The sequence below is a fragment of the Schistocerca cancellata genome, chromosome 4, assembly GCF_023864275.1.
Source record: "Schistocerca cancellata isolate TAMUIC-IGC-003103 chromosome 4, iqSchCanc2.1, whole genome shotgun sequence".
NCBI lineage: Eukaryota > Metazoa > Arthropoda > Insecta > Orthoptera > Acrididae > Schistocerca > Schistocerca cancellata.
In genome coordinates, this window is record NC_064629.1 from 253315799 (window position 1) to 253573383 (window position 257585).

The window sequence follows — 257585 nt, forward strand, 5'->3', positions numbered from 1 at the left end:
TGAAGCATACGAAAAACGGGAGAAGGACTTTTATTGAAGAAATTCGAACAAAACACGGTACGATTCTCAGAACCCAGCAGGATATCATGGACGAGATTTATCGCTATTATTGTGAGCTATATTCTGTACATCAAAGTAGTGATGCTTCCTTGGAAGAATTCCTTGACATCCTAGCCCCACAGCTGACAGAAGATGACAATGAAAATTTTCTCGAGGTTGTCAGTGAAGAAGACGTGTATGAGACTCTGTGCGCCTCACTACCAAAAAAAATCACCAGGACCGGATGGTCTGCCAGCAGAGTTTTACATCCGTTACTGGCCAATAGTAGGTGCGAAAATCACGGACATTGTAAATGAGGTTATTCAGGGTAAAATGATTCCGGCTGAGTTTAAGGAGAGTAAAATTGTTCTGGTGCCAAAAAACAATGGAAACAAAGATTTAAATAATTTTTTTTGCAATTTCACTGCTGAATTCTGATTATAAATTAATAGCTAGAATAATAAACAAGAGAATTTCATGCCTTACAGATAAAATTATTAGTCAACATCAGAACTGTGCGCAAGGCAGAACCATTTTTCAAAATCTAGCGGAATTCAGGGATATCATTGCAATAACTTCTGTAACAAACATAAAGTGTGCTTTATTGTTTTTAGATTTTTATAAGGCGTTCGATGTAGTAAACCATGAATATCTTCTACAGACATTGAAGAAAATAGGTTTCAACGATAGGGTTATACAGTTGATTAAGAACATAGCAACTGGAATAAATGCTAAAATAATGGTGAATTGTCAACAATCGAGGCCGATGCAAATACAACGAGGTGTTCCTCAAGGAAGTCCTCTGTCCATGTCGCTCTTCGCAATTTCGCTGGAACCTTTCCTTCGACATGTCCATGCTACATTAAAAGGCTTAACACTATCAGGAAACAAAACAGTTATAAGAGCCTATGCTGACGATATAGGGGTCATTATGAGGAATAATGACGAGGTAACCATGCTAGCAACAGTGATTGATTCGTACTGTAGAGCATCTGGAGCCAATGCAAACGGAAAAAAAAGTAAGATGTTAAATCTCAGAGGTTTTGATAATATCAACGTCGAGTGGGCAAAATTAGTCCGACAACATAAAACACTTGGGATCACCCTGACAGCATGCCCTATGAAAATGACGGCTTTAAATTGGAAAGTTGCAGCAGATAAAGTGCAAGGAGCCATTGTAGAGAATTTAACTCGATATACACTCCTGGAAATTGAAATAAGAACACCGTGAATTTATTGTCCCAGGAAGGGGAAACTTTATTGACACATTCCTGGGGTCAGATACATCACATGATCACACTGACAGAACCACAGGCACATAGACACAGGCAACAGAGCATGCACAATGTCGGCACTAGTACAGTGTATATCCACCTTTCGCAGCAATGCAGCCTGCTATTCTCCCATGGAGACGATCGTAGAGATGTTGGATGTAGTCCTGTGGAACGGCTTGCCATGCCATTTCCACCTGGCGCCTCAGTTGGACCAGCGTTCGTGCTGGACGTGCAGACCGCGTGAGACGACGCTTCATCCAGTCCCAAACATGCTCAATGGGGGACAGATCCGGAGATCTTGCTGGCCAGGGTAGTTGACTTACACCTTCTAGAGCACGTTGGGTGGCACGGGATACATGCGGACGTGCATTGTCCTGTTGGAACAGCAAGTTCCCTTGCCGGTCTAGGAATGGTAGAACGATGGGTTCGATGACGGTTTGGATGTACCGTGCACTATTCAGTGTCCCCTCGACGATCACCAGTGGTGTACGGCCAGTGTAGGAGATCGCTCCCCACACCATGATGCCGGGTGTTGGCCCTGTGTGCCTCGGTCGTATGCAGTCCTGATTGTGGCGCTCACCTGCACGGCGCCAAACACGCATACGACCATCATTGGCAACAAGGCAGAAGCGACTCTCATCGCTGAAGACGACACGTCTCCATTCGTCCCTCCATTCACGCCTGTCGCGACACCACTGGAGGCGGGCTGCACGATGTTGGGGCGTGAGCGGAAGACGGCCTAACGGTGTGCGGGACCGTAGCCCAGCTTCACGGAGACGGTTGCGAATGGTCCTCGCCGATACCCCAGGAGCAACAGTGTCCCTAATTTGCTGGGAAGTGGCGGTGCGGTCCCCTACGGCACTGCGTAGGATCCTACGGTCTTGGCGTGCATCCGTGCGTCGCTGTGGTCCGGTCCCAGGTCGACGGGCACGTGCAACTTCCGCCGACCACTGGCGACAACATCGGTGTACTGTGGAGACCTCACGCCCCACGTGTTGAGCAATTCGGCGGTACGTCCACCCGGCCTCCCGCATGCCCACTATACGCCCTCGCTCAAAGTCCGTCAACTGCACATACGGTTCACGTCCACGCTGTCGCGGCATGCTACCAGTGTTAAAGACTGCGATGGAGCTCCGTATGCCACGGCAAACTGGCTGACACTGACGGCGGCGGTGCACAAATGCTGCGCAGCTAGCGCCATTCGATGGCCAACACCGCGGTTCCTGGTGTGTCTGCTGTGCCGTGCGTGCGATCATTGCTTGTACAGCCCTCTCGCAGTGTCCGGAGCAAGTATGGTGGGTCTGACACACCGGTGTCAATGTGTTCTTTTTTCCATTTCCAGGAGTGTATGAACGAAGTTCAAAGAACACAGTATATCAACTCATGCATCCTTGATAAGGCTTATTATACTGCCCAACTGTTTCCAATACCGAGAAAGATAGCGAGGAGAATAATATCCAAAATCACAAAATTTTTGTGGAGAGGTTAAGTGTTCAGAGTACCTGCTAAAGTAGCCACTCTAGATCCTAAAAATGGTGGACTAGGATTAACTTATATAACGGATAAAGCCTCTGCTCTTTTTATCAAAAGGCAAGTTAATTTAATAAGAGACTCGCGAGGAAGCATAACCAGCCCACTTTTCGGGATCATTAAACTTCCAAGCCTGCTTCCCCCGATTGACGTGCAGAATATCAACAGTCGCTTATAGCACGCGAGGATTTTCTATGTTGAGTTTAGTTATGTCAGTGTCGAACTCAGGCAGTCCCGACACTTAACATCGAGAGCCATAATGCGGGAACGAAAGAAAAGCGAAGGAAGTAACAAAATAGAACGACAGTTTCCAAACATTGAGTGGACTGAGATTTGGAAAAACATTAGTTCTAATGTGCTCACGTCTGATATAAAAACGTCATGGTACAAGACAGTTAACAACATAGTTAGCACCAATGAAAGACTGCACGCAATCGGACTCTGTGAAACAAAGTTATGTCAACAATGCCATCTAGTTGACACAGTAATTCATCGATATACTTGCAGTGGTCAAATGAATAGTTGGAAGTGGATCCGGGAGCAAATAGCTCTGATTACAAGAACATCCCCTGAGTATATATCGCTGTCATTGATACACAGGCCTGAAGCACGCTATTTCCCAGAAGAAAAAAATAACGCTGTGTACTGGTTGCTGGGAAATTTTGTTAACTACGCCTTTAACAAATTAAGATACGATAGCATCATAGAGTTCAAGGTACACATGCTGTGTGAGTTCCACAAAATTAGAAGCTATTCGAATCACAAGAAAAAGTTCGGTAATATGCTAAAAATTGTATTTGAAAGAATGGGCATTGGTTAATATAAAAAAGAAGACTGTGTTGACAGTGATGTATTGTAGTTACCTTAAGGATACTATTTAATATTTTACAGTATATTTATGATGTGTGCTTTCTCTACTTCAGAGAGTAGTTTTTTGAAATTTATAAGCTAATGTACAGAACTTATGTGACATTGAGATTGTGTGTCTAATAGTGCCAAACACAAAACATGAAAGGTGCATTATTGGCTTATACTAGAAATTTGGAAATAGACAGTTTTCGTAGAAATCTCCTTATCGATTGGTTAAAACCATAAGATTCTATCCGATAAATGTAATATTCAATGGCTGGCACATTGCCCTGTTCATTTTTGCAGTGAAAGACTGATTATATAGATCTGATCACTTCAAATACTTAGGTTCAATTAATGTCCAGAAAGTGTAGTTGGAAGGCTAGTCAACTGTATTATATATCTCCTTTCCGCCATTCTCAAGTATTTATGTTTAATTTAATTCTTTCTGGTGATTTAGTCAGTAACACAATCTTCTGTTGTCTTTCCTTAATGTCAGCGCAATTGAAATGATCAAACCGTTTTGTTTAAATAACTTCATGAATGTATAACTTAGTATGTATTTGCAATGTGTAACATTGTTTTTTTTAATAAAGGTTTTATTAAAAAAAAAAGATGGATAGAGCGTCTACCATGTAAGCTGGAGATCCCGTGTTCGAGTCCCGGTCGGGGCACAAATTTTCAACATGTCCCCAGAGAAGTACATCAACGCCTGTTTGCAGCTAGGGTGTCTATTTGAAGAAATAATTGCTATAATCTCACTGAGTGTAGGCATAATATTTTGTCTGTGATGAGGTACTGCAATATAGTTGGTTGATTACAGCACTTAATATGTCATAGAAATGTTAAACTGACACAAAAGATAGCAAATTTAGCGAAACTGAAGCCATATTCGAGTCAATCAACACATAGTAGTTCTAAAAGCACTTAAAATCATTGGCAAAAACACCAGTATTTAGCAATGTAAGAGATCTCAAGTTTTTTGATAGGAGTGGTTTATGAAATATCCAGAACAGCAGATCCTACTGCAATGATTTTATCAAGGACTTTTTGATTAAATAGCAACTAAATTTTCATTAAGTAGCACTTATTTCAAGGTTTGGCTTCGTAAAATTAGTGCAGCTACTCCGTATCTGTCGTCCCAGGATGTCCCTAGTCTTATGTACCGCATTTTTTTCACATTTTGCATGGTTTTGCAGAACACACTACTATTTATCAGTTTGAAAAATATTTTCGCCTAACAGCTGCCTACACTTACACATTTTTATGCATTGATCTCAATGTACAGCTTCATCCAGGGAGCTTGCGCAAATGATAAAATTCGATGAATCTTTTAGAAACCAATTTATGCTGCACACATTGTTTCAGATTTCTGTAATGAATAACATAGATTCCTTATCATGCAAGGCCAACATTAATTTCTTTTGTTACTTACGATGAGACGATGGTAAAAAATTTCTGGTCATAAGGGGAAATCTGAATGAAAGTATGAATGCTCTTGTGTTATTCTACATCCACTTCTAAAATTTATCCTACGTCAGAATTGTACGGTATATTTTCCACATCAAAAGTTTCATCACTCCCTGGAGAAACCCATACAAAACTGAGAACCAGAAGAAATTGTAACATTACCCAGCTGTAAGTGCTACTCACAGCTTTCCTTAAATGATTTATTCTTCTCTATACGTGAAGGCAGCGGAAAAAGGTGAATGTATTAAGTTTAACATCTTCACCTCTCACTCTCACCTTTTATTCGCGTATGTTAAAGATCAACAAATGCCTGTCATAACTGCTCAGATAGATGAATACGACAGACACTGTATAGCGAGACCTGTATTTCATGTTGCAATTGACAAGTGCTACGCCTCAGTATGCCTCGGTGAAATGACAATGGGTTTCATGTCTAATACAGCCTTCCTAAATGGTTCCAGATAAATATGACAGACCTTTGCTGAGCGAAACGCTAACTCTTCTTCTAGGCTTATTTCTATCCTTTTATTTTACAATGAACAGTCATTCGCACTGTCAGAGATTTCATGCCACTGTTCACTGAACCATATCGTGCAATCACTACGTCTATACGGTTAAAACTCGGAATATACCTCACCACAGCAACAGTATAACTAGTACGCTATGTTGCAAGATGTATGCAAATGTACCTCATTGGTGAAACAGTGCCACTACTTTACTCCAGGTAACAGCTGAGTCTAACATGCATTCTATAGCAGCATAATTTACTAATGGCAGTTTCAGTTTTTTGCTAGACTTGTTAAATTGTATGAAATAGTTCTTCCCTCTACGCATGGCACTGTTGACTGGAGTAAACGGTGAAGAGACAATTAAACTTGTCTCGGAATAAAAATCGCTCACACACGCAGGTATAACAATAAGAAGAGTAGTGGAACTACGTGTAGGCATCGAAAGGGTCTTTATGCCATAGAAATGGTACACATCCGTTTCAACAGACTATAATATTAATAGATTCCATTGTTTCTTGTGACAGTGCTTTGTGATATGTAGTTGTATAGCCCAAAATTTTTATTCCATAGTCATTCCTTCATAAACAGAATAATGGATGCCAGAAGCTTTTACAGAGACGATTCCATTCTGCTTTCCAAATACGTAAACAGCTCGCTAGGCAATGGTATGTTGTCAAAGTTTAATTTGGTTTAATATCGCCAATACATAGACTCACATTGTGCATTCTTATTTAAAGAATGAAATCTGGCTAAAACTGACCACTTAAAACGTGCATTAACCTTTGAATTAACGTTTATTATTGCTTGTTTGTCTGTTATCACTTTGGCAGTTTTGTGTACACTCCTTCAAAGCACCTCTTACTTTTATTTACACTAATATGCTGTTAAATATTTCTGTCACGACCCAGCCGTAATCTCTCCCTCGAAAAGCCTCAAGTTTCTTTACCAAGTCGTGAAACCATTACTCGAGTACTAAATATCACTTATTTCTGATAGCATTAAACTCAAGTTCTTTGTACTGGGATACATTTGTTTTCAATCAGCCGACTTGCGAAAAGAAAATTTGCAGGCTAGCAAACAATTAATATTTAGAAGCTGGTTAATTGTATGATTTTTGTTCTCAAAAAGTGAAAAACAGACATTGAATAAATGTCTACGCTCCTTAAACCCGACACTATTAACATATTTGACTTCTTAATGCACACTCAGCAGCGACTTATCGGAGATGGTAGGAGGCGTCTAATTTAATGCGTTTTGGGGCCTGCTTATTAGTCTGTAAGAACTTGACACAAACACAATAAAATTACTTAGTTAACGTCATAGACGGGAGATGACAATGTCCATGAAGTTCAGCCGACTGAGAGACTTCTACATAGGTGGTCTTCTTCTCCCGTTGGGTACTAGCCGCTGTAGTCTTTGACCACTGCTACTGCTAGATCGGGGTACTAGATGGCAGTTGCTTGCAGAATTTCCACTGCTTGATCGAGTGCTAGATGGGAGTTAATTGTAGATTCCGAAACACTGAATGAAAAGCAAGTATGAGCTACAGCAAGTACATGACTGTTTGTATTCATTGATACAACAAGGAATGCGAGGCAGGCTGAAAAGTGATTTCTACGAATTTTTTACGTGAAAACTCTTAAAGCTTTTTAAATAAACAAACGTCATTAACTTTCTACATCATTTTACTTTATGTCTACATACTTGCAGCCTTTTGCCGCTACAGAGCTACGAATTGAAACGTGTAAGGTTACGCTGCGTAACGTAACTCTGTTGATGTCTGCCGGCCGCGGTGGCCGTGCGGTTCTGGCGCTGCAGTCCGGAACCGTGGGACTGCTACGGTCGCAGGTTCGAATCCTGCCTCGGGCATGGGTGTGTGTTATGTCCTTAGGTTAGTTAGGTTTAAGCAGTTCTTAGTTCTAGGGGACTTATGACCTAAGGTGTTGAGTCCCATAGTGCTCAGAACCTTTTTTTTTTTTTTGTTGTTGATGTCTGTGAAGCAGCATGCTGTACTCGAGTTTCGAATTGGAAGAGTTAGTCCACACATGGAGAACCGTCTCCTTACTCGTAACAATGCCAGACCACACACAAAAGCTGCGATACCAGTAACAAACAACCTGACGCCTTGTGTTCACTGTCTTCTTCCACACAGTCCCAAGTTGGTTCCATCCGATTTTTATCTGTTTTCAGATTTTAAACAACACCTTCGACGACTTCACTTTGGTACTGATGAAGTGGTGCAAGCAGAAGTCAGGCTAAGGATCCGTGAACAAAGTACAACATTCTAAAGTGACAGTATCAGCAAACTGGATTCTCGTTGAGAGAAATTTGTTCGTCGGCTAGGTGACTGTGTTGAGAAGTAAATACGTAGACACGAAGACAAAGATGTAGACTGTTAATTACGTATATTATATTTAAAAAGATATAATAGTTTTCACGTATAATATTCTGAGGTATCGCTTTTCACCACGTCCACGTACGTATATCTTTTTACGTTTCAGATCGTAAGGAATACAAAGTGTCCCAGAAGGAACGGACAATATTCAGTCATATGACAGGAACGATCATTTGAAGCCAAAAAGAGCAGTAAATTGTTCTCTAAACCGCGTACCTTAAGAGTGATGAGCAGCTCTTCATCTTCGACGCTGTGAAACAAGCTTGACTTCTACAGCAAGCTCTTTGCTTTGGGAGGATGTAGAATAGATGAAAACAAGAAGAAAGTATCTAGCAAACATTGGCTCCAAACTGCCTTACTTAACAGGTACGAGCATGTTCAGTAAAAGAGATGTGTTTCACAGTAGCAAAGATGTACAAGATATGCACCTGTGAGCCCATGTTCAATAAAGATTTTTTCTTCGAATGATCCTGTCATATACCTAAATACCGACCATTTCTCCTGTGAAACTCAGTATATTTCGTAGACGAAACAAGGTGTTGCTGAAGTTTTATCTCTTAGAAGTGCTGCTGAAAATTTTTAAATACCTTTCAGCGTACATCACATCGACTTAATGAGTGGAAATGATTCAGATCCGGGCTTAGGAAGGAAATCTGGCCATCATATTAAAGTACCTGAAGCCACAGTTGTTTGAAGATGCAGTTCAAGAAGCTTGCACTTTAGTGTCCCATCAGACGCATTTGTCATTCGCAACAGAGATTGGAACAGATGATTCGAAAGGAGAAGAAGACAGAGCAGGACACAGGACCCAAGAAAACAATGCATTTATGCAAGCAGAAGGTAGAGGGGAAGAACATGAATACAGTGAAGAAGATGGTGACGTAAAAGAACTAGAATCAGGAAAGAGAATCATACCAGACTCAACGGGTAAAGTGGCAAGGAAATGTTTTAGTAAACTGGCAGACAGAACACGAGATATGTACACCGCATAACATCTGATTCAATGGCATAAATGTTGATTACTGGTAATTCACAGGTAGATGTCGAAGGAAATGTTTTAATAATTCGCAAAGTGTGGTACCTTGGACGAGGGGCTTATATAATCTATTGTTTAAAATTAGACCTTTTAAAATGAGTTACACAGCATGAGATCATAAGATTTGCTTTCAGATGTCTTTTGGATGCTAGTGCTCATAAACAAAACTACTTCTCCTTCAGAAGCTATAAATATGGCCATATCATTAATCCTGCATTGGTAAAATTGCCTGTGAATCATTACTGCCAGATAACGACATACATATCAGCATGGGAGAGAACGACCATTTCTTTGACGTTCACGATTGGGAGACAGTGTCCATCGAATGACCGGCACAAATTTATTTTGTTCGCTGGAATGTTCCAAATGAAGTTTTGGAACTATTACTTTTCTTTGTACAGGCATGCACGAGAGGTGAAGGAGTGGACATCCTGGATAAGGTGGTCAGATAATCAATAGGAAGTTGGCTACTAAAAGTACCTAAAGAGGTATACGTGGGTATACAATAGTGCCTGAAAAATTGGAAAAGCAACCAAGGAAAGTCTAAATCCAGCTCGCGATGGGACAGGCGAGTGGAACAGAACGTGGTAACAGTACAAGCGCCAGCGAGCCTCTCCACTTTTCCTTGCACGTTCGTCCTTGCGTCCGAGGTGGTGGTGGTGGTGGTGGTTAGTGTTTAACGTCCCGTCGACAACGAGGTCATTAGAGACGGACCACAAGCTCGGGTTAGGGAAGGAATGGGAAGGAAATCGGCCGTGCCCTTTCAAAGGAACCATCCCGGCATTTGCCTGAAACGATTTAGGGAAATCACGGAAAACCTAAATCAGGATGGCCGGAGACGGGATTGTCCTTGCGTCCGAGGCAATACGTGATTCCTCTCACGCCACCCCATTGGCCCACTGAACAAAGATGACTGAAGGCATGCCTTGTTAGCAGCCCCCACATTGAAAGCCCTAACTCAGCAGCATCCTACGCTGAAGATGTGAGACCGAGGCGGCTGCCCAGAGTCGAAGCTGGCTAATACGTCTCAATACAGGGAAACAAAAGAAAAAGTATTCTCTTAAGAATTGTTCAGGTGTGTTTTCTCCAACGCCGTGGACACATAGCTAGATTGTTAGCTTTAAAAGCAGTATGGAATAATTCACATGACAATGAATTATTATCAACTGACGACGAGCTATGCAAAGCATTGATTGTTGCAATCAATCTTGGGTTTTAATAATCGCTTCAGTTGTATTTTTGTCCTTTATTACTGTATCACTGCGGGTTTCGATGCGCTAAAGCCATATCTTCAGATAACATATGATTTAAAGATTAGAGCGGAAAATCTCGGAATCTTTTATCCCAACATTCGTGATCCGTCAAATACAAAACACCGCTAAAAGACGGTATGTCGTGGATTAAAAACTGCCATTACATACCGTCTTTTAGCGGTGTTAAATATTTAACAAGGCGGTCGGAGTAGCCGAGTGGCTCTAGACGCTTCAGTCTGGAAGCGCGGCAGCTACGCTCGCAGGTTCGAATCCTGCCTCGGGCATGGATGTGTGTGATGTCCTTAGGTTAGCTAGGGTTATGTAGTTCGAAGTTCTAGGGGACTGATGACCTCAGATGTTAAGTCCCATAATGCTCAGACCCATTTGAACCATTTCTATTTAATAGACAACAATTGATGGGAAAAAGATTCCGAGCTTTTCCGCTCTAATGTTTTAATCGAATGTCACCTGGAGATGTGGTTCAATGAAAATGGTTCAAATGGCTCTGAGCGCTATGGGACTTAACACTGAGGTCATCAGTCCCCTAGAACTTAGAACTACTTAAACCTAACTAACCTAAGGACGTCACATACATCCATGCCCGAAGCAGGATTCGAATCTGCGACCGTAGCAGTCGAGCGGTTCCGGACTGAAGCGCCTAGAACCGCTCGGCCACCGCGGCCGGCCCTGGAGATGTGGCTTTAACGCCACGAAGCCGGTAGTGGTACACTAATAAAGGACCAAAATACAACTGAATCGATTATTAATAACCACAATGAATACTTACAGCTGTGGTTCCCCACCTACAAGACTGTCTGTATTACAATGACGTATATAAGGGCTGTCAAAAATAAAAATTAAATTCAAAGATAATTTGAAAAATAGCAGGTTGCATATGAGAACATTCGACCACATGAAAGATCCCCGCAAATAGTGTGTTTCGCAGTGCCTATATTTCGTATCCCGCTTGGACATTTACCGGAGGGTAGCATGAAAGGCACTACTGAGCTCAGCATCTTTATTATCTGAGAGGAAGCCTTCGATTGCTGACGTTTGTATAGCGTTTGAGACTTGGAGGCTTGAATTAAAGCACGCCTCAAACTACGTGACTAAGAAAAAGTTATTTTCAAAAAATTGTGGTCAGGCAATGTAACGCATGCATCAGAGAGATGCGGAGAGTTATCAACACGTACGTTTGAGTTCTCTGGATAGGCTCATCTGTTTCCTATCGTTCTGGAATTCAGAAATTCAAAACGCACATTCGATATTGAGCTACCTTGTCTAAGCGTATCTCGAAGTATGCCTACTTCCAAGATCATGTTCCTTGCAAATGGAAAAGTGAAATGTGATACATGTGTCGATAAGTTAGGACTTGCCGACTAATGCTCACTAATCGAATTTTTTGGCAGTCGGAACTTGTTGGGTCAAATGGTTCAAATGGCTCTGAGCACTATGGGACTTAACATCTGTGGTCATTAGTCCCCTAGAACTTAGAACTACGTAAACCTAACTAACCTAAGGACATCACACACATCCATGCACGAGGCAGGATTCGAACCTGCGACCGTAGCGGTCACGCGGTTCCAGACTGAAGCGCCTAGAACCGCACGGCCACACGGGCCGGCTGAACTTGTTGACTTAGCGTGTTGATGTGTTATAAAAACTGATGTCTTACTGTGAGTGGTTTCTCATTGGTGCTCCACCATCTAGGACGTCGTCACCATAGTAATTGTCATACCCGCACCGACCTTGTGGTGACCATCATTGCCCAACCTTATCAGATGACGTCACTACCCCTTGTAGCATAAAGGGTAACAGAGGTCACTCTGATCATCATTGCTCACATCCAGTAATATATACAGTAATGGCAATCATTCAGTCAGTTAACCACTATCCCCCTTCCCAAATCCAGTAGTGTGCGTGCGTGTGTGTGTGTGTTTTACTAACATATTTTACGTGTGGAAATACTACAACTTACACCCTTGCCACAAAAATTTAGATCATTTGGATAGTTTTGAACCCAGCCAAGATAGTTGCTCTGGGGCTACAATGTCACCGCCTGTTTCGTCTAAATGGCAGGTGAATACCCTTCCCTAAGTGGTGGAGTGGGGTCGTGGAAGGGGAGGTGAAGGGAGGAGAGGGTGCAACCTGTTACCTGATGCTTATAATGACGTCCTTGATAAGGGGGGAGTGGCTTATTGTAGGGAAGGGGGGCACATAACACACTCATGATGACCTGCAAGCAGAATTTTGAAGGTCTAGATGCGCGTGATAGTATGTAGGTATATTACTTCTTACCGATATACAGGGTGACAATTATTAAACTATATGAAATAAAAGCCTCATAACTTCTCAACGGTTAGCGTCAGAACGTTCAAACCGCAAGTTTTGCCACAGGGCGTGATGGGAATTAGTACGCGCATGCGCACCAGCCTCGTTGCGCTCATCCATTTGCATTTTGTTAGGTGCGTAAATAAGCAAAATTGGCGCATTTGGGGACTGAGAATACGCATTTCGCGAACGAGAAGTCTTTTCACTCTCAAGAGGTCATGGTAAGGTGCGAAAACTCCAGTATGACACGACAAAAAGCTGCTCAGTCCCGCTCGCTTCTCGCTGAGTACGCGGTTCATTATCGCTGGCACAGGCGCTTGAGGTGGGGAAGACTGACGTCACGCTACGAAACTGAGCTGAGACGAGGATTATCGAATAGGAAGGACACGTGCTGGCCCGAAACTGCGAGAGCGCGAGCTGGCCGAGAGACTCGCATTATCGTAACGTAACGGTAGGCAATAAATTGTCATGGGACTTAACTCAGCATGAGTGGTTGCTGAACCGGGACCAGTGCAATGACTACCATCACAAAAGATGTTGTGTTGAAGAAACTTGCTGATTGGACGTACATTCTGATAAATAAAGTGGCAGTGAGGAGAGGCAGTTCCAATTGGGAAAAATTTAAGGTAAGCCTGCCCAAGACCTGCTACCTTCCCGAAGGACTGTAGCATGACATATTAAGGAACTGGCTGATCAAGTCAGGAGCGAACTTATTCCAGTAGTGAAAGACGCAATTGGTAAAAACCAGTGTTCAATGACGTGCGATCTGTGGACAGACAGTTATCGTAAGACCCATTACCTGACTGTCACGTCCAGCTACATTGATGAGTCGACGTACAAATGGAAACTAAAGAAACATTTGACAGTATTGGATCACTGTTCACATACGCGACTATGTCGCAGCTGGTGAAAAAAACCGTATACTCATAACTACGAGGTTTCCTGATGCCGCCAAGACTGAAGAACGTATCATTACGGACATATATGAACATATGGGAGAGTTGCAGATAACGTCCTCTGAACTAAGGCAGGTTACTTTCGTTGCAGATCAGGGAGCTTACACCAAGAAAGCACCAGAAGCACACAAACGACTCGCATGTGTGATGCACTATATTAATAACCACTGAGGTACACAATCAATGAAGGTTTCTTAATGGATGAGATTCCTGCAGTGTATGACTCCATCCTGACTGTACGTAAACTGGTAGGCTTTATGAAACGGTGTGGCTTAGTCGCGAGATTACATAAAACCTTACACCATGATGTAGAAACCAGGTGGAACAGTGTGTACGTGATGTTAGACTCATTCCACTCACAGAAAGACCATATAGAGACCGTTTTGCGTGATTCAAACAAACATGAGATGATGACGTCGTATCAGAATGCGACTATGGAAAGCGTTATTCAATTTCTGAAGGTTTCCAAAGAGGCCACGGACGATTTGGAAGGAGACAATGAGGCAACGCTACCATTTGTAGTGCCGTAGATTTTGAAACTGATAGGTCTCTGCGAAACTAGAGCCGACGCTGTGACAATGTGTAGGCTAAAGGAAAGGACAAAACTGTTTATAAAATTAGAAAGTTCTAAATGAACTAAATGACATTCACTACGTGGCAACATTCTGGTTCAAATGGTTCAAATGGCTCTGAGAAACGCTCTAGAACCGCTCGACCACTCCGGCCGGCAACGTTCTTGCACCCCTGTTTCTAGGAACTATTAGTTTTTCCCGAAGAAAGAAGAGAAAATTTCATCAAGATGTGCGAAAAATGCTAAATAACGTTGTTGACACGAACGTAGGCAAAGATTTCGTGCCTTCTCCCACAAAAAGACTTAAAATTGGCGAACATCCACCTCAAAATCGAAATATGAGGTTGAAAAATATATGAACATGGAGGGTCCAAACGATGAGTTCACGAACTTTCTTTCATGGTGGAAAACAAATACGTGTGCCCTGTCGAAACTCAGCATACTCAGCAATGAGGTTTTCTGTATACCTGCCAGTAGTGCCTCGAGTGAAAGGTACTTTAGTAAGGCAGGGATGGTACTGACTCAGAAAAGAAGTTGTCTAGATTCTGATGGCGTTAATGATATTCTCATCATCCATAACAACAAGAGAACCAAATAAGCTAAATATGAAGCACAAAAGCAAAGGCAACTGACAACCGGTTTTCTGAGGTGTGTACGTAATCAAATATTATATTGAGAAGAGATAAGTAATGACTGCACAATTATGCTGTGAATATTACATACTTCATACTAAGTAATGTAAATTGCTGTATAACTGTGGTACTAACGGGAGAACAGACTCAACTGCAGTGCAATATCTTCCGAAATGGGACTGCTGAATTAAGGTTTCTAATTAATTTGCGGAACTATATCGTACATTATTCATTTTGAGTATGTACACTTTCTTTTAATTAAATGAATTTATTATTGTGTACTACGCTCGTTTACATAGCTTGAGTAGAAGAAAATTGGGTGTGTATAAGACGCGATTTCTTCACTAAGTAACAGAATAATTTCAACGTACAGTTTAGCAGGTGGATCTGATCCTCATCTGCTGCTTTAAATCGTTTTTCTTTTAGGTGCTATTGTACCACTGGCGGTACAACAGTCTTTGGTTTGGTCAGATAGCTAGTTAAATGTTCGATAGATCATTTGAACGATTCTTTTATGAAAATGATGTGGAAAGAGCGTCTTTTTTTCTCTGGCTTCCACCTTTTCAATACACATTCATCAATGGAACAGAAGGAGTTGTCCAGGAAAAGTGATTTTTTAGTTCGATTTGAAACTCACTTTGCTACCTGCCAGACATTTTTATTTTTGAGTTCGATTTAAAACTTACTTTGCTACCTGCTAGACGTTTTATGTTATTGGGAAAGTGATCAAAGATGTTTGTTGCTGCCGGCTTCTGTGGCCGAGCGGTTCTAGGCGATTCAGTACGGAACCGCGCTGCTGCTACGGGTAAGTCAGTTAAATATTTGACTAACATCGCAGAAGTAAAGAATTGTGTCACTCACTGTACTTCAATGACGTTCTGTTGATTTTGTGTGAAGAGGATAAGCTACATTACAACCTCACTATGTCTGAAACAGTCTTCACGTGGTTTTCCCCTCATAATGTGGTCGAATGCAATATAATGAATGGCTACTGACAGGTTAATGAAAGTTTTTCTTCATTTTGGAGCCGGCTGGAGTGGCCTAGCGGTTCTGGGCGCTACAGTCTGGAACCGCGCGACCGCTACGGTTGCAGGTTCGAATCCTGCCTCGGGCATGGATGTGTGTGATGTCCTTCGGTTAGTTAGGTTTAAGTAGTTCTAAGTTCTAGGGGACTGATGACCTCAGAAGTTAAGTCCCATAGTGCTCAGAGCCACGTGAACCATTTTTTTCTTCATTTTGGAGACCTTAATCTTAAACATTCCATTATGTAATCTTCAAGAGAGTCCAAAGACATTAACGGATGTATCTCAATTTCTAATACAATAAATACCGTTATTACATGTATAATTAAACATTTGACTCCGCCACTTCTTTTACAGTGACTCTTAATTCCTCTTAATATTTGTCGCATAGCTGTAGGTACAGAGTGGCTATAACTACAGTGCAGGTACTCTCGGAGGTACAGTCCGCCGTTAATGAAACCGGTTTGCACGAACGGTGGCAATTACAGCGCTGAATTGAGAGCGTATCGCCGACTGCAAAGTCTGAGGAGAGACCCGACGTCATTATATGGTTTAAATAAGATGATAATGAAATTGGAAAGCACAGGTGAGCTTGGTGTGACACCTGGAAGAGTAAGTTGTCTTATCCCAGTGGAAGTAATTGATGAGGTTGATACCGCTGTAACTGACCACGCAGCACGTGCCTCGAGTGGTGCTGGTGCTCGTGCAGTGTCACGAGCATGCTGTGGTTCATCCCACTGTCAATAATGCGGGAAGTTTTGCGGTCTATTTTACGCTGGTACCGGTACAAGATCCAGATGACTGAAGAACTAGAACCGCATGATCCGCAGCAACGTTATGAATTTGATCTTCGATTTCTGCCACGGGTCGATATTAATGATATGAGGCCGAGGAGTATTTTGTGGAGTGACGAGTTGCATTTTACGCTACAGGGTGCAGTGAAAAAACAGAACTACCGAATGTGGGGTACAGTTAGGCCGCGTGTTGTGAACGATAAGCAACTGCACTCGCCATATGTAACTGTGTGGTGTGGATTCACAAGCACAGTCTATTCTTCTTTGAACAGAATACACCCAGAGGGCCTGACAGGTGTACCGTGACGTCTGCAAGTTATCGGGACCTCCGTGTACAGCACGTCTTTCCTGCTATGGAAGAGCGCAGCTGCATGGAAAAAAACTGTTTTAATGCAAGATGGGGCAACACCTCATGTCGCTTGCCCAGTGAAAGACCTGCTTAATGTAACCTTCAACGAACGTGTTATCTTCTGAGGTTTTCCAGATGCATATGCTGAAAGATCACCTCATCTGAATCCATGTGACTTTTGGCCCTGAGGATATCTAAAAGAAAGTGTTTACCAGGAACACGTTGGGTCTTTACCTGACCTGAAGGCTAGAATACAGGAACACGTAGGTCAGATTCCACCGGAACTGACGCAAGCACCCTTTGATCGCTTCGTTTTACGGATGCAGCATCTCGTCGACGTCTCTGGAGCTCGAATCGAACAAATTGTGTAGGTGCTGGATTATAATAAAATCTGCATTATGCCTATCTCACTTGTTTAACTTTTCTGGCCACGTCCCGTTTCTATTTCATTACGTAGGACATCATTGTCGACTTTCTTGCAGCCACAGTGTCACATTTGCACCTGGTGGCCAAAAGTGGAACTAATTTTCTTCCAGCGCAGATCGGTTCCGCATTAACGCATTAGAGTAGCCACCAAGTTTCCCTGTCACACGATAATTACAGCCCACACTTGACCTCTGTGAGTAGCTGCAATTTAATTATAACAACCTGGCATATCTAAGCGTGTGAGGCTATGGAAAGACTGAAGAATTTTCAAGAATGGTTCAGTATGTAGCAAACTATGGTTTATAAATCAGCCTTTCTCTTCCTCAGGATTGCACGTTTAGGTACTGTATTATGTTTTCTCTGAAATACTAACAAAATATTACAATTTTTTTAGAGCAGCAGAAATTCTCGTTACATGTCGTCATCTTTACCAGTTGAGACTTTGACGGTTCTAGGCGCTACAGTCTGGAAACGCGCGACCACTACGGTCGCAGGTTCGAATTCTGCCTCAGGCATGGATGTATGTGATGTCCTTAGGTTAGATAGGTTTAAGTAGTTCTAAGTTCCAGGGGACTGATGACCTCAGATGTTAAGTCCCATAGTGCTCAGAGCCATTTGAACCATTTTTTTTTTTTTTTTTGAGACTTTGATCACGTTAGCTCAAGGTATAGCTTTCAGTCATTAAGCTATAGCTTTCAGTCATTAAGTTGGTTTACGAAATGGATTCACATGTTGTGAAAATATATTAGCGTTAACTACTTGTGACAAATGAAAATTGCCGGACCGTGACTCGAACCCGGATTTCCCGCTTGTCCTGGGCAGTACCCTTAACCGCTTCGACAATCCGTGCACGCCCCAGTGCCGGTCCAAACCTTCATGTGTCACGCAGTCACAAATAAAATGCACGCCCTTTCGTGAAACTAAGCGTAGGGAGACCTTTGTTATTATACTGTATCCTCATTTTAGCCCCGCCTTGAGTCGGTATATCATCCGTGGCGACAGTGTCTACGTTGATGCAGTATCTGCATTTATTAGAATACAATGTCCTTCAGACATGCATTGCTGTGAAGTGATCCGACAAACACTAACCAAAACACAAGTTTTAAATGTATTTGTGTGGCTGTAAGTATCAGTTATTCGTAAGTGGGTGATATCTCGACATACAGACTTTGTCATTCCTTTGTTTTCTCATGCTGCGATGCTAAATGACACAACTGTTCGTAACAATGAAAGTCATTTGTACTGCAATTATACTTCTTATTTGCAAGCAAAGGATCTGGACCCCTAAACATTAATGCGCTAGGTTCAAATGGTTCAAATGGCTCTGAGACTTAACATCTATGGCTATGGGACTTAACATCTTAGGACATCAGTCCCCTAGAACTTAGAACTACTGAAACCTAACTAACCTAAGGACATCACACACATCCATGCCCGAGGCAGGATTCGAACCTGCGACCGTAGCAGTCCCGCGGTTCCGGACTGCAGCGCCTAGAACCGCACGACCACCTCGACCGGCAATGCGCTAGGTGTCCACCTCTTGCCTTAATGACGGCTTGAACACTCCTGGGGTCAGTTTCAGTGAGGTGTATAAATATCTGTTGGAGAATGGCAGCCCACTTTCCCTCGAGGGCAGAAACCAGAGAAGGGAGAGATGTTGCGGAAGCAAGGGTCTGGAGCGAGGTCAATGTTCTGACTCCTCCCAAAAGTGCTCCATTGGGCTAAGGCCGGGACTCTGAGCAGGCCAGTCCCTTTCGTGAATATTCCTGAACACAAACCGTTGCCTCAGAGATGCTGCTTGATGCGTGGTTGCATTGTCGTGCTGCTGAAAAAAATCATCGTCTGTGAATTCTTCCTCTACTGTACGCTGCACACAGCGCTGTAAAATGTCTTGATATCCTTCCTTAAGTACAATAAGAGAACCACACCGTAACCACAAAAACACACACACCCTCATACAATACCCCTTCTCCCACGTCCTTTGCTTTCGGCACTAAACATATGACGGTTAACATTCTCCAGGCCTTCGTCATATCCCAATCTTTTGGAGGTCAAGTATTTCGTAAAGGGAATTTGGACCACAGTTATAAGGAAATGACAAAACTCATTTTGGCAGATTGATTATAGTTTGATTGCAGTCACTGTCGTAGCTGGACTGCTGGTAGTACTCTGGATGTCACGAGTGATAACTTCTGCAGATTTCACTATTTTCAACACCCTCCGCAATGCTCGACATTCTATGTGCATTAGTATATGAGGTGTGCCTAGTCTTAGTTTAACCGTTGTTGTTCATTCGAGTTGCCACTTAAAATCATATCACCAACAGTCGAGACATGCAACGTCTAGTTTCAGTTCGACGACACTGAGCTCTCATGACTGACCAGTTACACTGTTGCTCCATGTCTAATGACAAATTAATACTTCTCGCCGCCTCTTATACTGCCAGATGCGTCTTCCGTGATATCGTGTGGTCAAATTCGCATTACATACGGGTGTCCTCAGACCTGTGATCCGATAGTATACAATGCCTGTGCCATTACATTCAAATTTACTTCAGATGTATGTCGTTAATTACTTAAATGAAATTGGTTGGTAAAGGAAAATCCCTCAAACTGCAGTTTTACTAAGCAAAATTAGTGTAGATTACTATAATCATTGGACTACTACAATACAATGTAGCCGCCAGGGGCTCGGCATTCATTTGCTGGGTACGGGCATGGCGACCCCGGGGTTCCTGAGCTGGGTACTAGTAAGCGCCGCCAGTCTCCTGTCACCGGAAGCTCTGGGCATGCTTCAGAGACCACTGTGCGGCGTGGCGATGGAGCGTTGTGTGTCAGAGGGAACGGGGATTTTGGCTTGATCGCCCGGATCACGAGGATGGAATGAACTTCTATAAAAAAATCACCAATCTGAAGGTGTGTTGCGCGCTGATGAGATGTATGGCTGTTGAGGTGGAGCAGTCGTTAGCGGGCAACCTCTGAGGAACCTGTCGCCCCTCAGTTGTATATGGCTTAGTCAGGCACGCGGGGCTCTCTGTCTGAGTGGACCCTTATTTCCGTAGCTACTCTTGGGACCGAAATGGATCCTTCGAATTTCTCTGTACCCCCTCCCACCGGAAAGGGTGAGCCGCTGGAAGGTATCAACACCCAGTCCAACGTGTAGCCAGTCCTGATTCAGTCACTGGGAACAGAATACATACTGTTTGCCAGAATGTGTTTGTTTTAGTTAAAAGAAAAGAGGGGAGTTTTGACAAAGTTTCGCCATTTTACATGCAGAAAGGCATTGGTGGCACCTTAAAGGCTGTTAAGCACTTGCGAAATAGGACCCTATCGGTAGAAACACCTAGCTTGTAACAAGTCAAGTACCTTCAGAAAGCACAGTGCCTTGGGGAGTATGGGATAGAAACTGAATTGCATAACAACTTGAACTACAGCAAAGGTTTTGTGCCTTGCAGGAATCTAGTTGACATTCCCCGAGAAGAACTGAAAGCTGAATGGTCGCGGGAAGGCATTGTCGACGTGCAACACGTTTTGAAACGGGTTGATGGCGCTCTCTTGAAATCAAACTCGTTTAACCTTACTTTTCACAGCATCAAACTATCGGAGCATGTGAAGGTGGGTTTCCTACTCCTGAGTGTACGGCCTTATTACCCCAGTCCAATGCAGCGTTTTTTTAAATGCCAGCACTTTGGGCACACTACTCCCGGCTGTAGAGGAGAAGCCACTTGCAGGAAATATGGTAAAGCCACCCACGAGGGAGTTGGTTGCTTCTCTCCTCCAGAGTATGTCAACTGCTCTGGGGATCACCCTGTGTGGAGCAAGGACTGTGGAGTTTTCCTTGAGGAGCGGAAGATACAGGAGATCAAAACTACAAGGCACATCCCGTATGGCGAAGCCAAGAAGTTATACAAGTCCATGCAGCCAAACACGTTCGGTGCCTTCTTTTCTTCCGTTCTGAAACAGCCTGTCTTGAAAACTGATGCCGCTACACAAACGCAGGTTGCTACTGTCAGCACTAGCACCTTCGTTTGTCAACACACATGTGCTGCTGCAGTTCCTTTGAAGCATGCCCCTGCCCCCCCCCCCCCCCCCTCTTCACCGAACTTCTGAAAAGTCCGTCGTTGCTAACGTCGTGGACCTTCCTGCCCCTCCACAAGTCAAGTCTTGTGCACCACTCAGCGCTGCTACACCCTCCACCGCCTATGAAGTTGTGACTCCAAAGCCGCTTCAGACCAAAAAATCGAAATCAAAGACAAAGACTCTCCCACTGAAGGAGACAGAAGGTACACAGTCCGATGATGTTGATGTCATTCTCTCTGACGTCTCTCTCGACTCTTCTTCAGAGGCGATGGAGGTTGATGTCACACTAGGGCAATCATCTCGCCCCAAAACTGAGCCTCCACTTATTGTGGGCTCCTCTCTCGGCAGAAAGTCAGGATGAAAGTACTCCACCCTGATAGATAGCTCACATTATACAGTGGAACATGCACGGACTCCAGACGCAAGTGGAGAAACTGAAACTCTTAGCACAGCAACGCCCCCTGTGCTTGTGTTTACAGGAAACACATTTAGAAACATCTGATGCTCCTGTATTAAGGGGCTATACGCACATGTCCAAGTAGTTGTCTGAGCATCGCCCAAACGACCTGTTTAGGAAAGACTACGGAGCGAATGGTTAACTGGCGTCTGGTCTGGTTGTTAGAGACCAGGCAACTCCTTAGCCGTTTTCAGTGTGGATTCCGCCGATATCGGTCCACTGTAGACAACCTGACCCTCCTAGAGGTGGCTATTCAGCAGGTTTTCCTCCGTCAGCATCACTGTATTGGTATTTTCTTCTATATAAATAAGGCTTACGGTACTACTTGGAGACACTGTATACTAGCGCAACTGCATCAGTGGGGCTTCCGTGGCCACCTCCCCATTTACATTCGGTCCTTCATGTCTCGGTGGATTTTTCAGACCTGAGTTGGTTACACGCTCTCTCATCGATTTGAGCAGGAGAATGGTCTCCCTCAGGATAGTGTTTTTAGTGTTACCCTCTTTGCCATAGCCATCAACAGTATTACATCTACGGTAAGGAGTCCTGTACAGTGCTCCTTATTTGTGGACGATTTTGCTGTTTTCTGCTCCTCTTCCAGTGTTGCAACGGCGAGCTGTCAGTTGCACCTTACAGTGTGGCGGTTAGAAGAGTGGCCTGTAAAGACGTGTTTTCAGTTGTCTGCTGATAAGTGTGTGAGTGTTCATTTTAATCGTTCTCTTCGTCCTTTTGATTTGCCTGCTTTGAAGATGGGGGACACCTTCTTACATTTTAGTGACACAGTGCGGTTTATGGGCCTCATTTTTGACTCCAGATTCACAAATGCGTTAGCCACAGGTCTTGGGGAGCGGACAGGGCCCGCCTCCTTTAGTTTTATCAGGCTTTAGCGGGTTCGCGGCTGGACTGCGGGTGAACGGTGTATGGATCAGTGAGGCCTTCTCATTTGCGCATCGTTGACGCTGTCCACCACGAGAGGATTCGGCTGGCCACGGGTGCTTACCGGACCAGCCCCTGTGCTGAAGCGGGAGAACCGCAACTTACCATACGGCGCCAGCTCCTCATCGTGAGCCAAGCGTGTAAGTTCCTCACAGCTCCAACTTCACCCACACACCACGCTGTTGTTCGTCAACATCTGCAGCGCATTTTTTCCAACCGTCTACGAGTTCTGGAGTCACTCGGTGTGGCGCCAATCCAACCCCAAATCCAGGGTTTTAATCGTCTGCCGCCCTGGTTACTGGAGCGGGCCAGAGTGATTTTAGATTTGGTAAAGAACAGGAGAGATAGCACACCTGCTTCCGTTCTTGATGCGGTATTTTCTGCCGTTTTATCTGAGCACCACAACCATGTAGCTGTTTTTACGGATGGGTCTAAGCAGGGTGACTCCGTTTGTTGCTCTGTCGTTTTCCCGGATCGTGTCTTCAAGGTCAGATGGTCTCCAGATGTTGCCATCTTCGGCGCAGAATTATATGCGATCTTGCGGGCACTGGAGCAGATGAGACATTCTCCCAGTGTTAGATTTTTTGTCTGTTCAGATTCTCTTATCGCCCTTTACTCTCTCCAACGTTTGTACCCAGCACATAAAATAACCCAGACTATTCAGGATGCCCTCCTCCAACTACGGCAACTGGGGAAGGAGGTGTCTTTCTGCTGCGTACTAGGGCACGTGGGAATTACGAGGTACGAAAGGGTGGATTGAGCAGCCAGGGACACATGTCATGACCATCAGTTCTTTCTGTGCATGCTCTCACCTCACTGTTGAGGTATAAAGTCGTGTGTCGATGGGAAGACGAGTGGCTGGAAGTGACAGACAACAAGCTCCGTGTCTTCAAGCCCACAACTCGGCCGTGGCGCAGTTCCTCCCAGCCACGTTGACGGGACAAGGCCCTTCTTATTCGTCTTCCCATCGACCACAGCCCTATGACGCATGGGTTTTTATTCCGGCGAGAGAACCGTCCGATGTGTGGTGCTTGTGGCGTGCTGATCACGGTGGAGCAAATTTTATTGGACTGCATTTTATTTGCTGACCAGCGGACTGTATCGGATTTGCCGGCGGATCTGCAGTCTATTTTATGTACTGATCAGACGAATGTGGTTCGCGTTTTCTAGTTTTGTGAATTGTCGCACGTTTTTAACAAGATTTTGGGGAGACGTTTTTAATGTGCCAACAGGGTGGCTGGCTCATCCAAGTCTTTTGTAAGTGGTCAGCCAGTCACACTTCCCTGTGTTGTTCTTTTTGCTTTCTTGTTTTGATAAGCTGTCTTCCCTCCTCATTGGTTTTTAGTGCATGTGAGAGTGCCTGTGCAATAGAGACATTGTGAGGTCTTTTCCAGTGCATGCGTGTACGACAGTTTTAGTTCTGATTCACATTCGTTTCTTTTAATGAATGCCAAGTTGCCGATAACCTCGCCGTTGGGCGCCCATCAGATCCCAAAACACACACAAACAATGCAATGTAATATTCATTCTGCATACGTTCAGAATTCATCATACGTAAGACGAATCTTCATGTGCTGTGTGCTAAAAGTATATGGAACAAATGCGAACAAGGAGTTTTAAGTGTTATTCACCATTTCTTAGGATATTACTGTCATTAGATATACTCCATTTACGAACATTTGTTGAATAATCTGTAAAATTCAAGAGTACTGTCTTCCTTCTGCTTTTTAACATATCATTCTCTATGACAGCAAAAAAATTACAGAAATAAGGATAACACCATTAATTAATTCTCTACATAAGAAAGGACTGAAACATAACGTCAGAGGGTACGGAGCAATGCCTCTAGTGTAGAGAGTACTACTGTTTTAAGCCAGGGGGGACATTTCTCACCTTCAATGTTTAACTCTGTGTCCGAGCACGCAAAGGCTCTAGAAGTCTGAACTGAAAAATCACAAAGTTAGTCTAAGAAGAGTTTCGAGTGATATTATGGAACCTGTGAAGTTTTGTCCACGACTTAATAATAACCTGAAAAAAATCCAAATCTATATTCAAGACAAATTTAAGAAAGGCACAAAGAAGCAAAGCAACAAAAATAGATAATATGGAAAAGTAAGAAAGTATAAATGTCTTAATAAAGATCAGCAAACAAAATGCCTTTTAGACTGGTAGTACACGGATGTGTGATTAGCAAATATAGTGTAATGTATGGGTCAAATGAGACGCTTAACTTGCTGTCCAGACATAACAGCCTCCTGACGCTGGGAACGGGTGACATCTGTGCTGTTTGGAGTAGGGATGGAGTTAAATCAGACATTTTCAGGTGTAAGGCGCTTTAAGAAGACTAAGGTGACATGTCTACACGTCTACAAAACATTGGACGTCAACATTTATCGGGTGAGACGCAAATCGTCTGTCGAGGGAATGCCTTCTGGGAAAAAATTTCTTCGCAATTGTGTGTGGGCCTTCTAGCGTGACAACTGTCGTCGATACGCAACAGTTAAGGAATATGTTCTAAAGTAATTTGATAGGCCAGAAGAGAAATATGTGCTGGCCAGTCTGGTGCATAGTGAAGCTCAGGGAGAGGTCTCTGAAAGGAAGGGACCGGCCTGGTGTGGCAGACTTAACTTCGTGTCAGCAAAGAAAACACTTTACTGCGAGACTCGAGAATAGGCACTTTACTTGGAGAGACCAGAGCACCGACTTTGACTAAGGCCTTAATGAGAGTTCTCTTCCGAGCGCTACTGTCGCTAAAGCCGGACACCCAACTCTGGCCGTAACCGAAAGATACGCACCGCCCACTGCTTCCACGTCAGACACGTAATACGAGAAGTTCCGGCCGACTCCAGCCCATTCAGCCACGCACCAGCAGCCACACCATCACCCCGTAAATGGCTTGCACTGCAGCACAGCAGTCCTATCAACGTCCGCTTGAAAATTTTGTCCATCAGCAATCACGCTTTACAACCCTGGTAACAACCCTAAGAACTTTTCTGTTATTAACGGGACATATCATTATCTTATTTTGCAGATAAGAATTTTAGAGGTAAAATATTTCGTAATAGGTATCTGGACCACTGCTATTAGCACTTAACAAAACTATTTTTGATAGTTTGATTACATTCTTGCGACTGGCACTTCCGACCACGTAATTTAGCACGCAATTCTTGCACTCAAGTGCAAATATGATTTCATAAATTGGCGCTCATTGTGGGATGTGCGACTACCCTTAGCAAAACTCAAAAAAGTGAATGTGTGGCTTGGTTTCACTAAGACTACAGTTTATGGAACCTTAATTTTTGCAGACGAGACAATTAGAGGAAACATTTACGACCTTGAAATTGCGGAGGAGTTCCTGGAATCACAATTCGTTAAGGAGGCATTGCTGACACTGTTGTGCCCAACAGGATGGAGCACTCACTCATTTTTCTCACATAGGAACGGTGTACCAGTACCTAAATCGAAGATTCGACAACAGAAAGCCACGCAGAAGATCATTAAGACTGTGACCATTGCGTTCATCTGATTAGACATCCGCTGGGTTCCTTCACTTGGGAGTACCTAAAGTGACGGGTGCGTGAAACAGTCTTAGGGATCTGCAGGATCTAACAGCTCGGATAAAGGATGCAGCGTTGGTTATTTTACAAGATACGCATCAGAATATATTTATGTAACTGATCAACGATGGGAACTATGTTCCGAAATGGACGCAGGGTATGGCGTAGCGCAATGAAGATGTATACATGGACTGTCAATAAAGAAACATGTGTTTTACGTAGATGCATCTATTATTTCTTAGTAATGGAGCACACTACGAGACAGCCTGCGTCCTCTTCGAAGCATAACTTCCATTGTTGAAAAGCAACCTGAATATATTCTGGAGCATATCTAGTGAATCAGCCGACATTAGGTCCTGGTTTCGAGTTTTTATATCCTGGAGATCCATTACGAATATTTTGCGCTCTCTTGACTTCACATACTCATTACAGACGGAACACAGTTGGTTTCTAATCAATCATAGTCTTGGTGAACCTCAGCATGTGTGTCTGTTGACAAAATTTCGATTCAGGTGCCATACTCCGTTCCAATGTGAGTAAAGTGAGGAGGTACTCCATTCTGTTGGGGCACAACTGTGTCAACAATGCCGCCACGCTGAAGTCTGGTTTCAGGAAATTCTCTCGTAAATGTTTCTTGTAAGTGTACAGGATGTCTCTCCCAAGAGCTATCAGACGCATTTTCTCTGGTGTTTCGGCAGATTTTTCTATTTAGTTTTGTAATGTGTAGTTACAGTCAGCCTAAAGAAAAACTGCTCATCAAGTCCTTCATGCGACGCCCATGTTGACAGAAAGTGTCGGTTTGTTTCCAGTTACGAATAAAATGATTTTTAAAACATCTGACGGCCCATAGGCGAGACACCATTATATACAGCGTGATTATAATTAAACTTTGAAACCACTTCAAAAATCACACCACTCGTCAGAATGACGTCACAATACAAAAGAGTATTGTCGGAGAAGGTGGACAACTATGGCAGAAGAGAAATAAATAGTTACGAAATGTAGCAGTAGATGACACTGCAATTATCATAATATAATAGAAATCGACTACAAATGACGAGTGAATCATATAACAATGCCTAAGATGTACGTTTGACATTAAAGAAACTGTACTACTCAGTGTGCATGGGTGCATGGATGTACAGGTGTGATACTGTTAGTTACGCAAGCCCATCCACGGTCATATCATATCGGATGGGAAAAATCGGATTTTAATTGTCCTAAGGCCAAAAGCCGAATAAAAAGCATCACTCACATCGGCTTTTAATCGTACTGAGGTCAAAAACCGCACAAAAAGCATCAATCACAATCGAATCGGATTATTAATTTCCGTATGACTGGCGCAAAACATGTTCAATATGCTCTCCACCATTTCATGCAACAGGTTGAAATCGAGAAACATCATGTTCCACAACTGATCGAAGTGTATCCAGGATCACGTTCAGAATGTGTCGCGCAATGCGTGCTTTCAATGCAGCTAGGTTAACAATCGGAACATTGAACACAGCATCTTTCAGATAGCCCCATAGCCAAAACCCACAGTGATTAAAACCAGGTGATCGGACGGCCAGGCTTAGGGAAATGGCGGCTGATAATTCTAGCATTTTCGAAATGGCGCTTCAGTAGTTGCTTAACTGGATTTTCAATGTGCGGAGGTGCACCATCTTCCATACAAATGATCCCATCCACACATCCACGCCGTTGGAGAGCTGGAATGACGTGAGTGCGCAAAAGACACACATAGTGCTTACCAGTGTCGGTACAGGTAGCACCTGCCTCTTAGAAAAAATATGGCCCTACGATAAATGATGCTGTAATCCCGCACCACACAGTGACCGTTTCCGGATGAAGTGGTACTGGTTGACATGCATGTGAATTTTCCGTGGTCCATATTCGACAGTTCTGGGCATTGACATATCCTGTCAGAAGATAGTTGCCTTCGTCTGTCCACAAAATCTTCCACGGCCAATCATTGTCCACTTCCATGTGGGCAAGAAATTCTAAAGTAAAGGTCTCTCTTGCTGGCAAGTCGACAGGAGGCAACTCGTGCACACAGGTTACTTTGAATGGATGGCAAAGAAGGATGTCTCGTAGGATTTTATGCACCGTGCGCACGGGTATCTTCAGTGCTCAGGCAATTCTTCGTGCACTACGCGTTTGCACACCACCACTCGTCTCCTCCTGCATTGCTTTTGGCACTGCTTCCACTGAGGTCGAATCAATTCGTTTCCTCCCTCTACCAGGTTGCAAACCAAAAGATCCTGTCTTTCCTAATTTCCGTATCATTTTGTCCATATACATTCCTTTTTTATAAATCCTTCAGTGTCCGGAATATCTGCAGAGCGATATGTGCACAGTCATCATTCTTGTAATATAGCTTTACAAACAGAGCGCGATCCTGCATTGAGACAGTCATGGCGAACGTCGCAGAAGTGAAAGGAAGAAAAGCCGTTTACCCGGCCTGTTTATACCAATTTCAGTAGGTCGTTCGCATGACAGTTGTTTTCATTTACGCATTCTGACAGATATAGCACCATCTATTGATCAATTTTCGCAGTATTTTTCTGCCATACGTTTTCCCTCTTCTCCGATAATATTCCGTTTCAGTTTGACGTCGTTCAGACCAATGGTGTTATTTCTACAGCGTTTTGAAAGTTTAACTTTATTTATAATCAGCCTGTTTCAGAAGTGGTGGTCAACATTCAGGGATATAACAGGAATGACCATTCGAAAGAAAAAAGTGAAGTAAACATGGGGTGTAAAACGCATACCTTAAGAATTGCTATGAGCAATTCCTGATCTTCGATACTGTGAAATAAATCTCTTCTACTGCAAGTTCTTTGCTTTCTATATTTTGGAAAGTAGTAGTATGGAGCAAAACAAGAAAAAATATCTAGTAAAGATGTGCTCGAAAATGCATACCGTAAAATACCCTTATTCATTAGAAGAGTTATGTTTCAAAATAGCGAAGATGAACTAGTGCTCATAGCTCTTAAGTTATGCTTTGTAGGGCACATGTTTACTGGACTTCTTTTTCTTGTCGTAGTCCATACTACCACTTCCCAATATAAGGAAAGAAAGAGCTTGCAGCAGAAGAGATTTGTTTCACACTATCGAAGATCAAGAATTGCTCATAGCTCTTAACGTATGCGTTTTAGACCCCGTGTTAACTTCAATTTTTTTGTTTCGAATGATTATTCCAGTCATATCCTTGAATATTGACCATAACTTCTGAAACACCCTGAAGATAAGGTGTGAGTCATGTAAGATGTAACACATCTTTTATTTCATGAATGGTTACACTTATTGAAACGTGGTTTTCGGCGAATGTTAGAGCGTCGGAGGGCAAGTATTTTTCTGTTTGGTTAATGCTTCTAGCTCTGGTATCGACGTAGATATTCAAGGAAGTACGTTCTTTTAAAGCGAACGGTATGCTTTTCATAACTGCATTTGCAGCTCTTGAGAGGACAATTACAGTGCCAGAGGATTTGTTAGTCGGCCGGGGTGGCCGAGCGGTTCTAGGCGCTACAGTCTGGAACCGCGTGTGATGTCCTTAGGTTCTAAGTTCTAGGGGACTGAGACCTCAGAAGTTGAGTCCCATAGTGCTCAGAGCCATTTGAACCCTCGGTGGCTCAGATGAATAGAGCGTCTGCCATGTAAGCCGGAGATCCTGGGTTCGAGTTCCGGTCGGGGCTCACAGTTTCAGCTGTCCCCGTTAATGTATATCAACGCCCATCGACAGCTTAGGGTCTTGATTTAATTATCATTTCATTCTAAGAGAGCTGCATTGTCACCGATGGTATCTGTTCTTTCGGACATGTCCGACAGAACAGATACAATCTTCGTATAAGTACTGTCAGTGTGTTGACGTTGAGCGTATTACTTATACATGTATCCCTCCATTGGAGCACGTGGCCAATGCTCAAAGTCGCTAGCACAGATGTGCGTAAAGTTCCTATACTTTCCTTTCATAAGCAGTTTAATACAACGTTTTTTCGGATAAACACATTCAAGCAGTGTACAACTACAGTTTTGTAGACAGCCATGTACTTTTTTTTTCTACCATGACTTCGAGGTCTGTCGTAGGAGCTAAACCGACACTAACATGTTTCGATAATTTGGCTTTCACAGCGTCCTACACCGATGCAATTAAGTTATCTACATATTTCCATAGCATCAATCGCAGTGCAGAGTTTACCATTACGACTGGTCATTTCTTCCAATGTTGATGGGCGTCACAGAGTATTCTCACATTAGTTGGATAAAGTCGGAGAATGACAGATTCCTTCCGCACTGTCCTGGCCAATCCTCCCTGCAGCACCAGCCTTAACAATGGCACACATCCAAAAGCACAAGATCTCTCCAGATGTGTGTGTGTCGAATAGGGTAGTGTCTCTGACCGGTGTGTAGTGGACGAGAGAGTGTTGCAGTGATATAGCAGACAGTTAAGAGGAAATGTATGGTATACTGATGGAGCTTCAGACATATGGAGTTTGAAACATTTCACGTAAATCAGCCTTGCTATCACTTCTAAAGCATTATTCTACTGTCTGGAGTCAGTGCCAGGAAGGTACCAGCATGAGAGAAATGGTCGTAGAGCATAACACACACTCTGACGGCTGGACAGTTCTGCACCTAAAAAATCATGCATTGTTAATGCCTTACAGTTTCCGAAGTGTTAGTCATGCAGAATCCTACGCTCTTAATACTCCAATGCCGGATATATTTGTCCAGCATCAGACATACACCCACCCCGCAGTTTCCTACCCCTATCACAATGATTACAAACTTTAAAATGATGAAACTACTTCCTTCTATATTATTCTGGTGACCTAGGATGGTATCGTCAGTATATATCGACTGCTCGATCTGCTTATAAATCAGCTGGAACGAATTCTGTTGACTGATGTTCTGTGTCTTAGGAAATTAACGTTTTTTCCTTCAGTCACACGTCCTGCATCAATCGTGCATCTCATTAGCAGTAATAGTATCGGTTTTGATGGCTGCAGCTACGTGTCACTAGGAAATGGAGTGAAGAAAAATCGCCATGAGTATATTCTATCCTTCTGCACGGTAATGCACATGAAGAAACGATAACTTGTTACAAGAGAGGAAAAATTAAGATCAGTAGCGAAAGGAGATGTATCAGTCATATTGCTGTTTACAGTAGCAGCACCACAATTCTGGTAGCATTTCTCTTGCACATAGAAGTCCTGGTCCGATGTTAGGTAGTTCTTCTCAAGTGTAGGATAATATAGCAATTTTGTCCTATCACTACATCTCTAGTACAGCCCCCTCACACTGTTAAAGGTGATAAATGTGACATCAGTCCACTCTCCTACAGAACCTTTAAGGAAATGGCGTAAGTCTCATATATCTGTTAATTCCTCTCCTTAATACTTAAGGAGGAGTATTGTTTGTGAGAACCAGCCATAATCTGGCAATATATATTCACCTGCATGTTCGAGAACAACGTTATGGATCGGGATATATGTGTTTTGGCGCCTCTGTGGAATACTTACGTCGCCTTTGTTGTGGTGCGTGTTACGAGAACCCACATATTTTACAGGGGATGGAGGAAGGTTAAAAGTGAGTGCAATCACCGCATAACTGTCAAATTTTCCCCGGTCTTGAGTGTCTGGGTATCCTGAACCATCTCAATTCCCCGAATTTCGTGGTAGTTTTTCTCTAATTTTATGTATTCTAGGTCAATTCAAGTCATTTGGCAAGTCTTTTTCGCGATTTTACATACACTCCTGGAAATTGAAATAAGAACACCGTGAATTCATTGTCCCAGGAAGGGGAAACTTTATTGACACATTCCTGGGGTCAGATACATCACATGATCACACTGACAGAACCACAGGCACATAGACACAGGCAACAGAGCATGTACAATGTCGGCACTAGTACAGTGTATATCCACCTTTCGCAGCAATGCAGGCTGCTATTCTCCCATGGAGACGATCGTAGAGATGCTGGATGTAGTCCCGTGGAACGGCTTGCCATGCCATTTCCACCTGGCGCCTCAGTTGGACCAGCGTTCGTGCTGGACGTGCAGACCGCGTGAGACGACGCTTCATCCAGTCCCAAACATGCTCAATGGGGGACAGATCCGGAGATCTTGCTGGCCAGGGTAGTTGACTTACCCCTTCTAGAGCACATTGGGTGGCACGGGATACATGCGGACGTGCATTTTCCTGTTGGAACAGCAAGTTCCCTTGCCGGTCTAGGAATGGTAGGACGATGGGTTCGATGACGGTTTGGATGTACCGTGCACTATTCAGTGTCCCCTCGACGATCACCAGTGGTGTACGGCCAGTGTAGGAGATCGCTCCCCACACCATGATGCCGGGTGTTGGCCCTGTGTGCCTCGGTCGTATGCAGTCCTGATTGTGGCGCTCACCTGCACGGCGCCAAACACGCATACGACCATCATTGGCAACAAGGCAGAAGCGACTCTCATCGCTGAAGACGACACGTCTCCATTCGTCCCTCCATTCACGCCTGTCGCGACACCACTGGAGGCGGGCTGCACGATGTTGGGGCGTGAGCGGAAGACGGCCTAACGGTGTGCGGGACCGTAGCCCAGCTTCATGGAGACGGTTGCGAATGGTCCTCGCCGATACCCCAGGAGCAACAGTGTCCCTAATTTGCTGGGAAGTGGCGGTGCGGTCCCCTACGGCACTGCGTAGGATCCTACGGTCTTGGCGTGCATCCGTGCGTCGCTGCGGTCCGGTCCCAGGTCGAAGGGCACGTGCACCTTCCGCCGACCACTGGCGACAACATCGATGTACTGTGGAGACCTCACGCCCCACGTGTTGAGCAATTCGGCGGTACGTCCACCCGGCCTCCCGCATGCCCACTATACGCCCTCGCTCAAAGTCCGTCAACTGCACATACGGTTCACGTCCACGCTGTCGCGGCATGCTACCAGTGTTAAAGACTGCGATGGAGCTCCGTATGCCACGGCAAACTGGCTGACACTGACGGCGGCGGTGCACAAATGCTGCGCAGCTAGCGCCATTCGACGGCCAACACCGCGGTTCCTGGTGTGTCCGCTGTGCCGTGCGTGTGATCATTGCCTGTACAGCCCTCTCGCAGTGTCCGGAGCAAGTATGGTGGGTCTGACACACCGGTGTCAATGTGTTCTTTTTTCCATTTCCAGGAGTGTACATACGGCATGCACTTCATGTGACTGGCTGTGTAAACAGACTGCGACCAGTTGAACGTAGTCAGTGGGAGAGGAAGTGTCACAGTGCTATGGAACAACGTGTAAACATCAAGCTCTGCTGAAAATTGGGTAAGACTGCAACGGAGACACATGGAGTAGTGGTGCAGGTGTATGGGAGACAAGCCGAGGACAGAAAATGTGTTTATGAATGGTTTAAACGCTTTCGCGAAGGAAAGGAGACAACTGAATATGAGGCACGTTCAGGTCGGCCATCGACAAGCAGAACCCCACAAAAGATCAAGAAAGTGTGACAAATGATGCCACAAGATCGGCGACAGACTCTCAGATTGATTGCGGAGGAATTGGGCATTAGCAAGGACCCGGTGTACACCATCGTCCGCGATAATTGGGGTAGGCGGAAGATCTGCTCCCGATTTCTGCTGCAGAAGCTCACAGACGAGCAGAAAGCAAAACGGATGGAAACTGCTGGTGATTTCATTTACGTGTGTGACCAGGATCCATTGCTTCTGAACACCATCATCAAGGGAGATGGGACCTGGTGCTGCCAGTTGCATCCAGAATCAAAACTACAGTCGATGTGATTGTGTTCACTGTTTCCGCATACAGGAAAAGATAGGTCAAACCGTCTTTCTACCATTTAGATATTTAATACAGTAGTTGCTTTCTGCAGCGTATAAGATCTCTATTTTTGAAAAATGGACAGTAGATTCCCTTTTTTCAGCTCACGTAAATATGTGAGGATACACAAATGTGAAACAGTTTTCCTACGCCCTTTGTGATACGCTATATTCTAGCCTACGTCGCATTTCCATGTACAACACTCGCAGGGAAGCTGCATCTCTGGATTAAGTTGGTTAAAGAGGATATAAAGACTTATTGACGTAGCGCAGCCTAGCTTATGGTATAAAACTACGTAGCCTGGTCTGAGACGTCTGTTTGGCATTGTTAGAACCACAAAATCCGTTTTCGGGCACCTTGCTATCATATTCTAGGACATTACTCGATTTTTTTTAACCACATGTTCCAATGTCAACATTAGCAAACGCTATTCCACTGTAATTGTCTTCTCAAGAGCTATCGAATGCAGTTATAAAAAGTATGGAAATGAAGTCCCATGCTTCTTGACAGAGCGTAAGGGAACGATGCGAGAGACTCGCACCGCAGTACTAGGCAACGTCCTAATGGAGGTGGTTTACCGTTGCCTTCCTCCGACTGTAATGGTGATGAATGATGATGAAGACGACACAACGAAACGAAGTCAATTCGGGGCAGGTGAAAATCCCTGACCCCGCCGGGAGTCGAACCCGGGATCCCGTGCTCGGGAAGCGAGAACGCTCCTGCCAGACCACGAGCTGCGGACATGAAAAATATACGGTTCTATTTAAAAAAAAGTATTTACTTCAATATCTCAGTTGATACCAGTGCTAAAAACACTAAGCAAACAAAAACATACGTGCCCCTCAACGCTCTAACATTTGCCGAAAACCACGTTTAACCGATGACGAAATAAAAAGGGTGTTACCTCGTACGTGACACACCCATACAGCGATATGTGGACTGACGGGTGAAAACATTACGACCACTGCCCACTGCGAGATTTATGCCAGCTGGTGGTGTAATGGGCACGTGACGTGGTAATGTAGACGCTCGTATATGTGACTGGAACAACTGATATGGCACAGTATTTGGGAGTGATCATCTCGGATACAGCGAAACTTGTCGGTTGATAACGTGCTGTCGTGATCATCTATGGAAAGTGATTGAAGAACGGTGAAGACATGAGGAGACGAAAAGGTTTTGAACGTGTCCATCTCATCAGACAACGCGGATGTCGGAGGCTTGCTTATTTTGTAAAGCAATTTTTCGCTGCCTTCTGCAGTAGATCTGGTGACGGAGTACAGTACTGGTAAGGCACAAGTGTTTCGGAGCACAACGTTCAGCTCACATTGTTGAACATCGGTCTCCGCTGTAGACGAACTCTCGTATTCTCACGTTGACAGCGTCAGTTAAGACGGCAAGGACAGAGGACCTTGGAGGTGGGATCGAAGTTCAATTGAAACGTGTCGTCTGTACGGGAATCGGTGCTCTCCTTTGCTTAGTCACTTGGAAACTTGTCTGTGGCAAGAAAATTCGCCTCTTTATTGCTGTCCAAAGTTGGGCCAAGACGTTTTTACTGTATGTGAAGTCACTAAAACTCTTCAACTGCTAAAGGCTGTTGCGGCATATTTTTCGATGCAAAGATAATGAAATTATCTGACATTCTTCGGAAATTGTTTCTGGATTTCATGTACACTTACGTATTAGTAGCTTTCCGTGTATTCTACAAATCTCGTAAATGTTCAGGGCATATTTGGAATGTTCTTGATTCTCGCTAAAATTTTCTGGAAATTTCTACTATGATCTCATATCTAATGGAATGCAAATAAGGTATTTTAAAGTGATATGGAATGGTCTACAGTATTCCGGAACTGCTGTGTTCAAGAATCTGTAGTCTCTGAAAATACTTAAAGCAAAGTTCCGTCTATTATTTATTTATTTGTTTATTTAACCTGATGTGATTAGTACCATCAGACCCTCTAAGTCTACGTACCAAAGATTTCACACATACAGTACATTTTTTATTTCATATTACCTAAAAAATATTTTTAAATGATGTGAGTGTCTACAGAGACAATGTGAGTAAATTGTACTGACTGTGAACTAGTACAGTTAGTACCGGTAGTACTTCTGGCACTGCTGCTGCTGCCGCCGTAATTAATAATAATAATAATAATAATGACATAAAGAGCACTAATGATAGTGCTAGGTAAAAAAAGAATTTATAGGTGTACAAAACAGATGTTTCCTTATACAGCAAGTTCTGGGGAAAGTAATTTAGGGGGAATGCACCAGCTAAGGTTACTGGAAAATGAAGATTCAGTTCGAAAGAAGGATGCACTGGAGTGACGGTAATCATTATTGTTGCTTCAGAAGATGTGTCGTTAACTATCTTCTAAAGCTGAAGATATTCAGTTCCCTAATATAATGCAGGAGGGTATTGTAGAGACGAGTTCCTGCTGCTGAGGAGGACTTTAAGGAAGTATCTGAAGGACGGGGTGGGACAGAAAGGATTTTGCTCTTCTAAGAACAGGTGTTTCTACCACGTTGTTCAGACAACAGCGTTAAGGCCGAGGAGAGATATGAGGGCAGGATTCGTTCATAAGACAGTAGGAAAGAAAGAGGGTATGGAAACCTTTGCGCTTGACAGCACGCAGTCAGGATAGCTGTACATATGTTGGTGAAATGTGATCAAAGAGTCGAGTATCACAGATATAACGAACACAGGTTCATAACGAGTTCCTGACATCGTGAGCTTTTCCGAGAAAGACCTTGCAAGGTAACATCGCTGTAAGCAATAACTGGTAGTATAAGTGTTTATAGAAGTTCCTTTTCCACGTCAAGAGCTTTTTATATTTTTGTAGGGCATGGAGCGATACTGATGCCTCCCTGCATATTACAGTCACGTACTCAATACAATTTCGATTTTCATCTGTTATTAACGATAACCTTATTGCTGAGGTTCAGAAGTTGACATTTCTCCCATTTAGTGTTAAGGGTGTTAAGGATTCCCGATATTTCGGGCTAAATAGCCCAAAATGACCAGTCAGTACCGCTTGGGTTTTGGATGGGTTCAGCTTTAACCCTACATTCGGTGCCCATTTTAACTGTGCATTCAGGTTGGTTAGGTTAGGTTGTTTGGGGAAGGAGACCAGACAGCGAGGTCATTGGTCTCATCGGATAAGGGAAGGACGGGGAAGGAAGTCGGCCGTGCCCTTTGAAAGGAACCATCCCGGCATTTTCCTGGAGTGATTTAGGGAAATCACGGAAAACCTAAATCATGATGGCCGGACACGGGATTGAACCGTCGTCCTCCCGAATGCGAGTCCAGTGTCTAACCACTGCGCCACCTCGCTCGGTACAGTCAGGTTGGTACTAAGATTTCCTATAGCTGTCTTCAGGATTATTGGGTTTGCACGCAGATACTACTCGAGGTCATCAGAGTAACTGTGATATTTGCAATACATCAAACCGAATACACAATACAGACATACAATGAAAAGAGTATGGGACCTAATACCGAACCCTGGGGAACACCTGATGCTACCTGCCTCCATTGTGACTTTATGGGGCCGGAAATGAGGCATTTTTGGGGAGATTTCAGGCATGAGCGAAACAATAGCACTGCTGTCGGTGACAAATTCAGGCTGCTTAATTTGGCAAATAAAATGTCGAAGTTGACAGTGTCAAGGGATTTGCTGAATTCTAAGAATCACATGATAGACGCCCTTGCCCATCCATGGTAAGCCACAGGTCATCTGTTACCTTTATTAAGGTAGTACTGTCCTTCGATAATTCCGGAAGACTGACTGATATTAGTAGTAGGTGGTTTTTAGATAGATACACTACTGACCATTAAAATTGCTACACGAAGAAGAAATGCAGATGATAAACAGGTATTCATTCGACAAATATATTATACTAGAACTGGTATGTGATTACATTTTCACGCAACTTGGGTGCATAGATCCTGAGTAATCAGTACCCAGAACAACCACCTCTGACCGTAATAACGTCCTTGATACGCCTGGGCATTGAGTCAAGCAGAGCTTGGATGGCGTGTACAGGTACAGCTGCCCATGCAGCTTCAACACGATACCACAGTTCATCAAGAGTAGTGACTGGGGTATTGTGACGAGCCAGTTGCTCGGCCACCATTGAGCAGACGTTTTCAATTGGTGATCGACCTGGAGAATGTGCTGACCAGGGCAGCAGTCGAACATTTCCTGTGTCCAGAAAGGCCCGTACAGAACCTGCAACATCCGGTCGTGCGTTATCCTGTTGAAATGTAGGGTTTCGCAGGGATATAATTATGGGTAGAGCCATTGGTCGAAACACATCTGAAATGTAATGTCCACTGTTCAAAGTGCCGTCAATGCGAACAAGAGGTGAGCGAGACGTGTAACCAATGGCACCCCATACCATCACGCCGGGTGGTACGCCAGTACGGCGATGACGAATACACGCTTCCAATGTGCGTTCGCAGCGATGTCGCCAAACATGGATGCGACCATCATGATGCTGTAAACAGAACCTGTATTCTTCAGAAAAAATGACGTTTTGCCATTCGTGCACCCAGGTTCGTCGTTGAGTACACCATCGCAAGTGCTCCTGTCTGTGATGCAGCGTCAAGGGTAACCGCAGCCACGGTCTCCGAGCTGATAGTCCATGCTGCTGCTAACGTCGTCGAGCTGTTCGTGCAGATGGTTGCTGTCTTGCAAACGTCCCCATCTGTTGACTCAGGGATCGAGACGATCTGTTACAGCCGTACGGATAAGATGCCTGTCACCTCGACTGCTAGTGATACGAGGCCGTTGGGATCCAGCACGGCGTTCTGTATTACCCTCCTGAACTCACCGTTTCCATATTCCGCTAACAGTCATTGGATCTCGACCAACGCGAGCAATAAGATACGATAAACCGCAATCGCGATAGGAATCAAAGTCGGAAACGTGATGGTACGCATTTCTCCTCCTTACACGAGGCATCACAACCACGTTTCACCAGGCAACGCCGGTCAAGTGCTGTTTGTGTATCAGTAATCGGTTGGAAACTTCCCTCATGTCAGCACGTTGTAGGTAACGCCTTCGCGGTCAACCTTGTGTGAATGTTCTAGAAAGCTAATCATTTGCATATCACAGCATCTTCTTCCTGTCGGTTAAATTTCGCGTCTGTAACACGTCATGTTCGTGGTGTAGCAATTTTAATGGCCAGCAGTGTAATTTGTTAGGTGATCGTGGAGTATGAATTCTAAGGCTTTAAGGTACTGGCAAACAACAAAATTTAAAGAAAGATAAAAACTAATCTTCGGTGAAGGCAAAACGCAGCGTGAAGAAATGGAGCAGAAGAATGTTATGCTCTTGAAGGATTTACCATCCCGTCGACATCGAGGTCATTAGACATGCTATTGAAGTTTCGGCCTATGAGAGCATGTAAGTCTAAATTCGACTTCATTGCGTTATTAAAAGTAGGCACTCAAATTGAATACTGAGGAGATATTTAAGAAGTTTCCAGTGTTGAGTGTTGCATATAAGTCAAATATTTACGTAGTCTTCAGTAAAACTGCAGGAAGAGCAGGGAGCACCTATGAATGAAAGAGAAGAAGAATGAGCAGGACGATTAGCTTTAAAACGTGAATGTTATTAACGAGTAACGGAAAACAATAGTGAAATAAAGTTTTCAGAATGTTGTGTACCTACATCTTTCGGGAGATAAGGCGTCAGAACGATATAGAGTAATGGTTTTCTGTTCGCACAAGGAAAATGTGTTTCTGATTTGGCTATTTTATTTTATTGCCTGCATCCTATATGACACAAAGAGTGGAATGAGATTAAACAAAAATGGGGTTACGTGAAGCAGATCTTTTAACCAAAAAATACAGAATCAGAAAATGAATTTACAGTAAGTGGACCAGAACTTTATTTGTTTGCAAAAGCTTAACAGTAATTTCTGAAATGGATCAAATAATGGCATAAGAAATTGCAACTGAAATACTAAGTACAAAACAGGCGAAAGATGGGCGCTAAATAAAAGTTTGCGAAGTGTCTGAGGCAAAGTCAACAGACATTAATAATCTGGATTGCGAAAATACGAACGAACGATGCTGAAAACCTTGATCCAAAGGAGACAATGCTTTAAAGTTTAAAGAAGGTTAGAGGATATAGGGCATGCCGGGTCAACATAGTAGCCATAGTGTCGGTGGAACATGATCCTCTTTGATCAAATCGGAACCAAGCAAAATCAGAATAAATTTACTCCACGTTGTTAGAATACTCTTTTATTTGTTATCTGTTGTAGCTGTTAATATACTTAGGAAGCCTTTACTCACAGACACATGTGTGAGAAATACGTTATCACTGCTATGCTGTATACAAAAATATGCTTTTAACTACACGATTACAGCAAATTTAATGTTTAGTGTCATTACCAAAATAATCAGTTCCTGTACCGCATCTATGAAAAAGTTTATAATTTATAAAACAACTTACAATACTGGCAGGCATGGCTGTTGTTGCTCGGAGCACACTTGCATGTGAAACCTCCTCCCTGCATTACTTCACATAGGGTTCCGGCAACACATGGACTCGAAACGCATGGGCCCACTCTGTTCTCACAATAGGCACCTGGAAAACGTAACCAATCATCTTTCAGAAATTTTAAATTATACTTTCATATTACGACCGAAATGTTTCTAGACGTGCCACTGAGCAACGCCATTATGCTGAAATAAGGTAGAAAGACTACTCACCGTAATTGCGTGGATAAGCTGAATGGATAATCACTGTACTTTCTCTCTGAAGGTGCAAGCTGTGGAAATAAGAACTTTGTATCTTTCATAAATAAACTCCCAAAATCAGGTACCCAGATTCGTAGGCAACTAGGAGAATCACTCCAGCTGTCTAAATTAAGGAGCAAACGGCAATTTATAACACAAAGAAACTATAAGTTTGGGTTATCATGATTCACTTAATGCTGGACTAATATTACAGATGAACAATCTACTAACAGAACAAAAAAATGGAAAGAATGATGTTTCTTTGGAAAATCTGTATTCAAAGTTGAATAGAATAATATGGGCAACTTTTACATGTTGTGCGATAAGAATATGAATAGCAGAGGAACGATTAAGTGCGTTGGAAAACAGTGGCGTGCAAAACTTAAGGACGTCAGTAACTTTCGCACGATGTGTCACTGTCAAGCAATACAGGTCGGTGAAACTTGCAAAGAAATGCTACAGTATAGTACGGAAGGTAACTGAAAGAAATACCCAATGAGCCGAACAGAATTTACACTTCTGTTGAAAGACAATAATTACACTAAGTTACAGGAATTAAGTAGCCCATGTACTACCATGCGCAAAAGTATCCGAACGACCTGAATTGTGATCCACCTGATTTGAATGCAACCAACATAACGTAGCTCTCTAGCGGGTCCTCGTTCGGCTATACAAAATGGATACCACGAGAGACCACTAGACAACACTGTTCTTTAGGGAAATCAGTGCTATGTAACTTCACACCATGGTACTTCAAAAACTAGAAAAACACGTAATTAGAGATGAGTTAGTCCCTAACCCTTGTACAGGTTACAATGATTTTCAAAAGCGTTTACATCTCATTACACTCTGAAACAACTAACTATGGCACATAAACTATGTAGCAATCCTTAAGGACTGTGACAGTTCGAAGTATTTCTCCTCTGTATAAGGTTTTCCCGCACCTGCTAAATGTACCAATGACGAGTGGTTGTTGCATAAACTAGTCGCTAAAGGAACTAGTTAAAGAAAACGCGACAAACAGCGGTAAACGCTCTATAGAAACCGCAATACTAATGGAGTATAAGCAGCAACGTCACTGTACTAATTATTCATGAAGAGTTATTTGCCCACATATTTGAACTATAAATGACATGACGAAACTTTTTTGTTCTGGATCTGGACAGAAACCCAGCAGACGTAGCCACTACTAACTGAAATACACTTTCGCACCTGATCGGAACTTGATCAAGGCTACGATCTTCAATGATGACTAGCCGTAAAGCGACGTGAAATATAAAGCGTTTCACCGGTATTAGTTATCACATTTCAACTTGAAACGAAATGAAATTATTTATACTACATCAAAACCATTATCGCCCTGTTAACTAGCCACGAAAGACGTTTAATATACTCTCGTTCGCAAGTAACGGAGTACGCACGTGCTGAAAATTTGAATGTTATGATTTAAAATGTTGTGACGGGATTTTCTACCGAACACGTTATCGGATTGTTAACTAAGTAAAATCAGATGTTACAAATCGAATATATTTACCAGCAGCGAGCTGTATCAATATGAGATCAGGGTACAATTTGTTTTGCTTGCCCGGGAATCGAACCCAGCACATACTGTCGTTGTTTCCCATCCATAAATAGACATTAAGTATCAACTGCTCGCTCAGCAGTAGTGAGATGCTCGCATGTTTCACTAGAAATTACGGTACCTATCGTTATTGTTGACTGTTCATGAACAGACATTAAATATGCAAATTATTTTTCGGTGGTAGGTCAGTGTGCACATGCTAGGGCTCGAAATGAAATTATGCATATGTTTGTGTAGGACCAGGATTGCACCCCAGATACGTTCCATTCCCAGAGATCCGAATTCGAATTCCAGTCCAGGACCAAAAATTGCAACGTCTCAAGTTCAAATTAAATATGAACACTGTGAATGAAATAACCAATCCTAAATTTAATGAAATAAACTTTTTAGTGCTACTTTACTGGCGACAGAGTTTGTGCCTTCGGCGGTTGCTACCTCTGTTATGGCGCCATTTAAACAGGCTCTAAGCTGTTGGCAGTGGAGGGATATTGTGTTTAATGTAGATTACGAACCACTGTGCGACCTAACATTGTGGGCTTGGCGTTATCATAGATGAATTAGATCTTTTCGTGAATGTTAAAATTGGAGGTTGTGAGTGAGAATCGAATTTTCATCCCGTAATTAACAAACTGCGACCGACGCAGCAGACCACTGCAACTCACAGTTAGTTGTGTTCTTGTGTCCGATGATAAACCTAGAGGCTGTGAAAAAATCCGGCTCTCTCTATTAACTGGTTAATTACGTGCTATTTTCTAATGCGGGTATAATCGTAAACCATGACTGCGTGATATAAGGACCATTCTAGTCTTCATAGCCCCGATTTGATGCCGATATGAAATTTTTTCTATGACAACTAATGTTTTAGTTCGAGAAATACAGCTACTGCGTTTGAGGTTACCAGATAATTCGATGATTACAGTCATGATTGCTATTATTATCTTCATTATGCTGCTATTACACATGTGTCTGCCCAAATATAGTAATTATGTTGTTCCTTAGGGAATTCTTTTCGATTTAATGTCAGAAATCTCCAATTCTTCGTTAATCACATTAAAGTTATATTAATTGCTGAAACCTTTATTGAGAGAAGATATCGTGTTTTTTTTTCTTTATTTATTCGCACTTAACAACGATGCATGTAAAATGCGAAATCTGGAGATAAAACACTATTAAAAATACGGGGATGTTAATGTCTGCCGTTAAATGTCAAGTGTATGCTTTACAGATGACTTCCACAGACTGTTGTGAATCATGAGGGATTACATTGCTGCTGATTAATATCCCCCTTATTTTTGTGTGTCGTTTTTAATAAACTACCGAAACGACCACATACAGTATGCAATATAGTAATAAAAATTGACTAAAAGTTTTCACGGTAACGGTACCAAAAGCTCTTCCTTCTTGCGACCAAATACACCAAATCATTACGAAGTAGCAAGAGAAAGTTAAAAAATCATTCAGTGCCACACTTAAGTCAATATTATTGACAGAAGCAGAAATACAGCGATTAAAATGTATTTAATTCTGTAAATGTTGTGTCAATACATCCACAGACTAGAGAATAGAGGTAGCGATATAACGGCGCAGAGGTTTTCTTTCGATGACTTTACTGATTGTTGAGCTGCCTTTGAGAGTCTATTTTACAGAGGAGGATAAAGTACTGTCGCCACCCATATTTGAACCGACAGCAAGTGCAGTTTTAAATTTCATGTCCAAACCCTTTACCCCTACACTAGCAGCCATCTGCAACAAACCTTCCCTCCTTGTTGCCTCAATCGTAGATTCGTCACCTAAACAGGGTTCTAAATAGCGAAACCAGCTGCAGTTTCTGTTGCAACGAGCTTCATGTAATCAAAACTATTCTTTTGATACATTCTATATCATCCTCTAAGGAGGAATCATTCAGAATATTTAAAGAGAATGATACAGGGTGTCTCAAAAAGGACCGGTATATTTGAAACGGCAATAAAAACTAAAAGAGCAGCGATAGAAATACACCGTTTGTTGCAATATGCTTGGGACAACAATACATTTTCAGGCCGACAAACTTTCGAAATTACAGTACTTAAAATTTTCAACAACAGATGGCGCTGCAAGTGATGTGAAAGATATAGAAGACAACGCAGTCTGTGGATGCGCCATTCTGTACGTCGTCTTTCTGCTGTAAGCGTGTGCTGTTCACAACGTGCAAGTGTGCTGAAGACAACATGGTTTATTCCTTAGAACAGAGGATTTTTCTGGTGTGGGAATTCCACCGCCTAGAACACAGTGTTGTTGCAACAAGACGAAGTTTTCAACGGAGGTTTAATGTAACCAAAGGACCGAAAAGCGATACAATAAAGGATCTGTTTGAAAAATTTCAATGGACTGCGAACGTGACGGATGAACGTGCTGGAAAGGTAGGGCGACCGCGTACGGCAACCACAGAGGGCAACACGCAGCTAGTGCAGCAAGTGATCCAACAGCGGCCTCGGGTTTCCGTTCGCCGTGTTGCAGCTGCGGTCCAAATGACGCCAACGTCCACGTATCGTCTCATGCGCCAGAGTTTACACCTCTATCCATACAAAATCCAAACGCGGCAACCCCTCAGCGCCGCTACCATTGCTGCACGAGAGACATTCGCTAACGATATAGTGCACAGGATTGATGAGGCGATATGCATGTGGGCAGCATTTGGTTTACTGACGAAGCTTATTTTTACCTGGACGGCTTCGTCAATAAACAGAACTGGCGCATATGGGGAACCGAAAAGCCCCATGTTGCAGTCCCATCGTCCATGCATCCTCAAAAAGTACTGGTCTGGGCCGCCATTTCTTCCAAAGGTATCATTGGCCCATTTTTCAGATCCTAAACGATTACTGCATCACGCTATCTGAACATTCTTCGTGAATTTGTGGCGGTACAAACTGCCTTAGACGACACTGCGAACACCTCGTGGTTAATGCAAGATGGTGCCCAGCCACATCGCACGGCCGACGTCTTTAATTTCCTGAATGAATATTTCGATGATCGTGTGATTGCTTTGGGCTATCCGAAACATACAGGAGGCGGCGTGGATTGGCCTCCCTATTCGCCAGACATGAACCCCTGTGACTTCTTTCTGTGGGGACACTTGAAAGACCAGGTGTACCGCCAGAATCCAGAAACAATTGAACAGCTGAAGCAGTACATCTCATCTGCATGTGAAGCCATTCCGCCAGACACGTTGTCAAAGGTTTCGGGTAATTTAATTCAGAGACTACGCCATATTATTGCTACGCATGGTGGATATGTGGAAAATATCGTACTATAGAGTTTCCCAGACCGCAGCGCCATCTGTTGTTGAAAATTGTAACTACTGTTATTTCGAAAGTTTGTCTGCCTGAAAATGTACTGTTGTCCCAAGCATATTGCAACAAACGGTGTATTTCTATCGCTGCTCGTTTAGTTTTTATTGTCGTTTCAAATATACCGGTCATTTTTGAAACACCCTGTAAGATATTATTGAGTGAATTTAGAAGGAAACCTTAGCACCAGTCCAGGAAGTAATTCGAAGGCCACATTGCTGCCAAATGTATGCTGCAATATTGCCAATTCTCCATTAGACTGGTGACAGGCAGAAGACGCCTGCTAACGCGAGAAGTCTCTTCAGCTTGTAACCATAGGGCAAGCTCGTGCAACACAGACGTGGCAGGGCCGGCATTGGCGCTAGCGCCCGGGTGCTACCACTTTGACGGGGACCTGAATAATAAACTTAAAGGCCAATTAGCTACCGTTTTCAACTTGAAAATCAGATATAAATATCGGGGGAATAATTTACGGGGCCCTCCTTTTAAGTAGCTGTCGTAGCAATTTTTGTTATTATGTATTATGAGAACTGCAAACTAAAATAAGTTATTCTCCAGAAGCGATTAGGTTCTGTAGTATCGCCTGACGCCGTTAATATAATGAGTAAATAATATTATTTTTGTTATTAAATACGTGAAAATAATTTTTATTACATGGTATTTCTTTGGCACTAATGCTGACTCATAATAAAGCAATTGAAACGACATGACACTGATTACAAAACGCGAACATCAACAAAGACATTTCATAAACTGCGAATAACACATTGTCCCATCTACATCTCACAAGCCGTGTTACGGTGTGTGGTAGAGCGCACTTTCTACATCACTATCATTTCTCCAGTTGTTTGCTCCAGGAACGAATGTTTCGTGGGAATGATGATTGCTGGTAAGCATTTATGTGCGTTCTAATCTGTCTAATTTTGTCTTCACGCTTTTTCTGCGGGATATAAGTAGGAAGAAGCAATTTATTGCCTGACTATTCAAGTTACCTACGGTCTAGGTATTAAACAGTAGACCATACCGCCGTGGAGGCTGCCTCTTTTGCAGCGTCTTCATGTAGAACTGAATGAGCAACTCTCTAACGCTTTCGTGTTTACTAAAGGGTTACTTGAATCTTCTCGATTTTGATTATCCTACCTGGTACGGATCTCAGGATGTCGAGCAGTATTTAAGTATTGGTAAATGGATTGTAAGAAGTCAAGATTGTAAGAAGTGAAGGAACATGGCATCTACCTTGTCACTTGTGTCTACTGTTTTGTGGAATCTCGTGGGCGAAAAGAGCGTTCTGAGTTGCACACGATTCTTGTTTACAGAAATCGTATTGAATCTTACAGAGTAGATTTTGAAACTCCAACACTTGTTTAATGTGCGAGCATGAGACCTATTGCGAAGTTCTTCAACAGACCGACGTCAGAAATGTAGACCTATAGTTTTGTGCCTCTTTCTGACCACTCTCCCTGAAAATGAGAATAACCTGTGTTTTTTTCCAATCATTAGGATGGCTCATCAGGATATCTGCGGTAAAATGTTTGGAAAGGAGCAAGTTCTTTCTCATATTTTGTGTATAATCCAGTTGGTATACTTGCAGATGCAGTGACCATTCTTCTGATGAGTTATTTCTGTAGCTTCACTATCCCGTGGTCATGTAGTTCTATATCTATTTTGTCGTTAATGCGACGATTTATAAGGAGGACGATGTTTCGTTTACTGAAATAACTGAAGTCCATATTTAGTATGCAGTACACTTAGAAAAATGAAATACAACTTATAACGGTAAAGGTACAAAAAACGTCTGTCTGATTAGTTCAACGTACCGCAGGTCGTTAAGGATTACAACAGATTATGCAAATTCGGCCGCGAAATGCTCTTTGTCTATGTTCAGTCCACAGTCATACAGGAGCGTCAGAGAACTACCACAAAAGTTTGGAATTTGTGCAGTGTGTGCAGATCCATAAACTAATAAAGTACAAGTAAAGGAATAAATCAGAAAATTGTTGATTTATAATGATATGGCACGGAAAAATACATTTTCTTGACCATTTGTTATCAATCTGCCTGTCTTTCCGTCTGCTAAGACGTCTTGTTCTCAAGACATGTAAAGATATGAAGTACAAATTTGTGCCACGTGCTAAGGTCTACGGTTCCGTGACTGGGTAAAAAAAATTTAAGCTCCTAAGTTACTTCTCTCGAAAGATACAGCCTGGTATGTCAAACGTTCTGATATTCGCAAACGTAATCTATAAAAGCTACAGACAAATATTGGTCGGACGTTTTGGGCCTGCTGGTTTAGCCGTAAAGTGCGCACGTGCAAATAGGAAAGTTTCAGGTTCGAATCTCGTTTATACAATGGATTTTTCAGTCTTCATTTTAACCTAGTGTTCACCTCTCAATGATGTAACGACTGGCCAGAAGCATCGCGTGTTTCGGTTTACCCATGTAACTGTACTTGGCTTCTCCCCGCTTGGATGACTGGAGTAGTTTAGGGACACACAAGTCACCGAAGTGATGTCCAATACAAAAACTTGCACCAGGGCGTTAAGCAAAAGGAATTACTGTTATCTATGTACGTAATTGTGTTTGTACAGAACTCAGATACTACGAGTTATACTCGCACATTTCTGATTATTCGTTTTGGGTATTGCGTTTTCCACTCAGTATTAAATAAAAATAATCTCTCATTTATGCTCCCGTCTATACTGGAGTCCAGCCTGCACAAATAACTCAAAATACTATGTATTCTCATTGACGTCAAATAAAATTAATAGTTTCACTTTGATGGCCTCATCAGATTTGACGTCATTTTCCATGTGAAAAAAATATTGTTCCCATAGTCGTCTTGACCTTCTTGATCAATGATCACAAAATAATTTAAAATCAATAGTCCAAATGCCTCTGAGCACTATGGGACTTAACAGCTATGGTCATCAGTCCCCTAGAACTTAGAACTACCGAAACCTAACTAACCTAAGGACATCACACAACACCCAGTCATCACGAGGCAGAGAAAAAACAGTAGTCCTTTGAACGACTGAAAAAGAGTGAAATAGACAAAATGCGTTATGCGTATATTATGATCTTCTTCTTTGAATAAATGTCTTAGCTGGTGATTATCAATCGTTTTCGATTTAGTTATGTTACACCTTCACTTAAGGAAGTTTAAGTCAAACACATTTTCCTTTTGCTCATAGTAACGTAAATGCTCAATAAGAATAATCGAACGGTAAACAAAACATTCTTTTGTCATAAAGTTTCCACCCTAATGACACAATGGATTCAGTGTCGTATCCAGTTTCCATCCTCCTCTTCAACAGCATTTAGCCACCGGGGAACAGAGGCAACAAGTTTACGGATGAATCTGTTATTCTGCGACAGCTCTCCCCGTAAATCATGAACTGTTTCGGACAGAGATGGCTTGGTTGTTGATGTAGGTCACCTACACCTAATAATTTTCTCCATCTCTGCCCATACGTGCTCTACAGGATTGAGGTCAGCACCTCCTGTAGGCTAGTCCCGGAGATCATGTCTCCATTCATTTGAAACCATTATTTTACACAGTTCGCTTTATCGACTGGGGAACGGTCATGTTGGAATGTTATACTACCTCCCGAAAACCTCCGACGAACTGAAGGAAGCATTATGTACTCCAGTATTTTGCAGTGATTATGACAAGCAAGCGGACGGTCCAGTTCCCGCAAAACGGAACAACTATCTTATGATATCCATCCCCAAACTGTGACAGATGTTAGGCCACACCTTTGCCTCTGATAAACATAGTTTCTGTCAAATCTCGCTCCACGTGGACGATATACAAGGACAAAACTATTTGGAGCTGTAGAAAACACCTTTTCGTCCGTAAATATAACTGCATCCCAGTATGAAAGTGACTTATTCCTGTACTCCAGAGCGAAGTTTAATCTGGCAGCCCTATGTTGCTCTTTCAACATTTCCATAACTGCAGATTTTCGTCCCTACCTTCCCTTCTTGTTGAGAGGTCTTCGTATGGTCAACCTGCTCACGCTTAGCTGAAGGATGATCCTTATTTCTGTGCTGGTCCTGAATGGGTCGTCACCATTGCATTGGAGTATACAATTGTCTTGATACACCGTGGTAGTCCGGGGACTCCCAGGGCGACGACGGCGGTTACCGTGGCCTTCATCCACCATCCTCTTTACCCAGAGATGAATCGTAGATTCGCTGTATCCTAGGGCACGGGAAATGGCGCTGATACGGTATCCATGTTCATAAAGCGCAAGAATGCGACCTTTATCGAATTCCTTGAGCTGAGACATTGCAGGTAAGAACCTAGTGACAAGGCAAGAGGAAACGAAGTGCCATACCAGCGGGACAGCACTTTCTTCGCCTCAGAAGTCCCGTCTACATGCTACGAAAAATATTTCATAAATAAGATTCTCTTAAGTATTATTTTGAGTATCGTGAAAATTATTTTGTCTCTAACCTTCATACATAGTAATAATGAAATTGTTTTCAGAGATTTAAAGCAACATTTAGATTCATGTAGTGATTCAGGTCATGGTGCTCTCGCTAAAGCACGTCATTCACGTCTGTAACAACTAATTCAGCCAGTGGCCGGTTAGGGTAGTGGCTAAAGCGCTAGGTTTGATAACTCTTAGAATCAGGTACGAATCCTGCCATTACAATTACTTTTTAATTTGATGAAAACAATGAGTTATTAGTTTAGATGGACAATGCTACTTTTATCGTTTACATTATTTGTAGTATTGTGCGTATAGGGCTTCGAATGCTCTGTGGAGGAAATCAAGAACATTTAATCTCCAGCAGCTTCCGTATTATAAATACGCCTCAGTTTCAAGATAAACTCAGCCTTCAGTATATAATACTTCTGTATTTCTAGTAGTACCATACCTACAGGTGCTAAACTCTGCTTCAACTAATGATTTCTACAGCTATACGAATACAACTTGTGATGCCTTTTAGGATAAGTACTAACGCAGTGTCGTCAGACGAAGAGATATAGCTGCCTCAGACTTTGGAGACTTTGGTTTAAAACTCTTCCTACCTCGACAATGGGGATTTCATTTTTGGGAAATCAGAAAACGTTGTTGCTTAAGAGGTTTTAAGAGGAAACTAAAGTCCTTCACCTACAACAACATTAAAATAGCGGGCTGTGGATCTATTACAGGCCACATTTTGTCACATTTCGCTGGCAGGAAGGAAATGAGCTCATCAATAAGAAAAGAAATCTCCCAGGAGGAATGGAGGAACAAAATTAAACCTCTCATATTGGGAGGTTATGTGATTTTATGCAGTTAGCATCACGAGCACACTGCCGGTGTATGATGTCACACTACATGAGCAGGGATTGATGCAGAGCCTTAAATTCTGCATTCGGTATGTATCCATTGCACACGAAATTACTGTTACGTTATAGTTGTGTATCCTAGTTTGATAATTGCGTACTGTAGGTTCGATGCTCACGTAGGTCGTTCATTTTTAACACTCACTATGGGATCTACTGTATCTCTGGTAACGCCAAGTGAAGAATATTATGTCACAACATAGTTCAGAATCCGCATAAACACCATACCCCTTCCCCAGCAACAGGGTCAGAGCCTGTTTAAATTGCGCCACAAGAAAGGCGGTAGTCGCAGAAGACAGAAATTCTGTTCGGGTAAACATGCACAAATTTTTATTTTCGTTTAATGACCTAATGGGAATTAGGTTCACAGGGCTGATATTTAATGCAAATTTGAGAGGTAGAAAATTTTGATGATGAAGTGGAGTTCGATTTCGGTTCTAGATGACTGGAACGTATATGGGTTGGAATACTTGTCCAGTGAAAAAATATTTATAATTTCCTTGTAAGGCATAGTGTGTGCACACCGAAGTATTAGCGAAAAATAATTTTCATTTTTAATGTCCTTTCCCCCCCTCTCCCCATCACCCATGAACCATGGACTTTGCCGTTGGTGGGGAGGCTTGCGAGCCTCAGCGATACAGGTAGCCGTACCGTAGGTGCAACCACAACAGTGGGGTATCTGTTGAGAGGCCAGACAAACGTGTGGTTCTTGAAGAGGGTCAGCAGCATTTTCAGTAGTTGCAGAGGCAGCAGTCTGGGTGACTGACTGATCTGGTCTTGTAACACTAACCAAAACGGCCTTGCTATGCTTATACTGCGAACGGCTGAAAGCAAGGGGAAACTACACTCGTAATTTTTCCCGAGGGAATGCAGCTTTTCTGTATGGTTAAATGATGATGGCGTCGTCCTGGGTAAAATATTCTGGCGGTAAAATAGTCCCCCATTCGGATCTCCGGGAGGGGGCTACTCAGGAGGACGTTGTTATCAGGAGAAAGAAAACTGACGATCTACGGATCGAGCTTGCAATGTCAGATCCCTTCATCGGGCAGGTAGGATAGAAAATTTAAAAAGGGAAATGGATAGGTTAAAGTTAAATATAGTAGGAATTAGTGAAGTTCGGTGGCAGGAGGAATAAGACTTCTGGTCAGGTGACTACAGGGTTATAAACACAGAATCAAATAGGGGGAATGCAGGAGTAGGTTTAAAAATGAATAGGAAAATAGGAATGCGGGTAAGCTACTACAAACAGCATAGTGAACGCATTATTGTGACTAAGATAGATACGAAGCTTACGCCTACCACATTGATGATGATGATGTTTGGTTTGTGGGGCGCTCAACTGCGTGGTTATCAGCGCCCGTACAATTACCCAATCTTTGCTCAGTCCAATTTCGCTACTTTCCTGGATGATGATGAAATGATGAGAACAACACAAACACCCAGTCATCTCGAGGCAGGTGAAAATCCCTGACCCCGCCGGGAATCGAACCCGGGACCCCGTGCTCGGGAAGCGAGAACGCTACCGCGAGACCACGAGCGGCGGACACCTACCACATTAGTACCAGTTTATATGCCAACTATCTCCGCAAATGACGAAGAGATTGAAGAAATGTATGATGAGATAAAAGAAATTATTCAGATAGTGAGGGGAGACGAAAATTTAACTGTCATGGGTGACTGGAACTCGACAATAGGAGAAGGAAGAGAAGGAAACGTAGTAGCCGAATATGGAATGAGATTAAGGAATGATAGAGGAAGCCGCCTGATAGAATTTTGCACACAGCATAACTTAATTATAGCTAACACTTGGTTCAAGGATCATAAAAGAAGGCTGTATTCATGGAAGAAGCCTGGAGATACTGGAAGGTCTCAGATAGATTATATAATGGTAAGACAGCGATTCAGGAACCAGGTTTTAATTTGTAAGACTTTCCAGGGGAAGATGTGGTCTCTGACCATAATCTGTTGGTTATGAACTGTAGATTAAAACTGAAGAAACTGCAAAAAGGTGATAATTTGAGGAGATGGGACCTGGATAAACTGACTAAACCAGAGGTTGTACAGAGTTCCAGGGAGAGCATAAGGGAACAATTGACAAGAATGGCGGAAAGAAATACAGTAGAAGAAGAATGGGTAGCTTTGAGGGATGAAATAGTGAAGGCAGCAGAGGATCAAGTAGGTAAAAAGACGAGGGCTAGTAGACATCCTTGGGTAACAGAAGAGATATTGAATTTAATTGATGAAAGGAAGGCAGTAAATGAAGCAGGCAAAAAGAATTACAAACGTCTCAATAATGAGATCGACAGGAAGTGCAAAATGGCTAAGCAGTGATAGCTAGAGGACAAATGTAAGGATGTAGAGGCGCATATAACTAGGTGTAAGATAGATACTGCCTACAGGAAAACTAAAGAGACCTTTGAATAAAAGAGAACCACTGGCATGAATATCAAGGGTTCAGACGGAAACCCAGTTCTAAGCAAAGCAGTGAAAGCAGAGAGGTGGATGGAGTATATAGAGGGTCTATACAAGGGCGATGTTCTTGAGGACAATATTATAGAAATGGAAGAGAATGTAGATGAAGATGAAATAGGAGATATGATACTGCGTGAAGAGTTTGACAGAGCGCTGAAAGGCCTAATTCGAAACAAGGCCCCAGGAGTAGACAATATTTCATTAGAATTACTGACAGTCTTGGGAGAGCCAGGCCTGTCAAAACTCTACCATCTACTGAGCAAGATGTATGAGACAGGCGAAATATCCTCAGACTTCAAGAAGAATATAATAATTCCAATCCCAAGGAAAGCAGGTGTTGACAGATGTGAAAATTACCGAACTATCAGTTTAATAAGCCACGGCTGCAAAATACTAACACGAATTCTTTACAGACGAATGGAAAAACTGGTAGAAGCCGACCTCGGGGAAGATCAGTTTGGATTCCGTAGAAATGTTGGAACACGTGAAGCAATACTGGCCCTACGACTTATGTTAGAAGAAAGATTAAGGAAAGGCAAACGTACGTTTCTAGCATTTGTGGACTTAGAGAAAGCTTTTGACGATTTTGAGTGCAATACTCTCTTTCAAATTCTGAAGGTGGCAGGGGTAAAATACAGGGAGCGAAAGGCTATTTATAATTTGTACAGAAGCCAGACGGCAGTTATAAGAGTCGAGGGGCATGAAAGGGAAGCTGTGGTTGGGAAGGGAGTGAGACAGAGTTGTAGCCTATCCCCTATGTTATTCAATCCGTATATTGGGCAAGCAGTAAAGGAAACAAAAGAAAAATTCAGAGTAGGAATTGAAATCCATGGAAGAGAAATAAAAACTTTGAGGTTAGCCGATGACATTGTAATTCTGTCAGAGACAGCAAAGGACCTGGAAGAGCAGCTGAACGGAATGGACATTGTCTTGAAAGGAGGATATAAGATGAACATCAACAGAAGCAAAACGAGGATAATGGAATGTAGTCGAATTAAACCGGGTGATGCTGCGGGAATTAGATTAGGAAATGAGAGGCTTAAAGTAGTAAATGAGTTTTGCTATTTGGGGAGCAAAATAAGTGATGATGGTCAAAGTAGAGAGGATATAAAATGTAGACTGTCAATGTCAAGGAAAGCGTTTCTGAAGAAGAGAAATTTGTTAACATCGAGTATAGATTTCAGTGTCAGGAAGCAGTTTCTGCAAGTATTTGTATGGAGTGTAGCCACGTACGGAAGTGAAACGAGGACGATAAGCAGTTTCGACAAGAAGAGAATAGAAGCTTTCGAAATGTGGTGCTATAGAATAATGCTGAAGATTAGATGGGTAGATCACATAACTAATGAGGAGGTATTGAATAGAATTGGAGAGAAGAGAAATTTGTTGCACCACTTGACTAGGAGAAGGGATCGGTTGGTGGGGCATATTATGGGGCATCAAGGGATCACCATTTTAGTATTGGAGGGCAGCGTGGAGGGTAAAAATCGTAGAGGGAGACCAAGAGATGAATACACTAAACAGATTCAGAAGGATGTAGGTTGCAGTAGGTACTGGGAGATGAAGAAGCTTGCACAGGATAGAGTAGCATGGAGAGCTGCATCATACCAGTCCCAGGACTGAAGACCACAACAACAATAATTGTCAACAATAACGATAGCTGCATTAATTTCTAGTCAAATATGTGAGCATCTTACTACTGGTGAGCAAGCAGTAAATAGATTATATCTGTTTGTGGATGGATAAGGGCGACAGTGGGTGCCAGGTTCGTTTCCTGGGCAGAAAATGAGTGTATCGTTATTACATATTGATAAATCTCGCTGCTGGTGAATTCGATATTTAACATTTGATTTTACTTATTTACCCATCCGATAACGTGCTGGGTACAAAACCCTGTCACAAAATTTTACATCACAACATTTCTATTTTCAACATGTTTTCATTTTAATTCATTCACATGGTTACTTGGGAAGGAAAGTATATAAAACGCCTTTTGTGGTTAGTTAACAGGGAGATAAGGGTCTTGATTTAGCAGAAAAAATTCCGTTATTTAATTTCAAGTTCAAGTGTGCTAACTGATAGCTTACAAATCAATCGTTTGACAAATACTTGAAAGCTACTCATCATTCTAAAAGCCACCCAAGAGTAACACCGTTGCTTACACGGTTGTTTAGTACGCACGAAGGCTTCAGAGAGATGCTTAGTCACTTTTAGTAGCAGGCGCTGCAACAGAGGGATCCCACATGACGGTATGCACAGCTGTATAATACCGAGAGCTACCGACACATGAATAGTCAGTTAATATATGGATTCCTCCTACTTACATCACGCAGAAAGACCATGGGGATAAAATTAGTGACATTCTTGCGCGCGCATATGTTTACTAGCAATCGTTCTTCCTGCGAAATATTCGGGCCTGGAGTAAACAAGTGGGGAAATGATAGTGGTATATGTAGTGCCCCGTTTCACACAGCTTATTGTGGCTTGTGAAATATTGTTTTAGATGAAATAATGTGTTATTCGTAGTGTATGAAGTGTCTTTGTTGATGTTCGCGTTTTGTAATCAGTATCATGTTGTGGTTTCATCTGTTTTATTATCAGTCAGCAGGAGTGCCAAAGAAATCCTACGAAATAAAATTTATATTCACGTATTTAATAGGAAAAATAATATTATTTACTCATTACGTTAACGGCGTCGGGTGATACTACAGAACCTAATCGCTTCTGGAGAATATTTTTTTTTAGTTTGCAGTTCATATAAAACATAATAACAAAAATTGCTACGTCAGCTTCTTAAAAGGAGGGCCCTGTAAATTATTCCCCCGATATTTATATCTGATGTTGAAGTTGCAGTCGGTAGCTAATTGGCCTTTACGTTTGTTAATTCAGGTCTCTGTCAAAGGGGCAGCAACCCGCGCTAGCGCCATTGCCTGCCCTGCTACGATTGTGTTGCGCGAGCTTGTCCTATGGTTACAAGCTGAAGAGAATTTTCGAGTTAGCAGGCGTCTTCTGCCTGTCACAAGTCTAATGGAGAATTGGCAACATTGCAGCATACATTTGGAAGCATTGTGGCCTTCGAATTACTTCCTGGACTGGTGCTAAAGTTTCCTTCTAAATTCACTCACTAATATCTTATCATTCTCTTTAAATATCCTGAATGATTCTCCCTTAGAAGATGATATAGAAGGCATCAAATTAATACTTTTGATTGCATGAAGGTCGTTTCAACAGAAACTGCATCTGGTGTCGCTATATACGTCGCCCGATTGAGGCGACAAGGACGGAAGGTTTGCTGAAGATGGATGCTAGCGTAGGAGTAAAGGGTTTGGACATGAAATTTCAAACTGCGCTTGCTGTAGGTTCAAATACAGGTGGCGACAATACTTTATCCTCCTCTGTAAAATAGAATCTCGAAGGCAGATCAACAATCAGTAAAGACATCGAATGAAAAACTCTCCGCCATTATATCGCTACCTCTATTCTCTAGTCTGTGGATGTATACACACAAGATTTACAGAATTGCACACGTTTTAGTCCTTTTTGTCTGCTTCTGTCAATAATATTGACTTAAGTATGGCACTGAATGATTTTTTAACTTTCTCTCGCTAATTCGTAATGATATGGGGTAATTTGCCTCGAGAAAGCAGACTTTTTTGTACCGTTATAATGATAAGTTGTAATCAAATTTTTACTATATTGCATACTGCAATGGTCTTTTCGGTAGTTTATTAAACACGACACACAAAAATAAGGGAGATATTAATCAGCAGCAATGTAACTCCCATATGATTCACATCATTCTGAGGCAGTCATCTGTAAAGCATACACTTGACATTTAACGGTAGACATTAACATCCCTGCATTTTGAATGTTTTACCTCCAGATTTCGCATTTTACATGCATCGTTACTAAGCGCAAATAAATAAAGATAAGCAACACGATTTCTGTTCTCAAGTAAAGGTTTCAACAATTAATTTAATTTTAATGTGATTAACGAATAATTGGAGATATCTGACATTAAATCGAAAAGTATTCCCTAAGGAATTACATAATTACTATATTTGCGATGATGGTTCTAAAACCGATCAAAGAACATGTACCTTTCCTTCAATCACAAGTGTAGTAGCAATATAATGAAGATAACAATAGCAATCACGACAACAATAATCGAATTATCTGGTAACCTCACAAGCTGCAGTTGTATTCCTCGAGCTAAAACATTAGTTGTCATCGGAGCTATGAAAACTAGAATAGTCCTTATATCACGTAGTCACTATATTAGAATAATATCCACAATAGAAACTAGCCGGTAATTAACCAGTTAATCGAGAGAGCCGGATTTTTTCACAGCTTGTAGGCGCATCGTCGGACACAACAACACAACGAACTATAAGTTGCAGTGGTTTGGCACGTCAATCGTAGTTGATTAATTACGGGGTGATAGTTCGATTGTCACTCATGGCGTCCAATTTTGACATTCACGAAAAGATCTAATTCATATAGGGTAACGCCAAGCTCAGAATGTTAGGTCGCACAGTGGTTCGCAATCTATTTGTGGATGGGAAACAGCGACAGTACGCGCCGGGTTTGATTCCCGGGCAAGCAAAACAATTTGTACCCTCCTTTCATATTGATACAGCTCGCTGCTAGTAAATACATTCAATTTGTAACATCTGATTTTACTTAGTTAATAATCCGATAACGTGCTGGGTAGAAAATCCTGTCATAACATTTTAAATCATAGCATTCAAATTTTCAGCACATGCGTACTTGGTTACTTGTGGAGGAGAATATATTAAACATCTTTCTTGGTTAGTTAACAGGGCGATAATGGTGTTTAAGTAGTAGAAATAATTTCCTCACTTAGTTTCAAGTTCAGATGTGTTAACTAATACTGGTGAAAACCTTTATATTTCACATCTCCTTACGGCTAGTCAGCATTGATGATCGTTGCCTTGATCAAGTCCCAGGCAGGTGCAAAAGTGTATTTTAGTTAGTACCAATGACATGTGTTGCTTTGGATCGGAGGAGATTCTCTTTGGTTTCGGGCGACTAGAGGAAATGGCAAAGACTGCCAGTATTCCTTGTGAGATTAAGGCGGAGCTCTCCATCTGCAGCATCGTCGATAGAACTGACTGTGGTCCTTTGGTGCGGAGCTGAAGGGAGGTCTGTATAATCAGAGGCTGAGGCGGTTCTGTGACCGTGAAGGCTGCAGATTCCTAGACTTGTGCCATCGGGTGGTTGGTTTCCGGGTTCCTCTTAATAGGTCAGGAGTCCACTACACACAAGCAGTGGCTACACAGGTAGCGGGGGCTGTGTGGAAGGGACTGGGTGGTTTCTTAGGTTAGAGTGTCTCAGGGAACCACATAAAGGGCGTATGTCTAAAAGGGGGCAGGTAAAACACAGTAAGTTTGTTGTAGAAGTGATAGGTATTGTAGTTATAAATTCTCGTACCTATGTTGGGAAAGAATCATAGCTCCAAGCCCTAATAGAAAGCACTAAAGCTCAAAGAGTGATAGGTACAGAAAGCTGGCTAAAGCCGGAAATAAGTTCAGCCAAAATATTTTCGAATGATCTAACAGTGTTCAGAAAGTGTAGATTGAATACAGTTGTTGGTGGAGTATTTAGTGCTGTCAGAAGTAGTTTGCCTTGTAGTGAAATTGAAGTAGATAGTTCCTGCGAAATAGTATGGGTAGAGGTTATACTTCACAATCAGACTAAATTATTAATTAGATCGTTTTACCGACTCCCCGACTCAGAAGAAATAGTTGCTGAACAGTTTAAAGAAAACTTGAGTCTCATTTAAAATGGGTACCCCAATCATACAATTATAGTCGGTGGTGACTTCAATTTACCCTCGATATGGTGGAAAAATTATGCGTTTAAAGCCGGTGGCAGGCATAAAACACCATCCGAAATTGTATTGAATGCTTTCTCAGAAAATTATTGTCAACAATTAGTTCATGACCCCACTTAAAGCATAAATGTGTGCAAAAGGATACTTGACTTCTTAGCAACAAATAATCCTGGACAAATAGTGAGCGTTGCGACGAATACAGGGATTAGCGATGACAAGGCAGTTGCTGCTAGGCTGAATGCTGTAACACCTACAACCATCAAAAAGAAATGCAATTATATCTATTTTTAAAAAGAAAAAGCTGATAAAAATGCTCTTAATGCAGTTTTAAGAGACAGTCTTCACTCCTTGCGATGTGATCATGTAAGCATAGAAAAGTTTTGGAATGATTTCAAAGAGATAGTATCGACAGAAATTGAGAGATATATAAGTGATGGTACCAATCCCCCATGGTACACAAAACGGGTCAGATTGCCGTTGTAGAAGCAGCGATAAAAGCATGCCAAATTCAAAAGAATGCAAAATCCCCAAGACTGGCAAAGTTTTACAGAAGTTCAAAATATAGTGCGTACTTCAATGTGAGATGCTTTTAATAATTTCCATAACAAAACTCTGTCTCAGAATCTGGCAGAAAATCCAAAGAGATTCTGGTCACATATTAAGCACACCAGTGGCAAGACGCAATCAATACCATCACTGCACAATAACAATGGTGAAGTCTCTGATGACAGTGCCACCAAAGCAGAGTTATTAAACACGGTTTTCTAAGACTCCTTCACCAAAGAAGACGAAGTAAATATTCCTGATTTCCAATCAAGAACAACTTCCAAGATGAGAGATATAGAAGTAGATATCCTTGGTGACACAAAGCAGCTTAAATCACTTAATAAAGGCAAGGCTTCCGGTCCATATTGTATACCAGGCAGCTTCCTCTCAGAGTATGCTGATAAAATAGCTCCATATTTAGCTCGCTCACAGAAAGGTCCATACCTAAAGACCGGAAAATTGCTCAAGTAACATCAATACCCAAAAAGGAAAGTCGGAGTTATCCACTGAATTACAGGCCCATATCACTAAGTCGATTTGCAGTACGGATTTGGAACATATATTGTATTCGAAAATTATGAAATATCTCGAAGAAAACGATTTATTGATACATAGCCAGCGCGGATTCAGAAAATATCGTTCTTACGAAACACAATTAGCTCTTTATACTAATGAAGTAATGAGTGCTGTCGACAGGAGATGTCAGATGGATTCCACATTTTTAGATTTCCACAAGACTTTCGACACAGTTCCTCACAAGCGTTTTCTAACCAAACTGTGTGCCTATGGAATATCGCCTCAGCTGTGTGACTGGATTGATGATTTCCTGTTAGAAAGGTCACATTTTTCATTGTAATAGAAAGTCATCGAGTAAAACAGAAGTAATATCTGGCATTTCCCAAGAAAGTGTTATAGGCCCTCTATTGTTCCTGATCTATATTAACAATATAGGAGACTATCTTAGTAGCCGTCTTAGGTTGTTTGCAGATGATGCTGTCATTTACAGTCCTGTAAACTCACCATATGACCAAAACAAATTGCAAAATGATTTAGATAAGATGTCAGTATGGTGTGAAAAGTGGCAATTGAGCCTGAGTAAAGAAAAATGTGAAGTTATCCACATGAGTACTAAAAATAATCCAATAAATTTTGAATACACGATAAGTCACGCAAATTTGAAGGCTGTAAATTCAACTGAATACTAAGGGATTACAGTTACAAATAAACTAAATTGGAACGATCACATAGATAATGTTGTGGGTAAAGCAAACCAAAGATTGCAGTTCATTGGCAGAACACTTCGAAGGTTCAACAGGTCTACTAAAGAGACTGGTTACAACAACAACAACAATTCTGGAGTATTACGGTGCTGTGCGGTGTGGGATCCGCATCAGGTGGGACTGACCGATGACATCATAAAAGTACAAAGACGGGCAGCTCATTTTGTACTATCGTGAAATAGGGGAGATAGTGCACACAGACATGAAACGTGAATTGTAGTGGCAATCATTAAAACCAAGGCGTTTTTTGTTGTGACGGAATCTTCTCATGAAATTTCAATCATAAGTTTTCTCCTCCGATTGCGAAAACGTTCTGTTAGCACCCACCTACATAGGGAGAAATGATCATTATGATAAAATAAGAGAAATCAGGGCTCGCACAGAAAAATTTAAGTGTTCATTTTTCCAACGGAGTGTTCGAGAGTGGAATGGTAGAGAGAGAGCTAGAAGGTGGTTCATTGAACCCTTTGCCAGGCACTTCATTGTGAATAGCAGAGTAATCACGTAGATGTAGATGTAGTAGTGGCTACGTCTGCTGCGTTTCTGTCCAGATCCAGAAAAAAAATTTCGTCATGTCATTTATAGTTCAAACATATGGGCAAATAATTCTTCATGAATAATTAGTACATTGACGTTACTGATTATACTCCATTGATATTGCGGTTTCTATAGAGCGTTTACCGCTGTTTATCGCGTTTTATTTAACTAGTTCCTTTAACAACCAGTTTTCGCAACAACCAATCGACACTGGGACATTTAGCAGGTGCGGGAAAACCTTATGAAGAGGAAAACTACTTCGAACTGTCATAGAACTTAAGGATTTCTACATAGTTTATGTGCCATAGTTAGTTGTTTCAGATTGTAATGAGATGGTAACGCTTTTGAAAATCATTGTAACCTGTAGAAGCCTAAGGGACTAACTCATCTCTAATTACATATTTTCTAGTTTTTGTAGTATCATGTTACATCGCACTGAGTGCCTTAAAGAACAGTGTTGTCTAGTGGTGTCTCGTGGTATCCATTTTGTATAGTCGAACGACAGTACCGCAAGGCGATTAGAGGACCCGCTTGACAGCTACGTTATGTTGGTTGCATGCAAATCAGGCGGATCACAATTCAGGTCGTTTGGATACTTTTTGGCATGATAGCGCATTAAAAAAAGAGAAAAGCGGTTCTCAGTGGGGTGTGTGTTCACCACGGATAGCAATGCGTCCTCTGCAACGTGCTACCATGCTAATCAGAAGGTCTGTAAGGAGTTCCTGTAGTAGGGCACACCCTTCTTCCATTAGCGTGGTTGACAATTGGTAGAGGTTCATTGGTGTATGTTGCAGTGCTGCAATACGGCAAGCCTCCTCCATCTGCACAGCTCGGCGCGGTTGCACGTTATCATCTCTACCAATGAAGTTTATTCACGAGTGCACCCACTAAAAGACACACATGTAGAAGGAATACAGTTTCTTAATACTTTTTGACTGGCGATTGCACCCTGTTTAAAGATTTGGAGATCAGTACACCCATGCAACATGATGCTTCGCAAAACCGTAATACCTGGACGATAAAAACGATCGTTTTCGGCAATGTTGACGAATGCATTAGGTGTTCCCACCTTTTATCATTGGCAACATGATCGACTGGTTGGTCCAGATGTTACAGTGTGGCCGAGCGGTCTAAGGCGATGCAGTCATGGACTGTGCCGCTGGTCCCGGCTGAGGTTCGAGTCCTCCCTCGGGCATGGGTGTGTGTGTTTGTAATTAGGATAATTTAGGTTAAGTAGTTCGTAAGTTTAGGGACTGATGACCTTAGCAGTTAAGTCCCATAAGATTTCACACACATTTGAACATCTTTTGTTACAGTGTGCGGAGCAACAATCTTGCATAGGTGTACTGACCTCCAAATCTATGGCCGCGTGGTGTGTCGTCTTGGTTTGAGGCGCCATGTCACGGATTGCGCGGCCCCTCTTGCCGGAAGTTCCAGTTCTCTCACGGACATGGGTGTGTGTGTTCATCTTAGTATACGTAACATTAAGTTGTGTATAGGTCTAGGGATAATAATTTATTTATTTATGTATAAATAAATAAACAGATCTAGGGATCGGTGACTTCAGCTGTTTGGTCCCTTAGGAATTAACAATTATTTGAACATTTTTCCAAATCTTTCAACACGGCGCTTTCGCAGGTCAACGTTAGTGTTACACTGTACTCCTTTCCATCTGCGACTTGCTAGAGTCGGCCCCAACTTCAATTTTATGGATGAAAATGCGTGACCGCATCAGACATCACAGGTGAAAGAGCTCATGCAACGAGAGCATATTCAGCAAATGGACCGGCCGACCAATTTCCCCGACTTTAATCCCATCGAGCAAACGTCAGATCCGTTTGCGAGACATATTGCAGCATGTCAATATGGAATAACGTCCATACAACAGTTGTCAAACACGCTGCTGGAGGAATGGAATCCTAACTAATCTTGTGGCGAGCGTGAGAGCATGTAACAGAGCACGCGTTGGCTCCAGCGGTGATCACGCACACTGTTGAGAACAGTGTCCCACTGTTTCTAATGTCCAGTGGGCCTTCGTGAATCGTGATGACTTCAGTCTATTTATTGCCTTTGAATAAAAAGTGTTGTTTCTGTTCATCTCACTACATATATCTTTCAGTCTCGTTTTGTTCCATACTGTAGCAGTTTTTTTCTATGCATGGTGAGAGTTTGATCGACCGCTGTTACTTGACAATGACAAGTCGTGCGAAAGAATCTTTCGTCCTTAGGTTTAGCATTCCAGCATATTTACCACAGTATACGCGTAGAAAACCCCTAGAAGAAAAAAGCAGTTTCGCAGTGGCAGTTATTCTAGTGAGGAGCACTTTGCACTATGAATATGGGCTAACTCAAGATCGGAAGCCAACGACGGACACACAGGGTCTTAGAAGTCGAGCTGTCAGGGGAGCCATAGTAGGCAGTCTTGGATCGTGTATAGCAGGGCTTAACAACTGGCCGGTTTTGAGCGCGAGTACTCGCGTCTGCTCAGTCAAGTGCTCGCGAGCAGGTGCAATGTCGTGGAGTAGGGAGGGAGGGGAGGGAAGGGAAATGCGCGCGCACGTTTGAATGTGATCTCGCGTTTTTAGCAGATTTAACTAGCCATCGGAATGCTTTGAACATTTTACTACAAGGTAAAGATCTGCTAATTACTCACTTCATAGATTGAATACGAGCTTTCAAAATGAAATTGACACTTTGGGTGAGTCAGCTGGAAACAGGAAACCTAGTTCATTTTCCTAAATTATCATCCATGCAAGATGTTCACAAAGACTGTGAACGTTATTCACATAGTTTAGTGGGTCAGCGCTTTCGAGATCTGACAGCACTAGACAGTGATTTTGATCTGTTATCTCCATATTCAGCGAATATTTAACAGATTCGTCCTGAGCTGCAGCAAGAAATTATTGACCTGCAGTGCGACAGAGAATACAGAGACAAATTTCAGAACAAGAAAAACATTTTGGAATTCTACAGACACTTCCTTCAGGATAGATTTCCTCGTTTGCACAAACTGGCGGCTACAATAATATCAGTGTTCGGTTCCACGTATGTTTGTGAACTACTGTTCTCTGCAATGAAATGTAACAAGACGCGCCTCAGAAACGCATTGTCTGATCGAAATTTAAACTGCACGCTGCGCCTAAAATGCACAAGAACAATTACTCCGAACATAGACGCAATTGTAAAGGGCAAAAAGTAGAAGAGAACCGAGAATCCCACACTTCTGTGACACCTTTTATTGTGTAACAGTTCACAAATTAATGCGAATGTAGAGGTATACAGTAAGCTAATAAAATTATGTGGCATGTGTACATTCTCCTTTGTTTCATTTGTCGCAGTAATAATTCGTGAGTGATATCCCTGCGGGTGGCCGCGGATTTACATTGACTGGCGGCAGCTGTTTTGTGCCCCACGTGACTTTCCCCACTCTCCGCTCTGGTCCCGTAGTGGGGGTGGCGTGATCGCGCTACTCTGTGCTCGCGCATTGCTGCTCACAGCTTACTCCGCGAGCACGTATGTTGTGAAGCCCTGGTGTATAGGGATAATCCACCCGTTTTATTGCTGCTGTCCAAGAAGTTTCTAACATGAAAATTCCTGGCAGATTAAAACTGTGTGCCCGACTGAGACTCGAACTCGGGACCTTTGCCTTTCGCGGGCAAGTGCTCTACCATCTGAACTACCAAAGCACGACTCACGCCCGGTACTCACAGCTTTACTTCTGCCTGTATCTCGTCTCCTACCTTCCAAACTTTACAGAAGTTCTGCGAAACTTGCAGGACTAGCGCTCCTGAAAGAAAGGATACTGCGGAGACATGGCTTAGCCACAGCCTGGGGGATGTTTCCAGAATGAGATTTTCACTCTGCAGCGGAGTGTGCGCTGATATGAAACTTCCTGGCAGATTAAAACTGTGTGCCCGACCGAGACTCGAACTCCGCTGCAGAGTGAATATCTCATTCTGGAAACATCCCCCAGGCTGGCAGAAGTAAAGCTGTGAGTACCGGGCGTGAGTCGTGCTTCTGTAGCTCAGATGGTAGAGCACTTGCCCGCGAAAGGCAGAGGTCCCGAGTTCGAGTCTCGGTCGGGCACACAGTTTTAATCTGCCAGGAAGTTTCATATCAGCGCACACTCCGCTGCAGAGTGAAAATCTCGTTCTGGAAACATCCCCCAGGCTGTGGCTAAGCCATGTCTCCGCAGTATCCTTTCTTTCAGGAGCGCTAGTTCTGCAAGGTTCGCAGGAGAACTTCTGTAAAGTTTGGAAGGTAGGAGACGAGATGCTGGCAGAAGTAAAGCTGTGAGTACCGGGCGTGAGTCGTGCTTCTGTAGCTCAGATGGTAGAGCACTTGCCCGCGAAAGGCAAAGGTCCCGAGTTCGAGTCTCGGTCGGGCACATAGTTTTAATCTACCAGGAAGTTTCATATCAGCGCACACTCCGCTGCAGAGTGAAAATCTCATTCTGGAAACATCCCCCAGGCTGTGGCTAAGCCATGTCTCCGCAGTATCCTTTCTTTCAGGAGCGCTAGTTCTGCAAGGTTCGCAGGAGAACTTCTGCAAAGTTTGGAAGGTCGGAGACGAGATACTGGCAGAAGTAAAGCTGTGATTACCGGGCGTGGGTCGTGCTTCGGTAGTTCAGATGGTAGAGCACTTGCCCGCGAAAGGCAAAGGTCCCGAGTTCGAGTCTCAGTCGGGCACACAGTTTTAATCAGCGCACACTCTGCTGCAGAGTGAAATTCTCATTCTGAAGTTTCTAACACTACAGTGGCGTGAAGTGTAAGTACTACACCCGTACCTACTTATGATATCCAATTAATTAAAAGGTATCTATGTACAGTCGTGCTCAAAAGTATCCAAACGCAATGAATTGCATTTCGCCTGATTCGCATGCCACTGGCATAACGCAGCTGTCTAGCAGGTCCTCTAATCGCCCCTTGGTACAGTCGTTTGACTATTAAAAATGGTTCCAACAAGTCACCACTAGAAAACATTGCTCTGTATCACAATAACTCAAGCTGTAAAGTAATACCACGATACTACAAATATCAGGGAACACCTTATCACAGATAAAACTGTCCTTAAGGCTTGTAAGATCACATTTATTACAATAAATGACATACCTGAAACTTTACCACTCTCATTATTACGTCAGATGGGTAATGCACGTAGTAAGTTCATCGTATTCATGATTTACACTAGGAAGTATCATACCGTACTTATTATTTAACACAAAATGACATTAAAAATTTAAGTTATTCACGAGCAGCTAGTTGAGAATATGTATGAACTTCAAATGACACGACGAACCGTCTCGTTCTGCATGTGGATTCATACCCAGGTCATGCAGACTAAGCAAAGATTTCGTGACTGACGGAAACTAATAGTCATTTTTGATTACGCATACAGAAAGTGATATACCTCGATTTTAGACAGTATCAGTTAGCAAATATCAAGTTTAAACTACACAACGCAGACATTTTTAACGGACGCGACTCCCTACCAAGCATCTACCGTCCCTGTTAACGAACTACGAGAGATGTTAAATATTGCTTCTTCACAAGTAACTTACTTGAAATGCCGTGAGGTAAAGCTTTGTGTTGGACAGGGATTCGAACGTATAACCTAATCGGATTGATATCGAAGCACAATCAACTGTGACATATCGGATTTTCTCGGCAGTAGCTAGATGTTTTAACTGAAATGACGAGACGAAACATTAATTTTTTCCTTCTCAGGACTCCAACCCGGCACCTATCTCTGTAATATTCTAGAGAAAACGAACGTTAAATATGGGCTTGTTGCAACAGCAGCGACATGTGAGCATGTTAGAACTAGAATTAATATGACGAAGTGTTCGGTGCTGACTGGGAATTGAGCCCCACACATATCGTTGTTGACTACACACAAAGAGACGTCAGCTACCGAATTTTTCTCCACCAGCAGCTCGGAATAACATCTTGAACTTACAGTGATCTCGCAAATAGGTCTGTGTCTCAGAGGGAGTAAAAAACGTCAAATATCGTTAGTGTTGACAACGAATGAAAATACATTAAACATCAAAATTATTATCCACCAGGAGATAGGTGTTCTCATGCTAGAGCTTGATAATACATAATGAAATCTTTAGTGCCGGACCTGGATTCCAACCCATTCACGCGCAATATGTGGAGATGTTGAGGATTCTGCAGTTTTGAACAAACAGTTGCAGCCGAGGTGTATTGTCACGAAGGGATCAAATTCCGCGTTCCCAGTTCAGAACCAATTTTATTGACATACAGAAGCTCAAATAAAAGATGGAATAAGTGTCCTGTGACCCTACATAACCTTTGTTTCGTCACTAGAAATAAATAACTAGTATAAGAAAGGTTACTGCTGATAGAGTTTCTACATGTCGTCACTCCAGACTTTACTGTGGTTCAAACAAACGTCTACTTGGTAGAGAAGGAATATCATTTTTACTGTGAATTTCAGACCACAGAGCCATTATATCTTCTTCACTTGGTGTAGCCAGAAGAGAAAGGAATCTGTCTCTTCCTATATAAAATCATTGACTGGAGTTGGAATCGAACCCAGACTGTAGGTATATGAACCTCTCATCAGTCCAACAGACCACTAAATCCTATTCTCTATGACCCATTTTTCTATCGTAACGCCGTTGCGCCACACTGGATGAGAATTCTTACACCCTGGCTCCCTGTAGTAATTTGCAGCATGTTCAGTAAATTCATTTACTTGGTTGACCGAATCACCATGAACTAGCTGCCTCGGCTACCCAGTGCATACATTGGACTCTATTTTGTAATCACCGAAATAAAGTCACGTAACTGCCGCCTTCACGGAACAGCCAACAGTGTAGGATGCGGAAATTTAAATAGGAAGTGTTCCTTTCCACTTGAGCTACTGTATTGCGCTTTCTGTTTGTTGAAAACGTCGTGCAGTGCAAAAGAAAAGCTGTAACTCTTTGTCTCTCAGAAGTCTAGACCAGGCCATATGCATTATCTCACAGTGCAGTGGAACGCAAAAGTTCTGGAGGAATTGTTGAGTTCATGGTAAGTGTTGCGCACTGTAGATAAGATGTCGTGAGTTCGAGTACTTTCACTGCTACTTCTTTTAAAACGCAATTCAGTTGTTTGCTAAAGTTATCAATCTAATGGAACTTTGAACATAATTCCCTTCACTTCTCAACCCAAAATAGTCACATGTCAAAAAAGAGCTAACTTCTGCGACATTTTGTTCTTTTTCAGGTTGAATAGACATCCAGGCAGCAGATGCATCTCTAAACTTTTGTATTAAGTACGGGGATAGCGCATCGTGCCAAAATACGTAAGAAAAGTATTTTCTACATTAGCTGTCGTGTGGTAGTGGCATATCATTCTTCTTCAAACCTCGTTTGACAGCTTTAACTCAGAACAGGTTTTCTACATGATGTAATCAATAAACTGCATGTGCATTGTCAGACAGTTATAGATAACATCAGAGAATTCGCATATATCCTTGATGATTGATATCTCACTTATGTTTACTATTGTTTTAACAACACTAAAGGAAAACTTACGTAAATCGTGCACTGTGTTATAAGAAATGAAATAAAACTACCCACGATAACCTTACGACAATTGTCTGTTTTAATAAAACTGAGTATCTATACACAAGCGTGCCTCTATGGACACGAAGTAGTAAAATACTACTCATTTAGATTGGGACTGTGTTTCATTGGCATGCTGTAACATACTCAAGGGGTATACAAATGTGGCATTTCATAGATAAAGTTACATATTCCTAGAACCCAAAATTTGCTTGCCAGCAGCGGAAAGAGGCGTTACTTGTTGTGCAGCATTGTAAGTTTTTCACCATTGAACTATTAGCCGAAAGTATTTTCTTGCGATTTCGTTATCGATGTCTGACCTGACTGCTTGAAGCTCTTCCACAGAAGGGATAGAAACGTAACACTTAGTGAGACTGGAACTGCGAACCATAACGGACTCTTTTTAACAGGTCAGCACGTTACGAAAGAGCAAATTTCTTAGTTCGAGAAAATCCACTGTGAAGTGTGACGTTATCGGATAATTCGATTATTACCATCATTGTTACTATCATTTTCTTCATACCGCTGCTGGAACACATGTGGTTGAAGATCATTCAATGCCTTTTGGTCATTATACAAGTAGTTTCCCAAGAACAGGTTCTTTCCCTGTCTGCGGAATCCTTTTCATGTTAATATCAAACATCAGCAATTCATGACTTTTCATTGCTATTTCTCAAAATGATATGATTAGATTAGATTACATTAGACTAATTCTTGTTCCATAGATCATGAATACATTTCGTAATGATGTGGGACGTGTTATTTTAATGAAAGAGTTCTTTACATACCATGATTTAATTTCTTTACAACAATTTTTTACTCTCTCTCTCTCTCTCTCATTCTTTCTGATTTCTCTCTCTCTCTCAATCTCTCTCTCTCCCTCTCTCTCTCTCTCTCTCTCTCTCTCTCTCTCTCTCTCTCTCTCTCTCTCTCTCTCCTTCTCTCTGTCACACACACACAAACACACACACACACACACACACACACACACACACACACACACACAAACACACACACATTTTTATTTTTTTTTATTTTTATTTCTTTGTTGTGTTCGACTATCAGCGAGGCACGAAAATTTCTGTGAATGAGTTCTTAGTTTTGAGTACACTTACGAAAGAAATATAAAAACAACTATGAGAGTTACTGATTTATGATGCTTAGTTTGCAGTCAGTTTTGAGTATTATTAGTAACTACGCTCCAGTCCCTAAAACTAGTTACAGAAATGCGAATCAGACGCATTACGTATTCCAGGCCGTAGCAGCCACGACCTGGAGACGCCAGCTATGGTCACTTCCCAGCTCGCTGTAGGATCACATCGGTTCGTCTTCTTCCTGCTGGTACTGTAACTGAGATTGGCAACAAGACAGGCTATGTTTGGCAACTCTGTAATCGACGAGTTGCTTCCTGGTGTGTACGGAAATAAGCCTCAAACTTCACTTGATTTTACCTGTCATTTCCATTGAATAATCTGAGTTATTATCGCTTGAGGTGTAATAAAAGAATGAAAATTTACGGTTTTCAGCCCAGAAAAGTCGTTGCATGTGGAAATCGCAACTTATCTCGTCCTTTAAGTAGCGGTTTACGAGTTCTAGTAACCATTGGCCTCGTTAGACGAAGCTAAGACACATACCTCTTCACGAGCTCTTTGGTAACGTGCTCACCTGTGAAAAAGCGTCTGTTACGGTTCGCAGATCCAGTCTCACTAACTGTTACGTTTTTATCCCTTCTGTGGAAGAGCTTCAAGCAGTCAGGTCAAACATCGATAAGGAAATCGCAAGAAAATACTTTCGGCTAATAGTTCAAGATTGAAAAACTTGCAATGCTGCACAACAAGTAACGCCTCTTTCCGCTGCTGGCAAGCAAATTTTGGGTTCTAGGCATATGTAACTTTATCTATAAAATGCCACATTTGTATACCCCTTGAGTTGCAGCATACCAATGAAACACAGTCCCAATCTAAATGAGTAGTATTTCACTAATTCGTGTCCATAGAGGCACGCTTGTGTACAGATACTCAGTTTTATTAAAACAGACTATCGTCGTAAGGTTATCGTGGGTAGATTTATTTCATTTCTTATAACGCAGTGCACAATTTTCGTAAGTTTTCCTTTAGTGTTGTTAAAACGATAGTAAACATGAGAGAGATGTTAATCATCAAGGATATATGCGAATTCTCTGATGTTATCTATAACCGTCTGACAATGCACATGCAGTTTATTGATTACATCATGTAGAAAACCTGTTCTGAGTTAAAGTTGTCAAACAAGGTTTGAAAAAGAATAAATACTTTTCTTACGTATTTTGGCACGATGCGCTCTCCCCATACATAATACAAAAGTTTCGAGATGCATCTGCTGCCTGGCTGTCTATTAAACCAGAAAAAAAAAAACAAAATGTCGCAGAAGTTAGCTCTTTTTTGACATGTGACTATTTTCGGTTGAGAAGTGAAGGGAATTATGTTCAAAGTTCCATTAGATTGATTTATTTTTTTATTTATTCGTTCGGCATATACAAGGCAAACATTACAGTGTCATTACAATCCACCAGGAAATTACAACACTACGTAATGCTACTTATAGTTTTGAGACAATCTATGGCTAGGTCAGGCAGGTAATGTATGTCCTTCAGTTCACCACTATATCCTACCACTTCACACACCAGTAGGTGGTCCATTGTCTGGATTTCACCACATTCACACATGGGACTCTCCGCAAGTCCCCACCTATTCATTACATGTTTGCATCCTCCCGCGCTTGTTCTAAGGCGATTTAAGGCACCCCAGAGCTCCCGAGGGAGATCAAACCTATTTATCTTCTTGCTGGGGTCATCGATAAGCTTTTGGTTCTTGTGTGTCCCTTTGCGCCATGATTTCCCCCCCCCCCCCCCCCCCCCCCCCCCGGCTAGCTTTGGTTGAAGTCCTGTAATTCCCTGCCAATCTTCCAAAAGGGGGGCCTAGATTTTAGCCTGTTGATGGGTGATAAGTCTTGGTGTATAGGGAGTTCTGGATTGTGTACGATCTTCCTATATATTCTTGAGGTCGCCATGGAGCGCCTTATATCAGGGGGTTCTATGTTGGCAAGGACTGGGAGCCAGTCACATGGGGTAGCCCTAAGTGTGCCTGAGATAATTCTCATCGTCTCTTTCAATTGGGTGTCTACTTTATTTACATGCGCACTTTTCGCCCAGACTGGTGAACAATATTCAGCCACGCTGAACACGAGGGCTAATGCTGACGTCCTTAGTGTATTAGCTCCGCACCCCCATGATGTTCCGGCCAGTTTAGACATAATGGCATTTCAAGATTTCAATTTCTGTTTGGTGTCTTCCAGATGGGAGCTAAACGTTAGTGTGCGGTCTAATTTTACTCCCATATATTTGGGCTTATCTTCATGTCTGATATGCTGGTCATTCAGGGCAAGCTGTAGTTTCCTGCTTGGAGCTCTGTTATTAAGTTGCATTATGGTACTGGTCGTTTTATTGGGGTTGGGATGCGAATGCCGCTTAAGGTAGTAGATGTTCAGCGCTTCAAGGTCCGCATTCAATGTTTTTTCAAGATCATCCGCATACGCAAATTTACGCGACCTGGTGCTCGGCATATCAGATATGTATAAATTAAAAAGGGTCGGCGCCAGGGCTGACCCCTGCGGCAGGCCATTGTTTATGACCATGCTTTTGCTGCTCTTTCCATGGAGATAGACCTTGATCTTCCTGCCTGTCAGCATATTTTTTAGTAATGTGTACGTCTGATTGCATTTGATAATTTGAGTAAGCTTGAGCAGTAGTCCTTCGGTCCAGACAGTTTTTTCTTATCTTTATTGTCTATAATACAACATACAATCACCATTTATTTTTATTTTACAATTTCCATTGCCAACTTTAGCCCATATAAACAGGTACTCGTCAGCATTCAATTTCTTCTTTCTTCTGGTAGTCAATACAAATGGCATACTGGGAACAAGCGTACCATATGGAACCTTAGCTAAAAGTCCTGTTGTCTCTGCTATACTCCATGTTTTCCAGGCTAAAATATTAGCATCTGGAAATGCTTCAAGGCCACCGTAGTCACAGTGATTGCCCCACACTACAGCTAGTGTAAGCCATGTACTGCCTCCAAAAAGAGCTTGTACATCACATGTAAAGTTCAGGCGGAGTCCACGAAACACATTGGGACCTCCAATCAGTTGTTGTTTATTGAACTGTCCAGCCAAATCAATATCAATTGCCTTCAATGCACGATACACAGGAACGCTGTGCCGCAAGCGACGTCGCCATGCAATTGAAGGCAATTGATATTGATTTGGCTGGACAGTTCAATAAACAACAACTGATTGGAGGTCCCAATGTGTTTCGTGGACTCCGCCTGAACTTTACATGTGATGTACAAGCTCTTTTTGGAGGCAGTACATGGCTTACACTAGCTGTAGTGTGGGGCAATCACTGTGACTACGGTGGCCTCGAAGCATTTCCAGATGCTAATATTTTAGCCTGGAAAACGTGGAGTATAGCAGAGACAACAGGACTTTTAGCTAAGGTTCCATATGGTACGCTTGTTCCCAGTATGCCATTTGTATTGACTACCAGAAGAAAGAAGAAATTGAATGCTGACGAGTACCTGTTTATATGGGCTAAAGTTGGCAATGGAAATTGTAAAATAAAAATAAATGGTGATTGTATGTTGTATTATAGACAATAAAGATTGATCCACTTACCCGAGAACCATCCTTATCTATCCCGTGAGATTTTTTTTTTAAAGACTAAAAACACTATTCACTTATAACTTGGTGGCTAGGCCTCTCTTGGTTGCTCGCTAGGCGCGTGACCTTGAAGCGGACTTAGCCGCTGCGCCGGCTGCCGCGCCGCTTCTGATTGGCTGGCTAGCCTGTGGCGCGCAGTACGAATCGTGGCGGGCATTCAAATCCAGGCTGATGTAAGATCTATTAATACCAGGTCCGTTTTCAGCTTGTTCTGATAGCCTTTCTCTATATATGTTGTAAAGGACAAAACTTGTTCACAGCAATTCCTTCCCACACGGAACCCTGCTTGATAATCCGGGAGGTTCGCCTCAATGTATGGTGCTAGTCTGGCCAGTAATATTCTCTCAAATAGTTTGTAAGAGGTACAAAGCAGTGAGATCGGTCTATAGTTCTTTGGATTATCTCGATCCTTCCCAGGTTTCGGTATCGCTATTACCTTAGCTTCTTTCCATAACTTCGGGAGTGCACCTGATTTAATGCATTCCGTGAAGAGCTTGGCCATCCATTTCCTCCCAATGGGTCCCTGCTCCCTCAGAAATTCTGGGAGGATTTCGTCAGGTCTGGCTGCTTTCCCTGTTTTCATTAGTGTTAGGGCCTGGGTAATCTCCTCGACGTCTACTGCTTTGACAATACCTAGATTAGTTGGATTATTGGCTAATTCCTTGGTTAGGTTCCTGGGGATCCTTTTCTTCTCCTCAGTCTTCAGGCGTATTTTGGAGGTCTGTTTAATGGCAGTCGCTATTTCGGATGGGACCACACCCGCGGTCGATCTTCGTGGTGTTGTGGCACCACCCAGTTTCCGAAGTAGACCACAGCTCTTCCCGCTAGAATGGGTAAAGTCCAGATTCTCCATTGCCATCTTCCACCTGTTCCTACGTTCCTCGTACAAAGTGTTCATCAGTCGTTCTGCAGTCTCATCCTCCCCACTCCTCTCATACTGGTCTAACAATGACTCGCACTCCTCTGACCAGCAAGGAATGTATTCCCTCCGGGCCCCTCGGGGAATAGCCTTTAGGGCCCCTTTATTAGATTGATAACTTTATCAGGCAACTGAATTGCGTTAGATTGATAACTTTATCAGACAACTGAATTGCGTTTTTAAAAAAAGTAGCAGTGAACGTACTCGACCTCGCGACATCTTATCTATAGTGCGCAACACTTACCATTAACTCAACAATTCCTCCAGAACTTCTGCATTCCACTGCGCTGTGAGATAATGCATATGGTCGGGTCTAGACTTCTGAGAGACAAAGAGTTACAGCTTTTATTTTGCACTGCACGACGTTTTCAACAAACAGAAAGCGCAATACAGTAGCTCAAGTGGAAAGGAACACTTCCTATTTAAATTTCTGCATCCTACACTGTTGGCTGTTCTGTGAAGGTGGCAGTTACGTGACTTTATTTCGGTGATTACAAAATAGAGTGCAGTGTATGCACTGGGTAGCCGAGGCAGCTAGTTCATGGTGATTCGGTCAACCAAGTAAATGAATTTACTGAACATGCTGCAAATTACTACAGGGAGCCTGTGTGTAAGAATTCTCATCCAGTGTGTCGCAACGGCGTTACGATAGAAAAATGAGTCATAGAGAATAGGATTTAGTGGTCTGTTGGACTGATGAGAGGTTCATATACCTACAGTCTGGGTTCGATTCCAACTCCAGTCAATGATTTTATATAGGAAGAGACAGATTCCTTTCTCTTCTGGCTACACCAAGTGAAGAAGATATAATGGCACTGTGGTCTGAAATTCACATTAAAAATGATATTCCTTCTCTACCAAGTAGACGTTAGTTTGAACCACAATAAGGTCTGGAGTGGCGACATGTAGAAACTCTATCAGCAGTAACCTTTCTTATACTAGTTATTTATTTCTAGTGACGAAACAAAGGTTATGTAGGGTCACAGGACACTTATTCCATCTTTTATTTGAGCTTCTGTATGTCGATTAAATTGGTTCTGAACTGGGAACGCGGAATTTGATCTCTTCGTGACAATACAGCTCGGCTGCAACTTGTTGTTTGTTCAAAACTGCAGAATCCTCAACATCTCCACATATTGCGCGTGAATGGGTTGGAATCCTGGTCCGGCACTAAAGATTTCATTATGTATTTTCAAACTCTAGCATGAGAACACCTATCTGCTGGTGGATAATAATTTTGATGTTTAATGTATTTTCATTCGTTGTCAACACTAACGATACTTGATGTTTTTGACTCCCTCTGAGACACAGACCTATTTGCGAGATCACTGTAAGTTCAAGATGTTATTCAAAACTGCTGGTGGAGAAAAATTCGGTAGCTGACGTCTCTTTGTGTGTAGTCAACAACGATATGTGTGGGGCTCTATTCCCAGTCAGCACTGAACACTTCGTCATATTAATTCTAGTTCTAACATGCTCACATGTCACTGCTGTTGCAACAAACCCATGTTTAACGTTCGTTTTCTCTAGAATATTACAGTGATAGGTGCCGGGTTGGAGTCCTGGGAAGGAAAAAATTAATGTTTCGTCTCGTCATTTCAATTAAAACTTCTAGCTACTGCCGAGAAAATCCGATATGTCACAGTAGATTGTGCTTCGATATCAATCCGATTAGGTTACACGTTCGAATCCCTGTCCAACACAAAGCTTTACCTCACGGCATTTCAAGTAAGTTACTTGTGAAGAAGCAATATTTAACATCTCTCGTAGTTCGTTCACAGGGACAGTAGATGCTTGGTAGGGAGTCGCGTCCGTTAAAAATGTCTGCGTTGTGTAATTTAAACTTGATATTTGTTAACTGATACTGTCTAAAGTCGAGGTATATAATTTTCTGTATGCCTAATCAGGAATGACTGTTAGTCTTTGCTTATTCTGCATGACCTGGGTATGAATCCATATGCAGAACGAGACGGTTCGTCGTGTCATTTGGAGTTGATACATATTCTCAATTAGCTGCTCGTGAATAACTTAAATTTTTAATGTCATTTTGTGTTAAATAATAACTACGGTATGATACTTCCAAGAGTAAATCATGAATACGACGAACTTACTACGTACATTACCTATCTGACGTAATAATGAGAGTGGTAAAGTTTCAGGTATGTCATTTATTGTAATAAATGTGAGCTTACAAGCCTTAAGGACAGTCTTATCTGTGATAAGGTGTTCCCTGATATTTGTAGTATCGTGGTATTACTTTACAGCTTGAGTTATTGCGATACAGTGCAGCGTTCTCTAGTGGTGTCTTGTTGGAAACATTTTCAATAGTCATACGACTGTTCCAATGAGCGATTAGAGGACCTGCTAGACAACTGCGTTATGTCGGTTGCATGCAAATCAGGTGAAATGCAATTCAGGTCGTTCGGATACATTTTAGCACTACCGTACATCGTGTATTTATTGTGACATAACGTCATTCTTCACGTTTTCATGCATAATGATATGGTGCTTTTGGTATGTGATCTTACTCGTTCCTCTTTCGAATCCCCGCTAGTCCTGAGCTGCTCCATTCCAACCTATATTTCGACTTACTTCTTATCTACTTCTTTTTAATTCTAAAGATTAGGAATCACTACATCAGGAGTCCCCCAAAGTTACAAATTTAGTGGGCGAATGCTAAGGAACTCCAACTGCTGTTATAAGATCTTGTCAGTCAGGTGTCTTACAATTTGACGAGATTTGACACTTCGGACAATGATTTATTTTCCACGTGACTTTGCCGTAGTAATCTCTTAACTGTTAAAGTACGAAGGGATAGTACAAGTACGGCGTGCGCCGTCCAAGAGTTAGGCAATGCTACATAACGATGCTTTCCGTGGTATGGATCATTGGCAGATAGTTGTAGGATATATCCAGTTCACAGAATTTCAGGGATCAAATACACGGGAAATATCGGGTCTTATATACGAACAGAGTTGCCTGTACTCAATTATGCGTGCAACTCAAGTAGAACTGGAACAAAGTTGAAATTAAATAAGAGACGCAATATTCGTGAAAGAAAACGGACTGCGGAGCAGCTGCTGCCTTTGTTTGCATAATGCAGTCTACGGGGTGGTTTAGCCACACTGTAAAGCTCACAAATTTCCTGAATCGTTCAAGATCTCGAAATTCTGATTTCACAGAAATCAACTGTGAGGAAATTATCTCTACATGGTGTATGTTGTTTTTTCATTGGCTTATTGCTGACAGAGATATGGGTACAAGCTTCACTTTTCCAAATGAAACTATAATGGACTATAGTACTTTCTGTTGCTAGTGTCGTAGTTCTTAAAGAGATTAATTTAACGACTTTTCACTTTCTTTTCACTTTTCAAAATCTGTTTCATAGTTTGAGAGTAATTACAATGTTGGTAAATTAAGATTTTTCATTTCTGTACATGAAACCGATTGCTGTCTTGTTCGGAAGCTCGTGTTGTGATACGCATCTGTGGCATCAGTATAATGTAACAGCTAATCGAGACTACTTATAAAACTGGAGAAGAGAAGAAAAGTTAACTTAAAAACTGATACTGGTCACACTTGTCTACGTCTGGCTGGACCGACACACCAACTGGAAGAGCAAGGATGTGTAATATAAGTACGATTCATCCGTGAACTATGGTAAGAGTTCTGTCCCTGGTTAAACTTGTTTCAGCTTGAGCCTTGAAATGTGAACTTCACAATTGGAAAATATCTGTAAAACAGAGAAGTGAAGTATAATGATTTTAGTGACAAGATATGCACTTACGCTGCAAAATTACATCACCAAACAACAACAACAATATCACAAAAGAATTTGGTCATAAATACGTCATTAAAACTACATTTATATCGTCAGGTGTTCGAAATGCCCACCGTATGCTGCATTACACGTCTGCATTCGTTGGTGCAATGATTTCTGGACAGACGAAGAGATTTCTTCGATATCATTACAAATGTTGCAACAGTACGATGGACATTGTCTTTGAGTTTGTCTGGGGGAAAACTATTACAGGTAGACTGCATTTTTTTTTCTTTTAGGAATTTTTGGCACTTGTAGAGAGGTCTGCAATGAGTGGAGCCACACCACACACCCACAGTATATTTTCGAATGCGAGTGCGAATATGTATGACGGAATGGGACCGATCACGTTCAGTTCTAGAATAGTAATCTTATGTAATGTAGTGCTTGACTTACACCGATCAACCAGAACATTACGACCACCTACCTAATAACAAACATGTCCAACTTAGGCAAGGATAACAGCGGCGACATGTCGTGGCATGAAAGCAATGAGACCTTGGTAGGTCGCAGGAGGGAGTTGATACCATATGTGCTCACATAAGTTACCTAATTCCCATAAATTCCGGGGAGAGGGGCGAAGAGCTGCGACGCCAATTTAAATTACATCCGAAATGTGATCAATTGGGTTCAGATCTGGTGAGTTGGGGGGCCATAACATCAAATGGAAATCACTGTTGTGTATCTCGAACTTGTCTATGACACTGCCAAACTAGTGAGATGGCGCTTTTCTTGTTGAAAAAATACCACTGCCGTTGGGAAAAATGACCGTCATGATGAAGTGTACGTGGTCTGCAACCGGTGTAAAATATTCCGTGGCCGCCATGGTGCCTTGCACGAGCTCCTCTGGACTCAGGGATATCCACTTGAATGGAGCCGCTGCCAGCTTGTCTCCGTACCGTAGTGGATGATGAAGCAGTGGATGGGTCGTCGGCTGCGGAGGCCCATGGTTAAGAGTGACTGGGGTAGTGTGTGTTCAGACACACTTGTACTCCACCCAGCGTTAAAATTTGATGTTAGTTCCACCACAGTTCGCTGCCTGGCCTGTTTTACCAGTCTACCCAGCCTACAACGTCCAACATCGGCAATTATGGGCGGCTGCCCAGCCCCACGACGTCTGGACGTTGTTTAACCTAGGTTTCGGCACGTGTTGAAGACGCTCACCACAGCACTCCTCTAACTACCGACAAGCCCTACAGTTGGCAAAATGCTTGTGCCGAGCCTCCAGGCCATCACAATCTGCCCTCGCTCAAACCCAGACAGATCGCGCGCCTCTGCTCATCTACACACGGACAGCACACTCACTGATACTATATGCTTCGTGCGTGTGTCTGATTAGCAGTCATTGCTCACCGAATGACGCTGTGGTCACCTGTAAATGTTTATACCGATAGTAGATCGGTGTTCATAATCTTCTGGCTGATCAGTCTATGTTGAAGCATCTGTAGCTCAATAACACCTAGGTGACCTTTTCCTGTTGAAGAAGGAGACAGTTTAATCCACTGGACCTCTTGAGATGTTGGGAGAGCAAAGGGTGGCGTGATACATTGCATACTCCTCATGTTGTTGAAAGTATTCCAGCCATTGATAGTGGAGACAATGAAACCAACGTTGTCGAATGCGTATTGCCTATTTGTTATACTCAGGGCACGCTCTTCAGTGTGGCAGACAGCTGGCAGCTATAACTGTTGACATTTTTTACATAAAAGTTCGCTTAACAACTATACTAATTCAATAAACTGAAAATAACTCCACTATATAGACAAGAGCTCACTGAAGTTACTTTGTGTACTCACATAGCAGGACTTGACACAATTCTGGTTGGCAACAGCCCGTATGTGAACTAAGACGCGACCAGCGCTCGTGCTGGAGGAAGTTTCGTTTGCCTGAAAAACTCTACGGTTTAACAGCATAACTAAGACCTAATTTCCCCTCCAGCAATGTAGGACAGTGTACAGACACTTACACAGATTCTGTCACACGCGTTTCTTGCGTTAGAGCTATTAATAACTCATATATGCATTCCATCTAGTGTTAAAGCATTTTGTAGAAGATAAGCACCCCTGGGCATGGCTGCGGACTGTAAGACGCGCTGTGGAAGGGGTTAGTATAACATGGTGAAATGCAAGTAGTTGCTCCTTGTGACATAGTGGGATTGACAGAGTGAGGAATCACCTGCCTCATCTTTAAGTTCGCAGGCCTATGAATGGGGGAATTGAAAGAACACCTACCTTCCCTCGCGCTAAATCCCTCTCCACTGCCTCCCTCTTCATTCAATTACGCCCATGGAACATAATTTATCACTCAAAATGGTTCTACTGCACTTAGACGTGGTAAAAACATGTAATATTAGTTTTCAGCCCACATCATTTACATATTAACATTAATTTTATACCATTAAAACAGTAGTCCCTCTAATCTGCGAGTTTTCCTTCCCCTGCAACGTGGAAACTATTAGTCCTAGAGAAAAAATGAGTAGGATCTTCCTTGTAGGATACTTCATATAGTTTCATTTCGAACGGGGATACGTTTTCGGTAGAAGCTTCAATTTTCGAGTTGTGCCACAAAAAATATAATAAATTTAACTTTAGAGTTACCTTTCCCTATCAACATCCCTACCTTTAAATCCTTATGCTCAGGATTTTTTTGTATTTTGCTTATTGCACGCCCTCTATCATTGTAGAATAATTTGCGACTACTCGAAAATTTTCCCACAAATCTCTGTTATTGGTCTCCATTTACTGGGCTATTCAGAATTACAGCACAACGTTACAAAAGAGGGCTCAGTGTCTTACAAAGACTCTTGCCACTATATGCTGATGCATAATTACTCCACATCACCCACTGAGTGCAACTGTCTGCCTGCTAGTTTGTTAGTGGCTAGGTACTGAAATCACAGACACTTCAGTACATGAATTATGGACTTCTCTAACACCAACCGACCGACTGTGTAGATAAATAATAACCATCAGGCCATGCAGGTGATAGAATCGCTGAGTCATGGATTGGGGGACCATTTGTGAGACCCTACCACTCAACCTACCTACCTGCCTGCCACCACTGTTGCATGGGCCAAGAGTCAAACTGAGGTCCTCATAGGCACTGAAGCCCTCCTAGCCGCCAAGGTCCTGGTGCGCCAGCCAGCTGCCAGTCCGGGCGTTGCTCCCTGAATATCTGTGGTCCCGTCACTTCCTGTGACTAGGCAAAGCGACCAGCCGAACGAGTCGTGCCACACCTGGACTTTACTGAGCACAGCAGCCACTGACATCTCTATGGAAATGCTTTGCCGGTAAGCTCCTCAAGATCGATGCCTGACAACTGATTTTGACACGCAGGTGATGGGCCACTTCTGGGCAGTGCAAGGTGGTGGCAGTAGGTTATAGAAAGAATGCAGGCTAGGGCAGCTTTCTAAAACTATGTTAACAAGTCAGTCACTTTAGCACAAGTATTGCAGGTACACTACGACACCGTGGTGTGACGGCCATCCCCCTTTGTGCGGGGCTGCCTGGTACACCCTACTCATCATTGTCAGTCTGCAGGGCTATGAATATCTTTGCCAAAAGGCACAGCTATTCATCCGAGACAGTGCCTCATTTGTTGAGGCGATACAACGCTTGCAGTCACGTTCCTAAAAACGTTTCCGCTTTCTGCTGGTCACGTCTACACTATGTGATCAAAAGTATTTGGACACCTGGTTGAAAATGACTTACAAGTTCGTGGTGCCTTACATTGGCAATGCTGGAATTCAGTACGGTGTTGGCCTTGATAACAGCTTCCACTCTCGCAGGCATACGTTCAGTCAGGCGCTGGCAGCCCGTTCTCCACAGAGCGCTGTCTTACTGCAGCAGGACAGGTATCGATGTCGGTCGGTGCGGCCTGGCACGAAGTCGGCGTTCCAAAACATGCCAAAGGCGCTGTATAGGATTCAGGTCAGTACTCTATGCAGGCCAGTCCATTACAGGGATGTTATTGTCGTGTAACCACTCGACCCCAGGCCGTGCATTATGAACAGGTGATCGATCGTGTTGAAAGATGCAATCGCCATCCCCGAATTTCTCTTCAACAGTGGGTCGCAAGAAGGTGCTTAAAACATCAATGTAGGCCTTTGCTGTGGTAGTGCCACGCAAAACAACAAAGGATTCAAGTCCCCTCCTTAAAAAACACGACCACACCATTACACCACCGCCTCCGAATTTTATTGTTGGAACTAGAAATTCTGGAAGATGACGTTCACTGGGCATTCGCCATACCCGCACCCTGCCCTCAGATCGCCTCGTGGTGTACCCTGATTCGTCACTCCACACAACGTTTTTCCACTGTTAAATCATCCAGTATTTACGCTCGTTACACCAATCGAGGCGTCGTTTGGCATTTACCGGCGTGATTTGTGGCTTATGAGTAGCCGATCGACCATGAAATCCAAGTTTTCTCACCTCCTGCCTGACTGTAATAGTACTTGCAGCGGATCGTGATGCAGTTGGGAATTTCTGTGTGATGTTCTGGATAGATGTCTGCGATTGCGCATTACGATCCTCTTCAACTGTCGGAGGTCCCTGTCAGTCAACAGGCGAGGTCGGCCTGCACGCTTTTGCGCTGTACGTGTCCCTTCACGTTTCCACTTCACTATTACATCGGAAACAGCGGACCTCGGGTTGTTTAGGAGTGTATAAATCTCGCGCACGGATGTATGACACAAATGACATCCAATCATGTGACCACGTTTGAAGTCCGTGAGTTCCGCAGAGTGCCCCATTTTGCTCTCTCACGATGTCTAATGACTACTGTAGTAGCTGGTATGAAGTACGTGGCAGTAGGTGGCAGTACAATTCACCTAATATGATAAGCGTATGTTTTTGGAGGTGTATGGATGCTTTCGATCACATAGTGTAGCTTCGACCATTCTGCAAGTCCCTTGTCTTACTGCTATTCTGACAGGTTGATGGTGCTGTCCCTGGACTGTCTCACACTGCGCAGACAGCACTGTTGCTATAACGGCCTTGCTGACATGCTGAGCCTGCCGGCTGCCTATAGCTTATGCAATGCTGCAGAGCTTAGCTTCCACAGAACCGACAAAAAGTGATGACGGCAGCCCAATACCTCACTTCGCTTGGAACTCCCGACCTCAGATTCCCTACCCTGGACCGTTCTGCAACCAAACTCAATATGTATGGTGAACACTAAACGATATTTAGAGAAATGTTCACTCTGTATTATTAGGCGGCTTGAAACGTATGGTTCAGAGTTTGCAGTTTTACTATGCTATGATTATCTCATTAGATCCTTACTTCCAACTACAAGGTTACATCTGTGTAACACTAGGTAACATTTCATTAGTTGTTGTCAGGATGTACTAACATACTGCTAGCTTTGGCAACCCTCCATATATTGCTTAAAACTTCATCACTACTCTCAAGGTTCTGATGGCTGGTTCAATAGCGTTATAATCTCTTAAACGCTAAGAACTATATTTATTACTACTATGAATATCACACTGTCACACATACAAACATTTTCATTCTTCATTTCCAGCATTCCTGTCCTAAATACGATTCGTGAACCAGTATTCGGGATCTGTATTACCAGGTGGTGAGAGAAATTAGATGAAGGCTGCACAAAACAAAGACACGGCTACTAAATGGAGCTAGGTGCCGTGACACTTTATAACTTAAGACTACAGCCATACGATGCTGTTCCTCCATATGCTGCTCTCACATGTTGTAGCATCTTTTCGGCGGAGATGCGCCCTTGTTACAATACTATGAGCTGCTTCAGGGAGTGGTTTAAATCAGGTTTCAGTGTGTTGCTAAGGAAACCTAAATTTGGCACTGGAAGTAGGTCCTGGGATTTGTCTGGCCAGTGAAACCATTGCTGCATTATTTTTAACCTGATAATCCCTGTAACCGTGGACAGTAGGTGAAATATTGCTCATATTATGTCGCTTGCTGTTGTAATAATTTCTATCTCACTACCGCTTAAGTCCAACTGCCCTCGCCCGCGAGGCTTACTCTGCTCATAGATGTATCATATCACCACTATTTTGTATGTCCATCCTTTTAGCAGGACGTCTCTGGGACGACGGCCGTTTACTATCGTGACAAAAAATAAAAACACCTACAGCCGTCCTTATGATTTTATTTTGCCGCTAGCAGTTTCGACGCTTCATTGCGTCATCTTCAGGCTGTTTCGATGCGGTACAGGTTGACACGATCCCCATGCATAACCCATCAGTTGCCAGCATTAATGGATTCGCAGATAATGTGTCAGCACTCCAGCCATCCTGCATGGTTGGCATCGTAGCATGTATGTCCCCCTCTTCTGAAATTACCATACTTCGCCTGTTCTCACTTGGATGTATTTCCTACGGCTCCCCACCTTAATGGGTAAGGGTGAATGGTGAAACACTTAAATCAAGCATAATTATCTGCTACCGGGAAGAAAACCAGCACATATAATAGTACATAGTCTCTACAACCTTCTATCGACGCTACACGGTAGTATAGTCGCAGATTTAGCTTAAATTTCTCCGCATTGAGTTCCTACTGAGTTGGTAACTCCTGTAGTACCATATGTATCCCTAAGAAGTTCTGTTCTTGCGTTAGTAGCACTGGACTCTACTGTCCGTGTACTGCATGCTTCATGGCCTCCTGCAAGTTCCTCATCTCCACTTGGGCATCCAAAAAGCTGTCCGCAAGTGCTTGCAAAAGCCTTGTGGTTCTGACTGTTGCTTCCAACACATCCATTTTGGCCTGCTCTACTGTCAAATCCCGATTCACTGTGTCAATGAATGCCTTTGCATACTCGATTATTCCCTTGTTTCATTCAATACCACGTGCTCCAAACTGGTCAGCTACATGTTATGCTACTCTATCACTGCCTCAATGCGTTTCGCCATATTCTTCACTTTTTCCATACGTCCACCCAGACCCTTTAAGTTGCTCTAGTCCACAGCACCAGACACAGGTTTTAAGAGTCTTCCCCAGCCCCAGCACCTAACCAACGCCTCTCGCGCTGTCATAACGATGCGACACCACATATACTGCTAGCTGCATTTCCTACCAGAACAGCTTATAAGACTTGTGGAACTTATTGCACTCTCCTACAACTTCTCCGAGTACACCTGTGCTCTTTGCTTCCTATCGCTGGCTAGGAAACACACCCTCCGTTCTCCTCACCTCATTCCTCAACTTCTTTGCTTTATAGAATAGTCTTAGCGTCCATCAATGACTGGTGACCACCGTACCTCTATGTCTCGTATAAAGCACTCCGCTCACCAGGTGCCAATCGTGCAATGCCCCACTCCATCCTCGACTTAAAGGTGAAACACTGTCATGACTAGAATTCCTTTCATCATTATTTCCACTGTACAACAACCTGAGGCAGGAACTCCGTCACTCCTGTGCAAAGGTTTGCTGTCACATGTCATATTTCTCACTCATGCAACGATAATGAACTCTTAACTTATACATTACATTAGTTTTTCAGGCAAAACGTACTCCGTACACAACCCCACAACAAAATATTATCTTTGATAATTACTCATAAAAACCTTAAGTCACCTCACTCTATGATTACCTTGCCACATATCAAAAAAAGAAAACAAATGTTCACAAAATTCTTCTTGAGCATAGCTGGAGCCCAAGCCTAGCTTGCTTACGTAGGCCTTCATACATGCAGAGCTGTGACTGTGTCATTTATAGCTTGCAATCGGCGTTAGCAGTTTGTACTGCTTACCACTCATAAAGACAGCGTCCCAATGCCTGCACTACCACTGCCCTTCTGCTCAGTCCATATACGTTTCCATGGATCTTCCCTGGCTTATGCAGTACTTCAAAATCGAACTCACTGGGTCTTACTGCCCACCTTGTCAGCCTGCTAGAAGAGTTCATTTACGCTAACATTCATTTTAAACCTTAATGATGGGTTAACTACCTTCAACTTTTCCCCATACAAGTAGCACCTAATCAACTTAATTCCGTATATCAACCTGAGTATTTGTTTTTCTGTAGTGTAAAAGTTCTTATCTGCGTTATCACGTCTTCGTGAAATGTAAGACCCAGGATGTTCTTCAAAATTCATCTCTTAACTAAAAATAAACCCTAAGTCCTCATTGCATGCATCATGTAGGAACATAGGTCCCTTGTAATAGTCTGGGAAAATATAAACTGGGCAGAACAGCAGAGCTTTCTTGTGTCCCTCGAATGCTACCTGATACCCCTCCATGTGTTCGAACTTCAAGCCCTTTCTTAATTGTTGCACGAGTGGTCATCCACGTCCAACAACTCTTCCTATAATAGTTTGAGAATCCTAAAGATGACTGTAGGTCTTTACTTGACTTAGGAACCAGAAAATAGTGTACCGCTTGTATCAGTCTCCAATCTGTCTTTATCCTTTCCTTGTTAATCATATTCTACCAGCAACCCATTTTCTCTAAGGCAAAATGACACTTCGCCGTACTCAACACCAGATGTGTGGCCCATAACATTGTAAAAACCTCTTTCAACCACTGTGTATGTTCCTCCATATCGCTCAACACACAATTACACCCTCGAGATACCAGAATCCCGCGCTGTAGCCGCCTTAGTGCTTCATCCAATAACTGCTGAAGCTTTGATACAGAATTTTTTAACCTAAAAGCATACTTCAATATTGATAATTACCATAGGGAACTTAGAACACTGGCTTCAATTGGTTATTCAGAAACACCTTTAACTGATGGTACCCACTTTTTAAATCCATGATAGAGATGATGATGTCCCAAGTTATCGACTGTCTCCATGATATTGGGTATGAGGTATGTGTCAGTTACCATCTTACTGTTATGATGGCTATATTCACAGTAGAACCTATATTTCGTGGAACCATCTATCATGGCTTGGAGCACAACCATGACGGTGACCCTCTGTGGACTGGTGCTCTCCTCTATCATTCGTTCGGCTAGTTGTAGTAGGATTCATTTATAATTGGGTGTAAATGCTGAGGCATACGATATGGCTTACGATACACTGGTGCTTCATTTCCCATTGGAATTCGGAGAAAGAACAAATCCTTGAATTCCAATAACAACGTTACGATTTGTACTCTTTCTGTTCCACTGAAGGGGCTCCAATTCTTCCATACTGTAGTTTTAGTGGCGGCTTTTGGTTGACCATGATTCACACCCGATGTGTCCCAGTCAATATCCTCCACGATGGTCAAATTTTCTACGTACAGTCTATTTGTTAGCCCTACTTCGACGCCAAAATTATCCAGATTAATCGGTACCACTTTCCTACTATCCCTCTTCTGTGCGTGTAGAGTGCGCTTCATGACAAAACAGTGTGGTGTATTCAATATACCTTTCGAACTATTACACACAACACATGAATAGCGAATACCGGTTCTACATTCACCCACACGATCTTTCTGGTGCTCTCTGGGACAGTACCATATGGTTCAAGTCACAGTGTTTTGGTAAACAATTTATCTGTTTCGTCGCTTAAGACAGACGCACCTTGTGACAGTACTTAACTGGTGACAGCTTCCCATAGTTGGAATGTTGTTCCACTAAATTCCATAGTCCGTTACCAAAGGTCAGTAATGGCATGGCGTTCATACTAAAAACGTAACCCCATGATCATGCAGTAACTTTTGAATACATAAGGCACCAATTCTGTATATTGCTCAAAGTGAACAACCCCAAACTTAATTTAATACCAGTGAACCCAAAGAGCTTACATCACTGTCTCCCAACCCATAAAACTTATACGATGATGTTTGCACCGGCTCCTCCAATGCACGAAGTCTTTCTTACCACGCTCCCTTGTGTCCAACAAAAACCTATTGTTCTTGACCTTACTATCCCTGTTATTGCACACTCTGCCTCTTCATACTTATTTGTTGCAACAAAATTTAACAGGAACGCCAATCAAGGGCCTTAGCATGCCCTCTTGCGTTTAACACTTGTCCATTTACCCTTTGTCTACCTCCATTATTGCTTCCACCATTCTCATGCTAATATCTACCCTTTCTATCCCACTTGAGCTGCCCACACTTCCTCTTGGCTTGCCCCGTTTATCCACATCTAAAGCTTTTCAAGGTAGTAGAGAACACTCCAAGCCTACGAAGCCTATCCCCTATGCCTGCTGCCGCATGAAACTCTGATGCCAACCTGACAGAAGAACACAGATCTCTCAGTGTAACTTCAGAACACGTCTCGACGTATTGTGTGAAAGGCCTTCAGGACGCCATCAAGCGTCCTATGATCGGCTACCCTCAAAGTTTTTCGTTACCTGTATCGATGTAGAAGGCCTTGCTCCAGTTGTCCAAACGTCTTCACACACTTCAATGCCTCCGCACACATAACAGAAGGTTTTGCAATTCGATCGAACTGTCCACAATATTCTTCAAACCAATCACAAACAATTTGGCACGTTGACAGGACGCATTGTCATCCATAAAAATGAAGTCCATGAATGGCGCCAGTGTTCTCCGAGTAGCCGAAAATAATCATTTACATTCAATGATCGATTCAGTTGACAGGACGCATTCCATTGTATGTAAGCATAGCCACCACCATTATGGAGCCACCACCAGCTTACAAAGTGCCTTGTTGAAAATTTGGGTTTATGGCTTCATGGTGTCTGAGCCACACTCGAAACCTAGAATCAGCTAGAATCAGCAACTGAAATCGGGACTCATCTGACCAGGCCACGGTTTTCCAGTCATCTAGGGTCCGACTGATATGCTCAATAGCGCAGGAGAGGCGCTGCAGCAGATGTCGTGCTGTTAGCAAAGGCACTCCCACCGATCGTCTCGTGCCATAGCCCATGAACGCCATATTTCGCCGCATTATCCCAACGGAGACGTTCGTTGTATGTCCCACATTGATAGCTGCGGTTAATTCACGCAATGTTGCCTGTCTGTTAGCACTGACAACTCTACGCTAACGTCGCTGCCCTCGGTCGTTAAATAAACACTATGGCCACTGCGTTGACCATTGTTAGAGGTAATGCCTGAAACTTGGTATTCTCGGTGTATTTTGACACTGTGGATGTCCGAATATATAATTCTCTAACGATTTCCGACGTGGAATGTCCCATGAGTCCAGCTCCAACTCCCATTCCGCTGTCAAAGTCTGTTAATTCCAATCGTGCGGCTATAATGGCGTCGGAGACCTTTTTACGTCAATCAACTGAGTACAAATAACAGCTCCGCCAATGCAATGCCGCTTTATACCTTATGCACTCGATGGTACAGCCATCTGTGTATGTGCATAACTTTTCATCTCAGAGTATAAATATATTCTGAGCCAGAAACTAACCAAAAATGTCTGCATTGAACTGTGGAGAATTAACTAGTTCTAGGTAGAGCAACAGGGAGAATGCGGAGGTAATAGTTCTTTGAAGAGGGTAAGAGTGTAACGTCACAAGACTAGGTATGAGATATCGCTGCCCTGAAAAGGACACTGGCCGCAATACGCTGGTGCGCCATTGCGTATGTTATGATCGAGTGACTAGGAGAATATTAAAGTACTGTGCTACTCATTTTAGCCCTATATTTAGCCATATTTTTAATTTTTCCTTTAGGAATTGTCAGCTTCCTGAACGATTAAAGTACTCAATAGTAAAGCCGCTTTATAAAAAGGGAGAAAGTGATAATGTAGATAATTTTAGACCTACTTCTAAGCCATCGGTGTTTGCTAAAGTTATTGAGAAGGCTGTGTATGTAAGGATAATTGATCATTTTATTGCCGGCTGGAGTGGCCGAGTGTTTAAGGCGCTACAGTCTGGAACCGCACGACCGCTACGGTCGCAGGTTCGAATCCTGCCTCGGGCATGGATGTGTGTGATGTCCTTAGGTTAGTTAGGTTTAAGTAGTTCTAAGTTCTAGGGGACTTATGACCACAGCAGTTGAGTCCCATAGTGCTCAGAGCCATTTGAACCATTTTTGATCATTTTATTTTTACAAGATTTGGTATCAAATGTAGAGTTCGGCTTTAGAAGCCGTTTTATAACTTAAAATGTTATGTTCTCTGTTCTCTGTAAGGTACTGGATGGGCGGAACAAAAGGTTTCGAACGCTAGGCATATTTTTTGATTTAACTAAGGCATTTGATTGTGTTGATCACAAAATATTGCTCCAAGAGTTGGACCATTAAGGAATACGGGGAATAGCTCACAATTGGTTCACCTCTTACTTTAGCAACAGATAGCAAAGTGTCATTATTCACAATGTTGAGAATGGTGGTGATGTGGAGTGGGGTACACAGTCAAGTGGGTGGGTGGGTGGGGGGGGGGGGTCCCCAGGGATCAGTATAGGGGCCACACTCCTGTTCCTTATTTTCGTTCAGGAAACATTCCTCACACACAAATAAGGAAAAGATGTTATGTGGGCATGAGTCCGGAAACACTTAATTTCCATGTTACAGCTCATTTTAGTTTCGTCAGTATGTACTGTACTTCCTCGATTCACCGCCAGTTGGCCCAATCGAAGGAAGGTAATGTTGACTTCGGTGCTTGTGTTGACATGCGACTCATTGCTCTACAGTACTAGCATCAAGCACATCAGTACGTAGTATCAACAGGTTAGTGTTCATCACGAACGTGGTTTTGCAGTCAGTGCAATGTTTACAAATGCGGAGTTGGTTCAAAAAATGGTTCAAATGGCTCTGAGCACTATGGGACTTAACTTCTAAGGTCATCAGTCCCCTAGAACTTAGAACTACTTAAACCTAACTAACCTAACGACATCACACACATCCATGCCCGAGGCAGGATTCGAACCTGCGACCGTAGCGGTCGCGCGGTTCCAGACTGTAGCGCCTAGAACCTGCGGAGTTGGCAGATGCCCATTTGAATTATGGATTAGCACGGGGCAATAGCCGTGTCGCGGTACGTTTGTATCGAGACAGATTTCTAGAAAGAAGGGGTCCCGACAGGAAGACGTTCGAAGCAATTGATCGGCGTCTTAGGGAGCACGGAACATTCCAGCCTATGACTCGCGACTGGGGAAGAACTAGAACGACGAGGACACCAGCAATGGACGAGGAAATTCTTCGTGCAGTTGACGATAACCCTAATGTCAGCGTCAGAGAAGTTGTTGCTCTACAAGGTAACGTTGACCACATCACTGTATGGAGAGTGCTACGGGAGAACCAGTTCTTTCCGTACCATGTACAGCGTGTGCAGGCACTATCAGCAGCTGATTGGCCTCCACGGGTACACTTCTGCGAAGGGTTCATCCAACAATGTGTCAATCCTCATTTCAGTGCAAATGTTCTCTTTACGGATGAGGCTTCATTCCAGCGTGACCAAATTGTAAATTTTCACAATCAACATGTGAGGGCTGACGAGAATCCGCACGCAGTTGTGCAATGACGTCATCAACGTAGATTTTTTGTGAACGTCTGGGCAGGCATTGTTGGTGATGTCTTGATTGGGCCCCATGTGCTTCCTCCTACGTTCAATGGAGCACGTTATCATGATTTCATACGGGATACTCTACCTGTGCTGCTAGAACATGTGCCTTTACAAGTACGATACAACATGTGGTTCATGCACGATGGAGCTCCTGCACATTTCAGTCGAAGTGTTCGTACGCTTCTCAACAACAGATTCGGTGACCGATGGATTGGTAGAGCGGACCAATTCCATGGCCTCCACGCTCTCCTGACCTCAACCATCTTGACTTTCATTTATGAGGGCATTTGAAAGCTCTTGTCTACGCAACACCGGTAGCAAATGTTGAGACTCTTTGTGCTCGTATTGTGGACGGCTGTGATACAATACGCCATTCTCCAGGGCTGCATCAGCGCATCGGGGATTCCATGCGACGGAGGGTGGATGCATGTATCCTGGCTAACGGAGGACATTTTGAACATTTTCTGTAACAAAGTGTTTGAAATCACGCTGGTACGTTCTGTTACTGTGTGTTTCCATTCCATGATTAATGTGATTTGAAGAGAGGTAATAAAATGAGCTCTAACGTGGAAAGTCCACATGACATATTTTCTTTTTTTTTGTGTGTGAGGAATGTTTCCTCAAAGTTTGGCCGTACCTTTTTGTAACACCCTGTATAAATGATATGCCCTGTGTGGGGCGGCGAGTAAGTTACTTCGCTGGTTTAAAGTTTTGATGCCGTCTTTAATCAAATGGTTCAAATGGCTCTGAGCACTATGGGACTTAACATCTGTGGTCATCAGTCCCCTAGAACTTAGAACTACTTAAATCTAACTAACCTAAGGACATCACACACATCCATGCCCGAGGCAGGATTCGAACCTGTGACCGTAGCGGTCACGCGGTTCCAGACTGAAGCGCCTAGAATCGCACGGCCACACCGGCCGGCTCGTCTTTAATCACGTGAGCCTGGCAACTAATTTGGTGGTCAGCCAGAAAGCGAAGGGAAACATACTGACGTTAGTTTCCTGTCTGCACGGCCACATTCCGGTCCAGACGACTGACAGAAAAGTGTCTATTTCCCATTTCTTTGTGGTATCAGGACTATGACTTCAGTAAAAGTTCAAAGTTCCTGTGGTGTCACCGCCAGACACCACACTTGCTAGGTGGTAGCCTTTAAATCGGCCGCGGTCCGTTAGTATACGTCGGACCCGCGTGTCGCCACTATCAGCGATTGCAGACCGAGCCCCGCCACAGGGCAGGTCTAGAGAGACTTCCTAGCACTCGCCCCAGTTGTACAGCCGACTTTGCTAGCGATGGTTCACTGACAAATTACGCTCTCATTTGCCGAGACGATAGTTAGCAAAGCCTTCAGCTACGTCATTTGCTACGACGTAGCAAGGCGCCATTACCAGTTACTATTGATGCTGTGAAACATGTACCGTCAAGAGCGATGTTCACCAATTATGGATTAAAGTGAAGTATTCCATCAGCTACGTACTTTATTTGCTAGTCTCAATTACTTGACCTGTTACAGATCTCACGCCAGCCTGCGTGAGCTTAACGCGTGCCTTTCGGCTTCCTCCTAGTGGATTGGCTGTCTTGCCAGTCCACAACAGTTCCAATCAAGATTTAATTTGATTGAAGTTTCTCACAAACAACACTTAAAATTGCGTTATGTTCAATTGAAAACAAGTCTTTCTAATCTAACAGCACCTTTAGCAGTTCAGAGGCGACCTCTACGGTAACTTCCTACCAGATAGTTTTTCGCCCTGACTAACATCACTCAATTGAAAGTTGGCAATAAATGTTCAAAAATTAAAGCTCGCCTTAAAAGTGGAAATAAATTCACCACTTGCCAGGCGGAATTGAATTTCACACGGACGGCACACTATCAGTTATTTTACCGAATTCTGAACTATCCAGTTCGGTGTACAGTCCTAGCGAGTTCACTATCCGTTTTCACTGCAAAATACGCGCTTGTCACAGCTCGGCTCTGACGTCATCCAAGGCAGAGCGCGACCAGACGTTTAACTGGCGTGGACCTCACAGTGTCTGCGAGCGAAATGAACCTTCCTACTGCCTCAGGGGCTGTATTTATAAGGTACCGGTGCGGAATGCCGAGAAAACATCTTTAGTCTCTGTCTATTTGCATACTGCGGCAGTCTACAAACGACCGCTATCTCGGGCACATAATCTTTAATAATATAGTTACCAATCACTTCAGAAACTTCTTAATTTTTGCTGGTATGCAGATAAGCAGTTTTAAAGCACGTAGAATGTTTCAGCTCGCTAGAATGAAAACTTTGCTTAATAGAATTTATTTAGTGGAACCAACGGTAGATTGTTACCTCTGAACCATACCTTTGCTAAGACTTCTATCAGTTGCTATTTACGTTACAAGTCTTAAACTTGGTGTAGCTCTATTATTTGATATATTTCATCATCTGGTTTAAACAAAATCTTCTATCATTACACTTTCAAGTACTTAATCTACAGCACTTAGGTACATTTTAGTTATAAATTTAGTTTTTATTTAATTACTCAGAAACTATAAGAGGTAGGTTAACGTGGACTCTTTGTTAGAAACTAATAATTTAGCGCCTCTGATTTTTACTAAAAACTCGGATTCTGGCGTTAATTTTTGTTTTACGGTTGTGGAAACCAGCATCACTTATTTATAACTTCTAACTGCACCTTCTGACCAAATTCTGGCTTCCTAGCGTCATTATTTAGCGCCTCTGATTTTTCTCTTAAAACGGCATTTTCCCGTAAACTATTAAGTTTAGAACATCAAGACTTGGTATTTTGAACATTATTACCCTAAACTATAATTTAACAAACTTTTAAACATAAATTTTTATTTTTAATTTCATACTAAATTGTGGTGCAGTACTTGTTCGCTACATGCAGACGCGTTAAGGTGGCGTGGGGCTACTAGCAGTGAACTGGGGTAAGTCCCGGCGCACTCGCTCGCCTCTGTATCTCACACATGATACAGCGCTTGGTTTGCTTCACCTCCAGTATTGGTAGTAAAGGATGTTGTGTGAAACATTGGTTCTGTTTCAAATAGTGCAGTTCATGACCTAAGTTCATGGCTTGTAGAAAATAAACTAACGCTAAATCATAGTAAGACTCAGTTTTTACAGTTTCTAACACACAATTCAACAAAACCTGACGTTTTAATTTCACTGAATGAGCAAATGATTAGTGAAACTGAACAGTTCAAATTTCTAGGTGTTCAGATAGATAGTAAGCTGTCGTGGAAAGCCCACGTTCAGGATCTCCTTGAAAGACTTAATGCTGCCATTTTTACTATTCGAACGGTATCTGAACTGAGTGATCGGTCGACACAAAAATTAGTCTACTTTGTTTATTTCTGGGGTAACTCTTCTTATTCAAAAAGGATATTTTTGGGTCAGAAACGGGCGCTTCGGGCTATAAGTGGTGAAAGTTCACGAACCTCTTCACGACCCCTGTTCACGAGTCTGCGTATTTTACATTGGCCTCCCAATATATATATATATATATATATATATATATATATATATATATATATATATATATATATATATATATATATTCCTTTCTGTCATTTCTTGTTAACAATATTAGCTTATTTCCAAGAATAAGCAGCTATCACTCAGTTAATACTTGGCAGAAATAAAATCTGCATTAGTATCGGACTTCCTCAACTCTTGTGCAGATAGGTGTGCAGTATACTGCTGCATCCATTTTCAATAAGCTACCAGTCGAATAAAAAAATCTTCGCGGTAATCGAAGCGCTTTCAAATAGAAACTGAAGAGTTTCCTCATGGGCCACTCCTTCTATTCTATCGAGGAGTTCCTTGAAAAATTAAGCTGATTCTTGTTGTATTGTTGATACCGTTTACTTAAACTTATGGACTGACTTTCTTCGGGTTCATAAACATTTATTTTTAACTGTTATTACTTTTATGTTGTAATTTGTTGTACTGAGACGTTTCATGACCTTGGAGATTTGCTCCTCAATTTGGTCTAACGGAATTTGACGTGTAAATAAATAGAAAAACACGTGTTATATTTGAGGCTTGGAGCCATAAGATTCCTTGCCATGATTCACTGTATACTTTGGCTGAGATTTACAGCGGATGAGATATAATTTGAGATGAGAGGAAGACAACAGATTATATACTGAACACCAATTCCCCAAGAAATTTCGCCAGTTTAGGAGGAGGATAGTCTGACTAGCTGGCGACACTGGAGCCAGTGGGCTTAATTTACTGGATTCACTTATTAATATTTGATAAAGTATAGCTCAGATTTTACTGTTCACCATGCTAAATACACTCTCAACAACAATGCTTGTTCCACTTATTTCTGATCTCACTTTTATAGCAATTTTCTTTAACGTCAGAATAACGATTGTCAGAGACGAAGTGCTTCGTTCACCTTCGGCTCCCACCAAAAGTGCGCGACGAAGCGAAGTGATTCGGGCTGTCAAGCCCGTCCGGAGCGAGGGACTGAACGGCAAGCTTCGCGTTAGTGACCGCAGAATTAATATCTCGGCTGCGAGCCACATGTAACAAGTTACAGGACTCTGCATGCTAAGCAGAGAAGTCCAGAGTAATAGTTTAAATAACTTTGTGAACATTTTTCCCACAAGACTTAATGTAATAGTGTTGTGACTGATTTTGATATCAACGGTAGAAGTCTGATTTTCTGATTGGACATTTGCAAAATGTTTCGTAGGAAGTTTACAGCTTTATCTGCTTCGAGTATTGTAAACCAGAGAGAAAAACTGTTGACGTCCCCAGTTTCTAACTTCGCGGATCATTTAGTAGAATTGACAGCCTTAGCCATCTCAACAGTTATTTTACAGTCTCTCTCCGATAACAATGAATTCGCGATCTGAGCATTACATCTGTGCTGCGAAAACGTCATATTGTCCAAGGTATCAGGTTAGTGAACTGTAACAGAATTTCTGTGTTCTACGGTTAAGCGGCCGAGCACGAATAATCCCTCGCATGTCCGGCTTTCTCAGTACAGATGGAGACAGTTATATTTCATTCGTGGTGACAAGGAGGAGAGTTATAGAAGGAAGAACTAATGTGCGGACTGACGATTTATTTGGTAACAGATTAAAGTCTACATATTCAGTTCTTAGTACAGCGAACATTTGACTATTTCGTACTCATTTCTCAAGCCACCCCCCCCCTTTCCCCTCTCATACCACCGTACATGGCACCCACGTAGCCACTACTGCCCGCTTGTCAGTTTGTCACCAACGTATAGCCGAAGCTGCTTCTCCATCATACCCTGTAAGGTGGTCCATTCGCAGCTTTAATGGTCCAACGACCAAACACAAGTTGTGACACTTGACGCACAACGCCGGCGCACAGCTCGTCATTCACCAGCTTTATGTACAGAGTAGTATTGAGGATGGACAAATGTATTCCGAGAACGTCTTGTGGTGAGATTCACATTTCATCCCGTATAAAAAGTTCAACTTGATAGGCCTTCGATCGGACGTGATCTAATGGAAAAGTTAATTTAATTGTGGCTTGGCGGTAAGAAAACGCCATGATTGTCAATGAAGTCGGGCTTTGAGAGAAGCCGCTACGTGGAAGTAAGCAAAGGTGCGCTCGCTCGCAAGCGGAACAATGGGCCAGACGCAAACAGGACGTGCACGCCTCACCACAGTCAAAGGCCGAGTCCCATCTGAGCTAACGAAGTACGACTCATGACCTGTCTTCACAGCTTTTAATTCCGCCAGTACCTCGTCTCCAACTTCCAAACTCCACACAAGCTCTCCTGCAGACCTTGTAGAACTAGCAATCTAGGAAGAAAGGATATTGCGAATTCATGGCTTAGCCACAGCTTGGAGGATGTTTCCAGAATGAAATTTTCACTGTGTAGTGGAATTTGTGCTGGTATGAAATGGAATTAAAAGCTGTGATGACAGGTCGTGTGTCGTGCTTATTTAGCCCAGATGGCAGTCGGCCTTTGTCTCTGGTGAGTCTCGCACGCCCTCTCTGCGTCTCGCCTTTTGTGCTGCTTGCGAGCGAGCGCACGTTTGTTTATTTCCGCGTAGCGGCTTGTCTCAGACTCCGACTTCAATGACCATCATGGCGTTTTATTACCACCAAGCCACAATTCAATTAACTTTGCTATTAAATCACGAACGCCCCAAGGCGTATGAAGTGGAACGTATTATACTAGATGAAATGCGTCTCCCGCCACAAGACGTTCTCGGAATCCATTTTTCGATCGTCAATACTACTGTGTACATAAAGCTGGCGAATGACGAACTGTGCGCCGATGTTGTCGGCGCCACGCTAACTACTTCAAGTTTCCATTCTCTGACGACATATAGGGACTGTAGTGGTTGATCACTCTGTTTCTGGCCTCCGAACGTTGCGGGTTTTCGAACTCTCGTTTGAAGTACCGTCGGACGCTGCGGAGGTCGCCTTTAAACCTTACGGCAACGTCGTCAGTCACGTGGCTGAAAGGTGTACGACGTTCAAAACGTACGTGTGTCCTCATTGGTGTCCCTCAGATAAAAACTGAACTACGGAAACACGTGCTTTCCTACTAGATTATTGCCGCCTTCACGTGCGATGGCCAGCCGCGCACCAGCCACGAACTTGTTCAGGTTGTGACCAGGAAGGTCCTGTCCGTTCTGAATGCCTCCGTCGTGGAATGGTTCAGACGCCAATCGGAGACGCCGCTTCTCCTACGGCTGCCACTGTGTTACCTCTGCCTTACACTTCTGTGGCGGCGCTGTCTGTTATGGCCCCTCTGAATCAGTTGGTATCGAAGTCGGCTGCTCTGAACGACGCGACGGACGTTTCGCCTGTCTCTCCTACACCCTTCCCGGAAGCAATACAAATGGCCGACGACCATCAGCAGGCACAGGCTGTCTGTCCCGAACCCATGGTTATTGATCATGGAGCCGTAAACACCTCCGCCTTTCTGCCATCTGGCCACATGTCGGACGATGGCCGCCCGGCATCCGACACGGAACAGCATGTAAGAAACCAACGATTGCGGAGGAAACGGAAGAGACCACACCGTACCCGTTCTGATGACTGCGTTCATTGGAAGTCTGCACAGGATAACGACCGTGCTACTGATGGTGCACTGTCCTCTGACGCCCTAACACCTGACGACGCGACTTCCTTTCCTGCCTCCATCTCCAGTCACCGTCCACCTCCGGACACCAACCTTCCCCCCTGCCTGCGTCTGATGCGGTAGCCTCCCTTTCTGTGTCTGACGCTACCTGTGGGCCCATCTCTGATATTGTTCCATTGAACCGGCCTGGTGACACTTCTGTCTCCTGGGTGGACGACGTCGATGCTGAGGAAGGACATTCTAGAGATGTACACAAAGATGCACCCCCCCCCCCACCCCATCTTGGTGAGGTCGGCTTCCCCCCCACCACAGTAGCGTGCCCTTTCGTGGGGGCCTAACAGAAAGGTCCCCCGTGGTTAAATCGTCTGTCCTTCTGGCGATGGCAGCTTTCCAGACTTTCTCATACGTACGATCAATGTCAATACCATTCGCTCACGCCACTAATTGGCTTTACTCCATGGCACGCTGTACGCCACGGATATTGACGTAGCTCTCCTTCAGGAGATGCAAGGTGCAACTTTCTATGCTCCCTATGGTTTTACAGCGCATGTCTCTCATGCTTCCCGTACTGGTAGTGGGGTGGCGATCCACTTAGGTGACGGTATCCTTGCTGATGCAGTTGCCTATCTCCCTGATGCCAGAGGTAAGGCTCTCACATTTAGAGGCGTCAGGATCGTCAATGTCCATGCGCCATCTAGTTCTGGTCGCTGCCGTGAATGTTCCACCTTCTTCTCGGAGACAGTCATGCCTCTCATACTGGGTCGGCAGGATAGGAGGCGATTTCAACTGTACCCAGGCATCAAAATACCAACTACCATGTCACTCTCCGTGTCCAACACTAGCGAGAATTCTCCAGCTTCTGAGTCCAGTGGATTCTTGGGAGCATGCTCAGCCGGCCGGAGTGGCCGAGCGGTTCTAGGCGCTACAGTCTGCAATCGCGCGACCGCTACAGTCACAGCTACAGTCCTTTGCGTGTAGCTGATACTCTCCGATGCGTAGGAATCGATTTCAAAAGAGATCTGTGGAGGACAACTGCCCTCAATTGCCGACGTCTACTTTCCCAACTACGAGCTGGGCTCTTAGATCACCGTTTACGAGCACTCGATCTTCTGCAACGCACACAATACGTAAATGTACATTTGGTGTCACGAATCCCCCCCTCCGGCACAGACACTTCCTGTTCCGCCATCCATGGCCCGCCGCATGCTAGCGGCATTGGGTTTATTTGTTTATCATGGATTGCTGTTCAAGATAAGGTACGAAACCCTCACCCTCCAGCGGGGAAGGGGCCGTTTACGTCTGTATCATGTGCCGGAGAGCGATAATACTTTTTATTGCCTCTCAGATGACGTTGTGGTGCGGTAGTCCTACGTGCCTTACCAGCCTGTTGTGGAGGTCCTTGCACCACACTCTCTCTCAAAACCAATCCTACTTTCGGAAGTGCTGCTGCCCTTCTTTTACTTCCGCCACTTTTTCCTTTAACGGAGCTACGTCCGTACTGTGATACTGACGGCGCAGTTGACATCCATGAAGGCGATCTAAGGTTTCCTTCTGCAGCACAGGTCACTGAATGTGATTGAGGGGAAGCTTCCCCAAGTCGAATGACGTGCCGTTTCGCGATCGGTGCGAGCTGCTTATCTTGACACTGACGTCCAGTCTGCATGGTACCTTACCGTCAATGAGGATCAAGTATGCCGGTCACCACTACACTGGATTCACCGTTGTGTGTCGACTGTGATGTTATGGACACAGACAAGCACCACCTAGTGTGCAGATCGGTGAGAGATGTCTGACTCTTGTGTGACAGATGTTGTCCCAAATTAGGCGTACGACTCCTCATTAGTTACCTAGTCCACTGCTCCTCTTTGTGGACGCGGCATACTTCCCGTACGCAAAAACGAACTTTGTGAGGTGTATTTGTGGAGACGCAGAACATTAACTGTTTGCTGATGCTGAGAGAAGTATCCTTGACTCATGGCAGTCCCCTAATTAACGCCATTGTACAGTTGTTCGTAGTCCAAAATACACATAACAATTCTCCAATTTTGCCGGCCGGGATGGCCGAGCGGTTTTAGGCGCTTCAGTCTGGAACCGTGCGACCGCTACGGTCGCTGGTTCGAATCCTGCCTCGGGCACGGGTGTGTGTGATGTCCTTAGGTTAGTTAGGTTCAAGTAGTTCTAAGTTCTAGTGGACTAATGACCTCAGAAGTTAAGTCCCATAGTGCTCAGAGCCATGTGAACCATTTTTTTTCTCCAATTTCCTCTGCCGTGTCTTCCTTAACCCACACCAGAGCTGGGATTTTCCTGTCATGAAGAGTTGATCCTCACCTCTTCCACACTAGGAACCGATAAATTCATTCGTAATCGGAATGTTCTTCTCGGAAAAACTATACACGTTGATAGTCTCAATTAGTGTGACGTCTCGCTGCGACCCCCTCCTTGCGTAATGCCAGTTTCCTGATATTCTACATGGCATAAATGACAAAAACAAATAAAAAATTAACGAAAAGAAAATATGTAAATAAATGTTGTTCATTTTACCTCTATGCCCCACTCCCTAGGCTTTCCTTGGTTCCTGGAGAGTCCAGGTGTATATACACCACAGGCCATTTAAATTGCTACATTAAGAAGAAATGCAGATGATAAACGGGTATTCAATGGACAAATAAATTATACTAGAACTGACATGTGACTTCATTTTTACGCAATTTGGGTGCATAGATCCTGAGAAATCAGTACCCAGAACAACCACCTCTGGCCGTAATAACGGCCTTGATACGCCTGGGCATTGAGTGAAACAGAGCTTGGATGGCGTGTACAGGTACAGCTGCACTTGCAGCTTCAACACGATATCACAGTTCATCAAGAGTAGAGACTGGCGTATTGTGACGAACCAGTTGCTCGGCCACCATTGACCAGACGTTTTCAGTTGGTGAGAGATCTGGAGAATGTGCTGGCCAGGGCAGCAGTCGAACATTTTCTGAGTCCAGAAAGGCCCGTACAGGACCTGCAAAATGCGGTCGTGCATTATCCTGCTGAAATGTAAGGTTCTGCAGGGATCGAATTAAGGGTACAGCCACGGGTCGTAACACATCTGAAATGTAAAGTCCACTGCTCAAAGTGCCGTCAATGCGAACAAGATGTGATCAATACGTGTAACACAAGGACCCATACCATACCGGGTGATACGCAAGTATGGCGATGACGAATACACGCTTCCAATGTGCGTTTACCGCGATGTCGCCAAACACCGATACGACCATCATGATGCTGTAAACAGACCCTGGATTGATCCGAAAAAATGACGTTTTACCATTCGTGCACCCAGGTTCGTCGTTGAGTACACCATCGCAGGCGCTCCTGTCTGTGATGCAGCCTCAAGGGTAACCGCAGCCATGGTCTCCTAGCTGACAGTACATGCTGCCGCAAACGTCGTCGAACTGTTCATGCAGATGGTGTTGTCTTGGAAACGTCCCCATCTGTTGACTGAGGGATCGAGACGTGGCTGCACGATCCGTGACAGCCATGTCTGTCATCTAGACTGCTAATGATACGAGGCCGTTGGGATCCAGCACGGCGTTCCGTATTACCCTCCTGAACCCACCGATTCCATATTCTGCTAACAGTCATTGGAACTCGACTAACGCGAGCAGCAATGTCGAGATACGATAGACCGCAATCGCGATAGGGTACAATCCGATCTTTATTAAAGTCGGAAACGTGATGGTACGCATTTCTCCTTCTTACACGAGGCATCACAACAACGTTTCACCAGGCAACGCCGGTCAATTGCTGTTTGTGTATGAGAAATAGGTTGGAAACTTTCCTCATGTCAGCACGTTGTAGGAGTCGCCAACGGCGCCAACCTTGTGTGAATGCTGTGAGAGGCTAATCATTTCCATATCACAGCATCTTCTTCCTGTCGGTTAAGTTTCACGTCTGTAGCTCATCATATTCATGGTGTAGCAATTTGAATGGCCAGAAGTGTACATATCGTAGAGCACTTCCACGCAAACTGCAAAGATACCGAGTTCGTGTCTCGGTCCGGCACACACACTTTTAATCAAGTTTCATATCAGCGCACAATCCGCTGCAGAGTGAAAATTTCACTTTGTATCTACACATCTACATCTACGTAATTACTCTGCTATTCACAAGAAGGTGCCTGGTAGAGAGTTTAATGAACCACCTTCATGCTGTCTCTCTCTACCGTTCCATTCTCGAAAGGCACGCGGGAAAAACGAGCACTTAAATTTTTCCGTGCGAGCACTGATTTCTCATCTTTTATCGTGATGATCATTTCTCCCCATGTAGGAGGGTGCCAACAGAATGTTTTCACAATCGGAGGAGAAAACTGGTGATTGAAATTTCATGAGAAGATCCCGTCGCAACGAAAAACGCCTCTGTTTTAATGATTGCCACTCCAATTCACGTATCATGTCTGTGTCACTATCTCCCCTATTTCACGATAATACAAAACGAGCTGCCCGTCTTTGTACTTTTCGATGTGATCCGTGAGTCCCACCTGTTGCGGATTCCACACCGCACAGCAGTACTCCAGAATAGGGCGGAAAAGCGCAGTGTAAGCAGTCTCTTTGGTAGACCTGTTGCACCTTCTAAGAGTTCTGCCAATGAATGTCAGTCTTTGGGTTGCTCTACCCACAATATTACCAATGTGATCGTTCCAATTTAGGTTATTTGTAATTGTAATCCCTAAGTATTTAGTTGAATTTACAGCTCTCAGATTCGTGTGACTTATCGCGTAATCGAAATTTAGCTGATTTCTTTTAGTACTCATGTGAATAACTTCGCACTTTTCTTTATTCAGGGTCACTTGCCACTTTCGCACCATACAGATATCCTATGTAAATCATTTTCCAAGTCGTTTTGACCATCTGATGACTTTACAAGACGGTAAATGACAGCATCATCTGCAAACAATCGAAGACGGCTACTCAGATTGTCTCCTATGGCGTTAATATAGATCAGGAACAATAGAGGGCCTATAACACTTCCTTGGGGAACGCCGGATATTACTTCTGTTTTACTCGATGACTTTCAGTCTATTACTATGAACTGTAACCTTTCTGACAGGAAATCACGAATGCAGTCGCAGAACTGAGGCAATACTCTGTAGGCACGCAGTTTGGTTAGAAGACGCTTGTGAGGAACGGTGTCGAAAGCCTTCTGGAAATCTAAAAATATGTGATCAATTGACATCCCCAGTCGATAGCACTTATTACTTCATGAGTATAAAGAGCTAGTTGTGTTTCACAAGAACGATATTTTCTGAATCTGTGCTGACAATATGTCATTAAATCGTTTTCTTCGAGGTACTTCATAATGTCCGAATACGGTATATGTTCTAAAACCCTACTGCAAATCGACGTTAGTTGCGACGTTTCTGCATTTTTTTATTTTACCGTGGGAGGAAGCAGTTATTCGTAAAATAAATTGATTTACACGAAAACGTGATCTTATCTTTATATCGGAGTAGTTTTACAAGCTCATGCGTACGTTGGAGCTGGTAAGCAGACGAAGTTGATCGGCGAGTTATTAAGAGTTCTGAGCGTAGCTGAGACTTCTCTTAAACTATGCTCAGTTTTTCTGCATGCATGTGTAAGTCCGAAGCTAATGTTGTTATCCTGAAATTCTGCCCCAAAATGTAATAATAGTAGGATAATGCCAGTCTGAATTGTAAGTTAGACAGAACACTAAGTTACTCGCAAATCCACAATGGTAAATGGTACAAATGTCTTGTGCAAGATCAAGTCATATAGAAAATCGTTGTTATTAGAAGAGAGAATTTTCTAGATAAATGAATGAATGATAAAGTCTTTGAAAACTGTTCTGAAGCCCGAAAGGTGCTACGAAGTAACTGGTGCTGAGTAGTCGCTTACCGAGACCAAACAGGTCATCGGTCTCCTATGAACCCCCTAAGACAGAAGCAGTGTATCCAGTCTGTCTGGATATAGAATAAATTCTGTGTGTAAGTGTGAGAAAGAGTTCTAAATATTTCCGTGGCGTGTATCTGAGGCAGAACACGGGAAACAGTCCAGTGTTTGCCTACTGGGATGCGGGAACAAGCCTAAAAGGTCAACCAATGTGGTCTCTCTGTCGTTAATCAGCCAGATGGATTTTATCCGGGGCCAGCATATCTCCACGTTATGGAAGCAATCGCACTGACACGAGCGGCTACCCGGGAGGGTCTTTTGTGAATGAAAAACTGCATAAATGTGACATTGTCACAGAAACATACACTCCTCAAAATAATTAAAGAACAACTTATTTGAATTCACGTTGTTGTCTACCACTGAGATGGAGAAATTTGAAATTTGGCGTGAAGGTGCCTAAAAGTTTACTCCTGTGTAATGATGCAAAAGCATAGCCACCGTGGTGTCACCGTCGGGGTTGGCGACACTTTTGTAAGGTGAGTTAATAATGTCAGATTGGTACGAAGTTTCACCGTAATTCTGTCCAAACTGCTAGGAACGCAACGAGAACTTCACTGCAAATATAAACGTCACAAAAACTTCACAAACCAAAGTTAAACGAAACCAAAATTGGCGAAAGGAGAACTATGAGTAAAACATTCAATAAATTTGAAAGTGTAATCTTGTCTGCCGACTTGACAGAAAATCCTAAGAAGTGTTGGTCTAACGTTAAACCAGTAAACAGATCGAAGCCATTTGTCCAGCTGCTCTGTGACAACAATCGCACAGAAAAAGAGAATGATATAAAAAGGTGGAAGTACTAAAGAGTTTCATAGGGTACGATCGCACTGTAGTCAGCTTTAAATCGCTGCAAAATGGCTGATTTCGAAATAAATTACTATGAGACAGAAAAAAACAACTAAAATCGTTCAACAGAGGGAAGGCCACAGGAGCTGACGGAATACCCATACGATTCTAAATAGCGTATGCTAAAAACTGGCCCCACTTCTAGAAGCAGTGTATCGTAGGTTTTAGGAGGAGCAAAGAGTTCCTGATGATAGGAGAAAAGGTCTTATCAATCTCGTTTTCAGGAAGGGTCGTCGAACAGACGCATAAAATATAGGCCTACATTTCTCACGACGGTCGGTTGTAGAATTTAGAAACATATTTTATGTTCGGGTATTATAACATTTCCGGAGGCTGAAAAACTCCACTTTATCTACCAACACGGATTCGAAAACAACGATCGTGTGAAACACAGCTCGCATTGTTCGTCCACGAGACCTAGAAAGCAATATATACAGGGCCCGTGTAGATGCCGTGTTCCTTGACTTCTGGAAGACATTCGATACAGTTCTGCACTGCCAAATAATGAACACAATATGAGAGCACGGGACACCAGACCAAATGTGTGACTATACTGAAGAGTTTCTAGCAAACAGAACACAGCATGTCGTTCTTCAGACATAAGAGTAACTTCGGGCTTGCCACAGGGAAGTGTTATAGGACCACTGCTATTCACCGAATATGTAAATGAAGTAGCAAATAAAGTAGAAGGTTCCACGATGCTTTTCGTGAACGACGCTGTCGTATGCAGAAAAGTCGCGATGCTATAAAATTCTAGCGAGGTGAAAGAAGACCTGCTGAGAACCGACGCTTGGTGCGTGGACTAACTATTGATCCTAAAAATAAACAAATGTAACGTATTGCTAATACTTAGGTAGCAAGACCCTTTATTGTATGACTGCACAGTTGTAGAACAATCAGTGGAAGCAGTTACGTCGGTAAAATACGTATGGGTATGAGTATGGAAAGACTGGCAACATAAAATTATTCACGAGTAAGACAAATGCAAGACTGAGAATGATTGGAAGAATCCTCACGAAGTATAGTCCATCAACAAAGGAAAAAGCTGAAAAACGATTGTTCGACCAGTGCTTGAATATCGTTCATCACTGTGGGATCCATATCAGATAAGACTGATAGAGGATATAGGAAAAATCCAAAGAAGAACAGCGCGTTTTGTTACAGGTTCATTTACCAAGCATGGAAGCTTCACATAGATGATCAAGCAACTCCAGTGGCACATGCTGCAAGAGAGGCATTTTGCATGACGGTGTGGTTTATTGGTTCAAATGGCTCTGAGCACTATGGAACTCAACTTCTGAGGTCATTAGTGCCCTAGAACTTAGAACTACTTAAACCTAACTAATCTAAGGACATCACACACATCCATGCCCAGGGCAGGATTCGAACCTGCGTCCGTAGCGGTCTCGCGGTTCCAGACTGTAGCGCCTAGAACCGCACGGCCACTCCGGCCGGCAGTGGTTCATTGATAAAGTTCCAAGAGAGTACGTTCCTAGAAGAGTAGGGAAATATATTGGTCCCTCTCGCGAGAAGACTATGAAGATAAAATCAGAGAGAATCGGACTCTGGCGGAGGCTTTCTGGTAATTGTCGTTCTGCAAACTATTCGTGAGTCGAACAGGAAAGGGGGAATTGACAGTGGTACAGAAAGTACTTTCCGTCACTCACCGTAAGATGGCTTGTGAAGTATATATGTAGATGTAGAATGGCACCCTGAACTTATTACAGGATGGGAAGTTCGTCACACCTCCTCTTGCCCTCATTTCAATCCTTTTGTGAGGCCTGAGCGATGGAGGTCACAATCGTAATGCCCAGCGATTAAATAACAAGGTTTTCTTATGGGTAAGTGACGAAGATATTTCAGACGCACCGCTGCTCAGAATCGACAAGAAGAGGCCTAAGGAGGTGGTATAAAGGGTGTCAATGAAACCACTCCTCCCTTGGGGCATTTATTCCTACATATTTGGCGGTCGAAGACGACAGTTCGCAGTGTGATGAGAAACAAGAAGATGTTCTTGACAGTGTCTGACAATTCTGCCTCTCGTGTGCCTGCAACCAAACCGAACGTGATCTGGCCAGTTTGGAGTATAGCGCGATCGCTAGTTTTGCTCTTGTATACAGACTGGAACCTCTAGGGACATTTCAAAACCTTTCGACCAAACTTGAACCTGATCTGAAGCAGTACAGGTGCAGTAACACCGTCAGGTGCCCTCGTGCACTTTGGTTGAGCACTTTAAAAATGTACCTGTACAGAGATTTCGACATCCATTTGCAGAGTGTCACTCGGCTGCTGCTTTAGCGCCTGATGGAGAACATGTGGAATCTAAGGGGTGTCAAAAGGGTTGTTCTCAGGATTCTGAACAGCAGTCGAGTGCCAGTCAGCTGTATGGGTGTCGAAGTCTCTGTCCAGGTACATTTTTAAACTGCTCAATAAAAGTGCGCTGGAGACATTGAGGTTGTTAGCGTACTGAGGGGTCTCAGAGGGACTCCTCGGCGATTTGTTTCCGATCATGTTACTGTTGCACTCCCCTGTGATCTCGCCACTGGAGGGTGCGAAACAAGAGTGCTGAACGTGCATTACACCCTTTTTACGGCTTCGGACAGTTTTAAGATTTGATCTAATGCACTTGAACTGCCCTAGTGGTTTCACCCTGTATACAAGAGCAAACTTTGTAGTCGGACTACACGGTAAAGGGATCAGATCACATTCAATTAGGTTGCAGTCACACAGTGTCCTCAGACAAGGCTCTGAGCACTATGGGACTTAACGTCTAAGGTCATCAGTCCCCTAGAACTTAGAACTACTTAAACCTAACTAACCTAAGGACATGACGCACATCCATGCCCGAGGCAAGATTCGAACCTGCAACCGTAGCGGTCGCACGGTTCCAGACTGTAGCGACTAGACCAGCTCGGCCACAACGGCCGGCCCTTAGACAAGGGTTGAATCATTTGGGTAATTGTCAGCATTGTCTGACACTGCGAAGTTCATCGTAGTGTTGCACATCGCATTGAAAACTGTCGTTTGCGACCACTAAGTGAGGGTGGATCAACGCGCCCAAGAGAAGGGGTGTCTTCGTTAACCCCCCTATGCCATCTGCTACGTCCTTTTTCTTGTCGATTCTGAGCGGGGGCGTGTCTGAAATGTTTTCTTCATAATATCGTGTGATTTCAATGCTGGGCGTAGCGTCTCTGATCTCCATCGCAGGGGATTAAAACGAAGTGGTGACACGTAGTTCAGAAGGCATGTGGCGACCTTCCCGTTGTGTGAAACGAGTTAATTAGAATTTTGATGAAATTTACTGCCAATGTGACATCATTAACGCACATTACACCTCACTTGAACTTCTGAGTTCTGGCCATTTTTTCGCATGTGTCGACAACTGTATGTTTTAATGCGTCGCCAAGTCCGAGGTTAACGTCACAGTGTGCCACTCATTTGCACCATTACAAAGGAAGATTAAACATTTAGCAAATATCTAACTTCCGTGTCACAGAGGGAGATAATTACGGTGTATCAACAAAGTGACACTTTAATTATGCTGCGCAGTGAAGATTATCTCTAGCTCACGGCAATGATCCCGCCAGCGACAGTGACATGCGACTGAAAACTTACCGCAGCAGTTTCAAAAGTAATTATTGGAAACAAAACTCGTCTTAACCGATAGCCTGAGTGCTGCGTGAAGGCCAGTTGTTCAGATATGAACGCAATGTTTACCATTGCGAGGATGCCGTTTCTGCTGTTGGCAGGTAAGTTAAGTGAATTTCTAGATGGTGGTTACTACAAAGAAAAGGTTCCGACCACACTTAATTTAGATGTACAGTGATTTACGTTATTTTCCCAAAATTAATAATGAACTACATCCACGGAAAGGAAGTAAATATGGAACACTGCTATGACTGGAAATTTGCGCAACACAAGAACCTGAAAATGAGAATATAGGTACCTCTGATCTAACACTGAAATGAACATGTCGGCTATGTTTATAAACTGAACCGCTTTCATTAAATCAAATTCACTACTATTTAAGAATGACCACGAAATTTCCGCACAAAAAGATTTGAGAAATCACTCTTTTTAAGGCAAGGAATGGGCGCACAGCTCAACACACTAAAAGGAATTCGCAAAGATGTTTTTAAAAGACATTAACCCAATCACGTCGAATTACAAGCTGTAGCTGCGTGATGGTACTACATCATTTAAATCGTTTGACGAGCTCGCCCCACAAATGCACGTTTTACTATATGAATTCATGGAAACCATTTTTAGCAAAGAGGCGGCTCTTAAATGTATTCTGAAACGATACACAGACCATATGTGTGACGTGGTAGAGAGGGATTCACCCTTACTCCACTTTCTTCAGTTTTGTGGGTGATGAAAGTTAAAATCAACGTGATAAATTGAAAACTATTTGGCCTGTCATTTAATTTTTTTTTTCAGTTATACCTCTCTTACCAGGACATAGCTTTAGACCAAAGTGTAATGAAATACAGAGAACTTCTTTAACAGGTTCAATGAAATACATATAACTGTGCAATATTTGATGTAGAGATCTACAAAAATTTTGAATGTAGTTATGGGTAATACCTCTTTCTCAAAATTTGTATATATGACTGTATGACAAATGCCACCCTTTCAGCCAATACAAATGTAGTGCTACACATGGATGAACCATTGTTGGATGAATGTCAGACATTGCTTACAGATAGTTAGTAATCTTCGCCTGAGATGTTTAGATGACTGACGGACAGACAGGCAAATGCTGTAGGCACGGTAAGACAAAACAGATAAACATATGCCTCAAAACATTTCTAAAACAAAAATGAAACGCAGATACTACCAGAGATGGTCCCCTGCCGTATATTGCGATTGTTCGTGTTAACAAAGTCGTCTGTTTTCCGTCTAGCAAACACGAATTCCCTTACATGACTGAAACAGGTGAACTGAGAACAAAGAGAAGTCTGACTCCCAGAGAGGAGGTGATAAAACGTAAATGTGTCCCGGAATATCAGAAGAGAATGTGTGACATAGACTTTCAGTAGCAGCAGATGTCAGTTCACTTTCCAATCACGTGACGAACAGTGAAAGGCTATAGAAAGATATTTTTTTCTTGATATGTGAACGTTCAACTGCTTCATTACGTATCACAAAATCACTGTAAAGAAAAACCTACTACACCAACTTCATGACTACAGTTGCACAGCGGCTGCTAGGGTGTTCACAACCACCTGAGAACTCTGTTCACGGGTGACCATCAGCGAATACCACCTCTATGAGACTTCAGACAAAAACGTGGGCTCATTTCCTAATGCATATACCTCGAACTGAAAATAAAAAACAATGTCAAATTCGGTGCGTTGTGTGCTACTGAACAGGGAAAAGAAGTGTAAGTGCATGGCAGATGTTGCTCTACTTTTACAAGAGGTCTACCATACCCAACAATAATATTAGCCGATATTTATTAAATCTGACTTCACAGCAACCACTGAAGTATTTAAATATGATCTCACTGGGTTAAGGAAACCTACAAAATGACTTGAACGGAAACGATTGGAAGAATTACGAGGCCCTGGTAGCTCACCATAATCTAATCTGAGGACAGTGGCACATAATCTCCGACACCGACAAGACCCGGTGAAATGAACGAACTTCCATACCAGACGTACACAAAGCAGAATGCAGCGCATCCATCTCGCCTCGTAGATTACTCTACCGCGAAAACAGCTGCGCGTTACTAAATGGCTTGTTTGAAGGTCTGCCGAAACAAGGCATGCAAATATGCTACAACTTAAGCCTAGTTTACACGACGACATTGGGTTGCGCCACTGGTTGCGTGGAATGAGTTGCACGCAAGTGGTTTCATATTTGACTGTAGACACGGTGACACCAATATAAACTTCAGTTCAGTCGTTTTGTGGGTCCCTGAATCGTGTCTGAAATGAAAGTTTTGGCAGCAGCACGTCGCACCAGTTATGATGCAGTTAAAGCTTATTGCGTGGAATCGCTGCATAAGAAAAAAATAAGAGACGTATCTCGATTCGTGACTCGATGAAGAAAAAACGTCAGCTCGGTGGCTCAGCATCCTTGCTCAATTAATTTATAACGGAAGACCCAAGAAGTTCTTTTTATTATCTTAGAATGTAAGCAGAACTCATGAAGTTTCTTCTAAATAGAGTTAATTATGCGATAAGGAGTAAAGGTACTGTAACGCATGAAGCATTGTCGCCAGAACTGAAATTATATATCAAATTGTGTGCATTACAATCGAGAACACTCTGCATGCTATAAGATGCGGTTTTAGTTGGTGATGACGCTTTTTCATTAACACCAATAATTATTAACATTATGAGTAATAATTGATAATACTAAAAGCAATAGTTATTCGAAGCAGGCCGCATTAAGCAGAGAATGGTTTGCAAACTACTCTCTTGGAGATAGATCTGAATAGTGGCAATATTTCAAAATTCTAACGTATGCGAATGGGGAGCACTGCTGCGAAGTTTTAAATAGTTGAATATTGAATAAAGAATGCAGCTTCTTGCATCTGAATAGCCTTCCCTCCTCTCGACAATATTCCTTAACAAAGAGTTGGCCAACTCGAACGACGGGATTTTAGTCTTGCAAACGAGAGCATTGCCACAGCTAGACTTACACTTGCTTGTATTTTTCTTTATTCATTTGTATAGTCTGCAGCTCGTGGTCTTGCGGTAGCGTTCTCGCTTCCTGCCATGAGGTTCCGAGTTCGATTCCCGGCGGGGTCAGGGATATTCCCTGCCTCAAGATGACTGGGTGTTGTGTTGTCTTCATCATCATCATTCATCCCAATTACGGTTGGAGGAAGGCAGTGGAAAACCTAGTCGGGGGTGCGGGTTTCCTGCATCGTTCCCTACGCTCCTCGGAGTATGGGACCTCATCATCATCAGTTGTATATGTGTTCCTAACTCAATAAATTTAGCCTTGCAACTCAGATATTGTCAAACCATCTATGTTATGATCGCACATGACGATCTCAGCGGCAGCAATATGTTGCTTATTTTGGTAATCAGTATCACTGAAATCCTACAAATATCTATGCAAAGCATATCAAAACTCATGCAACTAGTGTCGCCAAATTTGGTACAAGCCGAAAGTGTTTAGTTTCACCATCGAGTTGCGCAAACGCGCGGTTCGCATGCGCAGTGGCCGGTAGCGCAGTTATCTGCAACCCAGTGTCGTCGTGTAAACTAGGCTTTACTGCAGAGAAATGCACATTCACGCGGGTATCGATAATAACGCAGAACTTCTCGCATCGATAAGTAACTGAACTTAACTGGAGCGTCTGATATACACGAGGGCGTGCTAACAAGTAATGCCTCAGAAATTTTTAAGAGACAACTCAAAGCTTTTTAAGTAAAACTAACGTTATTAACTTTTTACATTCATATTCTTCATGTCCATTTATTTGCAGCCCTCTGCCGCAGGAGGGCTTTCAATTGTAGCGTGTAACATGTCGGTGTGTGATGTATGGTTACAGGTGAGGTGGTGTAATCGAGTTCAGAATGCGAAGAGTCCGTCCATTCAAGGAGCACCCTCTCCTTCAGTACGACAATGCCAAACCACACACCAGCGTTGTGATGTCTGCTACAATCCGACGCCTCGGGTTCGCTGTCATCGATCATCCTCTATAAGGTCCCGATTTGGCCCCATCCGATTTTCATCTGATTCCAAAACCTAAAGAACACCTTCGAGGACTTCACTTTGGTAGTGATGAAGCGGTGCAAGCAGACATGAGACTGCGGCTCCGTCAAGATTGTCAAACATTCCACAGGATAGGCATCAATAAACTGGTCTCTCTGGGAGAAATGTGTTTTGAAAAGGATGTGGAAAGAAGTGATGCGGTCCATGACCCGGTCCTAGACATTAGAAAAGGAGTGAGAAGAGCAGTAAGAAGAAGGGCATTAACATGGAGAAGATAATGAATAGTGTGTCAAAGCTGGAAAAATGGGCAATCCGCACGGCGGATTTTGTGGTCGGGTAGGGGAAGACAGTTGCAGTTCCGTTGTGATAGGATGCAGAGAGTGCTAATATACGGTTAAGTGAAGTGGCATCGTGTTAGCTGGTCTAGTGAAGACTCAGGCTCCGACTCAGACTCGATATGCAGGCCACACAACTGTTGAAACAGATCGCGGCCAGAACTAGGTGGATCTCGCAAGATACTGCGGACTGCACTGGGAGACGCTCGCAACACGTCCAGTGGTGCCCTCCGTGACGGTGCCTGGAATTATTTAGGGACCAGCATTGGTCGTTTTGCTTTACTTCCAATCACCTAGCAGCTTGTGCACTATCTGAGTGTGGAAAACCTGTCGTGGCCTGTAAACTTGGCTTCTTACTTATTGGTTTCATTGGAAGTCATTGATACTGTATACTATGACTTTGATTTTGATTCCTAGAATGTATGGTTAAGCTATCACGTTCTATTGGGGGGTTCTAGTGGACTTTGGCTGGGCCTAGGCAGGTTAAGAACGATTTAAGTTATCCTACTGTAACTGTGTTTCAATTTGTGAATAAATCAGAGTATTCGTCAAGTCAGTGTCGAATACTTCATAGCTGGTACATCTGTGTCAGAGTATGAAGGCTATTAATGAGGGATGATACGAAAGGTTCAGTGATACTAGGTTCTTAGGAAGTTAAGGAAATCTGAAATGTGAAAAATAAGAGGGGAAGAAACTGATTATCTTATAAACACGTCGAATGGGTGAGTGTAGCCAGATATAGAATTCGAGGTGGACTGTTTCGCGTTCGAGGATTTGGAGGGAGTGACGGTATTTTAGTGCATCGTAAATGCACTTGACAGAGGACATGTTCTATTAGTATCATACAGATACATTCATTTTGAAATAAAGAATGCCTTTTTTGCTGAAATGTATTTTACTCTTCCAGAAGCGTTTCACTTTTTGCTTTAAGGCATCTTCAGTGGAAAATACAATGATGCAGTTTTGTTTTTATATTTGATTAATGTAGATTATAAAACAGTTCACGCCTCGTTTCTTACATATATAAGTGAGTACTACAGTTCTTTGCTTTTTTGGTTGGCATCTGCGTTTTCTGTCATCTGGTCACATGCTGGGGGTCGCACTATAACTTCACTTACCCAAACGTAACCTTGTTTTCATCACAACTTTCATAGTGTTAATGCTGTGGATAAATCTTAGTGTTCTGTCACTACTTGTGGATATTTTATCAAAAACTGCGATTTAAAGTCGTAACGACTGTGTGGCCAGTTTACGTGTCAGTCTGTTTGGTTTCTTTACGTACGTGTTGCCAACCTAATGAGGTATATGCTGAAAATTAACGTCTGCTAATTTCTGTTCTGTTTCTCTCCCTTTCTCTCTCTCTCTCTCTCGCTCTCTCTCTCTCTCTCTCTCTCTCTCTCTCTCTCTCTCTCTCTCTCTCTCTCTCTGTGTGTGTGTGTGTGTGTGTGTATGTGTATGTGTATGTGTGTCGTGTTGCGACGGGATCTTAATTTCATCTCCAACATTCTCTCCTCCGAATGCGAAAATATTTTATTGACGCCGACCTACAGAGGGAGAAAGGATCATCCTAATAAAATAAGGGAAATCTGAGCTCTCACAGCAAGATATAGGCGTTCGTTTTTCCACGCGTTGTTCGAGAGTAGAATAACAATTATTGTGAAGGTGGTTCGAGGAACCGTCTGCCAGGCTCTGAAGTATGATTTACAGACTAGCCGTGAAGATATAGATTTCAGATTCCACTGAAGATGTCTTACAGTAAAAGGCGGAATGTGTTTCGAAGAAATAAATAACATTGCATTAAGACAGGTGGTTTTTATTTACAAAACGAATATTTCTGGTCTTTCTGCGGATGGTGGCCACGCAAACCAACTTATAATTTGAGGTGGAAGGATGTAACTTCGATGTTTTAGTAGTTTTAGTGAATTATGAACTTTTAGTGGAATTTACATGATACTTTATGTTTAGGGGCTTCATAGAGGAGTTTTAGTGTGTTTGTTAACAGCGTAGCACGGTTTTTAATGATGCGGTAGAAGTCTTATAGGCGAACTTTTTCGGTGTTCCGTCCTATAAATTTGTCCTTCGTCTTGGACCGGTTGATCATGAAGAGTTAGTATTTGCATCAGATGGTAGACTAGTTTTGGTGAGATTGTAGGTCGTTGAGATTTTCAGGAGAATATGATAATCGGCCAGAAAGGAGAAAAAAATGGCTCTGAGCACTATGGGACTCAACATCTTAGGTCATAAGTCCCCTAGAACTTAGAACTACTTAAACCTAACTAACCTAAGGACATCACACACACCCATGCCCGAGGCAGGATTCGAACCTGCGACCGTAGCAGTCCCGTGGTTCCGGACTGCAGCGCCAGAACCGCTAGACCACCGCGGCCGGCAGAAAGGAGATATCGTCAGCCTACTTGAGTAGGTAGACAGTCTCTGCGACCGCATTGTGATTTTTCGCTTAATTGAAAGTAGACGGCCGATACCTTTAATACATTAAAATGTATTTGACGTACAGAGTTATGCGTCTCATTAAATCAGAAATAAAATTCCAATACTTTGCATATTGTCGTTTTCGTTATTTCATTTTATTTATTTATTTAACTTGACAAGCCGGCCAGTTTGGCCGTTCGGTTCTAGGCGCTTCAGTCTGGAATCGCGCGTCCGTTACGGTCGCAGGTTCGAATCCTGCCTCGGGCATGGATGTGTGTGATGTCCTTAGGCTAGTTAGGTTTAAGTAGTTCTAAGTCCTAGGGGACTGATGACCTCAGATGTTAAGTCCCATAGTGCTCAGAGCCATTTGAACCATTTTTTTTAACTTGACAAGCACAGAGTCAGTAGCATGTTGCTTGACAAAGTCACGTCGATTAAATACCTACGCGCAACGTCGCAAACCCATACGAAATGGAACGAGCATGTAAGGGTTGTAGTACGGAATGCGAATAGTTGACTTCGGTTTATTGGGAGAGTTTTAGAACAGAGTGGTTCATCTGTAAAGGAGACCGCATGTAGAACACTAGTACTGCCCGAGACTTTGGGAAACACAATAAGCTGGATTAAAGGAATACTTCGAATCAGTTCAGGGGAAGGTTGCTAGATTCGTTACCGATAGGTTACAGATATGCTTCGGGAACTCAAATGGGAATCCCTGGAGAGAAGGCGACGTTCTTTTCGAGGAACATTGGTGACAGAATTTACGGAGCCGGAATCTGAAGCTGACTGCGGAACGATTCTCCTGTCGACAACGCACATTTAGCATAAGGACCAGAAAGATAAAATAAGAGAAATTACGGTTCGTATGGAGGTATATACGTAGCTACTTTTCCATCACTTTATTTGCGAGTGGAAGAGGGAAACAAATGACCAGTGGTGATACAAAGCACCCTCCGCCACGAAAAATATGGTGGCTTGTGGAGTAAGTATGAAGACGTTGAAGTATATGTAAAAAACAAATTGTTCATGCATACAGCATAAATGATTGCCTCCTTTTTCCACATAGTTTACTCAAAGTATAATTTCCTGGGCTGAGAAAAGTAAGAGGCGGTGTCCCGTTTCCGTTAAATTCTCCGTCTTCTTGTAAAGAAACACTGCCGGTTGCTGTTACTACTCGTCCCATAACATCCGAAGGCCTTATCCTATATTATCAGTTTCCTTAGTATGTACTTACATTAAAATCTCGCCAATACGCTAAACTTCCGTGTCCAACTTGATAATTGGCCTCTTTTAACTGAGGAAGAGAGTGAACAAATTCCTTCAGGTATTATACAGGGTGGCGTAGAAATGCTCCGACAGACTTCGAGGGATTGCAGATGGCGTCTTAATGAACAAATAGAGGACAGGAACCCTTGTCCATAAAACGTCACTCAATGATGCTACGACGCTACAGAGCATCAAAGCAACAGGTGCCACCATGCCATCCCTTCGGCGGCAAACGTGACCTTTACGCTAATGGAACATAGGAGAAACGTCTCGCAATGTTGTTTATTCTTCAGTGATCGCGACTGATTGCTACGATCGCCAGTGGAGAAGTTGGAGCTTTCTGCTGCACCTTCTATGAAAGCGATGTTTTGCTTCTTTGGTGGATGACAGTTTCTGACACAGGATTCTATCTGCAGTTTACTTTTCTCCTGGAACCGTCTAAAATCCCCAGTGATTTTCGATACACAGAACAAAAATAAACTGTGTCTGAAACCTTCGTCTACCAAGGCAGCGGAGCATTGCATTCATAGGAGACAAGGCCTGTCTACGCAGCAGTAAGCTTTGTTTTCTCCACTGGCAATCGTGGCAATCAATCGCTATCGATCGATAACAAATAACATTGCGAAACACACCGCCTACGGTCCGTTAGCGTCAAAGCCACGTTTACTGCCGAAGGATTGGATTTAGTGACAGGAGTCGGCGCCTGTAACGATCTGCAGCCTCGTTGGATGATGTTCCTGGACATGGGTCTCTGTCCTCGATTTGTTCCTCAAGACACTACTTGAACCTCTCGAAGTGTGTCATAAGATTTCCGAGACACTCTGCATATGTAGCGGAAGTGATTGATCTCATTGATCCCATAGAGTTGTTCTCATGTTGTCATCCATCTTCATCGTCGTCAGTAGATCTCATTCCAGTTAAACGGGGTGTGTAGAATACCTGGATGTGGGTGGTGATTATCCACTGAATATGGCTGCGGGAACAGCAGAGAAGGCCGCTTGTGGATGCAAGAAACCCCTTAATGCTGTTTGTTTACATTTATTCGATTTCGTTGCAGCTAGTGTTGTTGCCGAGCACAGCATATACACCGCCACGGTGTTTCTTGGTACGTCGACCTCTGACCCATCCTTGTACATTGTGATGACCGTGCAGTACTGATAGGAATGATGGAAGTGGAACAGAGTGAGCCCCCACAAACTGGTAATACTATTCACCCGATGTGTGACGGTGGCTGTGATTGGTAGTGTAGCAATTCCTGTGTGGAGAGCAGAGTATGGTAAAGGGGCTAATTTCAACCAGAACTCTAGTGAGCGCCGAATGTATGGGCAGTGTACAGATGACCCGATAGAACATAGGGCCTTAAAAAACAAAAAGACAGTAATAACCTTCGTGGACTTCACAAAGGCATATGACTCGATCGACAGACAGACTCTTGTCTGGATCCTGAAGAACGGAGGACTTGATGGAACTACACAAAAACTCATAAAAGAAATTCTGACAGACACAAAAGCAAGGGTGAGATTATCCTAAGGACAAACACACACACCCATGCCCGAGGGAGGACTCGAACCTCCGCCGGGACCAGCCGCACAGTCCATGACTGCAGCGCCCCAGACCGCTCGGCTAATCCCGCGCGGTGCAGCCGCTGATATCTCGTGGCACATTACATGAAGCCTAGCATCTCTGCTAACTTTTTCTAGCTAATGTCATATATAACCATTTTTACAATTTCCCAAACTGATAGCACTATCCAAATTTTCAGAAACTTCAAGGACACCTTTCTTCGTATCCTGGAAAATGAAGTGACCAACAAAGCAGAGTTAGTATGGAAGATGAGCACCTAGAATGTGATCGCTACCTCCCTTCCTGCGTTAGTTGTCTTGATTTTGCCTCCAGCTAAGCTACCTGATGTAGAAGATGCTGAATCGCTTCCTGACCAGGAACTTGTTTAGACTTAATGCTTACTTACTACTACCACAAGTACACAGAATATCCAAAAGAAGAAACAATAGGGAAAGCAATCATCCCTCTGAAGAGGGACTGGCTGTTGTCTTCAGGTTGTCAGCCATCTTCATCGTCAGTAGATCTTCCGAATCCTGTTATAGCGGGGTGGAGAATGGCTACGTATAAGTGGTGATACTCAACAAAAGTTGGGTGCAGCTACATCAGAGAACTGAGATCATGCATACAGGAAACCCTTTATCACTGTTTATTTAAATTCATTAGACTTCGATGCAGATAGTGCTGATGACGACCGTGGCAAATACGTCGACATGCCGTCCCTTGGTACGTTGACTTCTGGCTGAGTCTTGTAGGCTGTAACAGTGCCAGTACACCATCAGTGTGGCTAGTGAGTATCGATGGATTCTCTAACTACCTGACCCGTAGCTGGCCTACCTGGCATAACTGTTGTTACCGGGAGTGTAGCTCGCTGTGTCTTGCCCCCCAATGACACAGAGTGAAGGCGTCCCCATTGGGAACCTTAGCAAAAGTATGGACCCTTAGAGGCAGAAATTGTGGAGCTACCGAAGCGCTCAGGTGGTTAGGTGATTGACAATGGTTTGACGCTCAGCGACGGTAATGACAGCAGCATCGCCGGTATAGCACTGACCTGCACAGACTGGACCTCACACCGGTGCTCTGGCACTCGATGGTGGCAGGCAGGAACGCAGGTGTTTAAATGCAGCTGCCTGGGGCTGATAACGAGTAAGGGGTTACGTTTCTGTGCAACGTGGAAATGTCGGGTACAGAAGTCGGTGACTGTGGTCTGTCAGCTGCCTCACTTTAGTGGGCCGAAATGCAAAAGCCTCCTGAAGGTTGGTCAGGATCCCAAAGTGGTCGACGCGTGGAAGGAGGACGGCTTATGCGCATGTTGCGGAAGATACAGGGTAATGATCAGCGGTAGTCAGTGCTCTGTACGCCCCTCTCTTGTCTAAGGCATTCAGCACGGACTGCGATCTATTCCGTTACACACCAATCCATTGACATGAATTGTGTCAGTGGTGAATGATTGTATGACCATCTAGTAGCAGTCCTACAAGATCTACACCATAACCAAGCGTCCAGAATCTTCCTTTAAATGTGGGATCCTCATTTTGTCCGGTGAGATTACTTTCAGCTCTAGCAGCTAATTAAACTGGAGGTAATCAACATAGGTGTGCTATTTACAAGAGGAATAAATCGTGGAGATGACAAAGAGAAGGAAGTAGTCGTGAGATGTGACTCACCTGTGAACTCGGGAGGGCAGTGACAGCGGAAGCTGTGTGCCGCGGTAGACGCACAGGAGCCGCCGTTGTGGCAGGGTAAGCGTGCGCACGGGTTGGCGCCGCACTCCTGTACACCCACCGCGCGAACTACCAGCGGCTCGCCCTCGTGCAGCCGCACCTCCTCCTGGTTGAGCCTCAGCTGCTGCACACAGCCAACCAAGCCACGTGCTGCTCCCACATTTTCCGACACCCTGTCAGCCACAGTCAATATGTCACTCCAAGTACTACACAAACTGAATTTCTGAAATGAGGAACAATATTGTCGTTGAGGAAAATAACATCGACAATGATACTGATAGAAAGGCTATTCTGCATAATGATATGAATTGTTACCTGAGGCAATGAAAGAAGTTCCAGATATAAAATTCCATAGAACCTATCACATATATTTTATTGAGATATAAGAACCTATCCATACCGAATGCGATTTATCTTTTACTACATCGTTGCCATGCAGCGTACATGAAACTTATAAACCTCATTTTGCTAACTGAAAGCCGACACCATATACATAGAATTCAGCTATTGTAACTACATTTTCTGGTATACATGAGATTTCAAACTTTTGACTATTACGGCAAATAATAGTACACCTTATACAGTTACGGGCAGATAAAACGGAACACCTTCAACGACTAGAGATATGACGATCATATTCACAGTATATGTACAATAGTATGTTCAGAAATGATTGGCATTTGAATCATGTCGGCCCGTGAGTTGAAGGTAAACATGGAAATAGCGGTGCAACACCAGCTACAGGTAAATATGCCTGCGGCTCTCGATGTCGCTATAAACCGAAGTCAATGGAACGGTGCAACTTGAGCCGACGTGCAGGGTGCCTCGCAGCCGTAAGCATACCGTCCATTCAGTGAGACCGAAAGAGGGCGCATTATTGGCATGAGGGAATGTGATGAATCCATCCGCGAAATTGTTGTTCGTGTGGGACGAAATATTTGAGCAGTACAACGGGTGTGTACAGAATGGTTTACGGAAGACCACAGAACACGACGAGATGGGTCAAGTCACATCCCCCAGTCCCCCCCCCTCCCCCCTCCCCTAGAAGATCGACACCTCATCCGAATGGCATTGCACGAGAGATTTGCGTCATCCTCGGCTCTGGTGCAACAGTGGGACAGTGTAATACATCGTACATCATCAGTTGTGATAGTCCATCGCCATTTATTACGGCATGGGTTACGTATGCGTCATCCGCTTCTCCGCCTATCTTTAACGAATGTGCAGAAACATGCTAGACGGCAATGGCGTATGGAACGACATCACTGGGGGCAGGAATGGCATCAGATAGCGTTTTCGGACTAATTCAGGTTCAGTTTGTTTGAAAATAATGGCCAAATTTTGGTTCGCTGCAGACAGCAGGGTTAGTGGCATCACACTGACTGCATTCACACAAGACCTACAGAGCAAACTGAAGGCCTTATGGTGTGGGGTGCTATTGAGTAAAACCACAAATCACAACTGGTGGGTGTCCAGGGTACTGTGACCACTGTGACCTATGTGAATGACATCCTACAACCGCTTTCTGCACACCACCTCAGACGCCATTTTTCAGCAAAACAATGCACGATCACGTCTTTGGAACAAGGTGAATGCAGCATGGATGCCTATACGATAGGACTGTTTTACTCACGTATGTACTATGTGTACTTTAACATTATTACTTGTATACTGCAAATGCCACTGAAGATCGAAATGTGGCCTAACACTGATCTAATACAATAAAATTCTAAAAACAAATGCTGCATTTGCTGCATCACGGATATCGACTTTCAGTATTAAAAATGAAGGCTCAGAATATTTTCTTACAATTATCTAACACACAATGAGCACGAAATGGAAGCTTAAACTTTTATACAAGTTTCTCACAGGAAGACTAGTACAGAATATTGTATACACACATAACTTATGCAGAATGTTTTATTTAGCAGAAGAAATAGTCTAAACACGTCCCAAAGAATAGTACTACAGGGTGTATATAGTACATTAGCTTACTTGGTAATGATTCCCGTCTCCTAATAGTTCATGTCACCCTCTCTCTGTCTCCCACCTCCTCCTCCTCCTACCTTTCTGTCCGTCTTCTCCCGCTCTCTCTGTTCATCTCCTCCCCCCTCATCTCTGACCATCTGCCACTGATCCTCCCCATCTCATTGTCCACCTCCTCCTCACCCTCTCTCTGTCTGTCTCCTCCATCCCCTCTCTCTGTCTGCCTACTCCCTCCCCTCTTCTCGTCCTTGTCTTCCTATCTCACAATGTTTTACACCTCCTCCTCCCTCTTCTGTCCATCTCCTCCTCTTACCCTTCTCTGCCCATTTCCTGCACCGCCTCTCTGTCCTTCTCCAGCACTCCTTCTCTCGATCCATATATTCCTCCCCCTCTCTATCCATCTCCTCCTCTTTCCTTTCACTGTTCATCTCCTTATCTCTCCTCTCTTTGTTCATCTCCTCCTTCATCCCTTTCAGTCTGTCCAGTCTTCTCTCCTCCTCCCCCCTTCTCTCACCATGTTATCGCCCCCATTCGAATAGAAGATTTCAAGTTCTTATCCCCACAGTATTTCATTCCCGATGCTAGGTTATATGTGTACCAAATTTCGTTGAGCTCCATCTAGAGGTTTAGGGGGAGATTTTTACTAGTTACTTTGCACACGTATGCTCTTCACATTTATTTCACATATATTTCATACGTATTACTACATATGATTCACTTGTATCTGCAGAGAATTCCACCGTGCAGTTTTGTTTTCCCGCAGTTCAATGTTTAACTTAACTCCTCGTGAACAGCCCATCAAGGCCCAACGGTACCGACCGGCCTCCGTGTCATCCTCAGCCCACAGGCGTCACTGGATGCGTATATGGAGGGGCATGTGATCAGCACACCGCTCTTCCGGCCGTATGTCAGTTTCCGAGACCGGAGCCGCTACTTCTCAATCAAGTAGCTCCTCAGTTTGCCTCACAAGGCCCGCTTGCCAACAGCGCTCTGCAGACCGGATGGGCACCCATCCAAGTGCTAGCCCAGCCCGACAGCGCTTACCTTCGGTGATCTGAGGGGAACCGGTGTTACCACTGCGGCAATGCCGTTGGCCCACGCAGTTCAATGTTTATGACACCGTATATCCTGTGCTCTGTGTCGTATAGTGATATAGTTCTGCAAGTACACTAGATGCCAAACCGGTAACCGAGTTCCATTGTGGGTGAAGTTAACATAGCTCATATGGTAATACAAGGATGATGACATATCCTATAATGTTGCTACCAATTATAGGGTGACAGCAACTCTTTACGCAGCTTTCGGTATCCTTCGAGTAGATGTCAAAGGGGTAAGAATTCTGGTGTCTGTTTCCCATGGTAGCGAGGCTGAGTGTTTGCTGCCGCTTGGTTGCCACAGGCGTGCATCAGTGATACCATCTGCGAGAGCCGGAAGAAGCCTTGCTCTGGTCAGATGGATGTCAATGACATTAACATGGACTCAATCTACGCCCTAGTCTTTGTTTACCGTGACCCTTGCCTCTTGTATGTGATGGTATATAGAGTACGAAGGTCACGAGTATTATTAACTACGTTACTCACAACCCTCAATAACTGCGTGGTGTGGATGATTACCCTCTACGTTGTTCGGTACCTGTCACAAAACCGCCTTCACTTTTCCAGCTTTTCTGTATCAGCCATATCAACCGACTACCTTCAAAATCCGCCGACATCCAGTCGCCTCGTGACCTGGGGTGCAAATTCTTTGGGTTGGCGGAACTGCACCTAGAAGCATTCGAAAGCGGCTGTAACAGCTCATAGCTCATAGTTCCCTTGAGTGTCGTTTAGTACCAATCTGATCGGAATCAGAAGTTCCGATTGTTGGATGATCAGTACGTCTCTATCCAGAAGGAAAAACCTTAAAAGACTTTGTCATCTCATTACTGGCCAACTGTCCCAAGATTGTCACTATAACGACGCCTGGCTGCTCCCACAATTTACGTTGCCTGGTACTCGATGGCCCGAGTCGGGTCCAGTTCGCACCGGAAAGGAAGAGGAAATCATCAATTATGAGAGCACCGGTCACTCAATGTGGTATGGAAATGTCGAAATTCTAGAACTGATTTCATCTTTTTGGGACTCGGCTGTGTAAGAAGAAGATGAAATTCGTTTGACTATGAACTTAAGTAATATGGATAGCGGTTCCAGTCTGGATAAATCATGGAATTCATTAATCAACTCACCAAGACGTTACTACAGTACATCGCAACATGGATCGACCTGGCAGCCACAGGTTCTATTTATGCATACTCATTGCTTCCGATACACGGAATCTGTGACTGCACACACAGTGACGTAGTCTGCGTGTTTAAAATAACAGTTCGAATGCTGCAGCCTCAGTCTGTCGACTCAATCTGAAGATGGCCGGAAGATGTACGGTCCAAATATTAGAAAAAGAATTCTGCCTTCGTGTTGTGGGCTCCTGACCTTCCAAGTACAGTCAAATGGCTCTGAGCACTATGGGAGTTAACATCGGAGGTCATCAGTCCCCTAGAACTTAGAACTACTTAAACCTAACGAACCTAAGGACATGACACACATCCATGCCCAAGGCAGGATTCGAACCTGCGACCGTAGTTGTCGCGCGGTTCCGCACTGAAGCGCCCAGAACCGCTCGGCCACCGCGGCCGGCGGGACGGGAGAGATCCTCTGTTAGCACAGAGACAGCAGCAGAGCGTAGGACCCTGAGACCATCGTCCACAAATTGGCCGCTATAAGATCGACCGACGACTATATGTTGCTCGTTGATGGTTGCTAAGGAATAGTGGTGACGCCGTATTTTTGTCAACGAAATGGTTCAGCTATGGTTCTATGCCCGAGGAAAGTTACTTACTATCGAGGAGCAGTGAGAGACAATTAAGAGGAGCAAAGTTTGTGTATAGAGGGTCGCAAGGACCGGATATTTAGTTACTGTTTGTTGGCTAACTTGAGATAATGCGGTTATCTATCGATATTAATTAATCGGACGGTTGTATCGATTTATTGTGCAGTTGGGAAGTTCCCGAATTTTTAGAAGTATGACTGAAAGTGTCTGTATTTCGGTGAAAGATTGCAGCAGCAAGTATAGGGCTGGACATCAAAGACTGGAAATAATTAAATTTCATTGCACCCCTCGAATTATTTTGAAGAATTATCGAAGTGACTTATTCTTCAATTAGCTGAATGGGGGTTTAAGTTTGTACTTGTAGAGCGATTAAGAGTTCTCTGAGGACTATAAATCCTGAATCGTAAAAGTATTGTTTGACTTCAAGTGATTGGACTGAAGCTATTTGAGTCATGGTTCCGGTTATGGTGTGTTTGTAGCATACCTATAAAGTGGGTGCTGTGATTAATTGTAAATGACTATTATTCCTAATATACATAGTTATAGTTTGGAATATGCTCTGTTTGTTTTAATATATTTATATGTGTCATCCTAAATGCCGGCCGTGGAGGGCGAGCGGTTATAGGCGCTACAGCCTGGAACCGCGCGACCGCTGCGGTCGCAGATTCGAATCCTGCCTCGGGCATGGATGTGTGTCATGTCCTTAGGTTAGTTAGGTTTAAGTAGTTCTAAGTTCTAGGGGACTGATGACCTCAGATGTTAAGTCCCATAGTTCTCAGAGCCATTTGAATCATTTTTGTCATCCTAAACCAGGTTTTTTCTCTTTCTTCACTTTTAATCTAGAATAAGTAAAATTGGAGATCTAATTGTCAATAATGAAATGTATGCACTGACGCCAGAAATAGAATGTAATAAAATAGTAAAATTTATCCCACATCCACAAAAGCTGAAAAGCGTATTGCAGGCCCCTAAACAGCCCACCCTTCCCTCTGAGGAATGGGAATGAAAAGTGCAAAAAAGAAAAAAAAATCTAAAAGTTGACGAAGCCGTTCTCTGAGGCATAGAGTAACGGCTATGAATGTACTAGATAGATTTAGTATTTGAGGTTAAATGTGAACAGGATTTTCTGTTTATTGATTTATTTTATTGTCGAGTGGAGTTCTCGATTTTTGTAGAGATTTGAAGATTGTTAGCGTGAGACACAGACTGATGGTTTTCTTCTTTTATTTTGATAAAGTTTACCTTACTCAGAGTTGCGGTAGTAACGTTTCAAGAAGCTCCACTGCAACCGTTATTCCTGTAGTTAATAGTGACGATTGTCATTTTCATTGATGTTTTGTTAGTGGGATCGTGGATCGATAACACCTGAAATGGCTAAGAATTTTTCAAATTGTGTTTTAAATTGGGTTAAAAACTGGTGGTAGCACCTAAGACTTTAGTTGGACCTACTTTTGTATTACTTCATTTCGCTTAGGGTGGGGACTGAGTTTTGTTTGTTCTCGACCACTCGTCGGTGTTTGTCTCTGTAAGTAGATAGTAAAGAGAAGGAAATAAATTGTTAATTTCTTTAGAAGTGAAAACCTGGTCGCCGCGTTCTCATTTAGCCCAAACTAACTAAATAATTGCTATTTTACAGAAATCATTCATTATGATAGGAACAAGCGAGATCTTAAACTGTCGCACACTAACCAATAGAAAAGTGCTGTCAAAATCAGAGATTCTTGAGTGATAAATGAACGGAAGATAGGTAATCCAAAGTATTTACGAGTTAAGAAAATTTTCTTCAAGTTCATTTAACGGATAAAATCATAATAAAGTAATTAGTGCAAGAGTTTCTGTTTAAAAGGATACAAGAGCTTACTGTTTAAAAGTTCAGAAAATAAGAACGACAGGTTTATTTTTGTTCTAAAGCTGAAAGTTTATGAACGTAGTTTCGTAACGTAAAGACAGACACGTTGCTTACATTATTGACGGATGTTGCTGTAGAAACAAAATAGAGCGCTGACAGTATCTGTCAAAATTCATTCACTTCCAACATATTTTGGATTTCTGAGGATGGTAGTACGCGTAAGCAAGAAGGTAGCAAAATATATCAACCTTTATTGTGATATTACAAAAAGCTCAAATAGGCAAGTGAGTGCATTTAAGATCTGTGATTTATGTTAAAGAGCGGTCTGATGTGTGTTTGGGTAGGAATGATTCTTGGCTACTCTAAAAGTTTACTAGTAAGAAAATTGGATTATATCTCTTTTAGGAAGAGTTCTAAAGCATTATGCGTTACACACGTGACTAGACAAAATAATTTCAGATTCATTTCGATCAATTTATGGTATTTAATCTTTGGTGTTACTGGACTGTATACGACGCGCAATTGCATATTTCCGTTAGTGCGTTGAGGTCATTATAGGAGGAACTATTTCTTAAATGTCACAGATATTGACCTTAATGTAATAATACATAACGGAAAGGTGTAAAAACCTATATCAAGAACAACACACGCAGAAAGACGCCGTTTGTGTGCGCAATTGAAATTTACCCGAACCAGAACTTCTGTGTAGCTAGAGTGTTATCGCAGCGTTCCTTCACATTCAAAATGGATATTAAATTTTTTTTCTCAATTTCTTCCCTTACTGGGCGCGGTTGTGTTTCCTACTAAAAGCTTAGTTGAGTAAAGGTACAGACGGCAATTGCGGCACCGGGCAAACGCTTTCCCACACCCCAGTCCATATGGCATGACCGTCTATCGCTTGTGGAGTAGGTAATCTGTCTTTCTTACTGGCTTGCTTAGCTACACCAGCTTATGCATTGCGATACGATATAATAAATCATGACCCACAACGTGGCAGAAACGCCAAACACTGCCTGCTGCACCTCTCTTACACAACGTGCACCATGGTCCATTGGTTCGACGCTCCCCATACTGTGCCCACTTAACGTCGTCAAAAATTACTGTTAGTAGCGAATAAAGATTTCCGCTATCATTAAACCAACCTCCTCCAGCCGTCACCCAAACACTCTACAACTCGAACAGCGACCTGCTTCGAGGTTTCAAATATATTTGTTAGAAGCCATCGGATCATAACGGACTGTCCTAAGTCAAAGCCAGTTAACTCATTGAATTTTAACATTTGCGCCAATGAATGATTCCCTGTCGTTTCTGCTAGGCTTTTATATTTTCCTAGCAGCGTCACGTGTCCTGTAACGCTGCAAGCGGCTGCGACTCTCACTGTAGATAGTGATCGTAAGTTATGGCTCTTCAAAATATGTATGTATATATCCGATGTGATCAAACATATCCAAATCCAAATACACATCTGTAATGCGGAACCACAAGATGAAACCGCCAGCATAAAAGGAGGGGGGTAGCGCTATGCAGTCAGAATGAAACAGTTGCAGTAGAGCAGGTAGATGTGGAGAGCTCGGTGGCTTCTCATGTGGACTAGTAATCAGTTGTTACCTGATTAACAATTCTAAAGCTCCTCATAGAGGACTGCTGCCTGACTTGTTAACCACTGCATCAGCACTGCTTTGACTTCGGCATCGTTTTGAAGACGCTGACCGCCCAGGTGTGTCTTCAAGTGCAGGAACAGATGGTAGTCACTTCGCGCAAGATCGGTGCTGTACGGAGGATGATCTAGAGTTTCCCATCGAAAAGTTGTGATGAGATCTTTGGTCTGATTCGCCACATCCGGACGGGCATTGTCTTGCAGCAAAACGATGCCCTTGCTCAACTTCCATGTACTCTTGCTTTGATTCTGGTGTAACGTAGTCTACACATGTTTCGTCGCCCGTAACAATTTGACTTAAGAAATCATCACCGTCGTTGTGGTACCGCTCAAGGAAAGTGAATGAAAAGGCTAAACGTTTGGTTTTGTGCACATCCATCAACATTTTCGCACATCCATCGTGCGCACAATTTTCGATAATTCAAGTGCTCGGTCACAATGCCATACAAAACACTACGAGAAACATTAGGAAAGTCATCCCGCGAGGAGGAAGTCGTAAAGTGTCTACTTTCTCTCACCTTATTGTCCACTTCCTGCACCAAACTTTCATTAACGTCCGCAGGACGCCCACTCCGTTGTTCATCATGCACATTTGTGTGGCCATCTTTAAATGCTCTCACCCACTTTCTTAGCATTCAATCACTCATAATGTTTTCCCCGTAAACTGCACAGATCTCACGATGAATATCGATCGCTTTTAGGCCTTTAGCATATGAAGTCTTATAACAGCCCGTACTTCACAGTCGGCGGGACGATTATCTTAATCACTCAGTACACAACGTAAACAAGAAGAATCAGACCGTTATGGCATCAGTGCGTAGATTAAGATACAGGCTTTCATGTAAAAATAAAATTATTGAGATTTCTTAGCACGTCTTTTTTTAATTTCAAAACAGTTCTTACTTAAAAAACACGCCTCGTATTATGATATGAAAACGTGTTTTTCACGATCAGGGTGCGTTCCGCTTATTGTGCTTAAGAAAAGGCTAATGCGAATCGATATGTAGACATTCTACAGCATTGTTTACTGCGTACAACTGAGGAACAGTTCGAAGACGATGATTGTTTGCATCACCATGACAACACACACTGATAAAAGGAACCATTGTGAAGACAATGGTTTTTGAAATATATCATTCCTGAAGTGGACTGGCTTGTGCAGAGTCCCAAACCAAACCCAATCGAACACCTTTGGGATGAGTTAGAACGTCAGCTTCGCTCCAGACCCCAACTTTCAGCGTAACTATCTGCTCTAGTTTTTGCTCTTGGGGCAGAACGGGATGCCATTCCATCGCAGACATTCGGGAACATCACTGAAAATGTCCCCAGGAGAACTCATGCCGACATAAAGACGAAGAGTAGACGCTCCGCATCATATATTAATGTTCGCTAATAGCTATCCAGATATTTTTAATCAGATAGCATAGAAAAGCAGAGTACCCGACACTGCCTCGGTTCTGTTTATTCCAGTTTTCTACTAGTTCACCTCCTCCTTCCCTATCATTCAGTCCATCGCCTAATTTTCTCTCTCTCTTTCTCTTTTTGTCTCTTGCTTTTCTCCGCCACATCCTATCTCTGTCCATCTCCTCCACCCCTTACTCTCTGTCCATCTCCTCCTGTTGCTCTCTCTGTCCTTCCTCCTACTCCTCTCCCTCTCCATCTGATCTTCCCCCATCTCTATGCCGTCTGCTCCTTCCAAATCTGTCCATCATCTCCTTCCACTCTATCCATATCCCCACTCCCTCTCCATCCATCTCCACCCTCCTGTAATTTCATATCCACCTCTACCTTTCCTTGTCCCTATTTCTCTCCTTCCTCTCTCTGTCCATCTTCTCCTTCCTCTCTCCCAGTCCATCTCCTGCTACCACTCTCGCTATTCATCTCCTTCTCCCTCCTCTGTCTCTCCATCTCAACCATTACCTCTCTCTGCCCAACTCCTCCTCTCCTCTCTCACTCTCCATCTCCACCTCTTCCCTTTCCTTTCCATTTCCTCCTCCCCTCTTTCTGTCCATCTCTTCCCCTCTCCCTTCCCTGTGGAGCTCCTTCTCTTTTCTTTCTTTGCCCATCTCCTCCTCTCCTCTCTTTCCATACATTTGCCCTCTCTCTGTTTATCTCCTCCTCCACACGGTCTGCGTCCATGTCCTCCTTTCCCCTCTCCGTCAGTCTGTCTATTCCTCCACTTTCTCCCTCCTCATTTTACCCCCTCGCCAATAGGAGGCTGTTTTCTCTTAACCCCACAGTCTCGTAACTATATGTATACCATATTTGATGGCATTCTTTCCAGACACTTATGATGAGCTTTTTATTCATGCCTTTGCCGGTGCAAGCATATGTCAAATATATTTCACATATACGTAAAGTACGTCACACGTATTTGCACACGCATTTCTCATGTATCTGCTGTGAAATTTGCCCTCCAGTTTCGTTCTCATACAGCTCAATATTTATGACGTTATATCTTCTGAAATGTGTGTCTTACAATGATATATTTCAGTGGATATTTCAACGTCGTATGTGGATAGTGTCTGTGAAATGAGTAGCGAATAGATTTTCAGTAAAGAAGTAATAAATTAAGAATTCATGCATGATGCGGCAGTTTTTCTCGTATCTCAATATCTGACATCATATCTCGTAAGCTATCTGTTGTACAATGTTGTATTGTTGTGGGTACAGTCGGTGGCATATATCGTTACTGTCTGCGAAATTTGTTTCGAATATGTTTACTATCAACGAAGTAATAAATCTGAAAGCGATACATGATGCGGAAGATTTCACACATCCAAGTGGTTATATGCCGTATCTCCTGAACCATGTGTGTCCAACGATATAATTTTTCTAGTATATTCTGTGCCATACGTGAATAACGTGTGTAAAATTTATCGTGAATGCCGTTGGTAGTAAAGAAGTAATAAACTGAAGCGTTATGCTTTATGCGGCAGTTTTACTCACGAACAGCGAAAGTGTAGTGAGCGATAACTTTGTTTCCTTTCGTCATTTATTGGGTGTTGTCAATGAGAAAAGCTTCGTAAGAGTTTTACACTACGTGTAATGTTCGTGGTGTCACTATGTGCCCTCACTCTCTAATAATGGATGAATAAATTATGGGTGTAGAAGCACTTGCGCGTCTTGGGTACGCTGCTTACTTATATGTACTTAATTTATACTTCATTGTCGCTCTGGCTTAGGAGACCTTTGTGTTTTCTACATTCCTTCACCAATCCTACCTGCTCCTCCTTTTATCACACTCATCGCCTTGGTTGGTTGGTTGATTAGGGGGAGGGGACCAAACAGCGTTGTCATCGGTCCCATCGGAATGGGGAAGTATGGGGATGGATGTCGGCCGTGCCCTTTAAAAGGAACCATCTCGTCATTTGGCTGAAAAGATTTAGGGAAATCACAGAAAACCTAAATCAGGATGGCCAGATACGGGTTTGAACCGTCGTCCTACCGAATACCAGTCCCGTGTGCTGATCTCTGCGTCACCTCGCTCGGTCCTACTTCGTTTGTCTCGCTGTTGATGTCATCCTTCTTTCCTGTTCGTGGCCTTCCTATGCCCCTTCTGTGCTACATGGATTCTGAGATTCCTATTCGTGGTAGTTTTCCCTTTTCCAATCAAATTAGGTGTCCAACCACATCATTGCTCTCTTGTTTATCCTTCAGACATTATTAGCCATTATTAAAGTCATTTTTTCCGCTCGTAGATGGCGTTGTAGTCGACGTAGTTCCAAATTTCTGATTTTTGCAATTAAGAACTGACACGTTTAGTTTTGCTTTAAATTTTCGATAAAGATCCAAACATTTTTGTTTTAAACATTTGATATATTATCCAAAATCTAATTTTGGTTTAGAAATTTGATTGTACAGTAATATTTTTATGTTTAGACGTTTAGAAGTCTGACACATTAGCTACATTTGCCGTAACGTCGTTTCCACAGTGCGTATGGATTGATTTCAGTGAGTCTTCATACCATCAGCATGCTTGATTTCGGAGACGTACCCTGAATCTTACCACTGGGTGAACGATTTAAGTAATTTCTTCCATCCAACTCAGATTGCTGCCTATTACTTCAGCATCCACGATGAATGAAAGAGATTGTATCAGATGAAACCTAGATTGTTTTGGTACCAAATCCTAACTGTAATGAAAATGAGGGCTCCCATTTTAAAACAGGAAGTTGACTCCCATTAGGTAGTGGCAGATAAGGGCGTAATCATGCATCTGTTGATGGCGCGAAATGGGGATATAATGAAAGGAGTGTGAGAGTAATATTCGCAGTACTCTCCTTAATCTGATCACGCTCGCACACTGAAGTAGCCTCGTGGTGATGTGTGTTATTGCTGTCAAATGTTAATTGAATTTCTCTCATCAGTTCCTTTATTGGTTGGCAGATTTTATTGTTCACACGTCCAGTATCTTTAACAAAATATACTGTTTCCGAAGATAAGTAGTGAGGGCTGGTATGTTGTATGTTAACTGGGGACCTAGAAACGACAGAGAGGCTCCGTCCCCGTTGCAGTGGCAGTGGTCCACAACCCCACGACGACTACCGTAGTCCACCTCACCCCTCCGCCACCCCACACCGAAACCACGGTAATTGCGCGGTTCGGCCCCCGGTGGACCCCCCCACCACCCCAGCGAACGTCTTACACCAGACAAGTGTAACCCCGCTGCCTGCCTGGTAGAGTAATGGTGGTATACGAGAACGTGGAGAACTTGATTGCGCAACAAACGCCGACATAGTGTAGCTGAGGCGGAATAAGGGGAACCAGCCCACATTTGCTCAGGCAGATGGAAAACCGCCTAAGAACCATCCACAGACTGGCAGGCTCATCGGACTTCGACACAAGTCTGCAGGGCGGATTCGTGCCTGGGACCAGGCGCTCCTTCCCACTCCGGAAAGCCATGCGTCAGACCTCTCGTCTAACTGGGCGGGCACTGAGGGCTTACTTGGACCAGGATTGCTTTCAGTATATAGCTGGTCTCGCAGCATGATGACATCATTTCCTCGGGCCTTTGTCCCACTTCAACGTGGGGTCGGCCTTGTCACTATGGATTTCGCTATGTCAGTGTCAGAGGATCGTCGGATGCCCTTCCTGGCGCCACTCCGTACCCCCTGGGACAGGATTAGTGTACCCCATCTGTCTGCATCTGGTGTAAGCCATGAAACAGTGCAAACGTTTTTCAAATATCTGCGAGTCGTGTAACGTGCGGGACGTGGGGACCAACCCGGTATTCACCTAGTGGGATGTGGAAAACCGCCTAAAAACCACATCCAGTCTGCCAGGCACACTGGCCCTCGTAGTTAATCCGCCGAGCGGATGCGATCTGGGGCCAGCGTGCCTACCCAGGTATCTCGCAGCATGACGACATTTGCCTTAAATGACCACCATATCTACATTTTCGACTTCGAGTTTCGTATACATTGTGAAACTCTCAATAGTTTAACGCCCGCATCTCGTGGTCGTGCGGTAGCGTTCTCGCTTCCCACGTCCGGGTTCTCGGGTTCGATTCCCGGCGGGGTCAGGGATTTTCTCTGCCTCGTGATGGCTGGGTGTTGTGTGCTGTCCTTAGGTTAGTTAGGTTTAAATAGTTCTAAGTTCTAGGGGACTTATGACCACAGCAGTTGAGTCCCATAGTGCTCAGAGCCATTTGAACCATCAATAGTTTAACGAAGAAGTTATGTGATCGTTGCAATAACTGGTCACAAACTGTTAGTCTACAAGCGTACACGAAATCACAATAACGGTACCTAGGCTACGTGTCCACTTGCTCTATGATGAGATTAAATATTATGACCACTGCTTGAATTGCTCTCAAGCCTTGCGTCAGATGGTATTGTTTAAACAGCACACTATTTCTACAGGGCAACTATTAGTTATCTTCAGGTGCCACTGCCCCTAGATTTAGTGGGCCGCCAATGCATACGTTCGCTCCCTAGAAAAGCGAAGGCGCAAAGAGGTGTGGGTATAACGTCACCGCAGAGGGCCCTGACAAAGCTTTCTGCTGGGGAAAAGGCTCTCGGAATACACATGCGCTGCGCAGGGAAGCCCGGTCACAAGCCGCAGATTTCATCTACATCTACATCTACATCTATACTCCGCGAGCTACCTTACGGTGTGTGGCGGAGGGTACTTATTGTACCACTATCTGATCCCCCCTTCCCTGTTCCATTCACGAATTGTGCGTGGGAAGAACGACTGCTTGTAAGTCTCCGTATTTGCTCTAATTTCTCGGATCTTTTCGTTGTGATCATTACGCGAGATATATGTGGGCGGTAGTAATATGTTGCCCATCTCTTCCCGGAATGTGCTCTCTCGTAATTTCGATAATAAACCTCTCCGTATTGCGTAACGCCTTTCTTGAAGTGTCCGCCACTGGAGCTTGTTCAGCATCTCCGTAACGCTCTCGCGCTGACTAAATGTCCCCATGACGAATCGCGCTGCTTTTCGCTGGATCATGTCTATCTCTTCTATTAATCCAACCTGGTAAGGGTCCCATACTGATGAGCAATACTCAAGAATCGGACGAACAAGCGTTTTGTAAGCTACTTCTTTCGTCGATGAGTCACATTTTCTTAGAATTCTTCCTATGAATCTCAACCTGGCGCCTGCTTTTCCCACTATTTGTTTTATGTGATCATTCCACTTCAGATCGCTCCGGATAGTAACTCCTAAGTATTTTACGGTCGTTACCGCTTCCAGTGATTTACCACCTATGGCATAATCGAACTGGAATGGATTTCTGCCCCTATATGTGCGCGGACAGGGTTTTGGAGAACGGCTTATCAAGTTTAGCTGGTCCGAATTTGATTTCCTAGCAGTATTATATTTGCATCCAAGTCTTATAAGTGTCTTGAAACTTTTTCTTTTAGTTTGCCTACGAACTGAAACGTCTGCTCCGACAGGATTCAGTAATACAGAACTATGATCTTCATTTGTAGCTTTACGATAGTAAGAAAATCTTTCATCTAAATAAAACTGCAGAATCCAAAACAATACCAAACATTTTGTCCAAAAATAAGAAATTTATAGTGATAAGCACTTCGCCAGAAGATGGGTAGTATGACACTTCCCGAAACGTCGCGAGATATCAACGCTATCAATAGTTTACGCCGGGAAAGCCTACAGTCACATATGTACATACTAACAAATGTACTTTTCCTTCTCTACTCTTAGTGCTAGTTGCGCCCATCCTCTGTAAGAGAATCTTCAGTCATAAAAACCATAACGTACAGGGTCTACAAAATGTCATGCCGTGATCGTGATAACAGCTGTATCGGCCAGACAGGTAGGTATTTTAACCTGAGATTCAAAGAACACAACTACTTCAGCAGTAAACCAAAATTAGGTTTACGTACCCAATAGGAGGGACGTGATACTGAAAGCATCGGCCAACAACTATACATGTTACATAATGCCGAAGAATGAAGCCAGTTAGACATTTTATAAGAAGTGGAGATCGACGCCATGAAACCCTAAGAATCGGATGGACTCCTCATTGAACAAAATGAGTTGGCAAATAATGCACATTTGAATATTTACGACGGTATCCTTAGCTGATTTAGTGGCTGCTGCCTCCTTAAATGCTCCAGCTGATCTGGGGATGACTTGTGAAAGAGTGCTGCATTGTTCTGTTCTGCCCGCGTCTCCGTTTCCTAACATTAATCCAGATAACAGAAACACCTCGCTGCCAGAGGAAGAGTGCCAGCGGGTTGCACCAAGGTCGTCCATTCTGTGTCGTCTCCCATTATCCTACGTGCAGCATCGTAAATATCGAACAGACTGAAGTGTAGCGCCACCGGGTACCAAAAAACATGTGATAAGGGTTGCTACTCTCTCTCTCTTTTATTGTGAAGGTCTCGCTTTGTTCTAAATACATTGTACTGTTTTTTAGTTGACAATGCATGAACACTTGTTCATCAAATGACGCCTATGTATATGAACTATGTCTATTGTAACAGCACTTTACTAAGTTCACAAGTAATCTACAGAAAATTACTGCACTTGTTTCAGGTCTCAATTAGAACTTTTCTTTCCTCTATGGTAGAATCTAAACAAGGCCTTTGAAGGGTGAAACTAGTAGTGATTGTAGCATATAAATATGTATGAGTCAAAATTAAAAAATAATACCTTGAAAGAGTCTTCTAATTCCCTCTTACATAATAACTGACGTTGTGGTTTTAACTTACTTTTCTATTGCCTGTCTTGCAACTGAACGAAGTTTTCTTGTGTCTAGATCCGTTATGGATCGAGGCTGAATATTCTCACTGTTCCTTAAATCAACTTGTCACGTGATTCTGCAAAATTACCATGGCAAGATTTATTTTACACTGTATACATGGCCCTGTTAATTGTAACTGTTGCACAAGCAAAACTTCCTTATCACAGAGTGAGATGTTTTTAGGGTTACTGTTTTCGGTCGAGGGAAAATGTTGCTACTCACCACTGATTAATGAAAATGTATCAATACTGTGAAATTTCGTTAGAAGCGATATGAAATTTTCGAGCGGGATTAGAGTGGGACAAAGCGGGGAAAGTCGCTCGACAGCCAATGTGATACGCGAATGAAACTCCAGGGAATCTCGAAATGCACGCGCGCAATAATTTACAAATTAACCAAAGTAGAGGGACGTACTAGTTCACCTGTTTCATGTACTGTGAGCAGCCTTTAAATTTCATAATCGCTTCAAATTGTCCGCATTTATAGACAGAAATGACATCACCGGAACAGCGCAGTTTCATGACCACTGGCACAAAATATCAAATAAATTCCTGGAAGTCTTCAAATTTTTCGTGTTTTCATTAAATGTATGATTTTTAGCTCTGGCATGTGCTATATAACGCAACTCCCCCGTTCCTGAGTTACGTAAATTACGCTGTAATTAAAAATGTGATTTCAGTTTAACGATCAATAAAAGAATTGAAATTATTAACCATATAGCAAAATACTTGCCTCTTTTCGTATTGCTGCATTATAAACTATTTGTCTTGATACCTTTAACAGACTATAAATATTAGAGATATTCATGATGCGCGGTAGACCATGTTAGCTTAATTGGTGAAAAGGCCAGGCAGTGTGAGGTTTAACGCCACTGTCTCGTATTTTGGGGTACTGGGGTTAAAAGTACAATCTGTTGATAAAATGTTGATGTAATGAGGGTTCCGTAAATCATGTAATGTGCATTCCGAGATGATTCCTTTGGAAGCGCCGTGTCCAATTTCCGCCCTTACTAATAACAATGTTACACGTATGCTCTGTCTCTCGCGGCTTGGGTTCGTTCGGAGAAAAGCCCTAATCATCGTTTCGTTTTATGATCTGGTACATTTGTTTCATCAGTAAGGCGAATTGTCACAGTTATACTAAACCTGTATTAGTAAATCAGAGACCAAATAGTTCTTGTAAATCGCAAATTTTTTATACATGAAATACTTCCCTGGAAGGCGTTTATGACCACTGCGTACTTTCTCAATAGTGCTGTCTAGATCGCGTAATATTACTTGTTACATTACATCATATCATACACATACCAAAAAAAGTTTTCCATCACCTCGGTTCTGAGAGTTCTGAAACCTGTAAAGAAAATAGGAATAGAGATCAACATAAACATCATTTCCACCCTATTTATTTCTCATGACAACGACACACAGTATGTTGCACCACCATACAGCGAGACCTTCAGAGGTAGTGGTCCAGATTGCTGTACACACCGGCACCTCTAATACCCAGTAGCACGTCCTCTTGCATTGCTGCATGCCTGTATTCGTCGTGGCATACTATCCACAAGTTCATCAAGGCACTATAGTCGAGCGGAGTCGTTATCTTGAAGGGAGACATTCACAAGATGTGCACGATTGGGGGGGGGGGGGAGGGTGCAAATTGTCGTCCATGAAGACGAATGCCTTGCCAGTTTGCTGCCGATATGGTTGCACTGTCGGTCGGACGATGGCACTCACGTATCGTACAGCCGTTACGGTGCCAACCATGACCACCAGCGGCGTACGTCGGCCCCACATAATGCCACCCCAAAACAGCACCGAACCTCTACCTTGCTGCACTTGCTGGACAGTGTGTCCAAGGCGTTCAGCCTGACCGGGTTACCTCCAAACACGTCTCCGACGATTGTATGGTTGAAGACATATGCGCCACTCATCGGTAAGAGAACGTGATGCCAATGCTGAGCGGTCCATTCGACATGTTGTTGGGGCCATCTGTACCGCGATGCATGGTGTCGTGGTTGCAAATATGGACCTCGCCATGAACGTCAGGAGTAAAGTTGCGCATCATGCAGCCTATTGAGCATAGTTTGAGTCGTTACCCGACATCCTGTGGCTACACGAAAAATATTATTCAACTTGGTGGCGTTGCCGTCAGGGTTCCTCCGAGCCATAATCCGTAGATAGCGGTCATCCGCTGCAGTAGTAGCCCTTGAGTGGCCTGAGCGGGGCATGTCATCGACAGTTCCTGTCTGTGTGTAGCTCTCCATGTCCAAACAACATCGCTTTGGTTCACTCCGAGACGCCTGGACTCTTCCCTCGTTGAGAGCCCTTCCTAGCACAAAGTAACAATTCGGACGCCATTGAACCGCGATATTGACCGTCTAGGCGTGGTTGAACTACATACAACACGAGCCGTGTACCTCCTTCCTGGTAGAATTACTGGAACTGATCAGCTGTCGATCCCCTGCGTCTAATAGGCGCTGCTCATGCATGGTTGTTTACATCTTAGGACGAGTTAAGTGACATCCCTTAACAGTCAAAGATTCTGTGTCTGTGGCACAATATCCACAGTCAACGTCTATCTTCAGGAGTTCTGGGAACCGGGTTGATAGAAAACTTTTTTGATGTTTGTATTTGGCCAGACATTATAAATATGGCCAAATCTAATATTAAAATTTTGAAATATTATTTATGCCTCATCAACTGTGAAATTTCATTCACCATTCTTATTTCTGAATCAAATATCATTGTCATCGCGCGGTGGATCATTTGCAGGAGCAGGGTGTAGCTTTCAGCATAGCAACTATGCGTAGTATAATATAAATGTCTCCTTCTTCAAAACTTTATCTAATAATTTGATTAATTCAAATTACGGCTATTATGCTCCACATAAAGTCTTCATATGAATACAATACAGGAGTAAACCCGCCTTCCGTAAGGTAACGTTATTCAACTATTTATATGAAAATGGACTTCTTTAATTTCAATAATACTGGCTGCTCAGAGGAGATGAACTAGCGAGATGCAGACATGTGCAGAGGGTTACATAGAGAGGGCAGTGTACCGACATGCGGCGGCAAAGCTTTCATGAGCGCACGTGGGTGGAAATAGACAGAATATCCCGTGACCCAAAAAAAAAACAGATTGTTTCTCGAATGTTTTAGGAGGTTAGTGTCGCATATCGGTTCTCCGTAACATGGGAAATGCTCGGAAAGCACTTTCGTAGGTCGGTTCTTATAGGTCTTTTGACCAGTATGTTGAAGTATCTACACTCTTGGAAATGGAAAAAAGAACACATTGACACCGGTGTGTCAGACCCACCATACTTGCTCCGGACACTGCGAGAGGGCTGTACAAGCAATGATCACACGCACGGCACAGCGGACACACCAGGAACCGCGGTGTTGGCCGTCGAATGGCGCTAGCTGCGCAGCATTTGTGCACCGCCGCCGTCAATGTCAGCCAGTTTGCCGTGGCATACGGAGCTCCATCGCAGTCTTTAACACTGGTAGCATGCCGCGACAGCGTGGACGTGAACCGTATGTGCAGTTGACGGACTTTGAGCGAGGGCGTATAGTGGGCATGCGTGAGGCCGGGTGGACGTACCGCCGAATTGCTCAACACGTGGGGCATGAGGTCTCCACAGTACATCGATGTTGTCGCCAGTGGTCGGCGGAAGGTGCACGTGCCCGTCGACCTGGGACCGGACCGCAGCAACGCACGGATGCACGCCAAGACCGTAGGATCCTACGCAGTGCCGTAGGGGACCGCACCGCCACTTCCCAGCAAATTAGGGACACTGTTGCTCCTGGGGTATCGGCGAGGACCATTCGCAACCGTCTCCATGAAGCTGGGCTACGGTCCCGCACACCGTTAGGCCGTCTTCCGCTCACGCCCCAACATCGTGCAGCCCGCCTCCAGTGGTGTCGCGACAGGCGTGAATGGAGGGACGAATGGAGACGTGTCGTCTTCAGCGATGAGAGTCGCTTCTGCCTTGGTGCCAATGATGGTCGTATGCGTGTTTGGCGCCGTGCAGGTGAGCGCCACAATCAGGACTGCATACGACCGAGGCACACAGGGCCAACACCCGGCATCATGGTGTGGGGAGCGATCTCCTACACTGGCCGTACACCACTGGTGATCGTCGAGGGGACACTGAATAGTGCACGGTACATCCAAACCGTCATCGACCCCATCGTTCTACCATTCCTAGACCGGCAAGGGAACTTGCTGTTCCAACAGGACAATGCACGTCCGCATGTATCCCGTGCCACCCAACGTGCTCTAGAAGGTGTAAGTCAACTACCCTGGCCAGCAAGATCTCCGGATCTGTCCCCCATTGAGCATGTTTGGGACTGGATGAAGCGTCGTCTCACGCGGTCTGCACGTCCAGCACGAACGCTGGTCCAACTGAGGCGCCAGGTGGAAATGGCATGGCAAGCCGTTCCACAGGACTACATCCAGCATCTCTACGATCGTCTCCATGGGAGAATAGCAGCCTGCATTGCTGCGAAAGGTGGATATACACTGTACTAGTGCCGACATTGTGCATGCTCTGTTGCCTGTGTCTATGTGCCTGTGGTTCTGTCAGTGTGATCATGTGATGTATCTGACCCCAGGAATGTGTCAATAAAGTTTCCCCTTCCTGGGACAATGAATTCACGGTGTTCTTATTTCAATTTCCAGGAGTGTATGTTTTCACAAAATAATACTCTCAGTTTATTAATCTTTCAGGTTATACAGCATTATGTTACATACAAACTAAAACAGGAAGTGCAGAAAGACAGCACTGGGTAAACCCTTAGTAAACAGTAAACATTATTTTATTGCTTAGAGTTTGATTAGTGTAATTAATGTCGTTGAGGCATTTGTGTCTGAAGTTCGTAAAGTGTTGTGTGCTCTTTTACGATGGTTGACTTGTACTGTGTAGATAATACTTAACCTTTCTGGAATCCTTTAGTTTGTTTCTTACAAGGTCTATCGATCGCAGCAACCGATATTAGTTGTCAAAGAATATAATAAACACGAAACAATTAAGCCATCTAGATAGTACTGTATTATTCGAAGAACCCACTGCTGTCAAATTTTTCCTTTTCTTTCTACAAGAGAGGTTTGCGCCCGGTGGGTCACCGAATTCACCCATGTCCCTGAAGATACACAAATAGATGCAACAGTCACTGTTGTAGTGTGATGCACTTTTCAAGTGTTTCTGAGATATCTACATTCAAAGTAACACGAGGCTATAGAATACGACAAGAGAACGCAAGCTATGGAGAAGTGGCATTAGAACAGTTGGCTAACGTACCTAACTACAGGGCAATCCCTACATTGTTACAGATTTGTTTGTAATCTTCCATTGATGATTCTTCAATCTCTCTTTAAGGCTCTGCTAATGAAAAAAATGAAACAGTAAACGTATTCACAACAGTTTACAGCAACTATGAAATGACCTGAGAGGTTATGAGCTGTTGACTAACAGATCCCGTATTTCTGGTACTGAAATGAAATCAATCGCAACACAGCAGATAGGAAAGCAGCGCCAAACCATTCTACGTGGAAGACATGTAGCTGTTTTCCGTTGATTATCGAAAGCCATTACTAATACGGTGTACATTGTTAGAAGAGAGTGTAATATTGTATGATATCGCTGCGAAATGAGAATAGATGTGTAGATACATAAATGTTCATTTCATCACGGTTCCTTATTATGTCTCTTCTCGCATATACCGCTATCATTACCATGATTATTATTTTCCGAAGGAATTTATTTGGTGGTAGCGATACAAATCTGTGGTGGGAACTAAATTGCGAGACTCTAACGCATTACAAATAGGCTACTGTTCTGCCGCATTAGCCGGGTGCATCAACGCCACTGTCAGACAGCTTGCGTTGGCATATGGTTTCCATCATGCTTAAAAAAAAACTTCGAATATTGGCACTTAAAACTGCTGCAGAGGCGCATCACACTAGACCGAGATTTTATATCTCTAAATATGTACTACAATGATACGATAAATCAGCGAAGTTCATGATTTTTTGGTGTATGCTTCGTATTTCACCTGAGTGTATATTGATCGGTTCATGGATCTGACACGGTAAGTCAAAACCAATATTAAAGCAGTACCTTGTTAGATTGGTAGGAACTGCACCGACGAAAGCATCCATTTGCAGGTCCAGTGCACGCAGCGCCCCCTGTGACTGGCCCACCACCTCAGGGTCGGCATCCACCCGCAGCAAGCCGTCCCGGTGGTAGCGGCGCGCACTCACATGGTGCACCGTACCCAGTGTAATCCGGTTTGCCGATCTTAAAACTGCGGCACCGTTTCCCAAGTCGTATCTGAATTCTACGTAGCTGAAATAAAAAAAAACATTAAATTTAATGAAATTTCTTACTCTGCATCGGCAAGCTTATTTTATTAAGTATGAATAACTATTTCAGCAGTCAGAAGCAGGAATTTAAGGGGAGGAGGAAGTAAAAGATATCTGCCACAAAAACTGACGTATTTTGGATCGTTTCCCAGGTACATTTGTGCAAAGAAGATGATAAGCTATGGGAAAATTCAACTGCCAGGTACATTTGTGCAGTGGAAGGTGATAAGAGATGGGAAGATTCTACTAACGTTCAATAAAAATATTAAGTTCAGCAGACAAAATATTCTTCATCCTCTGAAAATACCACCCGAGTATTTTAATGTGCAGTAGGCAGTACAGAACTTGTATCAGTCGCTAATGCCGGCCGGGGTGGCCGAGGGGTTCTAGACGCTACAGTCTGGAACCACGTGACCGCTACGGTGGCAGGTTCGAATCCTGCCTCAGGCATGGATGTGTGTGATGTCCTTAGGTTAGTAAGGTTTAAGTAGTTCTATGTTCTAGGGAACTGATGACCATAGAAGTTAAGTCCCATAGTGCTCAGGGCCATTCATTCAGTCACTCATGAGTATCTGCACCGCTGACGCAAGTCACTCGTAGCAATGATGAGGTTTCCATATGTCATTCGGCTGTATCGAATCAATGCCATAAGATCGGTAATTACGGCAGCGAAAAGCTGTCGTGACCCCACCAAGTATTCAACTACGCAATTTGTTGGTCTATGAACGTGGCCCATCCAGCATATCTACAAGGAATGATGTACCACCCGCAGCCGTCCATAAATGTAGTTATTGTTAATAGACATTACACGACAGGAGCTTGGATGAGTGTCATGTCTTGCCAATGACAATTTCAGCCAGTTTCCGCACGAACATTTCGAAGGGAGTTGCATACAAGGGAAATTTTCAGTTTGGAACCTCGCAGAAGTACATTAATCACAACAGCACATAAAGCTGCACTTCTGCAATAGGCCTAAACTGGACAGTAGCTGTACAGGCATATAGTGTGTTCAACGAGTCGCAGTTTTTCCTCTTTTCTAAAGATGAAAGGCACTAAGTGCACTGACGGCCCAATGTGGTATTTAACTCTTAATTTGGCACAAAAAGAAATGTTGTGAAGCAAAAAAACTGATTTACTTAAATTACATGTGTATCGTCATGCGGACACTTCTACCTCCGCTTTCTCAAAATGCAGTATTTTGCTTTTAAGTACCATGGCCCACAAACACAGATGGGTGCTGCAAAATAAATGCTGCCATATTGTAAATGTGGCTGAAAATATGGTTGCATTTTCCACTATTTAATGTGAAGTGTCTTGTAACAGTTCCTTTTTCGTACAAAGCACAGAACATTTCTATATGTTGCACAACTTATAGTTGAATACGCTTCGAAGCCAATTCCACATCTTTCTTTTCGGATCATACTCTGACCAGCGCACAAAACTCTCATATCGTACATCATTCACTGACACTGGATCTGCAGTTTTATTCTTCTTCGGAATTTGTTCATCCTATAGTCAAAGACAGGCTTACTTTTCCCAGACACGATCGGTCTATTCGCAATGTTCCGGGTAACTATTCGCTAACATATTTATATAATAACTCACTTCAGGGCTTCTTCTTCCCGTTTATGATCAATTTTCACTGTACAAGAAAAAGCAGCACTATAAAACCGCAAGAAAGCGCTGCACCGGTAATTGATGCTCACGTTAACCTCACACCATGTCTCCTAAAGATGCACACTATATAAAGCTTTTCACCAGAGAAAACAAAATACCGCTGTATATGAGAACTTAAATTTTGCTTCCAAGCACTATTGCCCATCCAGGGTTGAAATTTGAAACATGTTTAGAAAACATTGTGGAATTTTCATGATGCATGAGAGAATCATTGTCAAATAAAGGATTAACCTTCAGTGTTAAGGTGACAGTGAAGGTGTATTAAGATGTTTCATTCAAAACTTTTGGTATTCAAGTACTGACCTTTCTTCTACATCTTCGTGATGAGTATACGGTGGACAACCCTGTCCGCCGAGATCCCAGCAGCCACGTTCACATGGCTACACGCGTATCTTCCTTGTTTGACGACCATTTAGACACCATACTACGCGTCAAATGGTTCGGTAAATCATTCGATCTTACTGCAACAGGAAACGTTAGGACTACTTAAAGCAGCTGGTGAAACGTAACAAGCAGCATCCTCGCAGTATGGTAGGTCTACGGGATTTAATCATGACTGAGAGAGGCTTCAGTTGCATATGGCATACCAGAAGAAACTTTCTGATTCATTTGCTCGTCGAATCGAGGCCATTACCAAGGTCAGAGGAGATGTTACGCAATATAATGCCTTGGAGGACATTAATCTGGACTTCCTTGGCGCCTGTGGTAGAAATCGACACCACCATGACGTCTGCGGACTATATTAACATCATTTCGGACCGTCTGTGTCCCTTCATGTTTCATGTATCCCCCAGTGGCGATGGCATTTTGCCGCAGGATATTTGTCAGTGTCTCAAGAACAGATTATTTATACAGTAGTGTGAAGGAAATTATAGCGTGCAAACGCTGATGATCTAACATCAAATGATCTTGTTCTGAATCAGATGGAACACATTCGTGAGGCAATCGGGCACCAGGTCCACGCCCGCCAAGCTGCGGCACGTAATCGAGGGGAATTAAGTGACCTGTGCGGAAACATCTGATGCCACATAGACTTTTAAATCCACCAGGGACTTGTCTAATACATGCCAGACCGAATCGCTGCTGTGTAGCGTTCCAATCGTGAACCAACACCATTTTAACCAGGTGCTTGTAATGTTTTTGCCCTTCTATACATATGTAAATACCTGTGTTCATTGAAAGGTATTTTCAGTTTTATTATTGTTCACCTAAGCAATCAAAGCATCCAGATAACTTTGGGCTTATTACTAAAATGATATTTTTGTCTTCTTCTGTCAAACGGTGTCATAGGTTGCCCACGAAAAATCACATAAACAATTCGTCTAGGACTTACTGACTGAGGCATAGCCACTTGATGTTGGAAGCAGAATCATAGGAAAAGCCTTTGGGAAGGATAATAAATGTGAACGCTTATAGTATTTTAAGATTTCAGTTGTTATCCATAGCACTAAAGGTACCTAAAGTTTTCCTGTTTATAGGTAAGAAGCAGTTGTGGAAATAAAGAATGAAATACTGAAGTTTGTACTCCAAACTTCTTCATCTAATAAACTCAGCTGCTACTTTCGACCATCACGCTGATGACAAAATGTGTAACTAACCACTGAGCACGGTAATGGATATCAAAATTGGACCTTATGGGGTATTAGTCAGATTATACGTCGAATGCGCGGAACAATTGGTCCTTCGTTTATCTTTGGTAGCGGAATAGCGTGTAGTGCAACGTGTTGTGAAAAAGACGCAAGTAATTAAAAAATGACTCACATTAATATACTATAGAAAAGTATAACATTTTGTGCTCGGGTAAGACGGCTATTATGGAAATCTGACGCTTGCTATGTACAAATATTAGCGATTAAAACTAGCACTTATCATCAATGTACGACGTTATGGATTTCGAAACGACTTTCATCAAATTCTGATTCATGGAAGGGATGGCACCTTTCGCTATAACTGGATAAATTCATTATAATGCGTATAACAAAGACAAATAATTCACTACTAACAGACCACAACATTAGTGTTAATGTCTTGAACGTGTCTCATCGTAATGTATTCAGAGATAATACGAAGAAGCGCATTGAAATACTACGTGGAAGGTTTCAGTGGGAAGTACAGTACATCTGTAACATACATACCGCATAAGACACCAGTGCGATCAATTGCAGACTATTGTTCAAATGTTTGGAGACCTTATTAAGAAATCGTGGCAATACACGAATCCAGAGACATTGCAAGTCGGTGCAGTAGATACTAAATCGTTACAGAAACTCTCTGGGATCTTACATAGAAGTTCTTGGAAAAAAATCGACTTAGTTCTCACGACACCAAACTGAGTACATATGGAGGACCTGAAGTAAATGAAGACTGCCGCCATTACACTACTATAATTTTATATCTCGCGTAGCGATTTTGACAACGGGGTAAGAGAGATTAAGATGCACAGGCATGAAACCTGTCATTTTCCTCTTGCCCAGCAGGCGATTGGAACAGAACAGAAAATCGATAATATTATTGTGAAATACCTGACGCCAGATACTGTACATTAATTTGTAGACAATATATGCCGATGTAGAGTGAAGATCAGTTTGCTCTGTTGGTTCATGAGCAGGATTAAGTTAGTCGATTAAGGAGCTACGTATTTCTCGACTGCAAACTATCGCCTGGTAAATAAAATACTTTCATACGTGACATCTGAAGAGACAATTGATTTAATTGCTAATCTAGTATGTTGATCACTACTTCAACTCCCTTAGCCTTGCCAGTCTTCAAAGTATGGCTCTGTATGAGATAGTATCTGTGGCATTTTTAGTATTCAATGGAATAAGATCCAATTCCAGAAAATATGGACAGGCATGCCACAGCGCTGAATGCATACGCCTCTGTACCCTGCTAATTCACTTCCCTTATCCTTGACAAAGGGTACTCATGCGTACTAATTTCACAGAAAATGTACTTTTCGTACGACACTGCTCTCACTTACTTGTATCCTCGCTGCGATGCGCTCTGTATAGCGTGTTCGAGCTTATTATTCACTTAGTATAGTACTTACTATCGAAGTCACTCTGTATAACTCACCCTTCAATAATGGCGAGGGAGACGAAATCACCAATTCCGTCTTCCTTTTGTTGGTTGTACAGCAGAAGACCATCGTTTGCGTATGAGATGAATTCCATTTCGATATTCAGTTTGTTGTAAGCTTTCAGACATTCCAGTTGAATGTAGGACTCACCATCAAATGCTGGAATCCGATACACTGAAACGAATAAAAGCTTTTGTAAAGTAATTAGATTAAAAACAGCCGACCAGTTGCAAAGGATAAAGTAATCTTTACCTAGGTTTCGATAGGTTTAAACCTATCTTCTTCAGAAGGCGGCAGTATTACATTAACATGGAGTGATACGTCATTGCCATTTTTACCAACATCTCCATGGCTCCATTAGTTCAAATACAATATAGCCCTAAGAGAAGGGTTTGTAAAGTATTACCCTATAGTTACATGATAATTAAAATTCTTAATTTCAACAAAGAATATCGAGTATGCTAAAAGATCATATAACCTTTAAATATTCACAAAATGTTCCACGAGGGAGTTACATGGGAGTCTACATGGGGTTATGGTAACGCCAAAATGTTCTACCTTAGGAAAATTTATGTTGTCACGTCCTGTGATAACTTGCTCAAGCACATCATGCTTCGTACCTTGGGTTGTAAATGCTAACAATGCAACCGTAAGAACTGAAATCAAATTTTCAACTGTAATGGACATTTCCCCACGGCAGAAAGCTATGTGAGATACAGAGCAAGCAAGAAAAGCTGTAGTTATGAGGATGATGAATAGGCAAATGCAGATGATTACTACGGCTACAAGTTTCGTGAGATTAGCTGAATGTGTGGCGTGCCAGCCGCATGAGTCTCTAAGAAATATTTCTTTCGCAGCTGTCAGATTAGTAATTTTGAACGGAATATAGATACTGACCGAGGCAGCGTCGGCCGTCGTGTGAGGGTTGCAACCCGTTGCGGCAGCGGCAGGAGCCACGGTGGCAGAGGCTGTTCTTCAGTGCGCAGTCGCTGTCTGCGTAACACGTACTGCCCAGCCGACGCACCTCCACTGAGGCCGCCGTCACGTGTATCGTCACTGAAAAATACACAGTGCAGTCATTACTATACTAATTTACTTACTCGGTGTCTTGTCCACATCCTTGTTGTAAACAGATCGTCAAATGTCTTGGCATGAACTTCCTTGACATCCTGTGATAATTCAACCCGAATAAAGGTTACGTCCGGTTCCTAAACATCGCGTTACGAGAGTGCGTTTGTTCCACACACATAACCTGTCCACATCGGCAGCTGGCGTATTGGAGGGAGAGAATTACCTGGCGTCTGCAATAAATGATAGGCCTATTGTCCTGGAGAAGGAGTAGTTTAGCCAGGCACAATCATCATAAGCTGTCCTAAAAGCAGCAGATCTACAGTGTAAAAGGTGATAACGTAGTAAAATGGACGTTTTGACAGTTGAAGTCTAACTTAGTACTCAAATGTGGGGACTCTACATGGAATATCGAAGACGAGAAGTGGAACGTTAGTCATGGGTAGCATCTTGTCCTGGTAGTTGCCCAGAATGCAGATACAACACAAGTATTCCGCATTATTCACCATCTTTCATTTTGCTGGTATATTTGTAAGGTAAAATTTCCACTTAAGCTCGTCATTAGCAAAAACGTGTGACTTCCTCGGTGATAGTACGTGACGTGCATTAAAGTCGCACATAAAAGAATACACTGATGAGCCAAAACATTATTACAACCGGCTAAATATCATGTTTGTCCACCTTTTGGATGCAATACTGCAGCCGGCCGCGGTGGTCTAGCGGTTCTGGCGCTGCAGTCCGGAACCGCGGGACTGCTACGGTCGCAGGTTCGAATCCTGCCTCGGGCATGCGTGTGTGTGCTGTCCTTAGGTTAGTTAGGTGTACGTAGTTCTAAGTTCTAGGGGACTTATGACCTAAGCTGTTGAATCCCATAGTGCTCAGAACCATTTGAACCATTTTTGCAATACTGCAGCTATTCTTTTCAAAAATAATGATAATTATTATTTAATATACTTGGGTGATTATTATTTTTATTATTAATTATTAAAATTATTATTGTATTTAACTCTTGGTTCATCGTTTATTGTAGTTGCATTCAACATTTGTTCGAATTAATAACAGTAAACCCGTTCCCCGTTCATCTGCCCAAGGATATCTGCCTATCGGCCGACTAGGTCAAACTTCTGCGGAAGTTTACTTTTCCTCTTTGAGGTAAAAACAGGTCGAAATCCTTACAAATACCTTCTTGTTGTCAGCAGCACGCATATTTTCCTTTAGAACTCTCCTCTTCAAAGTATTCCCTGGAATTCGATAGGTGGTGGCACCAGTTTTTGAAAGCTCTTTGTGTTTATGTATGGCCAAATTCTGGTTTCTGTATTCTCTCAAAAGCCGCCAATGTTTTGACCGTTTGATGTCTTGCACTATTTATAGAGGGCGACCTTGCAATCACAACGTGTTTCCTCCGTAGCTCGAAACCCCATACAGTTGGCGGGAAGGGCTAAGCAAGTCTCCATCAACCTCCAGTGCATTCGAGAACGCCTAGGACATGCCCATCAAAACACTGGGCAGGCCTTCATATATTATCCAATGCGACACAGCCTGTGTCCTGTTAACCTGTACATTTTCAAAAGGAAAAATAATGACATCTGTCATTGTGGCCATAGGAGAACTCTCGACCACGTTGCCTTTAACTGTGAAGTCTATAATGAAGTTAGGAACCAATGGACACTAATAAACCACTAAAAAAACCACTAATTCCACCAGCATCACCTGATTTAATTCGACTACATTCCATTATCTTCGCTTTACTTTTGTTGTTCATCTTATTTTCTCCTTTGAGAGACTGTCCATTCCGTTCAGCTGCTCTTCCAATTGCTTTTCTATCTCTGACAGAGTTACAATATCATCGGCAAACCTTAAGGTTTTTATTTCTTCTCCCTGGACTTTTATTTCTACTCCAATTTTTTCTTTTGCTTCTGTTGCGGGGTAAAGTCAGCATCGGCACGCCAGTCGGGAACGACAGAGAAGAGAAGGCTATGAGAAGAGGTCACGTAATCGTACGCTCACCGACCTCCATCCAGGACGTCAAAGCGACACCAAAGGCCCCTACATGAAGAGGATATAAGCGCCGCGCCCTACTAGTGGCAGCCCACTTCGATAGCAGCTTTAATCGTAGCCTATATCATTTGTACTCTCTACATAGCACAGACTTGTGTTTATCTATTCTGAAGAAGATTCATTATTTCATATGTCGCCATTTGCTTGCGAAACATCTCTCAAATTTAAGTACTTTAATTGCCTTATTGTAATAAAACTGAATAATATGATTTGTTTGATTGTTTGTGTAACGAACCAAGTATGCAGGATTCCTAGACATCACAGTTTTCTGTACTGATTGCTCATTATACAGACTGAATATCATCTGGTATCGGCTAAAACCCTGTCTCACTCCCTCCAAACAACTACTTCCTCGCCCTCGACTCTTATAATTGCCATCTGGTTTCTCTACAAATTGTAAATAGCCTTTCGTTCCCTATGTTTTACCCCTGCCACCTTTATAATTTCAAAGTGAGGATTCTATTCAACATTGTCAAAACCTTTCTCTAAGTCTACAAATGATATAAACGTAGGTTTGCCTTTCCTGAACCTATCTTCTATGAGAAGTCGTAGGATCAGTATTGCCTCGCATGTCCCCACATTTATTTCTCTGTAATCCAAAGTGATTGTGCCCGAGGTTGGATTCCACCAGTCTTTCCACTCTTCTGTAAAGAATTCGTGTTAGTATTTTGCAACCGTGATTTCTTAAACTGATAGTTCCTTAATTTTCACACCTGTCAGCACCTGCTTTCCTTGGAATTGGAATTATTATATCCTTCTTGAAGTCTGGGAGTATTTAACCTCTCTCATACATCTTTCTCACGAGATGGAAGAGCTCTGTCATGGCTGGCTCTCCCAACGCTATCAGTAGATCTAATGGGACGTTGTCTACTGCTGGGGCCTTGTTTCGACTAAGCCTTTCAGTGTACAGTCAAATTCTTCACGCAGTATTACATCTCCCACCTCATCTTCATCTACGTCCTGTTCCGTTTCCATAATAACGCTTCAAGTTTATCTCCCTTGTATAGTCCCTCTATATACTCCTTCCACCTTCCTGCTTTCCCTTCTTTGCCTAGGACATGTTTTCCACCTCAGCTCTTGATATTCATACAGTTGGTTCTCTTCGCACCAAAGGTCTCTTTAATTTTCCTGTAAGCGGCATCTATCTTTCCCCTAGTGATATATGCTTCAAAATTCTTACATTTGTCCCCAGTCACTCCTGTGTAGCCATTTATCACTTCTGTCAATGTCATTTTTAGACCTTTGTATTCCCCTTCGTCTGCTTGATTAACTGCATTTTTATGTTTTCGCCTTTCATCAATTAAATTCAGTACCTCTTGTGTTAGCCAAGGATTTTTACTAGCCCCAGTCTTTTTACCTACCTCATCTTCTACTCCCTCCACTATTTCATCCCTGAAAGCTACCCATTCTTCCTCTACTGTATTCCTTTCCCCTGTTATGAATCATCCCCTCATGCTCCTTCTGAGATTTTCTACAACCTCTGGTTCTTTCAGCTTACTGATGTCTCATCTCCTTAAAATCTCACCTTTCTGTAGTTTTTTCAGTTCTACAGTTTCTACAGTTCATAACCAATAAATTGTGGTAAGAGTCCACGTCTTACCCTGAAAATATCTTACCACATAAAATCTGGTTCCGAAATCTCTGGCTTACCATTATATAATCAATCTAAAACCTTTCAGTGCCTCCAGGTCTCTTCCACGTATACAACCTTATTTAATGGTTCTGAAACCAGTTGTTAGCTATGCTCTGTACAAAATTCCACCAGGCGGCTTCCTCCATATTCCCCTACTATTTTCCTTATTTTCCTTTTCTTACTATCGAATTATAGTCTCACATGACTCTTAAATTTTCGTCTCCCTTAGCTATCTGAATAATTCCTTTTATCTTCTCATACATTTTCTTCAATCTCTTCATTATCTGCGGAGCTACTTAGCATATAAACTTGTACTATTGTGGTGCGTGTGAGCTTCGTGTATATCTTGACTACGATAATACGTTCACTGCGCTGTTCAAAGTAACTGACCAGCATCCCTATTTTTTATTTATTATTAAACCTACTCCTGCATTACCGCTATTCGATTTCGTACTCATAGCCTTGCATTCACCTGACCTATTCCTCCTGCCATCGAACTTCAGTAACTTCCTCATTATCAGTGTTTAACCTGTCCATTTCGCTTTTTAAATTTTCTAACCTGTCTACCCGATTAAGGATCTGATGTACCACACACCGTTCCGTAGAAAACCAGTATTTTTTCTCCTGATATCGACAACCTCCCGAGTAGTCCCCGCCCGGAGATCCGAATGAGAGACTATTTTACGTCGGAAATATTTTACCCACGAGCATGCCATCATCATTTAACCAAAAAATGCCCTTGGGAAGAATTACGACTGTAGTTTCCCCTTCCTTTCAGCCGTTCGCAGTACCAACACAGCAAGGCAGATTTGGTTGGTGGTATAGGGCCAGATCAGTCCATTATCCAGACTGTTTCTCTTGCAACTACTGAAAAGGCTGCTGCCCCTCTTCAGGAAGCAATCGTTTGTCTGGCTCCTCTAATGATATGCCTCCATTGTGATTGCACCTATGGTACAACTATCTGTATCGCTGAGGCACACAAGCCTCGCCACCAACTGCAAGGTCAATGGTTCATGGGGAACGGTGGGCTCCAATATAACGGTACGTAAATACAGCGTTACCTTAGGAGCAGGGGCAAAAAACCGGACTGGCTGTGAATATCTTGGTAGACGACTACCACATGCAGACCCAAAGAGTATGATGCGAGATTTCATTCCGCTGTTTTGCAGACTTTTCCTTGCAGAATGTGCTGCAGACAGTCCCGTCTAGCAACAGTGTTAGGGTAGCAAAAACAGACGAGTTCATTACTACGCATTCAAGCAGAAACAATTAATCGATCTCGGCCAAAGTCGTTGTAAGTACAGTCTGGTGTCATAGGTTAATGTCTACAAATATATTAAATTATATCCAAGTTTGGAGGTACTTATCGATCTGAGTAGCTATTTTCAACAATGAAAGGAAAAAAAATTCCTGTTGCATCCAAGATTTCAGACGTTCCAGCTAGGTCAGTTTTGAAATTTATTACAGCAAATAAGTTTTCTCCGAAAATATAGGAGATCGTAGCTGAAGAGAGAGATCAAGTGTCAGGAAGAAAACATTAGTATTATGTTGATTTTGAGCCTTGTTGTTGTTTATGTAAATTTGCGTTTCTATGATAAGTGATTTTGAGGTAATTCCTTCTTATTTGTGTCCTACCTGAACTTGAACCGTTTTGATTTGGCCTGTCTCGGCTTTAGAGTTTAATACCCTTGATATACATATGTACATACAAATGAATTAGCCCGCATCTCGTGGTCGTGCGGTAGCGTTCTCGCTTCCCACGCCCGGGTTCCCGGGTTCGATTCCCGGCGGGGTCAGGGATTTTCTCTGCCTCGTGATGGCTGGGTGTTGTGTGCTGTCCTTAGGTTAGTTAGGTTTAAGTAGTTCTAAGTTCTAGGGGACTTATGACCACAGCAGTTGAGTCTCATAGTGCTCAGAGCCAGCCACAAATGAATTCACATCCTCACAAGGTGATACTGTTCACTCTGCATCTTTCCGGCCATATCGCTCTTATTTAACACCTAGCGAAAAGTGGCTTCAACCATCAAGTATTATCTGACTAGCATTCATTCTTCTTTTTAAACTTGCATATTCTCTATGTTATGTCAACATATATGCATATAATCTCTCAACTAACATTGTTATTGATTAATATTACATTTAAGAATATGTGTGTTACTGATACATATTACATTTAAGAATGTATGTACATTTCCTTTCTTTTGCCTTTTTGATGATTATTACTATAATCATAGTCAATACTATTGAAATGTACCATTGATAAAGGGCCACACGTGTGCGTGGTTGGATTATCGCAACTACCCAAGCAAATACACCCACAGCGTCACGGTGCAGTGGCCACACTTCCTTATAGAAAATGCTGACGACGGGCACTCTGCGAACGCCAGAAATTCGCTCAGTGGCACATACCAATTATACATTGCAAAGCTGCTCTCGAAAGGTGCCAGTGGCGTGGATGACTGCCTGAATACTTCCAGAAATTGTCAGCCTCTCGTGATTGCGCTTAGTGTGAGGGCGCCCATACCAGCACAGAAGGGCGAGTGGCCGTACTGCCCTAGTCCCGATCTGCTGCAATCCAGGGCAGTAGTCTGGCTGCTGTTGGACTGAGCCTGGAGGCAGCCCACCAGTGGAATGGTATAAGTCCAAGAAAAATGGGTTGGTGCTAGAAGATGCTGCATTGGTGGAGGCCCGAACTCATGGCGGATGCTTGCAACACATATCGCACTTGTACCTGGCACACACCTCCCGCAATCGTAGGCACTGCACTGCACAGACCTCTGCTATAATTAATGGTTATTAATGCTGGTTAGGAGCTCACTAGTTGTGCCGATGAGCTGCTTCCAGCCTCGATCGGAACAACAAATCCGTGGCCCAGCGACGTAGGAATTGCCTGGCCTTGACTGGCCAGCAAGAGCCCAGACAACTGCTGCATTAGCAGCACTGTGGTGCTAGGCCTCTCCTACCTTACAATTCATAGAAGTCCCTCCACCTGCAACCGTGATGAGGACACCTTTGTGCCTGCTGGCTGCCTCTTGCTCCTCAACTGCTGCGGGCGAGCTCTTTGCTTATACAGTAACACTCAAAAAATGTTTCCGGTACTACAAAAGCTCCCTCCTTCAGGAGACTTGGCCCGTGTGTCTCTACCTCGGACAGTGCAAACTAGTAATTATTTCCTACAATTCTTAGTCTCTGGCATCACGAAAACACACTAATCACAACAAAACAAAATCAAACTAAGAGAAGGATACTTAATCATAACACGATCATAATAACTCTTACTGTATCTTAACTATTGTGCCTGCATGGATGCTCAAAATTGGTACTTTACACACTGAAAACAATTAATGCTCCTTCACAACCCTCAACTCCACCTCCTATATTACTACTTATGGTGGTTACCACCTTACATAATCCCTGACCATGGGCCACGACCCGTGCTCTTGGTAACACATATTTCGAACTAACATTCTTGTTTGCACTTCCACAGAACACTGTCTACGACTACCCACCACACACTGAACTTAATAATAGAATTACATATTTCTCAAAAGGCCCATTTACTCTCCGTGATACAGTCAAACAAAAACACTGCACTTTACCCACTATACGTAGACGCAAATGTTACCATGCAGTAGATGAGTAATTTGTTCATCCGCTGATGGTAGCTGTAGGCGTTGTAAGTCCCACTTCTGACAACAAGTCGCGATGAAATGCCATTTCTGTGCGAGGTTCGGCTGCGGCAGTGGATCATCGCAATGGTGACGGCTGCTGGCATCTCAGATAAACAACATCAAAAATCAAATATTTTATTCAAACCCATATGACAACTCTCATAGTATTGTGGTGCGGTGCCCACACAACATCTTAGCACGTGGTGAGGACGGCGCATGGGGCACGGCCAGCTGTCAACCAGTAGCCCATGATACCTGTTCCCGGGAATGTTGACGCCATGAGCTCGCTCATTCGCGTGTCACAGTTTATACACTGCACAGCTGCTGGCTAGAGGTGCCATGGGTGCAAATGACTGTCAGAATGCTTGCTGGAAATCCCAGTCTCTGATATACCTCACTCCTATGAGTGACGGTACGCGGCGCCAAGGAGCACATACCGGCGGAGAAGCCTTAGCGGCTGTACTGCCCCAGTCTCGATCTGCTGCCCCAAAGGGCAGGCGTCTATCTGATGTCGGAGTGAATCTGAAGGCGGCCCAAGAGTGTAGTGGCACCAGTTCCAGGAAGGAGGACTTGGTGTTAGAATATGGTGCGGTGGTGGAAGCCTGAGCTCGAGGCGGCTGTTTGCTGCCCATGTCGCACCAGCGCCTATCGTAGGCCACCTGTGATGGCAGGCGCTGTAAGACAGCTGATACCCCTGCTAAAATTGTCGGTCATTTGCATGGGTTAGGAGTTCACTTGTTATTCCGATGCGCTGCTTCCAGCCACGTTCAGAAAAACAAATCCATTGCCCAGTGATGTAGAACTGCTTGGTCCGACCTGCAAGAGCCCTGTTTTATCTCTGCAGTGCTTGGCATCGCAAAGTTTAAAATGTACAGATAGCTCAGTTGCTGTAACCGGCATGCTGACACCTTAGTGCCTGCCGGCAGCCTTTGATTCCTTCAAGTGATGCAGCAGAGCTGAGAGTTCCCCGTAATGCCCAAAATAGTGGCGGTGATTCACTGTTATTATTATTATTATTATTATTGTGCAGAGATACAACTTTGTAATCAGCAAAACATGTAACAGTTTCACTTCTGAGTATGGTAGGTATACAACCTAGTATATATAGAGAGAGAGACTTAAAAGAAGAAACATAAAAAATATTCTGCATGATCAAAGAAAATGAAGCATCCAGAATGGGAAGGGGAAACGAAATGAAATTTCATGGGATGAGAGCGTATGTGTTGCTATTTCAATGATTACAAAATCGATCGACATTTACAAGGAACTTGGAATTGTGAGCCTACTTATCAGTAGGACGTTACAACCTCTCTGTCAGGGATGCATGGTTGAGAAGGTTATCGTGAAGACGTTGTATCTGTTCCTGAGACAAACTGCCGCTTAACTGTTGTAACTGGTCCTTGATATCCCAGATTCTCGCACTGGTCAGAGTTGAGCTCCGAGCGAGTCACACAATGTCCTACTGCGGACAGATGTACGGATCCTGCTGGCCACGGAAGTACCTCAGTATTAAACAGGAAGTTCATAAAACACAGGCCATATTCGGGCGAGCATTTTCCAGTTAAAATTGACATCACGAAGTTGTGGTACGAGTTATTTACACGTGAACACAGGATGCCCATGGAATATTGTTGAGCTGTCAGAATTCCTTCGATCACTACCAGCATTGACACTAGGAGTCATACAGCTGTGCCCCTCCAAAACACTGGAAGAATGGGATCCCTCTTATAGTCATATGGGGTAATGCAGAAGCACGGTTCATAACTGAACGCAGTGCAAAGTCATTCATCAGTAGTTCATGTTTTCCGGCCACAGTGCCACTCCAAAAGCAACTGTTTGTTTTCAATACTAATGTACTCTAGTGGTCGATACACATATAAGAGAGATCTGCTACTCTAATCGTTTATATATCATCCGATGGTGTGTATACATGCGAAGTAGCATTGATATATGATGTTGTCTTCGGGATGCTTCATTTTTTGGTCAGTCAGTATAATTGTTCAGTGGTCAAAAGTAATTACCCGTCGTAAGTCTTCGCGCAATACTGTTACCAAATTGCTCTAATTCACCGGATGAGTAACGACTACGGTAACGCCACTGAAAGACAATCTGAAATCTTGAAAACGTTTGGAAGCATATGTGCATGCAAACAGTTAATAACTTACCTACAACGATGAAGAAAATGTAGAGAGTGGCCCAGTACTCAAGTTTTTGGACAGTGTCAGTTACAGTACTTCTTTCACTTCCTGAATCCATTAGAACAACGAAACAAGTTGTAGTCAAACGGGACTGTTCCATAGAAACTGAAATTCATCACATTTGAGGTCATTTACGATATATTAACTGGATGCACTAAGCGTTGAATGACAGGGCACTTGTCTTTCTCCTCCCAATCCGATCCATGTTACTTCTTAGCGATCTGGGCGATGCCGTACCGTCAGCGAAGGTGAATGCTGCATACTGTCCCCCGCCACCAAGAACTCTTTACCTTTTATGCGTCTATTTAATAAGCATGCTGTAAGGCGATTTTAAGATGAGTCTGGAGGCAGATAACCAATTACGATAGTATCGAGCCGATGGGTAGAACTGTCTGCAATCGTTCCAAAATCCAGGCGATTTCCAATCAACCACTGTATTAACTCACTTAAACGCTCCACTGAGTTCACATTAAACAGTACCTATAGAACGAAGGATTGAATCCAACCTTTCGTGATTTCGATAGAGTTCCTTGTCGTCTGAAGGGCCTCTTACTATTGCCACGAGCTAGTTCACTTTGTTGAGCAGCAAGTGCAAAACACTATTTTTGCTGCGAAAGTTCCATACGACGTATGAACTACAGACTCTGCTTTCGGAGGTGAGCAAAACTGCTTCACAGCACTGAAGCTCGAACGACGACCTGAACACCACCTTTAACTGCTAAAAAATTTGTGCAGCACCGCCAACGCTCTCGCGCCCGCGACAGATGTCCGCTGTCCGCCACAGCGGCCCCAAGTCTCTCGTCCATTCTGGGTCGTTCTGCCGCCTGCGTCATTCCGGAAGGTGTTCCATCTACCTTTCCTGACTGGCTTAAACACAGGTTTTTTCAGATGGTATTGTTCTAGTACGTCGTATCCTTTGGTATACACAGATGAGTTACGTATCATTAATGTATCTAATTTACATTTTAGTTTCCTCATGTTGGCTTTATTTTAATATTAACGACCATTTGATTTTAACGTTGAAATCTGATTCCTCGTTATCTCCACCATTCAGCAACCTCAGTAAAACATTTCCTTATGTAGAAATGCTACAGACTACGCAACTCTTCACCATCAAAAACAAATCATAAATTATTTTTTCACTGAATGAAGCATATTCGTTACAAGATCATATTTCTAGAATTCGACAGCATATAGCTTTCTTCCTATTGAACGAAAAAACTAATTATGCACTAAAATACACTGACAAGAAAGACTTGCTACACCTGGCAAGATAAAGTCCATTTCGATTCGATGACAGCATATGCCGCCTGGGGGATAGTAGATGTACTGATAGTGGTTTCAACGTCATACCCCAACAAAAAGTATTGTGGCATAGCTACCAGAGCACTATCTGTGTCTACCCTTGAATAAGGCATGGTCACAGCCATAAGGCTCAGTGCGCCGCGAACCTGAGAAAAAAGCAGGCAACTATGCCACGGAGACGTACTCTTGCTTACTACAGCCAACTGAGAGAGTTTGAAAGGGGTTAGATCGTGGCCTTAGGAGTGGCCGGATGGTCCTTTCGGAGAACTGCCACACTAGATGAACGTGCTGCGTCAGTTGTGCAACCATGCTGGTATGAGTGATCACCTGAACATTCTCACACTCATAGATGAAGTTAGGGATGTCCACACAGCAGAGACGCCTGCCAGAAACGTCGTATTGTATTGGCAGCAGTGACAGATCGTACACCTACCACACATACTGTAAGAGGGCTTGTGAGCCCAGACGTGTCACCACGAAGTGTTGCGAGCCGGTTATTAGCAGTGGGACTACGGACACGCACACCTCTAGCCCATCTTTCAATCACTCTACAGTATCGACCTGCACAGCTTGAGCCGGCCGGAGTGGCCGATCGGTTCTAGGCGCTACAGTCTGGAACCGCGCGACCACTACGGTCGCAGGTTCGAATCCTGCCTCGGGCACAGATGTGTGTGATGTCCTTAGGTTAGTTAGGTTTAAGTAGTTCTAAGTTCTAGGGGACTGATGACCTTAGAAGTTAAGTCCCATAGTGCTCAGAGCCCTTTGAACCATTTTTTGCACAGCTTGACTGGTGCCATCAGATGATCACTTGGAAGGTGGAATGTCACGCTGTGGTCTTCAGTGATGAAAGCAGATTCTGTCTGCACCAAAGTAATAGTCGTTTGCGCATACAGAATAGACCTGGTGAGTCGATTCGTCCAATATACAGGGTGTTACAAAAAGGTAATGCCAAACTTTCAGGTAACATTCCTCACACACAAATAAAGAAAAGATGTAGTGTGGACATGTGTCCGGAAACGCTTAATTTCCATGTTAGAGCTCATTTTAGTTTGGTCAGTATGTACTGTACTTCCTCGATTCACCGCCAGTTGGCCCAATTGAAGGAAGGTAATGTTGACTTCGGTGCTTGTGTTGACATGCGACTCATTGCTCTGCAGTACTAGCATCAAGCACATCAGTACGCAGCATCAACAGGTTAGTGTTCATCACAAACATGGTTTTGCAGTCAGTGCAATGTTTACAAATGCGGAGTTGGCAGATGCCCATTTGATGTATGGATTAGCACGGGGCAATAGCCGTGGCGCGGTACGTTGGTATCGAGACAGATTTCCAGAACGAAGGTGTCCCGACAGGAAGACATTCGAAGCAATTGATCGGCGTCTTAGGGAGCACGGAACATTCCAGCCTATGACTCGCGACTGGGGAAGACCTAGAACGACGAGGACACCTGCAATGGACGAGGCAATTCTTCGTGCGGTTGACGATAACCCTAATGTCTGCGTCAGAGTTGTTGCTGTACAAGGTAACGTTGACCACGTCACTGTATGGAGACTGCTACGGGAGAACCAGTTGTTTCCGTACCATGTACAGCGTGTGCAGGCACTATCAGCAGCTGATTGGCCTCCACGGGTACACTTCTGCGAATAGTTCATCCAACACTGTCAATCCTCATTTCAGTGCAAATGTTCTCTTTAGGGGTGAGGCTTCATTCCAACGTGATCAAATTGTAAATTTTCACAATCAACATGTGTGGCCTGACGAGAATCTGCACGCAATTGTGCAATCACGTCATCAACACAGATTTTCTGTGAACGTTTGGGGAGGCATTGTTCGTGATGTCTCGATTGGGCCCCATGTTCTTCCACTTACGCTCAATGGAGCACGTTATCATGATTTCATACGTGATACTTTACCTGTGCTGCTAGAACATGTGCCTTTACAAGTACGACACAACATGTGGTTCATGCACGATGGAGCTCCTGCACATTTCAGTCGAGGTGTTCGTACGCTTCTCAACCACAGATTCGGTGACCGATGGATTGGTAGAGGCGGACCAATTCCATGGCCTCCTGGCTCTCCTGACCTCAACCCTCTTGACTTTCATTTATGGGGGCGTTTGAAAGCTCTTGTCTACGCAACCCCGGTACCAAATGTAGAGACTCTTCCTGGTCGTATTGTACACGGCTGTGATACAATACGCCATTCTCCAGGGCTGCATCAGCGCATCAGGGATTCCATGCGACGGAGGGTGGATGCATGTATCCTGGCTAACTGAGGACATTTTGAACATTTCCTGTAACAAAGTGTTTGAAGTCACGCTGTTACGTTCTGTTGCTGTGTGTTTCCATTCCATGATTAATGTAATTTGAAGGGAAGTAATAAAATGAGCTCTAACATGGAAAGTAAGCGTTTCCGGACACATGTCCACATAACCTATTTTCTTTCTTTGTGTGTGGGGAATGTTTCCTGAAAGTTTGGCATTACCTTTTTGTAACACCCTGTATACTGGCCCTATACTAGTCTTTATGATCTGGAGTGTGATTATCTACGGTTGTCGTCTACCTTTGTTGTTTCTGGGGCGGACGTGAATTACAGCCCGGTACGTGCAGAATGTTACAAGACCCGTTCCTTGCAACAGGAAGGTAACGTGTTGTTCCAACAGGATAATTCTCGCCCATACACTGCCTGTGAAACTCAACGTGCTCTGCAAGACTTGCAGTAACATCCCTGGCCATCACACTTCCCGTACATGCTCATCAGTCGGGCACGTGCGGAATATGTTGCAATGAGAAATGACTCGTGTGACTCATCATCCAACAACTATTACAGAACGACGTAAACAGGTCGAGCAGGCGTGGAACAACATATCCCAGGACAGTATTTGCCACCTGTACAATGGACTAGACGCCAAACTCAGTGCCAGCATTGTTGCCCGTGGAGTCTACGACACGTACTAATATGTGTGTTCTACATGGTGCAACACCCTGTCCCTCAGGACTGCTTGTGCTATTTATCTGTAAATGTAATAATGTCGTCTGAAATGACGGGAAACCTAGAAAAGCGTGTACTAATGCTTCTTTCCACCAGTGTATACGCTAAGGACTTTTTGTGTTCTTCTCGAAATTAGTCTGATTGGATGTTGTACCTTTTTCCGAAATATATAGTTCAATTAGTATATTGGTAGTTCTGCATCTTATGATTCCTCTGCGACTGACTGATTAGAGATGAGCGTTAATATCGAATATCTACGTAGTTTAGTGGTTGGTTGCTAGATGTTTAACTCTGAACAGCTGTCGATACCTCATCTGTCTCAATTACGGGGTTTTCTCTCGACTAGCCTAAGGACCACAGATCTGGTATCCTAGTTATTGATTTCAACATCCTCATATACAGGGTATAAGTGCTGATATTCCTGTTAGTGTCTGAGGGCGATATAATGAACAACATTACATTAGTATTTACAATCTTCATATTTACGTAAAAATTTACACACTAATAATTATAGCCAGTGCAACTCATAAGTTTTGCGGCTGGTTAGTACATACAAGTACGTTTGCCAAGAGCAAGAAATTAATGCTCATTGTTCCCTTGACGGCAGATCAGGTGTTGGAGTGTGGATGCGTGGACGCAAAATAGTTAGTTTGTAATGTCAGGCGTAGTCCTCTCAGTGCTGCTGTACAGTCTTGCAGAAAACATGAGGTCGTAAAGTTTCTGCCGTGATTATGGGAAGACTGTTCGACGCAGAGAAAAAACAACGAACGCACGGAGCCCCACCGCTGACTGTTAATAAGTTTCCCCACTGCAGACTGTTAATTAAGGTATGAGCGTATTGAATAGGTCCGCCCCGATACCTGAGTGGTCAGCGTGACTCATTGCCGTCCTACGGGCCCGGTGTCTGGGTGTTGTGTGGTCTTCATCATCAGTTCATCCCCATCCGGCGTGCAGGTCACCCAATGTGGCGTCAAATGTAATAAGACCTGCACCAAGACGGCCGGACCTGCCCCGCAAGGGGCCTCCCGGCCATTGACGCCAAACGCTCATTTCCATATTGAATAAGTTCCCAGATGCCGGAGTGGCTGAAAGACTTATTAACACCAGAAGTACCGGACTTCGCCGTACCCGTAGTACTACCATTTAGGTCATTTGTGACCTACCGTAGGAAACCACCGTTTCATTCATGTTTGAGTGGTTTTCTGAGAGCCGCCATGTTGACAATACGTTCAGGAAGCCTCCAAAGTGTAACCAAAGGATAATTTGGGCTGTAAAATAAATAGTACGTAACTAAAACTTTGTTAGCATGTTTATCTTTATAAAAAGATCTAAACAAGATCAAAACATACTGTTTCTGTGAGTACTAATAATATTTATACTTTTACAGACAAATAACATAAACACCGAGTATTTGTGAAAGCAGCAGCAGGTGAATAAAATGCTCTGCATGCTATTTTGCTTACTGTAACCAAGGAACTGAAACATAAGAAGAAACAGCATCAGTGTATGATTTTAAATGTTTGGAAAAATTTAGGCCCGAAGAGTTGGCAGAGTTGTGTAAGTTGGGATGGGTTCACAGTTCAGACATTGAACAAGATTTCTTGCTTGGAAACTTTTTCACACGAACTTGTTGCACTTCAGGCATACGTTTGATGTTCTGTTCCCCCTTTTTTGCAGGAAATCTAAATTTGAACACCTTCTATTTCCATATTAGCCAGCGCCGTTATTCAGTGCCTGCAGTTTGTAGCTTGCCGCAAGCTCGTACACTGCTCTGAGGATAAAATCTCGGCGTGAAATCTTCTTAGAGGTATGCAACTTAAAAATTGTGTGAGCCTTGATCATGGCAAGGTCAAGAATATTGAAACAGACATACACAGGCCGTCGGTGGGTGTCAGCTTGGACAAGGTAGTGTCTAGCCATTTGGTCAACTATATCGACTCCACCATTATTTTCTTCATTACAAACCTGCACAGTTTCCGGAAGTTTCTTCTCAGTATTCCCATCCACCTGGCATCCAGCCCGCATGTTACTCAGAATAAGGACTTTTTTCTTTTTCCCTTGGTACACTTTGAGAATATTGTTACCTGATTTGTAGAAGTGTGTTGCCTACAATGCATCGTCTCCACTTTGGGCCACAGGAGGAACCTGTTTGAGGTATCTCCGAAGAGTGCCAATTAAACGTGTTCCTTTTTCCAGAATGAGATTTTCACTCTGCAGCGGAGTGTGCGCTGATATGAAACTTCCTGGCAGATTAAAACTGTGTGCCGGACCGAGACTCGAACTCGGGTCCTTTTCCTTTCCTTTCTTTCAGGAGTGCTAGTTCTGCAAGGTTGGCAGGAGAGCTTCTGTAAAGTTTGCAAGGTAGGAGACAAGGTACTGGCAGAAGTAAAGCTGTGAGGACGGGGCGTTAGTCGTGCTTGGGTAGCTCAGTTGGTAGAGCACTTGCCCGCGAAAGGCAAAGGTCCCGAGTTCGAGTCTCGGTCCGGCACACAGTTTTAATCTGCCAGGAAGTTTAGTTCCTTTTTGTTTCAGGTTAGCCGCCAGTATCACGGAGGTGAGGAAGCAAGCTGTAAGTTGTGATGTTACGACCACAGTTCAGGAATGGCTGTCCCAGCTTCATAACGACATGGTGACCAAGACCCTTGTTTGCATCACGATTTTCATGTTTGCCACAGCAAGAGAATCCATTCAGGACGTAGCGATTGGCAACATCACACAAAGCCTGTATTTTACTCTATACTTATCACTTTTATGTGACATGTACTGTATGCAATGGCACCTGCACTTGCAAGGATACAGTTGCTGGTCAACAGTCATGTTTTCATTCGGCTTGTAGCAGGCTATGCAGTTGCCAGTAAATACATTTCATATTTCTGAAGTAAGCCAAAATGTATCTGTTCCCTTAGGTCGTCTTCTTGATGACATATAATCAAACCTTGTTGCATATTTCTGAAAATCTGTCCCCTGACATGGTACTTTGAAAGAAAGGAGGTCCGCACATATTGCTCAATAAGTCATTGTATGACATACCCCAAGCGCCATACTCTCCACTAGCTTAGAGTAATCCAATGAAAGCATCGAGTTCTTAGGGACCACTCATTATTGTCAACTGTGTTGTGAGTCTTTCCTTTATCAATTTCAGGATCGGGTCGCTGACATGGAGCTGCAACGCAGAGAGTCGCGAGTCGTCTACAACATGTCGTTTGGCGCGTGCTGTCGGCCTGGGTACCTCTCGCAACACATTATGGCCTCAGCGCCTACCAACTGAGTTGCCTGGCTCAATCTGAGTCCACTTCGCGCCATTGGAACCCTCCACTTCCACGCCAGGGAGCGGATGCCGCACTAGCGCTTCCTCTTCCTCGTCCATAATGAGCTGCTGCATCATGTCAGGCACCCAGTGCACCGCCACCATGTCGATATTTCGCTGCTCCATCAACTCCACTGACCGCCACGCCATCGCCGTCTCGTGAACCGTCCACAGTACCTAGGTCATCGTCATTGTCATCTGCATATTGAATCGTATGTCAAAATGCTTTTTTACTGGTGAAAGAAAAAGAAAGGTGGCAAAAGACTGGCAATGATGGTATATGAATTGTGCATTTACGTTAGACGATCAGCGATAGCTCGTTGGATTTTTGAATAAAGATTTACTTATCAGTGACTTACCGACTGCGTCAGGTAGCTAACCGGTAACTCCTCCAGCCCACCGTCTTCGTCCTTTTCGAAGGCCCCATCTTTCATAGCACACACATGTTTGGCATATTTGGGAACTGCAGACAAGCAATAGGTTTTCACTTTCCCAGCAGTTGTGGTCAGTTCCACCTTCAACCACCCTTATCTGGTCACAGGCGTCTCCTCAGCCAACAACCTCAACAGTCAGCACATGAGAGTGGGCTCCATTATGAGCACCCTCTTGGACCTCACCTATGTGTTGAAGCCAGAATTGCCGGCCGGTGTGGCCATGCGGTTCTAGGCGCTACAGTCTGGAGCCACGCGACCGCTACGGTCGCAGGTTCGAATCCTGCCTCGGGCATGGATGTCTGTGATGTCCTTAGGTTAGTTAGGTATAGGTAGTTCTAAGTTCTATGGGACTGGTGACCACAGCAGTTAAGTCACATAGTGCTCAGAGCCATTTGAACCATTTTTGAAGCCAGAATAGGAGCAGCTAACTTCAGCAGTAGAGCAACCATCGACGCATCAATTAAGACCACTCAGACCCCTGCCCATAGCCATCAATTACTGAGGGATTATCGTCTGTCTGTGGAGCGCCAATGACACATGCACAAAAGCTGAATTCCAACAGTTTAATTGTGAAGAAACCACTTATACTGGAATGATAACACAAACCCACCTTAAGGATGGAGACAACTTCGACACAGATGATGGTGAGATTGACGTTATTGCGGCATATTGGCCCCTGAATGATACTCAGGATCCAGATGATTTCACCACCCTCCATCTCTCCCTGCCAGGATCTTCCTCGGCGAGATTTTAATGCCAAGCACATGGCATGGCACTCTTGGACCATGAATATCAGTGCCAGATGCCTGCTATCTGGTGTTGAGCAGTATCAATCAACCAGTCTGGGGTACATTTGACGACAGTTTCCCCTCGAGCTTCAGGACAGCAACCAGACATTCTCGACTTCCCCATCCTGGAAGGACATTGTATGTGCTTTCTGCTAGTTGAAGGTTGTCTTCAGTCCACGTTCCCATCATTTTCAAAATCACCGCTAACTCTACTCCTGTCTTCCGGTAGGTATCAGCGCCTGCAACATTAACTGGGATGATTATCTTTCCCATCTAGATTCTGCTCTGCAACAGACTTAGGATCCTGCAGTCCTTGGTTTGGATGAGACACTTTGTCGTATCACACCTAGCATTCTTCAGGCTGTCACCAATTCTATACCTGGTGGAGGAGAAGATCAGCTAAGTTAAAAATCATAGAAGCTGCTCTAATATCTTCTGCATGCTGCTGCCGAGAAGAACTCTGTCTTCCTTGTCTGGCAGAGCAGGAGGTACCCTGAGATGAAAGGTTTACAAAGCCATCTCTGGTGGGAAATAAAGGCTGCTGTGGAAGCACATTGGAACCACACATCCACCGACTATTCTACTGTATTTTGAATAGAAGATCGTTCTGCAAGGAACTAGACCCAGTGATTTCTCTGCAAGAAAAATCACATTCCAGAGCTGCAGGTCGATGAAGTCATCATCAGTGAGCCACCTGCCAAGACTGACGCTCTGGATGAAGCCTTTGCTACTAATTTCATGATGGTGGAGCACCCTGTTGGTCCAACCCATATCACTACAGTTTCAGAGTGGCTTTTGTTATACCTACTAATGCATGATGCAAAAGACCACATCCCACCCATAATGGTGGATGATATTCAGGACCATCTGAGGAGGCTCAACGTTAAGATTGCATGAAAGGGTGATTTAATCACCATCTCCTCGACCTCCTGTTAGTTATCACGCATTTAATCTTTTTCATTAACTCTGTAAGGTTCCACATCTGTTAAGAGCGACGTCTTCCTGGATTCCGGTCCAGCCATTTAACAACCCACCAACTGTTACATTTGATGGAGAATGACATGGAAGGTATGGACCGATGCGAACACTTCAAGATGATCCTCCGTGGTCTTTCCCGACTGTTTGATTATGTGTGTTACGAGGGTTTCCTCTTCAGGTTGTTAGTGTTATGGGTTCCCAAATAAGAGTTCCAGCTTCTTCCCTCTTACTAGCGAGATCGGATGTTCCATGTCTAAGTCGACTCTGGTGAATCGTATCATTGCCCTGTCCATAATAGTGTCCCACAAGGGTCCATTCTGCAGTCTGTGTTGTAGATCCTCTTCACCAGTGATATGATAAAGATACGGAACACTCAACTAGCGTTGTTTGCGGATGACACCACACTCCTTGCCACCAGCGGAAGCCAAATACGCTGCAGCGGGAAGTTCAATATGGCCTTGACGACCTTGTTGCTTGGAACACCACGAATCGTTTTACATGGTACCCACAGGTGACGCAGGCCACCGTCCTGCCTCAGCGACCCACGCCTAATGCTGTCCCATCCCTCGAGATCCAAGGAACGCCAGTCCCATGATACAAAAGTCTGAAGCACTTGAGTATCACTTCCGATACGCGACTCGTATGGCACCTCCACGTTGAAGGTGTTCATTGCTGAGCCAAGCGGCTTCTTTCCAGCTTTACCCAGTCTTCAATTCCTCGAGTAAGCAGTGGTCGTCTAGGGAAGTGCTGCAGAACAACATATAGGAGATCTTCAACGTGTCTTGAACCGAGCTCTCAAGTTGGCTCTCCACCTCATTTTAGTCACTACGGCGGAATTGGTACATCAGCTACCAGGAATTCCCTACCTTCGAGATGGCTTCCGCAAGACGTTGTGAACTTCCTTCAGTAAGACAGAAGGTTCGCTCAGTAGGCACATTCAGGCGCTGGACACCAGGAGCACCAACACGCCAGTTATTGCTAGCCCGACATGCTGTAAATCCAGGGTGATAACAGGTCAGCACTGCCCTCAAGACTTTATTGAAGAAAACAGCACAGACAGTCATGTGTAATTCGGTTACACTTACGCCCAACGGCTGGATCAACAACCTACTTGTTTAGCCTCGGTCACACTCTGGACGAATGTATCCCAACAAGCTATCACTCTCAGCGGGAGTTGAGGAGCCGGTCCGCGTCGGGAGTACAGGCTTGGCCATTATGCCAACTGCTTTGCGATCCCGCAGTCGGTGCTTACTCCCAACCAACGTCGACCTCCGGCGATTTCGAACAATCATCTCTCGGCAGATCTCGACCAGCAGCAACGCAATCAATCCTGGACGCATACTTACATCCAGGCGGACACAGACTAGCAAAATTAGGCTTCGTGCTACCTCTCACTGTGCTAGGCTTTCATCGAGCTCATTTCCAAGTTAGTAGACAGCGTTATCTCTTCCTGTAACTCACATCAGAGCTGTGTCGTAATCTGTAGTGTAATCTTAACTTGCAATTTTGTTCAGTACAAGCAAATTATAGTTCCTGTCTATTTGACTGCTGTTATTCCTGCGCACACATTCACCACTCGCACACACAGGTACCATGTGGACTTTCTTCTTCTTTTTATTGGCTTCCAGTCATTGCCCCGCTTAGGAGGAATTTGGTTTTGTTTGCAGATTGCTCGTTTGTATCGGGAGTAGACGAAAGGTAGCGAGTACGTCCTACCCTACGGTGATTTCGGCGACACGTTTACACCCACTACCAGTGATATTTATGCGAAGTTTCTGGAACTTTTGCAGCAACAGAAGGAACAGCATGTTGCTCTCCTGCAGCTGTAGTCTCAGTAGCAACAACATCAGTAGATGTTCACACCACCATTCGTCAACTTTAACGAGTCTTCAGAGACCTTAGAAATCTACCTCTGTCATAGAGCTGTACAGTTTTACTCACAGCATTTCTCACAAGCATCAAAGTGAGTTACGCTAGTCTCTTAGTTGTTGTATGTATGAACTGGTGCAGAAATTACAACGTCTATTTCGGACTTTAATGTTCAGTCTTCCAATTATCTCAGTGGTCTGTTAACCAAATACTAAGGTCATTAGACGAATCTTACTGTGGCTAGACTACAGTTTAATCAGTTTCGTAAAAAGCATGGATCGCCAGATTGCAGGGCCTCGCACATTAGTGCAATTTCACAAGTCAAAACTGTAACATATCGTTGTGGAATCATGTATTCGGATGTTATTATGTGACTTGCCCCTGACAGGATATCACAGCAAAAATTTTGACAATGATTAATCCTAGTCTCAGTGAAAAGTTTAAACAGCTAAATCGTTCGAGGTTGCTTCAGAAACTCAGCAGGCTTTCTCAAATGAAGTTCATGCTTTAAAAGTAGTTCCGTACCGTTGGAAGCACCAGCCAACTAATGATTCCTACTGATCGTCTGCTTCTTCTGCCTGTAAGTCCAAGCCGACATCACAGGCGTTCATTTCGCCTACGTCTTCTGAGAGACTTATGTACATCAATCATTCTGCCACCCCCTCAGTGCCCTGTGATCTCTTTTCTAGTGTTAACCAGGTACGTGAAAAACACCCTTCCTCTTCGACGCAGTATTGTGTCCGAAATCGTGACCTTGACACCCTGTTCAGTTCGTACGAGAAGGCTTTTGAACAAAAGCTCGGATGTGCATATAGTCATGAAGCCTTTAATTGTGCTAACATTTTGTAGCACTAGTCAGCTAGCATTTGTGGTTGTAGATGCTGTTCAAGCGGATTTCGTACGGCCTCACGATAATAGTGTAATTTTCCCGGTTTCAACAACTCATTGAGCGATACCTGTATTGTTCTTAACAATCCTAATAATTTTTCACACATTTGTTGCCGTTTTAAGTTCACTATAAATGCCCAGTCCAACAATGAACTCTATCCTATCCCTCACCCGGAGGATTTGTTAACTAACCTGACTGGGGGACACTATTTTTCAGAGATAGATCTAAAATAGGGAAGGAAGTTAGGATTTCAACATCTCATCGACAGTGCGGTCATTAGAGACGGAAATCACGGAAGTCTAAAGCTCGAACCGTCGTCCTCCCGTGTCATTCGATGCGGATCATGTCAGATGCTAGTCTTAAATACTCCATCTGGTTTATACAGGTACAGACACAAACTGTTTGGAATTTCCAGTGCACCCGTCATTTCTAAAAGCATACAAACCAACTATTTCCAGGTATTCCGCATTGTGTTAAGTATTTACACAATATCATCTTTACGTTGTCAAGAATTTTTTAAGTGGATTTTAATGTCAGCAAATTCGTGTTTACTGATCACAAACGCTTAACGTTTTTGTTTGGGGATCGTTATAAGCTCCTAGAAAACATGGCGCAACGTCTGCGGCGCTAGGCGTTGTTTTCAGGCAGGTTACACCATGAAATTTACTTTCGCCTCACCACCAAGCACGTTCACACAGATACCTTGTACCACCTTTCCCTTGTCTCCAACACAGAATTCCATCACCAGAAAACAGTTGGTTCTGCCTTGGACCAACATCTACAACAATATTTGACGAGTACTGGATGACCGCCCGTGACGTAGCCATGCCATCAACCTACGACCCAGTCATTACTAGAGTATGTTTCCAGCCAGGTTGACACAACTTTTGGGAATTATTTCCCTTTTCACTTGTGGCTCCACGCCACAAAGGGCATCTTGATGTTGTCCACGGAGGATACTGATCGCCTGATCGTATTCTGTCCCTGTTCCCGCCCCACACCCTCCCGCTCCTTCATGCTTTTCGCTCCACCCCTCATCCAGAACTTATCTGATGGTTGGTACGTTCAAACCACAGGTGTGGAAGGCCTTCCACACTTCGTCAACTGAGGAAGTCCTGCACAGTATCATCGCAGTGTGTCATTCTATCACTTTCAAAGGGTCAGTCCAGACGAAATCCTGCATTGGAATTGCTGCCTGTTAGGTCACCTGCATCCCATGCAGCGTATCGAGTTGTTTACCGACCCACCTATGCATGCGAACCTGCATCTGAGCATGCACATTACGCTGTCAATTGGCGTGGAACCGAAGCTTCGTCTGTGGCTTCAGTGGGCGTCAGGTCTCATCCACCACCATAACAAGCTCTGGATGCGCCCAAAGCTACAATCAGTGGCCCTGACCCGGGATGAACACCATGGTTACCAACTGCCATGTTTATCGCCATCACTCCACACCTTCTGTATTCCAGTATAGCCTCTAAAGCATTGCTCCTGCTCGCGAGAGGTTTGGTAAGAGGATCTCGGTGTGAGAATCGTTGGACATGGTACAGCTCCATTCATCCCACCATTCCCTCACCCCTGTAGCATCGACACAATTTTTCTGCAGTGCTCTGCCATCCCCCCTGCTCCCACAGTCCTTGGGTAGGCAACCTCAGATGGCATTCTCTGCTTTCATGGTTCTAAATTTGTTGGTGGGAGATTCTGCTACCCAATTCATCCACATTGGCACCAGCATACACCGCAACTAATTCGGCCCTACTTGCGGTATATAGAGGGAATGGATTCAATATCCCCACCAACAGCCGATATTGATAGCGGCCAAGCTGCTCCCGGCAGTGGCACTGGAAGGCATCATCGATTGAGTCTAGTATAGTCCGTGGAGTGAGGTACTGTCAATTATGCCGTGCCTGGACGTTCTTGTTCCCGTTATTGGCTTTCATTCAGTGTCCTGCCCTTGACAAGTTTGGCTTAGTTTATGGATTTTGTGTTGATATCTGGAGTGGACAGAAAAGCATCTGTATCCAGTCCATCAGAGCTCCTACAACACAATTTTAATGAACTTGCGTTAGTTACTACACAAAACAGACAATTTACACTGTAGAGCCTAAACTGGCCTTTACTTCTGCAACGGAGCTGGCTTGTGCAACCACCACTGTTGTAACTGCGCAGCAAGCCGCTGGCACAGCATTTAGAAATTCACGAACAACATACGTATGTTGGTATGGCCAGCCGGTCGGGAACCACCACAACCACCGAAATCCAGGATGCAGTGCAGCGTTGTGACGCCGGGAATATATGACACATGTGGCATCAGCAGCAAGTCAATACCCTAGAGATAGACGATCCGCTCATAAACTATTTGAAAGAGCGAGATCCTTCAAAGCAGTGAGTGATTGATGACTATGAAAAATAAGTGTTAGCTCCTCTGGTGTGAAATGTCTCTCTGGTGACGTTAGTTACAGAAGAAACATTACATTCTTCGGCAGGCTGCTGCAACGACGCCTCTGTCACGTGCTAAAGAAATGTTTATGAGGGCAGGTCTTGTAAGCCATGAAAAGAATAGAAAATTTAGGATTACGAGTTCTTCAGAAAGCAGCATTAACGCAGAAAACACTTTGCAGCCCTATACTAAGTATAAGTGACAACTGTTTACACCGTACTACGGTGGTGTTGAGGAAGTTGAGAAGAAACGATCTGATGAATGACTGTGTGGCACTTGTGATCTATCAAGTCGGAAAACTACCTCAAATAAGCCTATAAAAACCACCTAAGCTACAGCACATGCACTTCGTGGAAGAATTTGAGATATTCTCTATCTCTATTATAAAAGCATGCATTCTCATATATCCTCTATCGCTCTTCGTGCGAACTATTAGTCCTAAATAAATAATGAACAAAACCTTTCCTGCAGGAAATTTTGTGTAGTTTGATTTCGTAATGAATGCGTTTTTTCTGGAGGTTTTGGAGTTATTCGAGAAAACGGCACAAAACTGACTTTCAAACGTATTTCCACACTCATCCCTCACCACTCAAGATTTCCGTTATGTTGTTCATGACACTCTTTCCCAAAACTGTTATACATGTGTGACTACATGAATTTGTTCCCATAATCGACCTTTTTTCGTCTTCATTGACTGGGCAGTTACACCAATGGTTTAGGTAAGTACTTTCAGATTGTAAAATCGATGTTCTCGTCAATGTTACTACATGGTTTTGTGAATTTTAAGAGCATAAAACTAACAATAAAATCCTTTTTTTTCTCTGACCTCCTTACTAAGAAACTACTTTGCATATAAGTGTTAAGTTTAGACATAATTGTAAAAGTAATTACTTTCTCCATGAAGTATACGAAAGACCTTTTTATGTCGTTTCCCTCATAGAAAGGTTTAACCTAAGGTGAACAAAATAACCGAATAAGCCAGTGGTATAGCAGTCCAGGTACTCGCCATCATCTTCGTATCCTTCCAGCGAGCTGCGTAGAGTATGAACAATTCGCTTCCGTTTTTCTCTTTCTTGATGTACTTCTAGTCCTGATAATGTGTCCCATTTTTCTGCTCTAGTCTTGAGATTTTCCTTAATCTGATATATCCACCTTTTTTGGGTCGTTCTATGGGTCATCCCTCGTGTATATTTCTATCCAACTAGTGTTACGACAGGTGCTTATCTTTCATAATGTTCACATCCCCAAATCACTTGAGTTGTGCAGTCACTCAGTTACTGGCAGATTCACTTGCATCGCTCCTCTAATCTCTTCATTCATAACTTTATCTCTTATAGTATTAATTGATTACTATCTACAATCACTACTGGACCAATTTTCGAAACTGTGATTTTCCTATGCCTAAACTACCTGTGTCTTTTCTGTAATAAATTGTACTTTTCTCACCTTACCTTAAGAATAATATGTATCTAATGATGTATAAGAAACAATGAAAGGGATCACTGTACTTTATCGTTAGGATAATGGAGACATGTTTTATGGTGAGGGTACGTACCGTCTCCTGAGAGATCGTGCTGTAGCGAAGCCGACGTAATCCTGCTATCAACTTCTGGGCGGGGCAGCTGGTGTTGGCTGACAGGAATCACCAGCTGTTCCGTTGTCTTGGCCAGCTGCCGCAGGGGTTCACCTGTCTGCGTCGTCGAAACTGATTCTGTCGGCCTTGAAGTTACAGCCACTTCTGCCTCTGAAATTTATAGTCTCATGTTATGCAATGAGCCATTTTCATGTAAGCTGACTAACGTTCCAAGACAAAAAAATGGTTCAAATGGCTCTGAGCACTATGGGACATAACGTCTGAGGTCATCAGTCCCCTAGAACGTAGAACTACTTAAACCTAACTAACCTAAGGACATCACACACATCCATGCCCACGACAGGATTCGAACCTGCGACCGTAGCGGTCGCGCGGTTCCAGACTGTAGCGCCTAGAACCGCTCGGCCCACTCCGGCCGGCGTTCCAAGACAGTATGGCCATCTGCTTAGAAGCATGTTGGTCCACCTTTAGAACGCGATAAAGCAGCGATTCTACGTGGCTTGGATTCGAGAAGTCGTTGCTAGTTGTGTCAAATGATTGTGTCACGATTCTAGGCCCGAGACATGGGCAGTTATGTTACAGAAAGTTGCCATCATAATCGGCTGTCATGGCCCTCATGTCAACAGATTTTTTGGTACTTTCGGCGACTACCACAGGTCTCATGGAAGCTTAGATGAATGTCCCACACAGCGTAATTCTACTCCCTCTAACATGCGTTTGTGGATCGCTGCATTTTACGAGTACACACAGTAATTCGCCTGGATGATAGTGTAGCCGGACATGATTGTTGACCTAGTGAAACAGGAAACGTTATTCTGGCAACGAAACAACATTGCTTCACGATTCCGTCTCAGTGATCCTGCGTCCCGTCCAACCGTAACTGAAGCTGCCGTTCGTTAGCAGAGCATGACGTAGGGACTGTCTACTGCAGAGTCCCATTTTCTGAAATATGTGTTCCACGATGTGCTCCGAAGCACACGTGCCGCACCTGCATTTTACTCTGTCGTCAGATAGCTGCGTATCCTGTTTTACAGAGCAGACAAACCTTTGACCTCCCCATTCTGAGATGAGGCGTGGGCCGACACCGGCTTTTCGCCTACTCCCGGTTTCACGGCCCTCATCTACTGTACATAGGTGCCCACGAATAGTGGACCAACTTCACTGGCTGCGACATGTTCATTCCCAGGGGCAGCAACTTAACAATCTCTCCTTCGTCAAAGTCGCTTGTGTCAGTGAATTTCCCAACCAACGGCCCGTATAGTCGCTATAATTTCTCAGCGCCTCTTGAATTCTTCGGAACAGATTCCATATATTGTGCTGTTTGTTGCAAGGTGTTACCCGAAGATACGGCATGCTACACGCTTTGGACAAAGATATGGAAAGAATGCGAGAAGTGTATGCTCAAACAGAAATGCAGATTCTAGCCAAACCTGAAAGTTGCGCTGTGGAATTTGACCACGAACGGCATCTGTACAATGTCCTCAATACCTAGGAGGTGTCGGTCGTAGTCGGAACAGTGTTCTGTGTATTTGTGAGGCAATAATGTCGGAACTATGTGTATCAGAACGTGGACAAACTGTTAGTGCTCATATCGTGGGTGCTTCCGTCAACAAGTCACCCAAAGTGTTTGGTGTTGCAAGAGGTACCGTATTGAAGATTTATACTGTATACAGGGAAAAGCCCCCCCATGAACCATGGACCTTGCCGTTGGTGGGGAGGCTTGCGTGCCTCAGCGATACAGATGGCCGTACCGTAGGTGCAACCACAACGGAGGGGTATCTGTTGAGAGGCCAGACAAACATGGGGTTCCTGAAGAGGGGCAGCAGCCTTTTCAGTAGTTGTAGGGGCAACAGTCTGGATGATTGACTGATCTGGCCTTGTAACATTAACCAAAATGGCCTTGCTGTGCTGGTACTGCGAACGGCTGAAAGCAAGGGGAAACTACGGCCGTAATTTTTCCCGAGGACATGCAGCTCTACTGTATGATTAAATGATGATGGCGTCCTCTTGGGTAAAATATTCCGGAGGTAAAATAGTCCCCCATTCGGATCTCCGGGCGGGGACTACTCAAGAGGACGTCGTTATCAGGAGAAAGAAAACTGGCGTTCTACGGATCGGAGCGTGGAATGTCAGATCACTTAATCGGACAGGTAGGTTAGAAAATTTAAAAAGGGAGATGGATAGGTTAAAGTTAGATATAGTGGGAATTAGTGAAGTTCGGTGGCAGGAGGAACAAGACTTTTGGTCAGGTGATTACAGGGTTATAAATACAAAATCAAATAGGGGTAATGCAGGAGTAGGTTTAATAATGAATAAAAAAATAGGAGTGCGGGTTAGCTACTACAAACAGCATAGTGAACGCATTATTGTGGCCAAGATAGACACAAAGCCCATGCCTACTACAGTAGTACAAGTTTATATGCCAACGAGCTCTACAGATGATGAAGAAATAGATGAAATGTATGACGAGATAAAAGAAATTATTCAGGTAGTGAAGGGAGACGAAAATTTAATAGTGATGGGTGACTGGAATTCGTCAGTAGGAAAAGGGAGAGAAGGAAACTTAGTAGGTGAATATGGATTGGGGGGAAGGAAGGAAAGAGGAAGCCGCCTTGTAGAATTTTGCACAGAGCATAACTTAATCATAGCTAACACTTGGTTCAAGAATCATAAAAGGAGGCTGTATACATGGAAGAAGCCTGGAGATATTGACAGGTTTCAGATAGATTATATAATGGTAAGACAGAGATTTAGGAACCAGGTTTTAAATTGTAAGACATTTCCTGGGGCAGATGTAGATTCTGACCACAATCTATTGGTTATGAACTGCAGATTGAAACTGAAGAAACTGCAAAAGGTGGGAATTTAAGGAGATGGGACCTGGATAAACTGAAAGAACCAGAGGTTGTAGAGAGTTTCAGGGAGAGCATTAGGGAACAATTGACAGGAATGGGGGAAAGAAATACAGTAGAAGAAGAATGGGTAGCTCTGAGGGATGAAGTGGTGAAGGCAGCAGACGATCAAGTAGGTAAAAAGGCGCGGGCTAATAGAAATCCTTGGGTAACAGAAGAACTATTGAATTTAATTGATGAAAGGAGAAAATATAAAAATACAGTAAATGAAGCAGGCAAAAAGGAATACAAACGTCTCAAAAATGAAATCGACAGGAAGTGCAAAATGGCTAAGCGGGGATGGCTAGAGGACAAATGTAAGGATGTAGAGGCTTGTCTCACTAGGGGTAAGATAGATACTGCCTACAGGAAAATTAAAGAGACCTTTGGGGAGAAGAGAACCACTTGTATGAATATCAAGAGCTCAGATGGCAACCCAGTTCTAAGCATAGAATGGAAAGCAGAAAGGTGGAAGGAGTATATGGAGGGTTTATACAAGGGCGATGTACTTGAGGACAATATTATGGAAATGGAAGAGGATGTAGATGAAGATGAAATGGGAGATAAGATACTGCGTGAAGAGTTTGACAGAGCACTGAAAGACCTGAGTCAAAACAAGGCCCCGGGAGTAGACAACATTCCATTAGAACTACTGATGGCCTCAGGAGAGCCAGTCATGACAAAACTCTACCATCTGGTGAGCACGATGTATGAGACAGGCGAAATACCCTCAGACTTTAAGAAGAATATAATAATTCCAATCCCAAAGAAAGCAGGTGTTGACAGATGTGAAAGTTACCGAACTATCAGTTTAATAAGTCACAGCTGCAAAATACTAACGCGAATTCTTTACAGACGAATGGAAAAACTGGTAGAAGCCGACCTCGGGGAAGATCAGTTTGGATTCCGTAGAAATGTTGGAACACGTGAGGCAATACTGACCTTACGACTTATCTTGGAAGAAAGATTAAGAAAAGGCAAACCTACGTTTCTAGCATTTGTAGACTTAGAGACAGCTTTTGACAATGTTGACTGGAATACTCTCTTTCAAATTCTGAAGGTGGCAGGGGTAAAATACAGGGAGCGAAAGGCTATTTACAAATTGTACGGAAACCAGATGGCAGTTATAAGAGTCGAGGGGCATGAAAGGGAAGCAGTGGTTGGGAAAGGAGTGAGACAGGGTTGTAGCCTGTCCCCGATGTTATTCAATCTGTATATTGAGCAAGCAGTAAAGGAAACAAAAGAAAAATTTGGAGTAGGTATTAAAATTCATGGAGAAGAAGTAAAAACTTTGAGGTTCGCCGATGACATTGTAATTCTGTCAGAGACAGCAAAGGACTTGGAAGAGCAGTTGAACGGAATGGACAGTGTCTTGAAAGGAGGATATAAGATGAACATCAACAAAAGCAAAACGAGGATAATGGAATGTAGTCAAATTAAATCGGGTGATGCTGAGGGAATTAGATTAGGAAATGAGACACTTAAAGTAGTAAAGGAGTTTTGCTATTTAGGGAGTAAAATAACCGATGATGGTCGAAGTAGAGAGGATATAAAATGTAGACTGGCAATGGCAAGGAAAGCGTTTCTGAAGAAGAGAAATTTGTTAACATCGAATATAGATTTAGGTGTCAGGAAGTCGTTTCTGAAAGTATTTGTATGGAGTGTAGCCATGTATGGAAGTGAGACATGGACGATAACTAGTTTGGACAAGAAGAGAATAGAAGCTTTCGAAATGTGGTGCTACAGAAGAATGCTGAAGATAAGGTGGGTAGATCACGTAACTAATGAGGAGGTATTGAACAGGATTGGGGAGAAGAGAAGTTTGTGGCACAACTTGACTAGAAGAAGGGATCGGTTGGTAGGACATGTTCTGAGGCATCGAGGGATCACAAATTTAGCATTGGGGGGCAGCGTGGAGGGTAAAAATCGTAGAGGGAGACCAAGAGATCAATACACTAAGCAGATTCAGAAGGATGTAGGTTGCAGTAGGTACTGGGAGTTGAAGAGGCTTGCACAGGATAGAGTGGCATGGAGAGCTGCATCAAACCAGTCTCAGGACTGAAGACCACAACAACAACAACAGGGAAAAGTGATAAACATAATCCGCGGACGAATGTGTGTGATGAGTGACTGTGGCGGACGGTCATTGAAAAGGGCAGTAACGGAAAATGAGAGGAAGGCAGCTTCAAAAGTTACTGCAGAACTGCTCGTCACACTCGCCAACCTCGTCAGCACCAAATCAACACGAAGAGAGCTCCATAACCTGAAAATGTCAGGGCTAGCTGGGATTCCCAAACCAATCATCAGCGATGAAAATGCCTGTAGCATAAAAACATTGTGTGGAAGCCGTAAAAACTGGCCCATACAGTAATGGATACATGTCGTTTGGTCGCATGAGTCTTGTTTTACGGTGTTTCCAGCTTCTGGCCACGTTTATGTCCCAGGAGTGAAACATGGCGCGGGTTCGGTGATGGTTTGGGCTGTTGTAGCGTGGTGTTCCATGGGTCCAATGATTACTCTGGAAGGTGGTATAGCTAACATCGATTACGTGACTATTTTGGCTGATAAATTACATCCCACGGTACAACGTTTGTTGTCCAATGGTGATGCTATCTCCCAAAAAACAGGGTCTCCATTCACACTGCTCGCATGGTCATAGGCTGAGTTTCTGAGCGTGATAATGAAATGTCGCATCTCTGCTGGCCACCGCAGTCACCAGACCTCAACATTAATTAGCCTTCGTGGTCTAGTGTGGAGAGAATGGTGCGTGATTGCTATCCACCTCTATCCACTATTTTACAAGAATAATGGTATAACATTTCCTTGAAAACTGTACAGGCCTTGTATTTGTCCATCCAGAGGTTACTGGAAACTATTTTGAATACCAACTACACCTTATTAGGTATTGTAATGTGTTCTGTTCAAAGTGATTGCATAATTCTGTCCATCCTCTGTAGGTCTGGTGGTGGATGCTGTATTTCAGGTGCTTATGTTGAATGTGTCTCCCCTTGCGCCGCACCTTTTTTGTTAATATATAATAGAACTAGGGCCTACTGCTTGCCCAAGAGAGCCGCAGGCCGCTTGGAGCCTGTACTTCCCTGACCTAAGCGCCGCATGAAAACATTTGACGAGTGTCTCGAATTACTATACAAAACTTCTGAGTGGTCCTTGAATCTCTGGATCACTTGTATCTCTCCTGCAGCTTCGTGAAGATGGTAAAGCCTGAAATTACTGAGGACGTGATACATAAACCAGAGTGCTTTACTCTGGATGCGTTGGACTTTGCAAACGTGAGTTTTAGCTGCAGTTTCCCAAAAGGAGGAGGAGATTAGTGTTTAACGTCCCGTCGACAACGCGGTCATTAGAGACGGTGCAGTTTCCCAGACAGTACAAGAGTGGTCTAAGATTGGTCGTATCGTCGCTCAAAAGATCCTCAGTCCACAGTCTTCAGAGAGGGCAGATCCCTCGTTATACAAAAGGTGAAGGGCTCCCAGGATGGCAGATGTTTCATTCCAAGTATCGTCTGCGTGCTCTTTCCATGTGAAACAGCGATCAAATGTGACCTCTACGTATTATGCTCTCGGTGTCCATGGTACGGGGATGTCACAGAGAGTGAGGTCTCGTACAGGTCTGGGCCGCCGTTTTCTGAGTGGTATCGCCATGCTTCGGAAGCGTCAAACTTGATGTACCACTTTGACGCCAAGAATTCGATCCCTCTGATCCCTCTGAAGGCGTCCTGCGGTTAGCATTGTATCAGATGCGCCTGTACATCAAAGCAGTATCGTCAGTGTAGATATATTTCCTACTGTATGGCGACGATCAGAGGTCTGCTGAATAGGCACTGTACAAGACAGGTCGCAGCATCGAGCCTTGAGGCGCTACAGCAAGTACAGTTCTGCACGTTGAAATGGCGTCTCAGACGCTAACGGCTAAGGAGCAGCATTCTATATAGCTGGCTAGGAGTAATACCAGGGTGGTCGGCAGCTCCTAAGTAAATAGTTTGTAAATCAGACCCTTGTTACGGACGTTGTCAAAGGCACAGGAGACGTCCAGGAGGGTCATACGAAAGTTTTCGATTTAAGTATTTGCCAGGGTTGCTTCGTCCACCACTCGAAGGAGCTGTAACGTCCTTGAGTGTCCTGGTCGCAGTCCGAACTACTCGGGCAGCTGTGCTTCACTGTGCAGTTGCAGGTTCAGCTTCGGCAGCAATATCCTCTAGAAGACCTTGCTCAGCACTGGGAGGAGGCTGACAGGCTATTAGCTGTTAAGATCTGTTCAGTTTTTCCCAGTTTTTTGGATTGCTGTAACGATGACTTTCTTGCAAGGTGAGGGGTGCAACTTTTGAGTCAGGATGCTGTTAAACGTACTGGTTATGTACCTAATGGCGGCAGGAGGCATTTCCTTGATCATATGGGCATTGATTCGACCATACCCATAGGTTTTCCAATTTAACAGTCGTTTTAAAGTTTTCCGGGCTTTCGCCTCAGTGATGTCTTCTATTTTCAAATTGCTTTCATCGGGTTCATTGTAGGGATTCCTCTACCAGATGAATATGGGTGCCTTTGATGAGCTTTGTCATGATTTTAAAGCTGTTTTCATATACATTAGCTATAGAGTTGGCCTCATCCACCGTGGTGTAGGTCTGACCAGGAGTAGTTGTTAATGGAGGCGTCTTGTTCCGCCTCTTTGTAAAGGAGCCAACAAGATCAGTGCAGCAGCGTCAGGCCGAACCGAGGACGCCTTTTCTAACCACCTCCTATTTTGGTGCTCAATTAAAGTTGCCTTGATTTGCCGTTGATGTAGATTCACTCTTTCCTTAAATGCACACTGTCTTGTAAGGCGCCACTCCTTGTGAAACTTGTTCTTATCCCAGATATGTCGGAGAACGTCCTGTGGGATAGCTGCGACCTGTACCTGGTTTGCATGGTCGTGGAGTGGAGGAGATAACTGCTTTAGTAACTGCCGTAATAATGTAACAGCATCGTCCACACTGTCATCAGATTGAAGTAAATTGTCATCGACTTTGTATCGCATCTGTCGGCGGTGCTACGATGGCTGTTGGTGAGAGTAAATTGTTCCTCTGCAGAAAATATCAAGGGGAAATAATTAGATGAAAGCACGTATATGGTCTAGAGGTAATAAATCCTGATATTCCATTTATTCATTCTACTACATCCGGCAATTTTCCATTGGCTGGATGGCGGGTGAGTCCTTCAGATCCATCGAATTACGCCTGAAAGCGTTCTTCTCCTCTTTCTAAGGAACAGCGATGCGAGTGATCGTTCTTCAATGCTACACCGTGTGTGTAGTATTAAGGTCACGTGGATAATGCACTTCCCTCAAGTTTGGAGGATGTTGGTTGCATCCCCGTCTGTTAGGTAATTCTTAGGGGGCATGTAGACGGCAATGAAGTTCACGATATATTCTCTGGTCTCTACTGCGACTGAAGTAACTTGTATGTCGTGTACCGTTGTCTTCATTGTGTCGTAGTGGCGGAGCGAGTTGCTGACGTAAGCATTAATACCAAAATTAGCTGCAGGGCGGTCGGTGCGACGGCACACATAATTCACAACGTATCTCGTAGTGCCGGTTTTAAGTGAGTCTTCGACACTAGACATGTGTCTGCGTTCTCGTCCGGCAGGAATTGCGTGAATTCCAGCAGGTGGTGGTACATGCCGTTGGCATTGCTAGTCACCATAGTGATGCCTTCAATTTCTCTATTTATGGGCATGCCTCATCTTCTAGGTTCCGGCAGTGACCATCAACGTGCTGTTGAATACTTCTTGAAGGGGAGAAGTGATGATTACTTACAGAGGGGTTAAGGGTTTCATTACTTACAGTAGGAATTTGATAAAGTGCATGTACTAGTTCATTAACTTCTGAATGCTCTGTCCCGTGGCGCGACGGGAGTTATTGTCTTGACGGTTGCTATGGGGAGAATCTCAGTTCTATATCAGTGGCAGCTGACAACATGAGACGCTGGCGTATTCGACCTGATCCGTGTTAGAGCGTCGCCCTGTACACCTGCATGATTAACCTGCAACTCACAATTAAGTGCCTAGCAGAGGGTTCATTCGATTACCTTCAAATTGTTTCTCTTCCTATCCAATTTCGAACGCTGCACGGGAAAAGTGAGCTCTTAAATATTTCTGTGCCAACTCCGATTTCTTTTATTTTATTACGATGATCATTTCTCCCTGTGTAGATGGGCGTCAACAAAACATTTTCACACTCTGATGAGGAAGTTGGTGATAGAAATTTCATTAGAAGATAGTGCCGCAACGTATACGCCTTTGTTTTGATACTTGCCAACGCTACTCGTGTATCATATCCGTGGCACTCTCTCCCCTGCTTCACGATAATGCAAGACGAGCTCCCCTTCTTTGAACATTTTCAACGTCTTTCGTCAACCTTATTTGACTAGGATCCCACCCCGCACATTAGCACTCCTGGAGAGGACGGGACAAACGAAGTGTAAGTAGTCTCTTTAGTAGACCTGTTGTAATTGATAAGTGTTCTGGCGGCAACGCGCCGTCTATCGTTAGCTTTCCCCACAGCATTATCTATATCATCGTTACAACTTATGTTATTCTTAATTTCAATCTATTAGTATTTAGTTGAATTTACAGCCTTTGGACTTTTATGATTTTTTGTGCAACCGATATTTAGCAGATTCCTCTTAGTATTGATACGGATGAGATCACACTTTTCATTATTTAGAATAAACTGCCACTTTTCATACCATACATCACTTTACAAATGCTTTTGATCATCTGATTATTTTATAAGACAATAAATGACAGCATCTTCTGCAAACAATCCAAGAGGCATGAGGGCTACTCAGATTGTCTCCTACATCGTTTATGTAGATCAGGACCAGAATAGAGCGTATAACACTTTCTTGCCGAACGCCAGACATTAGTTCTGTTTAACTCTATGACTTTCCGTGAATTAATTACGAACTGCAGCCTTTCTGACATAAATCACGAACCAAGTAACACAATTGAGACCATATTCCATAAGCACAGAACTTGATTAAAAGTCGCCTGTGAGGAGCAGTGTCAAAGTTCTTCTGGAAATATAAAAGTAAAGAATCCATTTGAGATCCCTTTTCGATAGCACTCTTTACTGCTTCAGAATACAGTCATAATTGTGTTTCACAAGACCGAATTCGAGTTGGCTGTTTGTTAATAAATCGTTTTCATTTAACTAATTTAAAATGATTGAGCACAGTATATGTTCCGAAATTCTGCTGCAGATCGACGTTAGCGATGTTTGTCTGTAATTCAGCGGATTACTCCTGTTTACTTCCCTGGGTATTGGTGTGACTTGTACAACTTTCCATTGCACATGAATTTGGACTGTAGTGATGGTGCGAAGATGATTATTGTCTGTTGGTTGTCTCTTGGATGTTGTCTTCAGGGCTAAGTCCTTGGGCTTAAGTGCTGGAAGACCCGCTTGTCGTCGTCAGGTATTTTTGTACTTGATGCAAAGCCTGTAACTGGCAGAGTGGTTGTCTTTACCATGGCAGCAGACCGCTAAGGATTCTCAGTTTAGTGCACATTTTCTTCTGTCGTGTCCTTGGCCAAATTTTACACATCATAGTGACGTTGTACAATGATGTGTCACATGGAAAAGTTCTTTTACCTGTAGCTTTGGGCTCAGATAGAACGCAGTTACCCAAAAGTAACTAATAGGTTTCAAAATCTCTCCATCTGGAGAATTTGTGTGTTTTTTCTGTACCTGGGTGGATAACTACCCTCTTGGACGACATATTTCTGTGAGTCTGTAATTTTGAGCCAATCGACGACTGTGGTGGCGTATCCCTCTTCTTCCAGTTCTGCTTTACTATTGTCGTGCAGCGTAGAGCAGGGGATGCCTCTGATCCATATTGGCCTGACTGTTGGGAACGTCTAACACGAAATCGCTTCGGCCCCGACCTTATTTATTACTTTAGTATAATCAGCAGTGCTATCACGCATAAACTTCAGTTTATGAACACTACCATGATTCTCGAAGAAATCTCCGGTGCAGTTCTTCTCTAGTAAGGTAGGCGGCCTCTTGTTGTTGTTATGGTTCTGAAGCACCATACGCTTGTCTCTTGTGTTGCTGCTATTGCTGGTGCTGGTGTACTTCTTCATCATCAGCTTTTAGCTGATTCTTCATCGCGTCGAGCGTTGGAAATATTAGTTACTTCTAGATCAAATGTCGCAGGCGCTGCCCTCGCTTTTGTCAGTCTTGTTTGCTTCTTCCTATTTATAGGTGACTTTAAGTAACCTCCCTCCTCATGGAGTCGCAGTTAAGTTGCTCCCCGTCCCTGTTTCACAGAGAGCATATTGACAAACACAATGTTTATTTTTGGATCAAAGAGTTTTTTTTCCAAAAGTTTAATTAAAAACGCCAAAACAAAATGTATGATCTGGAATACATAAGTTATGAGTGGGTGTGCACGAAATATAAACCAGGACTAAACCAAAGAAAGTAAAATTGTGTGCCCTTTATGTCCTACTTGGAGATCACGGAAATTTATAAAATGGCATAGTACATCGAAACAAAATAATGTCGTACTTAGACGTCCCGTCAGCTACGAAATAATTTAGGATGAGATATCCAATCGATAATCCCTGAAGCTTCGATCTCATTGTAAAATGAGTCCTCAAATATAGCATACTTCCGAGTAAAATTTACAAAATATTTTGCCAACAGCATTAACTAATTCTCTTTCGGTAAAGAGCTATCAAATCTCGATAAAAATGCACAGCGTTTAACTTAGAGAAACGATAGTTCCTTTAATTGTTACACAGATTGAAACGTTGTAATTATTAACAGTATTTTCAAATATTCTTCGATTTCAATAGGACCTCTTTTAAAAAATACTGTTTCAATACCGCGAACCATTTATGAAATATCTGTGGTGTCAGCGTTCCAAACAACAAACTATTTAACTAGCTGTCTCTGATGCGCCAAATATATTCAGACATTTGCACTAAGTATTTGGTTAGTGACAGAAGGTACCAAAGCGTACCGATTTTGCGCCACTAAGCGCGCATTAGCAACGAATTATTGGATAAACATGAGCGATATGTTCTTGAAGCCGGCCGGAGTTGCCGTGCGGTTCTAGGCTCTACAGTCTGGAACCGCGCGACTGCTACGGTCGCAGGTTCGAATCCTGCCTCGGGCATGGATGTGTGTGATGTCCTTAGGTTAGTTAGGTTTAATTAGTTCTAAGTTCTCGACGACTGATGACTCAGAAGTTAAGTCGCATAGTGCTCAGAGGAATTTTTATGTTCTTTACGCACTTAGAATGAGTGCTAGTGCACATTGAATTTTATCAGGATTTGGATGTGCCGCCGAATCATAGCGGTAATGTACATTTACAGAGAAGGATGGAAATATCGGGTTTTACGGCATAAATTTATTGTGGTATGTAGGTAAATAACGAAAAGAACATTCGTAATATCAAACAAGATCTGCAATAAACCGTTTTCCATTTCTAGATTGCAGTAACATCCTGTATATACAACAAACGCATTGATAAGATGCTAAACCACACACCGAAAGCTGTCTCTTGTTTACATTTTTCTTCCGAAGTGTACTGTTTACGGACTCTTCTTGTATAAACTTGCTTCTATGTGCTGACCTATTCATAGATCAATAAACAGAATACGTGTAAAGCTATCAATTCAGTGGAAAGGAGAAGAAGCAACGATATTGCAGTGAGACGTTGTTATTAAATTTAATAGCTAATTGTGGCATTTATCAGAATGATGAAAAGGATATCCCGTAAAAGCCTTTTAAATGTAAGTTGTTTCTTATGTCTCATTCAAACAACTGGGACGTATAAAAAGCGCTGCTGCAATAATTAATTTACTGTGACTCTGTTAATTCTGACACATGTACCCAGCTGCTGATTGTGACAACAGCCAATGCTTACGTATATAAGATTTTTATAGTAACCAAACGTCAGATTACGTTCTAGGTCTCTTCCTCTTTCCGCCGAGGTTTCGTTTCTAGTTCCAGTATTAGAAAAGCAGCTAACGTATCACAGCATTAAAACATTAGTTAGTAGGTTACAATTATGATATTCAGCAAATTCACACCAAATTACAATTCCTGTTTTGTCCAACAGATATACAGAAGTGGAGCTTACTGTTTTAGATGATTGCATGGTTCACATGCTACTGTCGTATAACCCAATGTGCATGTTAAAGCACCACTTTCGGGGACTGGCAAGTACAACAATCCTGGATCGAATCAGCCAGGTGGGGCATGTATTTGAATTTGAGCCCAAACAATTTTAGCGTACTGTGCATAAAGAATTGTAAAGGAACACTATTTTTCACCTACATAATTAGAGTGCAAACACTGGAGACAGTAACCATATTGAAAACCAAGAGTTAAGTCCCAAGAGAATTTAGTAGAGCGATCACATAAAATTTGTTTCAAGAACTAAGCAGAAGCTAGAGTGAGTGTCAGTGGACGAATCGGAAGTAAATGTAATTCATTCACAAAGTAGTGTGTTTACAGAACTCTCGTTTATCTAATACTGAATACTGGTCTTTACTCTGAGACTCATACGAAGTAGGACTGATATAGCAGGCACACAAGTTTCAAATAAAAGCAGTGCACTTGGGTCAGTAAGCCCTTAACGTCAGTTGGATACTCATAAAAATCCAGTGACAGACGCTCCAAGTAAGATGTTAGGACTGACTGAGAGGTTTGCTGTTGCAATTCAGTTGGAGTAAGTTCCAAGGAAACTCTGGTAACATATTATGTACTCCTACATATTTGTCGCAAACTGACGACAAGTGGAAATCCTGAAAAAAGTCACACCATTCGCAAAAATAACACGAAAAGATGGAAACGATAACGCTACCCAAAGTATTCACCATCTCCCACTGTTACGTGACTTGTGAAGCGTAGCTATAGACGTACATATTGATGTATTTACTTCATCTATGGAACGGTGCAATTTCGAACAAGTCTTCTTATTCCAACCGTTGTCTACCCAGCGCTCTTCAACAATGTGAGAAATTTGTAATGGCAATATAAATACACCCGAGAGTACGGCATATTACTCTGGAACATAAAATTGTACAAAAAATTATTTTCACGGCTGTTTAAAAATGTGGAAGTACTCAGACAATGAAATATTTTCTGAATTAACAAGATAATTTTTTTACGGATACATTATTTTCCCAGTTGTTTAAAATGTCTATGAACATTTCATGAGTTTTTTAAAGACGACAGCACAGAAGATATTAGTCATTGGAATGTCTGGTATGCTGGAGAGTGACAGATGTGTGTGATCCTCATTAGCTTTGGCCGTTTGCTGGGATAATTCACGGTTAGCGGTTCGTTTGACGCAGTACAGCTGACACACAGGTCGTAATTTAGCGCACCGTGACCGTAAACAACGAGTTACCATAAGAGCCGTTTGAATAATCCACGACAGAAGCGCCGATACTGGCTACTGGGAAATGGCACAGAAAGTCATATATTTACAGTTGGAAGTAGCACGACCCGAGGTACGCTGGCGTGTGTACTTAGGTCCAAGGTCTATATTCATTGCCTACATTCATTAATAATGTGCTTCGTTCAATATCTGTGCTGCGGCCACCGGGACATCAGCATGTAGGAAAAGTTTTATCAGGTATTATGTGGAATAGTGAGATATACGCAGTGAACGAACAGTAACGAAACTTTGTAGTTCTTAAAGAAATTTTCCCATTTAACTTCGATAACAATGCCAATAAATTCGAAGGCGGTTAGTTTTATTCCTATCCAATGTAAAGGTATATTACACTTTTATAAACAAATAATAGTATTCTACTGGTGTTACAAATAAATATTAACGGTTCCATTGAATGAAATTATATATATATATATATATATGTTCAGACGGATAGCAAGCTACATTCGCATATATTGATAAAGCTATATAAAACAGAGCTATTTTACTTTTAGTTAGCAGTATCTGTCCTTGTGTTGACCTGTATACAATGCGCTGGCATATTTTACGTATCTGTAAATACTGGCGCCACAGAGTTCAATGTTAGGAAGTGGTGGTACAAACCTACATACATAACACAGCGGTTAGATGACTGACCTTCTCATCTATTCATATTATACAGTATGATCGAAACGGCCTGGAAAGCTTGTAAGGGTGATGTAATTAGGTCGTGCTAAGAAAGAAGTGTTAAGGAAAGAAGTCAATACAGTGCGATGTTTCTTAGTTAATTAGCATTAAAGCTAACCAACCAACACATTGCGCACAAATTCAAGCAGCCTACCAGATACAAGTAGTGTCAGTTGTTTTCACAGCGTAGATAATAGCGTGAGAGACTACTCAGCCTTTTGTTCGTGTTCGATCTTTACTAAGGTCACATTTCCTATTTGTGTATCGGTGTCTCTGTCGGTCTTAGGAAATCAAACGAAGAACACGATTGGCGACATTGTCTCTGGCGGGCCGCTTGAAACGGCACAAATTACAGATTTTTTTAATTAACGCTTATTTCTCAGCACAAGACACTTCCAAGCTTTTCATATTGTTTCTGACCACCCTGGGTATTAATGTCCCTCACCGCATTTGTTTGTATGTTTGTGAGGCTAATCTCGGGAAGTACTTTAGTGAGAATCATCTTCTGAATTTTGGAGCTCTTCTTATTGCCATACTTTCTAAAAAAAAAAAGCTGTAAAGTGATTTCATATTGTGCAAGATGCCTTTGTAGTTTCGTTTTCATCCAGCCATGTTTCAGCACCTTTTATGTTACCTTCGGTGGATTTGATTGTTTATTTTTCTTCTCTGATAAGTTACTGTACGTTTATGTTAGTAGATTTAGGTGTACTTCTGGGACGGTACCTAACGGTTACTGCTTGAGTAGTTGCTCTTGCAAACAGCATCCCACACGAGCAAACAAGTAGCATCTATACATATGTTTACTCGCGCTTTAGATGCTGGGGCTATGCACGGCTCTGTTTGAAAAGAATACCTCGATGTTTTCATAGGGTCGAGCAGCGCATGTCTGATTTCATAACCCGCAGCTAATTCGCAGCAAATAATGATCTGTAGCTGTGATCCGGCAATCAAATAGTCTATGCATTGGGTAGAACTCGAGTTAATAAAATACACAGAAATACAAAGTAAAGGTTAAACATATAATTTAATAACAATGGTTCAATTCTAACGTCTGTAATTGATGTAGGTGACAGAGAAGTATGTTGAATAAAGTTCATTCAAGAAAGGACATCTCAAATAAACGGAAGGTGGTTCTACGATAATCAGTTAAAATAGAGGCAAAGAGTAACCTTATCAAATACAGTGAAGTTACGTCAAGCGCGTTACGAGAATGTCAGCAAAATCCCGAAACTAAATAGTCATGAAAGACTCGCGAAAACTAAATCCATTTCATGTTCACAGTATATGAAATATTCATCAGCTGAAAAAAGTTCAGAGTTCAACATTATGATCCACAAATTAATACAAGTGATACAAAGAATAGTATCTCATACTCTGTCTGTCCTCAGTTCCGTAATACAAGGTCTCTCATGAATCACAGACCCTTAAAAAGTTAGAATTTAGTAGCGGCCTTTCACCTACACCACTGAATCACACACGTTACCATAGGCAGTCTGCCTTCTTCCAGCAGTAGATACGAGATCTAACCGGAAACTGTCCTCGAAAGTTAAAGTCTCATACCGGCTGTTCACCGCCCAGAATCTATCACCTATACGTCCGAGTCACGCACGTTACCAGAGATAGGTCTGTCTTCTTAAAGCACTTGATATAAAGAGTCAAAAATCGCCCCCTTGAGCTCTACCCTCGAAAAGTTCCAGTCTCCACTTGACTCCAGCAGTGGTCCGCCACTGTCCACCTCTCATTGCCTGAAGGCCATCCCCACCAAGAATATATCGTTGACATGATGTGGTTCAAGCTGACCAATTCCCGGACTAGACTAATACATTACAACCATATTTAAATAAAGAATTGTCGGAAACATTCTGTTACACTAAGACCATATGCAATAAATATAAGTAATGGTTGGTCCATAAATAAATAAATGCGCTCATGTTAAATGACTATAGATTATTGCTAAGTACTCAAAATATCCACGGGTATGCTGCCGGTCTATAGTGTCCAACGGGCACAATATTTCGGCGATCAAACATGTCGCCATCATCAGGTGAACTGACGGACTGAGCTCCTGTGAACGTGCCGGCACGGAGATCCGTACGCTATGGCTGCTCAGAGGGAACTGGGTTTGGTCGCGGCGGCGGCCGATTTAAATACCCTCCGCCCGCGGCGCGCTCCCTCCGCCGTCCGCGCCCAGCGCCACGGTCGCGCGGTGGAACAGATTGCGACGGCGTCTGAGATGACGTCGGTGTGATGGCTCTGTCCGCCGTGGTCGTCACAACTATACGTCTGCTCGATTTACTCTTGATTAACCCGATCGCTGGTTCCCAAGCCTTGCTAAGATTATAGCCACAGTCCCGGTTTATGAGGTCGTCATTGGTGCGAATTTCGATGGCCTCTCTAACAACGCTGTCCCAGTATCTCGACGTCTGTACCAGAATCCTCGTGCGGTCATATTCCATGGCGTGATTTTCCGACAAACAATGTTCAGCGACCGCCGACTTGCTCGGATACATCAGTCGAGTGTGCCTCTGGTGTTCACGGCATCGATCCTCGACGGTACGCATCGTCTGACCAATATACGACTTGCCACATTGACACGGAATCTGGTACCTCCTCCCTCGTGACTTCATCCACATTGCATTTATTCCATACACAGGCGCACTCTCGGGGAAAATCGCCCGCATTCTGAAGAAACACCGGGTCGGAACTGTGTTTTGTCCTCCAAATAAAACTCGTGCACTGGTGGGGAGCGCCAAAGATGACCTCGGTTTGAGGAAGGCCGGCGTGTACCAGATTCCGTGTCAATGTGGCAAGTCGTATATTGGTCAGACGATGCGTACCGTCGAGGATCGATGCCGTGAACACCAGAGGCACACTCGACTGATGTATCCGAGCAAGTCGGCGGTCGCTGAACATTGTTTGTCGGAAAATCACGCCATGGAATATGACCGCACGAGGATTCTGGTACAGACGTCGAGATACTGGGACAGCGTTGTTAGAGAGGCCATCGAAATTCGCACCAATGACGACCTCATAAACCGGGACTGTGGCTATAATCTTAGCAAGGCTTGGGAACCAGCGATCGGGTTAATCAAGAGTAAATCGAGCAGACGTATAGTTGTGACGACCACGGCGGACAGAGCCATCACACCGACGTCATCTCAGACGCCGTCGCAATCTGTTCCACCGCGCGACCGTGGCGCTGGGCGCGGACGGCGGAGGGAGCGCGCCGCGGGCGGAGGGTATTTAAATCGGCCGCCGCCGCGACCAAACCCAGTTCCCTCTGAGCAGCCATAGCGTACGGATCTCCGTGCCGGCACGTTCACAGGAGCTCAGTCCGTCAGTTCACCTGATGATGGCGACATGTTTGATCGCCGAAATATTGTGCCCGTTGGACACTATAGACCGGCAGCATACCCGTGGATATTTTGATTATCAAATACGCCGGGAGAAACTCAAGAATCACATTGCTAAGTACTGTTTAAACAATTATTTATACCTGCTTAACAGAAGCGTCCTTTGGCACTCTTGACATTAGTTGAGTCAGCTAACTCTAGCGATTGACCACTTTTAAATTAGAACAGTTTTTAATGGCACCTGTAATCAGCATTTAAAAAAAGTCACTGGCAAATTAGTAAGCTATTCGTTAAACAAAAACGCAACTATAACAAAATTTGTGTTATTCATGTTCATTTATTTGCTGTGTAAATGTAGAGTAAAAGATCTTCTGACTAAACACTTGCATAACGCAAAAGATGTAAAAACGCCGTAAATCAATAAATGAAACAGATAAAGATACCTAGCTTTTAGGGATGGTAGCTATAGTGTAATGCTATCTTCTGAGATCCCGTTTACTGAAATCACATGAAGCGATTAAAGGTTGTTAATTCAGTGGTTCATTGCGTAAATATTTATTCACTGTGAAATATCAACTTCTGCAGTTCTAAGGATGTTGAGACATTGTTGTGTCTTTGGATGTGCCTCACTTTTCTGGGATGGCAAATGTATACAGATTTGCATTAATATTTGACGTGAGTTATTGTCGAATCTCAAAGAGCTGTAACTTTGACATCTTTAGGAATGTCTGACTCTCCGCCATTTCTTGGAGCATCTACTGCACAAATGCCATTCGAGTAACAGCCGTCCAAATTCCCAGCTTAGGGATTTTCCCCACACCTGGTCCTTGGCTAACGCACGTGGCTCGCCTCGAGTGGCTGTGGCGGATCGCCCGGCCTTGTTGTGCTATCGGCTGTGGAGCCGCACAGTTTCGCAAGTAAATTCACCGTACTTCGTACTAATTGTAGGCGGCCGACTGTCTCGACTACATACGAGCAACGTTGTACTATGTAGCCTACAACTGGTCATAGATTTTGACAGTGTGGTATTTTTACTTTGTTTCTCTGTTACAGCTGTCAGCCGCTTCCAGCGCAAAACCGAAGTGCAACCCAACTTTTACAAAAAATAAATTGGTAACGTTGCAGGCTACACTTAATGGAAATTTTTTTATGAAATACACCGCCTGACAAAAACAGTTTAGGACCCAGAAGGCCAAGAGAAAGAGAAATGAAACTTTGCGCTTTGACATTGTACGTGTTGTTTTTTCATTGATTACAATACTGAGTCAAACTTACGATGAACCTGGCAGTACGAGCCCGCTTGCAGTATGACTTTACACACTTTCTGGCATGGATACATACACTCATTCGTTTGGGAAGGATTTGATAAAGCCGTTGTGTCCCCTCCTGGGGCAAGCACATCCACAACTATTTACTTGTCGTTGTTATCCTGTATATAGGAACAGGGATGTATTTGACGCCATCCCTGTTCCTATATACAGAGATGGTTCCACACATGTCGAGTCAATGACAAATCTGGAGATCTTGCTGACCATGGAAGTACCTCTACAGCACAAAAACATACACACGCGTGTCATGTATTGGAGAGCATTGTCCTGTTGAAAAATGGCACCAAGGTACTGTCACATGACAGTTTACACATGAGGACATAGGATATCAGTGATGCACCATTGAGCCGTCAGAGTTCACGCAGTCGCTACCAGCCGTGACCTTAAGTCACACCCGACAACTCCCCACACCATGACGCTAGGAGTAGCAGTGCTGCATCTCTCCAAAACAATGGAAGAATGGAATCCCTCCACAGCTTGCCGTCATACTCGCCAACGATATTCATCAGGGGTAGTGTAGAACAACGATTCATTGCTGAACAAAACGAGTCGCCATTCAATAGCAGACCATGATTCAAAAGCAGGGCACCTCTCCAAACGCTGCCGTTTGTGTTGTGCTGCTAATGGCATCATACGTGTGGGACGGCAGTTCTCTAGTCTGGCTAGGGTAGCCTCCGACCAATGATGCGAGACGACACAGAATGTTGTAGGGAGTCCGTTACTTGTTCTTAGTTGACAGTCCCAGATATGAAGGGGTTACGATGAACTTGGTTAATAATACGGTGATTCTCCCTTCTGGTACTCAGACGTGGTCGACCAGAACCGGGTAATTATGCTCGCCGCGTCAGTGGTATTTTGGATAAAGCCTCATGTGCACCCTAGGTCGTTCCAATCGACGAGCACCTTAGCGAGCCTTGCCATCGTTTGCTGGGTATGGGCTTGGCAAACCTGAGTTTCCTGAGGTGGAGACTGGTAGCGCCACCTGTCCTCTGCAACTGTAATCTGTGGCATTTTTCAGCGACCACTGTGTGGCGTAGCGGTGAAATGATGTGTATCAAAAGGAGTGCGGATGTTCGCTTAACCACCGGGATTCCGAGAATGGTATCAACCTCTATTCAGTAAAAAAAAAAAAAAAAAAAACCTTCAGGTATGCTGCGTGTCGACTAGCTCTGGGTAACCTACTGTACCTCAGTTGTGGAAGCCTTACCGAACCGAGCGGGGCTCTTTTTGTGTAGACCTGAGGTATCCAACGAGCGGGACGCATGTGGCCCAAAGCAAGTATCAATGCGGCCCAAGACGTGAGCACCTACACGACTGGTAAAAGAGAAAAAAACAGAAACCCATAAAATTCAGTTTATGTAAGTTTCCTAACATTGCTCCCTGGAATATACCTCAGCCCCCAGGCCTTTCCGTTAGACATCGAAAAAACGGATGCGGAAAAGCTTTAAAAATGGATCACATTATGCAAATCATCCTGTAGAATGTGAATCTTATAGCAGACAGGGATTGAATCATATGCCAATTCTAGGAATTCCACAGAAATTTCGATGCTGAGTATGGTGATACTGGATGTTCTATGACAGTAAGACGGCTCAGTCAAGACCAGGTGTTAAAAAGATTTCATAGCATAATTAATAAAATCAAATCGCTCATGATATCAAAAGCCAAATCTGTGCCAGAACTTGACGACACCAACTGTGTGGCAGATTTAGCGTTTTTGGTAGATTTGACTGCTAATTTAGTTGACTTAAACAGGTGTCTTCGAGGGAGAAACCTCTTCATCAATACAATATTTCAAACAATAAACACGTTCCAAATGAAACTCAAATTGTGGTAAACACAAGTATAAACAATTTCAATCATTTCAACATGTGCGAGAAACGTAATCCTAAATACACAGCCATACTTCTGGATATGATGCAAGAACAGGAAAATCGATTTCAGGACTTTCAAAAAAATAATTTTTTTAAAATTTTTGGACACCTTGAACAATAGATACGTTGCCTAAAGATTTTCAGATGGAATGCATAGAGGTGCAGTCTGACATCCAAGTAAAAGAAAAAACAGGTCATGTATGTTATTTTGACTTCTACAAATCATATCTTTACAGCGACAAATATCCCTTGCTGCACAGTCATGCATTATATATGTCATCTTTGTACGTTAGTGAACAGGTATTTTCAAGAGTAAGGCACAAAAATTGTACAAACAGGGTCAAAATCTGAACTGAACACCTTCAGAACACTGAGAATTTCAACCACTTCGATCAAACCTGATAATGATACATTAGTTTCCCAGATTCAAAGTAAAATGTCACATTAACTCTATAATTTTTAATTACATATATACAAATTATGATGAAATCTCACGTGTAATATGTCAAATAAAATCGATCTGGCTTTTTGAGAATAAAGAATCGTAAATTAATAAATTCTACATTTCTTTTCTTATCAGAGGCTATTGTTAGTGTTAAGTATATTATGTGTGGACTCAAACTCGTCTTCTTCCATTGTGGCCCAGATAAGCTAGAATTTTCCTAGCTGCTCGTGGGACCGAGATGGAATCATCATCGGCCTTTAACTGATCGCCTCCAAGCGCAATGGGTGCTACCGTTTGTTGGTCTCAGCACCCGACACAACAAGACGTCTCATGCAGAGAGTCCTTCTGAATCAATGATCATTCCGAATGTTTGTTTATAGTAGAAGATAACGTGTGGCTAGACAGAATTTGCTTTACTAGTTAATAGAACAGAAGGTAAAGCTGAAGTGTCCAGAGAGCTTTGCTGGCGCCTTAAAATCTATAAAGCGACTGACGAAAGGGAGACTGTTGACTGAAACACCTAGTTCCCCACAAGCAACAAACTTCCACAGCTAAATTCCTCGGAAAGTATCGCTACGGAACAGAGCTAACGCACACCTTAACGTATAGTACAGAAGTTGTGTCATAGAGTGCTAATGTACAAATTTACGAAAAAGAACTGAAAGATGAGGGGCTACAAGACACTATGGTTGATCTACAAAATATGACGAAAGTGTAGATGTCTTAACTAGTGAAATCAGATGCCTTTCTTCTTGAGTTCAGTAGCACAACGCTCCCATTGCATGCAAAGGTAGGTTTCATTCGCTTAAATGTGGGTCCTTATATTCCCTAGCCGACGCGCTGTTTTATATGCCAGCGCTTTGGCCACACAACTCTAGCCTGTCAGGATGAAACCACTCCGTGCAATTGAAGTGAGACCTCACACTAAGAAGAAGTTCGTTCATGTCCTTCGAAGTGTGTTAGTGGCTGTAGGGGTAATCCTGTCTGGAGTAGAGACTGCAGTATCTTATTTAAAGGAAGGAAGGTGCAGAAGCAAAAAACAACAAAGCGTATTTCGTATGGTGAGGCAAACAACATCTATAAAGCAATGCTGCAAGCGGTCGCTTGCTTCAATCATAAATATATCTCCAAGAAATGCTAAATGTTATTATCTTTACATAAAGAAAAATATTGTTTTTTCAACAATTTTTGTTGCCTGTACCTATGGTCACTTTCAGAACTCAAATTAATCATCAAATTAACTAATCTAATACGACTGAATTTTTAATTGCTGGTGTATCCATATATCACAACAGTTAAACAAAAACAATGAATGGTTGGAAGTGCATGAATGTGAATAGTTCGTATTTAAGTTTACAAAAGCAATGACAAGTTTTAATTCAGTCTTTTGTAATTACAATCTAGTTGAAATATCTTACAAAAAATGACAAACATAAATCACAAAAAGTGATGGTGTTTGATTGACAAAGCATTTATTAGGGTTGAAACTATACAAATTCTCCCCTGAATTAATCCCTCTTACATCGAAATCTGACTTCGTTTTCGTGAATCCACTCTGAGACCCTATTCTGTTCAAATGAAATCAACTACTACCAAGTGCACCACAAACTATGGTTGACGGAGAACAGGGAGCTATGAATATTGATTAGGAGCCCTACGCAGGAGCATAAACACTTGATCCTTTCACCTTGATTCAGTCGACAGTAAAAAACTGCAATCTGTGAGCGATGAGCGGTGTACTGCGGCAGCTGTAACGTTCTGACGCGTCCACGAAAACTTGCGCTACGGTCGCAGGTTCGAATCCTGCCTCGGGCATGGATGTGTGTGATGTCCGTAGGTTAGTTAGGTTTAAGTAGTTCTACGTTCTAGGCGACTGATGACCTCAGAAGTTAAGTCCCACAGTGCTCAGAGCCATTTGAACCATTTTGAGCCACATCAGTTCAGGCACATCGTTTGCCACGAAGGTGAACTTATTCGTCCTGAGTCGGCCATCTGACGTTTAACAGTTCCAGCACGCGCCGACTTGCCCGTGGATCAAACTGGTTGGACAGACCAGCGAACGGGTGCACCACACACTGAAATCTGCCGGGATTTCAGGGCTCTGATAAGGTAGTTTCCGGCGTTCTAATAATGAAAACGCCATAATGCTCAGAGCCATTTGAACCATTTGGACAAGTACTTATTTAGCATTTTATGTGTACTATTATAGTTTATATCCTAATTTCTTTGCTTGCTTTGTATTTAACATGCGTAGTCTGGTGTTTTAGTAAATATCAAGTGTGGATTCGCGCAGTCTGTTGTCCAGTTGTCAGTGGCCATTTCTGTTGAATAACCAACTACATGGCTGAGTTAGGTGCTAGCCTCGTAGGTGACACACCAGCAGAGTAGCAAGTTACATTTCGAGCTTTCTCTCTGTGCTTTTGTAGTTTAGATCTGAAGTTAATAGCACGAGGATGGACAGGGTGTATACTTCTAAGTGCAGACCCTGGATGAGCTGCCCACAGTTTGCAAAATGCTAGATACTCTTTACGCCCTGATGAGCTGGCTGGAGAATGGTGCCTCCGGGAGAATCACCAGAGGAGGATCTGACGTGTTGCATGGGACACCTCAACTGTCATGGTTTCACTGATGGGCTATGCTGCTGAGGATCCTTGCAGCCCACCCTACGAGGGGGATCCTCACTGCAAGGTGAGTGTCGGATTGTAACTCGTTCGCTTCACTCAATGCAGAGAGTCAACGTGCAGGCGGATGGTGTGGCCTCGCCCATTCAGTCTGCGAGTGGATAGGAGGCCTTTCTTTCAAAAGGGTTTGATCAGGTACTTGGTGACAGGGTTTTGCTAGTTATCTGGAGCTCAAACGAAAGGCGCGTTGTGGAACCCCTTGAGGAAATAGTGTCCAAGTCTGGAAAGAAATCCAAAGTGCGCTCAGTGTGTCTGCCTCATCCGAATGCAGAGAGCAGTCGTCTCCAAGTTGTCGCTCACATTGGCCCCAGTGACGTCTGTTGCTTTGTTTCTGAGGTCATTCTCAGTTTGTACGGGCAACCAGTGGGAGTGGTGAAGACCGCAGCGTTCGCTCACGGAGTGCAAACGGAGCTGAGAATTTGCAGCATTGTACTCCGAGTTGATTGGGGGCGTCTGATTTTGAGCCCAGTGGAGGGTCTCAGCCAAAGGCTGTGACAGTCTTGGCTACAGATTTCTGCATCTGCGTTATGGCGTGGACAATTGTAAGACTGTACTTGGGGCCGGCCGTTGTGGCCGAGCGGTTCTAGGCGCTTCAGTCTAGAACCGCACGACCGCTACGGTCGCAGGTTCGAATCCTGCTTCGGGCATGGATGTTTGTGATGTCCTTAGGTTAGTTAGGTTCAACTAGTTCTAAGTTCTAGGGGACTAATGACCTCAGCAGTTGAGTCCCATAGTGCTCAGAGCCATTTTTGAACTGTACTTGGAAGGTCAGGAGCCCCCAACACGAAGGCAGAATCTACTCGGGTGGCAAAGTATTTGTGGAGTGCACGTGGGGCTTTTTAGGCAAGGCAGTAGTTAGATGACGTCTGATGAACACTTGCCAGCCGATACGCCGAAAGTGAAATTGGCCCATGTACAAATTAATGACTCTTGTATTGTCAAAATTTTTAGCAATATATGCTGAGGTGACAAAAATTAGGGGATAGAAATGTGCACAATTATAATTGGCGGCAGTATCGCGTACACAAGGTATAAACGGGCAATGCATTGGCGGAGCCGTCATACGTACTCAGCTGATTCATGTGAAACGGTACTGCGACGTGATTAGGGCTGCACGACGGGAATTAAGAAACTTTGAATGCGGAAGGGAAGTTGAAGCTAGACGCATGGGACATTCCGTCTCGTAAAAGGTTAACGAATTCAGTATTGCGAGTTCCACAGTGTCAATAGTGTGCCCAATATACCAAAATTCAGGCATTATCTCTAATCACGGATAACGTAGTGGCCGACGACGGCATTCACTAAACGGCCGAGATCTGTGACGTTTCCGTAGAATTGTCTGTGTTAACAGAAAGAAACAACGCGTTAAACGGGACATACGACAAACGTATCCATTACGACACTGCGGCGAAATTTGGGGTTAATGAGCTATGGCAGCACACGATGTATGTGAGTGCCCTTGCTAACAGCACGACTGCAGCACCTCTCCTGGGCTCGTAACGCTATCGGTTGTACCCTAGACGATTGGAAAACGGTGGCTTGGTCAGATGAGTCACGATTTCCGTTAGTAAGAGCTGATGGTAAGATACAAGTGTGGCGCAGACCCCACGGAGCCATGGAGCCAAATTGTCCACAAGGCATTGTGCGAGCTGGTGTTGGCTTCATAATAGTGTGGACTGAGTCGATCATTGATTGGAAATGGTTATATTTGGTGACTTGGAGCTTATTTGCAGCTATTCATGGACTTCAAGCTCCCGAAAAAAAGTAAAGTATTTATGAACAACAATGCGCCAAGTCACCAGGTCGCAAATGTTTGCCATTAGTTTGAAGAACACTCTGAACAACTGGAGTGAATAGTTTGGCCACCCAGATCGTCCGACATTTGACATGATCGAGTGATTAGTTCGTGCACATAATCCTGCACCGGCAATACTTTCGCAATTATAGATCGCTGTAGTGGCACCATAGCTCAATATTTCTGCCAAGTGCTTCCAACGACTTGTGGAGTCCATACCACATTGAGTTGCTGCACTACGTCCGGCAAAAGGAGATCCGACACCATATTGGGAAAATTTCCATGACTTTTATCATAGTGTAATGTAAAAGTATTCGTAACAAAGTTCCTGAAATCGCTGCCCCCCGGGATAGTTATTGCGCTCAATTTTGTCTCGAAAGCGAGAGCTGGCTGAAACCCGAAGTATAAAGTTGCGAAATATTTGGTGAGGCATGTAAAGAATATCAAAAAGACAGTTTAGAAGCCATATGAGGTGAAGTGTTTATTGCAGTCCACAAATATGTTGTGTCTAGTGTGGCCGTATTTGAGTCTAACTGTGAAGATACGAGAACTCGAACAACGACCCTAGTTATTAGCATACCATTTAGACAATAAACAGGCATCATCTACGTCAAGTATGATGGACGCTGAAGAATTATGTGCGAAGTTGAAACACGTTTTAATCGTGCTCTGGAGAAATATGTGGGGTAAGTTTACTAAGGACGGAAAAGACCCACTGTGGTTTAGTAACAAAATTCCGAAAACGGACTGAGGCTTGTGAGAATGGAAAACGTTGAGGATCAGGAGACTGTTTCACTCTCGGTTCAAAACAGAGCGTGGGAATGACGACAGGCAAAGTTAATAGAAATTAGTACGTCTGTGGAAAGATCGATGCGCGTACCTTACACGTTCCATCGTAATGCCATAACAGAAGATTTTACCAAGAACGTAAGGTAACTGTGGTCCTACGCAAAATCGCCTCTGTCGAGTTTCGCACCCTCTTCGAAGATTGCTTGACCTATGGCGCGCAGGAACATGGGTAAGGGTCATACTACACGATCACTCTCTTTAGGAATGCGGGCTTATGGAGTTAAAATACAGACGTCAAATTAATAAAATTAACAACCAATTCACCTGTCATTTTTCATAACGTCTTTCCTGTCGGAAGATACTGCAGAAAAACAAGGTGTCCCAAGTCTTATCAAGTTGAAGGCCGCCATCAAGATTAATTTCTTATTTTCACCAGTCCGCAGCTCGAGGTCGTGTGGTAGCGTTCTCGCTTCCCACGCCTGGGTTCCCGGGTTCGATTCCCGGCGGGGTCAGGGATTTTCTCTGCCTCGTGATGACTGGGTGTTGTGTGCTGTCCTTAGATTAGTTAGGTTCAAGTAGTTTTAAGTTCTAGGGGACTGATGACCGTAGATGTTAAGTCCCATAGTACTCAGAGCCATTTTTATTTTCACCACTTACAAAGAATTGTATACTTCTCGGTTCGGTAAAGGTCGATCTTGGAGTTAAAATACAGACGTCAAATTAATAAAATTAACAACCTATTCACCTGTCATTTTTCATAACGTCTTTCCTGACTGAAGATTCTATAGAATACCTTCCCAGTGTCGCAAAGCCTAAATTGGTCTCACCTACGAGAGCACTCCATGAAAAGTGCGTTAAAGATGATCGCCACACCCACCTTTTGCAGCCCAGCAAATCAGTCATAGTCGAGCATTGTTTCTCCACAGGAAATTCCATGTATCATTCTAGCAGTGGACTGGAGGAGATCCTTCTGGGATTCAGTCATTAAGGAATCGGTGGAAATGCATTTAGCAAAAGACCTTACTTATCGTGATGGAGCCTTTCAACTGCATAAGGCTTGGGATCCAGTAATTCGTTAATGTCTTCAGAAATAACATATTTAGTAACTGATGAAGTGTCTAGCAACAGTTAATTTTATTAATTTGACATCTGAATTTTATTTCCGTGGGCCCGCATTCCGAAAGAGGGTGATCATATATTATCACTGTTACCCATGCGCCTGAGCGCCATAGATCTAGCAATGTTCGAAGAGGTCGCGAAACTCGACAGAGGTCGCTCAGTTAGAGGCTACACTTGCGCATGTGTCTCTCCGCAAATATTTGATACAAAGTTAGCGGGGCGAATTAGCACTCTTCTACGCAAGGCTGAATGGTTGTCAGCCGAAACGTCGTGGCAAGAAGCCGACGCCATCTGGCAGCAAGCCCGAAACTTCACAGAAATACATTAAAGTACGTATATGGTGTTAGTGGTGTACTGCTTGACACAGTCACGTCAGTTAAATATCTAGGCGTAACGATGCAAAATGATGCGAAATGGAACGATAACGTACGGACGGTAGTAGCAACGATGAATGGTCGGCTTTTGTTTATTGGAGTAATTCTTAAAGAAGTGTTGTTGCGTATATAGAATACTGCTGCGACCTAGTCTTAAGTTCTGCTCGATTGTTTGGGATCCCTGATAGGTCAAATTAAAGAACGACATCCTCCCCTGGAACCAGATAATGGTTGAAACTGTCCCAGTAATGATCGGTCCGTTGCCTAAAGTAGCTGTGTAGGAAAGAACTTGGAGCGAATGACCAGCCATCATCTGGTCTGTAAGTTAGAGACCAGAAAGCCCCTTAGCCGCATCCAATTGGAATTTCGGACTGTCGATACGCTGTCGACATCTTGACCCTCTAAGGATGGCAACGCATCAGGGTTTTTCATTTAGAAGGCATTTTATAGGGATATACTTTGACAGCAGTAAGGGGCACGACACTTATAGGAGGCAGAATATTCTTTGATAGGTCCACAAATGGGGCTTTTGTGGCCACCTACTCGCACAGCTTTGATTATTATTACCAAAACATTGGTGAAGTGCTGTCAGATATTTTTGAAATAGAGAATGATGTTCCCCAGGGTAGTGGTTTAAGTGTTACCCTCATTTCAGTAACCATAAACAGTATAACGCCTACCGTAAAGAGTCCTGTAAATTGCTCCATATTTGTGGGAGTTCGTAGTTCTTCTTCAACACTGTAACAGCGATTCTTCAGTTACAACTGACGATGAAGACGAAAGAGGAGCGGGCTGCAGAGGCAGATTTTAAATTTTCTGGAGATAAGAATGTCTGTGTGTGTCGGGTGTGTTACTTATAATTGTTCTCGCAGTCATTTTTCGTAAACTGACTTTTAGACGAGAAACATCATTCTACAGTCTGAAGACTTGGTTAGGTTACTCGGCCTCATTAATAATTCAAAACTGTCGTTATTACCACTCCTAAGGGACCTGATGGCAAGGAAACAGACGTCCCTTTGTCCATAGGCCTTGGTGAGAGGACAGGGCGGTGTGCACTAGTTTCATAGGGCTTTCGTGTGATAGTGACTTGACTATCGGTGCAGATCAACCAAGCCTTCTTACCTGTAAATCATTGATGCTATCGACCATGAGCGGATTTGGCTGACATCGTGTGGTTGCAGGACCAGTCACATATCAGGTCCCTACGATCAGGCTGGGAAACCGCCATTCGCAGTCCAGTGGCAATTCCTTATGTTGACTCACGTATAAAAAGGTCTTCGCTGTTCTCAGTTCACCAACATATCATACTGTTGCCCTTCCATCTATGGAACACCTTTTATCGAACCGTCTACGAGCAACAAGGCCAAATGGGATTCGTGTGAAGTATAAGGTGGAGTCATTTAGTGTGGGACAAGTACATACACATATTCAGGATCAGAACTGTCATCTTGGTTGCTGAAGGGGGGGCAGCGTAATTTTACATTCAATGAAGTACAGAAGACGCTGCATTCCTTGACATATTTCAAATACCAAATTTTATAACATTTTAAATGAACACCACAGCTGTGCAGCTGTTTTCACGGATTGGTCTACAGTCCCTTGGCTGCTCTGTTGTTGCACCTGATCGTGTACTCAAATTCAGGTTATCTCCAGAATTCACTGAGTTTGGTGCAAAACTGTACGCGCTCTTGAGCGCACTGGAGCGGATTGGATGTGTTGTGACTGCTAAATTACTCGTCTCTTCTGACCCCCTGAGTGTCTTTAATTCTTTATAAGACTTGTACCCAAAAAATCAAGTGTTGTAGAGAATCCAGAATGCCCTTCGTGGGGAAGTAGGTGACTTTCTGCAGGGTGCCGAGTAGCATGAGTGTTAATGGAAACTAAATGGTAGATAATCAGTCTGTTCAGTGTACCATCCGCTTATATGTTGTCTTCTCATTGCTGAGGTACAGAGTCATGTGTGAATTGGAAGAAAGTGACAGACAATTGTCTGTGCCTAGTAAAGACAACAACTAGGCCGTGGTGTACTACCTCGTAGTCAGAGAGACGGGATGAGTTGCTCCGCACTTGTCTTCGCATTGTAAACAGTTTTATGACGCAAGCTTCTTGCTCCAGTGTGAGGAACCTGCAGTGTGAAGTGTTTGTGGCGCACGTATCACCTTGTAGCAGAATAATGTTTTATGTTTAGAAATGATCGCAGCAGATTTTCCCTCTATTTTAACTACCAAGCAAAGGAGTGTGGTACGAATTTTAAGGTTTCATGAAATTTCAACTTTTTCCCTAAACAGTTAGGGAGAAATTTTTAACTGGTTGTCAGAGTTGTTAGCTCATCCATGTTTTTTCATATTATCAGGCAGCTACATGTCCGTGTGTCATTGCCTTACCTTTCCTCTTGCATTAATTGTGTTTTAATGAACAGTTTTAGAACATCTAGTCAGTTTTACGGAACCTTAAAGAATTGAGACAGTGTGATTATGTATATTACCATGAGGGATGCTAGGAGAGAGTGAGCGTATTTATGTAAGACTTATTCTTTCGTGTTTCATGAGATTTTAGACATTTTTAGACAAGTATGCTGATACATCACTATTGAGCGCTGAGTGCCCATAAGCCCATCCCCCCCCCCCCCCCCCCACACACACACACCACCTGAACCCTGACGACGTGTATGCCTCTCCTCGCATTCTCATACAGTCCTATATCGGGACACTGCCTCTTCAGAATGCCCCACAAATATGGATATTATACGATTCGACTAGTCGGCGCATGGAAACACAAAATAATGCCCAGTTCGGATTCGGTCACGAGCTGATATCTGTATCTCTCATGAGTTCGCGGTGTCTCAATGACCTTCTCTGCGACCAGTCAACATCTGACACTGTTCATGACCCTTATGTACCCTACCAGGCCTGTTAAAGACAGTAAGAACGCAGTTGGCTACGGGGAGCGAAAGAGAGAGCAACATCGGCCCACAATCATGTGTCATCTGGCCAGTGCTCGCTGATAGTATACGGTGATACCCGTTACGGTATTTGTTCTGCTTACATGATCACCAGCATGGACGATGGTTATTACTGCCTCCCTGTCCTGCTCCACAGCCTTCGCAAAACTAGGCGCCCAGTGTTGCAATGAATACTGAAACACTTCATCCACCCACCAGTGAAGTGATTAGCGACGTAATCATCGCGTCCCACAACACAGGCACGCGCCAACATTTTCCACCTGTCGATGCAACAGCAGTAAGAGAGCTGCAGCCTTCGCGGAAATGTCTACGGGATCGTACGGTCGTAGGAGGAGGAAGGAGGCGACAACCAACGAGACAAAATGCGGATAGTGTTACGTGTCATTGCCACCCGAGAAGGTACCATCACCCACTACATGTAAGTTGCACTACTAATTTATATACAGCTACAGACAAAGGGCTTTTCATCTTATTTGTTGAAAGTAGAGTTAGAGACATAGCCATGCTCCATCCGGAAACACTAAGGAAACTTATTAGGTGGATCTGAGAGTCGTTAATGAAGCACATAATCAATATTACGGTGGTAGGGAAAAATCCATGGGAAAATTGAGACTGTGTCAGATTTAACTGCCAGTGTCTGTCATCATTCTTTCTTAGACAAAGCAAATTTGGAGTGCTGCATTTAACAAAATTTGGTCTGACAATAATATTACCTTCCGGGAAGCAGCAGCTGCGTTTGAAAACAAGTCTTACGCGAATGCAGTTACTTCTCCCCCAAACATTTCGAGACAGGGAACAGAATACGATCCGCAGCGGCCAACCCATATCACGACGATAATGCCTGAGACGTCATGGACGATGACTCCAGTGGATTCACCGCTGATACCACTGCCCTCTCCTCTAATACAGTGCACCAAACTACCACACCAGCAAAGCATAAATTCTGTAGAACGTAGAGCACTCCACCACAGCATGGTCCATTGGGACCAATTGTACCATCCAGATATCTGTCTTCCGTTTGCTCTAATGACTCCCAGCCCGATCCACCACAATTTCACAGACTCAACTACCAGAGTATTGTTCATAACCCCCATCCCATTAATAACATTAACCACGGCCGTGATGAATAATATATCCACCACAATTTCACAGACTCAACTACCAGAGTGATGTTCATAATCCCCATCCCATTAATAACATTAACCACGGCCGTGATGAATAATATAGGGTCCCACTTGAGTGATACAGACAGGTTCGATCCGGAAGTCTATAAAGGATATGTTGACCCCACTCCTTACATCCAAAATTATCTATAAAATCATCCAATAGAATGCAAGCTCACTCGAGGCCAAGAAAGACAGCCTTCGATATTTTCTGCTCGAATCTCAAGTAGTCATTTGTGTCATCACCGAAACATGCTTAAATCGAACAAACCGTTCGATTCCCGAGCTACTCTGTCGCTAGAAAAGATAGAGATGATTACCACGGTGGTGAAGAGCTGCTGGTAAAACAAACTATCCTTTTCCCTGTCGTTAATACTGGCACTCATCATGACATACTGCAAATGGTTGGTATCCGTCAGCGGATCAAGGACCTCCATCTTAATTTGATCTCAGCAAACAAAGGTCCTAATGACAGACTTTTCAAACAACAGTTAACAACAACCATTTCCCTCCTTGGGAAACCTCTTCTGCTACTAGGTGACTTTAACCGCCACCATGCACTTTGGGGCTACAGACATGACAACGCAATCTTAAAAATGCTAGAGGATGTAGTAGACTCTGGAAACCTCATACTACTAAATTATGCCTCACACACACGAAGAGTTTTACCAAATGAAGCCCCGACGGCAGTGGACCTGAGCGTAGCATCCCCTGTATCGTTACCGGAATAACATATGAAGTAATACCTAATACATTAGTTTTGGATCACTTCCTAATTCAAATTATTATAAACTCATAACCAAGGGGGGCCGCCAAACATGCAATCAGCCCGACGTGGAAAACAGAAAAGGCAATTGGAACCTAAACTAAACGCTAATGAGAGACAAATTGGAATCGATCATCGAAACTGTGAATCCCGAAAGAGACTATGAGTTGTTGGTATCGCTTATCAATCAACCAACGGAAGTGTCAATACCTCAAAAAGGTCCTTGGGTGACAACTCATCAGCATCACGCAGTTGGTTTGGTTCAGAATGTGACGTAGTCCTCAAGTAATCAGAGGAGGCATTAAGAAAATACAGAAATCTCTCTTACGATACAAACGTTCTTGCTCTTAAGAAAGCACAAGCTGCAGCCGGGAAAATATTCAAGCCCAAAAAAAAGAAAGTCGTGGTACGGTTTCTGCACTGTGATCTACAGAGAAACTCCGTCAACTTGGATCTGGAATGTAGTACTGAATATTAAAACCGGTCTGAAAATGGACATGGTCACACCTCCACCATCCGACGAACTTTTAGAATCGTTCTTGTGTATGATAGCTCCGTCTTACATAATGGCCAAGGAAGAAAAGGCGGAATATGAAGAGAACAACAGTGTCATGGCCTAATCCTTTCTACATCTACATCTACATCTACATCGATACTCCGCAAGCCACCTGACGTTGTGTGGCGGAGGGTACCTTGAGTACCTCTATCGGTTCTCCCTTCTATTCCAGTCTCGTATTGTTCGTGGAAAGAAGGATTGTTGGTATGTCTCTGTGTGGGCTCCAATCTCTCTGATTTTATCCTCATGGTCTCTTCGCGAGATATACTAGAAGAACTCCAGATTGCGCTTCCCCATGGAAAGAGTATTGCACCTGGCCCAGATTATATTCACTATACATTGCTACGAAGCATCCCACGTAAAGTGAAACTGCTACTGGTCAAACTTTACAGTAGTATATGGACACAAAAGGTCAATATCGACTCACTCGAAACATCTAGTGTCGTCCTCATCCACAAATCGTGAAAAAGATGTTAGAAACCCGAGTCATATCGGCCTGTCACCTTATTTGCATGTTCGGTGAAGGTAATGGAAAAGATCATTAAGCTGCGCATGAAATGGTGGTGTGAAAACCGGAAAGCAACTTGGATTTCGGAAAGGAACTGCCCCTCCCGCCGGAGGTTCGATTCCTCCCTCGGGCATGGGTGTTTGTGTTGTTTATAGCATAAGTTAGTTTAAGTAGTGTGTAAGTCTAGTGACCGATGACCTAAGTAGTTTGGTCTCTTAGGAATTCACACACATTTGAACATTTCGAAAAGAAAAAGGGTCACCTAAAATCCGTTTACGGCTGTTTACTGACATAACAGAGAAATTTCTCTATGAATAATTATATGGTAGTTATGTTCATAGAATTGACTAACGCATAGTCCAAGTCGTCTTCTCAATCTTACTGAGAGAAACTGAAGAAACTCCAGATTCCAAAACCACTCGTCCAAAACTTTGTAAGCTTTGTGAACAATAGAAAGGAAATCATCTGGCAACACGGAAATGCACTGGGACCTGAAAAACTAGCAGAGGACTCCCACTGGTATCAGTCTAGGCTCCCTTATTGTCCAGCCTCTATACTGCCGACATTCATGACCTCTTTGCCAGTGACATCGAAATGACGCACATGACGTAGGTGTATATTCCGAAGCCAGTACTCTTCAGTCATGTCATCTGAAAAAGCACACCGCACTCATTCGTCTGCACGAGTGTTGTACAGAAAGTGGCTTCGAAATCCCTGATAGCAAGTCAATTATTATGATCTTTACTCGCCATAGGAACCCATTTCTCCAAACAATAGAACTGGGACAACATACTTTTCCATCTGCGAAAACTCCTCAATCATTACCAGATGGGAAAAATTCTGCAATCTCATCAGAGTTACGACTAGAGTACGCTGGCGCTGTGATAGACGGATAGCAGTGTCTTCATACCGGTTCCTTACTAAGTACACACTTCGATTACGGACACTTATGCAACGGATAAGCATCAGACAGCACGCTCCAAGGACTCGACACTGCACAGTTACTGGAGCGTTCATGTTAGCCCCAATCAATGCATTACTGGTTGAAGCGAATGAACCACCGTTAAAGTTGTAACGAATATTCGCATGCAGTAAATTCCTCCTGCGACTATTTCGACGAATATGAGCCCCTTGACGAGAAAAAAAAAAAAGAAAACAAGAATTAACATCCTACTGTGTGTGCGAAAGATACCTGGATAGATAAGCAACTCCCACTTGTCGTGGCTGAATTTATGAAGATGCAGGCATTAAGGCACGAGGTGTGGGAAAGCCCTCTTCTACAGCACTACCATAGGCCATATGAAACGTCTACTGTGTAGACTGATGTCAGTACCAGTTCAGAGTGTCAGGCGAGAACCCAAGTAACCCTGTCTCACTAGCACGATGCGTGAGTGGTGTACGCGGTTTTCCTCTGACTCACGCGATGAATGTGAAGTCAAAGGCAGCCACTATACACTAGTTCATCCCACGATTCCAAGCGTACCACCATATAATAAGGTTCAAACATCAAGGAACTTCACGAAAATTGTGACACTGCTGCAATTTAATCATTGGAAGTTCATCAAACATGTCTGTCGGTTCAACCTACCCGCCGTCCGTCTGCGTGTCTGCGGAGAGGAAGAATATCCAAGTAATCTTCGGGCTCTTGGTCATAAGTTTCCAAGCAGCCTACAAACCTTGTTAGCATCCAACGAAGTAGAAACGTATGAGTTTCTGTACGAGATCGTCAACAGTGCCGACATCAAAATATAGCTCTCTGCAGTGCTAATCTAATGCTCCTAGTACTTAGAATGCCAAGGAAAGAGCAAAGCTTAAGTAACTAACTCTATCCCACGTGCTACTCTGCAGAACATGGAACGCCCAGCTTCTAAATGTGTCACTATGCATCTGCTACAAGTATGTGTCCGAATACTGGTGTCTCTATACTCATGGCTCTAAGAGATAACTCTGGTTCTTGTAAACCCGTCTACACGGTACTTACATACCTGATCAAATATTAAATTCTCTATCAGTAGCTTTTGAAACAATTGTCACAGGACATACAAAGAACATTTTAGTGTTAACGTAGATACATACTCATTAACGTGGACTGAACTGGGAATATTCAAGCTGTGTACCAACGGCGCTTCAACATTTATTATTGTGTTACCAGTTGGATTTTCATAGTATACTATCACTGTGTATCCTGTGTTCTATTTTCGTATTGTTTACTCGTTTCCGTATACTCTGACTGTAAATCTTGTTTTATATCGAATCGATCCTTTGTTAAACCTGTGTTACATCGTACCAGGGTACGACTTAAAACAATGTCTACCATGAATTGTCAAAACTAATTGTGTTTGGATGGCTGTATGGTCACGTTTCGAAAGCCAATAAATAAATAAAAATCACGAACAACACTAATGCTCTCTACTGGCTGTTCTTCCTGTCACAGAGAACTGTAATTATAACCATTTTCTTACACGCCAGTGTACAAAGCTTCACTGACATTCGACCTTGTGCTCTGGGTGCTTCATTTTTTTGTCACGTAGTGTGTATGACAGATCATGCTTCGAAAATATTTGTATGTAAAGTACTTATCAATGTTGAGAGTGGAATTGGAGTATAATCACCAGAGCGGAAAATAGCTGCACGTCTACATATACACTCTGCATATGATTGTGGCGTGCATTTCAGTTAACACTTTCTATTGGACCAGTTAATAGGGTTTCTTTCCGTTCCATTCACGTATGGAAACCAAGAATAACCTTTTTTTAACGCCAGTGATCTAAGGGAACTGGAATGTCTTCGTCAGATTTTCTTTTTCAATCCATCTCCATCAAATCAAAAGGAAGTTACCTTTCAGTGTCTAACTGCGAGCACTGTGCGGTCAAGTCCACTCAAAGTGCGAAGTCTATTATCCATAGAAGACTTTCTAAATTTAGTTGCTGCATTCCTCTTTCCTTCATAATTCAACACAGCGAGATTCAAATGGGAAAATTGTTTCAGGCATGCCCGTTGACATAACCAACATACTTTGCAGTACTACACCCATAAAAAAGTTTTGCATCACCCTGGTTCCCAGAACTCCTGAAGATAGACGCAGACTGCTAATACTATATCACAGACACAGTCACTGAATCCGCCCAAAGATGTAAACAACCATCCATGAGCAGCGCTTATAAGACGGAAGGGGTCCGACATCCGATCAGTTCCAGTCATTCCACCAGGAAGGAGGTACACGGTTCTTATTGTCTGTAGTTAAACCATGCCTAGACGGTCAATACTGCTGTTCGATCGTGTCCGCCTTGTTACTTTGTGCCAGGAAGGGCTCTCAACAAGGGAAGTGTCCAGTCGTCTCGGAGTGAACCAAAGTGATGTTGTTCGGACCCAAGCGCTACTACTGCAGTGGATGACCGCTACCTACGGATTATGGCTTGGAGGAACCCTAAAAGCAACGCCACCATGTTGAATAATGCTATTCGCGCAGCCACAGGACGTCGTGTTACGACTCAAACTGTGCGCGATACGCTGCATGATGCACAATGTCACTCCGGACGTCCATGGCGATGTCCAACTTTGCAACCGCGACACCATGCACCGAGGTACATATCGGCCCAACAACATGCCGAATGGACCGCTCAGGATTGACAACTTGTTCTCTTCACCGCTGAGTGTCGCATATGCCTACAACCAGACAATCGTCGGAGACATGTTTGGAGGCAACCCGGTCGGGCTGAACGCCTTATACACGTTGTCCAGTGAGTGCAGCAAGGTGTAGGTTCCCTGCTGGTTTGGGGTGGCATTATGTGGGGCCGACGTACGCAGCTGGTGGTCCCGAAAGGCGCCGCAACGGCTGTACGATACGTGAATGCCATCCTCTGACCGATAGTGATAGTGCAACCATACCGGCAACATATAGGCGAAGCATTCGTGCACAACTTGTGAATGACGTCCTTCAGGATATTCACATCGCTCGACTAGAGTGGCCTGCATGTTCTCCAGACATGTACCCTATCGAAAATACCTGGGATAGATTGAAAAGGGCTGTTTATGGGCGTCGTGACCCACCAACCACTCTGAGGGATTTACGCCGAATCTCCGTTGAGGAGTGGGAGCACTAAAAAGGGCGAAAATGATGTTTATGTTGATCTCTATTCCACTTTTGTATACAGGTTTCGGAACTCTCGGAACCGAGGTCATGCAAAGCTTTTTTTGATGTGTGTATATGAAGTCTCTATACTCTTCGTCGTTTCCACGAAACCTGTTGCTACTGAAAATGGAATAATTGGTGCGGCTCCAGAAATATAACTTTTCGTACTATCAGTTTCTTCAAGTGCTCCATGGTTGCAAATTTAGCACAAAGGCCATCCGCACATGGATCGATTCGTTCTCGTAGTGCGTGCGACAATGTTCTCGACGCGAGTCTGTCCACACTCGACTGCACACATAAGTTAATGTGTGGCCGCCAACGGATCGAATTGCAGTCGTCTCGTACTCGACTCGAAGTCGTTGCGTGCGACGCTCGTCTCTTGCGTCCAACAGTGCACGGGAAAATTAGAAGGTAACGAGCGGATCGCAAGTCATGGAGATAATTTACTTTGAATTTGCCCATAATTTTTTTGTATTTAAAGTACGCAGAACACTTTGAAGCCAATATGATCTACGTGCAATAACTGAAATAAACTGTTAATAAATAAATAAATACTTAATATATAATATGACCAATCAAATGCACAAATTTTAAGTCGTATCCTCAGGATCAACAAACAATAGTTTCGCAGAGTACGTGCCAACAAAACCAGATCTTACTATGAATAATAGCGATGCAACAATCACCTTCGGGGTTCTCCACAAACTGTTTCAATAGCGCGCAGTAATAAGGTGAATGACAATAAAAAATGAACTCCTGCTTTTAGTTGTTCAACACGAAATATGCGGGAGAAGTGGAGAAACGTCCTGCACTATACGATTACACCGTCTAAGAATATTCAAGAAGGGACTGTATGGATAAAACGTGGCATAAGATTGCGCGGGAAGTAAACTTGTCAAGTATTTACATTCCGTCTTATCTTTACAGTATACTTCTTCCATAGCTCAGTATATTACTAATAAAAGAAACCATACATAAATTAAGATGATTCCAATAAAAAATACACAATCTACACAATGAACACCTACTTAAACCCATAAGTGTCTTTTAAATGGAACAATTCCACTGCCAGAGCAGTGATGCCATTGGTGTCAGATAATAATTTGATAAATATTCTCTGTTAGCATTAGCTGCAGAATCGTTGTTTACTTTGGCTGTAGGTGGTGACGCAAAGCCAACACGGTTTGCAGAACCAGTGATGTTTACATTGTCGTCTACTTATTGCGCTGTGTAATTGACACCCTTCTCTCTTTCTAAAGAAGTTATGAAATACGCACATTTAGTGATGTTATTGGTCGTTTTCTCATCCTGGCAACGTATCACAGTACCAAGTACTTGGAAATTTTCACTCATCATACGAAACGCACATTCAACTAGTTTTATAGTCCAACTTCAGCAGTAACTGAAAATTCGTTTTATATAGTCAAGAGCTCGTTTTGACTAAGTTCTTAGTAAATATTGGGTAAGGGGAAAGTTTCATCTCCTACAAAGTAATAAGGCAAAACACAGTCATATTAGTCATCTAAGGGAAGCTTAGACGGCGGTGGTATGTTACGTAGTGAATTAGATAAGAATCTTTTAATTGATTAGGCTCTAAAATACCTGCATCACAGTTTATATCAGCGTACCCAGTTTCATTCGTCGTTAAAACACCATCAGCATCACAGCATCCTAGTAGTACTACCGGGTGGTATGATTTATAATTACAATTTGTCGAACCAGTATTAGGGATTTTGTCTGTGCAAACAGCTTCCCATCGATTGCCCCTATACGATTTAGAAGGTACCATAGGGACTAAAAGCGCTTTACAGTTCTTTTCCACTGTTCGTGAGTAGAGAATGTTATGTAAGCGTCTTTCAACTCATTCCATACGACCTGCGTGGTTTCGGATACTATTGGCCCAACTGTAGTCCATCCCCGACAGTCCCAGCGGAACAAATGTACGCCCTGTAGCCAAACATCTGAAATTAAGCACACAGTTAAGCGAAAAGCTTATTATCTACAAAATACAAATATTTATTTGTTAGCAATTAAATCCTCGTCAATTAAAAACACAATATTTAGTTTTTTGGTTACAGTGGCTGAATGCAAGAAAAAGTGGTGGAACCTGTGGAGTACGTTCGTGAAGAATCTCAAGCTCGAACCGAGTGGTAGTGGAGGAACAAAGATGGAAGCATATTACGTGATGGATAGAATGCAATTTGCTATTCGTATCGTAAAAGTAGCTGGCGTTTCTACGGGTAATTTACCTACAATCCGCCATCCCTAACCAAAGCAAGACGTTTTAGAAATAGAAAATCTCAACGAAGTAGCCGTCTTCTCATAAAATACTTTATCGGACCTTGAAGTTACCACAGCTGACCAGCAACAACCGCACTCCTTCCCACCATCACGCCAACACCTAATGCAACACCACCTGAGTCATATCCAGCCGTGATTGCAGGACCACTTTCGGCGGATGACACCATTTCCTTATTCCATGGACACGAGAAGACGAGGCAGGAAGAGAAAGTGTTCAGATTTTCGAAGTGACGCAGAGAGAGTCTCTGATGAATATTTTTCAGCAAAGGCGGCCAAGATTTCAAATGCCTCAACTGACAAAGGTAAGAGAGAGGCCAGTACACACAGTTTTCTGCTCAGCCTCGTCCCAAACCTCATGCAGATGAGCGATGTAAAGTTGAGGTGTTATAAAAGAAAGGCATTGCTCCTCTCAGACGAAGTCAAAGGGTCCTCTCCAAAAACTTTGTACCATCCTAGTAGAAGAGATGCGCCATCCTACCAGGCATGGCAGGATTCAGCGTAAGCCACAACCAGCTTCAGCAATCTTCCCTCACTGAAGAAAGACCATCAGGAAGGAGTTTCTCCATGTTGATAGAGCCAGCAAATCACCCTAAACACTTTCCTTCTTCAGCAACAAGCGAAGCAGTTTTTCACAGTTTGTAAAGTACTTCCCTTTCTCTTATTTTAGAATATAATAATTACCTTCAGAACAATTTTAGATCGTTATAATCCCTACATAGGTATAACTATGATATCTTTCATGCTTTTATATGTGTGTTACATATTTGGATTAAAGGGATTACCTTAATCTCGCAAGTAATCATTCTTCTGCACTCAGACATTTCCTCATACTTGTATTCGTGTGTTGAATATCTGGAGCTACAATTTTCACTAAGACGATGTAAGATTTGTCTGACATTCTGTAGAAATCTACATATTTTGAATCACTCTCTTGCAGATCTCTAGCACCAGCAAACAACCGATGATGGAAATCCTTTTCTATGTACGGATGCACCCATAACACTCTCTGCGTCTTTCTTTTCTTCCGCCGCTACAATAGAATCACGGCATCACTCTCTTCGCTAGAACTGTTCATTAAACAGTTGATTACTGAAAGAAATAACCTACAAAGGTTTGTAGCTCCTTGTTCGAAGTCACAAGCTGACTGACAGAAGATCGTGCACGCGACGAGTGCCTATCAACCCGTGAGTGGACGGTTAAAGTGTTTCCTGATATACAGAACAATGAATCCCGCCTGTCGATCGTTGTAACTTTTCGCTCTATTATTGTCATGTAAGAGTTTAAATTCTTTCTGCCTGATACTATAATGTCGTTTCGTAGCAAGTAAGCAGTACACGTCACTTATGCGATCTGAGAATTCTTATCCCTCTCTTCTGCGACTGCCATTCATTTTAAAGGATTGTTACGATGGATTGGTAGCGTGCCTCTTTTTGTGGAAACAGCCACTGGACCTGTGAACGTCCTGCACACTACGAACAAACAGCGAAAGGTAAACTGGGTGACATCACGATCCTGCACAACTCAGAGAGCTCTGCCGCCCGCTAAATGCCGCACCGTAATGCAAAATGAAATGTCGCGCTGTTCCGAGAAGAACGGAGCATAGACGAGTGACAGGCCGTGCCTTGGCCCTCCTACGGTCCACACACGCTGTCCGCGTCAAGTTTGGTACGCCTTGGCCGGCTCTGATCACGGTAGTGTATGATGTCATATTCGATCAGTCGGAACCTTAATTTGTTGACATTAAATATTTTGTAACAATTCCTGTAGCGCAGTTCTAATGATAATTTTTGGATAATGTTTATTTGCCTAATAATGAAACAGTTCCTTGTTTATTCCCTGTAGTCGTCACAAAATGTGAAGTGTTGGACGGCGAGGACAAACAGTTTTCTTGCGGGAGGCGCAGCTAATAAAAGAAAATTAAATTCGAAAATTTAATTCATTCCGGCACTTCAAAGTAATTACGAGACTCATTTAGACAGAACTGGAACTGGGTAAGAATTGGCCGCGGCCGCTGCTCTGCATATAGCGCTGCGTACCAGGCAAACATGATTAAATTCATAAAATGTTTGTTGCAAACTGACAATGTAGAAATGACTGATGTTTAACAATACGTTAACAATGTTTTCGTCGTCGTCGTCCCAAAGATGGGTTTTTATGCGCAAGCCAAGAGTACAGCAAAAGCAATTAAATCATTTTCTGCGAACGGTAAGGCTTTTCGGATGTGACATTGAAGACCATCCTGTCCCATTTTTCCATGTTGTGGTACATGGATTATAATACTTTTATAGAAGTAAACAGCCTAGTTTTTAAAATTTTTCATCCTAATTTGTCTTGATGTTCCCGAAGAAGTGGTTCAAATGGGTCTGAGCACTATGGGACTTGACATCTGAGGTCATCAGTCCCCTAGAACTTAGAACTACTTAAACCTAACAATCCTAAGGACATCATACACATCCATGCCCGAGGCAGGATTCGAACCTGCGACCGTAACAGTCGCACGGTTCCGGACTGCAGTACCTATAACCACTCGGCCACATCGGCCTGCGTTCCCGAAGACAGAGGTGAAATTGCGAAACCGTTATCCACCTATACATAGCACTGACACTGATATTTTCGAATGTTTCCTGGGATTTGTCGACTGCACCAGCTACCCTGTCTTTATTTCGCTTGAAATGTTAAAGTGCGGTTAGCACAGAATAACAAGAAGCTTCGTCTTCACATAAGCTTAGAATGTCCTTACAGTATTGCCAGTTAATGACATCTCCTTTACGCCTTTACTTGTGGTAAACTTCGTATCTTCGCGACTTGGAAATCAATACTGTTCATCTCACTTGCAACTCAGAGTGCCTAGTATCGTAGCACTTCTTCAGTAACGGTGCACTAACTGTCAAGTGTAGTTCCCTGTCTTTCATATAGTTTTCCTTTCAAACTTAAGCGAGTTGCATTTTGGTGGATATTTCGTACCTCATGAAAATCTTTCTTCCAATTATACAATTTCACGGAACGAAACCAGCTTTGCAAACTGCTTAAGTTTAACCAAAAAGTTTGCAGCGTTGTCTTTCTCACTGAAATCTATTACTGTACACCGTTTCTTTGGGCTTGGAATGTAATCTGTTTTTGTTCTAAACTTTAATTAGCATAACAATCATCGTTCGGACTACTGTCCGATTTATTTTCCGTTCCTTTCAATGTTTCCGCAATTTCTAACGAAACATCGCCATCACTGCATTGAATGTCCAGGACATTAACAAATGTACAGTGAGGTGACAAATGTCATGGACATCGTCCTGATATCATGGAATACTTTCTTTGGCCCGGTGCGGTGTAGCAACTCGACGTGACATGGTCTTACCAAGTCGTTGGAAGTCCCATGCAGAAATATTGAGCCATACTGCCACTATAGTCGTCCATAATTGCGAATGTGTTGCCGGTACAGGATTTTCTACAAAAACTGAACTCTCGATTAAGTCCCACAAAAGTTCGATGAGATTCCTGTCGAGTGATATGGGTGGCTAAATGATTCGCTAGAACTTTCAAGAATATTCTTCAAACCTACCGCCCGGCGACTGGCGCACTGTCATCCACAAAAATCTCATCTATGATTCGTAACAAATGGGCTCCAGATAGCCTAACATAGCCGTTTTCAGTCAATGATCGGTTCAGTTGACCAAGAGAAACCAGTCCATTAAATGTAAACTCAGCCCACACGACTCTGTAGCCACCACCAGTTAGCACAATGCCTTGTTAGCAACTTAAGTCTATGGCCTCTTGGAGCTTATGCCACACTAGACCCTATCAAGTCCTCTTATCAAATGAAATACTGACTCATCTGACCGGGCCTCTATTTAGCAGTCGTCTAGGGTCCAATCAACATTGTGACGGGCCCTGGAGAGGTGCTGCAGACGAAGTCGTGCGGTTAGCATAAGAACTCGCGTCGGTCGTCTGCTGCAATAGCCCATTAATGCAGCCGGATACATTCGTCTTACGCCCCACTTTGATTTCGTCGGCTAGAGTATCATGTCGTTTTTGGAAACCCAGAATCTACTATGTAGGAATCAACATAGATTCCGGAAACAGCGATCGTGTGAGACCCAACTCGCTTTATTTGTTCATGAGACCCAGAAAATATTAGATACAGGCTCCCAGGTAGATGCTATTTTTCTTGACTTCCGGAAGGCGTTCTATACAGTTCCGCACTGTCGCCTGATAAACAAAGTAAGAGCCTACGGAATATAAGACCAGCTGTGTGGCTGGATTGAAGAGTTTTTAGCAAACAGAACACAGCATGTTGTTATCAATGGAGAGACGTCTACAGACGTTAAAGTAACCTCTGGCGTGCCACAGGGGAGTGTTATGGGACCATAGCTTTCCACAATATATATAAATGACCTAGTAGATAGTGTCGGAAGTTCCATGCGGCTTTTCGCGGATGATGCTGTAGTATACAGAGAAGTTGCAGCATTAGAAAATTGTAGCGAAATGCAGGAAGATCTGCAGCGGATAGGCACTTGGTGCAGGGAGTGGCAACTGACCCTTAACATAGACAAATGTAATGTATTGCGAATACATAGAAAGAAGGATCCTTTATTGTATGATTATATGATAGCGGAACAAACACTGGTAGCAGTTACTTCTGTAAAATATCTGGGAGTATGCGTGTGGAACGATTTGAAGTGGAATGATCATATAAAATTAATTGTTGGTAAGGCGGGTACCAGGTTGAGATTCATTGGGAGAATCCTTAGAAAATGTAGTCCATCAACAAAGGAGGTGGCTTACAAAACACTCGTTCGACCTGTACTTGAGTATTGCTCATCAGTGTGGAATCCGTACCAGATCGGGTTGACGGAGGAGATAGAGAAGATCCAAAGAAGAGCGGCGCGTTTCGTCACAGGGTTATTTGGTAACCGTGATGGCGTTACGGAGATGTTTAACAAACTCAAGTGGCAGACTCTGCAAGAGAGGCGCTCTGCATCGCGGTGTAGCTTGCTCGCCAGGTTTCGAGAGGGTGCGTTTCTGGATGAGGTATCGAATATATTGCTTCCCCCTACTTATACCTCCCGAGGAGATCACGAATGTAAAATTAGAGAGATTAGAGCGCGCACGGAGGCTTTCAGACAGTCGTCCTTCCCGCGAACCATACGCGACTGGAACAGGAAAGGGCACACGCCGCTGGGTGGCTTGCGGAGTATAAATGTAGATGCAGATGTAGATGTAGATGTAGATGTAGATGTTCATGAGTGTCAGGAGACAAACTTTGGTATCACAAACAGACTTTAAATATGACCATAACATCTTAGGATTTTTTGAGAAATTTTGTCTTACTATGAGGACATTCTCAAAGACATCTGGACTATTTGTTGCTATTTTATCAGTATAATTCCATAATGAGTGCGACTCCGAGCAATTAGTTTTACTTAGTTCTCAGGGAACACATTTAGAAAGGTTTTGCAGGACATCTTGACACGGCCAACACTCAGAAATCTGTAATTTTTCCCCTTGATTGTTGCATGATTAAATCCTCCTTCAGTGATGACAATAGACCGGGCGATTTGCGTAGTAGTGAATTAAAGTTTTCTCTAACGTTTTCTGTTGCATCTAGAGGTGAGTCTGGTGGTTGATAGAAGGATCCGACTATAAGTGTTCATCCCCGTCCTTGATACTGAGTCTTGTCTAAACAACCTCGCACGCAATTTCAATTTATATCTCCGTGCATTTGAGTCTCTTGCGTACTTTTACAAATACATCACTTTCATTTACCATCAGACCTTCCTTTCAAAGTTGTGTTGTTGTGGTCTTCAGTCCAAAGAATGGCAGCTCTCCATGCTATTCTATCCTGTGCAAGCCCGTTCATCTCGGAGTAACTACTGCAGGCTACATCCTTCTGAATCTGCTTAGTTCATTAATCCCTTGGTCTCCCTTTATGATTTTCAGCCTTCACGCTTCCCTCCAATACTAAACTGGTGATACCTTGAAGCCTTAGAACATGTCCTACCAACCTATCCCTTCTTATAGTGAAGTTGTGCCAAAAATTCTTCTTCTCCGCAGTTCTATTCAGTACCTCCTCATTATTTACGTGATCTACCCACCTAATCTTCAGCATTTTTCTGTAGCACAACATTTCAGAAGTTTCTATTCTCTTCTTGTCTAAACAGTTTATCGTCCATGTTTCACTTCCATACGTGGCTACACTTCATACAAATGCTTTCAGAAAAGGCTTCCTCACCGTTAAATCTATACTCAACATTAACAAATTTCTCTTCTTCATAAATGCATTTCTTGCCGTCACCAGTCTACATTTTATACTCTCTCTACTTCGACCATCATCAGTTGTTTTGCTGCGCAAATAGAAAAACTCATCTACTATTTTAAGTTTCTCAATTCCTAATCTAATTCCCTCAGCACCACCTGATTTAATTCTGTTACATTCCATTATCCTCGTTTTGCTTTTGTTGATTTTCATCTCATATCCACCTTTCACGACACCGTCCTTCCGTTAAACTGTTCTTCCAAGTCCTTGTCTGTGTCTGAAAGAATTTCGATGTCATCGACAAACCTCAAGGTTATTATTTCTTGTCCTTGTATTTTAATTCCTACTCCAAATTTCTGTTTACGTTTCCTTTACTGCTTGCTCAAGACACAGGCTCAATAACATCTGGGATAGGTTACAACCCTGTCTCACTCATTTCTCAACTACTGCAACCCTTTCGTGCCCCTATAACGGCAATCTGCTTTCTGTGCAAAATATAAATAGTCTTTCACTCACTGTGGTTTACCCCTGCCACGTTCAAAATTTTGAAAGAGAGTATTCAGGTCAACATCGTCAAAAGCTTTCTCTAAGTCTACGAGTACAAATGCTATAAACGTGGTTGGCCTTTCCTTCCCCTACCTTCTAAGGTAAGTCGTAGGGTCAGTATTGCCTGGCGTGTTCGTACATCTCCACCGAATCCAAACAGATCTACCAGTTTTCCATTCATTTGTAAAGAATTCGTGTTAGTGTTATGCAGTGATGACTTATTATACTGATAGTTCAGCACCTGTTTTCTTTGTAATTGTAAATATTATATTCTTATTGGCGTATGAGGAGAATTTCGGCTGTCTCATACACCTTGCTCACCAGTTAGAAGACCATCAGTAGTTCGAACGGAATGCTGTCAACTCCCAGGGCCTTGTTTCGACTTAGGTCTTCCACTGCTCTGTCAAATTCTTCACGCAGTATCATATCTCAAGTCTCATCTTCATCTACGTCATCTTCCTCTTCCATAATATTGCCCTAAAGTACATCGCCCTTGCATAGACCCCATGTATACTCCTTCCATCTTTCAGCTTTCCCTTCTTTTTTAGGACTGGTTTTCAATCTGAGCTCTTGATATTCATACAGGTGCTTCTCTTTTCTCCAATGGTCTCTGTAATCTTTTTGCCTAATTGATCATCTGCTGCCTTCACTATTGTGTCTCTCAAACCTACAAGTTCTTCATCTACTGTATTCCTACCCCCTGTTCTTGTCAGTCGTTCCCTAATGCTCTCTCTGAAACTCTCTACAGCCTTTGGCTCTTTCAGTTTCTCCAGGTCCCATCTCCTTAAATTCCTACCTTTTTGGTCTTTCTTCAGTATTAATCTACAGTTCATGACCAATAAATGGTGGTCAGAGTCCACATCTGACTCTGGAAATGTGTTTCAATTTAAAACCAGGTTACTAAATTTATGTCTTGCCATTATGCAATCAATCTGAAACCTTCCGGTGTCTCCAGGTCTCTTCCACGTATGCAACCTCCTTTCATGTTTCCTAAAGCAAGTGTTAATGATGATTAAGTTATTTTCTGTGCAAAATTATTCCAGGCAGTTTCCTCTTTCGTTCCTTACCATAGTCCATATTCACCTACTACTTTTCCTTCTCTTCCTTTCCCTACTATCTAATTACAGTCCCCAATGACTAATAAATTTTCGTCTCTCTTAACTATGTGAATAACTTCTTTTATCTCATCATACGTCTCTTCAATCTCTTCATCATCTGCGGAACTAGTGGGCATAATAACTTGTACTACTGTGGTAGGCATGGGCTTCGTGTCTGTCTTGGCTAGAATAATGAGTTCACTATGCTGTTCGTAGTAGCTTATTCGCGCTTCAATTTTTTGTTCATTATTAAACCTACTTCAGCATTACCCCTATTTGATTTTGTAAATTTTGTAATTAGAACCATGTATTCACCTGACCAGAAATCCTATTCCTCCTGCCACCGAACTTCAGTAATTCCCACAATACCTAACTTTAACCTATCCGTTTCCCTTTTTAAATTTTCTAACCTACCTGCTTTTTACTAGCGCTTCAGTGTCTAACACTTCGTTGCGAATGCTTCTGCAGTTAATCGTTAGGACTTAAATATTCTCGCCTGCAGAGGGCATCTTATACTGACACCTATGGGTCTCCTACAGCTACGTTATTCTGACTGAATGGAGAGTGCCTAATATGAACAACCCTTGTGTGTACCCCACAAATAGTGAGGAACCTGGACAGAAGCGTCTGATGCGTAGTGCACACCTTGTAAGATGTCTGTTATTTATGGATATTTGCCAAGTTTCATAGGTTGAATTGCTTGTACGGCGATTATTTATGAGCGACTTTTGCTCTTATTGTGCAATCCAGAAATCGACTTCCTTTGTGGCGTCTGCTACAGTAGAGTGTCTGTTGAGCTTCTTTAGAACCGGCGAATGTGGAGCTTTGGTGTCTTAGAACCATAACTAAGAGTAGTCATATTGCGTTATATTAAATGGGACTTATTCATTTTTGTAGAAAGGGCAACCTTCAAGTGGGATCTAATCACTACCAACTGTTTCACTTTAAAATGTAAGCAAAAATCTTCACTTTACAGACGCCGTACAACCTGATACGTTCAGGATGACCCTACAATTCTCAAAGCAATGGAAAATATCCAGGAATTGACGACCTTGCATGTCACAAAACGTTCGAAGTCTCTGGATCAGTCTATCCACTCGACTCAGAACCAGAGAGCCAAGGTCAGTTCTGGAGACGGTGTTGCAAACTGTATGTCTCGTTGGAACTTCGTGTACAAGGCTGGTCTTCACAAACTTCTCTGCCAGATGCTGGAATGATCCAAGTATGATCTAGGAGCCGAGACAATAGATATAGTTTATTGCAATTTGCGTCACCAGCTGCAGTCAGTTGTCCTCTGTTTCCTCAATAACTGCTACAAGAGACATTTGAACTTGTTGAATGAGACTCCAACGCATACACACTGAATATACCAGGTCTTTCTTCCCATCTTCTCCTGCTATTTTCTTTAGGCGTCCCATTATTCACCATTCGTTAGAACTGACAAATATTATTGGATCCCTACCCTTTTGCATTTGCCTCCTCTTGACACTGCAGTTTTCCCAGGTGAGACTCAGTTGCTTAGTTTCGGTTTCAGTGAAAGACAGCAGTTCAAACTTCTTGGTTAGGGGGATCAGTATGACTGCCTGAGCTCTTCTCGATCCCTGTCTCCCTCCAAAGGGTGCCTAGTTCTACCCACGACACGTCACTCACAGTTAAGTGGAAGAGTAGTGACAGATCTGATACTGCCTCTAGAGAGGAGATACGATATTCTGGAGAGAATAGTACTTAACGTACCTTTGGTATCTCTGATACATGGATCTCGTGACCTCTCCCAACAGAACCACCATAGCAGCTTGCAACTGTTTGACACTAAGCAGGGCGATTTCCCGCTGCTTGTGAAGGTCAATGACCTCATACCACGTTCGAGATCAGCATTCACAGTGGGGTAGCATTGTAGCTGACGCAGTTTTTTACTGGAGAGCAAACAATTTTAAAATAAACCTGCATATTTTATTTTAATTTGTGGATCTGTTATGCTAAAAGTATTACTAATTCCCTTTAAAAAATGAAGCAATCAGTATGCAAAAGATATTTCTGTTAGTGCAACAGGAGGATCTGGGATGAATGTTACTGATGTCTTGAAACCTTTATGAGGTACTTGTTGCTGACAAACTCAAAGATAGTATTACTTTACTATAAATGAAGAAAACATACACTACTGTTTAAGCGTTTAGTAGCTGAACAAGGCTTGACAAGGCCGCTGCTTAACATAGTTGGTGACGACGATATACTCAGCACACTGCTGGCGCATGTGGCTAAGGGCTAAGCAGACGACAACACCAGACACGAAGCGCAAGCCTAGGTTCGAGGATATTAAAGGGGAAACTAAATGTAGTACAATATATTAACTATAACGCACGCTGCAGTAACTAAATCACAAGCGCCAGTTTACTGTGAGATAATGTAAGCGTGATACTGACGTTGTCTGCAAGAGTATTATGCGTAGTTGTACTTCTCTTAATAAGAAAAATAGTTATATCCGTGGAATTCTACTTGAGAAGACAGCAGAATGATTCTCATGACCAGTTTCTAATATGTACTTTCACGATAAAGGAAATCGTTACAGTCCACACATCAGTTCCCAGAAATGACTTAGGAAATCTGTATCGACAAACGGTCGCAGGTTCGAATCCTGCCTCGGGCATGGATGTGTGTGATGTCCTTAGGTTAGTTAGGTTTAAGTAGTTCTAAGTTCTAGGGGACTGATGACCTGAGATGTTAAGTCCCATAGTGCTCAGAGCCTTTTGAACCATTTTTTTTGGATCGACAAACTGATATAATCGTACAATGCTGCCCAAGGACAATGCCTGTTCTTGTATCCGCCACTGATGAGGATTCCCTTTTAATGGGCGGTACTGATATTGAGTACGGCAACTGACAAGTGGATACAGTTCATTGAGGCTCTGCATACGTAGCAAGCAGAGAATGCAGTGGGCACGCCGTATGGTAGAGTTTTGCGATTAAATACCGGTGCGCAGTCACTTGCCTGTAGTCACTTGAAGTCTTCAGACTGATTTGTTCCAAATAATGTTAGCTATTACTTGTTTCACGATTTCATATTTTACGATATTCAATCTTGTGCGTTTACGACGACCTTCCTTTGTTTTGGCCTATGTTTCTAGTCAGCTGTTTACCACGTCATCTTAGTCGTTAATGACAACTCGGAACTGCAGTTCGTTTCTTCAGTCGCAGCATCAGTGTCTGTAGAAGGGTATTGAATGTTTTTTTGGTTTACATTCATCATCAACTTTGAGGGAGAAACGGTTTAAGCGATTCATACAACCATTCTATCAATCATTCGAAAATCAGGAAGTATGTACTTTTCAGTTCACAAAAAGGCTTTTATGATCACAATATAGATTTTCTTTCCGACACGTTTGCTATCAGCACTTAATATGAAAATCAAATGACCCTGTCCTAAAAAGTAGTGACGGTTATTGAACGATGTACACTTTGAAAGGCGTATAAAACAGAATGTGCCTAAACGAAGAACTATCATCGATTCACTGTCAATCTAGATGACATCCGTGTTGCAACCATAAAAATTGTTTCACTGACACAATTTACAAAACGAAAGAAAATATATCTATTTTAATCCTTGTTGCATCTTGGCACTAACTTCATTTAGTCGAGTAGCTGTTGCAGAGGTCATCTTGTAAAATATCTGAGTGGACATAATTTGCATTCTCCCTCTTTATCTAACGGATATTAACATGATTGTGCAGCCAAACCGCTTGCGATCACGATTTCCTAACCCTGACTATACTTCGATACTTTTTTATTCCACACACAGGCACAACATGGCAGTGGGTTCACTCCTGCGTAAAATATCCACCAGGAGAGAAAGCAAAATTTCATCTTCACTGATAAGCGAAAAAATTATAACAAGGTTGTTGCAGGTTATGTTGTTCTCAGAAATAATTGTTAAGAAAAAAATTCTACACCTTGCGCTGTTTCCAAGTTAATTAGCATTGCAATTAGCCAATTAGGCCACTGCGGGCGTAAATTAAAGGGGTCCATCAGAGACGGTGTTGCGAAACGTTTTCTTGATATAGTTTCCTAAAACCAAACAAGAGAGCGATACAAAAATTGGACGTGAAACAGCAGTTCGGAACAGACCCGAACCAAAGGCTGAGCAGTCTGCGCTATGAGAACAGCTGACACTAATTGAATCTGGCGACCCGCTTGGATTTCTGCATACAACGGCCTGATTGACTAGTTTCAATGTTAATTTACTCGGAAACAGTGCAACGTAACCAGGTCTTTTCTTAACTGTTGTTTGTGATTATAGCCACCTCCACAACATCTTTGTAAGTTTTTCAGACTGTTTCTGACCACCATGTATAAGGGAAGTAGGACTAATGAGGAATCACCTCGCGACGATACAGTCTGAATATTGGGCAAATCCACTTACGGAAGCGACATTGAAAAAGGACAGCGAGATAAGGCCAAGCGCCTGGGAATGTGGACGTTGGAAAATAGGCACCTGGTTGGCTGATCGCTTGCTACTGTCGTGAACACAAATCGAGATTTGTTGAAGGACAATAAAACAAGGTGAGGCCTCATTACACAACGTAGAGATCGGGTGCTTGTCCGCTCTGTAAAGCAGGAAACGTTCCTTTCTGTGGCAGTCTGATGACAAATTACTATTCTCGTGTAAACACAAAAGTATTGGAGCTTACCGTTCAACACATATGACGGAACGTGGGACTCTGCTGCAGACGATCCTTGTATGTCCCAATGTTAACTAAACGACATCGTCAATTATGATTGCGTTTTGAACATGATGTTAGAGACAGGACCGTCGATCAATTGAAACGTGTGGTTAGGTCGAATGAATGACGTTTCTTGTTACACCAAGTCGATGATCTTGTCTAGATACGTACTGCACCACAACTCAGGCCAGTGGATGCACTAAAATTATGTGGTGGACATTAACCTAGACAATCATGGGGGTTGTGGTAATAACGGATACAACCACAACAGCATTACCGAGGGCAATGTTCTTCCTTTTAAGCTTGATGTCTTTCCCAATGCCGACGGTGTATTCCTGCAGCTTAACTGTCCATATCAGTAAGCCAAATTAGTGCTACAGAGGTTTGAGGACCATGATAGTGAACTAATATTGATGACCTGGCCACAAATCCGCTTGGTATGAACCTAATGGAAAACTTATATGGATATGGTGTCCGCTCTTTTGGACGTGTCCGAAAGAACAGACACCATTTCCATGTAAGTATATAGTTCTGGCAATACCGGCCCTGACCTTCTTCTTCTGTCCGGATGCAAATATACAACCCGAAGTCGTACGGGACTCGGTAAGAATGTCTTCCACGAGTAATGAGTATGTTGGGTAGGGACACTACGAATGTAGTGTGTGGACATAAAAGGCGAAAATGTGCGTTTCACGGGAGGCGTGCGCGAGATAGTACCTGCAGTCACACTATCCTCTCTGCCCTCGGTGGATCAGATGAATATATATCAACGCCCGGCAGCAGCTGAAGGTATTACTATTTAATTTTGGCTAAATATATGGCGCCATCTCTGTGCCCATAATCCACAGGCACATGAAGTACGGGAATGGCCTAACGTCTGTGCAGGTATGTGCTACCACATACCTTCGGAAAATTACCAAGAACTAGTTGTAACTATGCTACGTTGGAATGTGGAGCTGCTGCTGCATTGCATTCTAAAGGTGGAACAACAAGCTATTAAGAATGTATAAATAAATGTTTTGCTACCAGTGTACATGTCATTTGTTATATGCGTAAAATGACAGCAACCTTGGTATGATATGTGCACATGTTGTCATCTAAGAGTCATATCACAATGAATATCCATGTGGTGTGCCGTGAGAGTCATGGTTTCATTGCGGGTCACTACGTGGCGTCAATTCCACGTTGTTTTATGTCACAGAGGTATACTGCTGGTCATTAAAATTGCAACACCAGGAAAGAAGGTAAAGAACGAAATTTTAATGACCGTTCGTATACAGTTCCGTTGCAATAATGCTTCATTAAATTTGAATGTGATTCGGGGGAATATGGGAAGCTTAGTACACAGATCTTCCAAATTTGAAGAACAATGTTGGTAACACAACTGGGCTCCTCATATACATCTACAGCTAAGTGGTTACTTAGCAATTCACAATTAAGTGCTGCAATTTGAGCAGCACGCTGGAAAACGAACACATAAATCATTCCGTGAGGGTCCTGATTTCTCTTACTTTATTATGAAGATAATTTCTAGCTATGTAGGTGGGCACCAACAATATACACTCCTGGAAATGGAAAAAAGAACACATTGACACCGGTGTGTCAGACCCACCATACTCGCTCCGGACACTGCGAGAAGGCTATACAAGCAATGATCACACGCACGGCACAGCGGACACACCAGGAACCGCGGTGTTGGCCGTCGAATGGCGCTAGCTGCGCAGCATTTGTGCACCGCCGCCGTCCGTGTCAGCCAGTTTGCCGTGGCATACGGAGCTCCATCGCAGTCTTTAACACTGGTAGCATGCCGCGACAGCGTGGACGTGAACCGTATGTGCAGTTGACGGACTTTGAGCGAGGGCGTATAGTGGGCATGCGGGAGGCCGGGTGGATGTACCGCCGAATTGCTCAACACGTGGGGCGTGAGGTCTCCACAGTACATCGATGTTGTCGCCAGTGGTCGGCGGAAGGTGCACGTGCCCGTCGACCTGGGACCGGACCGCAGCGACGCACGGATGCACGCCAAGACCGTAGGATCCTACGCAGTGCCGTAGGGGACCGCACCGCCACTTCCCAGCAAATTAGGGACACTGTTGCTCCTGGGGTATCGGCGAGGACCATTCGCAACCGTCTCCATGAAGCTGGGCTACGGTCCCGCACACCGTTAGGCCGTCTTCCGCTCACGCCCCAACATCGTGCAGCCCGCCTCCAGTGGTTTCGCGACAGGCGTGAATGGAGGGACGAATGGAGACGTGTCGTCTTCAGCGATGAGAGTCGCTTCTGCCTTGGTGCCAATGATGGTCGTATGCGTGTTTGGCGCCGTGAAGGTGAGCGCCACAATCAGGACTGCATACGACCGAGGCACACAGGGCCAACACCCGGCATCATGGTGTGGGGAGCGATCTCCTACACTGGCCGTACACCACTGGTGATCGTCGAGGGGACACTGAATAGTGCACGGTACATCCAAACCGTCATCGAACCCATCGTTCTACCATTCCTAGACCGACAAGGGAACTTGCTGTTCCAACAGGACAATGCACGTCCACATGTATCCCGTGCCACCCAACGTGCTCTAGAAGGTGTAAGTCAACTACCCTGGCCAGCAAGATCTCCGGATCTGTCCCCCATTGAGCATGTTTGGGACTGGATGAAGCGTCGTCTCACGCGGTCTGCACGTCCAGCACAAACGCTGGTCCAACTGAGGCGCCAGGTGGAAATGGCATGGCAAGCCGTTCCACAGGACTACATCCAGCATCTCTACGGTCGTCTCCATGGGAGAATAGCAGCCTGCATTGCTGCGAAAGGTGGATATACACTGTACTAGTGCCGACATTGTGCATGCTCTGTTGCCTGTGTCTATGTGCCTGTCGTTCTGTCAGTGTGATCATGTGATGTATCTGACCCCAGGAATGTGTCAATAAAGTTTCCCCTTCCTGGGACAATGAATTCACGGTGTTCTTATTTCAATTTCCAGGAGTGTATTTGCACATTCTGAGGAGAAAGCTGGTGACTGAAATCTTATGAGAAGATCCCGCCGGAACGAATAACGCCTTTGTTTTAATGACTGCCACCCCAGTTCTCTTATTATACCTGTCTGGTTGAAACGAGCTTGGACGACAGATACGGCTATATTATTCTATGTTGTATCAACTGTGTGCTAGGTTTCGCTAACCGGAGTGGCTGTAGATTGATTGCGTACTACTCTCACGTTAATATATGACTAGTTGTTTTCTTGTGCGATAAATCTGGACATCATATTGGCTACAGCAACAGCGAAGACCCTCTGTATCGAGATAAGTCAGGACAGCACAGGCAACAGGGGCTATACGTTATCTCGTTCAAAGATGACCTCAAGAACTCCTCGAAGGTAAGACACAGTCACTGGCCTTTACTCGCCGATATCAGAAAATAAATCCTACTGGCTGTGGGAACTTAAAGTGACCTTATTGTGTACCCAGTGGCTCCTGTACGACCAAGTCAGGTGTTGGGCCCGTATGATGGCGATGGATGCAGCCTAACAAAGTTCGTTCTCCTCGTAAACTCCACACGGGTATACGTCTATCATGGAGATGTACGCAGAACTGGAATTCGCCTGAAAAGAGGACGTGGTGTGAAGCCTGTATCCATTACTTACATTGATCACGCTATTATCGGCTCACTTCTCTCTGAAAATTCATCAAGGAGAGCCGCAACAAAGGTTGCGGTGCTGACAGTACCTGACTGTTAAGAGAAAAGAAAAAAGTCGAATAGCGCCTTTGTCTTCCATGTCTACTCCTACTGGTGCCTTTGTCCTTCATGCCTACTCCTACTTCTTCAAGAAATAGGTAGGCGCATGAGCAAGTGCTGTCCAGCCCGCTGGCTATAAATAGCAGGAACTGGCTACACACGACATTCATTGCTGAAGTAGGCGCTGGACTGTGACTGCCCGTAAGCCCGTAATATCTGGACTAGAGAATCATTTGATGGTACGCCTAGTTTTTTTCAGCAACTGCCAAAAACGAAACAAACGGGAAGGAAGAGTAAGGTTTAACGTCCCGTCGACATCGAGGTTATTAGTGACGGTGACAGAACTGAGCTTTATTGATGAACTCAGAAGATTGTGTTTTTCTGTGACAAATGCATTCAAATAAATAACGAATTAACGTAGCTATTGTGTTGCACAAAGAAAAGTGTATACCCTTGAAACTTCTGTAGAGTATGTAACTGAAGCAAGGAGCATAAATTTAACGTCCACATGCCACAATAAAGACCACTAGGCACAAACAATACTACGCAGTGTTTACTGGTTTCCTTTCTTATTTGAGATTTGGTATCTTGTCTTCTGCAGTACATAGCTTGTATTTTGGTGCTAATAATCTACCTACCACTGAAAGCTGTCTCATTTATCTGCGACGTTTTTGATTCATTGTAGACAAAAAAATTACTGTGAATCGTCTTGTACATTGACAGAAAGTAAGGTTGTGATTTCAGAAAAATTTCCTTAAGTAGTGAGGTAGAATCTGAGAATTTACACTGTCACCTGCTATTTGGCAGTTAATTGTGTAGAATTCCAGACTAACTGTTTCTCCGAGACTGAACGTGAAGCAATAAAGTCTTCTGTCACATGGGGTGTCACTTTTGTTGCTGCTACAGGCACAATACGCGCGTAAGAAGATCCCCTAGTCCGACAAAGCCCTAAGATCTGAAACGAAACCCCTGTCCATTTTCAGAATAATTCCCCCTTTTGATAGCTACGAGGGAACGAAAAAGGAAGCCCTGCACCTTTTACCCGAGGCTGCAGGTGGAGTTTAAAAGTAATAACCATTCGTTAACTGAATTTAAGAGAGTGCGATAAACATATTATAAACGTTTTCGGTAAAGGCTTAGACAGCTGTTTGGTGTGACGTCATAAGCGAGTGACTGAGTGTGTGATCGCTCTCTAAGTTTTTATATATTTTTAGGTTTCAGATACATATTTGGACGGTTTTTGTGATATTATTTACTATATAAGTGATTTATTAGTGGTTTCTTCATTCGCCTCTGTCTTTCTTGTGTTGTGACCTGATATTTGTGAGTGTTTCGTATCCAGCAACTTAACCTCTTACCTGTGTTTACATTCCGCGCTGACCAGTTGCAGCTGTAGCGGCGCATCGAAAGCTAAGTACTAATTAATTTTGTGTGTATAGTGGTTTATTTAGGAACTTTAGTAGTCTTCAACCGGTGTTCTTGGTGTTTTCTGGTGAAATAATTTCAGAAGAACCTTTTGGGAACTGTTTTCAGTTTCGTTACTGTATCATTAGACGTTTGATTATCTTTCTGTATTAGTCTTTTGTTATATTCTCATTTGTTGTTCATTAATACTGTTAATAATAGTAGTTACTTCCCTTGTAGAGTAAGTTTGTGATTATTGTAGTCAGGTTGTTATCATCTTCTTATTGTAGTAGCGGAACTTAGATAAAGTAGTTTTCTTGTTGTAATAAGTGTACATTTTACCATGAGTGAGAAGTGTGGAATTTGTCGTAGGTTCGTGAGTAGTGGATTGCGGTGTGAGACTTGTTCGAAGTATTTTCACTGGGGGGAATGCAGTGGGGAAGCCAGTGGGCATTCTGGTGAGATCCTCTCCTGGAACTGCAGGTTATGTAGCAAGAGTAAGTTGATAGAGGAGCAGAAGCGTAAGATCTGTGCCCTTCAGGAGCTAGATACGATGAGGAGGGAGAAGGGGGTTGGGGAATGGGAGCTGGCTGTTGGCAAGAGATCTGCTAGGAGAAGAAGATTTTCAGATAGTTTTACTATTGGTGTTTGCAATAGATATGACCAACTGTCAGAGTCTAGTGGAGAGGAATCTAAAATAGCTGTAGATGTAGGAAGTATGCAGCAGACCTCAGCAGTTACGGTGGCTAGGACAGTTGCAAAGTCGAAGAGGAAGAAGAAGGTTCTGCTGTTAGGTAGTTCTCATGGCGGAGGTGTAGGCCAGCAGTTGCAGGAAGTGTTGGGGAGTGAGTACCAGGTCACCAGCATTGTGAAGCCTAATGCAGGATTGGCTCAGGTGACTGTTAACATAGGGGGTTATGTAGGGATTTTACTAAAGAGGATCAGGTAGTGATTGTGGGTGGGGCTGGTAATAGTATTGATAGGGATGGAGAGTATGACATAGATGGTGACCTGGAAAAGATAGCCACTCAGACTGGCAACGCGAATGTGCATTTCGTGGAACTGTTTCAGCGTCACGATCACCCTAACAATTCAACAAGAACCGATGTTTTGATCAGACAGAATGGGCATATTATAAGCGAGACGGAACAGTTCAAGTTCCTAGGCGTTCGGATAGATAATAAGCTGTTGTGGAAAGCCCATGTCCAGGATCTTGTTCAGAAACTAAATGCTGCTTTATTTACCATTAGAACAGTATCTGTAATAAGTGACAGTTCAACACAAAAAGTAGTCTACTTCGCATATTTTCATTCGCTTATGTCGTATGGTATTATTTTTGGGGTAATTCTTCTGATTCAAAAATGTATTTTTGGCTCAAAAACGGGCTGTTCGAGCTATATGTGGTGTAAGTTCGAGAACCTCTTGTCGACCCCTAATCAATAGTCTGGGAATTTTGACATTGCCCTCACAGTATATATTTTCTTTAATGTCGTTTGTTGTTAGCAATATTAGCCTATTCCCAAGAGTTAGCAGCTTTCACTCAGTTAATACTAGGCAGAAATCAAATCTGCATGTGGAATGCACTTCCTTGACTCTTGTGCAGAAAGGAGTGCAGTATTCAGCTGCATCTATTTTCAATAAGCTACCACAAGAACTCAAAAATCTTAGCAGTAGCCCAAACTCTTTTAAGTGTAAACTGAAGAGTTTCCTCATGACTCACTCCTTCTATTCTGTCGAGGAGCTCCTGGAAGAGCTGAAAAATTAAGCAAATTCCGGTGTTACATTGTTGATTTTCTTTATTTAAACTTACGACTTGTCGCCTGAATATGTTTTTTATATTTCATTTTATCTGTTTCTACTATCGTGTTATAATTTCATGTATTGACTCGTTCCATGACCATGGAGACTTCTCCTTAATTTGGTCCCACGGAACAATAAATAAATAAATAAATAAATAAATAATAAATAAATCGTGGATGCTGTACAAAACTGTGGAACTGATGTAATCGATCCCATAGTACCAATACTTAATACACACCCCTAGAGATTTCCTAAACCCACGAGCGACATTACGATATAACAACTTTGTAATATTTACCTTTTACTGAGTACTATTGTTACACGAATCCCACGCCTACTACAGTAGTACAAGTTTATATGCCAACTAGCTCTGCAGATGACGAAGAAATTGAAGAAGTGTATGATGAGATAAAAGAAATTATTCAGGTAGTGAAGGGAGCCGAAAATTTAATAGTCATGTGTGACTGAAGTTCGATAGTAGTAAAAGGAAGAGAAGGAATCGTAGTAGGTGAATATGGACTGAGGGGAAGAAATGAAAGAGGAAGCGGCCTGGTAGAATTTTGCACAGAGCATAACTTAATCATAGCTAACACTTGGTTCAAGAATCATAACAGAAGATTGTATACATGGAAGAAGCCTGGAGTTACTGACAGGTTTCAGGCAGACTATATAATGGTAAGACAGAGATTTAGCCGGCCAGAGTGGCCGAGCGGTTAAAGGCGCTACAGTCTGGAACCGCACGACCGCTACGGTCACAGGTTCGAATCCTGCCTCGGGCATGGATGTGTGTGATGTCCTTAGGTTAGTTAGGTTTAAGTAGTTCTAAGTTCTAGGGGACTTATGACCACAGCAGTTGAGTCCCATAGTGCTCAGAGCCATTTGAACCATTTTTGACAGAGATTTAGGAACCAGCGTATAAATTGTAAGACATTTCCAGGGGCAGATGTGGACACTGACCACAATCTATTGGTTATGAACTGTAGATTAAAGCTAAAGAAACTGCAAAAAGGTGGGAATTTAAGGAGATGGGACCTGGATAAACTGACTACACCAGATGTTGTACAGAGTTTCAGGGAGAGCATAAGGGAACAATTTACAAGAATGGGAGAAAGAAATACAGTAGAAGAAGAATGGGTACCTTTGAGGGATGAAGTAGTGAAGGCAGCAGAGGATCAAGTAGGTAGAAAGACAAGGGCTAGTAGAAACCCTTGGGTGACAGAAGAAATATTGAAGTTAATTGATGAAAGAAGATCATATAAAAAAGCAGTAAATGAAGCAGGCAAAAAGGAATAAAAACTTCTCAAGAATGAGATCGACAGGAAGTGCAAAATGGATAAGCAGGCATGGGTAGAGGAGAAATGTAAGGATGTAGAGGCTTGTCTCACTAGTGGTAAGATAGATACTGCCTACAGGAAAATTAAAGAGTGCTTTGGAGAAAAGAGAGCCACTTGCATGAATATCAAGAGCTCAGATGGAAACCCTGTTCTAAGCAAAGAAGGGAAAGGAGAAAGGTGGAAGGAGTACATAGAGTGTCTATACAAGGGCGATGTACTTCAGGGCAATGTTATAGAAATGGAAGAGGATATGGATGAAGATGAAATGGGAGGTATGATGCTGCGTGGAGAGTTTGACAGAGCACTGAAAGACCTAAGTCGAAACTAGGCCCCGGGGGTAAACAACATTCCATTAGAACTACTGACAGCCTTGGGAGAGCCAGTCCTGACAAAACTCTACCAGCTGGTGAGCAAAATCTATGAGACAGGCGAAATACCCTCAGACTTCAAGAAGAATATAATAATTCCAATCCCAAAGATAGCAGTTGTTGACAAGTGTGAAAATTACCGAACTATAAGTTTAATAAGTTACGGCTGCAAAACAGTAACGCGAATTGTTCACAGATAAAGGGAAAAACTGGTAGAAGCCGACCTCGGGGAAGATCAGTTTCGATTCCGTAGAAATACTGGAACATGTGGGGCAATACTGACCTTACGACTTATCTTAGAAGCTATTTTAAGAAGAGGCAAACCTACGTTTATAGCATTTGTAGACTTGGAGAAACCTTTTGACAATGTTGACTGGAATATTCTCTTTCAAATTCTGAAGGTGGGAGGGAGCGGAAGGCTATTTACAATTTGTACAGAAACCAGATGGCCATCATAAGAGTTGAGGGGCACGAAAGGGAAGCAGTGGTTGGGAAGGGAATGAGACAGGGTTGTAGCCTCTCCCCAATGTTATTCAATCTGTATATTGGGCAAGCAGTAAAGGAAACAAAAGGAAAGTTCGGAGTAGGTATTAAAACCCATGGAGAAGAAATAAAAACTTTGATGTTCGCCGATGACACTGTAATTCTGTCAGAGACAGCAAAGGGCTTGGAAGAGCAGTTGAAAGGAATGGGCAGTGTCTTGAAAGGAGGGTATAAGATGAACATCAACAAAAGAATAACGACGATAATAGAATGTAGTTGAATTAAGTCGGGTGATGCTGAGGGAATTAGATTTGAAAATCAGACATTTAAAGTGGTAAAGGAGTTTTGCTATTTGGGGAGCGAAATAACTGATGATGGTCGAAGTAGAGAGGATATAAAATGTAGACTGGCAAAATTTATTTACATCGAGTATAGATTTAAATGTCAGGAAGTCGTTTCTGAAAGTATTTGTATGGAGTGTAGCCATGTATGGAAGAGAAAAATGGACGATAAATAGTTTGGACAAGAAGAGAATAGAAGCTTTCGATATGTTGTGCTACAGAAGAATGCTGAAGAATAGATGCGTAGATCACATAACTAATGAGGAGGTATTGAATAGAATTGGGGAGAAGAGGAGTTTGTGGCACAACTTGACTAGAAGAAGGGATCGGTTGGTAGGACATGTTCTGAGGCATCAAGGGATCACCAATTTAGTATTTGAGGGCAGCTTGGAGGGTAAAAATCGTAGAGGGAGACCTAGAGATGAGTACACTAAGCAGATTCAGAAAGACGTAGGCTGCAGTACGTACTGGGAGATGAAGCAGCTTGCACAGGATAGAGTAGCATGGAGAGATGCATCAAACAGTCTCAGGACTGAAGACCACAACAACAGCAACATTGTTACAGTTAGCTTCTGTCCACAGGGTGAACACGAATTCCCTGCACATAAGTTCGGTGAGTATCCAGTGATATTTTCTGATTATAGTCGTAACACGAACCAGCAGTTTTCGGTGAAACGTTACAGATTAATTGCATTCGTTCGATTTCTTCGTCCCATTTGTCTTTGTATATTTATTTCACTGAAATTACCTTCACAACAGTGCTGTTGTCGACGATGTGCGCTTTGTGTCTTGTTTAGAAACAAACCTGTTGCATTCACTAACGGTACTTGCTGTTTATAACAGTAATGCCCACATTACATTTCGCCTCCCGGCTTGCACTCATCACTGCCCGATACTGTCTGCGGATTCTTTTACCGCCAGCGGAAATCGCACGCTAACAGTGATATACAGCTGCAAGGACAGACGCACTGACGAACAGTTGGTCAAAAAGCAACTCGTATATGGGTTCACTAAATGTAATGGAAGAGCGGCTCAAAGAAGCTATGCCGCGCTGCCAGGACGGCGGCAACCACAGCACATAGCATTTCATCTATACATAGACATCTGCGAGGAAACCGATGCTTCTGTGTAACGGTGATTGTATACAACGGAATTTCTGATCATTCTGAAGGTATTTTCGAAGGAAAAATATTACTTTGGGAACTGAACCCAATGCATCATAACTGCACTGTTACTCCGTAACGAGCCTGAGGATGTCATGTGTTTCTTAAAGTATTCAAAATGTAGCACTGAACAACCTCCGAAATACTGTCGGTTGAGTTCGGGTCCACTGTTTAGATTACACCATATTTCCGTTTATTTTCTATGATCTCTGTAGACGTGAGGATGGTCGCTGTGGAAAATAGGACTGGTAATGCAGTGGATTAGCTGTTTGATTTTTTCAGCTGAATAAATATCTTTTGAGAAGTTTCAAATCCAGTTGGCACATCCACCACAAAACAAAATATTATGATGCACGATTTTATTCGTCACAAACTTTCCTTGAAAAGTGGGAATAAATCTTAGTAAAACTACTTTACTTTAGAACCAAGAGTGACTACAGCTGTACTGTGGCTTACCTGTGAGGCAGCCGGCGAGTGTGAGTATGTGGCCAGCGTCTGCGCAGGTGGTGCACTTGAGGCCCAGCACGCCGGGTCTGCACGCACACCGCCCCGTCATCTGCTCGCAGTCTTCTCGCACCGAACCCAGTGGCGAGCAATCGCACGCTGCAACACACATCGTCGTGACTCCCCAGTTGATTGTCGCTCTCTACAACACAGTTACTCAAAACAGTTTCGATCCAGTCTCAGGACTTTATTGGTCTCGGTATTTGTGTGTGTTTGTGTGTGTGTGTGTAGGGTTGCTATGTGTATTTACTTCATTTTAAACTTCTTTAAGCTGTAGGTGGATACAAATTAGGACTAAATACTTGAAAGCATTTTTACTGTCTTACAATTTGATTTCACGTGTTTCAGTGCCCAACTGTAGAACTGGACACGAGCGTCTATGTTTAAGTAGGCCACACCAGTAATTTTTAGATAATTCTTCTGATATCTTTACATGAGTACCAGTGTAGACGTGTAATATTCGTAAGTACTTACTTTACTTTATTTTCCATATCCATTGCGCACTAAATGTCGCCTCCTCAGTATACAGCAGCTTTTACAATGTAGTACTTTGGTAAAACCAAATGTTGTATTTGGTTAAAATGGCTCTGAGCACTATGGGTCTTAACTTCGGAGGTCATCAGTCCCCTAGAACTTAGAACTACTGAAATCTAACTAACCTAAGGACATCACAGGCACCCATGCCCGAGGCAGGATTCGAACCTGCGACCGTAGGGGTCGCGCGGTTCCAGACTGTAGCGCCTAGAACCGCTCGGCCACCCCGGCCGGCATTGTATTTGGATTTCGTTACATCCGCAGTAGGCGCCTTCTGCGTATCCCTGTTTATTTGGGTATTTTACATTCGGACATTCCTTATCTTTGACGATTGAGTGTTATCCAGGTGGAATGTGTTAGCGTATGTCCCAGAAAATTACTCTTTCAATTCGAACGTAGGAGTGACTTGTGTCTCCTGTCATAGATTTAGGCGTTTGGTCTACGTTGCCATTGTTAGAGTGTAGTTATGTTGAGAAAACTCTTTCTCGACCTCAGACTTGGAGTGACAACAGTATGGTTATATAGTTTACGTTTTGGATCTTCTTTTAAATCGTGCTCTCCTGTTGTGCAGCTCCCGTTCTGTTAAACTGGTGTGATGCTGCACCGACTAGTGGGTAAACAGCGGTCATAGTTGCATTTCTTACGCATCCAGTACCAATTCTTGCCGCATCATAGAGTGCAACATAATCGCTTTTAGTGAGATGACACTTCCCACACCTGCGATGCATGTTCTACCGCTGCAAAAAGTTGAGACAGAGCCGTTTTCTGTATTACCTCGGAGTGCGCTCCCCATGGTATGCCACTTAGTTTCCTCAGTAGACAGTTTCTTGAGAATACTTTCTCCCTTAACTAATTGCTATGTGTGTTTGAAAAAAAAAACAGTACAGTCCTATCTGACTTCCTGGTGGGGTGGGATTCATGCTCCAGGGGTACGTCCCCCCATCTGGTGTTAAGCTTCTACTTGGAATTTTTACTGCGGGGATGGAATCTGCATCCTTGGATCTTGTTCAGGTTCTTTTTCAGATTTTTCTGCGCGTAATATATATATTCGAGGATTTTACTTCTGCTACTTTAAACTTTTTCCTTGAGCTCTGGTAATCGTGTCTCCGCATAGATGAGAGACTGCGTACCCTGTTGTCGCGGCGTATCGTCTGTACAAATACAGACGTATGTAACAGAGGGGCCAATACGGCTCCTTGGAGTAGTCCCTTTCTTTTAATATCTCAACCGGCTCATTTTCTGTTGCAGAGTAACATATTCCCTTCTGTTTTGGTGGGCTCCCATTATCATACAAGCCAGTCTGAAGTCTTACGATAATATAGAGAATTTGCTAAAAATTGTTTTGTGGTTGACTTGCAATTCGTTTCTCACAGCCATCTTCTACGCGTTGGGAAAAGTTAAGTATCTGTCGACAGCAAGGTTTCGTTGGCCTGAATCCTTACTCTTCTGGTTTAACCATCTCGTTTATTTCTTCTGCTACTCTATTATAGATTATTCATTCGATGACTTTCTGCAAATGGCGTGGGAGAGACACTGAGTGGTATTTCTTCGGCTCTATGGGTTCCTTCACTAGTTCAAGCAAGGCCACAAGATGAGACTTCATAGTCTTCCTTATCCGGAAGTCTCGAAAACAGACGTTGAACATTTTAAGTACATTCGTGACAGTGGCTAGATAGGACTGTGCAAAAAAATTGGACTGTGTAAAAATTGGGACTTTGTACGGGTGCTGATGACCGCACAGTTGAGCGCCCCACAAGCCAAACATCATCATCATCATCATCATCATCATTTTAAGTAACCACGTCTTAGTAGTTGGATCAAGATTTTCGATTTGTTCAGTCGGAGTATCGTCCGTGTAGCTGCTTTGTTTTCCTACATGAAGTTTATTGCTGCCTCCAGTTTCTTTGCAGGGTAAGTTGATTATGTTATATGGTTGTGTCTTCCCCTTCACTCACTATTGATGGTGTCTTGTAAAATTTTCTGTTTGCCTATTCTTAAGAGATGATGTTTAACTTCATTTGGTGTAACATACTTGAATCAGATCAAGCTATACGTGGATAGTTGTCAAGACTTTTTTAATAATTTTCATTCACGTCTGCTATCTTGACACGATTTATTACAAGGATTTGTCTGATGTCAATTGCCATATCATCGCGCTTAAGTGCGATATGCAGAATTTTCGCCTTGGTTGGTACTGGCAGTGAAGTGTGTTTATATGCGTATCATATGAGAAAGCAAACGCCTCTTATTATTTCTCAGTTGTTAAGACATTCAGCCTAAATGAGTAATTTATGTCGATAAATGTGCAACCACTTGGTAAGTACCTGTAACATAATTTGAGAAGCTATGAAAATTTCGCCTAATGTAAATCTATGTATTAAAAAACACAGAATAATTTGAGAAGTTGCTTTTCTAGGTGGGTGAGGAGTATGAAGAACTCAAAAGTGTCGACGCAGCGAATAGTAAGACCCTGTACATATTTTACAATCAGCTACACTCCTTATAGAGTTTCACCAAAGGTGCTACAGCTGTGGAGTCAACTGACAAAGGTTTACGTGGGCCATACTCTGCGTTCTGTTGGACGAGGGGCTATCGACAGATGAGGACAGCGAAAAGTGAACCTGATAACAAAGTGATGGGTTACTACTGGAATATTTTAAGGCCTGATGAAGCAGACGTATTAATAATGGTGGGAGAAGAGGAGAGGAAATTCCTCCTTTATCCGCTGTTATATTTGAAGCATACTTCTCAGCAGAGTAAAAGTATAGGGTAATGTAAATGTGGCTATTGAATAAAGCTACTTAATAATTAAGGTCGTTACTTCACCAGATCCATTTGATTTGTCATCCAGTTCTTCCCACACAAAGATATCAACTATTACCTCCCACTGACTTTTCAGTGTCCAATTCGAATAGTTTGTGAAACAGACGGCCCATATCGCTCTAAAAAGTTCAGTTTCGGTGATACTGTGCTTTGTATAAAACTTCATGTTTTCAAAACCACTCGGCAACAGTGCGATTGCTAAACTGATACGGAGACACTTCTTAGTCACTGTGGCTGGTCGCTACTACAATCCAAGTGCACAGGGACTCGCTAGTTTTTGCATACAGGTGCGTAACCTATCACACTTTCTTGATAAAGTTTTTCTTGAGTAGGTTAATTTTGAACATTTTTGTGCCATGAATATATATATTGAAAGTTAAAACTGTGCTTATTCGTATTCATGAAATATATAATGAAAACCGAACACCCGCCACATGGTAAAGGTGGAATAGTTTCATTTAACAGTAATCACCACATGATTTATGACGTTTATCCCACCGGAAGACGAGACAATCAATCCCTGTTTGGTAGAACGCGGTTAGCCGCTGACGGATCAACAACCGCACTCACTCTTTCACTTCCTCGTCCGACTGAAACCGATAACCACACATATCTTCCTTCAGGTAGCGAAGGAGCTAAAAATTACACGTCCAAAGATTCTGGTTGTACGGAGGATGTTGCAGTTTTTCCAAACGAAAGAGCTGACGCGTTGCTTCCGTCTGATTGGAAGTTTGGCGGAGGGCGTTTTTGTGCAACACGATGATTCCGTCCGACAAAACTCCTGGGCACTTTGACTTTATAGCGCATCACAGTTTCTGAAAAGTGTCTTCATAGCGCTGCTCATTGATTGTGGTTCCACCTCCGAGGAACTCCACGAGCACCCCTGCAGTCGATGAAGAAGATCGTAATGAAACTTCCTGGCAGATTAAAACTGTGTGCCGAACCGAGACTCGAACTCGGGACCTTTGCCTTTCGCGGGCAACTGCTCTACCAACTGAGCTACCCATGCACGACTCACGCCCCGTCCTCACAGCTTTACTTCTGCCAGTACCTCGTCTCCTACCTTCAAAACTTTACAGAAGCCCTCCTGCGAACCTTGCAGAACTAGCACTCCTGAAAGTAAGGATATTGCGGAGACATGGCTTAGCCACAGTCTGGGGGATGTATCCAGAAAGTCTCCGCAATATCCTTTCTTTCAGGAGTGCTTCTTCTGCAAGGTTCGCAGGAGAGCTTCTGTAAAGTTTGGAAGGTAGGAGACGAGATACTGGCAGAAGTAAAGCTGTGAGGACGCGGCGTGAGTCGTGCATGGGTAGCTCAGTTGGTAGAGCACTTGCCCGCGAAAGGCAAAGGTCCCGAGTTCGAGTCTCAGTCCTGCACACAGTTTTAATCTGCCAGGAAGTTTCATATCAGCGCACACTCCGCTGCAGAGTGAAAATCTCATTCTGAAGATCGTAATGACTTTATCGGAATATGTTTGAACGCATTTGGATTTCCTTGGCAGCAGAGATATGGGATGTTTCCACTATTGGCTTTGTCGTTTGGCGTCGGGTTGTCGGAATGCTACTGGACGGAATCATTCTGTTGTACGATAACACCCGACGTCCCGCAGCCAGTTGGACGAAGGTTACGCTTTAGCGATTTGGTTGGAAAGCACTGCTACGTCGCAAGTACGGCCTGGGACTTCCACCGTATGATTTTCACTTCTTTGGTGACCTGAAGGAAGACATGCGTGGACATCGGCTTAAGTTGGACGAGGAAGTGCATGAGTGGGTGCGGTTGTGGATCCATCAGCTACCGACCGCGTTCTACAAAACAGGAGTGTACCGTTTCGTCTCACAGTGGGATAAATGTCTTATTGCGTGTGATAATTTCTTTTTAATGGAACCACACAATGATCCCGTTGTGATTGGTGTTTTGTTTTCATTTGATTGCCCCTTATACGTACCGCCATAGTACCTTTGTGGCAGTATATAAAGTCGTAGCAGTGAACTAATAAACACACTGATGAGCAAAACATTATAACCACTGCTCACTGTTGCACTGAATGCAGCCTGGTAGCGATATGGGCAATTAATGTAGCGATGATACTGACCGAAAATGGGAAACTCTATAGACGTAACTGACATTGACAAAGAGTACATTGTTACGGCCCGGGGTCTGTGAGCGAGCATCTGTGAAGTGTCGAAGGTCGTCGGCTGTTCACATGCTACTGCCATGAGCATTTACGGAAGTGAATGAAAGGCCGTGAAACCACGTGTAGGCGACGAGATATTCGACACCCACTCTGCATTACAGAGTATGCAGGTGTCTATAAAGCCGCATATGTGGCGTTTAGAGTCAGACCTGAGGAAGAGTACAATGCTGATGGAGGTACAAGTGTTTCAGAGCTCACTGATGAACAAGGGGCTTCAAGCCTGTGGCCCATACGTATTACCATTTCACCCAACAAAATCATAAATCAAGATTTCACCGTGTATTTATAGAAATGTGTCGCATGTGCTGATGAGTTACCATTTTTTTTTACACCAGGAACATGGTCGCCTACGGATTCGTCATCATCAAGGCGAACAGCTGCTCTAAATATGCACCGAACCATTTTCGCAGGTTCGTGGTGCAGTATTATGCTACCGGAGGACATTCACCTTGTCTTCCATGGGACCTACGGTAGTAATCAAGCCTCAGTTAAACCTGTGGACTACGTGAACGTTAATTTGGACCAACTGTATCCCATCATTCTTGTTGTCTTTTTTGACGACGGTGGTATCATCCAGCAAGGAAACTGTACTTGTTACAATACCAGTGGCTTCTGAGCGTGTTAATGGACTCACGTTGATGTATTTATCACCAAATTCGTGTTATCTAAGCCCGATGGAACACATGTGGAAATATATCGAGCGCCAGATCTGCGGCCGTTAACCACCAGTCTGTAATTTAATGGTTTTATGAAACCAGTATCTACAGATTTGGTGCTACATACCTCCGAAAAGATAACAAGGGCTTTTAGAATGCTGGAGTGCATGCCATTAAGAATCCTGGCTACATTCTGTACCAGTGATGTACCAAGACAGCGTTAAACAGCGGTTCATAATGTTTTAGGTCATCTGTGTGGTAAACGTGCTTTGATATTGTGCTGAGGATACGTGAGCAGCAGACTTGTTGAATACTCACGGAGGCATCCCTGTTGGTCCTGTGAGATGGTGGCCAGTCCCCAGTAGCCAGGCAGGCAACGGTCACAGCGGGAGCCACCTACGCCTGGTCGGCACAAGCAGCCGCCTTGTCCAGTGCAGCTTCCTGGTAGTGACCCTGCATCATTCAAACACAACCGCTACGCTATAGTCTCACTTGCTGTCGATTTCCTTCGCACAGACAAAATCCAGAAAACATTACTCTAATCTACTCTTACTGGTAGAAACATCAGTCACCTCTTTAATTGGGTCCGCCGCTCGTGGTCTCGCGGTAGCGTTCTCGCTTCCCGAGCACGGGGTCCCGGGTTCGATTCCCGGCGGGGTCAGGGATTTTCACCTGCCTCGAGATGACTGGGTGTTTGTGTTGTCCTCATCATTTCATCATCATCCAGAAAAGTGGCGAAATTGGACTGAGCAAAGGTTGGGAAATTGTACGGGCGCTGATAACCACGCAGTTGAGCGCCCCACAAACCAAACATCATCAACACACCTCTTTAATTTCGCTTTAGAGACCTTGCAATATTATTGGATTTCAGATACTTTGCTTATGAGATAATTATCATTAAAGAAAAGGACAGCCAACGAGCTGTAATTCGTAAAGATGCTAAGCATCACTGCGCGAAAGTAGAGATGAAATATATATTTTTTAATGTGTGCCTATACCAAGACACGCGTCCAGCATTTAAATACTCTGAAGAAACACTATGACCCGCTGGGCGCAGATATTTAAAATCATTGCCGCAGCGCTTGATAGCAAGATGCTGCAAAACAGAAGAAATAACAATCTATCTTTTGCTAAGAAATATTCTAGAGACTTCACTATTCCTTGTACTTTTGGTCGCCGACATGTTAACACGTACTACATAGCACTGCTACAAGTTGTATTTATATTTTGTGTAAAAACTATGTGAAACGACGGACAAACATTTCGGTAACTCGGGTGTGGATACAATGTACTTACGCACACGCAAGGATATTTAATTTTAAGAAGGAACTGATTGACAAAGCAGCGATTATTGGACTGCACCATTTACAAAATAAATATCAGATGTAAGTCATGCATTTATTGTGTATTTGTCAATTTCAATTTGTAGAAGTTTAAAGCCAATTTGTTCAAAATACATTAATATTTTACGATGCATTAATTTTCTACTTATTCTTTTCTTTCACTAACCAAAATGATGTTCAAATTGTATACGAGCTTTGTTACAGGTTCGCTCTTTATCGTGGTGTCTCGATTGTATTTGGAAGACCACTAATGTGTTCAACTTCTGATCTGTTAATCTTTCTCTTACGAAATTCCACTAATTAGCTTTCATTTCCATTTTTATATTCAAATGGGTCAATTAGGTATTTTCATCGAAGAATCTGATTGTGTGAAGGCAATCCGGGTCAAAAGGTCAATTAAGAAAACCCGTTTGCGTAATAAATCCGTACGTCTCCTGAACACAAACGAGAGCCGAAGCATCGGTGATCAATTAATAATCTTTCTCTCTTTTCAAGTTGTACTGAAAAACGGCCACACAGGATAGCCGTAAGTACGCAATCTGGTGTTAGGTTGCATTTTTCCGGTAAATATTTCCAACAAACAGTTACAGCATCACTATTATTAATAAGCAAGTTCCTAACGCCACAACCTGTAAACATTGCAGATATGGTATCACGCGGTTATGTGATACTGCACACTTCAAATACCTGATGATACTGAAGTGATGTGTATGTGGCAGTCGAGTGTATGGAATTAGTGCAGTAGAATGGGTCGACGAGGATATGTTGTAGAATAGCAGAAAGGAACTATTGTATTTGGATTTTCTCAGTGTCACACTGTCAATGAAGTTGCCCAATGAAGTTAATGACGCGAACAAGAAATGATATAACACTAGCAGTCGTATGACACGAAGTAAGAACGGTGGTGACTGTAGGATTCTAATCGATAGGAAATGCTGCTATCAATGAATGCTGGTCCATTACAGCCATTTTCGAGCCAACACTGCGATGGACATTTGAGGTCAGGTACCTTTAAAATTACGACTGCTCACAGGGCCACATATGGTTGCACGTCCTCAGTGGGCCACAGTAACAGACAGGGGACAGTGGATGGCTGGAGACGAGTTGCGATTTTTAATTGATCCATTGGTGTGGTGCACGGGGAATAAATTGGATTCTCAAGCAGACAAGACCAAGTGTTTTTAAAGTGTAACGTAATACTGGCTACACACAAAATATCTACAGGCAGCATAATTAGGCTTCAATAACACTTCTCAGTTCTTTGGATCAGCTGCAAGAAGAGATGACACTTGGCAAGTAACCATAATTCCTCATGAGTACAAAGAAGAGGTAGCGTATGAATATACATAGTCCTTGTCAGTGGCCCGTTGGACAATGGTTGTGAACCAATAATTAAAGTCGTTATTTCACAAGTTCCATTTGATTTGTCATCCAGTTCTTTCCACACAAAGATATCAACTATTTCCTCCCACTGACTTTTCAGTGTCCAGTTTGAATAGTTTGAGAAACAGACGGCCAATATCGCACTACAAAGTTCAGTTTCGGTGATACTGTGCTCTGTATAAAATTTCATGTTTTGAAAACCACTCGGCAACAGTGCGATTGCTAAACTGCTATCGGATGGACGCTATTACGAGATGTAATAGAGCAGGGACGGCCACGGCGTGCCAAACTGCACTCGTGTACAGATGTGCTGCACGCGTGCCGTCGAGGGCTCGCTCCGCCTCGCCACTACACGGCTTTCCTCAGTCTTTCGCGGCACTGCTCGGCACGGCGCGACATGAGACTCGCTGTGCGATACGACATCTTTACATCCGGCATATCGTGCGTTAGTTGATTCGTAGTGGCAGCCGTGTTTATTCCTCGCTATTTGTTAGCGATTCGTAGCAAGTTCGTAAGTACTGTACAGTGGTTGTTGCAATGCAACACTTGCTCCAAAGAATCGGAGTAGTGACACAACGTCACGAGCCTTCAGAGCTGAATGGGAATTGCAATATTTTTTCGAACAGAAGGATGAAAATTCTCAATGTCTATTATGCTGTTGCACACTCGCCGGGCACGGCAAATTAGCAATAGAATGGCATTATAACACCACACACAAGGAACTTAATGATTTAGTTGGGGCTGATAGATCAAACAAGTTGGCGGAATTAAGAAGACGTAGTGTTATGCAGTGAGACGGACCGAACGTGAGTACCCCTTACAAATCTTTGTGTTTCTGATGTTCGTATTTGTACATATTTGTCGTTAGATTTCGAATTTAGAGTTCACTCAATTTTTGTTTCCTTTGTTTAGCCTGCAACCGAACGTAGCGACCTGTCTTTAAGAGCAAGCTACAAAATAGCTCTCAGAATTGCAAGAACGAATAAGCCTTTCAGTGATGGTGATATAATCAAGGAGTGTATTGTTGAGGCGGCGGAACTCTTGACGCCACTGGAAGTAAAGAAGCTTAGTGAAATTAGTCGCCGGACGGAGTGGCCGTGCGGTTGTAGGCGCTACAATCTGGAATCGAGTGACCGCTACGGTCGCAGGTTCGAATCCTACCTCGGGCATGGATGTGTGTGATGTCCTTAGGTTAGTTAGGTTTAATTAGTTCTAAGTTCTAGGCGACTGATGACCCCAGAAGTTAAGTCGCGTAGTGCTCAGAGCAATTTTTTGAAATTAGTCTTTCCAGACCAACAATAGCTCGCCGCATAGCTGGTATGGCAGCGGATGTCTACAGGCAATTAATTGATAATGCCTGCAAGTTTACTGCATTCTCGATTGCTTTGGACGAGTCGACCGACATTTCGGACACAGCACAACTAGCGATTTATGTTCGTGCAGTCGACAAAATTTGCACGTGACGGAAGAACTGTTAGATTTAGTACCAATGAAAGACACAACGAGGGGTACCGACTTGTTTAAAGTAGTTGAAGAGGCAGTTGAAGCCGTTGGCCTGAATTGGAAAATGTTAGTTTCAGTCACCACGGATGGAGCGCCAGCAATGAGAGGGGCTCAGAATGGGCTTGTAGCATTGTTGCGTAAAAAGATAGGACGATCGACAGAAGATTTGTACGGAATTCATTGATTTGTACACCAAGAAGCTCTTTGTGCTAAATATGCAAATTTGGAGCACGTGATGAAGTTGGTTGTCACCGTAGTAAATTTTTTGAAGTCGCATGGCTTAGTACACTGTCAGTTTCAACAGTGTCTCATGGAACTGAATTAAGAGTACGGAGATGTTATTTACAACTGCGAAATACGTTGGTTAAGTCGAGGGGCATGCCTCGAAAGATTTTTCAATTTAAGACTCGCTATTGTTGAGTTCCTGAAGGTAAAAGGAAAGGCAGAGCCAAAATTAGAAGATACAAAATGGATTGGTGACCTCGCCTATTTAGTTGATCTGACTGCACACTTGAACGCTCTCAATAAGACTTTGCACGGTGAGAAGCAGCTTATTTCTGATCTGATGGAAAAAATGGATGCATTTAATAAGAAACTCGCACTGTGGAAGAAACAACTCATGACAAAGAATACCACACATTTCCCTACGCTCTCTAAAAAACGCAACTTCTGACGAATTCGTTTCTGTGTTGGAGGAACTACAGGCACAATTTTCTAAACGTTTTCAGGAGACTGCCAGTCTGACATCTGTTTTTGAACTATTTTATAGACCCTCTGCCGTTTCAGTTTAAAGTGCTCCAGTTCATTTGCAAATGGAATTGATCGATCTGCAGTGTAATTCCTGTTTAAAGACAAATGTTTTTACGTAAAAACTGTCCAGGAATTTTGCGAAGGTTTTCCTCGGGAAGAGTTTCCCCGTCTCCATAATGAGGCTGCAAAAGTTATATCAATGTTTGAATCGACATACGTGTGCGAAAGGTTTTTTCGATTATGAAATTAAATAAGTCACGATTACGTGGCAATCTGAATGACGAAAATATGAGAAAATGTCTCCGTTTGTCCGTGTGCCGTCAGCTTGTGCCTGATATGAACTTTATTATGTCTACAGCGAACCAAAAATAATTAAATTAATGGTGATAATTTGGTTGTATTTGTCATATGTTTTGTTGAGAATTGTAGTTATTGCAAATTCTGTACAATGGTTCCAGGTAATAAGATTTGCTTGCTCACATGTAGTTGGATTCACTTATTCCACGTCATACTGCCTGCTGTAGACTACTTTTACGTCCGTTTCTATATCTCAGCTTAAATGTTGTGAGAATTTTACGAGTGAAGATGTGAGAAGCACAATATTGTTGGTGTAATGCAGTTTCAAACCCAGCGTTATTGTTATTTTTCTGTAGGTGTACCAACAGACAACAAAGATTCGGTATTGCTCAACATGATGTGTTTTACAGAGCTTAATATTATCAAATGTCGTAATATGAAACTAAGTCACATTCTAGCAGGGCGGTGTTCCTTATGCGAATGCATTGTCGCATGCTGCATGTTCGTAGTTCTGCGCATGCGCGCGCAGTCAGCTGGTGTGGTAGTGGGGGACGTGTGCCGTCAGAAGGGAGCGATCCGCACGCTTGCGAAAGCTCGGCACACGTGCATGCACACGTGCCGCGTTCTTGGCCGTCCATGTAATAGAGCTTCGATGGATGAGCCCGCCTGCGTGCGGTCGACGTAAAGCCAGGAGCCTACTCTGACGGACTGCTTGTGCTCTGATGGATGGGCTGCTTAACCCAGACGGCGTAGAGTCCAACGCATAAGCGAATGTTGTTCTCGTGCTCGTTGCCGTGTATTAAGTGGGCAAGCGGATGGATATCTGCGTGGACCACGTGATTTGATGGCAGCGCCACGGTCACTGAGCCCTACGCCGGTGACCAGGTAGGCGCTCGTGTGGCATCTGCCGGCTGGCTGTGCTGAACGACTGGGGCTTGGCAACCCGCCGTTCGCAGCCGTACGTCTGGTAGCTTACGTTGCCGGCGGAAGGCAAATAATTCAAGGTGTCGAGAGGACCGTCGGCCCATTGACGCTTTTAAGGGGAGTTACAACGGAATTTTTTGTTTTTACATTTTCGGATTTTTATCTCATTATAAAATTTGCAATTTTCCGAATAAAACGATATATATATATATATATATATATATATATATATATATATATATATATATATATCACTTATAAACTCACTTGGCAAGTATTTTATACTATTTTTAAATATAATCTAGACCGGTTGGAAATGTTAAAATAATGTTGCCAATAAAATCGGCAATTTTTTATACAGAAAGCTGTGGACTACTGTGTTATAAAGGTTTAATAACGTGTTTGTATTGGTCTTGTCCAGTAGAGAATGGACACCAGGTTGAGAAAGTTGAAGCAAAGTTTGAGAGACAAGAAACTTTATGATGTGAAACCATAAGAGGCAGGCTATCAGACAAAATGATTGATGAACTACAGCAGTATTATGGGCTGTCCGTTGGAAATAATACTGAGGATTTGTTGAAAATGAAGCAGGCAGTAAGGGATACCTTCTTTCGCAGACTGTCTACTGATGGAAAACCAGTAAACCACTTTAGCCCTCCTGAACCTTATTCATGGGGCAATTACCGCAATGCCCAGTACTCAAACAGTTCATACAGCCATAAACATTCCATACCAGCAGCAGTCATGTACATCATAAAACTTATTTACAGGGACGTGTCATATCCTGAATTACTGAAGAAGCGTCTGCATGATTCGACTCAACATCTCAATGAGTCGTTCAATAATCTTATAAGGACTCGCTTACCAAAAAATGTTTTTGCTGGAATGACAACACTAAAACGGGGGTCAGCGATGCTGTTATTGCTAGTAATGATGGCAACATTGGTAGGGTGAATGTGTTACCGCATATGAGAATTAATCCTGGAGGAAACTGAACGGATGGAAAAGTTTTGCATTGATTCGCAGAGTATGCAGCACAGTTGGCCACTAACTAGTCCAGAAAGAAGAAAAAACTTGGAAAAAGATCAAGAGTACGATATACTGTATGGTGCAGGGTGCTTCTGAGTGACTAAAAATGAAATAAATTAAGCGTATATTAAGAGAGTTACAGTGTTTTGAAACTTCAGAAGCCGTTCCTGGGAATTTACATTTTCTGTTGCATTTTTTCCCTAAATCTCAGAAACCACATCGAGTAGAGTATTCAGATTTTCAGGGAGTAATAACATTCATATCCTGAGTCTATTGAACTAAAAGAGGAACATAATGTTACGCATAATTTAAATTATTTGGGATAACGTACAAGAAAAGCACTCAAAATTTTAACAGTGTAATTAAAAATTGTATTTCTCAGAATAGTGGCTAAAATTCAATTATTGTAGTTCATTAGACTCAGAACATACGGTTTAACGTACCGTAAAAGTTTCATGTCAATGGCTACAGTGGTTCCTGAAATACAGAGAAGCCAAGTCACTAAATTTAAATTTGTCGGGATAGCGCGTTCCAACTCCCCTGAACACGCAATATGTGGAGGCTGTAGTTGAGGCTATGGGTGTTTATGTGATGTTTTGGGAGTGTTTTCCGTTCCATGACTTGGGCTTACTTGTTTAGGTCACAATGAACATAAACTAGGATTTTTAATTAAACTTTTCCAGTGACCAGGTGTTTTTCTGTCTTCTAAATCGTCATGTTGAAGCTCCTTCACCAAAGTAAATGACGTAAATATTGCAGAAACTGAATGAAGAACAACTGCCAACATAAGTAACTTAGAAGTAGATGTTTTTGGTGTAGCGAAGCGGCTTAAATCACTTAATAAAAGCAAGGTCTCCAGTCAAAACACTATACTAGTAGGTTCCTTTTTCAGTCTGGTGATAGCATAGCTCCATATTTAGTAATCCTATACAACCTCTCTCTCGTCGAAAGATCCGTACATAGAAACTGCAAAATTGCACAAGTCACACCAGTTCACAAGAAATGAAGTGGGAGTAATTCGGTGTTTTATAGTCCTATATCACAAACGTTCATCTGCAGTAAGATTTTGGAACCAATAGTATTTTAGAACTTTATGAATTACCTCGAAAGAAACGACTTATTGACCAGTAGTCAGCACGGATTCAGAAACGTCGTTCTTGTGGAACACAACTAGATCTTTATTCTCACCAAGAATGAGTGCTATAAACAGGTGATGTCAAGTTGATTCCATATTTTTAGATTACCAAAAGGATTTTGAGACCGTTCCTCACGAGACTTAAAATAAAATTTCGTGCTTATGGAGTATCGCTTCAGTTGTGCAAATGGATTCGGTAGCCCCTGACAAGAAGGTGACAGTTGGTGGTAACTGACGGAAAGTCATCGAGTGAAACAAAGGTAATATCTGGGATTCCCCAAGGAAGTGTTGCAGGCCCTCTGCTGTTCCTGATCTACATAAACGAAATAGGAGACAATCTGATCAGCCCTCTTAGATTATTTGCAGATGATGCTGTCACTTTCCGTCCTTTAAAATGATCAGATTATCTAAACTAACTGCAAAATCACTTAGACAAGATACCTCTACAGTGCAGAAAGTGACAATCTACTGCAAATAATGAAAAGTAAAATGTTATCCACATGAGCACTAAAGGAAATCCGCTAAATTTCGGTTACACGAAAAATCACATAAATCTAAAGGCTGTAAACTCCATAATATACTTATGCAACACAATTACGAATAACTTAAATTGCAACTATCGCAAGGATAATGTCGTGGTAAAAAAAACTGAAGACAGCGATTTGTGAGCAGAACACTTACAAAATATAGCAGCTTTATTAAAGAGACTGCTTACATCAAGCTGGTTCGCCCCCTTCTCGAGTACTCCTGTATGCCGTGCGATCTGCATCGGATGGGACTGACGCAGTATATTGAAAAGTTTCCAAGAAGGGCAGCTCGTTTTGCAGTATCGCGAAATAGGGGAATGAGTGCAACGGACATGATACGTGAATTGGGGTGGCATTCATCAAAACAGAGACATTTTTCGTTGCGGCCCGATCTTCTCATTAATCTGTCACCAACGTTCTGCTTTGATTGCCAAAATATTCTGTTGGCACGCACCGACGTAGGGAGAATTGTTCGCCATGATAAAGTAAGCGAGATAAGAGGTTGCACAGAAAAATTTAAGGGGAGCCGGAGGTGGTCAACTCCAAAAAATTACGATTTTTTTTTTTTTTGCTACCGAAAATTAATTGGAACATTCCTCTTTAATGTAAACTTTGAATTATTGTTCTACTCGCCCTAGAAGTGGAGTTATTACCATTTTCCCCCACGCATGCAGAGGAAATGGGCGGCCGCTGAATGCATCTAACATCCTCTCGTGACTTCCTGGCGAACTGCTTGGGATTTTCTCGGGCTGTTACGCATACAGCGCCTTATGTTACGCATACAGCGAGTGTGCAAGGGTTGGCTATATTGTTTTCTGTGACAAATGAAGCCTAAGAGCGCGCAACATCGTCTCTTTGCTGTTTACCGTTTTGAATTAGTTCAGTGTTGCGCCTGTTGTTGGTAGTATTACACTTCTTGTGTAAGGCGTTGTTCTGGTTACGATGCCACGTTTTAGTAACCGTACATATAAGAAGAGGAAGAACGTAGGGAAAAGAAAATTAACACTAATACCAAGTTGCGATACTACAATTACTGAAACAGTGCGTTCTTCTGCTAAGGAACACATGGCCGGCCATGGCCCTGTGACATCTTCCAGCAAGAAGCTGACTGGTGGGAGTGACAGATTTCGTGAATATGGTAGTGACAGTGATGATATTAACGAAGTACTGAATATTGGATTATTATCTTCTGTGCTGAAAGAAAGTGTTCTGTGCAAAATGTGTTCAAGTGTAGGAGTGGGACTAGAGATAACAAAGCACTTTGGTTCAGCTTGTGAGATGAAGATAATCTGTGCATATTGGAAGTATCAAGTGACTTTCTACAATTCACATGCCAGT

General features: G+C 43.2%; 1 protein-coding gene across 1 annotated transcript; it reads right to left on the reverse strand.

Annotated features, from left to right (window-relative positions):
* Nucleotides 1–120248: 120248 nt before the first annotated feature.
* LOC126184066 (agrin-like) lies at nt 120249–241261 on the reverse strand. The gene is made up of 7 exons (XM_049926427.1): nt 241102–241261; nt 176201–176389; nt 149917–150075; nt 149016–149193; nt 144019–144246; nt 121267–121496; nt 120249–120355 (listed from the first exon to the last, which is right to left on the reverse strand). Exons 1-7 carry the CDS (start codon nt 241259–241261, stop codon nt 120249–120251), a joined length of 1251 nt encoding a protein of 416 aa, XP_049782384.1.
* Nucleotides 241262–257585: the final 16324 nt, after the last annotated feature.

Excerpts from the sequence above, each read along its gene's own strand:
- LOC126184066 (XM_049926427.1), bottom strand. The coding sequence starts at position 241,261 with ATGTGTGTTGCAGCGTGCGATTGCTCGCCACTGGGTTCGGTGCGAGAA. Across the intron at positions 144,247-149,015 it reads TCCCTCGCCATTATTGAAGG|CTACGTAGAATTCAGATACG; the intron begins GTGAGTTATACA and ends TTTTTATTTCAG. Across the intron at positions 121,497-144,018 it reads GTTCCTACCAATCTAACAAG|GGTGTCGGAAAATGTGGGAG; the intron begins GTACTGCTTTAA and ends TGTGGCTGACAG.